The 232,420-nt window shown below is 46.6% G+C and overlaps 11 protein-coding genes and 15 non-coding genes across 36 annotated transcripts in view; 10 read left to right on the top strand and 16 right to left on the bottom strand.

Moving 5' to 3' along the window:
- Positions 1-5,414: 5,414 nt before the first annotated feature.
- On the bottom strand, positions 5,415-58,012 carry LOC144108837 (uncharacterized). Its single transcript, XM_077642027.1, has 24 exons — positions 57,856-58,012; positions 51,605-51,711; positions 46,746-46,822; positions 44,817-44,946; positions 43,476-43,624; positions 40,832-40,937; positions 38,893-39,020; positions 38,480-38,626; positions 37,107-37,230; positions 35,713-35,879; positions 28,092-28,199; positions 26,026-26,118; positions 25,645-25,777; positions 23,653-23,768; positions 21,668-21,731; positions 19,294-19,408; positions 18,042-18,142; positions 16,334-16,452; positions 14,975-15,074; positions 13,354-13,593; positions 11,284-11,544; positions 9,069-9,332; positions 7,540-7,593; positions 5,415-5,685 (listed from the first exon to the last, which is right to left on the bottom strand). Exons 2-24 carry the CDS (start codon positions 51,705-51,707, stop codon positions 5,576-5,578), a joined length of 3,009 nt encoding a protein of 1,002 aa, XP_077498153.1. The 5' UTR covers positions 51,708-51,711; positions 57,856-58,012; the 3' UTR covers positions 5,415-5,575.
- Positions 58,013-69,720: 11,708 nt separating this feature from the next.
- TRNAA-AGC (transfer RNA alanine (anticodon AGC)) lies at positions 69,721-69,793 on the top strand. Its single transcript has one exon. It is a non-coding gene; the product is annotated as a tRNA-Ala (tRNA).
- A 1,586-nt stretch (positions 69,794-71,379) lies between these two features.
- On the top strand, positions 71,380-71,452 carry TRNAA-AGC (transfer RNA alanine (anticodon AGC)). Its single transcript has one exon. It is a non-coding gene; the product is annotated as a tRNA-Ala (tRNA).
- A 3,701-nt stretch (positions 71,453-75,153) lies between these two features.
- On the bottom strand, positions 75,154-81,883 carry LOC144108786 (chitin deacetylase 8-like). 3 transcript variants are annotated; one of them, XM_077641965.1, is made up of 4 exons: positions 81,515-81,883; positions 80,594-80,818; positions 79,410-79,646; positions 75,154-75,895 (listed from the first exon to the last, which is right to left on the bottom strand). In XM_077641965.1, the coding sequence occupies exons 1-4, from the start codon at positions 81,880-81,882 to the stop codon at positions 75,376-75,378; spliced, it is 1,350 nt and encodes a 449-aa protein (XP_077498091.1). In that variant the 5' UTR covers position 81,883; the 3' UTR covers positions 75,154-75,375. The 3 variants fall into 3 exon arrangements, with proteins under 3 accessions (XP_077498091.1, XP_077498092.1, XP_077498093.1); XM_077641966.1 differs by having other exon boundaries at positions 80,606-80,818; XM_077641967.1 differs by lacking the exon at positions 79,410-79,646 and having other exon boundaries at positions 80,606-80,818.
- A 3,041-nt stretch (positions 81,884-84,924) lies between these two features.
- Positions 84,925-84,997, top strand: TRNAA-AGC (transfer RNA alanine (anticodon AGC)). Its single transcript has one exon. It is a non-coding gene; the product is annotated as a tRNA-Ala (tRNA).
- Positions 84,998-86,922: 1,925 nt separating this feature from the next.
- Positions 86,923-86,995, top strand: TRNAA-AGC (transfer RNA alanine (anticodon AGC)). The gene has a single exon. It is a non-coding gene; the product is annotated as a tRNA-Ala (tRNA).
- Positions 86,996-88,758: 1,763 nt separating this feature from the next.
- Positions 88,759-88,831, top strand: TRNAA-AGC (transfer RNA alanine (anticodon AGC)). The gene has a single exon. It is a non-coding gene; the product is annotated as a tRNA-Ala (tRNA).
- A 973-nt stretch (positions 88,832-89,804) lies between these two features.
- Positions 89,805-89,877, top strand: TRNAA-AGC (transfer RNA alanine (anticodon AGC)). The gene has a single exon. It is a non-coding gene; the product is annotated as a tRNA-Ala (tRNA).
- A 997-nt stretch (positions 89,878-90,874) lies between these two features.
- On the top strand, positions 90,875-90,947 carry TRNAA-AGC (transfer RNA alanine (anticodon AGC)). The gene has a single exon. It is a non-coding gene; the product is annotated as a tRNA-Ala (tRNA).
- Positions 90,948-91,096: 149 nt separating this feature from the next.
- On the bottom strand, positions 91,097-106,346 carry LOC144107849 (chitin deacetylase 7-like). 3 transcript variants are annotated; one of them, XM_077641065.1, is made up of 5 exons: positions 106,225-106,346; positions 96,015-96,385; positions 95,022-95,234; positions 93,960-94,184; positions 91,097-92,813 (listed from the first exon to the last, which is right to left on the bottom strand). In XM_077641065.1, the coding sequence occupies exons 1-5, from the start codon at positions 106,261-106,263 to the stop codon at positions 92,297-92,299; spliced, it is 1,365 nt and encodes a 454-aa protein (XP_077497191.1). In that variant the 5' UTR covers positions 106,264-106,346; the 3' UTR covers positions 91,097-92,296. The 3 variants fall into 3 exon arrangements, with proteins under 3 accessions (XP_077497191.1, XP_077497190.1, XP_077497192.1); XM_077641064.1 differs by lacking the exon at positions 106,225-106,346 and adding an exon at positions 103,766-103,902; XM_077641066.1 differs by lacking the exons at positions 93,960-94,184; positions 106,225-106,346 and adding an exon at positions 103,766-103,906.
- On the top strand, positions 97,042-98,004 carry LOC144107202 (uncharacterized). The gene has a single exon (XM_077640209.1). The coding sequence runs from the start codon at positions 97,042-97,044 to the stop codon at positions 98,002-98,004; it is 963 nt and encodes a 320-aa protein (XP_077496335.1).
- A 2,224-nt stretch (positions 106,347-108,570) lies between the features above and the next one.
- Positions 108,571-123,696, bottom strand: LOC144106484 (chitin deacetylase 1-like). Of its 4 annotated transcripts, XM_077639302.1 has the most exons (7): positions 123,449-123,513; positions 120,442-120,541; positions 118,609-118,979; positions 117,646-117,858; positions 115,417-115,647; positions 113,621-114,029; positions 108,571-110,148 (listed from the first exon to the last, which is right to left on the bottom strand). In XM_077639302.1, the coding sequence occupies exons 3-6, from the start codon at positions 118,974-118,976 to the stop codon at positions 113,627-113,629; spliced, it is 1,215 nt and encodes a 404-aa protein (XP_077495428.1). In that variant the 5' UTR covers positions 118,977-118,979; positions 120,442-120,541; positions 123,449-123,513; the 3' UTR covers positions 108,571-110,148; positions 113,621-113,626. The 4 variants fall into 4 exon arrangements, with proteins under 4 accessions (XP_077495428.1, XP_077495425.1, XP_077495427.1 ...); XM_077639299.1 differs by lacking the exon at positions 120,442-120,541 and having other exon boundaries at positions 123,449-123,696; XM_077639301.1 differs by lacking the exon at positions 120,442-120,541 and having other exon boundaries at positions 113,681-114,029; positions 123,449-123,696.
- A 1,667-nt stretch (positions 123,697-125,363) lies between these two features.
- TRNAA-AGC (transfer RNA alanine (anticodon AGC)) lies at positions 125,364-125,436 on the bottom strand. The gene has a single exon. It is a non-coding gene; the product is annotated as a tRNA-Ala (tRNA).
- Positions 125,437-131,414: 5,978 nt separating this feature from the next.
- Positions 131,415-131,487, bottom strand: TRNAA-AGC (transfer RNA alanine (anticodon AGC)). Its single transcript has one exon. It is a non-coding gene; the product is annotated as a tRNA-Ala (tRNA).
- A 952-nt stretch (positions 131,488-132,439) lies between these two features.
- TRNAA-AGC (transfer RNA alanine (anticodon AGC)) lies at positions 132,440-132,512 on the bottom strand. Its single transcript has one exon. It is a non-coding gene; the product is annotated as a tRNA-Ala (tRNA).
- A 2,394-nt stretch (positions 132,513-134,906) lies between these two features.
- Positions 134,907-134,979, bottom strand: TRNAA-AGC (transfer RNA alanine (anticodon AGC)). The gene has a single exon. It is a non-coding gene; the product is annotated as a tRNA-Ala (tRNA).
- A 5,686-nt stretch (positions 134,980-140,665) lies between these two features.
- On the bottom strand, positions 140,666-140,738 carry TRNAA-AGC (transfer RNA alanine (anticodon AGC)). The gene has a single exon. It is a non-coding gene; the product is annotated as a tRNA-Ala (tRNA).
- Positions 140,739-142,809: 2,071 nt separating this feature from the next.
- TRNAA-AGC (transfer RNA alanine (anticodon AGC)) lies at positions 142,810-142,882 on the bottom strand. The gene has a single exon. It is a non-coding gene; the product is annotated as a tRNA-Ala (tRNA).
- Positions 142,883-145,661: 2,779 nt separating this feature from the next.
- TRNAA-AGC (transfer RNA alanine (anticodon AGC)) lies at positions 145,662-145,734 on the bottom strand. The gene has a single exon. It is a non-coding gene; the product is annotated as a tRNA-Ala (tRNA).
- A 982-nt stretch (positions 145,735-146,716) lies between these two features.
- On the bottom strand, positions 146,717-146,789 carry TRNAA-AGC (transfer RNA alanine (anticodon AGC)). Its single transcript has one exon. It is a non-coding gene; the product is annotated as a tRNA-Ala (tRNA).
- A 4,867-nt stretch (positions 146,790-151,656) lies between these two features.
- LOC144107365 (uncharacterized) lies at positions 151,657-165,990 on the bottom strand. Its single transcript, XM_077640359.1, has 9 exons — positions 165,946-165,990; positions 165,541-165,647; positions 164,651-164,741; positions 159,493-159,660; positions 156,618-156,750; positions 155,319-155,539; positions 154,945-155,067; positions 153,575-153,858; positions 151,657-151,999 (listed from the first exon to the last, which is right to left on the bottom strand). The coding sequence occupies exons 1-9, from the start codon at positions 165,988-165,990 to the stop codon at positions 151,657-151,659; spliced, it is 1,515 nt and encodes a 504-aa protein (XP_077496485.1).
- A 4,705-nt stretch (positions 165,991-170,695) lies between these two features.
- AIMP3 (aaRS-interacting multifunctional protein 3) lies at positions 170,696-181,130 on the bottom strand. Of its 2 annotated transcripts, none has more exons than XM_077641942.1 (6): positions 180,989-181,130; positions 180,375-180,474; positions 179,160-179,266; positions 175,952-176,047; positions 172,769-172,828; positions 170,696-172,678 (listed from the first exon to the last, which is right to left on the bottom strand). In XM_077641942.1, exons 1-6 carry the CDS (start codon positions 181,064-181,066, stop codon positions 172,607-172,609), a joined length of 513 nt encoding a protein of 170 aa, XP_077498068.1. In that variant the 5' UTR covers positions 181,067-181,130; the 3' UTR covers positions 170,696-172,606. The 2 variants fall into 2 exon arrangements, with proteins under 2 accessions (XP_077498068.1, XP_077498069.1); XM_077641943.1 differs by having other exon boundaries at positions 180,375-180,476; positions 180,994-181,130.
- Positions 181,131-181,276: 146 nt separating this feature from the next.
- Positions 181,277-187,223, top strand: LOC144108873 (transmembrane protein 234 homolog). Its single transcript, XM_077642103.1, has 5 exons — positions 181,277-181,469; positions 181,881-182,032; positions 182,559-182,625; positions 183,594-183,689; positions 186,732-187,223. Exons 1-5 carry the CDS (start codon positions 181,457-181,459, stop codon positions 186,806-186,808), a joined length of 405 nt encoding a protein of 134 aa, XP_077498229.1. The 5' UTR covers positions 181,277-181,456; the 3' UTR covers positions 186,809-187,223.
- On the bottom strand, positions 186,702-202,446 carry LOC144108872 (ras-like GTP-binding protein rhoA). Of its 3 annotated transcripts, XM_077642099.1 has the most exons (6): positions 202,333-202,424; positions 201,873-202,022; positions 196,205-196,531; positions 190,937-191,137; positions 189,230-189,424; positions 186,702-187,466 (listed from the first exon to the last, which is right to left on the bottom strand). In XM_077642099.1, exons 3-6 carry the CDS (start codon positions 196,373-196,375, stop codon positions 187,413-187,415), a joined length of 621 nt encoding a protein of 206 aa, XP_077498225.1. In that variant the 5' UTR covers positions 196,376-196,531; positions 201,873-202,022; positions 202,333-202,424; the 3' UTR covers positions 186,702-187,412. The 3 variants fall into 3 exon arrangements, with proteins under 3 accessions (XP_077498225.1, XP_077498228.1, XP_077498227.1); XM_077642102.1 differs by lacking the exon at positions 201,873-202,022 and having other exon boundaries at positions 202,333-202,446; XM_077642101.1 differs by lacking the exons at positions 201,873-202,022; positions 202,333-202,424 and adding an exon at positions 199,767-199,990.
- Positions 202,447-206,217: 3,771 nt separating this feature from the next.
- On the bottom strand, positions 206,218-212,475 carry LOC144107701 (ras-like GTP-binding protein rhoA). The gene is made up of 4 exons (XM_077640830.1): positions 211,988-212,475; positions 209,252-209,452; positions 207,530-207,718; positions 206,218-206,760 (listed from the first exon to the last, which is right to left on the bottom strand). The coding sequence occupies exons 1-4, from the start codon at positions 212,153-212,155 to the stop codon at positions 206,722-206,724; spliced, it is 597 nt and encodes a 198-aa protein (XP_077496956.1). The 5' UTR covers positions 212,156-212,475; the 3' UTR covers positions 206,218-206,721.
- Positions 212,476-219,265: 6,790 nt separating this feature from the next.
- LOC144107702 (ras-like GTP-binding protein rhoA) overlaps positions 219,266-232,420 on the top strand; it is a 41,825-nt gene continuing 28,670 nt past the window's right edge. The window contains exon 1 of the mRNA XM_077640832.1: positions 219,266-219,907. Within this exon, the coding sequence (XP_077496958.1) occupies positions 219,904-219,907 (4 nt within the window). The 5' untranslated portion in view covers positions 219,266-219,903. The remainder of the gene's footprint in view (positions 219,908-232,420) is intronic.

Raw genomic sequence — 232,420 nt, 5'->3', positions numbered from 1 at the left:
ATAGATTGTGCCATTGGAGCCAGGGAGGTGTATTAATTCAATTTCTGGGGAATTCGTATTTCAGCAGAGAAAATGAAAGGACGCCTGGGGAGAAGAAACGCACATTGCCACGTAGTGATGACGGCAGTCCGGCGAGCAGGATGAGAGCGAAAAGGCTTCCAAACGAATTTCTTTATTGGCGCTGGCTCGCGCCCTTAAAGGACGAGATTACTCGGCGGGCGGCGAAAGCAACAAGAGCGTACGGCGGTGGTCGAAGAGAATACCGGCACTCTCGGCCGTGCTGAATTTAAAGCTGATCACAAACTTTCCAGATGCGGTGCGCTAAGTAACTGGAAGTCTCGAACAGCGCTGAGTCGGTTCCGCCTGCCTGCGATTATCACAAACCAAGTGATTAGGCCGCGTGCCGATGGCACTGAACGTGAACAAATAAACATTATGTAGATTTGCGGCATTACCCTCTTTTTAAAGAAGCGTCGTCCCGGTGATTTCCAATAAAAATAAATGTGGGAAGAAATTAACTCTAAGAACGAAAGAAAAACAACAATCACTGTGAATGAAAACAAAGACCTTTAGCGCACTTAAAGGGGTATTCACACGGGCGATGTAATCTCTCCCTAAGTGACGGCGGCAGCGTACACGTCATGCCTTCGAAAGTGCTCGCGGTGACGCAGCTTCCGGTTTTGCTGCGGCGGCCGCCGCCGACCGAGGAGGGAACATTCCGTTCGGCCGGTACGTTGAGTCCCTGTCTCCCCAAGAGATGTGGCCTTCGGTGGCATGCGTGTGGTGCAGCCCACTGTCATCTTTCTTTTTTTTTGCTGTTCCCCCTCGGGTTTCTTTTCTCTCTTATCACCTGTCCTTTCGCACATCTATTCTGTTTCCCGTTTGGTCTTTTTTTTTTCGCCTCCAGTGTCTGGACACCCACAAATCCCCCTCTCGGCGTCTCCCTGCTGCCCATGTGAATCGTGAATCCAAGAGCAGGGCGGACTTCGGTGGATTCGTGACGTCGCTCACCTCCTCTCCACATCCATCCGCACCGATGTCCCCTGTGTGAATACCGCTTAAGAAGACTTTAGATGCACAACATGTACAATTTCCGGACGCACGCGGCGCCGTGGCTCCGTGGCTCCGCAGTGGTGCTGTCGCTCCGTCGGGGGACAGTTGGTAGAAGGATCTTGTATGAGCCGAAGTAGCGGCGCAGAGTCTTTTCACTCAGTCCCATACACGGTTACCCAGCTTGTATTCCGCGTGTAAGGTGGGGTTTATTCTGAGAAGCTTCCTAACGGGAGCAGGGCCAACAGCGGGTCAGCTAGTCCAGCCGAGAGCGTGTGTTGTTGTTGTTGTTGTTGTTGACCGCGTGTGTCAGGCGATGACCACGCAGCTCGCGCATATGCTCGTCGTCTTCTTTACAATGGAGCCAGGAGCATGCACCAGGCGATGACCATGCGGCCTGCGCATATGCTCGTCGTCTTCTTTACACGCGTAACGTCGGCGTAGGTTGCACCGTCGAGCGTCTGTACGCTGTTGATCTTTGATCCGTAATTGGGCAAGTCCTAACGCTTCTTCTGCGTGCTGAAGGTAGGCGGCGACGTCGATGTTGCCTTCATCTGTGACTGTCGGGAGCATGGCGACGGGCGTGGTAGTTTAGCCTCCTCCATGGCCGCCCTGCCATGGACGAACCTAGACGGTGTCATCTGGGTGTTCTCTTGCACTGAGGTGTTGCAGGCGAAGACGACTTAAGGCAGGATGACGTCACAGGTCTTGTGTTGGGCGTCGACTAACATGGCAACCATGTCTGCTATGGTCTGCGGATGGTACGCATGCAGTCGCCTTCCGGTGGCTTGTTTGCCTGTAGCGCAGAATGCCTTGCTCGTGATGCTTTGTTCGTGATGAGTACTTCGAGGGCACCGTGTCGCAGAAGCATGCATTCCACAAAAAATGTGGTGACTTCTGCTGCTGTTCAATTCAGCAGGGCTTTTGCCTCGACGTAGCGCGTCAGGTAGTTAGTTGGTCGATACGGTGATCCACTTGTTTCCACTTCAGGAAGAGGCCAAGAAAGTCCATGATGATTTGTTGAGGGTCTTGGCAAAGATTTAATAGGGTTAACGGATCCTGATGGTCGGTTCGGAGGCTCCTTTTGTCGCTGGCAATCTCGGGGGGTTTTCAGATAACGTGCGACATCGGGATATTTGGGGCCAGTAATACTTGTCCTCAATGCGGCAGAGGGTGCGAGAAAACCCGAGATGTCCAGCTGTCGGCTCGTCGTGTGAAGCCTGTAGAAATTCATCGCGAAGACTTGCAGGTACAAGGAAGTTAGCTGTTTTGTTTGGTGCAAAATTCTTTTAGAGCGATAGCTCTACTCTATGCACTCTGCGGGAAAAAGTCATGTGACCTGTCCGGCCGTCTTCGTGAACTTCAGCCGAGCGTAAGGTCAAATTGAGCTCAGCAACAAGACAAACCACTGCCTTGCTGGTGTTTGCACTATGGGATTGCTATGATGGACAGGGCTAATTTGTGTGTCTAGCCGAATGCTAGCATGGGGAACACGGTGGTGACAGCCAAAATTTAGCCGGGCTACCCCAAATTTTACCCATACCCCCAAAAATTCGACCACGTATGAAGTGGACCAAAATCGTTGTCTAGAGTAATTCGAGCATGGGGAGCACGATTGTCACCACATTTTATCCGGGCCACCCCGAATTAAGCCCATCCCTACCAAAAATTTGCCCACATAAGAGCTGGATCAAAATTGACGTGTGTCCTAGTTCGAGCATGGTGAAAGCGATTGTGGCAACCAAATTTAGCCTGGTTTACTGTGGTATTACCTTTTTATAGCTAGACCACAGACTACTTAAGCAATCGCTCAACGTTTGTTTACCCAAGTTAAACCACTGCCATGTTTTCCACGGGGACATCATTCTGTGCGCAGAACGAAGACAACCCTCGCTTGAACGAGGCTGGGGGTGAAGAATCCTTGCCTTTCAGGTACTCGATGAGGCACTGGAGCTCAGGGCTGCTGCTGTGAAATAGTGCTGGTGCTGATGATAGGTCGTAGGAAGGCGTCGTTGTCATCGTCGTCGTCTTGTGGCGGTGCATCTGCAGGAACTCGTGACAGGCAATCAGCGTCAGAGTGCTTGCGTCCGGACCTTTAAACGACGGTGACGTCGACCTCTTGGAGTCGTAAGCCCCATCGAGCGAGGCGGCCAGATGACTCCTTCAAGTGGGCGAGCCAGCACAGCGCGTGGTGGTCAGTCACAACTTTCGCAAGGCATTCCTTGCGATAGGAGTGCCTTGCAACAAAGATAGTCACTGCAGAGGATTCCCGTGCTATCTTACAGAAACGATTGCGCTCCCTCCAGTAACGGAGTACTTGTCAGGAGCGACACCATCACTCTAGGCTCGCATGCCATTGGCGGCATACCCGCTCACAACAACAACGTATAATAGAATTCAATTATATTCTTTACACTCTTTACTGACTCTCTTTATGAGAACACCCACGTAACCACCGCGACCCACATGCTATACCAGGTGTTTCACCAGGTGTTTTAGGGAAGTCTAAGTAATTTGAAATGATAATTGAAAGTTGGTTTTTGAGGAAATGGCGGAGTAACTGTCTTACCCATCTCGGTGGACACCTGAACCGCGTCGTAAGGGAAGGGATAAAGGAGGGACTGAGAGAGGAAAGGAAGAAAGAGGTGTCGTAGTGGAGGGCTCCAGAATAATTTCGACCACCTGGAAATCTTTAACGTGCACTGACATCGCACAGCAGACGGGCGCCTTGGCGTTTCGCCTCCATCGAAACGCGGCCGCCGCGGTCGGATTTGAATCCGGGTGCTCCGGCTCAGTAGACGAGCGCCCTAACCACTGAGCCACCGCGGCGAATGTAGGTAATTTTCAAAAATAGGATTTTGCAGGTAAATATATGGGTTTTGCGGCATATTATTCCCAGGTCTGGCAAACACCAGAAAACCAATGAACAGCCTTAGTTCGTAAGCCTGTTGCCAACATGAACTGCGCATTTATGGTACGAGCTGGCGATTTGTGTTCACAGCTGTGGAGTTCGGGATAGAGGAGAAAAGGAAAGACACGCATGCGCAAAGCGGCTTTGTAAAATGGGCGAGTTGAAGAGCTTTTCGCATCTCGCTGTCCTTCATCCACGTCAGACCCTGCGTAAGGGAAGGCTACATGAATTTCTTTATCAGCAGCGGAGCTCTGAGAAGCCTTACAAGGTGGCTGCTTTGTATAAACCGTGGAGCTTTCTATTCTGAACGGCAAAATAATTTTAACTTTTCGAGGCTTTATCATAAGGTTATTTTTAATTTTGATATTTATGTTTATTCTGTCTCGTATTTATCAGCTAAATATGCATCATTGGATGAAGGGTGTTTCTCAAGGCACGGATAGCACGCAGAAAGATCACAGAGCGAGGACTGTCGGATCTACAGCCGGAAGTTTTATTTTGCCTACGTCTATGCGGACACCCAGACTGGTGAAATATCAGCAGGGTGCGCTGTTGGGCGTGTTGATGCATATCGGTGCCAACGAAATTGGAGACCATTTCAGATGACCAGATGAGTTACATAACTATAGATGGAAAAATCTTAGCACTAGCTACAGGGGACGAGCGACTTTCCCAGGAGCTTGTCTTTGTAACTGGTCTTTTTTCTCCCTGTCTCTGTTGCTCGAAGATTTTCCTTAGCATACACTGAACTCGCCCAGCAATATAAATATATGCTTTACTGTGGTGAAAATCACATCACACTATGAGCCTGACTGCGCCCATTGCAGGGCAAATGCCTCTCCCATGTCTCTTGAATCAACCCGGTCCTTTGCCAGTTGCGGCCACCATACTTTCGCTCAGCTATAAATAGAATACGTGCCATCGCTCCTTTCCGACTTCGGAGAAATGATCGAGTAAGCGATGTTGTGCCCTACTATGTGGCTTATTTTTTGTTTTCATGTTGCTGTCGCTGTAAAGACAAACCTGTCTTCCTTGAGCGCTATCCCTTTGTGAATGGATCCTATGTAGACCTTTCCACTTAACTTCTTCTGCGAACGGGCACGAAGGATTAACGCCGTACAGTACGAAACAAAAGCGAAGCATTCCATGAAAAGCATTTCAGTGTATGGGTCACTTTCATACTTACCGAGGTTTTTTCCTTAACCGCGCCATGAAGCAATGTTTAGAAGCGATGTTCAAGCGAGGTCTGTGCACACCTGGTCCAATCCAGTACAGTCAGGTTCTAGTCTAGGCCTCCTATTGCATAGTCATACAGTGATTTCACAGAACTTAATATAGTCTCCAACACCGTACGCAATGACTGCGGTCATTATAAACATTGACGATTTTTTTTTTGTACAAGTAGTTTTATTGGCTCACAGCCGCTCCTTTTTTATTAGGAGACTGCAAGCGGCGCAAGACGTGGTAAGTCCAGTAGTCCATACACAGTCCAAAGATAGGCGAGATTTTCTTTTTCGCGAGACGCACTCATGGTCATAAATAATGGGCGTGAGTATATAGGGATGCCGCGATGAGTTGAGTCGCCACCGGAGGTTGAGCTGGAGGCCGATTCCGCTAGACCCGGTTCGCCCGGTGGGCCTTGTAGAAGCCGTAGCCGAAGAGTGCGGCCGCGCCGATGCCAATGCCCAGCAGCACCATGAAGAAGGCAAGCCCGCCTGCTTTGGCTGAAAGTAGCCATGATGAGAGAGGAAGGTCAGCTCACAGCCGCCATTGTCATTGTCATCGTGATGGCCATCAGCACGAGCAGAAAACGATGTCTACTAATAGACCAAAGCTGTGGATCGCCAGCTCATTTCTGATGTGCCTGCTGCGAAGTTTTAGTTTATAATCGAACGTATCATTCATGTCTTTTCAGAGATAGATTAACAAACGGACAGGCTAATGTATGTATGTATGTATGTATGTATGTATGTATGTATGTATGTATGTATGTATGTATGTATGTATGTATGTATGTATGTATGTATGTATGTATGTATGTATGTATGTATGTATGTATGTATGTATGTATGTATGTATGTATGTATGTATGTATGTATATATATATATATATATATATATATATATATATATATATATATATATATATATATATATATATATATAATTGCGAAAACCTGACGTACTTGACTGCTTAAAATAATATAGAGCGAAGTATACGCTTCGTTTACAGAAACATTTTTATTTTAAGTAAAAATAAAAATGTTTTCAGCGGTGTAGAATTTAGGAAAAGAAGCAAGGCAAGTCACTCAGCCGATTTCCTCTGATTCTGAGTAAAAAGGCATATGTAGAAAAAAATAAAAAGCCTGAAAGGCGACAATTCAGGAGCGAGGTCACTGTACACGATTTACATGGCCTTCTGGGAAACACTAGAAGAAAGGCTGCTAATGAATGTACAGGACACGCCAAAAGTTGCCAGGTCACAGGGCCTGTGTTTGTGCCGTGTAGTCAGGCGTTGACAACACTCGTGAACCTCAAAATCTCTTTAAAAGCCAGAAGCATCATCCTGACATCAGAGAACCTTGTGGCCTCATGCGCATCTTAAATGCCGGAATATGATTAAAGAAGAAAGGCGGACTATCTGGTGCATTTGATTCACTGGCTGAAACATGGTAACTATAGCTTTATGTTGGATGTTATTTTTTGTTATTGCATTAGCACTTGTATAATGTTGTAATCCTTTGTAAATTTCTGTGCGCAGTACGGGTGACAGGGCCCTCGTCAGGCAGAGAGCATTTACCTTTTGCTCTGTCATCCTACACCATCTGTGTCTGAAAGAATGTTACAAATAAATAAAATAAAAAAACACAAGGGACAACGAAAAGATACCGACGGGACACATGGTAGGCATCAACTCAATTCAGCCAGTGAAGTACCGGAATATATGCTCAAAAGCATAATTCTGTGGCCTGGAAACTTTTCACGCTCCCTGTACATGCAAGTAATGAGTTTCCCTCCAATGGCGTTCGGGGAGGTGAGGAGAAATTTTAGTATCAGTGTCATAGTATCAGTCACTTACCCATAACCTCCCTACAATACTAAACAAATATAGACACACAGTGGGCTTGAACAAAAAACAATTACATTCCTGTTTTGTGCAGTTGTGATCCATTAATCTTTGTTTGTTGTTTCCGCGTATGCGCTTTTCAGTTGTTTTATTTTGGTTTCAGTTCATTACTGGTAGCGTTATGTGATTGACATCATTATTACCTGTCACAGTAACTGTTTTATTATTTCCCTATTACTGTCTACCTATGTACTATTCATCTATTATGTTTCTATTCTTTACGCTGCTGCCTTGTAATGGTCTCTTGGGCCTCGTCAAGCTTTTGTGTAGCTTTTAGCCCAAGAGACCATCCAGTTGTCTTCTTCTGGAAATAAAGATGTACTGTACTGTAAATTCTGTATTATGAAATCAGTTGATTACCACATCGTCAATAGCGGTTATTCTGAGAGATTTGACACGCAACCTCTAGCGGTTACTTTGCCTTTGAACTGCTTATCGGGTTTCAACTTACCGTTGCTGTGAAGTGCAGCACTTTGCTCGACAGATGGGGCTTGGACCATGTCGGCTGCAATGAAGAGCGAAATACATTAGTGCTCCGCCCAAACATATCGTACGAAACCTCGACGTTCCACGTAATAGTGTGCACGGTTGCTACAAACAGGTTTTTACTACTATGAAGACCTCCTTTTTTTGCATTTTAGATTTGTATGCTAGTGCTTTTTAATTTGCCAACAGAAGTGAGATAGCAACCTCTGTGAGGCTAGTGGTTACCAGCTTTACTGCTGCTGGTCTTAGCGTTTCTTTTCTGTTTCAGGCATGAAAACTGGTAAATAAATTGAACTGAAAGCAGTATAAATGACTGCAAACCACTAAAGCATGTCTCGTTATTGTTTTCTGTTGTTAATTCTTGCTGGTCCCGTTAACACAGCCCTACATACAGCGAATATCTCAAGCATTATATTACTTTTAGTTTTCTTCTAGGTTATTCGCGACCAAAAAGACAACCTCATGAGTCTAATCGGAAACTACTGGCAGTCCACAGAGGGAGTTATCCGTTGTCCTGTCATCAAATTTTAGCGAATATACGACTAAGGCAACGGTGAAAAATTTTGCCGCATACGAAATCGACAGGGGTTGAAAGAATGGGTGAAAATTCTCACGCACCCCCGTGAAGGTTTTTCATATTATCAGTGTTAAAAAAAGAAGCGAAAAATTTCCTGCATGTATATTGTGCTTTTGAGCTCGTGAATTGTGAAAAGTGTCGAGCCTGAGGCTTGTTTATGATTCGCTGTCACCCTCCACACACCAAACAATCCCGACTGCCAAGAAGGCGAAAGCTAACGCGGGTATGGCGAACGCTGTAGCGTAGTCTCACTCTTCAGTGGCTGAGGCGCTGGCTTCAGGCTAGGGTGATAAGGCTGAGTCTGTAGCTAAGCTGTATAGGCCTATGACCGGTGTGACGAGGTTAAGACGATGGCTAAACGGCGGAGGTTAGCCTAATGTACCAAAAATAAGGCAAAGACAATATGCGATAGATGATAAAGTTAAGGTGGCATGCTATGGTCCTGACTAGCTGCGCAAGCCGATATTATTTACATAGAGATGTTTTGGTTTATGGGGTTTAACGCCCCATAGCGACTCAGGCTATGAGGGACGCCGTGGTGAAGGGCTCCGGAAATTTCGACCACCTGGGGTTGCTTAACGTGCACTGACATCGCACACTACACGGGCCTCTAGATTTTCGCCTCCATCGAAATTCGATTGCCACTGCCGGGATCGAACCCGCGGCTTTCAGGCCAGGAGTCGAACGCCATAACCGCTCACCCACCGCGGCGGCGCTATATACATAAAGAGTTGCGATTCTCAACGTGAGTGATGAGCGGAAAACAACAGCAGACACGGTAGCGTGTTGTTTTGTGTTGTTTCTATCGCACCACTGACGCTGAGAGCATGCAGTTATTCTCCCAGCAGTACAGTACTGTAAAGAGCTGCTTGTGGCTTTGCCACCACGCTTCGAGAACTAGAAGAATGAATACTTACGGTTGCCCGTGTAGGTGTACGTCGAGCAGATGGGTGACATGGTGGTCTTGATGGGGCCGTCGCTACGCGCATACAGGGTGCAGTCGCCGTAGCCGAGTTTCCGCGTGCCGGGTGGCGAGCAGAAGTCGAAGTTCTTGCACTCGAACGTGGCCTCCCAACACTGGCGCGCGCACTCCTCAACCGACACCAGGTTGATGACGGTGAACGCTTGGCGGTCGAAGATTCGCTGGCTCTTCGTCTTGCTGAAGTCGTACAGGTACTTCTCTGCGTAGCGGTTGGGAAAGTGCAGAGCGCACGGTGGGATTATTATACCTTGCCGCAGCTAATGCATTCATACTTTGGCTGGATTCATCCCTTTCATCATCGTCATCATAAATTATTATTCCCTCTAAAGCCCGAAGGGCATTACTTAAAGAGAATATGAAACACAAGAGCTGGGCATAATGTTTAAAATTTTTTAAATAATAATAATAATTGGTTTTTTGGGAAAGGAAATGCCGCAGTATCTGTCTCATATATCGTTGGACACCTGAACCGCGCCGTAAGGGAAGAGATAAGGGAAGGAACGAAAGAAGAAAGGAAGGAAGAGGTGCTGCAGTGGAGGGCTCCGGAATAATTTAGACCACCTGAGGATCTTTAACGTGCATTGACATCGCACAGCACACGGGCGCCTTAGCGTTTTTCCTCGATAAAAACGCAGTCGCCCCGGTCGGGTTCGAACCCGGGAACTCCGGATCAGTAGTCGAGCACCCTAATCACTGAGCCACCGCGGCGGATTTTGGGGAAATGGCGCAGTATCTGTCTCATATATCGTTGGACACTTGAACCGCGCCGTAAGGAAAGAGATAAAAGAGGGAATGAAAGAAGAAAGGAAGGAAGAGGTGCTGCAGTGGAGGGCTCCGGAATAATTTAGACCACCTGAGGATCTTTAACGTGCATTGACATCGCACAGCACACGGGCGCCTTAGCGTTTTTCCTCGATAAAAACGCAGTCGCCCCGGTCGGGTTCGAACCCGGGAACTCCGGATCAGTAGTCGAGCGCCCTAACCACTGAGCCACCGCGGCGGATTTTGGGGAAATGGCGCTGTATCTGTCTCATATATCGTTGGACACTTGAACCGCGCCGTAAGGGAAGGGATAAAGGAGGGAGTGGAAGAGAGGAAGAAAGAGATGTGGTAATGGAGGGCTCTAGAATAATTTCGACCACCTGGGGATCTTTAACGTGCATTGACATCGCACAGCACACGGGCGCCTTAGCGTTTTTCCTCGATAAAAACGCAGTCGCCCCGGTCGGGTTCGAACCCGGGAACTCCGGATCAGTAGTCGAGCGCCCTAACCACTGAGCCACCGCGCCGGATTTTGGGGAAATGGCGCTGTAACTGTCTCATATATCGTTGGACACTTGAACCGCGCCGTAAGGGAAGGGATAAAGGAGGGAGTGGAAGAGAGGAAGAAAGAGATGTGGTAATGGAGGGCTCTAGAATAATTTCGACCACCTGGGGATCTTTAACGTGCACTGACATTGCACAGCACACGGGCGCCTTAGCGTTTTTCCTCGATAAAAACGCAGTCGCCTCGGTCGTGTTCGAGCCCGGGAACTCCGGATCAGTAGTCGAGCACCCTAACCACTGAGCCACCGCGGCAGATTTTGGGGAAATGGCGCAGTATCTGTCTCATATATCGTTGGACACTTGAACCGCGCCGTAAGGGAAGAGATAAAAGAGGGAATGAAAGAAGAAAGGAAGGAAGAGGTGCTGCAGTGGAGGGCTCCGGATTTAATTTCGACCACCTGGGGATCTTTAACGTGCACTGACATCGCACAGCACACGGGCGCCTTAGCGTTTTTCCTCCATAAAAACGCAGCCGCCGCGGTCGGGTTCGAACCCGGGAACTCCGGATCAGTAGTCGAGCGCCCTAACCACTGAGCCACCGCGGTGGGTCCCACATAAACATTGCCCAAAGTGGTTTTTAGCGTGGAAGTATAGCAAATGATGCCACAAAAAAAGACAACTTAAATATTTAAGAATGCTCATGGCCGCAGACAGTGCAGAGGTGACAGCAAGACGAACAAATCGCTAAGTTGGCAATTAAAAACGCTTTAAAAGACCATTGGTCATTGAGCGAAAATTTTCAGCATTAGCGACTACAACTTCCGCCCCATTTCTACTATGATGTTATACGTTACGTTCCCCTGTGTAACCGGCAGTTAACTCACTGGAGTAGTGGAAGCACTTCTCTGCGTTCTTGGCGTCCAGCTTGGCGGGGTCCCCGTACTCGCGCAGGTGCGTGTCGTGCAGCCGGCACACGGTGGCCGGGTCGCGGGTCAGGCTGCAGTAGTCGAACGACTTGCAGTCGAAGTCCTTCTCGCCGAGGCACAGCCGCGCGCAGTCCTCCTTGTCCGGCACGGCGGCGAACTTCTTGGCCGTCATGGCCAGGGACATGCCTTCCAACTCGTTGAAGCTGACCGTGAACGTCTCTGCGACCAAGGAGGGACGAGGGTGGTCATGTGCATGCCTTAGAGAGAGTTTATAAGCTGTGCTTGCACACCCTTGCGATCGATAAGAGACGAAGTAGTGGCGAGTATTAACTATATGCCTTCGACCAAGTTGTGCACGCCTCTACTACAGTGAAGGGAGAGATATTGGCAAGTACCAGGCAACATGCCTTGGAAAAGCTAGGAGCTATCCGTCTAAGCCTCTACGATGTAGAAGTGGAAGAAGTACTAGAAAGCACGGGAACATGCCTTCTACCAGGTTGAATTTACTCTTGTACGCCTCTGGGATGTAAAATGTTCATTTATTGAAGGAGAGGGAGGAGCAAAAAACTGTATTCAGGGTCAGGACTAAGGCCGAGCGAAAAATACTACAACAGGTTCTTCGCAAAGTTCAAACTCTCCTCACACTAGTAATGCTCTGGAACTTCTGATGGCATAACAAAGCTCACTGTCCGAGCTGTCCGGAGACGAGGGAAGACACAGAACACATTCTGTACTCACGTAACACTGCCATTACCGCTCCTTATTTCCCTTACCCTGCCCCTCCTTTCTAGAGTGCTTGGCTCCACTCGGACTCGGCAGATGATCTGCGGGCCCTGGCGGAGCAAGCGCTTTGTTTTCATGCATTGGTTAGCATCAGCGACATGCCTCTGAATAGCTAGAAGCTGTTATCGTACATCCATGCGGTAGAGAAGAGACAAGTACTGGCAAGTGCCAGGTACGCGCCTTCGAACAGCTTGAAACTATTTGTGCGCATCCTTGTGACAGAAAACGCACAAGCAGCAGCAACCACCAGGTGAATGCGGCAAGCATTCAACCAGGTATGCGACAAGTACGTAGTTGCTGCAGGTATTTATGCAGATGAGAAGCAGGCATTTTCCTGCCAGTATTCGCAAAGTACAGTACAGTACAGTGCAGTACAGTATAGTACAGCTTTTGTACTGTACGACAAAAGCTGAAATAATTCATTCATTCATTCATTCATTCATTCATTCATTCATTCATTCATTCATTCATTCATTCATTCATTCATTCATTCATTCATCTCATATATGCCTAACGTGCAACATGTAGGATGCCGAATTTTTGTGCAGTAGCTCTTAAAGATTATTATGAAAAAGCTTGCGCCCACTAGCGTAGGTTTAAGAGGCTTCAAACTTTTCCTCTGCAAGGTTAGGTCCTTCACTCTACTTTGGACGCCATTTTTCAGATTCAAGCAGATCTACTACAAAGTGGTCATTAAACAAAAACATAATTTTTGCGCAAACTGTCATCGCGCGTGATGTGAAATGTGATTTTAATGTCGATATCAAATGTTCCAAGCTTTACCACACCTAACGAGCGCATTTGTCTAGTATCCTACATTGTTGGACGGCCTTGAAAGTTGGCGTTGAGAAATATATTTCCACTAATAAATAGATCATTCTTAGTTTTGAAGTGACGTGAAGATATTGTATAAAAATATTTCAACATTTTTCGATTTCTTTAAGTTTCGGCATATAACGTGAAGCTGCATTTACACTCTAAACACGAATAAGTCTATATTGGAGTAAAGGGGGAGTAAGTTGTCCTCTAGCCCATTGCCTTTCATAAAATGGGACTGCGCTAGAGGGCAGCTCACTCTTTTTTTTACTCCTCTCTCTGTATAGAGTGTACAAGAAGGAATCGACGGGGGAGAGTGCTGCTCTCACTGCGGGGTGAACAGCCAAGGATTTGTCTTCCTAAGACGACGCGTGCACGGGAAATGAGGATGCCACAGAGGGCGCCCTTCCCCTCGCCTGCACCACTCACTGGAGAAGACGGAGCACATGGTCTGCTTCTCGACGGCGTCGCTGGGCGGAGTCCTGTCGAAGCTGAGGACGCACTCGTTGCTCGTAAGGCAGGAGGAGAAGGCGAGACAGTCGTCCCGGTCCCGGCAGATGTCGGAGCAGTCCTCCAGGGGGAAGGTGCCCACGTGCAGCGAAGAAGGCGCCGCGGCCTTCAGGTGCACGCCGAACTGGCTGGTGGTGAAGCCGCGCAACTCTGAACCGACTGCGAGTGAGATGACGATCGCCTCAGATCACCCCGAGCAAAGGTGTATATGAATGTAAGCATCAACAATTTCAACTGTACCAGATACAGGGAGGTCTCCTACAGTTTATGGGGCAGTCGTCATTGTTGTTGTGGTGCCTGTACGAGTAGTAGTAGTAATTGTATAGCAGTAGTAGCAGTGGTGGTAGTAGTAGTTGCATAGTTGCTGTGGCAGTAGCCGTAGTTGGAGTAGTAGCAGTAGTAGTGCAGTTAGTGCAGTCACTTTTCGATAATTACAACTCGAACGACTCCGAAAATTTGTTCTAATCATGCCGAATTCAAGGTAAGGTGATTGTTTTATTATGCTTCACGTTTACAGGACCGAACCTGTTCAAAAGATCCGAAAGATCGAGTTAAGCGAGTCTGAATCAACCAGAGTCTCCAGTAGTTTCACTAGAGGCCAGTACAGCTGCTACTGTTGCTAGCGGTAGCAGTAGTAACAGCTGCAGCAGTAGTGGAAGAAGTAACAAGCAGGTCGTCATAAGTAGGTCAATGGCGTCACTATTTCGAGAATCACGTGGTCATCTCTTGGCCAGTGAGCATCGAGCCTCATATACGCTACAAATGTGTGGTATGATTGCTCTAGGGGATCCACCGTTCATGGCTGTGTGACCCATTTGGGAGATGGCGTGAGCTTCCTTGAGGTTTCGATGAGGAGGGGGAGTGACGTAGCCGTCGCTGTTGCTTTTTCCCCTTGGGGAAGACCGAAGAATTTAGAAACTAACCCCCCCCCCTTTTTTTTTGGGGGGGGGGATACATTATCCTGTTGCTGCCACAGGAGCAGTGTTGCCATTCCACAAAACCACGGCGTCGGCTTGCGAGAGCCGAGGAGAGCCGAGGCAAAAGCACCCTGCGGTCGCAGCTTCGCCTCATTAGTTCGTATGATCGGCCGTAGAATTTAGCTTTTTAGCGCAGTGCCGATTATCTCGATTAATGACTCTACTAAACTTGAAACAACGCGTAAACATCCCCGTGACTTGTTCCTACCTTTTATAGAGGCAGTCATAATTTACACATTCTGTACCTTTGTGCTGCCACGCCTCGTGCAGCATCGAACCAAAGCTGTAAATGTAGCAGTGGCTTGCTACCAAAGCATTTAAGAGTCAACCCTTATCCTGAAATTTCGCTGAACTCTAGAGGCTTTCGCCCTGCTCTAATTCATCAGTGCGTCTGTATACTCATCGCTGGAAACCACATCTTAGACGCCACAAAGCAGCACTTTAAAGCAGTGTTTGTTTTTTGCTAATCGTGCGACAGCGCATGCGCTTATTATGAAAAAATGTTCGTGAAAGGGTGCTGTTTAGTATTTCATGCGCTGACAGCAGCCACGAAGCATACTTACTCCTCTTGTGCCTGTCGCGCATCTCTGGGTCGCTGGAGCCGAATGTTTGCGGAAGCGAGGCGATGGAATCGTCTGTCGTCTCGGCGATCAAAGTAAGAGTCTGCAAATGAATGCATTCCGTTCGATACAAGCGTTACGAAACAGAACAAGTATGCTATGCTGGTCAAGAAATATCCGTAAAGTAAAAAAATGAACTATGGAGATGTTTAAGTAATCTTAACAGCGGAATTCGATAGCGTTATACTTCACAATTGTCGCAGCTAATCACTATTCATATACTATATGTATCAACTATCGATTTCAATCAAGCTTTGAATTTGCCTCCTGGGTAGCAGCTTATGAATGGTTCCTTCGGAGTCATGTGGCCTTGTGACGTCATCTCTCTCTCGAGAGACCAATCAGCAAATTTCGCGACACCAGACGGCCCCGGCTTGCTCCTGGCGTAAACTCCATATCCAGGTTGCTATCTAGAAACTAGGTTGCGCACAACCCTGTGGGCAGGTTGTGATGACGTCACAAGGTTACGTGATCTTTCTCGACCAATCTTTCATTAAATTGCAACCTGCCGTGGTGGGAAGGTTGCTCACAAACTGGTGGCCGGGTTTCTACTTGCCACGGTGGGCACGTTATGGTGACTTCACAAGGTCACGTGACCTCTCTCGACAAATGATCGAATTTTGTGACATCGAACGGTGGATTTTGCTGCTGACGTGAAGTATAATGCTATCGCATTATGTCATAAGAGCTAAGTGGAGTGAAGATAGTTAGTGGGAACTCTTTGTCGGTGAGATCACGCTAAAATGAACCACTGAAACAGCGAATTAGGCTGTTCGTAGCTATTTAAGGGTGATTTCTACTGGCTAAAAGGTTAACCGCAGAAATTATTTTTGAAAACTGATTTTTTTTGCATGATTTTTGAAGATACTACTAACGTTGTTCAATATAACAAGCGCGCTCTCATTGGGCTTCTTAGTGTCGCATTTGTTCTGGAGCAAATAAACGTCTGTTGCAGAAAAATGCTGATAACCAAAATAACCAGCGAGCACTTATTAACTGCGTACTATTGCAGATTACTGTTTTTCAGACATACCTTCCCGCAATAAGAGGGAAATAAATCAGAGCTTAAAGGAATGGATCAAATCAAAATTAAGAAAAGCAATCACTACTAACGCAAGAAAATGTAAGCATAATTTTTCTTTCGTTCGAATAGCCAGCTATTCCCTAAAGTAACGATTTTCGAAAGGCGTGATGATTGAGACTTGTCCACGCTAAACGTCGTAAACTAAATAGGATGTTCGCTTATTCAGGGTCCCCGGCATGCATTGCAAATGAGGAAAGCGTTACACAATCTTCACTTACCCCATAGCCGTAACGAGATTTGACGACGAGGAAGAACTGGCTTTCGCTCACTGAGGTCACGAGTTTATCGATGACATCGTCGGTTAGGGTAAGGTTCCGGGACAGACCATATTTGTTTTCTGCGTTCGCAAACAGAGTAAAAAGAAAGAGTTCGAAGGATTGATTTCCGGAAGCATACATCATGTGATTTCATTAACACAATAAAGGACACCCTTTCTTTTTTTTTCGGAAATGGTGCCAAAACGGTCATTTAGTACCCGTGCTGCCATCTGTCGGCAAGCCAAAAAAGTGCTCTGGACGAGTCCTACTCTCCTTAAACCGGGCACAAAAAGCAAGAAAATACACGACAAGCTGTATTCGTCAAGAAGAAAAAAATGTCAGTCTGCTAATGATGAGCCTGGCTCGCCCGAGCCCGCTAGGGAGTTAATAATAATCATTACCAGCCCCGGTTAAGCGCACTGCGGAATAAAGACCTTTCCAGCTGACTCCCAGCTATCCCTGTCTTTAGCAGGCAGTGGCCACGTTATCCCGGCAAACTTTTTAACGTCCTCCACCCACCTGACTCTGTGCTTACGCCTGCTACACTTGCCCTCTCTTGGAATCCACTCTCTTACGCTTAACTACCACTGCTTGTCTTCCCTTCGCATCGCACGCCCTGCTGATGTCCATTATCTGTTCTTGATTTCAGCTAGGGCGCCAGTAAATACGTTTGTTTCCTTACCTACTCTGCTTTCCTCCTTTCTCTTTAACTTACTTCTATTATTTTTCTTCCCATAGCTAATTTATTCGAAATCTTTTTTTGCTATCGTCCAAGTTTCTGCTCCATAAATGCGAGCACTGGCAGAATACATCTGGCTCCGGCTTTCTTTTCAGGGATTCTGGCAAGCTGATATTCAAGGCCTATGAGTACCTGCCCAATACACGTCACACCATTCTTATTCTCTCGGCTATATTCCTCCTATGGTCCGTGTCTGCGGCCACTACTTGCCCTAGCTGAATGCATTCTTTTATCACTACAAATATCTGGCTGCCCATCGTAAGCTGCTGGTTGCTCCACAGAATATCGAGAATCATTTTTACTTTTCTTCATATTAATTTTTTGTATCACCGTATTGCTTTCAGTGTATAGATCCTGAATCATGCGCTACAATGCCTCCCCTAACTTAACAGGGTGATACCCTCAGCCAATATAAGTTACTGCAATGTTCTCCACTGACTCTCATCCTCGGCTGATCCCAATCCAAACCTTAGAAAATCTTATGTACAAAGCGGTAAAAAGTATTGGTGAGATTGTGCCTCCCTGTCTGGCACCCTGGCTGGTGTAATCACCACGGAGGTCCATGGATCGCTTTGAAACATTATAGACATTTCGCAGTCCCGTTACACATTCCTCTTCTAAACATTGGTTACGCCGTGTTTGGATCACAGCTGATATTTCAACATAAATGTTTTTCGCTATCTATGAAGGTCGTATAAGGGGGCTGTTCATATTGTTCGTATTTTGTGAATTTCTCTGTAAAGCCTGACTAATGGTGTAGATGTGGTCTTATTGTCGAGTACCCTTCCGAAGACCTGCCTGTCTGTCACCTTAGTTGACTCAAGTCAGAGGCTGATCTCACTCTTCAAGTAGTTATCTGGGCAAATAGCGTGTGGCAGTTAGAAATGCTTGATTCAGTCAGTATGGATATTTGGTAACACGTGTACTTACTTGCGTAAACGCTGCAGTCGACAGACTGTTCGAGGTTGTGCTGGTCGTCTTCGCTGTACATTTTGGTCAGGTAGCAAGAGGCACCGCAGTAGGCTGCAGCACTGCGAAGCGAACGAAAGGCGACCGTAAGCTTTGTGCGGTCGCACATAGAGATGGTCGGCTCGTTTCCGATGTAACATTTGGGGAGGTTACGCAATATGTGTATACAATGTAGTCGTCGGTGATCATGACAGATAATGACTACGCATGACTAACTAATTAATAGCGCATTTGTGGATTATGTCACGTGACCAGACTTACCACGTGGTCGTGTGCAGTCATAGCCATGACTTAGCGAGAAGACTGAGCGACGCTCTCTAGGCGTCCGCTAATTTTTATTCTTATCCTTATTAAAAGAATGAAGCATGCAGAAGTACGGAAAGCAGGCGAGTTGTACGCGTGATCTAACTTTAATTTCAGTGCAAACTGAAAAAGGGCAGGACTAAAGAGGAAGACTCGCACAATACTAGCGCTGAAACTTGAAAATGAAATATGCGCCCCTTAAAAGGCAAAGATTAAAGCTGGCTATTGAAGCAGGGACAGGAAAGAGAGGAAAGTTATGCTTGATTTCTATAGTTTCAATTGTTGTAAAGCACTCGCAAGCTCTAGGGCAATAATTGTTTTGTGAAATTTGGATAAGAAATGGCGAATTTTTGAGCATCATGTGAGCTTAGGTTGGTTCAATTGGCGTAGCCAGGTTTTTTATTTAGCTGAACTTGTAAATGCATTTTTTTTTCAAGAAGTAATAGCGCTGAAAGACGCACTTACGGAAACGCCATGAAAGACAACGGACACGCTCGTTTTCTTTGTCGTTTTAGTCGTTTTCGTGACTTCTTCTTCTTCTTCAAAAAAAATGATTTAATATTATTTATTTTTTGCGGCCGTGGTGTTTATAGCTTTTCCAATCGTCTGAATTGTTGTTTGACCAAAAATAAATTCAATTAACCGCCAGAATCAGTCAGTATTGGGTGAGGTAAATCTTGAAAATTTTAAAATCTTATTGCTTAAAGAATAACACGAAAACACTGTCAGAAAATGCGGCCCCCCCTGCACAATCGACTTTTCGGCAATATACTAGTTGGATTACCTATAACGGTGTATTCGAACGACTTAATATCATTCGCCCAGGCACAGTCGTCGGGCTTATTTCAATGGAGCGCTAACGGCATGAGGCGATAGTTCCTTTATACCGGTTTCAAAAATAAATACTTACGTGCAGTCCTTAGGACCACTGAGGGAGCATAGCTTCAGACAATCTTGGAGCGGGATCACGGCTTCCTTGTAGTCAAAACTCTTGATACCAAAGTTTTCTTTTTTATCGTAGTCACCTGCGCACGCAGAAAATTATCGGATTGCACGTAGGTCTGCTCAAGAGCGGAAAGGCGAAAACCTATCCCTATCCTCCCTTTCTCCCGCCACTTTTAATTTTAAAATTATTTTCTCTTTTTTGTTTTTTATTCTTATTGTTATTTTATTTTTAATTTTAATTTTTAGTTTTATCATTTTTATTTTTGTCTTCTGTTTTTATTTATCTTAGTTTATTTTTCCTATTTGTATTTTTTCCCTTTTATTTTTGCGCGTTCGTGTTTTGTTTTAAACTTTTTGCTTTTCCACCGCTATCATCATCGCTATCGTCATCATCGCTATACCAACTATCACTATCGCTGTCATGATCATTGTAATCACTATCTATCTCTACCACTATCACTATCGGAAGCTATCATTACATATATATGTTTCTTTTCAGCTGTCGCTTAATCAACTTTTACATTTTATTTTTAATTACCATACAACTTATTGACAGTTCGTGCAGACAACTTCCGTCCCCAACTTCCGTCCACAAACTTCTGTCTACAACTTCAGTCCACACCACTTGTGAGCCAAGAAAGGCTTACGCCTTAAAATACCGAACCGCTGCCGCTCATACAAGGAATCAACGTAGATTACGAAGAAGGACTGAGTGCTTGTTCCGGACAGCCCGTAATCTACTGCTCACTACTAAAAATTTCGTAAATAGAATAGTAATGTATTGGCTTCATTTCAGCATGGTGCCTACATGTCTGTGGCGTGGGGCAAAGCAGGCGGGGAAAGCAGGCTTGCTGGCGAAGCCTTGACGCCAGTTGACCCAGTGTATTTATTAGTAACCGAAAATTAGAGTAGATGCAGTTAACGCAGTAATTGCTCATTATCATCCAAATGAGCCCAACGATACTGGCACGGCAGAAAACTGCGCATCTCTGTCAGAATCTTAGCAGCCAAATAAGCATTCGTCGTGGCCCGGGGCTCAAACCAAGGACCACTGGCTTTCTGCTGCAGACGCTCTGCCAATTATGCTGAGTAGAACTCATTTCGAGCATGCTATTATATGCGTAAAAGAAATGTTTACAAATAAATCACGCATGACAGCAGTATACACAATACACAATACCACAATACACAAAACATCACAGAACAAGACAAAAACACACGCATTAACACACATACACTAAAAGGGAGGCAAGGCTTAGGAGGCGGTCAGAAGGAGATACCAGTCTAGTTCTGAATCGACTTTGTCATAGATATCTTCAAGGAAATTAATCATCTGGCAAAAGTGTGATTTAGATCAGACAACAGGCCCACAGTGACGGTCCATTATACGCCTATAAGATAGTAGGGCGAGGCTGAATTCATCAACAACGCATTAAACTATCACTTTTCCCGCTGACCAGTTCAACCTCACCGGGCCATCTGTTAGCCGTCCTGGTTAGCTGGCTTAGTACATCGACTTCCCCAGAAAGAGGGTGGTCTCAGGTGCGAGCCCTGGAGCAGGACATATTTTTCTTCGACTGCGAGGTTTCTGGAAAAACTCTGCAGCTTGCCTTTCCAGCCATATCACTGTACTCGGGAGGATGCTAATGAGTAATTACTCCTTTACCTTTAACCCCAGCTTAAACATCATGACATCGGGAACAGAACTCTAAAGTACACATAGAATAGCTAAGTGAAAAAATACAACGTTTCGCCATACACACGCTATAGGCGCAAATTTTAATGAACACGTAAATAACAACGAAATTCGTATAATCTTGACAATAACAACGGAACTGAGATTAATAAGCAAAAAATTTCCAACTTTCACATTGTCGAGCAATTATTCCAGACAGGAAACGCAACTTCAACCTTTTCTTAAAAACATTCAACAAAAAATCGTGCAATCTTGACCAATTTTTGGTAGATATGGCTATCGTTTACATAACGTGGAAGTTCGCTTCATTATACTTTGTGATACTTAATTTGCCTTAGATGGTGTAAAAAATATCTAAACAACACTTAAATCAGAATTTTTATGCTTGCAAAGGCAAGTACTACTAAATAAAATAAAGCCTTTATTTATTTTATGAAAAATGTGAATCGCCAATACGCAGTTACACTCATCATAAAAAATGGCGGGGTCATAAAAAAATCTTGAAAACCTTCTTTTCCCGCTAGGTGAGTGAGAAACCAGAAAGAGAACGAACGCTTCACTAGGAGAAGTTTGCATCACGATTTCAGTGTTGTCATTGGACCGTAGTATTTCGATAACTAAGCAGGGGTATTTCGATACTTACTTGTTATGAGTGGACGCTCAAGGATTAATGCCGTCGCGAAGACTGCGTTACTTGTGAAGTCCACCTGAAATGCGTATAGCAGGCTGCGGTCAGCATTAAGCAGCAATGTATCATATCATACGGGTTCTTGTCTGTTATGCTTTCACCTCGACATGAACAATTTAAATTGTTTGGTTATGTGCATAAATAAGAGAGAGGGATGGATGCAGAAGGGGAGAAAGTGAACTATTACAATTCTTGACGAAGCGTAAAATAAATCTGGTGCCTAAATATTCCCCAGCTGGCAAGAGGTGACCCAAACCGGCCGGGTTGGGAGGATGGGTAGGTATAACGGGGTTGCGGAATGGCTATGGTTCCCTCACCACTTCCATGACCGCGTTCTTAGCCGCATCCACATCAATACACTCATTAGCTTTGTCCGTTCCTTCCTGTGCTGTTTCTGCCTCTTCCATGCTTCTCCCTGCATTCGCCTTTTCTCCAGTCTCATTCTAATTCCGCCCTGCCCCATTCCTATATTGGTAAGTCGCCAAAGAGAGAGTTAAGACTAACTGAAGTTGGCCTATATTGCCAGATCCCTGCCTTCGAATGACAAAGACGCTGCTCTCACGGGAAACGGAGCTAGAAAAAGCCAAAAGATGAAACACAGGTGTCGCCATCACCGGTCGATTGCGTAACTTAACTGCAATGTGGGACGCGGATCGCAGAGGCTAGGCTACACCATCATTCAAATCAAAACAGAGATCACGGAGGTGGTTTAGGTGTAGACGTCACAAGCTTTAATAGAGCGGCGAGTAAATTCCTAACTTAAGCGTAATAATTTGAGCAATTAATGCGTTTTAGATTTCAGACAGAGCCTTCGCATACGAAGAAAGAGGAGTAGAATCGATGTATCCTCATAAATATATTGCCCGACGATTACGCTTCACGGCAATGCGATTTTTGAGCGCAGCTGCTGCGGTATTTGAATCGTGGGCGGCCGCATAAGAAGCAAGCAGTTCCGAACAGAGGTAGCTTTGCGTTTTGGCTACAGGGCAGCAAGCACAGCGATCGGCTGCCGCCGAGCCTCGCCATAAGTGCGGCCGTTGTCGAGACATAATAATGCCGCAAATGAAAGGAGAAGCTCCTGAAGCAGAGACTGCCTCTTTGACGAATGATCAGAAGGTCTGCGCCTTTGACGAAGGATAAGAAGGAAACCATGGCGACGCAATTCATCACCATCATCATCATCATCATCATCATCCTCAGCACTGATCTTGATTCAGGCATATATCACACTCCAGCTGACTCCCCACAGCTGACTAATTCCTATATTTGTTCAGTTATTGAAGTACCCTAAAGGCCCAGCAGGGCATTACATAGGGAGGGGAACATGAAAGCAAAACAGAGTAATAACTACCTACAGGATAAGAGATGGTGTTATCAGGATAAATCAGAGTAACAAATACCATGGCAAGCTAGAATAAAATTAAAGTGTATAGGCAGACAAACAAAATTCTAATTCAGTAACAGAACTGTGATAAAAATAAAGAAAAACTAAACAGTAGTGTGAGGAAAACAGTTTAGAAAACAAATGCACAGGTAGTGCATGGCAGCTTAAGGAAACAAACGCTAGACGCTGAAATTAAATCGGTCATGAATGCACAGAACGAAGAAAAGTAACACAACAACTAAATAACAAAAGGAAAAATGTTGCAGAATCACCGTATCAAGGACATACAGATGGCACCAAAAAAGCATGAAAAAATAAAATATATACAGTACATAACAAAACAGCACAATCAGATTACAAAGCTTCTCGACCAAAGCGTCTATACAATACGGTGTAGCGTATGGTAAAGCTCAAATATGGGAGGGGCGAGCACTTCAAGCTGCGGCTGTCAATGCGTCGTTAAGTGCTAAATAAGGAAGGCCAGTGAGTGGCATTCTTAGTTGTCGAGCAGGAAAGGATGAATGTACCACGCAGTGGTGATGCAGGGTGTACTTACCAGAACCCGCGGCACCCTGGGCGGAGTCAACTGGCCGACTTGATAGAGCTTTCGTAGAAATGCTTCTTTCACCGCACTAACAGCCTGTGCTGCTTGAAGCAAATCTTTACCGCCAACTGCGTAGAGAGAGTACAAGACGGAAGAGTTGAGGGGGTAGAGGCAACGAAATTTTCGCCGAGTATATTTGGTTTGGAATGATTTGTAAGACATTAGTAAGCATAAATCCATGAATCACCGCGAGAAATTCGCTTACGCTCAGTACACAACTTGCAATTAAATTTGTTCTTCCATGCAGTCTTGGCTTCGGTTTCAGGAGTTGGAAGGTGCTTGCGACGTCACATGCGGTTAACAGAACACGTGAGACATACTAAAAGTACAGTACAGTAGCTCTTTGTTGACTTGCTGCTATTCTGGCTTCTGGAGCAGTTTAGCGTAAGAGTTCGAACGAAATAAAATGGCAAAGCAGCGGTTGTATTGCAGTTTTTGCAAGCCTCACGAGGTATCATTTTCACTTATGATGTAGCAACCATCGTCTGGTAACTGAAACTGAAACAGCAAACCAGAGGAAAAAATCAGTTACAACTTTTTTACTGAGTGCTGAAGAATTACGCGCGGTGATCATGTTTACTAATATCATGCGCATCGTTTCAGAACAAATGCGCGGACCAAGAATTTCACTTCTCCACTCTTTTAAATACTGCTTTATCTCGGTCTATAATGTGGTGATGCAAAAGAAAGGCAAGTGTAAGGGCTATGCCAAAAAACAGGTTAGTCCTATACCTGAAATAGAGACCTTCAGAGCGACGTCTGACAGTGACAGCAATGCGTAGAAGATTAGCGCATGCGCAGCATGATTAGCACAGCGACTCTATTCACATTTCTACACAGAGCTCCTTATTCGTGACTTTTATCTGTTCTCCTACTTGTATTGCGGCGCTCATAGTATACGGTGCCTGGAAATGTAAGCGCTGGTGCAGGGAGGTCAAAGCCGATGCTTTGTATCATAAGGTCGCAGAACGCACAAGATTATGATCGCTGTACTGACGCTATAACCAGCAACTCGAACATACCCAAGACTTCTGGACAAAATCCTTTTTGAGCGGGAAATAGTTTATGAGTTATTTTATTTATGGTTTATGGTTTATGAGTTATTTCTCTTTATATATTGCAAGATTTCACTATAACTATCGACCGAATAGCTAACATCGTATAGATAGCGGAAAATTCCTGGAATACTCATTTTCTTGTCTATGTATTTGTTTTTTTTAATACCCACTCCCCTCTTTAATGCCTCTGGCCTTGAGGGTTCAATAAATAATAAATAAATAAAATAAAATAAATATCCACAGATCTCCCGTCGGCGGGCTTCCATTTTTTTTGCTATTAACGATTTTTGCTGTTGCCGAAAGCGTTCCCCATTGGTTTTCTGTGGCAGTCTCAACTGCTCGATGCGAGCAATGAAAACGTTGTAAAAGAATGATTTTTCTGCACATCGTAATAATAGAGCATTACCTTCAGTATTTGCATACCAGTATCTTACAGTTTTTCAATTTTCAAAATTTTTGTCCACGAATGCCCCGCCGCGGTGGCTCAGTGGTTAGGGCGCTCGACTACTGATCCGGAGTTCCCGGGCTCGAACCCGACCGCGGCGGCTGCGTTTTTATGGAGGAAAAACGCTAAGGCGCCCGTGTGCTGTGCGATGTCAGTGCACGTTAAAGATCCCCAGGTGGTCGAAATTATTCCGGAGCCCTCCACTACGGCACGTCTTCCTTTCTTCTTTCACTCCCTCTTTTATCCCTTCCCTTGCGGCGCGGTTCAGGTGTCCAACGATATGAGACAGATACTGCGCCATTTCCTTTCCCCCCAAAACCAATTATTATTATTATTATTATTATTATTATTATTATTATTATTATTATTATTATTATTATTATTATTATTATTATTATTATTATTATTGTCCACGAATGTTGGGCGCGGCTGTTTTCTCACCTGGGAAGCCAACCTGAAACCAGGTGAAGGACTGCTCGTTCTCGTCGTAGCAGGAGAGCACGCTCATCTCCTCGTTCATTCTTTCCATGACCGTCGTCAGGTCGTGAATGTTGAGCGTGATGTCGAAGTATGGCTTAAGGGGAGAGACACAGAGAGAGGGCTGATGCATTTACCGTCGCAACGAAGCCTCCTTTGGGATAACAGAAAGCAATATGTGGTTCGTAATTCCCGGCACTGTGAGAATAAAAAAACTAATGGACACAAAATTGTGGCGATCGCCTTCTCTAGAATACCGACTTCACATTGCGATTTCCAAAGAAGAGTGTCTTCAGTAAGAAGCAAACAAAAGGAAAGCAAACACACGAGGAGGAAAGTTCACACCTTCAAGCCATCCTTGTCTGCCGTAAATGTGCGGGCACTAATTTTTATCGGAATGTTCTTTCTCGTCAGGTCTTCGTCCCAGATCATATCATCCTGCAAACAGAGACGTGGGAGACAGCAGAGAGAAATAAACAGTCACTTTTGCACACCAAAGGGGGAAAAAATGCTTGGTGTACTGAAGCAATTGGAAAACGAAAGAATAACTCGCAGCGGCCAAGACACTGAATAACTATTACCAATATATAACTAAAGAGTCATGGCTTTCTTTTTGTGAGCTGGCAAACTTCCTGACTGGCGTAAATTTGCATTTCAAACGCTGCTACTGACTAGTTGTAGCGTTTGGTAAGAGACGCCATATGTTTAATCCGTGAAGCTTTTATGTTAGCGTAGTTACTGAGCATTAACAGTATCGTCAGGCGCCGTGTTAGGAACTTCTTCTGGATGTTGAAAATTTTTCAGTTGCCTTCCTTCAAAGGTGCGCTCTTTTTATAACCACCATCCATAGCACTCATCATTTCTAAAAAAAAAAATCGCTTCCATACAATTTCGTTCAAATGAGAGCTTCGTAACGAGAGGCTGTTTAAGATACATTATTTAGGATATACGTCATTAATTTGATCTAGCGAAGAAGATGAAAGTGAAGAGGAATAATAAAAAGAAGGCGATAAGGAGGTGTCGGCAGCGGCAAAATCCAGCCGTTCGGCTTCGCGGTCGACACTAGCATCGGCCTCTATATATCTGCAAAGGCGAATGAGGGAGGCATCAGGACCGACATACACATCGTTAATCTAATGCGAAAACCAGAAAATAGCCAGAACAGATACCAAGCTTGAGAAATAAATGTTATATCTCTCTCAGATCTCTTTGACAGGTTCTCGCTCAATTAACTGCGTCATGTAACGGCTTAACCTTTCAATATGTATTTTTCATTCATTTCAGGTTCTCTTATCTTTGTGAGAGATGGCTAAGCATTAAAAGCCGTAATGATGGGCTCATAGCTGCCTTTTTTCAAGGCGGTGCAACTGTTCAAAGCGTAACGCATAGCGAAAACTTCTTTAAAAAAAAGAAAGCCATAGCTTATGACGAAATTCATTCGGATGGTGATTTTTTGGTGCCAAAACCGCCAAACTTCAATCACGATGTTTGAGGTGTCGTGAGGATGAATAAAAAAAATGGTATTACGTAGAACGGGTTATGATAATACAACATAGAAGAGGGCGTCCACTGTGGCCTGAGCATCCTTTTCCTGCTACAGCACAGGCACAGGATGCATCAAAAGTCGTTGGCAAAGTTGTGGCCCAACCGTTTCGCGCAGAGGGTTCCGAGGGGTGGCAAACGAATCGTACTCTTCGGCGCACAAAGTTGTTAGTCGAGTAGAAGACTGGTGGCGTGAGGGATTCGTACGGGCGATCTTTGGTCCTCGAAACCTTAATGGGAGCTATCTTCGTCGGGAAAAAAAATGAAAAATGGGTTTTTAAGGAAATGAAATGGCGCAGTATCTGTCTCATATATCGTTGGACACCTGAACCACGCCGTGATGGAAGGGATAAAGGAGGGAATGAAAGGAAGAAATAGGTGCCGTAGTGGAGGGCTCCGGAATAATTTCGACCACCTGGGGATTTTTAACGTGCACTGGCATCGCACAGCACACGGGCGCCTTTTGCGTTTCGCCTCCATCGAAACGCGGCCGCCGTGGTCGGGTTGGCACCCGGATACACCGGATCAGCAGCCGAGCGCGCTAACCACTGAGCCAACGCGGCGGGTGGTGGGCGAACCAGTGGCCGCAGAGGAATGCGAGTGGTACCAAACGAATCGTTGTTTCGTGACGTGCACGTTGGCATCCGAATTTGTCAAGAGCATAGGCGAAAACAACTTAGCTAATGCTCTTCGTTTGAAATCGCATTCGCGAATCATTCTTTATTTTTTTTATTTGACGAGAAGGCATAATGCCGGTCAGTTTATCACTAGTTAGTTGAAACAATGCGCTCCTTTGATGTTTCATTCGGTTCTGCCCGACTTTGTGTGGACTTTGATGTCACGTACGGATGACCATGCATCAGACTTACCCCGAGATAGTAGTAGGTGAGGGCAGCTTTCTTTATCTTGGATGTTCCTCCACCAAGCCCATCCGTGATGATCTCGAAAGCATGAGTTGGCATGCCTCGCTCGTAATGCTTGAAAAAGAAGAAAAAATAATTGTAAAAAATTGAATGGAAGTAATTATGCGGCGTCAGAATGATGTCAACATTTTTTTTAAGGTTCAACGACCTTAACGAGAAGCCTTGTAGCCTACGCATGTTCTGACGTACTGTACGATAGTACATGTACGTGTGCGACATGTTTAATGGTTAGTAGCAATAAAAAAGGAAAACATCACGCAAGTTGCAAGGATAGCTACAGCCATTGCGCCTCTTTTGGGGTTGCATGCCTTGCAGACAGTTTTTTGTACATCTTTAGCTATTCTTAGCTCTTTCCTCGCTTTTGTATCGTTGGCGTTGGCGTCGGCGTACGCAAGCCCACCGCCGGGCAACCACAGGCGACAATGCACAGTCGCGAGCAAAAGTGGGAGCTTCCCCTCACTTGTGTTCCGATGCTTGCCACTCTGCATGAGGGCGCCACCTGACAAAGCTATCCTGCTGTCAAGACCGGCCCAGAGCGCCTCAAGCACCTCAAGTACGAGCCCAGCCCCTCAAGCAAACAAGCCGGATGCGCTAACCACTAGGCCAGAGTTGTGGCGGCCTAGTGGTTCGAGCATCTACTCTAATATAACAACTCTAATATGTCTCCATATCTTCGCGATTGCAAGCCAGTTAACCCTGGATCATTCGCGTTGAAAAGTCGTAATTGCACTATGATTTTATGGCGGGAGAAATTTAATACAGGAAATCACACTGAGTCGTAGAGAGATAGAGAGAGAGAAGAGCAGAAAAAAGGGAGAAAATGGAGGGACGCAGTCGTGCGGACAAAAATTAGAAAGAGGATACAAAATTAGTGAGAGAGAGAGAGAGAGAGAGAGAGAGAGAGAGAGAGAGAGAGAGAGAGAGAGAGAGAGAGACTCTTTAATGAAGAAACAGAGAATTTAGCCGGCGTTTCAATATCGCTGGCATGCTACTCTGCGTAGGGAGGGGAATTTGGGAGATAAAGACTGAAGGAGAGCAGCGTGGAAGAGGTGGAAAAAAAAACGAAGATAAAATGCAGCCATGAAATGGGTACTAAGGATGCAGTGGCGAGTATTGATGTAACCTATGGAATGATGGAGTGCATAGTCCGACGAATGGGCTGACGAAGTTCACTGCAAGAAGAATGCATGAAGGTAACCTGCAAGTGAATTTAGAGCTTATCGAGATGTCCAATGTCTTTTAAATATGTAAAAAGAAAGTTCATTGCAAGTCTCTGTTGCCTGAAGCAGGCTAAGGGGCCTAAAACTTTGTCCATTGTTAGGGGCACTGGGCAGAGCTTCTGCATGCAATGTTCATAGTACGCACGCTCGTTAGCATACGCAGGGCACTCTAGCAGGATATGTTCCACAGTTTCTATCGAAGCACAGTTGTCACAATGCGGACTGTTCATTTGTCCAAAACGGTATCGCAGGCCATTTGTATATGCAGCATTCAGACGAAGTCGGTGATAAAGTGTTTCGAGTTGTCGAGGAATTCTGGGTGAGAGTCTTGATCTAAGATGTGGGTCGATTGAGTGAAGAAATTGGTACTGATGTGTCGGCAAACTCCAAAGCCAATACGTTTCTTCGTACGCAAAACTTTTAGCCATTTGGGACGCATCAGATTTCGTGAGAAAACTTCGAATGTATCGCTGATGTTTATGGCCCTTACGGGCCGCTTCATCTGCTTTTTCATTAGCCATAATGCCACAGTGAGCAGGTACCCACTGAAATGTTATGCAGTGGCCTGCGGCAATAGCTAAATGATGGATATACCCAATGTCCAGGGAAACTGGCTGGTGATTCGTTTTCTTCAGCAGGTTGGCCAGGATCTGCAGAGATGCTTTTGAATCGGTGAAGATAACCCAACGGCCGGCGGTTCGGCGCAGGATGTAAGAAACAGCTTCCTTAATGCCGTGATCAGCTGTTGTAGAGGAGGTCCTCCGCTGCAGCCGGTAAGAAAGGGCATGGCCTGTTGAGGGCACATAAAGGCCACAAGAAGAAGTTTCTTTAGTAGTTGAACCATCGGTGAAGATATGGGTGTGCTGCGTATATTCTTCGATTAAGTAGGCGAGAGTAGCTTGCAGAAGTGCTGCCTGTGGCATGCGGCTCTTTGCATTCACACCTGGAACAGACTTCTTCACCTTTAGAGGAGAGAGTTTCCATGGAGGAAAGGCCAGAGGTAGTAGTTTCTGAGGCTGATTAATAGTAGGAAGGGGCAGGAGCTGCACTGCCTGGCCAAAGCTAGAGTTGCTGTGAGTTAGGTGGACACGGTGTAGGAAGTGCTTCTTCCCTTGCAGGACATGGCGGAGATGGGTACGCATAGTTTCCTGGGCGGCAATTACCTCTAGTGGGAGACATCCTACCTCCGCTACTGTTCCTGATGCAGAGGAACCCTTTGGGAGGCGAAGACATATTCGCAGGCAGTTGTTCCGTGCGGCATTGAGAGTCTTATTGCTTGATGTAGATAATCTTTGAAGCATTGGTAGACAGTAGCGCAAGGTTCCTTCAATGTAGACTTTTTCAAGCAGAAGCATTGATCGGCAGTTGCTACCCCACCTTGTTCCCGCCATGAACCTGAACACTTGCGATGCTGCAGTAATCCTCGCACGGAGTTTTTTGATCTGAGGTGGCCATGATAGATTATAGTCGATTACAACACCCAGGAATCACTGAGATCGTACATATGGCAGCGATCGTCCGCCTAGGAGCAGCGGATATCGGGTCATCATTTTTCTTGTAAACGCCATTGCAACACTCTTTTCTGGCGAGAGACGAAGACCTCTGGAAGCCAGGTACATCGAAATGTGCAATAGTGCTCTCTGAAGACGTTGCTGGGTAATATAGCGCGAACGTGACGCGGTCCAGATGCAGATATCATCAGCATAAATTGTTATGCGGACCCCTCGCGGAAGGTGTCTTCTTATGTGAATAAGTACAATGTTGAACAGGAGAGGGCTGAGCACCGCTCCCTGTGGTACGCCCCTCTCCACTGCGTGAAAGCGTGTTGGACCGTTTGGAGTGGTAATAAAAATTTGTCGTTCTTTTAAATAATGCCCAATCCACTTGTATAGCCTTCCTCCAAGGCCAAGACTGCCAAAGGCTGCGAGAATTGCATGGTGAAAGACGGAGTCAAAAGCGGCCTTGATGCCTAGGAAAACGGCTGTTGGGATGTACCCAGCATGAAGGTACTCCTCAATTGATGAGACGAGGGCGATGATGTTGTCAGTCGCAGACCTGTTTTGACGGAACCCGTTCATTTCTTGGGGGAACTCATTTCGGCTTTCTAGGAACCAAGTTATGCGCTTGCAGATCATGCGCTCCATGAGCTTACCTACGCAGCTCAGTAGGGCAATGGGCCGGAATGATGCGTAGCTTGTTGGCTGCTTACAGGGTTTCAAAACGGGCACGATTTTCGCCAGCTTCCATTCCGTGGGGACCTCACCAGCCATCCAAGAAGAATTGTAATACTCCAGGAGTCGAAGACGGGAGGTGTGGGGTAGCTTTGCAATGGCGTCATAGGTCACCTCATCATGACCTGGAGACGTGTGCCTGTTTGTCTCCGCGATAGCTGTGGATAGTTCTTCCATTGTGAAAGGCAGGTCTAACGCTGACACTGCCGCCTTTGGGATGCCTGTTTGACCATCTGCGGAGAGTGTCGAATGCCCTGACCCTGCCGACAGCAGTTTGCAGTATTCTTCTGAGACTTCTTTTATATATTTTTGTTCGTGAAGGGAGAGTGCAGCGAAGGGGTGGAGTTGTTGAAGTGGCGTGCGCATACCTCTTACTATCCGCCAAATATTGGTTACTGGTTTACGCACATCCAGCGTAGAACAAAAGTCACGCCACTTTTGCCGACTGAGTTTATCCATGTAGCGTCGAATGTGACGTTGTGCCCGTCGGCATGCACTTAGGTCATCGAGGCTTTTTGTGCGCAGAGCTTTTCTTTCAGCTCGCCTGCGTATAGCGCAAAGCCTTTGGAATGTGTCATCATTTGAAGGTAGGTTATCATTTTTAGCTGTAAGTTGTGTACTCGCCCTCAGGCAATACGCAATTGTCGATGCTAATTCCTCATTGCGAGTTGCCGCAGTAACTCCTCTGCTTACAGCGTCCTTGTATGCGTCCCAGTCTGTAGATTTTATAAGGAATTTCTTTGGGTTCCTCTGCGCATGGAAAGCCGATATGAGGATTGGGCAATGGTCGTTTCCACGTGTCTCCAAATCAGTGCACCAGCCAAAGTTGTGGGCGAATGAACTTGTGACAAATGTCACGTCGATGCTGCTGGTAGTCGTCGGGCCTCGGAGGTAGGTGATGCTGCCGTCATTTAATGGCTGAACTGAATGCTTGGAGAGAAGTTTTGCAAGCTTGGCACCTCGGGCACATGTATGTGAGCTGCCCCAAATTTCATTATGAGCATTGAAGTCTCCGCAAATAATATGCGGAGAAAGCGTCCTTGCTATCAAGTCTTCAAGTCTCAAAGCATCAAATGGCGTGCCTGGCTCAAGATATATTCCAATCAGAGTGTACTGTTGTCCGGCAATAACTGTGACAGCGCATACGTATTCATTGTCGCTGTGAGGCGGGACATCAACCGGTGAGGCCGGGATATCCTTGCGAAAGCCTATCAGCAATCTGCTGACGTTATCTGGTCGTTGTGAATGATGGAAATAGTATCCATTGAGTCGGAAAGTTTCCTCGTCGCGTGATTCACAGATAACTATGAAGGGGAAGCGGTACGCTCGCACGAGCTGTCGGAAATCTGAGAGTTTAGAGCGTAGCCCGCGAGCGTTCCACTGGAAAATGGTGCATGTACGAAAGATGTTGTGGATTGTCAGCTGCGGTGAAGTTCTCGCTGTGGAAGCCATGATTACTGAAGTGTGGTATTACGCCCCTGCGGAGCGTAGGAGACCGACACCAACGGCTCCATTGCAAGGACAGCTTCTACTTCTGGGAGTCTTCCTGACGAGGGGTTTGCACGGATAAGAGCCTTGATGGCTGCAAACAGCATCGGAATCAGTAGGCATGTGACATCTTGTTCAGAGCTTCCGGTTTGCTGCCTGCCGCTGATCTTCTTGTCATGTTGTGGCGCCCTAGGGTCAGAGCAAGCGACGCTGTTTGTCGGGTCTTGTGTAGTGCGTTGCAGTAGCTTTGATGAAGGAAAAGAACCAACGGATTTCCAACGCTTCTTTTTTACCGCATCTGCGTAGGTCTTGTCAGCTGCTCTGCTACGCTGTGTTGACTGATTCTCGGAAAGAGCTGCCGTAGTCGTGAAAACCACGTCGGGGTTAGGTGGTGGTTCATGGCGCTTAGGGGGTTTCCCTTGTGTTTGCTCTGCCGTGCGAGCAACTGTGGCTGATTACTTTTTATAACACCCTCCATAGGAAGCAGGGTGTGGGCCACCGCAGTTAGCGCATTTAGGGTGCGCTCTAGAAGTGCATTCTTTGTGAGAGTGGGGGCCAGCACACACTTTGCAGCGCACGGGGCCGTTTACAGTGTCTTGATATGTGGCCATGCCTCTGACATTTATAGCACTGAGTTGCTGCTCCGACGTATTCAGTTACAGGGTAACTACAGAACCCCAGCGTTACTCGTTTTGGTAGCGGCGCATCTTTTGCGAATTCCAATATAACTGTGTGACGGCGTACCGCATTTATCTTTCCACCATCCTCAGGAGTGTAGGCGATTAGCCTCCTTGCTGAGAGGACACCTTGGTCGCGTAGATATTCCTGCAGATCTTCGTCTGTGTAGGTGACAGGTACATCTTGTATTTTGCCATAGCTTGCCATGTAAGAGTATGGGACTCTGGCCTCTACAGCCACTCCAGCCAGCTTAGTTACCGTGAGCAGACGGTTGGCGGCGGGCAGCGTCGATACTGTAACCATCAGGCTCCCATCCTTGTGAATGCGATGGCTGAGGACTTTTTCTAGAGCCGATGCTACAACCGCCGAAGCCACAATGTTGGGGTTGGCTTTCCATAGGCTTCCTCCTTCCTCAGTGGGCCTGAAAACTACAGGAACACCGGTAGCTCTCTTTTTCTTGTACGATACAACTGTAAATGATGCTTGGTCCATGTCCTCTGGATGGTCGGTCAGAGGCTCGTTGCTGGCTTGGTCGTCGCGCAGTCTCTTGTTTGGCGGGGCCTGGTCTGTAGCCGCAACTACAGGGGCCGCTGGACCCGCCGCTGGCGCTGCTGCCATCAGTGCAGCATGGAGTTCAGCTGGCGGTGATGTTCCGTGTCGGCGTTGATACGGCGCACAGCGCTGAGGAGGTCGCTTGACGTGCTTTTGCCGGCGGCCAGGGACCCCCAGGTCGTCGCACGTTGAGGACACACGCCAAAAAGACTGGAAAACCTCTGAAGTGAGAAAATAAAGCCGAAAATTACGGACCGGTGTCAGACCGCCGGCCCACTAATCGCCGTCTTCTTCCCTAGGCTCCAAGATTAGTGGCTAAACAAGGATACGGCCTAATTGCAGCATGCAGATATTCGCCGAATGTTTCAACTAAGTTGCCTGTGCTTGAATAACGTTTATTTTTTGTGTTTTATTTTACACTGTTAGCTGCTAATGCCATGCTATAATGGATGTGGGGTTTAACTTCCCAAAGAGGCACATTGACTATCACAGACGCCGTTGTCCGTGCCCAAGGTTATCTTTGACCACGTGAGTTTATTTAACGTACCCTGACATCGCCTCTCTCGGAGTGTGATGGTCGGGATTCGATCCCATGTCCTTAGGCACAGCAGGAAAATTCCACGTCAGTGCAATAGCCACTAAATTACTGCGGCGGGTTAGTTAACTGCCAAAGACATGGACATAGGGCGTATTGCTAATCATCATGATTCCTTTTTACATACATGACCCCTATGACCCACTTTACAGCTCACACTGTAATTGGCCTCGTATGACTGGAACGCTCCTCCAACTTTGATATTTATTTATTGCTTAGATATGACAAAGCGCACAATTAGAATCGCACGTAATGCGGTAACATTACCAGTACTTCGGCACAAGATAGTGAATACAAGCCGGTGTTGTGACTCACTGGCTATGGCGTTCAGCCGCCGAGTTCAAAGACACGACAGCCTCATTCCGATGCAGGCGAAACTGAAAAGACGCCCATGTGATGTGCTACGTGAGGGATACGTTGAAATTATTCCAATGCCCTCCCCTCCGAGTCGAAAGAAAAAACCAACTGAATCGTGTCCAAAATGTGAAAAACTATTTTGTCGCCTGGTCGTAACGACAGATCTTCTGTAGTAAATAGGCTAATAGTTTTTTTTTTCACAGATCGGTCGATGCAAAAGACAGCATGATACTACAGAAAATTTATGTTGTTACTACAAGTTCGTGACCAGAAATACTACAAAAATCGTTCTGACGACAGAGAATGTTTTGTTGCATTTTTCGACAAGGCTACCGCGCCTCTCATGGGACCCAATTTGCAGCTTTACGACGTTAAACATCGCATACAGCGCCACGTTTTGCTTAGGAAGTTATGACGGGCGACAGGAAATGAGGCCGCGAACTCACGATGCCGAGGTAGCTGGCCTGCATAAGATCCTTCTCTTCAACGAATATGACTGGCACCATGCCCAGTTTTCCGAATCCAGGTAGCTCCATTTCGAGCTTGTATCCGTCCAGGGTGTTCATGGTGCAGCTCTCACGGTGTCCAGTCTTGTTGATTTTGAAGTAGATGCCTGGTTGGCGGAAAGGAAGTGATGAGAGCTCGAAGCATAAACAACTATTTTCAAAGACATAAAGCACCATAGGGTTAGGTTTACAGTCCTCTCCTCATACCTACGGAGCGCGTACTCCTCGTTTATGCTCTCGTGTTTCCGGCTATAAGCTAGTACAATCAACATTGAACAACCTCGATTCCGTCATCTGGTTAAAGGTTTTGCTTACCTGCTGGCGCCAAACTTAAGCGTGCCAAGCAAAGGAAGAGTGAGAAATTCGGCACATTCAAACTACTGATGCGTTAACTCGGTCCTGAACATTGAAAAATTTCGACTTCAAAAGTAGCGAGAATGCTATGTCCTATGTCACAAAGCGCACAATTTTCGGTTATTACTAGAGCCAGGGCGGAGAGAAAAGATTTCGGCTGCTTATTTCATTGCAATATAGGTGTAAAAGTTGTTCAAGTAAGACAGGATGCAGGACCCTCGTAGCACCGAGTGATTTTTTAACCTTTGATGAACCAACGCAAAAAGACAACGGACAAGTAGAAGGAGGACAACGCAGACGAAAGCGCTGATTGATGGTGGTTGCGGCTAAAGTTACTCATGCTCTCTAGAGGAGCATATAGCAGACAGTCCACTACTGGCATATGATGTTACGTGATTCCTTGATAAATGAAAGCCAAAATCCACATTAGAAGCCAGTATATCCCATTTCCAGCCAGTAGTAGAAGACACTATATCCCATTTCCTGTACAAACATTTTTCCGTGATTGCTAGCAGAAAAAAAGAAAAGATAATGCGAGAGCACGAAACTGCGATGCGAACATTGTTCAAATAGTTACCATGCCACTACTGGCATCGTGATTTTAAGAGCGTTAGCTCTTACTCATCACGTTTCTCGATTTTTTGGGGTCTGCTACCACCTCCCTTTGGCGTGAAATTTGCAAAGTCCGAGGAATTCAAGATGGCAGCCCCCATAGTAAATCGAGATAGCAACTCAATTTGTGATTGATTGATGACGTCATTAGTATATCGAATTGGTCATTGATTGGTGACGTCACTGATACATCCAAAAGGTGGTTGATTGGTGACGTCACTTATTTATCCAAGATTAATCTCATTCATATAAATTCTAGTAAACCAAACAGCTAACTTTCGTTACTCCACCGTCTTCCAGACGGTGTCGGCAACTTTTTTTTCTTTAATGGTTACGTATGGTTACCTTTTGGATCTGCACAACCTTACCGTTCTCATAGTCGTAGATCTCCTGGTAAGTGCCTCCAAACACCATCTTTTTGGCGTTGCGGTCACTGGTCGCCCATGGTTCAAATATAGCGCTCAAGTGGTTGCTGGAAAGGTCGCGAATGAACTGCAAGGAAAATTTCGTCTATGCTTAATAGGAAGAACTGTAACTTGTGCTACCACAATGGGTTTGCACAGCAACATATCGAATCGCTAACGTCACCTCTTCCTAGCTTAAGCAGTGAAGAATAAAAAAAGAGAAGCGCTTAAAAACATAAACGTAATGTGGTTACTAGATTATTTCTTTGTCAAATCATGCGCTTGCAGCTTCCGCGAGGTGATTACGATTAGTAAAGTCGCAATTATTGCGCTCAACAAATTTCTCGGAGAAACCAGTTTTTTTTTTACGTGTGTGTTTCGGGTGCTGCGACTATACCTTTGGTTTTGTGAGCTTCCTGATACGTGGCTAGAGTTTCGCGTCGCTCCTGAAGCGTGGGCGGCATTCACGGCAGGTGTATTTTGTGTGCGATGACTAAAATGACTGAACGACTAAAATGTTGAATGGATGACTAAAATCCTGTAAAGTTTCGAAATTATCTAGAGGGATAAAAGGTGCCAACGTCTACGCGTGTTGCTTAAAGAGTGCTTGATGCGCTACAGGAGTGTAGACTTCGTACTTGACTTGGCTAGAGTTCTGCTGAAAACGTGGATTCTGCTGCCGAATCATTGATGACCCACCATGCGATTCACTGCGAGCAGATTAAATTCCTTGAACAGTGTGTATTTCACTTCTTGACTTAGTATGCTCGGCTACTGATCCGGTGTTCCCGGGTTCGAATCCGACCGCGGCGGCTGCGTTTTTATGGAGGAAAAACGCTAAGCACCCGTGTGCTGTGCGATGTCAGTGCACGTTAAAGATCCCCAGGTGGTCGAAATTATTCCGGAGCCCTGCACTACGGCACCTATTTATTCCTATCTTCTTTCACTCTCTCCTTTATCCCTTCCCTTACGGCGCGGTTCAGGTGTCCAACGATATATGAGACAGATACTGCGCCATTTCCTTTCCCCCCAAAACCAATTATTATTATTATTATTATTAATATTATTATATATGATCAATAGCTTTTTGCGAGGTATAATTCTGAGAAATGCTTTGCTAATTTGCATATCTGTCTAATACCAGACCTGCACTTTTATCATATATGACTGAATGCGCTTTTAAAGCGAATTACTATCCAAGCTGAGTACGAAGCTTTCACTTCCCGGCATTTCCTCCGCGGGCGATCGGCAACATTTCCTCTTTTTGTTGTGGGAAATTTTGAAAGAATGAGAGATTTCTCTCTCTCTGTCTCGAGTGAAAAAGAGCTTGAACTCACGTTAAGGTGCGAGGAGTAATAAAAGTCGGGCGATTCCTGAAGATTCCTGAACATGATCTCGGCGTGGAACTCCAGCGATACGTTGGCGAAATCGGGAGGTTTGCGCAGGCCTTGCGCCAGGCGCGTGCAGGTGTGTCCCACTGGAATCTGCGAAAGAAATTAAAAAGAAACATTTTTGTGTTCTATCATTTCGTCGAAATTACGTGTAAATATGACATACATTGCAGGTAAAGCGTGGTACATTCTAGCAAGGCTCATAGATGGCCTTATCCACACTCGGGTGTCGCTAAGCTTTATTAACGCGATATCGATGGCGTTAAAGGGCTCGCTTGGCGGAAAAACCTGCGCTGCGAATACTTGCGGTTTCACCTCAAGAATGAAGCTGAAATAAAGAAAGAATTGGGCTTGCTTACCAGAAACTTTTCCTCGGGGTCGCCCTCGTATTCCGTCATCATGGTGATGTCAGACACCTCCTTGCCTTGGACGATCCTTAGGGGCGTGGGAGGGTTGTAGGCGCTTCCGGAGGACGAGATTCCAGGGTCTGTTGAACCGAGAGACGAGGACGCGATCAGCTTGACCCACATGACAGGCACTGGGGGGTGCATTGTGAAGGTCGCACTGGGAACTATAAATCACACGCTTCACTTCATGGCTGCATACTTAGGCTGCCCAGTAATTAGGGTTTGCTGCATTTTTTGTGTTCCGAAAACTTTTGTTTGCGCCTGTACGTGTCAAAGATAAGCCACCCCAACGCACCTTTCAGCGTCGGACTTATTTGAATGGTTATTAAGAAAGCGATATTTATCTTGACATACCTGATGACATGTAATTTAGTGAGAACAAGACTAACTCAACAAATGCATATAATAAAGTAGAGAGTTTTAGCTGAGAGTTAGAGTATACCGACCCGCAAAAGATCTACGATGACGCTGTCCATAGGACGGGGCAATTTTTCGCACATTTCGCAGAAACTTTATGACGACAGAGGGTTTCGAGGCGCAGCCTTCGGCTGCTTCAGGATGTCCTGTTTGCCGTCCTATTTTACGCGCGCTCACACAGACACCTTAGAACATCGGAGTTAAACGCCGGCAACTCTATTTTTGTTTTTGCGACTTAGGGCGCGCACTTTCGGCACTGCATGCAATCTGTCCTGCATGCCGACGTGAACACGACAGACGAACACGACAGACGCAGAGGCACGGTCGTGCTGCACGCTAACAGGCCATGTGTAACACACACACACACACACACACACACACACACACACACACACACACACACACACACACACACACACACACACACACACACACACACACACACACACACACACACACACACACACACACACACACACACACACACACACACACACACACACACACACACACACACACACACACACACACACACACACACACACACACACACACACACACACACACACACACACACACACACACACACACACACACACACACACACACACACACACACACACACACACACACACACACACACACACACACACACACACACACACACACACACACACACACACACACACACACACACACACACACACACACACACACACACACACACACACACACACACACACACACACACACACACACACACACACACACACACACACACACACACACACACACACACACACACACACACACACACACACACACACACACACACACACACACACACACACACACACACACACACACACACACACACACACACACACACACACACACACACACACACACACACACACACACACACACACACACACACACACACACACACACACACACACACACACACACACACACACACACACACACACACACACACACACACACACACACACACACACACACACACACACACACACACACACACACACACACACACACACACACACACACACACACACACACACACACACACACACACACACACACACACACACACACACACACACACACACACACACACACACACACACACACACACACACACACACACACACACACACACACACACACACACACACACACACACACACACACACACACACACACACACACACACACACACACACACACACACACACACACACACACACACACACACACACACACACACACACACACACACACACACACACACACACACACACACACACACACACACACACACACACACACACACACACACACACACACACACACACACACACACACACACACACACACACACACACACACACACACACACACACACACACACACACACACATGGCACTTTTTGTCGGATTGAAATTCTTACTGGAAAAGTATACGTCGACGGGCCCGTCGTCTTCACTCTCGTTCAGGCACACCGACCACTTCAGGGCTGGGATTCCTCGCACAGTAAAGTTTGTGCCTTGGAACGCCTGCGCAGAAACGTCGAAGGACCGGCGAAACATCCGTTACAAAAATTTCTTGTAGACAGTTTTCCTGCTGTCCACAGACTTTTGTGAATAAAGTCTGCAGACAGTCTAAACAGTCCATAGGTTTTTTTCCATGCACGTTTAGTAGCCTTTTGTCTATAGACAGTCTGTGCTTTTGAATAGACAAAAATAAATATCTATAGCAAAACAATAGAGTCTATACGAAGTCTGTGGAAAGTATATAGAACGGTTTCATAAAAAAAAAAATAATCGCCTTCTTATAATGTGTCTGACCTGAGGCTCTCTCCATTTTCCTCAAGCCGTTCCATTGAATTTTTCAAGATCTTGCGCAGGTTAATGAACTCGGCGACTTGTGTCACTTGGTAGCTATATAAAATTTTATAGACCATTCATCATTAAGAGGCTACTACGAACTTAACATGTCACCTCTTAGTACTAGCACTGACTGGTTCAAATACGTTTTTTTACCGTGTACTATAAAATTTTTGAACCCCCCCCCCCCCCCCCCTCTTCTGTTCTATTCGAACTCTGCCTTTGAAGTAATGTTTAGTTTCTGCGATTTGTACGTGACATGTATTTACTGTATTTTCCTATGTGCTTTCATGGTATCTGATATCCTATTTTTTATCATTTATCTGTGCATTCTGCTATCTCCTTATGCGATGCTGCATATAATTATGTCGTGTTTAGTAAATATGTCGCATATTTCGTATTTATATTGGTATAAAGGCGCCATAGGAATTCCACATAGATTTGTACAGTATTCTAAATAGTCATGACGCTAACTACACTGGTAGCGGTGCGTAGGAAATGGCCATTCTGTGAATTAAAAGCACGGAAGTGGAAAAATCCATGCAAGAAATGTCGAGGGAGGAGGCGGCCTGAGAGGACACACTGACTGCACATCTCTTGGAGGACGGAGGCAACATTTTCTGGGGAAAACTTTATACCTTGTATATGCTATCAGGCACGTAGCCAGGATTTTTTTCTTGGGAAGGGGCTCAATGTAATTTCTTATATGGGGAGAATAAACCGGGGAGGAAGGGGGGGGGGGTTCTCCCCCTTTTTGAATACGTGCCTGTACGTAACGAATACCTCATCATTTTGTGTACGGTACTAACAACATATCATTATTAGAAGTGACAGAGTATAAATATTTGGGCCTATGGATTACTAACAACCTTTCGTGGTCAAAACACGTAGACGCTGTCGTAGGAAATTCAATGCGGAAACTCTTTTTCTTGAGGCGCTCATTAAAGTCATCTCCACCTAGTGTTCGTCTATTGGCATACATTTCCCTCATCTTAATCAGTTACTAGAATATGCTGTAATCATCTGGGACCCTTTCACGGTAACAAACATTCAGAAATTAGAGCGAATACAGCATAAAGTAGTTGAATTTATTTTTAACTCATATGGCCGTGCATCTGTAAGTGAGCTCGTGAGGCGAAGTAGGTTACCCCCAGTTGTGGAGCGCAATCGTGTTTGTCGATTAAAGTTTTTCTTCCAGCTCGTAAAAGGTCATTATAAAGTTAATACTTCTAATTATTTTGCTTACTCCTCACGTTATAACACGAGACAAAGACATGCACTAACAATAACCCCTTTGAACGCACGAAATAACAGCTTTAAATATTCTTTTTTTTCCGAGGACAACTACTGAATGGCACAAACTTAATAGCGAGACTGTTAATCATAATTCTTTAGTGATGTTTGAAAAGTGCCTGCAAATGTTATGAATTTGAGTGTTTATATTCTTGTATGTTGTTTGTTTTTTCCCACCCTGTTATGATATGTACTAGATCCCAGTATCTATAAATAAAATATAAAAAATAATTTCACAGATATGTGCCACATTTTTTAGTCCGCTCCCTTGCTCTAAATGCTCCAGGGCTGCAGGTGTGTTGCGTATAATGCTTGTCTGCTCAAAGCTGACATCAAGCTGAACTGCTTTTTCACCCGATGGCACACCTGCCGGTCAAAGGGACCACCAAGTCTCACTATTCAATATTTCCATGGTTAAAAATGCGGGCGACTCTTCATGCATGTTTCAGCCAAGCATGTAAAACAACTATTGCCAATAGCGAAAACGCCTCTGATCTTCAAAAATGTTTTCTTTGTCACGTAAAATTATACGATTGCTCCTTCATGTCTGTTACTTCTTTGCACAAGCTTCCCACGCAACAATATTTTCTGCCCGTGCAACACACGCGATTTTGCGCTCTTGTTACACAATTTGTGGACAGAAATTTATGATTATATCCATTTTGAGTCACTTGTCCAGTGTACCGGCGTGGCCATTGCCGAACAGCTACAATACAACGTTCTATAGCCCAGCTTGTACAGTTACATCCAGTCTCCAACAACGAAGGCGCATGCACCCCGCCTGTCGGTGCTGTTTCTCCGCATGCTCTGCTAGCGGCTCGTTGTAGCGGTGCACGCTGGGTGTTAAAACTCTCCAGTGGGTCCGGCGGAATACCGCGACCATTCTTTCCGTTCAATCTTACAGCCGTCCCTTACCACTTTGACGTTTTTCTTCACGAGGGGGCCGACGAAGAGAGATGAGGCGCCGTATATCGTGTAGGTGCCCTTCTCGTCCGCCCACTGAAGGACCATCTTCTGCATAAATTCCGGCGGTTTGTCCAGTGGAAACGTGTTGCAGCTGGAATCTGCGCATTTTGGGCACACGAAGAATGTTCTAAATTTTCCAATTAAATTTTCCAATCCACTTTTTGTTCCTTGTAAGGCTTTCCCAGAGCAAAATACGCATTTGCTGCTTGGATATTTAACGATTGAATTAACAATTGTTCAACTTAACAATTTTCACGCCACTGATTTGGGCTAATGACGTTGATATTGCAAAGGACTCCGTGATCCCTGTTTTGAGTGAACGGTGGTGTACCCTAGCCTCAGAGATCTGGCCAAAAATTACTGGACGCACCGCAGTTTGCTCGCGAAAACGGGCGGTGGAGGCGACACCTGTATTTCACTTTCTAGCCTTTCTGAGCTTATAAAAGTTGTGTTTTCGGTTTAAGTAGCGTTTTGTTGTTTTAAGGGGCAGTCTTCAATACAAGCCAATTTAAATTTGTCCTCAGTGCTTCTTTAACGAGGTGGTTAATTACAAGGAGAGCAAAGTGAGCGAGAGAAACGCTATAGTGTGAGGAAAGATGGAGAGGCTGGCAGGAAGAACATCTAATGGACCAGCTACTCCCCACTGAAGCAATGTAAGTGGAAAAGACAGAAAATAAAAACAGCAAACGTGTGAGAGAATTATGTCATGCATACAAGGAGATGAGCATACGGTTTATCAGGCAACATACACGTGCGCGTGTTGGTATTTGGTTAAACGAGTGAGGTCGTTAACGAACTCAGCTAGGCAGAAGAAGAAGGTAATCGGCCCAATATTGCAAATGGATGGTTTCACTCTGGTTATTTCTTGCCAATGTGTTGCCAGTATTGCCAGTATATTGCCAATATTGGGCCGATTTGAGAACCCTAAAGATGCGTCTCCATCTTCGCGCTTGCCTCTTATAATTCATGGATGAACCATCTAGTTCAAACACAAATTTTAATTGACAGACATCTGTGAAAAATAGGACAAAATTTTTGTCGTCATGCCGTAACGACACATCTTGCTGTAGTATCGCAGTATTCCTTCGTAGTAGTTTTCTATAGTTATGTCGCGCAATACTACAAAAAATTTTGTTACTACAAAAAATTTACGTTAGTACAAGGTCACGGCCAGAAATACTACAAGCAGTATGTTGTGACGACAGCAAATTTACTCGTGTGTTTTGAGACTGTGATAACATAATTACTAATAACAGTTATTAATAGATGAGCGAAGCATGGTGTACGTACCAGTGTAGAAGAATGCTTCGTTCGTGTCGTGGTTGTAGTACGTCTCTATAACGATACCTTCGTTGTAAAGACGCAGGTAGCCTTGAATTTGTTTCGTGTCGTAGTACTCCGTCATCTGGAGCGTGTTTTTCTAGAGAGTTTAAGTGTGTAAAGAAAAAAAAATCAATGTATTTATGCCCAAAATTAAAAGACAGGAAACTGAGAAACTGTGCAATCAGCGGCACTGTGGGAACAATTTCTTTTTAGCTGCTTTAAGTTTTTGTGGGTAAGTTTATACATTACTTTTGCTGCGTTCAAATCAACCATGAAACACATTTGACAGAAATCTGTCCGGTTGACAAAAGAAGCAGCCGAAGGCTAACCGTTTCCTTGCAAAACTTCCATACCGCCCCCCCCCCCCCCCCGCTTGGCTTCACAAACTTGGCTCTTTTGCCAGGGAGGGGCCGGTACTTTTAAATGTAGCGCTATAGTTGTATGTCACAGTGGTAATAAGTGGCTAACCACTACTGTTTCTTAATTTTTTTTTTTTTGCAGTAGTATGACAATGTTTTACTGAGTAACTGCAAGGCAAGGCGCGCAAGGTCATTAGCCAAACCTGTCTTTCAACGCTTGAAAAAAACCGGTGTTGAAACAGGTACTGGGCAGGCTGGCCTACGAGCTATATTTTATATCACTGGGCAATGGGTATGCGCCGGCTAAAGGGTGAGGGGCGTTTCCAAAGAAACGCAAAGAATTATGGGAAAATCTTCTGATAGGTACTTCCGGTTCCGATTTTCTTCTACTGCCTGCCCGTTACATTGCAGTCACCGTACATGCTGGCATCATTTATTCACAATTATTTCGTGCTGCAGAATCACTGGCAGCACTGCATCATCGCCAGACATGCATTGCTGCGTAGACATGCAGTGCAGAAATAGACAATGCCGAAAGGTAAGCGTGAGTTGTGCATGGTGTGATAACACGTCACGAAGGGTAGTAAAATCGACGTCATGTTGATTAGTGAGCAAGGCGAGAAAGTTGGAACCGTAAGTGGAGATAGGAGACGATTTTTCCATGACTCTGCAAACGCACGTCTTCCATTACGCCACACTACCCCGTAAGATGAAATTTTAGAGCAGTGATTTTTGACCCTTTCAGTTGCAAAGCCCTTGTTGGTCATAAATATGGATTTTAGCTGATTGTCACGCCACCTGTGGCATCCAGATTAACTGCATATGTGTGTACAACATATGGATATCGTGGAGGAACTTGCGGACAAACTTGTACTTGCGGCCACCCGGAAGACTGTCGTCGCGTACTAACCATCCTTTTGCAGTTATGCCATACATGCCAAGAGTTGACGTCTAAAGTTTTTAGTTTCTACCTGAAACAGTTTTTACCGACGCATATTCGACAAAACTTGTTCACTAGAAACCATTGTAAAAGAGCTGCAACTGCGTTGCATTGATAGATTGTACCATTCCCACCATGTACCAGCCCGCAAAGACTAACAGTATTTGGAAATAAATAAAAGTTGTGGGCCGCCGAATAGCTCACTGTTTGTCTAACCTCAAACTGCTAAGCTCAAAATCCTGCCCTCTGACTGATCCAAAACCTGGCGATTAGCTCGCTCTCTTCATCTTCAGCCTTTAAATTAGATTCCAGAGCTGTAAAGCGCATGGATGTAGCTGAGCAAAGAGAGGTCGCAGGGCGCCATCACTCAAGCGGTGCCATCATCACACAGGCGGTGCCATCATCTGTTCCAGCCTCCGCAAATTTTCCACTTGTCATGCAGAAGTTTTAAACACTATAGTCCCGTAACTGGTATGATTATAGAGCTACTTGCGAGTAAGGCCTATTTACGTACAAATTCCGACTCCAATTACCCGCCTGGTTTTCCCAGAGTGAGCATGAATGGGAAATGACGCCTCGTGAGTGTACTTTACTTACATCGGTAACGCTGCTTGCTTCGGCTATCAGCTTATAGCCATTGAGGAACAGCCTTCTGATGTCCGGGTAAGGCGTCGCTGGGAAGTCCCCGGGTATCCAGAAGGAAAAAAAAAACAGGTTATCGCACAATCAAAAACTTGAGAACTTAGCAAGAGCGTCACTATGGTCCACAAAGGAGAGCGCTTTAGCTTCACTGACTAGCTTGACTCTATCTGCACTTTATGTAAGTTTTAAGGTAATGATTATGTAATTGCAAATTGCGGTGTTTAACGTCCCGAAGCGATACACGGGCTATGAAGCACTCCGTTGTGGTGGGCTGCGGATTCATTTGGGCCACCGGGAGTTCTTTAACGTCCGCTGACATTGCAGAGCACACGAGCGTGTTTTGCACTTCATCTCCACCGAAATACGGCCGCTGCGACCGGAATCGAACCCGCGACGTTGATATCGACAGCCGAACATTGAAGGGACTATACAATAAATGAACTGAGATTACGTAAAGCAGACGAAAGATAGGCATTTCATCACCCGTCACCCCAACGCTAGAATTTTTAAACTAGCATCAATAGCAACCAAGATATAGACGATTAAAAATTACGCTCCTCCTCTCCCCCTCAACTCATACACGCGGGGCACCAGACAAAAATAAAGAAAACAGCTCTGGGACTGGGTCCCGCCCATCAATACGTCATCCGCTGACGTTCCTTTTGCAACTTCCGGTTGTCCCTCCTAGCACCCCAGCAGCAGCGTCGGCGGCGTGATTGCGGCGCGCGTCGGGTTTCTTTGCTTGTCGTCTGTTGTAGTTAGCAGTAATGAACCCGGACCTCGAGGTGCGACTGCTCGCTCTTACGGCCGCGATGGACATCGAGCCCTTTGCGTTCACGCCGTACCGGCTTAACGCCAGCGACGACAGTAGCGACTTCGCGAGCCACTGCGAGTGGCTCCGGAACTCCCGACAGAAGGAGGCGGCAGAGGAAAATTGAAACCATATGCGCGAAACCATATGCCCTGGCTCGCGCTTGCCCGAGAGGGTCGCGCGGCGGCATGAGCAGACGATTTTCACGGCTACCGGAAGTGTGCCCGTGACGTCGTGGCTGCCGTGGCTCCAGCGAATGACAGCGTGTGGTGGCCTGGTGACGTCATGGGTAGAGTGACGTCTTTTTTCATGATTTTAGTTTCAAAATCGGTCACTACGAGCACACCAATCGGCCCGCGAATTTAAAAAAAAACACGGTATTTACAAATTGATAATAAATTGCCGGCTGAGTTCTTAAGACTCATACTTCGTGTGAATGTTTCTTAGGATCATTTCTAAGGTCATGGAATCGCAGCGCTAGCAGACAAGGACACAGGGAGGACACAAACACACACTTGCGCTGTTCGATCACCACCAACTCGCCCCGCAACATACCCTGCATCATTTCTAAGCATTGAAAACATTTACAAGCGACTTTTTATTCATTGCATAGTCCCATTAAAGCCACCGAGCCGTTACGCCCTTTTGTTTTGTTAATCGCGGCATTTATTACAGTTATTGTTCTAGGTTCATGAACTTTTTACAGGGCTTTTAGGAGGCGGCATCGAAGACGTTTTAAAAAAGAACATCAAAGCAAATGAGCACTAGATGGGAGGCTACACTGAGCACACCACCAAGAGGGAGTGTCTGCCTTGCCATACACTCTGGGATGCTGTGGGACGTTAAACACTGTAAACCAAACGAAACTTTTCAAACCAGTTCTTTATTCACCCACTGTGCGTTTCGATTGTTTTATTGTTTAACATTAAGTAAATCGAACGAGTCCTTTGCATTTTGAGTGCAGTTTGGACTCAGTTATGAAATGAACAAACTAGCACAGGTGTAGTCTTCTTGTAAGTTGCGCCTGTTGTCAGCAAATTCAAATTCTTTATTTATCCATGAAAATACAATAAACACAATTTATCCATGAAAACACAACTAAATAATAACACACAAATGCGACCATCCATCTTCGCTTTCCTCTACTTCCTTCCACCAAGACAGCCGCAGCAGGACAGACAATCAATCCCACAGGGGTGCTAATATATTTCACTTTAATTAATTACCTTTCGGTCGAATTCTCTGCGTGTTCATGCGCACGTGATGTGCATGGTTCCTACCTTTTAATTTGTTTCCTGATACGTACAATCAGTGTCAAATGAAACGCGAACAAGAGAATTGGACCGCGAACTGCAAAAGTGGAAGATATTACACTAGGGAGGCACAATACAAGAGCGGTTGATTTTCGAATCGAAGGCTTAAAGGCCGCTCTTTGGAAGTCTTAATAGGGCACGCCTGTGTTTCCTCTCTAGCCGCTAATATTTCTGGCTGTTTGTGCACGTGTTTCAGCTGTTTTGTTCGCGTTTAATTTGACGCTGATGGTACACAAGCACGGTAAGCTACTTCAACAGTTGTAGAAAGCTACATCGCCTTACATTACGCGACGCGAGAACCAACACAGAACGGGAGATTAATGTCGTTTGCATTATTCATAAACAGTGGCCTCTACCATATGTCCTGTCGCATTTTCAATATCAAAATAATTTTTCCTCTCCCGAAGTTTGGTACGGTATGGTCCTATAAACTGTAACGTCTCAAAGCGATACCTGGGCTATGAGAGACGCCGCAGTAAAGGGCTCCCAATTATTTTACGCCACTTTGAGTTCTTTAACCTGTTAAATTGGTTAGAGGAAGTTAGCCAGATAGGCTCCAGCAAAGTGTCGGAATGCACACCGGTATGCTAAAATATTATAGGCGTGGCGTTTATCGGCTTAGCGCGATAGCAGCGCCACACAATAGGTCGGTAAAGGCAAGGAGATCAGCACAATGCTGGCGATAACAAGGGCAGCGATAACGGCGCGTGCCACTTGTTATCTGTGGCTTCCATTGGCGCCCGAGTGAAATGGAGGCATTCTACGAACACCTCTGTCTTTAGGGACTTTCTAGGAGCCAGATTAGCATTTTTTTGTTTTACGCGCAAATGAGGTCCGTAGTTAATAGGTGCCTCTCTCTCCTCGGCTGTCATGATTGGCCAGCCAGCGATAATGAGCCGACCAGTCACGCCTGAGAAGTTTTATTAATATGTCACTCTCTCGTGCTATACGCATTCCCATTGTCATCCTCCCCAAAAGACGAGTCTGTTCACTTGAAGAAAAAGCCTCAAATTCAATCCAATTAAATTTATTCAACCACAGCACAAAGTCCATTCCGTGGTTTCCGCTGTAGAATAGAACACCGGTTATCTGTGCTGCGCGCAGTACATGTACTGCCGAGTCCATTTGCTTATCTTTTCTTTGGCCGGAATATCACCAACTAGCACTGGTTCCTTAATCCACAAACCTCTATCTACCCTTAACATTGGACCTATAATTTCCCTTTCCATTTCGCTTGTTGCAGCTTCCTCAGAAATGAGATCCAGCTTTTACGTTAGCCTCCAAGTTTCGGCTATAAGTGCCAATAACTACTCTCCTTTTATGTGGTAAATGCTGTCTACAGAAGTAAAAAGCTAGTGCTTGACTGCAAGTTAGCACCGTAAGTTATGAGGGACGCCAGGCTGGAGGGCCGATGATCAATTTAGACTGTTTAGGATTCTTGAAAGTTCGACGGAGTATAGGCACGCTATGTTCGCTAGATTTTGCCTCCGCTGATATATATATATATATATATATATATATATATATATATATATATATATATATATATATATATATATATATATATATATATATATATATATATATATATATATATATATATATATATATATATATATATAAGGTAAAGGAAATGAAGGGCTCGTTTGACAAACATATTAAGGAAGCCAAGTCACTGAAACCAAGGCGCATAGGGGAATGTTTTTAATTTTTTTTAATTTTTTTTAATTTGTAGTGCCAATCAATCTGTTTAAAGAAAATTACTTATAAGGCAGCAGAAAAAACAACCATGCCGCCGGTGGGCACGGTGGGTATGCTAGCCTTCGCAATTGCGGACTGAACCCGCTACTTGAGTTACTTTATCAGTGCACGATTGTACAGTATACGCCATACTTAGCGAGAACACGTGAAATGGTTAAACCAGCCGTTAACGCGAAGAGAAGTAGGCTTCACCGCGAAGCAAGCGCGAAAATTCAGACTCGTCCTCTCGAGCTCTCTGCGCCTACATCTCGTTTCGGAGTGAAATCTGCTTTTCTGGAATTAAGAATCGGCCTAACCATTTTTCGCATTCACTCTTAGTATGACAAATGCCGGACATTAACCACCTGACAGACACTTATTTCTTGGAAAATGGTACCAAAAAGGTCATTTAGCAGCCGTGCTGCCATCTGTCGGCAAACCAAAAAGAAAAAGGCTTTGGGCGACCCTTACTTGCACAGAGTGCCAGAAAACACGCGACGAGCTGTACTCGTCATTCGCCAGAAATGACAATCGGCTTACGGCGAGCCTGACTCGTCTATCCCCGCTAGAGGGTTAAAGAGGCGAAGGGCGATGAGGAATTCAAAATAAAACACGAGGAAATCAAACTATACGAAAAATAATCTCGATATTTGAAGCGTGGCACTCCAATGAAAAGCAGAATTCCCAAGAAGATTAGCTGCAACAAAATACAAACATGCTGTTGGCAGGAGAACCAGACCACAAAACCACGTTCTGCAATGCAAGCTCCCAGCTAACAACTGTGCGTGTTAGTGATGGCGGTCAGGTTATTCCAATATTTGCCAGTCCTTTTTGCTGTCGAAGGTCGTAGCCGCTGTCTCACCACGGCTAGCCCGACAATGTCTCTGGCTGCCATCCAAACGCGTTTGTAGTTTTCATTGCAGTGGCTCCTAAGTGGTGCCCTCACTCACCGTTTAATCCCGGGGGTGAGTTGACGTCGCAGGCAGCGTGCGTGCCTTCGAGCCAGGCGAGGCCCAAAAGCAACGCCTGCGTGAACACCGCCAGGCTTGGCATTGCCCTGCGGTGAAAAGGTAATTCGATTAAATTCAATTGTTTAATACTCAAATTAGACGTCGAAGAAACTGAAAAAAAAGCTGCTTTTGTTACTTATTGGAGTCGAAGCTAACTGCCTGTAATTCAGACTATGGCCGACATAGTTTTATAACCCCGCATAAAATTTTAAAGCTGCCTCGAGAGCAGCTTGAAAAATTTATGTCGGATTATAAGCTAATGCCGGCCATATCACCCATTAGGTACGGTTAGCCGCGACTACAAGTAACAAGCTGCATAATATGACGAGAGAGGCACATCATTAATCTATTCACTGATTCTCAGGCTAAAACTGCGTAAGCATTAGCAGGAATTAGGGACAGCTCCCAGCGGTCTGCTGTGGTTCAATGTGAAGTCGTTTGACCATTATCTTTATTTCTTACGTCACAAGTGATACGAACGCGCTGTTTTTTATTGTCCAAAGCCATGCTTAACGTGGTGGAAATCAAGAGAACTAGAGGCGCTTGTTCCAAATTCCTCGTAATATCTAGGTAGTCGTTAGATGCATGCAGAACCCAGTTGACACCATCTCGCAGGACGCGGTTCCGTAAACTCTCCTCCAATGGGATGACGGAACATTGGGGAATGTCGAGTAAGGTGGCCATTGTTCTGCTATGAGACGTATAAGACGTCTCTTGACGTTTATGCGGCTTGCGCAATAGCACGTTTTGTTCTGGTTTGTGAGGAATAAATTGATATTTATGCACAAACGCGCCCACCTGCTTGGTAGCAGGTAACGCAGTATGTAACAAGATCGCTGTATGTGCTGAACGAAGTGCACGAGAAATGCTGTCGCAGTTCCGCCCGTCATCAGTGCATTTGCGTGCAAAAGAGGCTGTGCCGATATTTCGTTCGCATTGCTTTGTCCGTCCCGATATCTGGCGTCGGTAGGCGGCAGCGATAATGGCGCGTCCACTCGTACAGATAGCACTTCGCCTATTCTCTCTGCACAAAGGAACGCTCTCGGGGCGTAGGTTTGACGGCTCAAGACCGGCGGTTGCCGTGAACTGGAGCAATATGCCAGCGCCTTGTTCCGTGCCAGCTATTCTTTTCCTTATTAAGACAAGGCGAAGAGTTCGTTGGCCGCGTCGCTTATTGTCAGCTTTATCGCTGCGGCATCGTACCTTCGCACGCCTCCTACGCTTATTGCCGATCCGTACACGTTTCCAGTACGTTACACGCGGTGCGCATACCTTAAGTGATGAAAAGCTTATGCGGGCAAAGTCGAAGCATCCGGAGCATACGGAAAGCATCGGCCTGGAATCTGGACGTGATAGATCACAGAACATAAAAAAAAAACAAAGCAAGGAAGGCTATGCCACCCTCATTGGGAAGTCGACTTATCAATTCTGTAGCAGGTGTGTTATCGAAGTGGCCGTGAAGCCATGGCTTTTAACTTCTTAATATCATCCGCCCACCCAACTTTCTGCCGCCACCTGCTACGCTTGCCTTCTCTTGGAATCCACACCGTTACCCTTAACGACCAGCGGTTGTCTTGCCTTCTCATTACTTGCCCTGCCCAAGCCCATTTCTACCTCTTTCTTTCGACTAGGATGTCATTGACCCGCGTTTGTTACCTCATCCACTCTGCCCGCTTCCGGTCTCTTAACGTTACACCTATCATCATTTGATCTGAGGATTCATCCGATACGGGATTCGGTTTTTCCTTCAGAGAAGTACACGTGTGTGCTGCACTCATATGACGCTATTATAATGCAATTGTTGCTCAGTCTCTGTGATTGCTGCATGATAGGCCACCATACAGAATCGTGAGCTAGTGAATTATTTTCTTTTATCTGCGTACGCGAAACTGATAAGGCTGCTCGCGCAGCGCGTGACATATGTTCAAGGGGGCAGATAATTCTACGTCGTTGTCAGGGAGCAGACTATACGTGAGCGTTCGTCACTGGCTTTTTGGCTGATCCTCCAGTGTGGGCACGTGTCGTTTGACGTGTGGGTGACAACAACAACACCAATAGATTACGACAGTACTTGATACGCAGCGATTGCGATGACTGCAATCGTTCATGCGCCTTGAGCCACTTCGCCCTTAATTGCACATCTGGTTGAGGGGTGGGTTGCGATCCATGAATAAATTTCTCCGTGACGGCCGACATAAAAGTAATCTTTTTCAGTAAGAATTTTGAAGCTGGGCTATATAGTTAGTTTATTGGCATGCTTGGGTGGTTAATATTACAAAAAACACGGCCAAAGGTATACAACACAAGACGAGTGACGAGAAGATTTATGAATGCATTACCAGGAAGGGAGGCCGGAATTTTGCACACAAAACCTCCCGTATAAAAATGGTCTATAGACAGTCTATAGACTTCCTATAGATAGTTGTTTTTGCCTATTAATAGTTTATAGACGGTCTATAGAAAAAAGCATACTAAAAGTGCATGGGCATAAATATATAGATCGTCTATAGAGTGTCTATAGGATTTGTATTGCCTTAGACTTTCGCTAGGGTTTGTCTTTAGATAGTCTAAAGAGTTTATGAACAGAAGTATATAGACAGTCTATAGACCGTGTAAATAAATTTTTGTAAGCGCTAACTAAAAAAGACACAAGCATGTGTGCAATGCACAGTACACGACTCTGTCTCTTTTGAGAATTTCTTGGTTTCAGCAGGGGTTCAGACATGGTTGGTTAGCTACAGTAAGGCATAATATCACCTTCACGTCATGCAGAGCACAGTAAGAAAACACGTGAACAACGGATCAAGATTTAACCTTTTTTTCTTTTACTGTGGATGTTGTAGCAGTGGTGACAACATGAAAGTGATAGTGACACGACAGATGTAAAAATCAAGGCGCCTATTCATAAGTAGAGAAAACTTGGAGAGCCGGTATCGTGTCGTTTTGAGAAACGAGCAGCGCGACAAACACTGACTAAGCAGGAGAAAGTTAGGTTTCTGGGTTTAACAATTCCCAAAGCGACTCAGGCTGTGAGGGACGCCGTAGTGAAGGGCTCCGTAAATTCGGACCACCTGAGGTCCGTAGGAGAAAGTATCGGGCGTGCCCGACAAGCCAGTGACTTGAATAGCGCTTAATATTGCTCTAACAATGAAGTGGTTATGCCTCTCTGTCAGCGCGGAACTAACCGCTATACTTTATTCGGACAGGCAGTAAATATGGAGCTTCGTCAGGCAACACACGCATTCAAGAGTAATACTCATCAAGAATCCTCGTGGTGCCTGAACTATAGGCCTCTGCTATGCTTTAGATTTAACGTACCAAAAGGGTTGGTAACCATGAGCAGAGCAGGGTCTTATTTCTGACCACGCATATTTTCTGTATGAGAATTATGTTTGAGTGCAAATGATTTTCTGTTTTTTTTTGTTGCTTGGTGAACCTACATATTCGATGCCGGCTCAAAGTTTTAGCGAGTAGCTGTTTCCCTTTCGCCCTTTGCCCAGTCCGTAATTGGCAGCTATTAGTTTTAGGAAATGACCCCTATTGAAGGCGTTGTAACATTTTGCCAAGTTACCATGTGTCGACGAAGAAAGACAATGAAAAGGAAACAAACATTAAAAAAACCTGAAAAGCGAGACTATATATAGCTAAACTCAGGCAAGTTACTGACAGTGGTTTATTCTCCGAATGATATTAAGCTATAAAACATGGGAAGAGGGGACGATAATGAGCAGTAATTTTCGATAGACATACATTTCTCATCGTCGTTTTCAAAGGCAAATGAACTCTGTTTAGGAAATTCTCTGCTGCTCTTTACCACCACTTTTCAATGATTACGAACTACTAATTTTGATTCGTGCATATGCCTTCATAATAAACCCTGTGCAGTGTACTGAAAAAGTGGAATCAATTTGTGTATAATTTCACGGGGAATATTCACGTGCGCTTGCTTTTTTTTGTGTGTGATGCTGCTGCTCAGCCGTTGTCTTTCAAAGAATGGCTCGATGCCAGTAGGGTTACACCGAAGGACACTTTTTCTTTTCGCTTCTCTGTATCTACACGTAGCAAGAATGAAATGAAGTGATCTGGTCTGAATAACTAAAAGTAGTACCTAATTATTTCCTGCCCTGGACTGTAGAGATAACAGAGAGGGAAGAAAGGAGTACAATAATAAAAGGGGGATCGCGAAGGCGCTGACACGTACTAAAGAAAAAAGTTGTGACGCATGTCGACAGGCGGTCACACGGAGGTGGCTGTCATGTAACCACGTAGCAAAGGATAGTGTATCAGCGCCTTAGTCACCTATAGGTCACTAAGGCGAACGCTGCAGCCAATATGGGCAGCCATTATGAAGATCGTGCTTTTTCTCTCCAGAACGTTTTGCTTTTCACTGAAGAAAGTGGTGAGTATAACGGCCCTAAATGCGCGCTGTTTGCTGCTCCACGTGTGTCTGGTGGGGCAACTGGTCCAACGCTGTATGTGCACTGTATTACATCCGCGCTCGAGATAGCGCCTCGATTGCAGCGTATACAGCTTCCTGATAAGATTTTGTGGAACGAGTGATTAGGGCACGTTACGTTTACAAACAATAGGATATTTTCCTGACTTGAACTTAATAGCTCATCGTTCGTACAGGAAGTCAGAGTAATCAAAACTTAAAATTTTCGAGTGCTTCCTTATGGCAGTGGAACGAAAAAATATAAGAAAAAACAGATGCCAATAAAGTGCTACACGACTGACAATGTCAATCCCAACCATTTCTCGGTTGCTCCAGATGCATGTGTGCAAATGCATCACTCTAGATTTTTCGTAGAAAAAGTGGTCCCCCAGCATGACGTCGTCAAGGGATGGACAGTATACTTTAATTTTGTATCCAGATGGAGAGATTGGAACACGGTTTCGCGCACTAAGGAGAACTGTCGGTGCTTAATACGATTAGTGTTAGAAATAAATAGAAGGTGTTTATGGCGCTCCCGAGTAGATGTACACAACATTAGCTGAACCGCCCCCTCCTCCCTCTCCTTCCCAATGCCATGATTACTCAAGTCTCTTTTCTCTTATTTGGTTGAAGCGGATAATGACAGATCGCAATCAACAGTAACCCACACCATCCGCCTCACAGCCGGCTCTGGATTAGCCTTACGTGAATGCTTTCTTTTACTTATTTCTCAAGTCATCCTCGGATGTCTATCAGAGCAGTGAGCGATCCCTCCCTCAATCTGAAAAAAAAAAAGGCTAACACTTGGGCTTCACCGCACCGGGCCGGATTTAAAGGTAAACTGAGGGCCAATAGAAGTGGCCTGTGCCGATAGTGTACCACGTTGTTAATACAAATACTACTCGCGCATAAAACTGGGCTTTAATAAACTAGAAAAAAACATAAACAAAATGCAGGTGTCACCGCCACCGGCCGATTTCATAAGCAAAAAACGTGCGTCAGGACAAATTTTGAGGGGCGGATCTCAGAGGCTACGCTAGACCGCCATTCAATTGAAAACGGTGGCAACCCGAGCTTTTCGGTAAGGATGTCACGAATTTGAATCGACGCACGGGAAAATTTTAAATCCAATATTCTCACCGACAATTGCGTCTTATACTGGCGGGCAACCCGATAACCAGAAAGAGCCAGGGAATCAATTTTTACTTAGAGCAATATTTGAATGGAATTGCCCTCAGTGTGTAGCTAAGTTGCTCGATGGCGAAACGAATCATCAACCTGCCTATGCAATTGTTTGGTGAGAGACCGCAAGCATTTTATCCAAGAAAAAGCCAAGAACAAGGCCAGGGGAAAGCTTGTACTCATTACAAAAGTGATGAGTGCCCGGTGGCACTGGGAATAGAACCCAGCACTTCCCGCATGCAAGGCGTGTCCTCAAATCATTAGCCCTATTTGGTCAGAAATCATTTAATTGCCCAAGTGTATTAGTAAGATGTCGAACACTAGGCCCATGGAAGGCTTATACCCAATACAGGACCAGTAGGTACTTAGCAGGACTTGAGACTGAACCCATAACCTCTTTTATTCGAAGCAGATTATCTGACCACTCTTCACTATTTTAATCAACCAACCTGTTTGAAAGAGTTTTCCTACTATGCGTAGTTCCCCCCTAAGCCCATATGAAAAAAATAAGGAGACGTATTTAAAGGCCGAAAGCATTAAAAGCCATCGAAGTGAACAAAGTTTTCACGCTCACCACTATCGGTTGATCCTGGACCGAAAGGGCAGGACTCGCAGCAACGGCGACGGGATCGGCGGCGGCCAGACGCGAGTGAGTGCCCGTATCCACTGAGCCGCTCGTTGGGGGATTGATGAGGTTTGGCACGCGCTACGCCCCCCGAAAGCACTGGCTACCGTACGGTGCGCGCTTGCAGATCGCGGGGCGTATCTTATCCGCCGTGGCGCGGGGTCGCGGATAAGGACTCCACAGCGGGCGCGGTAACACCTGAGTGAAGCGTTCCTCCTCTTGAGGGGAGGCCCCCGTTATCGGCGATATAGTGTACAGAGGGAAGGCGACAATTGTTTTACCCACGGCGGCAGCAGCCTCCGAGCGATTCGACCGCATAGTGGAAACAAAGGGCTTTGTATCAGAGCAAAGGCTGATGGTTCGAACGAAACCCCCTGAGAACTTTCGTGTGGACTGTTTGTTCCTCGTTCGTTGATGACTTCGGCATTGCTGCGGCACACTAAGTAAAAAGCGGCTGAAAGTTCTAGGGGGTTAGTTCATCGGGAACTAAAGGCGCTTGCCGCAACGATTAGTCCCTCCGGGAGCAACCATTAACATAGAAAAAATGTAAATTATCTCCCACGTGCTGACCGCTGCTCCAGTGGCCTAAGAGGTGCGTTTAGTCAATTTTTATCTATTTTTTTATTAAAGTACATAGAGCTAAATGCCGTACTTAAATCTAGAAAGGGCTGTAAGCCCCCTCTGGCTTCTCCCCCTTTTTCAATTAGTCTACAGGGGGAATGACTGCTCTTTCAGTAAATTAAGGTTGTGACAATACAGTTTCCAAAAGAACACTCTTAGAGAGCTATGCACGTTAGCCTTTTGGGAACGAAATGCACTCGCTACCATGATTAGTCCCTCAAAGACCAACCATTAATCCCACAGAGAAACTACAAATCATTCTACCCACTGACTGACTGCTCCTTGCGAAGACTAAGTGGTGCGTTTAGTCACAATTACCTATTTAGCCATTTCTGGCTTTTTAACGTTTTGCCCTTACGCTCCACGGACGATATGGTTTCTCTTTAAGCGAACCATAGCACAATTAGTAAAGGGCTAGAGGGCTATATTCATTTAGGGACTAAATGCATTGCCCCTATCATAGGTCCCAAAATAGCTAACAACTCCTCCCTTTGAGACTAACTAGAACGGACGTCGGCCGCAGTCAAACTCCCGACGCACTACACTATGAGGAAGGGCTGAGGGAAGAGGTGAGAGGAGGATGAGAGAAACAATCACCGTAGCGGACAGCTCCGGGTTAGTTTCGACCACCTGTGTTTGTTCATTACGTGAACTGACATCGCAGAGCACATGGCCGTTTTGTATGCATTTGTAAATGTAACTTTCTCTATTGTTCCTTTCTCACTATCCCTCCTCTGTTAGTTTCACGTCCTTATGTTGCATGCTATCCCTTTTATTTCCACCGGCTGCGGATCAGGAGCCGGAGATATATGTGGAAACTTCCGCTGGCGGCACTCGCTTCTTTCTTCCCTTATATGCGTTTCTTTGAAATAACAGAGAACTACTACTGAATTCCCTTCCGTGAAAATACGGCCGAGGGGAGGGTGAAGGATTCGATGCCGCTATCTCTGCCACAGCCACTGAGCTGAGCCTTCACTCTGGCTTGACATACAGGAGTGAAGGTAAACGAAAGCAGAGCGAAGAGCTGACTCAGGGGAAAGATAGAGGCAACTGACGCGGCAGCCACAAGCCTGTACATTCATACTTCACTTTTAGGTGATAAACCGATCTACAGTGGCTACAGGACTCCGCTTATCTTCACATAGTTCCAGTTTTTCCTGCGCAGCACGTAGAACTCGCTCGTTATTTTTTAATAAATTCAAAAAGTGCACAGTGCTGAAATGCGCTGCGTCTACTGTTCAGTTGGGGTTGATTGCACAATAGTAAAAATAAATCAGTTCATACAGGTGCCATTCTGCAAGGGGTTTGATGCACCAATGTCGTTCGTTATATTCTGAAAAAAAAAAAAAAACTGAACTGCTGCACAGGACTGTTGCGTATGAATAGAAGACCTGTACGTGTAACCAAAATCGGAGCACAGAATAAGAGGATGAACTGGAAAGTTTCTTGTCAGAAGCAGAAGCACGTGGCCATTAAACATGAAGTTGTTCTGTGCTAAAGAAGAACCTTTACATGGACTTCCTGCCACGTGATCATGTTCTACTTAGTGCGAAAGCACATATGCTCACCAACACCGACCAAGAATCCTTTCACCGTACGTACGAACGTTATTTCGATCTTGTGCCGTTGCGTAGCAACCCGAGTTCCCACCCGAGCTTACCTGAGTCACTCGGGTAAGCTCGGAGGAGCGTTGCGCCAGTTGTGCGAGAGGTCGCGGGATGAGCAACATGGGTCACACAATCGCTACCGGTGGCTGCGATAGAAACAGCCACCTGCCAGTGCAGTGGCTAGAGGTATGAGGGCTTGCCGCCATTTGTGAATGTTAAGCATGTAGAGAATTAACATTTTTGCAGATATGGACATTAACCCACTGAAGATGTCGCATCATATCCTTAAGGCGGAGCTTAAGTGACCCCTCCAAATTGAGATTATATTAAACACCAGCTTTCACACGTCAACTCGGTTTAACTGCGTTAGATCTCTACGGATTTTTTTGGAACCGGTTTTACTTTTCAGTTAGGTATATCGGGTAAGACGGAGGTGTCCGTATGTGAGCATCGTTTCGCTGATCGCGCAGTGATTGGTTATCTGCTCCAGAGAGGTTTGACGGCCGCACAGATTCATGAGAACAAATAGTACACATTGCAGTACTTTGTGTCATTTATTTTTTGTCCAAAGTTTATTCCTAAAAACATACAGCAAGAGGAGCTGAAGTCGCGGACTGCAGTGGAACTTGCATCCTGGGTACCTCCGAGGAACGCGTCCTTTCATCATTCACGAACAGCTACGTAAGGCGAGTGCGCACTGGTTTCCCGGAATTTGACGAAGTATCAAAGGCGCCAAAGAATGGTTCTGTGTCATGAAAAGATGCGACACGTACATGCACACCGGGAAGACTTCCTGAGTTCGCATGTGACCCGGGTTGACGCGTGATGTCATCGCTTTAACCCAGAGACAAAGCAACACTCCTAACACTATAAGCAAGAAGGATCTCCTGGTCTAAAAACGTTTCGGTGCGAACCTTCTGCAGGGAAAGTCACGGCGTCAATTTTTTGGACCTGTTGGTAATTTATTACCATCAATTTCACCCAAAGGACAGACCATTACTGCCAGCTATTAACAGCAGCTGCTGAAGCACTTGCGCCAAGAGATCAACCTGAAACGACCTGCAAAACTGCAAAAAAGGGGTCTTGTTACTCCATGATATCGTACAGTGCTACTTGGTGCCTTCTGTTGCTACCTGTTCCCTGTTATGAAGGCAGACCTGATGGGCAAGCATTTCCCCATTGATGATGCTGTCGTGGATGCGGTGTTTGAATGGCTGGACGTCCAGGCAGGATCACTTTATAACAGTCAGTTAGAAAAGTTAGAACACCGCTGCAAAACTTGTCGCAAAGTGTTGGGGGACTATGTTCAACGCTCATAAGATTTCAACCCAGTGCCACGTTTCATTCTCCGTCAGGCCTGAAACCTTCCAGCAGACCCTCGTAACAAAGGCAGCGTTAACAGCTGATGCACAGCTAACACAAGTATCAGCTTTGCAGTGCTGAAACCTCCTGCCGTGTTAAAACATGGCTGCCTAAAAGAGTTACAAATTATCAATATTTGTTGGCATGATGGAACCGCACGGCACAACGCGTCAAAAATATTCTTGATAACGCCTCCCGCTGTCCGCTGTTTGTTAAGGCATTCGAAAGCGTGCTGTATTCTGGTTGGGAAGGTCGCTATTGAGAGATGTTAGAGAAGTACGACAGAGATAATGAACAACCCATTGTAGCGTACCCTATGTCACGGGAACATGTAAATAATTTTCTGCCATTCACTGATAGGACATGCGAGATATGGTTTATTTAGTGACCTTTGTTTGAGCAGATGGAGGGTAGAGGTTTCCCCGCTTGTAACGACAGCATATATTAATGTTACGAAATATTATATGGGCAATAGCATAATTTATGTATCTCTCAGATTGTGAATATCTTGCCCCCAACGCCCCCACTAATGCTTGTAATATGCGGCTAGTCCATGCTACGGTTGGACTGCTTTACTGCGTAGAGTGCTTGCTCGCGCTGTGTTGTGTTGCCCAAGACCACCGAGATTTCTCAATGAAAACAATTTGAACTAAACTACGAATCTGACGACGACAGTCGGGTGTATTTTGCTTTGGGCAGGCTGGTTTATTGCTTCATTAATGCGAAAGATGAGCTAACGCGGTCAAGTCAGGTTACATATAAGACACAGAGAAAGGCGTAGACGCTAAAGCTTGTGCCTATCTTTATCCGTGTGTCATACGTAGCATATGTCATGTTTTTCCTTGCAGAACTTTCGCGCTCATAAGGAGAATACGTCACGTTAGTTTATTAGCGCAGGTTGTTAACAACGATTTCGGTCATCGGATCAAGTCTTTTACCTTAGAAAAACTTGCAACTTAGTAAAACTTCGTAAAACTTGCAATAATTGTAAAATCATTAGACAGAGAAAATCTAGGGCAGCTCAGCGCTGTTGACTGAATTGTTTATTCAGAAAACAAACACGTATCGGAATAATTGAAAGAAATGACAAAACAAAAGAAAACATCCAAAAGTAAGCACCTCCGCCTGCGCAGGCAGGTATTGAACCCTTGCACGAGCAAATTAGCAGTTGCACGCTGGCAGCGCCAGTTTTCAGAACGACAATGCGGGTCTGGCTTCCTTCAGTACCGGTCCCATAAGAGGCTGTTATCTTCGTATTGCCGCAAAGCCTTGCATGTTTGTTGATCTTCGAAACGAAAACGTCAGCAGGCGGCTCTGTTTGTGACGAAAGATACGACGAGGTTTTTCTGGAATGTTTGTAGCCGCACGCAAATGGTTCGAAGTTGTTCGAGATTATCGTGGAGGCTTTCCGCCACTTGGACTTCTACCGGAACTCTGAACAGCCAGTTGCAACAAACGTGCTCGGCGGTCGACGAAGAACTGAATTCCCGCTGCTTTCGGCCGCTCCCAATTTGAAGCAGACGAAGTTTCGAGATAAGGCGCGGAAAGCATCTGCTATAATCTAGAACAACGTCGAACCATCTTTGTTCGTAGAATGTTCGTAGATGCGCGCAGCTACAAACATTCCAGGTTAATCTCGTCGCATCTTTCGTGGCAAACAGCGGTTTTGAGCATGAAGAAACGTTACAAAGCTTTGTGGCAATGTATTCTAGGTCTGATTTGCAGCCGTCCGCCAAACCGATTGCAGCGTCTCCATGTTTCTTGCAAGGGTGGTCAAACGGGCTAGTCGGTTGCTCATATTTGGAAAAAACAGCGCACCTTTAGACACGGACAGAGGCAGATATGTTTCTCTGCTCTATAAGCGCAGAGAATGTTTTTTGCTCTATAAGCGCGTGGTTAAGACAACATGCCCAATAATTCTGGACAAAAGCATTTTTGAGAAGGAAACCATTTATGAACGCACTTTTTTTCATATAAAGTAAGCTTTCTCTATGACAATCAATATAGACTCATATCACCCGACGGCAGTGTTGCATTTTTTTTTCTGTTCACGTTTTTGCCATCATGAAAAGCGTTCCCCATTGGTTTTCTACTGCAGTCTTAGCTGTTATATGCGATCGATGGAAACACTTTAAAAGAAAGATTTTGCTACATAGCAGAAGAATGGGCTGTTACCTTCAATACTTTCATATTCATAAAAGTACCGTATATTATTCCAATTTTCAAAACTTTTGTCCGAGAGTGTTGGACATGATCGCGATTAACGATTAACTCTCTGCTCTGTTCCACACAAACCGCCTTGAGTGATGTTGCAGGAACAACCACTTCTGGCGCAGAAGCTCATTTTACAGCTTCTCCTCTCACCTCGTATGTAATACAGCTACAGGCGAATTTTTTATTTTTTATTTTTTGCTTGGAAGAGGGCAGAGTTTCTTGGAGTTTGTCTTACTTTTTCTCCTTTTTGTCAGGGGTGGCAATATGCTTCCGCAATTCTTACGCCTTTTAAAGAGACACATAGAACAAATGTTCTAACAACAAAGGCGCTACTTCCAGTGAAAGGTGCACACGAGCTTGAAAAGTAGAAAAATGAATAAATACAGGTGTCCCTATGACCGGTCATTTTTGCAAGTAATCGGCGCTGCGTCGATACAGTTTTATGGTGCACGGATTCCAGAGGCTAGGCTGCATCACCATTCACTTCAGAACGGCGAAAACGGATAGAGTCCTTTCCGGTGTAGATGTCACGAGGTTGGTTCAAGTGGGTGAAAATCTTTAAACTCAATTTTGTGAACAGTCAGTGCATTTTTTGCTGCCGAAGAAACACGGACACGGCCAGAGAGAAACGCGTAATCGATTTTTTTTCTGAGAACAAATATTGCTGGGAGATGTTCTCATTGCCCCTGAGTGGTGGACTTCATTATGCGTCTTCATTTCCACGGCTCCACGTCCGCACATTTCTGTCAGTGCGTACGTACGTCGGCGGACGGACTGACCACTGAGCCACCGCAGTGGATGTATGTATGTATGTATGTATGTATGTATGTATGTATGTATGTATGTATGTATGTATGTATGTATGTATGTATGTATGTATGTATGTATGTATGTATGTATGTATGTATGTGTGCATGTGTGTATGTATGTATGTATGTATGTATGTATGTATGTATGTATGTATGTATGTATGTATGTATGTATGTATGTATGTATGTATGTATGTGTGTATGTATGTATGTATGTATGTATGTATGTATGTATGTGTGCATGTGTGTATGTATGTATGTATGTATGTATGTATGTATGTATGTATGTGTGTATGTATGTATGTATGTGTGCATGTATGTGTGTATGTGTGCATGTGTGTATGTATGTATGTGTGTATGTATGTATGTATGTATGTATGTATGTATGTATGTATGTATGTATGTATGTATGTATGTATGTATGTATGTATGTATGTATGTATGTATGTATGTATGTGTGCATGTATGTATGTATGTGTGCATGTATGTATGTATGTATGTATGTATGTATGTATGTATGTATGTATGTATGTATGTATGTATGTATGTATGTATGTATGTATGTATGTATGTATGTATGTATGTACGTATTGGTTTGGACCTATCGTCAGGTGAAGGCATCTTCTCGCGTGAGTCGTTTGAAGGTGGGGGCGGATATCCGTACCTGCCCAGGCGTGGATGCGGGAAAAGGCTTGTGTACTGGTTCAGCAGCCGCACGACTTTGCAACGAAGCAAAGCGCAGTGTTTTGCAGATGGGCGGCCTGGAAAACCACGCATGCGCTGCCTGCCACCGCCCCACCGGCGTTGGGGTGGGGTATTGCTCTCTCACGAAACGGGCTGTTTCCGCAACCCTTGATAAGATTCCGACAGAAGGGCGAAGCGGGAAATCCTATCAGCCCCGGCGAAAAAGAGAAAAATAGACAAGGTCAGGTATATCAGCTGTGCTCTGCCAGACGAGGAAAAAAAAAATAAAGCGCGGCGAACGGCGGTCATTCACACACAAAACTACGGATGGGCGTACTCTGCGAGCCTTGACTTGTCACACACTCTAGTAAAATAAAAATAAAACGGTACACGGAGGGAGTGGGGTAAACTTCACTTCATGAAAACCTTAGTTCCTTACTTTCTGCACACGGCACGCCTCTTTCCGCACATGCGAGCTGTGCTCCAACTCAGCAGACTAACTGCTGAGAAAAAGGCTGATCGGGGAACAAATCGCAGGACAGCAGGACAAAAATAAAAATTGTGCGAAAAGGCTTTTGTACCGCAGTGACTTTTTTTTTCCTAAATGCGCTGCATTACCTAAGAAATACCAGCGAAAAAACCGCAGCTGTTCATGTGGAACGAGGCGGGTTGACTCTTCTGCATAAAAAAAAAAAAAATTGGCTTGGTGAAATTGGAGGTATGGGCGGCCTAAAGCACTCATAAATATGTACGCTGCACTTAAATACACGTTGACAGCAGAAATGAAAGAGTGAGCTTTATAAAAATACCCAACTTCTTGTCGTTGAAATGAGTTTACGAGGTTATGCGATGCTGCGTGAGCACCGAAGCTCGAGCAATAACGCCACCATTGCCGAAGCGACGGCAACTCTTCTTCACAGGCAGCGAGGCCTCCGTAAACTGTCACGTGATCTCTCTTGCCACTGGGACTGTCCTACAGGTGGTTCGGGAAGATGGTAGTATTCGAGAATGCGCTCCATGGAGTCAGGGGACCCAGATGAGCCTTGGTAATGAGGACGTGAGGGACAGTTGGGGCTTGACAGAGAAGCAGAGCAGCTCGACAAAGCTCGGGCTGGATTTGAATATTTTCTTTTCACTTGGGTATGAATAGACAGGTGCAAATGCCTCGTCTGTTCTCTACATAATGCCCGTTTTTTTCTTCCTATTTTCGGTGCTGTTCTCTATCTCAACGGGTAGGTGGGAGGGGGATTAAGGGGGCGGTTGAGCTAAGCTGCTGGACGAACCCCTGCGCAGCAACCTTATCGCCGTCGCTCTCATACACTTTATGCGATTGTGTAAGTGCCCTAGTTTTTTTCTTTTTTTACCTTCAATGCCTGGTTGTTTCTATACAGGTGATCGAGGGCTAGCTTTACGTGCCTAACGGAGTGGAATGACTGCTGGACGGTGTTTTTGAAGTCTACACCGCAGCGCACAACGAGATTACACACTGAATCTTTGAAGAGTACCATAATGAGAAATTTTACAATGCTACCTGCCTCAGTGTAGGAGTGGTGATACGCTGCTGAGTGCTAGGTCGATACAGGCGGAGTCCTGGCCGCGGCGGCAGATTGCGATGAGAGCGAAATTAAAATATGGCCGTGTACTGTGTGATATGTCGGTGGAGGAGGAGGAAGAAGAGAAAGAGGGTAATGATAATTGGTTTTTGAGGAAAGGAAATGGCGCAGTATCGGTCTCACATATCGGCGGACACCTGAACCGCGCCGCAAGGGAAGGGATAAAGGAGGGACTGAAAGAAGAAACGAAGAAAGAGGTGCCAGGTAGTGGAGGGCTCCAGAATAGTTTCTACCATCCGGGGATCTTAAACATGGACTGACATCGCACACCACACGGGCGCCTTTTGCGTTTCGCCTCCATCGAAACGCAGCCGCCGCGGTCGGGTTCGCACCCGGGTACTCCGGATCAGTAGCCAAGCGCCCTAACCACTGAGCCACAGCGGCGGGTAAGAGGAAAGGCGGGGATGTTAACCGGTAGATATCACGTGGAAGTTAAGGGATCCCCAGGTGGTCGAAATTATTCCGCAGCCGTCCGATCTTCTTTCAGTCCCTCCTTAGTCCCTTCCCTTACGGTGCGGTTCGGGCGTCCATCGAGATGTGAGACAGATACTGCATCATTTCCTCCCCCCCCCCCCCCCGTATAAAAAAAATTGGTTTTCAGGGAAAAGAAATGGCGCAGTATGTGTCTCACATATCGGCTCACAAATGCTCGCGACAGCCGTTCTTTATATACTCTCACGACCACGTGGCTATGACGTGTATCACATGGTCTTACGACACCCCCGTCGGATGTCATTCCGTGGCTTCACATCACCGCATTGCTTGTTAAGGTCAAAGGTCTACCCAAAGGTCATCCAATGACGAAGGTCAGAGGTCAACTAAAGGTCATGGGTCAAGCTCAGAGTTCAAGGGTTCGACACCATAACTGTAATACATATGGTCATATACGGCTATTCTTGGTTGGGCTGAAGGTGGTTCAAAGTCATTCTCCGATCTACGCGACGACTGCTTTATCAAGCGTGGTGACCTTTTTGCTTCAAAAAACTATCATCTACCGGCAGCTTCAGAGACGCAGTCACGGCGTGGACGTTTTGCGTATCAGTCTCCCGAAGGCATCCCGTATTCACGGCTATTTTTCGAGTGCAATCTTACAGTACTGCCTATGATAAATGGACCTCGGAAAGACGTACAGTCATGGACAAAAGTTTTCGGGATGTGGATTCGCGGAAAAAAAAATTATTGCGGCGCGTTTAGGCACAGCAGGTGAATGAAATGCATAAAGCGTGACGAAACAGGCGTGTAAATCTACTAGAAGAATACCATCTGACTGGCTAGCGAAGCAACGCAAAAATAAAATTTTTTCCTCACGAATTCGCATCCCACAAGTTTTTGTCCATGACTGTACATGTGTACCTCGTGACACTATTAGAGCACGAAATCCCTCGAGCACTGCAGGGCGACCACGAACACATCACCCATGGCGAGAAGCCAGTCGACGAAGAACAGGATCCCGGCCTGCAACTGTGGCTTCTCAAGTAATGTAGAAGAACTTCTTGCTGTGCGTGTTGGTGCATAGATTTCTTGGGATGGCGTTGCGCACACGACAAGACGTACAAAGCAAAAAGCATAAGATGATAGATAGAGCGCAAACTATCAGCTGAATTTATTGCTATCACAACAGCATATATTTGCAGTATTCACACGTGCAAAAGAAGGGGGAGAGGGAAGAAAAAAGAAGGGAATGTCAAGTCAAACCAGCATAGGTCAGCAAAAGCAACGGAGAAAATTCTTTTCCCTATCATATAAGGTGACCGAGGTATCGCTAACACAATTATCGCCTTTTTATTTGATGTGGAATGCTTCTAAAAGTTCGCGGGCTATTTTGTTTTTATTCTTGCAAATAATCTTGATGTCTTTGAGCAGAAGCTCACAACCAAGACATGAAATGCAATGAGCGGGCAAGTTCGCCCCGTCTCTTTTTTATATAGAAAGAGCATGCTCCCCTGCGCGTTCATTGACACAGCGTCCAGATTGGCCGACATACACGCGTTCACACTTGAGCGGGATTTGATGGACCACGCCTGTGGCACATTAAACAAACTGAACAGCATGTTTCTTTGTGCATGCGCTTGGTGGGGCTCCTTCCTCGGTGATCCTTGGGCATAGCCCAGCGAGCTTTTTTGGGGCCGAAAAAACCACCGGAACACCATGCCTGTTTGCCACTTTTTTTTTAATTGTGGGCGACTTTGTGCATCTATGGAACCACCATTGGCTTTGCACTCTGCAAGCGCTGAAGTTCACAGCTGCGCTTACCTTTCTTTATCTTGTGGAGAAGGGTCTCGGCTACCGCTGTGATGAACGAGCAGGGGAAACCGGCTGAAAGCAGCCTGGTGATCTGATTATGAAATCTGTAATGCATTTCATGCTGGCATGATTTCCTGCTGGCACGTGTGAATACTGCATATATATGCTGCTGTGATAGCAATAAATTCAGTTGATAGTTTGCGCTCTATCTGTCTTCTTCTGCTTTTTCCTGTGTACGTCTTGTCGTGTGCACAACACCATCCCAAGAAAACTGTGGCTTCTAAAGCAGGTACAGTTGCCCGCGTGTTCATCCGGCTTGAGACATTGTTTTTCGTGCCGATGGAATCATATACCTGCTTTAAAATATCTTTAAACATTGTGCCATAGATAATATACAGGGGTATGAACTACACGATAAAGTAACATTCAATTTTCCTCTGCTCACTGAAACATGGTCAGTTCATTCTTTCACATGCCCCCCCCCCCCCTCCCCTTCCCCTGTTCTCAACGTCTACCCAGTGAGATTGCCTATAGCGGATCAGCTGAGAGCAACCGCGTTCCCAGAAATGGTGTCAAAGTGGCAAGCGTTTTGTTTCCCCTCTCCCGTTCGATCTCATTCACCGCTTTAAATGTCCTTCGACTCCGCAGTGTTCCTCGTCCGGGGGTGTAGTTCAGATGGTAGAGCGCTCGCTTAGCATGCTAGAGGTACTGGGTTCGATACCCAGCACCTCCAGAAACATTTATTTTTCCGTTTTGCCAGCTTCGTTTCGTGGTGGTATTCAAAAAAGGTGTCTATAAGCGAGGTTAGAATTCACGAAACTGTCGCGTGCGCCCTCAGAAAGGCCGCAGTGGAGGGCTTCTGATTAGTATCGAACACTTAGAGCTGTTTAACTTGCACTCGCATGACACAACACACGGACGATTTCGCATTTCACTTCCATCAAAACTCGATTTGGACAATTTGAACTTAAAAAAAGTTCAGATTGTCCAAATCGAGTTTCGATGGAAGTGAAATGCGAAATCGTCCGTGTGTTGTGTCATGCGAGCGCAAGTTAAACAGCTCTAAGTGTTCTTGAACTAATCACGCGCACAACCTGGACACATTTTTTATTGCGTAAATAGTTTGTACATATTACTTCTCCCCATATCCTCTTTTCCTGTCCCCTCACCTCTCCCATTTCATTTCTCCATTCTGCCTGCTATCCTTTATTTCCGCTGCCCCAGCTCAGGTGAATCAGTATCGATGGCAGATGCCGGGGCTAGCAAAAATTTTTTCCTTCCTTTTTACTATTATTTTTAATAAAACCACTACCACCACCAATTTGAGCTTGCACTAGCTGGTCAAATTCAACACCCACTGAGCCACCACGGCGGGCGTGGTAAAGAAAAATGTCATGTTGAAGGGAAGCTATCTGAGGTATAAAGGACTATCTGTTCGGAATTTCGGATGTCGCCATCTCACTTCTTCTGCCAAACAGGAGTCTTTTTAAATCTTTTCAGCAATGAACCCTCTTACCAGTTCGTGTCTTTAACACCAAGTACCTAAGACATAGCTGTGAATCACGCACTATGGACGGTCAGGGGCCGCATGATTGACCCCTTATGCTCTCTGTCTTTTCGTAGCGGCGTAAACACGAATAACGTCTACAGAAGCACGACACAGCGCAAACAGTAAACTGCGGCCCCGTTGACACGCTTTTATCGCGTGTTTACTCTTGATCTTGCGGGGCTCTACACGTGGACACAACCAGCGGTCAAGTAAAAACTGACCATCTACAGATTCAGTCATGCGCCCTGTTTAAGTCTGTTCATGTACACTTTAGTCAATAACTAGCTGTAGCAGGCTCTGTGCCGCCATAGTGGTGTGCAACGTTTTTACGTTTTTATCCTATTAAAGTGCGCCCTACAGAGTACAAACATGAGCTAAGTAGCCCACAAGAGTCCTCTTGGGTTTGTGTATATTGCTGCTAGCGCGACGCCGCTGAAACACGCCGCTCACTGGTCTACCCCGTAACTGTTTGTATAGGCTGGAGGACCGCTCACACGACCGGTTGGAGTAAAAGGCGTTACAGACGCAGGCCATATGTCAAATTCTGCCTGCCCCTGTGACCCAAGTGTATGTTGGCTATTGCATGTACGGCACAGCCGGCAACGCATATATGAGAACAGCCCGTCGGAGTCGCAGCGGCCGGGAAGGATAGGCGGCTCGCGGCCAACTTTTCCGAAACGGTGTCGACGGAGAGGACCTCCTGCCACCCTCTCCCGTTCGATCTAATTCACCGCTTTAAATTTCCTTCGACTGCGCGTTGTTCCTCGTCCGGGGGTGTAGCTCAGATGGTAGAGCGCTCGCTTAGCATGCGAGAGGTACTGGGATCGATACCCAGCACCTCCAATGTGGCAATGTTTTTTCTTGCCGCACAACGAAGCTTTTCGTCCTTTTTTACAAGCATATGTTGACTGAATGACAGGCACCATGCAGTGCGTATTAAAGCAAGATACGGTAAGTGTCGCAAATGTCACGTTTGCATCAGTCCACAGTTAGTACTGTCACAACCAGTGTGCTGAAAGCAAGCATATAGATACCCAGCACCTCCATTGACATTCCTTTTTTTCTTCTTGGAAGGGGCATTGTTTCGTCCTGGAACAAATCACCAATGGAGTAAGAAGTCACAGGGTAACTAATTGGAACATCACATTTCAAAGTTCTCATCGCAGCCGTCGGTGACGCTGTGCCTGCCATTCTTCCAGGTTGAGCCACCCTTTGATGATAAGCATTTTTCCTAGTGAGTATATTTTGGGGCCACTTTAATGCTTATTTTTAGCTCTGGGGACAGGAAGGAGATTGTTCTTGCCCACTGCTTCTGCTTTTTGTTTGTTTTTAGTCACGGGAGGGAAATAAGATCAAGAGAGGAGCACCTCACGCCGCTAGAGGTTAGCTGGAACCCTGTTAGCCCTGTGTCATGCTTCTGTCGCGTGCTTCACACAGTAATTTTAGGCAGATAAAGAGGACCCCTGCCAGAAAAAAAAAACATTTGCCAGTAACACCTGTTCAATCATGCGTCGCATTTCTGCCTGCTCCGCTGACATATGGCTGCGTAACAATTTCAGCCAGGTGTAGTCAGGCCACGGACCATCCTTACGTTGAGCGAGTCAATTCGAAAGCGTTGGTGTGCACCCTGTTTCAATTGGACAGGCACCAACAAGCCCATAGAAGACACCAATTCAACTGCAGGCCGCTGTTGCCGCTGGGAGGCCTGTGGAATGCCTCGCTGTCTACACCGCCTTGCAATGGCTATCGGTGGCAAGAAAGTCTAGTGACTGCATGGGATAAGCATCATTAGACAAGCAGATCACGTCAACTATTGTCAACATTTACCTCTCATTAACCGGCCAGTACTCTCTGCGGATATACTGATACAATTGTAGCCCCTCAAGGTCGCACCAATCGACTTCACGGCGGCGCGGTGCTAAGTTTTCCGGAATTGTGTCGACAGAGAAAGGACCTGCGGCCACCCTCTCCCGTTCGATCTCATTCACCGCTTTAAACTTCCTCAGTAGCCGAAGACCAGCGCCACAGCTACTGCGGTAGCACTGCGGATATGTTACAAAAGAATGTCACATTAGAAGAAAGATATCCTGAAGATGTTATTGAAAGAAGTTGATCATTCAGTGGTATTCATTATTCTCAGTTCTTGTGTTGACAACACAGCTTAAGCGTTGTTGGCCAATTCCTAGCTGAAGCATATGGCTCAATAATATCCACTAAAGGCCGACAGAAAGCTGACGGTCAAACGGAACCATGTTGTTCCCCTTGGCATACTTCAGTGATGCATTTCATCTTTGATTTTGCCGTGTTTTACGCTGTAAATTCGGACACGTCCAGTAGCCAGGCAACTGGTGATCTACAAGTTCAGTCATGTGCGTCTTCTTTCAGTGTGTTCCACTGGCACCTTAACAACTGTCGCTGTTCGACTGTAGTGAACCATGTACCGTGATACGTTTTCGATTGCATTGAACTGTATCCTGTAGAATATGGGCCTCAGCTATAGCCAGCACAGAATAAATGTTTTCCGCTTGAATGTATTGGTGCCACCTCGGCGCCTGTGAACTTGACCCTCCGCTCATTGCTTTATCCCATAATGAATGTCGGTCGGAGGACAACTCAAGCGACTGCTTGGTGTAAAAACTGTTCCTGCTGCCGGACCCGTCAACTTTGCTCTGCTCCTGTCATCCACCGCTTAAGTGCCAGAGCCGGCAACGCAAACAATACCCGCCCATATCAATTGCAGCAGCCGGCCAGGCGAGACGGCTTGCTGCCATGTGGTTCTAAAACAGGCACTTCTTAAAAAATAAATAGCTGCGCTTTAACTACTGCTGGACCTGGTTAGAGAGCGAAAGTAGACGCGGCTTGGCGTCTGTAACGTTGAGAGCGTTCCGCACAGTGGATAGGCAGCGCGCCCAACCTGTCACCCTGGCAGGTAGCAGTTAACGGTTCATCGCGAGAGGCTGGTCACCCAAAGAACGCTGCTGCCTATTCTACCGCCCTCTACCGGCGAATCGAAAGGTGAAATGTCAAGTGGTGCTACACCATGATGGACCACATATGGTAAGGCCTATAGACACACTTGACCTCTGGCTAACTTGAAGGTCAACCGTTAGCGCACGGCGAAATCGGCTCTACGTAGCGCAGTGGAGCTTTCCCTTCAAAAGGGCCACAATGGGCTTTATCGCACGAGGCGGATTTCTGACCTTCGTGGGTAGATTTTGCATCGAGAGAGGATGAAGGGGGGGGGGGGGGGTGCTGGATTCGATCCCCAGTGCCGCCGCGGGCACCCACCGGTTTTCTAATGGGTACAACACTTCCCCCCGGCCTGGTGCGCGGCTCTTCTGGTGAAATTCTTGGAAAAGGGCATTTGGTCACTTCACCCTCCCTTCATGGAAAACCGACCTGCGACGGACCGAAACCCGCCTTGCGCAGTAAAGCACATTGTAACTCCCATCTAGGCCGCACTGTAGCGAGTGACTTTGCCGCTGACAGTGGAGAAGACGAAAATAAAGATGGGCGGCGCGTGCTGTATGCGCAAGCATTCCGATATATTACCCGGAGCACAACCATTAGCTTGACACCAGTTCACCCTCTTCTTTTGGCGGTCCTCACTGAACCCTGCTTATCCCCCGTCGTGGGTATGTGCCATGTCACTAAGGCAACAACAACAACAACGGCACTGGCAGTTTAGATCCGAATGCCTGCCACGCTGGTTCTTTTTTTTTTCCTGGCACTCCGCTGCGTCCACCCTGTGATTCCTGACAACATTGTGCTCCTTTTAACGCGACAGGGCCCCGTTCACCAGAAAATCCGGTGTCGGCATTGTGAGCTCAAACACACGAGCATGACTCTGGCAGGTGGTCCGCAGAGAGCAACCTACGAGGCAGGTGGGCTACCTATAGGCCACGTGACTTTGCGGCGTCACACAACCTGCCCACCGGATAGTGAGGAAACTGCCCATCGCGGAAGGTGGCAGTTAAATTAATGATTGATTGCTAGCGAAGAGCAACCTGAGCCGAACAAGGACCACAGCTGGGAGCACCTGTCATTGCAAAGCAGTGGCGCATTGCTAAACCGCTGCACCACTGCGCCAGGAGGGGTATGAGGACTCACAGGGATGTATGAATGTAAAGTAGAGAAGGAAGGACCTTGCGCATATATGGGAATTAACCCATTACGCTATCGCCTCACACCCTTAAGGCGGAGCTCAAGTGTCCGCTCCAATTTTTTTTTCTTATAAGTGCCTTTAGAAGCGACGGGATCTGAAGGCGCAGACTCCTTTCCCAAGCCATCCACCTTGAAAAGCCGAGCACCAGGCCGGGGGATAACGTTGTGCGCATTTGAAGGAACCGGTGAGTGGCCGGCCGGCGCAGGGAAAATAAATAAATAGATAACCCACTGCTCTGAGTAATGAGTAGAGTACGCATTTTTCATATACAATAAATCTCTATGAGTCCTGCACCAGGGGACAAAATGAGGGGGGGTGGGGGGTTAGTATTGAATTCAGCACGCTGACAAAGAAGGAAGTATTGAATAACATTTATCAGTCTATAATAGAAAACAAGAATATGATGTATAATACAAAATAGAAGAAGAATATGATGCTAGAAAGAGATCAAGAACTAAATTCACAGACAATATTTTGCTATGCTAATTGTATCATGTTATGGTTTATAATTTAACTGATCGTAATTCAACTTATATCTTAAATTTTTGAGCTTTGGAATGTTTGAGAATTTGCCTAAAAAGCACGCTAACAAAAGAAAGTACTACAAGATATGAAACCGCTTTCGGCATCTTAAGCTAAACAAGCGGATCGAACACTTGGCGGCAACAACACACATGCAAAACGGCAGAACACAGCCGAAGAACACAACGGACACTGCGCCGTAAAGTTGCTTGGCCGCAGCAGGCCCAGCGCGGTCGTTTGGCGTGTCGATCTTTACAGCCTCTATCCACGGGTATCTCTCCGGGCACGGCCTGCACCCGAAAAAGCAATCAGCCTCTGGGATCGATGACTCCGGAAAGTGGCATCTGTGAACTTCTGAACATTGCTGAAACTCAGTCGTCCTCGAGCACTTTTTCTGCGCGTATTTGCCCAGGGGTTTCGGGTCCTTCATGAACTGCACCACTTCTTCGACTGTGACCAGGAACACGTCCTCCTTGGTGAGCAGCCAGTCCACGAAGGATAGGAAGCCTCGCTTGCGCTCCGGCTCCCACAGCCAGTTTTCGTGGATGAACACCGGAAAGGGTGCCCGGTTGCTGTGGTAGTGACGATCGAAGTTTGACCTGCGGGAAAGGAGACATGATTATTATGATGATGATAGATGTTTTACGGCGCTAGGGCATCTGTGGCCAAAGAGCGCCACGGCACAAGGTTTTGTAGCTATAGCTACATTACGGTAGCATTTCAAGCCTTCAGCGTGGCGGTGCCACCACCCTGTTGCTGCGCCGCCATGCTGTCACGTGGTTGGTCACGTGGCGGGGAGCAGCTGCCGGCACCGTGGCTGATCACGTGGTTCGTCACGTGACCAAGTTTCACTCAGCCAGCTGTCGCTATCGCGTCACTCCAGGTTTAACCAGAGCTAAACCACCACCACTCTTTTTGTTGCGAAAGCTACTTTACGCTGGCATTTCGATCCTTCAGCTTGGCCACCCCGTGGCCCGTGGCCACCGTGGCGGCGCCGTGGATGGTCACGTGGTGCGGAGCAGCTGCCGGCACCGTGGCTGATCACGTGGTTGGTCACATGACAAGTTTCCTCTAGGCCAGCTGTAGCTATCGCGTCACTCCAGGTTTAACCAGAGCTAAACCACCACCATTTTTTTTGTTGCGATAGCTACTTTACACTCGCATTTCGAGCCTTCAGCTTGGCCAGCCCGTGGCCCGTGGCCACCGTGGCGGCGCCGTGGATGGCCACGTGGTGCGGAGCAGCTTCCGGCACCGTGGCTGATCACGTGGTTGGTCACATGACAAGTTTCCTCTAGGCCAGCTGTAGCTATCGCGTCACTCCAGGTTTAACCAGAGCTAAACCACCACCATTTTTTTTGTTGCGATAGCTACTTTACGCTCGCATTTCGAGCCTTCAGCTTGGCCAGCCCGTGGCCCGTGGCCACCGTGGCGGCGCCGTGGATGGTCACATGGTGCGGAGCAGCTGCCGCCGGCGCGCCGCGCCGGCGAAACCAAGTGACGGGGGAAGTGGAGAGGGGTAGAGAGTGAATCCACGTCCAGGGACGAAGATGAAGAAGCAACGCCCAGCGAAACGCAGCGGGAAAAGACTTGGCTTTGCAATTCGACTGAGCGAGTTCCACTCGGCCAGCTGTCGCTATCGCGTCACTCCAGGTTTAACCAGAGCTAAACCACAGCCATTTTTTCGTACACTCAAGATGGGATGAAAGACCCATTTCCCAAGCATTTCATCCTAAAGAAGCCAAGCACCAGGCAGGGAAAAGTTGCACCCACTGTATCAACGCGGGGGAGCCGGCGGCACTGGGGATCGAACCCCGCACCTCCCGCATAGGAGGCGGATGTTCAGACGACTAGGCCACCGCTGCGGTGGAATGAATACATTAAAAAAAGAAATTAAATCGGCAGTGTATACTAAACTTTGCCTTCAGCTAGCTCATCAAGTTAGATTAAGAGAAGAGTTAACGAGTAGTGAAGAAGGCGGGATACAGGAAAAGCTTTCCCACGGCCAATTGTTGAAATAATTGTTAGTGACTCCGGCCTGAAATCAGCGACTCCGGAAGTTTCTGTTTGTTGTGGCTGTGAGCTCTGTTCCCATCCACAAAGTTTGAAAGAAGAAGAAAGCCGGCCGCCCTTACCCTCTCTGTAGGAGCAGGCAAGGGGAGCGTAACGAGGGGTTCGTTGTGACATACATATTAAGGAAGCCGACTCGCGGTTGTACCAGACGTTCTATGTCCACAGCTATGGACGAGGGTGGCGCTGTTTAACACACTCATTGTTAGGTTACGCGAAACAAATACCTACGAATATAGAAGATTGGACAACCGCCGTCATAGCTCAGTTGGCAGAGCACCGGTCGCGGCGTACGCAGATCATGGCTTTGGATCTCACACGAAATGAAAATGATGTTCTTTTTTTCTTTGAGATGAAATGGCGCAGTATCTGTTTCACATCTCGGCCGACACCTCAACCGCGCCGTAAATGATAAAGAAGGGAGTGAAAGAAGAAAGAGGTGCTGTAGTGGAGGGCTCCGGAATAATTTCTACCACCTGGGGATCTTTAACGTGCACGGACATCGCACAGCTGTAGTGCCTATAGCGCAGCACACGGGCGCCTTTTGCGTTTCGCCTCCATCGAAACGCTGCCGCCGCGGTCGGGTTCGAACCCGGGTACTCTGGATTAGTAGTAGAGCGCCCTAACCACTGAGCCACCGCTGCGGGTATCCCACAGGCGACATGTGGTTACTTTTCCTCTACATTCTAATCAATCTTACTTTTTGGTCATAACATTAATTCACTGTTAATTTCTCAGTGATCAACTCAAATTAAGAAAAAAACATTCCCCTGTGCTTTCTTTGGTCTGTTGGCTTCATTAATAGGAGGAATGCGGAGATACACAGAACCCATGTTCCTTTTGCCCCCTTTCTAGAATCCCTGTCTGTAGTGCATGCATGTTCTTGTTCTTGTGAACGGAGATCCATGTGACATTAAGGACAGAATGTTCTAGTATCGGCAATGGTCCAATCACATTACTGGCTTACCAATTGAAAGACGTTGTTTCCAGGAGAAGAACGAAATGGAATTGTGGTTCAGCACGTGCACATGTATCATGTAACCGAGTTCGCTCTTGTAAATTACGTAATCAATTGAGATTACGCAAAATAGACGAGAGATAGGCATTTCATCACTCGTCACCCCAGCACAAGAATTTTTAAGCTAGCACCAATAACAACCAAGATATAGAAGATTAAAAATTACGATACTCCTCACCCCCCTCAACTCGTACACGCGGGGCACCAGCAAAAAACAACAAAGAAAACAGCTCTGGGACTGGGCCCCGCCCATGAACATGTCATCTGCTGACGTTCGCTTTGCAACTTCCGGTTGTTGCACCCAGCATCGGCAGCGTGATTGCAGCGCGCGTCGGGTTTCTTTGCTTGTCGTCTGTGGTAGTCAGCAGTAACGGACCTAGACCTCGAGGTGCGACAACTCACTCTTACGGCCGCGATGGGCATCGAGCCCTATGCGTTCACGCCGTACCGGCTGCGTTCCATCCAGGCAGCTCGCTCACGCACGTCTCTGGGAATAACGTGCCTGAGTTCAGCACGTCGCTAGTCACTGGGTTTGCAGCCGACGACACAGCAAGGCGTATTCTTCTCGGGCGGAAGAAAAAGACACTGCTAGTGGCTCCGGAACTCCCGACAGAAGGAGGCGGCAGGGGAAAATTGAAACCATATGCGCGAAGGCAATACCCTGGCTCGCGCTTGTCCTGAGAGGGTCGCGCGGCGGCACGAGCAGACGACTTTCACGGCTACCGGAAGTGTGCCCGTGACGTCGTGGCTGCCGTGAATGACAGCGTGTGGTGGCCTGGCGACGTCATGGGTACAGTGACGTCTTTTTTCATGATTTTAGTTTCAAAATCGGTCACTACGAGCACACCAATCGTCCCGCGAATTTTAAAGAACACGGTTTTTAAAAAAGTCGTAGTAAACTGCCGGCTCACTTCCGAAGACTCATACTTAGAGTGAATGTTCATTAGCATCATTTCTACGCATTGAAAACATTTACAAGCGACTTTTAATTCATTGCAAAGTCTCTTTAAAGTCCGCTATACTCGCACCTGAGGAAGTCGAGCATGTCGGCAGCCGTGGTCGGCTGTGGGCGACAGCTGTCAGGCATATCCGGGCAGACGCTCTCGACACGTGCTCCATCGCCGCCCACAGCATTCCGAACAAACCAGTTCAGGGGCACCATCCACAATCCCCGGAAGACACCTCTGGGACAGACGACGTTACCACAGACCTCCTCCTGCACGCCGTAGTCCAAGGTGTACGGGTACAGCGGCAGCTTGCCGGGCCTGTAGTCAGCGGGTGAGAGGGATTACTTCGCATCGCGTTTGGCCTGTGACGTCGCCATGTCGTGTCGGCAGCGAAAGTTTACGAGAGACGTGTTCTCGGAAAAGAAAATATAGAACACTTCACGAAACTGGACTGCGTGACTGCGCCGAGACCAATTTTTTTAGCACACTCGCGGCCTGTCGTCTTCTGCTGCCGAGATTACTGAACATCCACTTAACCCTGATGTCCGGACTGCTAAAGGAAAGTGCCTTTTTTGCACCTTCACTGATTTATTTCGTTTGGCCAGTCGCGAGCCTTCTCATAAACTTGTTTGAACATTCAGCACGTTGACAGATCCAGAATTTGGTGGTGCCGTGTTGTCGCATCACGTGCAGTAGTAAAAAGAACACCACAGGAAGTGCTTAACAGCTGCGAGGGTGTTCCAACTTGCGGCGAAAAACTTGTAGACGGTACGCTGTCCACGTGTTTAGGTTGATGGCTGAGCTGCAGGCTTAGGCTTCGAAGTAGAAGCAATATTTTCAATTGAAATAATAGAAAGGTGGCCGACTTGATCAGCAGTTCGCGATTAAACCGTTAGGAAAACCAGGACCAAGAGGTCGTAAGTACCTAAAGATATCGCCAGCGCTCGCTATCAACCGGTGGTGCTGTTGACACTCGAATATGTATGTATACCCCCAACCAAAAAAAAAACAAAAAAGGAAGAAACAACAATACCAGCTCTCCTTTTTAACTCAAGAGTTGTATGCGACATATAGATTGCAAGAATGTGAATTCTTTGCCATAGTGCAGGTTCAATGGTAGTGATATTTTTTTTTTACTTCACATGGCTATCTGTAGCGGCCTTTTGAAGGGACGAATAACTAGAGGAAGAAAGCCATAGACTTTCTAAACTACCGCTCTGATGCACCGGCACGGTATGCTGAAACGCGTAAACGAGAGCACTCACGTACAAACACACCTCATGGAGACCGAAGAGTCGTAGAGGAAGCCCTGCTTCTGCATCATGGCGTAACCGTGCCCGGGCCCGATCTCGAGGAACGGCGCCCTGGCACCCACCATGCCCTTCTCGGGGATGAGTGCGTAGTCCCTCAGCAGCTGGCGAACGCCCACGAACTCCGCTTCCCAGCCGGCGACGTCCAGCGTACGCCAGTAGGTCATGTTGTTGAGGTGCCTGCGATAACGACATTCAAAGGCAGTTTCTGTAGCAATTGTGTCGAGGTCGCCGTAACTTCCCTGGACGAGGCTCGGAGCTATGGTAGCCCCAGCTGGAACTAAAATAATTACGTTCAAGATAAGGATACTCCAAAATATCTATGTCGCCGGGGTCATGCGACAATATTCACTTATCGTGGACGTGGTTCGCTATACAGTGTTGTCAGTAATAACTCAGAACTCTTTCTGCCTGAGGCGTAAGCCATGAAGAGGGATTGCTAATGCAACGTGACGTCCATCAGGGACTGCGAAGAATGCTTGCACTAACGACGCATTGCTATACAGAAAGCGGTAACATCTGTTGGAAGATAATACTTTTGTACTCCAGAACGTTGCAGCAATGTAAGTTTCTCGTTCATTGCAATAGCGGCCATACCGATACCGGCTGTAATCACGTGATCTTAAAGATCGTTGTTTCCAGATTAGTACGGAGCGCATTTGGTAATGCAGAGCAACGACTAGCTGCCAGCAGGCGTTACCATAATGGATGTCACTGCGGTTATCACGAATGTGAAAAGGGTGCGCACGAGAAAGGCCGCCTCTTTCGTTTTGGAGTCACTCATTAAACTCAATGCACCCTATCTAGGGACGCGAAAAAATGAAATCTAAAGAAGAAGACCTCTTCCGCCAATGCAGATAAACACCAGAAACGCACGTGATGGAGTGCAGCGCTATCTCGTTTCCCGCGCTGTGCAGTTCGTGCACGAACGAGTAGTCCGTGTATCCGGCCGACACGAAAAAGGTGGCGGCCATGTTGCAGCCGTTGGCCCTGTTGCGCCGCCTGCCGGGGGCCAGCAGCTCTCGGTAGAAGCCCATGTTCTGGTCGTTGACCGCGTCGTCGAAGGTGATCATCACGAACTGCGGTGTCTCTGCCACAGTCAGGTTGCCCGGAGGGTGGTTACTCATGCAGAGGCAGTTGTCTTCCAGGCGGCAAATGGCAGGGTCGCACTCGGCACCTCGCGCCACGTCGAATGCGCAGTGGCCGTAAATGAGGAAGAGGAAGCAGCACGCCGATCTTATCATGACCTGCATTAGTCAAAAGCGATTCCAGTTAATTACACCTAACACACGCTGGTCCACGGCTGCACGGTTTCTGAGTCAGCTCCAGCGCTTCCGTACGCACTGGTCGCAAACACCCATGCAGGGTGAACGATGGACAAATGTCTCAGGGATTGATGGAAGCTGCCATCGCAAGTTAGTAGCAGTCCTGTCCATGGAGGTGCCCTCGTGGGATCACTCCAAGAGCAGTTCCCCTTCTCCCACTTTCTCTAAGCCCCCTCCCCCACCGTGCAGTGCGAAAGTTAGGGGAAAGCGAGTACTGGCTTTAAACTATGAAACTATGGGGAATACTGGCTTTTAGAACGAGGCAAAACTTAAAAGAAATTCTGGCTTTTGAACCTAGAACCTAGGCATAAACTGCGGAAATAATGGCCTTTAAACCCAGACCAAAACTAAGGAAAATGCTGGCTTTGGAACCCAGGAAAAAATAAAAGGGAACACTGCCTTTTGAACTCAAACAAGGTGTGCCCTTCCTTATTAAACCGGGCTACCTTACTCAAAAATGTGCATTGGTTTGAATTGTTCAGCAAATATAATTATGGCACATTTGGGTTGGCTGTTTAGAATTAATGTCCCAAAGCGACTCAGTCTATGAGAGACGCCGTAATGGAAGGATGCCAATTATTTCAAGCATCTGGGGTTCTTTAACGTGCATTGACATCGCAAAACGTATACGGAAGCCGTGAGTTCGACCCCCCTTCTGCGGTCACATTTCTACGGAAGCGAAACGCTATAGGCCCGTGCACCACGCGATATCAGTGCCCGTTAAGAACTCCAGGTGGCCGAATTTATCCCAAGTCGTCCACTATAGCGTTCCTCATATCCAGAGTCGCTTTGGGACGGTAATTCTATAAATCCAAGCCAAATGTACCATAATCTTATTTTCTGACCCATTCAAGCCTATAGGCAGTTTTCAATAGGATATACTTCGAAAATAAGTGATGTTTTCACTTACCTGCTCTCGTAGTTAGCTACAGCAAAATGCTGTTTCCTGCCAATGGGAAGTCACTGCGCTTCTCCGCGAAGCTGCTTCGGAACGGCAGTTACAGCTATCGACACCTGCGTGCAAGGGAGCATCGAGCAGCTGCTTCGGGCTGCCTCGACACGGTGCTTCCGCCTGAACGTATGTGTAAACGTACTGCGCACATTCTGCGAGCGCCATTTCCTGTCCCGATCTACCGCGACGCACTGCAACAGGCCGCATGTGCACCGCCTATGTGCTGCGAGCTCGTTCCATGCGCGCCACTTTCTGTCGCTTTCACCTGCAATGTTTAGAAACTGTAAACAAGGTCTACTTTTGCCCCCCCCCCCCCCCCCCCCTCCCCCCAATCAGAGCAGATGGAGTACTAACATCCCCGGTAGACCACATGCGCACAGGCTGGAGGGAGAAAAAAAGAGGGGGGGGGGGTGAAATGCGATGTTATACAGTCAGCTTTTTGCTTGCAAGCACTACTATCAATTCAATCATAATATGAGAGAGAGGGAGAGAGACAGAGAACGTGCAGCGAAAAAGAGCTGGATAAATTAACTAGCAGACGACGAGATAGGTCTGTAATGGGCTTTGGTTTAAGTTTTCCGGGCCTTACAGGCGCACATGGCACCAATATTTTTGAGAGACAGTCGTAACGGCCTGATCTACGCGTTGGGGTTGCTTATTTGAAAGTACAAACCTGTTCAGGGGCCTTTGGCCTTTTAAAAGCTTAAGTCCGGATAAGATGATGTCGTATGTCAGTGCTTTTGAAACGTTTGCTAAAATCTCTGTTCCTCATTAAAGAGCCCCTCTCTCTCTCTCGCCTGAAGAACGGGCAACAGCTGAGTGTCAGTTGGCGCACCATTAGCCCCGCATTATGTTTATGTCGTGTGCTTGGTATCGATCTTACTAAGCTGCGCAGAGAGGCATTGCACTCGGCCGACAAACAACTGGCCACCTAGCTACACTAGTGAAGTCATGCATCGAGTTTCCCATTCAGAAATTATAGCGCAATAAACTGGGACCACGCAAAAGACAGAAACCTGTCTTACAAGTTACAACTATAATTAAGCTGCCGCGGTGGCTCAGTGGTTATGGCGCTCGGCTGCTGACCCAAAGACGTGGGCTCGATCCCGGCCGCGGCGGTCGTATTTCGACAGAGGCGAAATGCTATAGGACCGTGTACTGTGCAATGTAAGTGCATGTTAAAGAAACCCAGGTGGTCAAAATTATCTGGAGCCCTCTACTGCGGCGTCCGTCATAGTATGAGTCGCTTTGGGACATTAAATCCCACAAAACCAAACCAAAGCAAACCAAACCAAACTAGCTATATTCAGGCACCCATGTGAAAATATATAACTCGTTGTCTTCGGAACCACACGGAGGTTGCTGCGTCCAATTTATTCCTATGATTCCAAACTACAGTCCTATATCTTTTTCTTCCCACTTGCAGACTGAAGAAGACGTTAATCCCGCTTGTTCTTGCGTCTGTGCTGCTGAGACGTGACTGAATAACCAACTGAGAGAATCGGTGATGCGTTACCCGCCTGTTGAGCCCTTTTTGGTCCCACTGAGTTGAAGGCCGTTGGAGCTAGACACGCACAATACAGCACAAAAGTAGCTTTTCCGAAGGCTGATCATGCCTCTCGCTGAAACACCTGAGCAGCGGTCTTCTCTCTGCTGCACCCTGAAACAGGTTCGGGCCAGCGAACTGAAAGCATCTCAATGGCTTTGTGGTGCAAAAATCGTTCGTAATTACTATCATTCCGACTTGTGTCAACTCCGGTCCGTTATGAACCGGTCAATAAGTCTGCTATGCGAGATCCAGCGTTCCTCAAGGCCCCACCGGTCGACGACTCGGAAGCGGCGAGCCGCCAAGTTTTTCTAAACGAAGTTCAGAAGGGTAGCGGATCGGGCTAGTTGGTGCAGATTTGACATTTTCTAAACGGTGTCGACGGAGAAAGAGATGGGCACCCTCGCCCATTCGATCTCCTTTGAAACCTGAAATTGCGTTCGATCCGCAATTCCGCCCGTTCGGGGGTGTAGCTCAGATGGTAGAGCGCTCGCTTAGCATGCGAGAGGTACTGGGATCGATACCCAGCACCTCCAGTGACTGTTTTGCATTTTTTTCATCCCGGGAGCAAAGTGAAAGAAAAAAAAGAAAAACCAGAGCCTCTTAGTCTATAGCCATAATCAGTAATACGAGTGTGCGATATATTTGTAGACGGGTTCCAATCGTCTCTATCCGGAGGGACAGTAGAGGCCCAGCAAGGAGTTACGGTGAGTGTCACGTGTCGTGCGGAGGACAGACTCGGTGTACGAACCGAATAGCATGCCGCTCTACAACTGCATTCAATGGCACCTCAGTAAATAACTGTGATTCCCAGCAAACGCCTTAACAACATGTCTGCAGGGCATCAGTCTACCCGTTACCGCAGCTTACCGTTCGAAGAGTGACCTTCCGAGGTGTAGTTTCAAATCAAAGCGGAACATTGGCTTTGGAACCCAGACAAATACTAAGGCGAATGCTGCCTTTAAACCCAAACAATGCGTCCCCTTTCGAAGCGCGTCATGTTCTATTATTAAAATGCGTGTTTTTCGCATCATCCTGTTTTCGTAGCGGTGGTAAAACGGCGCTTAATTCCTGCCAACAGAAAGCCCCTGTTCTGCTACTCGAAGCTGCTCCCGAATAATATTGTTGCAGGGGCCGACAGGTGTGTTTAAAAGCCATCGAATAGCTGTGTTGACACGCTACATCCGGGTAAAGGCACATGGCACAAATGCTGTGCACATTATATGCACGCGACTTCCTGCGGTAATCTAACTTGACGCAGGGCAATGGTACGTAAGAGTACGATCGTTATACAGGGCTCTTCTCATATGCGCCGCTTTAAGTTGCAGTCAGTATAGCTACTTTGCATATACTGTTTTGCATATATGCTAAATTAGAAATGCTAAATGTGTCCTATTTTGCCTTTGTAAATCGAGGCAAATGGAGTCAAGCCCAGTACACGTGGACGTGGGCTTCCAGCTTGTGAGACCGCCGCATAATGTTCTGCATGCATGACGCTGAAGGTAAAAAATTATTGCGGGATATTTGAAAGCTTGGAGCGCCCCACTGATTTCCAGTGACCGTCAGAATCTAGCACGGGAGAGCGCAGGAAGCAAAATATGAAATTGAAAATATAAAAAGCAAACAAATCAAAATATCCCCACTGAGTTCACCATTGGAGGCCGACAGATAGCACTAGTTTACGTAAAGGAAAGCTGGGCATGACTGAGTGGTCCGTAGATGACGTGCTCGAGCGTATGGCAAAAAATTAGAGATCAGACGTAAAGTACGGTTTCTTCGTTAAAAAACTGTTTTGCGGAGATAAAACACTATACATCAGTCATGACCAGTCTTCGAAGTCGAGAATGTATAAAACGGGGTCATTAGCCAAATGTATTTGAGAGAACCCGCTATAGTGGAGCAGATTCATTTAAGGGGGTAATTATTCATCTCATTCACCTGAGCTGTAGCCACATGGCTACGAAAACTTCTCCCCTGAGAGCGAATTTTTCTTTAACTGCAAATATTCTTGAGTAAAGTGCGTGGTTTTCCTTTTTAGCTGCATGGCTATAATTCAGGTGGCTGCTAATGAGTAAATACTCCTTGCTTTAAAAGGGATCATGCTTGTGTACAGTAAGCGCAACACCACACCTTACCGGTTAGCCCAGTTTCAACTGTGACGTAGGGACGCGCCTAACTTTTTTTTTTTTTTGGGGGGGGGGGGGGGTGCCCAAGCGGCGTGCATTACAAGCCCATTTTTCGTACCCCGTTTGTGGTTCGCTGCACTGATGATTTGCGGTTATTTTAGGCTAAGAAGACAGGTGTAGCTCCGTTTCACAGTAATATGCTGGCTGCTGCTGCCGACTCCGTTTTACGGCGGAGTTTCCTGGAACGGTGTCTCAGGGGAGCGTGCGGATTCCTTCACCCGTTCTATCTCCTTTACGGCTTTAAATTTCCTTCGGCCCTGTAGTGCTCCACGTCCGGGGGTGTAGCTCAGATGGTAGAGCGCTCGCTTAGCATGCGAGAGGTACTGGGATCGATACCCAGCACCTCCATTTCACTTTTGTTTTTCGCCTCGTGTCAAGCTTTGCTCTGGGGTGCTAGTAAATGAGTATGACACCAAACTTCGGTTGCATGTTTTTTTTTTCTTGCTGGTGATGCGTAAAACATTGCTATACATCAATAACCACGTGATAGTCGTATACGACCGCTAATTGCTATATAATTGAATTTCTTCTCATGTAATCGCTGCTTCGTCGTTTTGATTGACCGGAACGCTCACGCCGTCCTGCCTCAAAAGTCGGAATGGCAAAGAAAAAAGAAGCAGCTATTGTTTGCTTTCTTCATGCCTCACGTGACGTATGACGTATATTCACATTTGACGTCAAGGCCATCACTCGGCTGTTGAAACACAGACAGGTGAGAGAGAAAAAATCGACTGTAAATTGTTTAGTGGCCGTAGGCAATACCACGTAGTGATCCGTGTATACTAATGTCTTAGGCATCGTTGCAGAGAAGAAAGCACGCGCCAATAATTTCGTATTTATGCTCCTTTAAGAGAGGTAGTGGTAGATGCAGTCTAATGCTCCAGGCTTCACGTCGACTATTTCAAGGTTCCGGATTTAACCTCCGTCGAAATGCGGCCTCCACGGCAGGGATTCGACCTTACGACCTTGGACTGGCCAACCGAACTCAATAGTCACTCAGGCATGCGGCGGGTATCGCAAGAAAGTGCTTCACGTTACTAGAAAAATATCCAGTATTAATCAACGATATCCTGTTGGCATTTCCGATATCACCATCGTAACTGCTCTGCCAAAGAGGAGAGAAGAGCTCTGCCAAAGCCTTACCAGTTTGTGTCCTTACGGCCATGCGCATAAATGCTGTGCGATATCCTGTTGGCATTTCAGATATCACCATCGTAACTGCTCTGACAAAGAGGAGAGAACAGCTCTGCCAAAGCCTTACCAGTTTGTGTCCTTACGGCCATGCGCATAAATGCTGTGAGTTGAGCTCTCTGTAGTCGACCATCTCTGCTATAGCTGTTTGTAGCAATGTAAACCTCAATAAGACATGCAAAAGCGCGACAGAGAAAGGACTGTTAGTCTATTTTCCACATATATGTCTCGTGTTTCCTCAAGGTCTTCCAGGGCTGTGTTAAACGACACGGACCGCAGCCAAAATAACAACCCAAGCAGCACAGGTCATCGGCCCAATATTGCAACAGGATGGTCCCATCCTGGACCTTTGTAGGGCCAGCTTTGCCAATACAGTTCCAATGTTGGGCAAATTACCTGTGCTGCTTGGGAACTGGTCGTTTACAAGTTAAATCGGGCGCATCTTGCTGCAGTTTGTTCAGATTGCTCAATAACCAGCAAAATATATGGCGACACCTGCCGCACAGGGTGATGTGCGACGTCTTCATCGCATTGAGATATTTCCTGAAGTGTACAGGCATGAGCTAACCAGCATCCTCGACTTGCGTATATTGATGCAACCTCGACGCACCTGAAACACTTCGCTCGCTGTTCCGTAGTGCTTCTCGGCTAACAGACAACTCAAACGAACTCTGGTGTAGGCCATGTGAACTTCTATTTGCTCCTGTCACTCAACTACCACTGTCCATCGCATGCATGCTATAATCGCAACGCATACAACAGCCGCCCTTACGAGTAGCAGCGGTCCGCCTGGCCAGGCCAGGCGGCTCGCAGTCAAGTTTTCCGGAATTGTGCCGAAGGGGTGAGTGCGTTGTTTCCCTTTCCCGTTCGATCTCATTCACCGCTTTAAATTTCCTTCGACTCCGCAGTGCTCATCGTCCGGGGGTGTAGCTCAGATGGTAGAGCGCTCGCTTAGCATGCGAGAGGTACTGGGATCGATACCCAGCACCTCCAGTGACATTCTTTTATTTTTTTATCACAGTGACATTCTTTCGTTGGAAAAGTAAAAGACCAATGGAGTAAGAAGTCACAGGGTAACAAACTGGAGCTTCACATTTCCAAGTTCTCATCGCAGCCGTTGGTGCCGCTGTGACTGCCATTCTGCCACGTGAAATCACCCTTTAGTGATAAGCATTCTTCCTAGCTAGTATTATTGAGACCACTTTGATGTTTTAATGCTTTGGTTGAGCTCTGGGGATAGGAAGGAGATTGTTATTGCCCACTTCTGGTTTTTGTTTGTTTTCAGTCACGTGAGACAGATAAGATCAGGAGAGGAGAACCTCACGCCGGCAGGTGTTAGGTGGAACCCTGTTAGCCCAGTGTCATACTTCTGCCGTGTGCTTTTTCTTCACACAGCTACTTTAGGCAGATAGAGACAATCCCTGCCAGAAAACCATTTGCCAGTTACACACGTTCAATACTGCGTAGTGTTTCTGCCTGCTCCGCTGACATATGGCTGCGTAACATTTCCAGCCAGGTGGAGTCAGGCTACGGACCATCCTTCTGTTGCGCACGTCGGTGTGCGCCCTGTTTCAACCGGACAAGCACCAACAAGCCTATAGAAGAAGCCCCTTCAACTGCAGGCCGCTGTTGCCGCCAGGACGCCTGTGGAACACCTCACTGTCTAAACGGCCTTGCAATGGCTGTCGGTGGCAAGAAAGTCTAATTACTGCATGGGTTAAGCATCATTAGCAAAGCAGATCACGTCAACTATGATCAACCTTTACCTCTCATTAACCGACCAGTGCTCTCTGTCCGTATACTGATACAATTGTCGTCCCTCATTGTCGCGATTGCAGACTTGACGGCGGCGCGCTGCCAAGTTTTCCGGAACTGTGTCGACGGAGAGAGGACCTCCTGCCACCCTCTCCCGGTCGATCTCATTCTCCGCTTTAAATTTCCTTCGACTCCGCAGTGATCCCCGTCCGGGGGTGTAGCTCAGATGGTAGAGCGCTCGCTTAGCATGCGAGAGGTACTGGGATCGATACCCAGCACCTCCAATGACATTCTTTTATTTTTTCTCACTGTGACATTCTTTCGTTGAAAAAGTAAAAGACCAATGGAGTAAGAAGTCACAGGGTAACAAACTGGAGCTTCACATTTCCAAGTTCTCATCGCAGCCGTTGGTGACGCTGTGACTGCCATTCTGCCAGGTGAAATCACCCTTTAGTGATAAGCATTCTTCCTAGCTAGTATTATTGAGACCACTTTGATGTTTTAACGCTTTGGTTCAGCTCTGGGGATAGGAAGGAGATCGTTATTGCCCACTTGTGGTTTTTGTTTGTTTTCAGTCAAGTGAGACAGATAAGATCAGGAGAGGATAACCTCACGCCGATAGGTGTTAGCTTGAACCCTGTTAGCCCTGTGTCATACTTCTGCCGTGTGCTTTTTCTTCACACAGCTACTTTAGGCAGATAGAGACAACCCCTGCCAGAAAAACCATTTGCCAGTAACACATGCTCAATACTGCGTCGTGTTTCCGACTGTTCCGCTGACATATGACTGCGTAACAATTCCAGCCAGGTATAGTCACGTCACGGACCATCCTTCTGTTGCGCGCTTCAGTTCTACAGCTTAGGTGTGCGCCCTGTTTCAACCGGACACGCGCCAACCAGCCTATAGAAGAAGCCCCTTCAACTGCAGGTCGCTGTTGCCGCCAGGACGCCTGTGGAACGCCTCACTGTCTAAACCGCCTTGCAATGGCTGTCGGTGGCAAGAAAGTCTAATTACTGCATGGGTTAAGCATCATTAGCAAAGCAGGTCACGTCAGCCTCGGTCAACCTATGCCTCTCATTAACCGGCCACTACTCTCTGCGCTTATAAGAATGGGCTACGTATAAGTTTCTTGCTCTCAAGGTCGCACCAGTCGACTTGACGGCGGCGCGCTGCCAAGTTTTCCGGAACTGTGTCGACGGAGAGAGGACCTGCTGCCACCCTCTCCCGTTCGATCTCATTCACTGTTTTAAATTTCCTTATACACCGCGGTGATCCTCGTCCGGGGGTGTAGCTCAGATGGTAGAGCGCTCGCTTAGCATGCGAGAGGTACTGGGATCGATACCCAGCACCTCCACGTAGTTTTTTGCCATCCTTCCATCAATGAAAGCTTTTTCTTCTTTGTGGAGGCATCAAAATGGCTAAATGTAATGTTTTCGAATTCACAGAAGGACCCTGAGCAAGAGGCTGTTTTTAATAAAGAAATAACATGCAATACTGAGCAGCTCACATTTATTTTCTTTTATTCAGAGCACCCTTAAAAGCCCTGTATCCAGGGTACTGCATAATAAGGGGGGGGGGTGAAATCAGCGACGACAAGTACCCGGAGAACAGTTCTCTACAATATATAGAACACTCTACCATTATAGAACTCAAAAATTACTGCCATGCAATAACAAAAATATACAGTAGAAATATGGTCAACGTGCTAAATTTTAACAGGACTGCATGACAGTGAAATTGCAGAAGAGCACATTTAATCGCCGAAACAGATACAGAAGCTATCGGGAGGATCCAGTTATTAGCGATTTTATGCAGAAACCGGTCAATGTGAGGTGCTAACTGGTCTGAATCATAAATCAACGTAATACTGTACCCAAGATTAGGTATGTTGCATACCTACCCATCCCATTTGATTTATCGACTCTTTGATCCAGAAGCGTTGCGTATGCTTCTTGTAGCCAGATTAACCAAAGAATAGTTATCGAACCCAAGCGCAAAAGCCAACGAGCATTCGGTCTGAGCAAAATACACAACGAAAAAAGAAAACAGAAAACAGTACACAGTTACAGGGAGTTGATTCGTTACACTGGGGATATGCATCAACAACTCCCTATTGTATATAACTAAGAAAACAAACAAACGCAACATAGAATGACCACATGCGCAAAATAAATTGTTAAGCTTTAGAAACCATGATTTTATACTTCAGGAGTCTTTCTTTTCTTCACGCGTAGTAGTCATTTCCCACCTTTTAAGCAGTGCTTAATTGCTAGCTTGATTTCGGCGACCTTTAACAGCGAGCAAATCGAAGTCTCCGCTTTCTGTAATAGAGCCTTTTTTTTTCGAACATATCCGGTTGCAGATTTGTGAAGTTCGCCACTCATTGCGAACGAGCTGATTTCGCATCCTTGTTTTGATAGCAAGACAGGTTTCGTACACTGGCTTCAAAATTTGAAGATCATCGTTAGCATATTTCTTGAGTTTCTTAAAGGATGGCATCAAAATTCTCATTTGAAACTTCAAAAAGTTATAAACTTTATTTTTACAGCCATTCAGCACTATTTTCTACGCTTTACACTGATTTATCATTAGCTCTTTACATGTTATATTTTAGAACTTCACAAACTGAAATTTGAACTTTAATCTCCATGTTATATTTAAGACTGTTTTATAATTTAGCTAGAAAACAAGTTCCAGAATGGACTACGCTTTGTGTAACCTCTTACGGCGTCCGCCGCCAAAGTAGTGGACTGACACCTCAACCACGACGCACAGACAAATCGCCAGAGCACAGCAGACGAGCACAACAGACACTGCGTTGGAAGATTCCTTCGCGGAATTAGGCTTAGCGCGCTGCTCTCCAGCTTCTAACACGACGTCCTCTATCCACGGGTATTTCTTGGGGCAGGGTTTGCAGCCTACGAGGTAATTAGTCTCTTCGATCAACGAATCTGGAAAGATGCATGTGTGAACTTCCGGACAGGGCTGGAACTGAGTGACTCTCGAGCACTTTTTCTGCGAGTATTTTCCCAGTGGTTGAGGACCTCGCATGAAATGCACCACTTCTTGGACGGTGGTCAGGAATACGTCCTCCTTGCCGAGCAGCCAGTCGACGAAAGACAGGAAGCCCTGCTTGCGCTGCGGATCCCACAGCCAGTGTTCGTGGATGAACAGCGGAAATGGTGCCCGGTTGGTGTGGTAGAAGCGCTCGAAGTTAGATCTGAGGGAAGAAAAATAAGAAGGAAAAAAATGAGGTGAGTAAAACGGCTTGTACTCTGGGTGAAGACTTGGCCATCAGAAATGCGTTATTTTTTTTTTCGTTTTCAGACAACAGTTACGCTGTCCCAGTCGTCCTAAAACATGGTCTACACTCAGAATAGTTGACCTGATTTGTCGCCCTCATCAAATGAACGATCCCGTGAGCCACCCATGGAAATTATAGGATTAGGCGACTGCTGAGAAAACGGCGGTTAAGGCATTGTGTCGGTGACCGAGCACCTCATTCGGTTTTCGGTTGCAGGGAAAAAGGATATAAAATTACAGGACAATCTGACATCTGTTGCGACAATTTTCTATAGGTTGAAAAGGGGGTGGAGATTCTGGAGCTCGGCTGGCGGCTTCACTTCAATCGACATCAGATTCACGAAATGTGTGTGTGTAGGGGGGGGGGGGGGCTGATTACTTGGAGCAATCACACGTGGCAAGAGGCCTGTCTCCTCTTTCCAGCCTAGCCTTGGCTGCAGTGCGACAAAGTTGTCCACGAGTTTATTTCTTGACTTGCGCTTCAAAGTTGGTGCACAAGGCGGCTTGACTCGGGCTGACTGAGCGGGATGTCAAGCAAATGATTCTCACCATTCTCATATCTCGACACCAGCCACTACTCTGCTTTGCGATTTCGATGACACTTCCCGCCAGCGTCCAAATAACGTTGCACGTGAAAGGCACAGGACAATCGTGGTCGAGTGCATTTACAGGAATTGTCGTGGCGTGTAGCTACGGTCTTTCGCTTTTAGGCATAATCTTGATTTCGTGTTTTCACGAAAATTCCATCCGCCCTGCCTTCTGTGTACTGCATATTTGCGGTATTGGGACCCTAATCTCTCAACTTAGCTGAACTTAATAATCCCCTTTAGTATCCTTAAAACGCCGCCTCTGGTCCACACCTCTAAGTGGCGTTCTCGTGGAAATTAAGGGGTAGGTTCCAGGAGCAGATTGGATGTGCGGAGTAGAGGGCGCGCTTTTCAAGCAACATATTTCACTTTAGTCAAACATGACCCTAAGAAAGGCTCTTTCGTTACCCTGGCTGAAGAGTAAAAAGAACCGCGACAGGTTTTCGCCGGGATGAACCACAACTCTGGCGTCGTACCTGAGGAAGTCAAACGTGTCAGGAGCCGTTGTCGGCTTTGGAAGACACTCGTCGGGCATCGCGCAGACGTTCTCGGCCCCGTCCTCACCTGGCGCCTTCCTGACAATCATGTTCATGGGCACCAGCCACAGGCCGTTGTAGGCACCGCTCGGACACGCATCTCTCCCGCAGGCGTTCTGCACGCCGTAGTCCAAGGTGTACGGGTACTGCGGTAGCTTGTCGGGCCTGTTATCAAGAGGCCAGAAAAAATCCTTCGCGTCACATTCGCGCTGTAGTGTCTAGGTGAACTGAATCCATTACACTATACTGTCAGTCCTGCTTAACCCTGTAATTTCCAGGCTTTGAAAAAATCGGGCCCAGTCCACGATTCACGGACGCCATTTTTAATTGTGAAGCAACTAAAAAATAAGAATACTGTAACGTATTATTATGGAAATATTGAAGGCCATGGTCCATTCTTCCGATGCGTCGCAAAACCTTTCGTTTAAATTTTGTCCATTGCTCACTTCGAGAAATAAAGGCAGGCATAGAAAACCAATAGGAAACACTTTTGACGATAGAAAAAGCGTAAAGAGCAAAAAATACAACCATGCCGAAAGTTCAACTGTGGATATACGGATTGTTATAGTGTAAACTTACGATGTGTAAAAAAAATTGTGTTTATAAACAATTTCCCGCTGAAAAATGAGCTTGTACAGAATTTTTGGGCACAAAAGTTGTGAACTTTAAGGATTTTGTCACTAATGAATCCTTCATTGTAGAAATGAAAAAAAAAGAACTGCGAGATTCATTAGGAAGCATTCTTAAAGAAAAAATATATTCAGCTAACTTTGATTTTTGGTCAATGTCTAAGGACGCTAAAACTTCGCGCAGTTATGCAGCCGCTTGCAGTAAATCATGACCGAAATGCAGAACTACTCCATCAGCCACGCATGCAGCATTAGGGCCTTTTGGAATCTCGGGGCTGCTTTGTCGTTACTGCTAGCACTTGTATGAACTTATCTTACAGTGGGCCGCTTCATCTCCGGCAGCTGATGTTTTGACCTGTGCGCACATACATACCTCACGAACACCGAAGAGTCGTAGAGGAATCCCTGCTTCCGCATCATGGCGTAGGCGTCTCCAGGCCCGATCCGGAGGAATGGCGCCCTAGCACCCACCATGTCCCGCTCGGGAATGAGTGCGTAGTCTCTCATCAGGTGGCGTACGCCCGCGAACTCGGTCTCCCAGCCGTCGGAGTCCAGCGTGAGCCAGTAGGTCATGTTGTCGAGGTGCCTATGGAAGGAACGTTGCAAAGACGCAACGCTGCGGCCGCCGCATCTCAACTCTCAACTTAGCGATGCTCCAAAATTCCAACATTTCTGGAAGCGATATAAGTTTGCACTCTCTGTGGACTCTCTGCGCTATATACAGTTAGCCCTGATGATTGAACTCTTGCCTACAGAGGGTAAAGAGTGGAGAGAAGGTTGTGCTAATCATTGGTGACGTCATCATGTCATTTCCAATAATGTTCGCAAGGAGACAAAATCAGCAACTTACTGCTTGAACAAACGTTTTAATCTGTGGATTGTTTGTTTTTGAGTTTCTAAGAGCCCTGACCTTAAAAACGTTGCAGTATAGTGCTAGGGATAAGTTTGAGGTTTATGGTAATAGTGACCATCGCGGTCCTGCTGGTTAGAATCATGTCAACAGAAAAGATGTTACTGAAGCGCGGCCCGCAGCTTTCACTGTGGGGTTAGTACATTAAACGTATGTTTCCTGTTTTGGCAGGCAGAGCATTCACTCACGATTCCGCCGCTCCTAGGCCTAAGGAAAGGTACGGGTTTGTTGACCAAATGGTTCTCTTCGTAAAACACAAAGCGCACCACTGCAGCATGAGTTTGGTGCGTCTGCGTTTGAGTATTTTGAACTAACATTGTTGATGGGACTTACTGCGTGGTGTCCAGCCACGGCATGCTTGCGTTTAGCGTGCGTATGCGTGCATGCTATATTCTTAAACTCTATTAACTATGTATGCGTCCTGTCTCCACAGGAGAAGCAACGGTCCTCACTCACGTGATGGAGTGCAGCGCTATCTCACTGCCCGCGCTGTGCAGTTCGTGCACGAACGAGTAGTCCGTGTATCCGGCCGACACGAAGAAGGTGGCGGCCATGTTGCAGCCGTTGGCCCTGTTGCGCCGCCTGCCGGGGGCCAGCAGCTCTCGGTAGAAGTCCATGTTCTGGTCGTTGACGGCGTCGTCGAAGGTGATCATCACGAACTGCGGCGTCTCTGCCACAGTCAGGTTGCCCGGCGGCTTCGTGCTCACGCAGAGGCAGTTGTCTTCCAGGCGGCACCTGCTGGGGTCGCACTCAGCACACCGTACCACGTCGGAGGCGCAGAGTGCGGTCAGCGCGAAGAGGAGGCTCCGTGCCGCTCTTTCCATGGCCTGCATCAACCAAACAAGGTGTTTACGAGTAATTATAATTTACACCCACCTCTACGTAGCCAAACGGCTGCAAAGAACGCTGTACAGGGTTTGCAATAAAATTTTCACAGCTTATTTAAAAATAGCCCTCGCTGGCAGTATTCGCGAAAACGAAGTATATTCCCGGTGGGTGAATATGTATAAGAAACACACAGCGGCGACTGTTTCTTGAAAGGAACATCACGCCACTGGCTTGAAGCAGGTAAAAATGAAAATGAGAAGAAACTCCACACGCTTTGCAAGCTAAATAATACCACTGTGGGAGACGGTACAGACCAAATAGCGTTAAAAAACTTTGAACCGACATCAGTGGGCTTGGTGACACCGGTTACAGAAGGATGCTGATCCCGATTCTTTTTGCCCAGATCGCCTGCCGGGCGCACTTCGCCGTGGGATCAACGGACCCTCCGTTCGAAAGGACTCCTGAAGAGCATGCGCCGACTGACCTGGTCATCATGCCATCGCCACGGCTGACCCAAGAAACAACGCCCTACGTGCATCAAGCCTGTCAGCGTATCAGCTCGGTGACATCATCGGATAGCGACCACTTCAGGCATAAATACTGGACGCTCTTGCAAGATTCCTTCAGTGGGCTTGGTGACACCGGTTACAGAAGGATGCTGATCCCGATTCTTTTTGTCCAGGTTGGTGACAAGTATCTAACTTCTTCTATTAGAGATGATACAGTCATATTGACGGTGTTGCCAAGCCCACAGTGTTTGTTTGGTCTCTTATGTGACTGTTTACATGTGATCAGGTTATTGCTACTAACATCCGGAGACATAGAGCTAAATCCTGGTCCTACTTCTGATTCAGAGTCTGAGACACAGTTAAACAACCAATTACTTAAGAAAATTTTGAAAGAGCAAACAAAGACTAATAAGACTCTGGCTTCGCTGACTAGTAATCTGAAACAGGTAGAATCGACAGTCGAGAATATTCAAACCAGGATTACCAAAATTGAGAAAGAACTGTGCCGAATTGAGAATTGTGAGCAAAGGTTGCAGAAAGTGGACGAAGCTTGCAATAACACGAACAAACTAGTTCTTGAGTTAACCAAAAAGGTAGATGATCTCGAAAACAGAAGTCGTCGCAACAATATCGTAATATATGGAGTAAAGGAAGATCCAGAGGAGGACTCAGTAGAACTGGGGCGGAAAGTTAACGAAGAAATTTTTAAAAAGATTCTAGGTGTTGAAGTAAACTCAATAGAGCGTATTCACCGAATTGGCCTAAAACATGCACAGCGACATCGTCCGATCATTTTGAGGTTTTTTAACTACGTAGACAAAACAAAGGTTATGTCATCCTGCTTCAAATTAAAGGACACAAAAGTAGCTATATCGGAAGATTTTTCAAAAAACATTCGGGATATTCGTGCAAAATTATGGCGTTCAGCGGCTGAAGAAAAGAACAATGGTTCTAAGGTTTCCCTTCGTTTCGATAAGCTCAAAGTTGATGACAGGCTGTACGTATGGGACGCAACGCGCAATCGCAGAAAAGAGTTGTCCAAATCTTCGCGCCAGCCCAACCCGAAACTTCCTCTCATCGACCCACACGTGCGAACACGCGTAAGCTAGATAACAAATGACGGGAATCCGTCAAGACGCTACGGCTTGTTTCGTTGAACGCACGCAGTGTACTGAATAAGATCCAGAGCCTTGAAGATATAATTCTGACCTATCAACCACACGTCCTAGTGGTAACTGAAACCTGGCTGCATTCCGATGTGCAAAATTCAGAAATAATGCCTCCTTCGTACACGCTTATCCGTAAGGACAGAGGATCAAGGGGTGGCGGAGTTGCAATTGCAATAAAGAATAACATTAAATTCACACGCTTAAACGGCATCAGTGATCATGAAAGCATATGGTGCAAAATAAAGTTTTTTGGAAAAACTATATTACTAGGAGGGGTCTATCGGCCTCCGAATGCTCCTCAGGAATACTTAGATTCCTTATATGATTATTTGCTGCAAAATACAAATTCGCGTTCCAACATCCTTATAACAGGAGATTTTAACCTTCCAGGAATTAACTGGTGCAGCCTTTCACATGACGGCAAAGATTCCAAAAATGCTGAGTCATTACTACTAACTGCATTTACGTTTTCGTTAACCCAGTTGGTTTTGGATGCTACAAGAATTTCCAGCTCTGCTGTACTTGACCTCGCGTTTGCAAGTAGCTCGCTTCCAGACTGCTCAGTCAGTGTCAAGGACGGTATATCTGATCATCAGTTACTTGTTCTTGAGTGTCCTATTTCGGGCTTGCGATCGTATGTTAAACCTTCTGACACATTTGTAAGAGACTATACGCATGCTGATGATGACGGAATTATTAGTTGTATGGAATCTTTATTCCCTTCCTTTAATGAGACAAATGACGTTAATGTGCTGTGGACAAAGTTTAAAGACATAGTCATGCACTGTGAAAGCACCTACGTGCCTTTGAAGAAAAAGCGCATCAACAGGGAGTACCCGTGGATGGATCGTAACCTGATACATCAGAAACGCAAAATAAAACGCTCTCGAAAACGGGGTGACAGGAAACAACTTGCAAGTCTAGTACGCACTTTCAAAGATAAAGTGCGCGCTGCAAGAGATCAGTTCTTTTCTTCCACATTGACTTCTTTCATGTCAGAGCAACCAAGGAAATTCTGGCAATATTTATCTAAAGATAAAAGCGGCATCACAGAGATCAGAACATCTGGCACAGGCATTGACGATCCTTTGACCATTGCTAATGAATTTAACGCCTTTTTTCAATCGGTGTTTACCATAAACGCATCGCACGCGCACTTGCAGCCTTACACGCTTCGTAATCCGATGCCCGAAGTAGATTTAAGCAAAAACGGCATCCTTAGTCTTTTACGTAATCTAGACATAAAAAAGTCATCAGGTCCGGACAAAATATCTAATGTTTTCCTTAACAGATACGCAATCTGGGTAGCAGAGTACTTATATGTAATATATAAAACATCGTTAGAATCCTGTGTGATACCAGATGACTGGCGCCTTGCAAGGATAGTTCCGATTCACAAATCTGGATCCCCTCTAGAACTAAATAATTACAGACCAGTTTCCTTAACATCCACAACTTGTAAACTGCTAGAACATATTTTATTTAAAGCGATTATAACACATTTAGAGAATAACCATTTACTTCATGCAAATCAACATGGATTTAGGGCTGGTTTATCCACAATAACACAGTTAGCTGAGATAACGGATGATTTTATGAATGAGCTGAATATGAGGGGTCTAATCGATGCAGTGTTTTTGGACTTTTCCAAAGCGTTCGATGTAGTTCCGCATGCCGATTTAGTAACTAAACTGCTCTCAATGGACATTGAACGCAATATCATCCGTTGGATAGAATCTTATTTGTCCTCAAGAAAACAATACGTTGCTGTTAAAGACTGCGTTTCTGGTACACTGGAAGTGCACTCAGGGGTGCCACAGGGGTCAGTCCTCGGTCCCTTGTTGTTCTTAGTTTATATCAATGACATCTATTTATCTGTTCAATCGCCTGTGAAGATCCGGTTGTTTGCGGACGATTGTGTTATTTATACTAATGTAAATCATCACTCCGACCAAGTAAGACTTAATGACGCGTTGCACTCAATTAGCGTATGGTGTGAAACATGGGGACTGAAGCTAAACACTTTGAAGACGGCAGCTATTACATTTACCAACAAGAAAAAACCCTTAGATTTTGCTTATATTATTAATAATTCTTATATTCATAAAACCCAGCGAGTGAAGTATTTAGGTGTTACACTCACAAGCAATTTAAGTTGGGAACCCCATATAGAAAACGTTTGCAGCAACGCGCTAAAAAAGCTGGCATTTTTGAAACGGAAATTGCGCCGTACTTCATCGACCGTTAAGTTAACAGCATACAAAGCTCTTGTCAGACCAAAATTAGAATATGCGGATTTAATCTGGAGCCCTCATCAAAAATATTTAATCAAGAAAATAGAAAGAGTGCAAAATTTAGCTTTGCGGTTTATTTACTACACATACTCGCGTTTTTCAAGCGTGTCCGTTCTTCGCGACAGGGCGAAATTGAAAAAACTAGTTCATCGCAGAATTGTATCTCGCATCAAATTTTTATATCAGCTGTACCATGGTCACTACAAAATAGCGCGTGAATGTTATTTACCCGAGCCCCCCATGCGCTCTGCTCGTACAAACCACAACAAAACAATTAAGCAACCATTAAGTAACCTTAACATCCATCAATATTCTCTTTTTCCCCATGCAATTTCACTATGGAATAAATTACCCGAAGAAGTAGTTAACGCTAATACAATAGAATCGTTCGTTCAGCTTTCAAATAACCTTTTCTTTGACCTCTAAAATTGCCGCAATGAGAGCAGTTTCTTTTCCGTTACGCTTTTTCATTGTTATTTTGTTTACGTATTGCACTGTTGTACGTTCATGTTTATTTCTGTTACGTATAGTGTTACAATGATGTATGTACATGTTTATTGTGTTCTTAATTGCTAATTGGCAATGGTAATTTACGTTGTTGTATGTACCCACTCCTGCTTGGGCCCGAATAGGGCCTGCAGTATTTGTAAATAAATAATAAAAAAATTTCCTGCCCACACCGCAGCGCTGGCCTAGTCAGCACCCGCCTCGTGTGCAGGAGGCGCGGGGTTCTACCCCCAGTGCCTCCATACACCCACCAGTTTTCATCGGGTACAAGCTTTCCCCTGGCCTCGTGCTCTGATCCTCTGAGTGAACGATCTAGACTCCGACGATTTTGAGGAAAGGAAGGGCACATAACTGGCTCCGTGCGTCAGTGGACGCCTCAATCGCGCTTTGAGGTACGTGGTGGTGGTGAGAGAGAGAGAGAGCGATGTGGGCTGCATGCATTAGCGCTGACAACGTTGTGGTAGACTCGCGGCACTGCAGCAATAGGCCGCCGCGTTCATTGGGCGGTGACCAATCTCTCGCGATCAACCAATCCGTCAGCGAAGTCGACGTTGAGCGTGTTCTGGCATGACTTTCCGATGCCTAGCATGATCTAGCGAGGAAAGTTTCATAGCTCCGCCTTAAGCACCTTCCGAACTTTTGTCATCGCGTGTCATTTTTCTCGGGAATTTCGGTGGTCGACGATGACGCCCATGTCCGTACATTTGAAGAAACAGCTGCCGCTAGTCTGCCCCATGCTAACGTTTTATTCCTGGGCGTCTTTAGAGGTGCGAAGAGACGATGACATGAGGGTGGTGTTTCACGGCATGTTCGTTCGTCTCAAGTGCACTTTTTAATAAGGGAGTAATTCCCGGGTTCCAACTTCGAGTTATTGATGAATTCGCTCTCGCCCTACCATAAGCTTGCCGCCCCGGTTAGTTCAGTTGTTGGTAGAGCGACGGCTCCGGTGAAGCGGATGTCCCGGGTTCGAATTCCGGACCAGGACGAATTTTTCTCTAACTGCGAAGTTTCTGACAAAGCTGTATAGCTTTCCTTTGTAGTCTTATAGCTGCACATGGGTGGATGCCAATGAGTACTGTGACCAAGTGGACTTTTTATGAGGCATACTTATTCGGGTGCCAGCAGAGCCCCATCTCCGACCTTGGCCAGAATGATGGAAATGGCTACCACCACCATTTGCATGAGGCTGAAGTGGGAGAGACGCGATGCAGATTTGGAAATGCCTCGATTGACCTTGTTGAAGTACCCGAAGCATATTGGCGCTAAGTATTGTAATGACTTTTTTACGCTCAAAAACCGCAGACGCACGCCTTCATCACTCTGTGACTTGAGACGCTACCAGATTTATCCTGAATGTTTGCAGCTGCACGCAACTGCTCTGCCTCTACACTACTCGAGATAGTGGTAGGTGATTCCGCGCCTTATCTCGAAAGTTTTTTGTCAGTTTTAAATTGAGCGCTGCAGGGAGCGGCGATGATTTTGTTCTTCGACGACCTCTGATCATGCGTGTTGCTATAGCCATCACCGAGCTGTTCTATTCTTTGTACGCTCAAGTCAGTCCAATGAAGAGTTTCGTTTGCAAGGCTGTCGCTGTCTTCCTGCTTGCCGGACAGCCTGTCACGAGCGCCTGTCGGTGCACCTCCGAAAGACTGTACGATGACAACGCCTACTTCGGAGCTGTCAGCCGCAGCACCTGTCGCGCAACAACAACGCTCGGAACCCAACCTGCAGCGCCTCGTCTAGTACTTGGAAGGCAAGGCTACATTCAAGCATGGGTTGTCCTCCTCCTGTCTACAAAGTGGCATCGTCGTGAGGAACTGAGCTCCTAACAAGACCATGTACAGCCTTTGTCAAAAGTATCCAGGCTGCGTGGTTTTCTTGTCATTCGAATAGCGGAGCCCTCACGGCTTCCCTAAAGATCAAAAAGTTCTCGGAAGATGAGGACAAGGGTTCTCCTTACCATACAGAGGTTTAGAGCTTGAGGGCTGGAATAATAGCTTCAATATACGAATGAGAAGCAAACCACGCAGCCTGGTTACTTTTGGCAAAGACTGTAGTTGCTCGTCGTTCCCAAGAGGCTCCGAGAAGCAATTCTGCAGGCTTCCCACGACGTACCGACAGCCGAGCGCCTCGGGTTTACCCACACTCTGCGTCGCATTCAAGACAAATGCTGTCTGCCGACGGAATGAAGTCGGATTTATGTGGAATGATAGCAGCAGCGCGCAGACACTTTTACGCTATTCGAGGCAGTATAGCATAGGTGGTTTCTGTGCTTTAGCTCGAAGTTTCTTCGTCAGGTCTAAATTGAGTACGGTCGGTAGGGGCGGAGATTCTGTTCATCGACGACCGCCGAGCACACCTGTTGCAACTGCCGCTAGCGAGTTATTCGATTCTTTTCAGGCACAAATCAGCCCACAGACTTTCGTTTGGAAGCCTGTCGCTTTCTCTGTGCTTGCCGGACTGCCTTCGTCACAACGTAACAAAGTGCGGCACAAGCCTGCGTGTCGAGCTCAGTATACCTGTCCATGTTGGAAAGCACCGGAGCTGTACAGTGATTGATGTAGTCGACCTACTTGTGCTTGACGATCCGTCGCATCATCAGCGTGGAACGTACGTGGCACCCGCTCGCGGTATACTCATCCTTGCCCATCACCTTGTACAGGTTAGGTATATGAGGTGTAGCGTCTAGAAGCGGCACATGCTATAAAGGACACTCTATAGAGGGCTGTAGATAATTACGACAATCAGTGGATTATTTAACATGCACACTAACATAGCTCACCACACGGGCCTCCAGCATTTCGCCTCCATCGTAATGACACCGCCGTAGCCGGGACCGAACCTGCACTTTCGCGTCAGCAATCGAGCAGCATATCCACTGAATAAACGCGGCGGCTCACCTTGTACTGATCCCAGCAGTATTTAATGCTTTCGTACTCCTTGTTCGAGAGTGCCGCGTGCATCGCATCCTGCTTTTTGCGGAGTACTCGGGCTTGGCTTGGCTGCAGTTCCCTTTCTGGTAGGAAGAGGACCACTGCCTCTTCGACAGGCATGAAGGGAGTGTTCAAACGACACGACGACACGTAGCCAGTGACTTCCCTACGCTAGGGTGCCTCGATGCGAGCGCCGCCGTTCAGGGTGGAGACAACTTCAGCGGCGCCGCCATATTGAATCACACGGGATCAGCGGCACTAGCGTTCGTTACGTTCATGCCGTCGGCGCGCTTCAGAGTGCTTCGACTGGAACAGTCTTTTTCGTCAGTATTGCACTGCGCATATTTTCACTCAAAATAGCCATTTTAACATACGTGGGTTGGAACCGTAATTGTACGACTTAACTTAGGGCCCCGAGTGGTCCAGGCTGAACAATTAGTGTGCCGTCTGTTGGTTTGAAAAACGCTCTGTTATTTTAAATATCCGTTGCCGAGCAGCTGCTTCCGCTCCGTGCGAGTGGAATAAATTTTCTTTCTCTTTCTACATGCTTTTTTTGGTTTTTCAAGTCCTGCGCTTTGATAACAGCCGCGGGTCATCAGCCGCTCGCGCGCTGCGGTTGGTTTCGCTTTCGTGGGGCGGACTGTTTCCGTTTGCTGTGCTCACAAAGATTGATGTCTGTCTGCTTTTTAATCTTTCGAAGTGTACCTGCGAGTTGCTCGCCTGCTTATTGCTTGCAGGGATGCAATTATGTCTGTTTTCAGGCGGGCGCTGGTATATAAAAACGACGCCACCGTATATCAACGTTGCCACTCCACCGGCGTTTTCCTTCTCGAGGCCCACGAAATCTGATTGCCCCTCGTTTGCGATAGGGTAAAGGATTACTGCAAGTTTTTCAGTTGTTTCATTTTTCTGACAGGCGCACAATCACCGAGCTAGTGGTCTTGCGTGCGCTCATATGCAGACTTTGCTTGCGCCATGAGCATGCGCACCGGTTGCTCGACTGCGATTCCTCAGTTTCTGACGCCCAGTTCTACATATATTTTTTTCATTGTATTTATTTTATTCAAGCCGATATGCACTCATTAATAAACCATCCTTATAAACCTACACAAAGCGAGAATTTGAGGTCATTAAATAACTACAGTAATTATTTCCTTGAAATTTTAAATCTGAAATAAAAATAATCGAGTTTGAAAAGTCATGCTTTGTGAAAAGGAATCGACCAGAAACAGTTCAGTTTAAAAGAACAACAATTTTTAACGATGCCTATGCGTGCAATTCCTATTTTGCCTGCCAAATTAGGTGGTGATGGGCTAGGCTTTTGTAAAAATAACTGCTACCTAAACATTGAGCTTCATTACTGCTCCGAGTCCAGGGGCAAGCGAAAACAACTCATGACTCTACAACGGCACACAACAGCCCGTCATGATGGCCCGGTGGACTTGACAAGTTCGTCAGTCATGCGGTCGAACACTCTGAAACACGTAGAACCACCAGCGAGTCATCCGCAGCCACTGTGCCTCGAACAACACAAGCACAGCTGCTTGCACCGAGCGACTGCGCCCGCCCGCCGTGATTAAAAATGGCGTCGCAGCGAGAAACAACCGGCGAGGATGCGGTCAAAGGTTGGCACCACCCTGAACGGCGACGCTGCACCGAGGCACACTACGCCACCTCGAAGACGGTTCGGGACAGAAGACGTGAAGGGCAAGTTTGGTTTGGTTTGGTTTATGGGGGTTTAACCTCCCAAAGCAACTCAGGCTATTAGGGACGGCCTTAGTGAAGGGCTCCGGAAATTTCGACAACCTGGGGTTCTTTAACGTGCACTGGTATCGCACATTACACGGGCCTCTAGAATTTCGTCTCCATCGAAATTCGACCGCCGCGGCCCAGATCGAAACCGCGTCTTTCGGGTCAGCAGCCGAGTGCCTTAACGTTACACTGAGCCACCGCGGCGGCGTGAAGCACAAATGCTATAAGCACTTCGAGTCACGAAGGACAGCGTTTCGCGTAGCGCTTGTCCTTCACGTGTCTTCTCTCGTTCCTTTTAAGCGCCGTGTTCCCATCTGGAATTCAAAAACTAACGGGAGCGCTGGGTTTTGAATTCAGGCAATGTGCCCCTTTTCATAAGCGAAGCCGCCGCGGTGGCTGAGTGGTTATGACGCTCGGCTGCTAGCCCGAAAGACGCGGGTTCGATCCTGGCCGCGGCGGTCGAATTTCGATGGAGGCTAAATTCTAGAGGCCCGTGTACTGTGCGATGTCAGTGCACGTTAAAGAACCCCAGGTGGTCGAAATTTCCGGAGCCCTTCACTACGGCGTCTCACATAGCCTGAGTCGCTTTGGGGCGTTAAACCCCCATAAACCATAAACCTTTCATAAGCTGGACCAGGCTGTGCACTTTAAAAATGCGTGACCTTTCTACTCACCTGCTTTCGCAAGGGTGGCCAGACGCTGTTTACTGCCATTGCGAAGCCCGTGTTCTGCTCGGCGAAACAGCGCCGGAAAAAGAGTTTAGAGAGGTTAGCACGCGTGCGCAGGAATCGTACAACAGCTGCTCCGCACTCTGCTGAAACGGCGCAGACGACTGAGCCCCGCAGGTGGTCCACATTCCATGAGCTACATTTACTGTCGTTATTCGAAAGCGGTGCAACGCTCCGATCGTGATCAGGACTTCAATATGGTTTTGTTCAATTTTATTACATTAAAGATTCATTTCGAGGTATTACGTAAGAGGAGGGATTACATGCAGATGACGATTATAAGTTTTGCATAGTAGTACACCAATAATCTGTAGTGCACGCTTACACAAATGGCCGGGGAAAGTGGGGTATTTAACGCCCCATGGATCATATACACGTGCACAGACAAAAAAAAAAGGGGGCAGTATGCGTTTGAAATCGTATCTGATATCCTTACGATACCCTATAGGCAAGCGAAATAGATTTTCAATGGCAGTAGGTCATATAATGCGACGGCAAGATAAGCGATGGTAGCTTATTGTAACTGAATGAATTCCAAGAGAAGGCAAACGCCAAGGCAGAATGGGCGGCAGAGGACCAGGTGGGAGGACAAGATTAGGAATTTTGTAAGGATCAGGTGATCGCGCCTGGAACAGCGCTTAGTGGGAGTATATCGACTTCAATAAAACAGCGGAGAGTTGAGCTAGTTGGTAAATACTGCTGGGAACAAAACCATTGACTCGTGCGTGAGCACCCCCTTTGTAACAGTTCATGACTGTGAACTAATGTATCTTTATTCAAGTGATTGATGTATCACTATAACTTTTGGTGTTGCGCACGCGCTCCTTTAGTTGTCAAAGGAGTATATTTTGCGTGTTTTTTTCTAATAAAATTTCAGTTGATAGTCAGCGCCGGTACTGCTGCCTTCTTTCTTTGTCCCTCGTCTGAGCGCTGTTATTCCCAGGAGTATATCGACGAAGCCTTTTTTCCTGCTGTGGACGTATAGTATGCTTGATAATGATGAATCCTCCTCCATTTAAAAAGAACATGTTATTAAATGTTAAAGCATTGTATTCGTATTAAGTAGTTGGCGAACTCAAAAACATTTAAAAGGGCGCATGTCGGTGCGCAGCAACCGCAAAACCGCATGTTATAGATTTTAACGAGGTGATCAGCGCTCACGCAGGGAGATACCTAACTAGGGTTACCGTGAAACGAGTTGTTAAGAAGCGGCAGACAGCATGCGGCTACGTTTTAGACGGCGTGGGCTGATGGCTGCAACAGCATTTTATGGTTATTTTTAATATAAGACCAAGGGTGTAAGTCTAACCACGTGGTTACCTGCTGGCAGCTGCTACCCCTTACTTTCATATTATGCACGCGCTACCGTTTATTCGCTCATTAACCTATTCGATGCAGTGGTCAAGTGATTATGATTAAACTGTTGGTCAGAAGTCTCGACTTGGATAGCTGGCCGCAGAAGCCCAATTTCAATGAGGTTCAATGCGAGCTTGTCTACGTGCTGTGATACAGGCGCGGGATAAATAAAGGGTTGAAATCCGGAACCTCTGAGAACCCTTCCGCAAAAAGTCACACTTGAATCAATTTTTAATTGAGTACGGGTGTGGAGTAGCTGACGATGGCAGTATTTCTGCAGCGCTGTAAATGTTTGTTTAAAATAAATGCTGTCATGTCCGTGCTAACGGCCAGGATGCACTACTGCAGGAATGCATGCGTGCTGCGCCTCTTAGGGTTTCCGTGCATGGACTCCGAGCGTTGTCAATATGACGACCAGCGAAGAGAGGCGCAGGGTTTCTCCAGACAGTTACCACGCCCTCGCTCTTTATTTGGAAAGTGCTGTCTTAGAATTCGAGCTATGCTTTCGTGGTGATCTTGTTCTTTACCTACTGATACTTCTTCCTTTCCTACTCCTGCCTTCCCACATGAGATAACGTGGATAAGCTGTTGCGTATGGGCGTTGTTCCAGCATAATTCGCTGTGTCTGAGATTAGCGCATTCCGAAAAATGGGGAAACCACTCACCCTACGTATACATTAATTTGTGAAATCACACGCTCTGCGAAACCGTCCACGTAGGCACTTGAGGGAAAAAGAAATACGGGGTGCGTAATTTTTCTCAATTGATCTTGATTAGAAAAAAAATTATGTCAACTAGTCTCGTTTCAGATTCTGGCAAATCTTAGAAAAGCAACGAGCACACATTCGTTTCGAAGTCAACGATGAATTAATGATTGCGTTGTACCGAAAATACACGAAAAATAAACAACGCATAAAAGATACTTTATTAATGCACTCAATTACGTTGATGTAAAACAAGTTGACATTATGACAATGCCGTACAAAAGCGTTTTGGAAATGTCCCTATCAATAACGCTTTGGAAAGCGTTCGCTTACGTTGAGGCATGCGACTTATTAATTAAAATATCTTGCAATTATTATTCTAACAAAATGCTGATTTTCATAAAATTGTCTGTGCGGCGCAAGTCTCTGTTTTACAAGTTTCTGTAGCCGCATCAAGCTTCGAACAACGGCGTTTTTTATTTTATCATTTTTTTTGTGATTCAAAATAAGCTTGAAAATGTTAGGCAATTGTTTGAATAGTATACGCTCGAACGAGCTCTGGCTTGGGTAAATATCGTCATTATCATGATCAGTCAAGCTGCATCCAGAAGAAAACACATTTCCGATTGTGATCTCCGATAAACCCTGCTCAGTGCCAACTGCAACAACCTTATCCGCGCAAACGTTCTATCCTCATCTGCCCGCCTAGCTCTTTGACGCCCCCTGCAGCGCTTACCTCCTCTCCGAATACAGTCCGTTACCCTTGAAGACCATCGGTTATCAGCACTCTGCACTACATGCCCTGCTGACGTGCACTTTCTGTTCATGATTCCAGCTAGGATATCACTAAAGCGCGACATTTTAATCAACGTGGTCACAACTTCGAGGAACTTAAGCTATTCATTCTTCAATTAGGCTTAAATCTGTAAGCGATAGAAAAAAGAGGCATTTCTCATCCAGCAATTTAAAACCTTACAACCAGCAGAGATCAACATATCCAGAAGAAATTTAGAATCTCTCAGGTACATTCCGGCACTGGCGTAATCCTTTAAAAAGGGCTTTCAACATTTTTCTTTCAAAAGAAAAAAAGAAGTGGCACAGTTTTCGCACCACTTCATATCGCTGCTTTATAGCTTCTTTCAGCATATCCCTCCGCCACGACCCTTCCCCTCCCTTGTTCACATTCTAAGTGGCAACCTAAAGAACTGCGATATGTACGTTATTGCAGCAGATAAAATGAAATGCCATGAGCGTTTATTGTCAGCTTTCAGCACTCTCTCTTGGCGACGTTATTCTCTAAGGGAAGAGAAAGGGGCTGGGGAAAGGTATAACGAGAATGAGGAGGAAAACACTTTTGCTTGCAGTCTTAATTTAGGAGGAGAGAAAAGAGAAGGCTGGCGGGGGGGGGGGGGGGGGGGGACGAAGTCCTCGTAGATGTAGTCCTTGTTTCGAGTCATGGATGAACTAAAGCCATTTGGTAAGCTCTTTGAAAGGTGATTTAGGTACTTTCAAGATGAACAAGAGGAGTGAGTTCAGTATGTGGCCTTCCGATGTCGCATGTGGTCCGTCTTTGCGGCTCCATGTCTCGCGACTTTGTTGGCCTTTGGAATTCCAGGCGCTTGCGAGGGAAAGCCAGGCATTCGTGAAATGAGTGGGCTGGACTCTCCCCAACAAAAGGCGGCCAGGACGGGTGGCCGCTACTCCCTGGTCACACGCCTTGCGTAGGAACCGATCGGCTGTAGCTTGCGTCCACTCGGTGTGCGGTTCTTTCGTTAGCCGAATGCATGGGTGGAGGTTGAAAAAGTCAGTTCTGTAAAGAAGACGAGGTAAATATCAGAGGAGCGTACTTAAACTTATCAGCAACGCTTTTGCAAAAACAAGAAAAGAATTCTGTCAGCTTTCTGGCTCTCCCGGGTAGAGAGGTGGCAGAAGTTGCTGTTTCGGAAAATATCCCTTATCCAATCCTCACCGCATTTCCCGGATTGAAAACATTTCTGTCGGCCAGCAGGAAGACGCCGGTATATTTGGTTCCGACACGCAATAATGCCGACAACCGATGTCATAAACTCACAGAATTGTCCATTACACAGATATTATTATGATTGTTTAATGGTATGGGGGGGGGGGGGGTAACGTCCCAAAGCGACTCAAGCTACGAGGGACGCCATAGTGAAGGGTTCCGGAAATTTCGACTACCTGGGGTTCTTTAACGTGCGCTGACATCGCACAGTACACGGGCCTCTAGAATTTCGCCTCCATCGAAATTCGATCCCGCCGCGGCCGGGATCGAGCCCGCGTCTTTCGGGTCAGCAGCCGAGTGCCATAACCACTGAGCCACCGCGGCGGCAGATATTACGAGTGACAAAGAAAAAATGTGAAGTGGGTAACAACGCTGATTTACAGTCATGGGAAATCTAACGTTAAACGACAAAACGACAACCAGAAGGCACAGGAGCCGCCTTGCAGCTACGACAGCATGAACCGATAGAGCCCGGTTGGAAAGTACACAAAATTGGTTCCGCATCAGCGCAATCGATGTTAGGCGAGCTGAGGGGCGTGCCTTTTGTTGAGTCTTATCATATAATTCCTATCATCAACCTCTGCTCTCGTCCCACAGTAGCTGAAAAATTCTTTTGTGTGATTCGCTTCTGCCGTTCTGTTTCGAAAATGTCTTTTCACGAGAATTAACACCGCTGGTTTGTTACACTCCAAATGAGACCAAGGTGCAATTGCGCAGGTGTTTATCTAGTTCTTAGTTCATGTTATCTGAGTTGCGCCGAGCCATCAGTATAGTTTTGGTCGCCTCTTCCTCGTTGTACGTTCGTGACTGCAGTACACAACAGGCAGGGCTGAAGGTATGTTCCAGCCTTTGTGTATTAAAAATAGGTTAAAGTCAAGCTGTATAGCTACATACAGTTTGTTTTTGTTGTTCAACTGTTGAATGAAATGAATGTCCTTCTATTGCAACCACGATTATTTTGCTCTCGCCTGTTCAGTTTTCTAACCGAATATATCACAGACATTAGTGTGAATCCCTAGACATACATGGCATACGTATACGTTCCCAAGACTCCCCATAAATTTGACACAAAACACTGCCAACCATGTTTCTGGCTACTTTTACGGCATTTTAAATCCGCGCTGCACTCCATAAAACTGCTCACATATAAAGACAAGACAACTGGATGCCTCCTATGGCCGATATTTTATAATGTTATATTTTTAATATCCTTCGCTAGGGTTATGCCGTCCACAAGGCCTGAAACTCGCGTTGGAGCTTCCTTACTCGGCTTTTTGCGTTTGTGGAAATCGAAGGTCTGTGTGCCGCCGAAATGCATTCGGCTTGCTGAGTGAGTCTCTTTCTGCAAAGAACATAAAAAATTCACATCGCGCCGCCAGCGCTGATGTTCTATGCTGCCGCAGCTGACGTCGTCATACATCAGGATGACAGCACATTTAATAACACAAGGCAGACAAGCAACAAAGTAGAGGACATACATCACGGCGACCGGGGAGCGTGCCTCCATTGTGCCCTGTCTATGATACGCTGTTCCCATTGAATACGCTGTCAAGCCATCAACTCACCGAACTTTCAAATCTCAGCAAGATGGCGTCAAGCAATATCGTTATAAGTGCGCTGGATCGACAATACTCTGTGGAATCTTCATGTGCTCTATTGGAACTACGATGGATAAACCGTGTGCGTCATACTTAGAGAGAACACGAGAAGTGGTTAGACCGTTTCTTAACGCAGAGAAAAGCAGGTTTCACTGTAAAGCGAAGACAAGGCGCAGTAAGCTCGAGAAGAGGAACCTGAAGCAGCATTCCTGATTCGCTGTGAAACCTACTTTTATCCGTGTTAAAAACCGGTTCAATAATCTCTCGCGTTCCCTCTAAGTCTGACACATACTGTACCTACTCTTGCTTTTGCTCGGACAAGCAGATTTTCAGCTATGAAAACGAAAATGCAAGAAGTGAACTGCGACATCAAATCGTGCAAATGCTACCGGCGTTGACGATAACAACGCTCTTGAAAAGTTGTCCGAAATATTTGAGGAAAAACTGTACATAAATAAATTAGCTCTGCGTTCAAATACCCCTGATTTAATCTTGAAATTCCCTGGAAACTTTGCATTCTCCTTTTTTGACTGCTTCCAACAGTTTTGTAAAATTAATGAAAAAAAAAAGGACTCCAGGGAGAATATCACAGGGTAACTTCATTTTAAAGTTTGTACATGGGAAATAATCCTTTTCTTTCTTTTAAGCTCCCTGCTAAAGACATCATTTAACTATATCCTCATTTTCACGGCTGAAAACTCTAGATTATTTATCTTCCCTCGTAAAACGTTGTCATGCACGTAGAACACAATTTCACAGTAATAAATACCATGTTTAGCAACGAGTAATGGCGTGATGTGAGCTCCGACATTACTCTTGTTCTCATAATATCGATAATGCTATATTTAAGAAATTAATATAAAGTGCCGATTGCTGTATCTTTGCTTCTGCATCAATTTGTGTAATTTTTGCATATTTTAGCTCCTATGGCTTGTGTATATCTCTTGTAACTGTCATTGTCTTCATATTGTCACGAAGTGGTGACTGCACTCCGGAGAGCAGAAAGGCTGCGACAACGGCGTCTAAACAAAACTGTTTATTTGGGCTGACCTGCGCCCGCAATGGCCTGAATCACTCGGCGGCGGCGTAGCAACGAGCGTGCTCGGAGGTCGTCGAACAGAATGCCCGCCGCTGTCGGCCGTGCTCAATTCAAAGCTGGTAGCGAACTTTCCAGATAAAGCGTGCAAGTTACTAGAACATTCCGGAACAACGTAGAATCAGCTCTGCCTGGCTGCGATCAATCGAGATAAATCTAGTCGCGTCGTGCGTCGCAAACAAAGCGATAAAGTGGCGTGGCGGCAGATTTGAAGAAGGAACAAACACTGCAAAGATTCGCGGCAATATGTATCCAATGGGTCTCTGTTACTTACAATGTATCAACAGTTACCTCTGCATCACTCCACTACAACAATCATGAAGTTATTGCTGTGTTCGCGCAAATAAACTAACAATATCTTAATTACTTTCTCTCATGCGATCTTTGGGAACAGCGGTGTATAAGGGTAGAAGTTATCGGAAAGGTATAAGAATAATCGTAAAATTATGCAAACGCACTACGATATGTGAGACGCCTTCCACCGTGCGCCATGAAACAAGTGGCTCGAAAGCTTGGTGGCAACGCACAGGCAGAACACCAGACTAGAGCACAACAAAACAAGGAATACTGCGCCTTAGGACTGGCTTGCGGGGTTGGCTGGCCCAGCGCGGTTGCCTGGCTTGTTTACCGTGAAGTCTTCTATCCAGGGGTATTTCTTGGGGCACGGTTTGCAGCCTACGAGTTCTTTGGTCTCTTCGATGGGCGACTCGGGAAATTGGCACGAGTAAATCTTGGGACACTTCTGGAACCTGGTGGCCCTCGAGCACTTTTTCTGCGAGTATTTGCCCAGGGGTTTCGGGTCTTTCATGAACTGCACCACTTCTTCGACTGTGACCAGGAACACGTCCTTCTTGGTGAGCAGCCAATCAATAAAAGACAGGAAGCCCCGCTTCCGCTCCGGATCCCACAGCCAGTTTTGGTGGATGAATACCGGAAATGGCGCCCGATTGGTTTTGTAGTACCGCTCGAAGTTCGACCTGCGCGAGCATGGAGGTTGAGACGAAGAAAAAGCGGTGAAGCGACATCAGTTGAATTCAGATTTCTCCTCTGAACATTTCACATAGCATAATCATCATCAGCATTCCTTATAACCTTAAAGGCTCTAAGGGCTCCATAATGTTCGAGGACAGCTGCGAAGGGCATTACATAAGGGTAATATAAAACACGTGATCGCCACAAAACAGCACACAGAATAGTCTTTATCACGAATCACGAGAATAAAACAGATAAATCACTACAACCGCTATTAAAAATAGGTACAAAAGTCGAAGTGACTGCAGTGGCAACATTTTTAGAATTAGCTACGCTTACAACGCAATCAGAGATTTTTGTGGATCGAATAGCTGCAAGTAGTGGTGAGGAAGAAACCGAAGCTCTGCGCGTGAAAAGAAAAAAAAATTGCAACATTTTCTAGTAGGAATATGAGTAGAAGATAAATGAAAAAGGTGCTTTCGGTGTGGCATATTATAAACTATTTAGAGCAAAAGTGTTACAGCAGCATAGCACAGTGGGCGAGTTCGTATTGCATCTTGAAAGAACGAAACAACGCAATTAAAATGAAGGACGTGTGCTGTACGTGTCTTTCCTTTTCCTGGTCCTTCATTTTAGTTGCGCTGTTTCGTTCTTTCAAAAATTATTACACTTTGAACCATACGCTTATCATCCAGATCAAAAATTGGTACGCATTCTCACTATTCAATTGAGATTTACCAAATGACCCTGGTCATCGTGGGTATTTTCCCTTCACACATAGGACAACAAAGAAGATCTGAAATGCTATTTCAGAGAACAGATCAACCTGCCCCCTAGCGTGCAAGCTACACTTTCGTCTTAATTGTCGTGTCTCCTTTGTAGACTTGACCCTTGGTACTGGTCCCCCATTACGCCAGAAAGAACTAAAACTGCTGCAAGAGTTGGTCCCTTGGGGACTAACTGGATTTCTGTAACTGTCAGTCCCTAAAATAGCAACCATTATTCCCTTGGAAACTAACCACAGAGGGAAGTCAGCCACAATTATTCTCCACACCAACTGAACACTCATCCGAAGGCTTAGAGTGCTCTCTCGCACACCACCTTATTTTCCTGGATTTTGTAACGCAGCTCTGCTATCGAACTAATATACACATTCTCTCGCGCTGACCATTGCACATCGTGGTCTTCATCTCCTAATACTAAAGTCGAACTAATATCGACGCCAGACGTACCGGCGACCCAGCAAAGCAAAACAATGAGCCTTCAGAGCATAAGACATCTACAGAGCTGCGCTGAAATTTCGCATTAAGGAGCATCGTAATCGTCCTTGAATTTTTTCTTTATGACATCGCCTCATTGTTCTCTCATGCTTAGAGGTAAGAGTGCCTGTACCTGAGGAAGTCAAACATGTCGGATGCCGTGGATGGTTTCGGACTACAGGTGTCGGGCATCACGCAGGAGCTTTCGCCGCCTGAATCGTCGCCGCTGGGTGTTTCCCGGACAAACATGTTGAGGGGCACCATCCACAGGCCCTTGTAAGCACCGCTCGGACAGATAATGTTCTCACAGATGTCCTGCAAGCCGAAGTCCAGGGTGTACGGGTACAGGGGAAGGTAGTCCAACCTGGTGATTGAGAGGCGATAAAAAAATCCTGTTTCTCACCAAAATTCGCTCTTTTCCAAAAAAAAAAGATATGCTTATTTGACGCTTCGGTGTGCCAGAGCCGTTGCGAATGCAGGACTATGGCTGAGCAACTGTTGTGGACTGAAATGCCCTCCCCACCTATACCGCCGCCATCACGCACCCGTCTGTATATTCAGATGCTGTAAACACATATTTCAAGACAATGACTTGTACTTGTTGATGAATATATTAACCCACCCCTTATGTAATACCCCTTGAAGGGGGCCTTTAAGCTGAATAAAGTGAAGCGAAGTTTACGCTGTCCCCCGCTCAGTGGTCACAGAGAGCTGTTATGCACAGCACTATTTTTCTAACCGGCAGCTAGCGCCCCTACCTTGGGATTTTCAGTGCTTTTGACTGGGGCTTTGGCACACATTCGATAGCATTGTTGCCCCCTTGCATAGAGCACTTAGCTTGCGCCGCTGCGTATCGGGCATTAGTTCCGAAATAAAACGTAAGTAAAACTTCGACAACGCTTAACCTGCCCTTAAGATTACCATGCTATAGCATTAGAGATTCCTCCCGCGCCAGTACTTCTCTGTCGTCTAGGTTGTGCCTACACACTCATGTGTGGAATTGGTCATTCCGTACATTACTTGCCCCCCGTGGCCGGTTGTTCACAACCAGCTAGGCAGGTTGCCACCGGCCACGGTGGGCAGGTCGTGATGACGTCACATGGTCACGTGACCTCTCTCGACCATTCAGTCGACACCTGCCATGATAGGTAGGTTGCTCACAATCCGGTGGAGTGGTTGCCACCTGCAACGATGGACAGACGATGGCGTCCCAAATTCACGTGGCCTCTTTCGCACAATCAAGGCGGTTGTGATAACGTCACGAGGTTACGTGACCTCTCTCGACCAATCGGCGAACTGCGTGACACCGAACATCGGCGGGGTTTTGCTGTGACAGTTCTAGAGCCTCGCTGCGGAATTTAAAGTAACCTTTTAAGCACCTCTCAGGTTAGCAGGAGAGGAAAAAAATTGGCAGTGGCTTAGCTCGGCTATGCCAGGATATACGTAGCGAAAGCTGAGGCAAAGTTTGGTTAGCCTTGGTTAATCTTGATTGCAAGTCCAGGTTAGTCTGCTTGTTTGGCTAGTTGTTGCCTCGTGGTTCGTCACGCCGTTGGTCACGTGACCAGTCACGTGGTTGGTCACGTGGTGCGGTGCGACCGCAGTCGGAATGCGAGCACGGCGAAACTGCGAGTTCGTGGCCAATGTAGCTTTCGCTGCAAAAATTGCACGAGTCAGACAGGGGCTGCATACGCTTACGCGGAAGAAATAGGTTTTTTGCTGATAAAAAAACATACAAGTGGAGGAGCGCTGGCGAAGTGACGTGACAGGCTGTCACAGGCTTGTTTGAGCGCGGCGTATTTCAGCTGACACGCAAGAGGACGGCTCGCGAAAATAGTTACAGTAGACAGCCTCGCTGGTTTTCGAAGAATATTCCGGTTGCAACTCTGGCTGCAACCTTCGTGTTCCTCTAGTGTAGCAGACAACGGTGGCTCAGGAATTCCAGAAAGCGAAAAAAAATAGTGTGACATTGAAGGTTGTGTGCAGGAGAACAAGAAAGGACGACATTAGCGGACGTTAAACTTAATGTAAACGGCTCAAAGGAAAGAAGAGTTAGCATCTATAATTTATGGTCAGAAGACAACCGTTACTGACCCGATACAAAAGGGAAGCTTCTACCAACTTTTTCCAAGCGCCTGCCCGTCTGTCCGTGCGGGCGTTACGGGTTGCAGCGGTCATTTAAGTAGGAAGACAATGTCGGCGGCATATACAAATGAGCTTATAAAACGTTCTAACAATCTAAGAACGTCAGGCTCAAGCTGCTTGATCTCTTGCACAAACAGAAACACTTCACCGGCAAAGTTTATGTGCCAGTCACGACTGTTAGCGAGTACACTGCACACATTGTCATTTCAGCACCACGCACTTGGCTACGATCGACGAGTCGTAGAGGAAGCCATGTTTCCGCATCATGTTGTAGGCGTTTCCGTGACCGATCTCGAGGAATGGCGCCCTGGCACCCACCATGTCCCGCTCGGGAATAAGAGCATAGTCCCTCAGCAGCCGGCGTACGCCCAGGAACTCCGCCTCCCATCCGGCGACGTCCATCGTGCGCCAGTACGTCAGGTTGTTACGATGCCTGCGGTGAGAACACTCAAAATGCGTTTGGGAAGGACTACTTGGCTTTCTCTTGTAAGCATCCTCAGTAAAGACCTGACAGTCACAGCATGATTGCCTCCGCTGCCATAGCTTGCACTTGCAGCATTACCTTCAATGCATGGCTACTTCAGCCCACCTGCTATGCCGGTGGCAACCTGACTTTGGATTGGGTTTTCCATCCTCCATAGTACAGAGGGGAAGAATTTGTTGGGAAAGTAAAGAACGTCATAGTTACTGTCAAATGGAGCTCTAATTGTGGCAAGGGTATACATGTTCTTCTCTTCGCCTGCTGGGTGGAGCTGACCGTCGATGCAAGTGAGGTGGGCGCAGAAATCAAAGCTCCCTCCAGGCTAGACAAGGAAATTGAAGTGCACATGGAACGCATATGAGGCTCTTAATGCCTCCCGTTTATGTTTTGGCCTTTCATGGAGTAGGAGCTCCCGTCATGTTTTCAGCTGCGAAAATCTCCTCTTTTTTTTTTAATTGGTAACGTTATGATAAAAACAACACTAATACACAGCAGACCAAAAACAAGCAATTTTCTTCAGCAGAACGTGGTACAAAGCGAAGTTTCCCTCCAAGTGCCACTAATGCACGCTAAATCTCAGCGATAATGAGCCGACGTTTTGTCAGAAGTATAGTGAGCATGCGCCGCCCTATGCCGTTTCGTCTCTAGCGCGAGGTGACGCTACAATTTGCCTCTGCAGGCGAAGTAATCGTCCTCACTCACGTGATAGAGTGCAGCGCGATCTCGTTTCCCGCGCTGTGCAGCTCGTGCACGAACGAGTAGTCCGTGTATCCGGCCGACACGAAGAAGGTGGCGGCCACGTTGCAGCCGTTGGCCCTGTTGCGCAGCCTGCCGGGGGCCAGCAGCTCTCGGTAGAAGTCCATGTTCTGCTCGTTGACGGCGTCGTCGAAGGTGATCATCACGAACTGCGGTGTATCGGCAGCTCTCAGGTTGCCCGGAGGCCGATTGTCCACGCAGAGGCAGTTGTCTTCCAGCCGACACGTGCTCGGGTGGCACTCGGCACTTCGCACCACGTCGAAGACGCAGTGGCCATAGAGGACAACAAGGAGGCAGCACGCTGCTCTTCTCATGACCTGCGTCAGTCAAACAAGGCAACCTGCAAAAAAATTGCATTTAACAGCCCCCTCAGAGCAGCTATGCTGCTGCAAAATAAAGCCAGCGTCCGTCCTTCAATGCACATAATGATCTTAAAACTCCGCCGAAGTTCGGTTCGGGAACAAAAGCGGCCGCGAGGGGCGCCTCCGCCGATCGGAGAGCCGCGAGCGGTAGACCCCGCCGGCAGCGTATGGTGTCGTTGTAGTACAAAAACTTGCATCCGTGCCAGTGATATCATTCAGTCTCTGAATATCTTGAGTAAAATTGAAGCGGAGGTCTTGTATCCGCTACAGTTCCATGATCCTGGCCCGCTCGACGCAGTTATATGGAGAAAGAACGCCACCGGCAGTGGCGTGGCAGGTTCTTTACTGTGGTCTTCTGGCTGCTGCGTGGAGACTTGCCATGCTTCGTGGTACATTGAAACATTGCTCAAACGTTCTGTATGCTCATTAATTTACAATATACTAGTGACGGAAAGGCAAAGGTCGCTTTAGCAGACGCCACTCATTGTACTTGTGCTGCTCACAGTGCCGCATGGCCGGCTTCAGTGGACACTACTCAAAGTTTAACAGCATGTGCATACTGCGGTGCGCTGAGTGGACACTACTCAAAGTTTAACAGCATGTGCATACTGCGGTGCGCTGAGTACTATAGTGGGCGTGGAATTTCAATGGAGGATTTATTGCACGCGTTTGCAACTGTAGCCGAAAAACGTCACAGAAGTGTTAATTGTTGGGGCTAGTTAGTACTGTAGTTGAGGCATATTCTTAGACAACAGCGCAACGGCTCTAGGCCAAAGAAGAAGAACACAGAAAGAAAGGGGGAAAGGACAAACACATAATGTGTTCGCTCTTCTTTCTGTGTTCTTCTTTGGCCTAGAGCCGTTGCGCTGTTGTCTAAGAATATGTCTCAAAAACGTCGCATTGGCTGCTGCTATGCGGCACCATGGTGCTCAACTTTCGGAAGTACAGCACATTTCTTTTTCGCTCGCAATACTTGAGCATCAGCGCGCGCTTTCACCTGTTCATCTTTTCAGTTTATAAACGGTGCGTTCAGGAGGGTGTAGCCCGTCTCACCACAACGTGAAGGTATCGTTCACAAAAACACAAACATTCACATACTTCTACACCGCGCCTGATGAACTGCCAGTACAAGAACCGACACAAAGAAGAACGTTAACTATACGCAGTTAGGCAGTATCGCGCCGCGCCGCTCGCCAAAACATACTCGATGGATAGATGGATAAGGCTGAACCCTTTAAATCGGGCCCGCTAGCCCCCTAGCCACTCCTCGATTTACGCCAGCGCCGCATCGCTTTGGGCACCGCAACAGGCTCTCCGGTAGAGTTGCGGAGAGGTTTCATGACCATAAAGCGCTATGAAAGAACTCTGCTAAAGCTCTACTGTTTTTTCAAATGACAGCTGTGCAGGAAAAACGCACAGGGAATAAATCACGTTGCGTCGGGGGTCGTCGCTCCGGCAAATGAGCCGACCACGATGACAGACAGCGGATGCCAAGTAGAGGCTGAAATAACAGCAACCTGAAAACGGGAACGATATAATGTGTTCGGCGCCCTTCCTGTATGCGTCTGCGACGTCGGGTAGAGGGTCGGTGAAGGATGTTTCTCGAAAGAACAGAGAATTCGATGCGTGAAACGAAGGAAGCAAAGGGAAAGGCTGAACGATAGAGCTGTGCTCGGGATAGTAATGAAAATATCCTGCAATAATACCACACAAATTCGGGCAGAAAACGGAACGTACAGGGGAGAAAAAATAACACCAGTGCTACTATAACAACTGAACCTTTACTACAAGCAGGGGCAATAAATTAGAGGTTTGCGAACGCGCAACAACCAACCACACAAGTAGTGGCGACAGTGAACGGTCTTGGTGAAGCTAGCTATCTAGGTAGACCATCTCCTATCCCGGTGGGGTAATGATCGCCTGAGGGAGCGTGTCAAGCACCTAAAGGCAAGCTCACGCTTCACTGCTGACGATGCCAAGAGGGAGAGTGCAAGCCGAAACTTCATCTGTGCAAAAACCTTGAAGAAACATCGGGAGCGGCTTACGCGAAAAATAATCTAAGCCTTCACATTCAGAAAAAAAGGACGCAGAATGCGTTAGCGCACCTTCAGTCAACCTGCTAGCGAAGGAAATGGCCTTCCTAGATAGCCAGCTTAACCATGCATCACCTTTCACGGCCACTGTTTCATATCTTCTCTTGTTTGGTTCTGGTGCGTTTGAAACTGTCTTATTTATTTCTCCGCCTTATACACAAGCTTCAGTTGTTATCGCGCTAGTGTTGTCGCTTCTCTAAGCCACGTTATTTGAGCTTATTTTGCAGCATTAGATAACCAAACGTAACCCAACTTGACGCTCTGATACCGTTCACTAAAATCGTAATTAATGAAGTATTTTTTTTAACTCAGGAGCTTCAATGTGAGAGCTGAAAATCACGAGCGAAATGTGAGGAACAATGGGCATGGTTTCCAGGCAGTCCGCCAGCGCTGTGCGTGATAACCTCTATTCAACAGAATATACTCAAAGCAAAGGCAATACTGGATGCTTAACAGGAGAAGCCTTTATGTCGCATTAGATAAGAAGGAGATAACTGAGCAGAACGGTAAATAACCATGAGGAATCCGCATGCATAATTACTGATAAACATTTTTTTTCCTGTTGCCGATCATTTAACTAAATGATAGTGAAACGCATCTTTACACTTGGTGCGCTGTAATTTTTTAATTACAGGCTATATGAATGAATGAAACGGTACTCTTCGCTAAACGTTGAAGTCTGAACAGGGTAGTGTTAATTTGGCCATCAAAAATACCCTATTTTCCTGCTTTTAGCAAAACGAATTTCCCTGCCCAGCTTTTGACGGAGGTATTCGAAAATATTCACCGTTTTACAAGCCGCCGCTGATTCCGTCCCAATGAGCGATTCCACTTTGGAGACAACTTCGGTTGTGAGTGCCTAGATTTCACAGCTGTACTTTGCAGTTTTCGCAAGGACAGCGTTATTCTTAGTATCGCATTAAGGAAGGGTGCTGAAAAAGAAACTGCACCCAAAAATGAGTCACAGACAACTGTGTGCCGCGTATGTCTCCTTTTTGTGTGCGCATTGCCTTTTGACACACTGTAGCGAACCAACCCACCCATAAGTACGTGTTAAGCGGTCCTTAGCACAACAACTGACGCCCGTATATCACTAGCAGTTTGCTTAAGAGGAAGCAAATCAAGTTTCTCGCCAATACAGCGAGGAAGACCGGTTTCCTGAAGCAACACCTTGTTGCAACGTCTTGATGCAAAATAAAACCTTCAAGTACCAAGCAGCGCATGGGGCTAATGATGTTACGTTCCTGGAAAGCTGCATATCTGCGTGCGCTGCTTCCAACTACAATATTACCGGACCAAGCATCAATTAAGCCCTCGGACGATGAGCGCATCGACTGAGGATGTCTTCATTTCTCGTCCCGTTATTGATATTGCAGTTGGAAGCAGTGCGCGCAAGGATGTTTAAGCAACTAGCTTTAGCATCAGCGAGAAAGCTACTACAAACACCACCAGTACTTCACGTACCTTCAGATGATATATCTGAGTGAACATTGTCAAAATGAACATTGCCGCAGCAGCATAACGTTCACCGGCGTTTTGGATAATTCCTTACTCGTCATAGATAGCAAACATGATTAGTAACAACAATGACCAATAAAATAGTTTAGCACTACAGCTTTCACGCGACAGCCTTGTTCATAAAGGCAGCAAGATGAAATGACGCGAAATACACCCGGACGTCAGTTGTGTACGCTAGTGGCAGGTTTCCTTCACTTCTATCTAGTCGTGCGCTATGGTCTGCATGAACAGATATCAGAGATAAAGCCGTGAAGTTATGATACTTTCTCATGCAAGTGTACATGTCTGTGCCGAGCAGATACTCTGGCTAGCAGGAAGTGACAGTTATGGCAGCGATGCAGGCAGAATTCACACTTTTTGCCCGAGAAACGGGAGGTATGGATACGTCCAATGTTTAGGGAAAATCCCCAACGTGAAGTAAATTTGTAGTAAAGGACCAGGACAGTCCTGGACAAGGATGAATTTTTCTTCAACCACGAATTTTCCGAGAAAGCTGTTTAGCTTTCCTTTCTAGCCGCATCGCTGCGCTTGGGTGGATGCTAAGAAGTAATTACAACTTTATTACGAAGTATGGATAGCTGGGCAAATTGGTAATAGTTCAGTGCGGATGGTACAGTGAAACAGACGAATGCGCTCGCCTGCGTTGTCTTCTGTTGCGTTTCGTTTGCTTCGCGCTGTACCATCTAAATGAAAACGGGAATTATTAGGAACCACCGAAAAGCGCACACTGCACCGAAGCCTATACTACTGCGCCGGAGATAGCGGTGGGCATACGACTACCGCACACACGCGACGAGAGGCAAAAAGGCATACCTGTATAAAGTCTGCAGAACCTCGTCCGGACGGTGTGCGCACAAGGCCAACGCGGCTGCTACTTGATGAGGAAATCGTGCCGGTGCCCTTACTTATAGTCTCGGACGGCGCCTTGAGCTGTCGATGCCTCGGCGCAGTTACCTTCCGTTGGCACGACTCCAGCAGGAGGATGTCTTGTCCGGTATACACAGCTGGACAGCGCAGAGTCACAAACGATGACGGAGCCTGTGCGTCGGCGCAGACACTGGTGTCTCTTCGTTACTCGCGAGAGTGTGCGTGAAGTCTGCAGTTTTGTATTTGCTTGGCTCATTCAGGCAGCTACAGCTTACACGTGGCTACGTAGTGTGATCAAAAGTCGTCCACCTGTTCCCGCCAGACTACGCAGACGAAACCATTCCTCTGCACCTAAACGTCTGAAAACCATGTTTCCTTCCATTCTTTTTTTCTTTATCTTTCTTTTTAAGTCTTCCTTCATTCCCCCACCCCCCCCTTTCTTTTGCTCTATTATTTCTTTCTTGTATGCTTTGTCTTCTCTCTTTTTTAAGCTTGCTGATGACCTCCCTTCTTCCATCTTCTCTTTTCCTTTCCTTGATTTGTTCTTTCCTCGGTTATTTTTCTTTCATTTTCACAGTTGCCGCTGCATGAAGTACTTTCTTCGAGCTAAACGCAGTAGCCGCCGCGGTTGGCCTTGACATAGTACGGATGTCGAAAACAAACTCACTCTCTCTTCCTTTTTTTGGCACTTTCCCTCGGTGCGAAAAGATGGCGGCGAATAGGTTTGCAAAAACTGCCCCCCAGCCAACCCCCATTTTCCGTCTAGTGCGTCCTCATTGGCCCACATGAACCACGTGACCAGAGACAGCACATTCTGTATTGTCTTCTCCGGCTTCCTCGTAGGGTACAACTAAGGTCCGCTTGCACAGCACTTTCATTTGCAACAAAAGGAGGCTGAGGGGTCAGCCTTATCCAGCTATCGCTCTGAAAAGAGGGGGGCCTTGCCAAGGGCACAGAAGAGTGCTCACTACCGATGTGCACTGTACACTAGCAAAGTGGGAATTGTACACCGAGCGGTACACTGTAGAATGCCCGTGGCAGGCAAAGCGGTACTGTACATCTGCCCTTGTAAGATACATTGCCACTTGCGTGCTCCTGGTGACGTGCCCCGATGTGAATGTCGACTACGCTGCGGACGCGTTCAGCGGGAAGTGAGAATTACATTTCGATGACACCATGCTTAGATCCATGACTGTCATCACAGATCCCAGAGTGGCTTTGTGACGTCATGGGTCCCAAAGAACAGCGCTCACGGAGCTCACGTGTTTAAGCGGGGGCGTGGCAGCCTCATGACCTGCAAATGCGGATACAAAATGACTGCCTATTGATACACTGGTCGGGAATGAGTTTCAGCGTTTCAAAAACAAACTTCGTTTAGTTACAGGAAGAAAACAAGTGTATTCACTTTTTGCAGGAAAATACTGGCCTTTATTTTCAAAGCCGCATTTTATTGAATTAACTCATTTCGTTTTGCTCTTACAGGTAACCTATTTTTGTAAAAGAAACTTCGAACTTCTTTGAGATCAATGTCCGCATTATACCCCCGATTTCTTTCAATACGAGATTTTCTGCCTGAGAAGTTGCACTTGTATATTTTTTTAGTGGTGGATAGGCAAACAGGTCGTCAAGGGTATCAAGACGCTCCCGCATTTTCAGCGTATGCTTGACTATGATTTGGTGGCAAAAGCTACATATAACGAGCCTTGACTAATATACACAGATGAATACAAAATAAAACACAGATTCGCGGCATGCCTGAACCACAGCCACCTTCTCTGTGGGGGCTTGTGTGTGTTCGCGTGCGTCTCTCTCGTCTCTTACGCTATGTAAAAAAAAAAAGACAAGCAAAAAAATGTCGCAGTGGAGGTGCTGGGTATCGATCCCAGTACCTCTCGCATGCTAAGCGAGCGCTCTACCATCTGAGCTACACCCCCGGACGATGTTTGTACGAAGTAGTGCAGGACTTAAAGAATTCAATGAGATCGTTCGAGAGGGGGAAACAATGCCCTCGCTTCTTCGACACCGTTTCTAACCGCCGTCCAACGAGTTGGCGCGACCTTGTGGGACGGGATGTGCGCTTAGCCGGATCTCGTGCGTTCGCTGGTTTGTGGAGTTCAACGTCCCAGCAGGCTGCGAGAGCCGCCGCAGCGCTGGGGTTCTGAATAACTTCGACCACCCGGGTTATTTAAACTACATCACACGGAAGCTTTTGCTTTTCCCTTCCGTCTAAATACGGTCGCCGTGCGGTTATTCGAGTCCGTGACCTTGGGCCCAGCAGGCTAACGAATAGCTCCTGCCGGGTGGAATTGAGTGAAGATGACATTATCCCAAATTCCTGCACCTTTTTCACCACTTAGACGCATTCGAACCACAAAACTATGGCGAGATGAAGCAGAAAGAGGTCTCTCGGACAACTATAGACGAAAGCAGAGGAGAGCACTTCAAGAAGCTTCTCCTTGGTTGCTTGACGCGTGTCTAGTTAAGGCAAAGTTTAGTTCTACGTGATCAAAAGCTGCTGTCCCGAACGAAAGACGCGGGTTCGATCTCGGCCGCGGTGGTCGCATTCAGTGGAGGCGAAATGCGAAACGCCCGTGTACTGCGGGATGTCAGTGCACGTTAAAAAAGCCCAGGCTGTCGAACTTTTCCGGAGCCCTCCACTACGGCGTAGTCGCTTTGGGATGTTAAATCCCATGAAACCAAGCCAGAAGCATTTAAGAGATGGAATACGCGTAGCCGGTAACTGCTGACCAGCTGTTATTTGGCCCTGCGTCATGTTCTCTCTGCAGAGACGAGCTATGCCGTGGAGCAAGTGCGTGGAGCAAGTGCGTGGTGCGCGCCTGATGACAATTAATCCGGTTGGCATTCATGTGTGTGCCGTGGTTTCGCCTTGTGCATCGTCTTGACCTAAAACAACCTTCAGCACTTATGATTAGCCATACAGTTCATGCAGTAAAATAGACAGCGTGTTTAATCTGTAGCTGGGTATTCAATAGATCGACAGACCGTCCGTGTGCCAATATAAAGAAGTGCAAGGTTATAAACAGTCTGAGCAACACTTGCTGTTGGGCTCATTGGTCTTCCATATTTGGACAAGTCTAAAGAGGGGGACTAGATGGAACTGCTGGCCTTTCAACTTTTGTTTCAGAAATATGATGACCGCATATTTAAAATGTTTCTGATCAGGGGCATACAACCAAGACACCTAGGCAAAGAACGTTTGATATGGAAAACATTGCTGCGCAGGATACTAGGAGAGTAAATAACGTAACAAACATGAAACTCAAAGACTAAAGAGCACCAGCCAGCAAGACCGTGCCAAAGCGGAATAAAACGACACAATGTAAAGAGGGAAAAATAATATCGCAGCGAGGAAGACCAACAAGAAACACGGTCATGATTTTATTTTACTCCGCAAGCTCTAAATCATCCAACTCAGATTTCTCCGAAGTTTTTCTGTCCGAAGCGTGTCTCCATGACTTTGGGGTTTCTCGGGAAGAGCAGCTTGGATCGCACAAGACCCACCGGTGGCAGCACCTGCAATCGCAGAACTCTGGCGCATCGCTTGACCGCTGCACCACTACGCAAGGAATGGTATGACGACTCCCGCCTTAACGCTGTTGAAAATAAACTGCAGTTTATCGACGCAGTTCGGGATGAGATGACCACTGTGAAGGAAAATGCTGAAAGAGCACCAGCTCAAAATGAGATTCTCAAAATTCGTTTAAATGACCTTAAGGATAGGTTTCATAAAGGCAATATTGTGTTTTATAATGTTCCAGAGGGACCCAATGAAACATGGTCAGAATCCGAGGAAAAAATGAGAGCACAGGATCGGTAAGGCTGTAACTGGGAAAATGCGACCAATAATTGTGAAATTCACTCACTACAAAATTAAAGAACGGGTCCTGGGCGCAAAAAGCAAGCCAAAAGATCCTGACTTCTCGATTTTGCCCCGGACACCAGGCATGCACGGAAAAAGCTTCCTGAATTCGCAAAGCAAACTGAGCCCGGTGAACCGTTTAGTCTTCGTTTTAACAAGCTTATTCTGAAGAAAAAATGCCATACCTGCTGCCCCATAACTAATACCGTTCAAGAAAAACATGAAAAACTTGTCGTAACTAACTCTGGCCCTTCGTCTCCGAGATAGCTCAATGAATATGAGCACCGACCTGCGCAGGCACCTCACAACGTCTCAGTTCTTTTTACTAATATACACAGTGTCATTTGTAATCGTGATAGCTTATCTTGCACGGCCGATACTACCGCAGCTGACATCATTGCACTAGCAGAAACTTGGCTCAAAGAAACTGTGCATAATAATGAAATATTTTCAACGGAAAAGTGTTACCGTGTATTTCGCTCTGACCATTCTTTTGGTCGTGGCGGTGGTGTGTTAATCGCTGTGTCCGACAATTTAGAATGCTTTGGAGTGAGTGTTGATACCGCACTGGAGTTCAAATGTGTACAGGTTAAAATTAACAATAAAGCTCTCTTGTTTTGTTCATGCTACCGCGCACCATCTACCCCCGTCGGCTTTTCTAACGACCTTCACGATATTGTGAACATAATTCAAACAAAGTGTCCTATCGTCCTATTTTTATTTTTTCGTGACTTCAATTTTTCGAACATTAACTGGTCTAGCCCTATAGTAGACGGTGACGGATCTTCTTGGTCGGCAAGTTTTTCATACCTCTGCTCCTTCTTCTCGCTAACTCAAATGGTCACCCAGCCGACAAGGACGACAGCGAGCAGTTCTAACGTATTAGACCTTTTGCTAACGAGCGCCACAGATTTTGTTTCCGAGGTAAAATACTTGCCAGGCTGGAGTGATCACTATTTACTGCACATCACGTTGAATTTACCGTCGAATAAAATTCCAAATAAAACGAAAACCATTTACATTTATGCTAAAGCAAATATTTCTTCAATTAATGATGGCCTCCAGCTTTTTCTCGACGATTTCGTCCCGGCATGTGCCGAACGGTCTGTTAACGACAATTGGTGCATGTTTAAAAAAAACTGCATGAATTAATCGAATTGCACGTCCCTCGTAAAATCATCACGACTAATCGTAGGTCCCCATGGTTCACTCGTTCTTTAAAACGCCTTGGGAACAGAAAAAGGCGATTATACGTCAGGGCGAGGTCGTCGCGAAAATCAGAACATTGGTCAGCGCTAAGAGCCGCGGTTAGTACTTATAAAAATCGTTAAAAGATGCTAAACACATTTCTTTACTGTCACGCTGCCATCATTTCTTTTAACTGATACTAAAAAATTCTGGAACGTTGTTAATGGGTGAGATCAGCCATCAATCTCTCTCCTGGATTCTCAGTCAAATCCCATCCCTAACAGTGACAGTGCTAATATACTTAATGAGACTTTTGCTAATGCATTTGTCCCTTTTAGCGCATCACTACCAGACTATACTTCCGATATCATATTTCCAATGGATCCCATTAGTTTTTACTTTGAAGGCATTATAAGTATCATAGATCGTTTAAACTTATCCTCTTTATGTGGTCCCGATAATATCAACACTAAAATCCTGAAAAACACTAAAGTATATTCTTCCATCATACTATCGAAAATATTTGAACAATCCCTTCAAACTTGTGACTTCCCAGACGACTGGAAATTGGCTAAGGTGGTTCCACTCCATAAATCAGACGACAAGCACCTATCCCTCAACTATCGGCCAGTATCACTTACCAGCATTCCTTGCAGGATAATGGAACATGTCATCTTGTCATCCCTAGCGAGCTTTCTTGAGTCATCATCCTTTTTCACTCGTGCCCAGCATGTTTTAGAAAGCACTTTTCTTGTGAAACACAGCTAACAAATTTTACAAATGATATTAACTTCATACTTGATCGTAGCAGTGAGGTTGACTGTATCTATTTGGATTTTTCCAAAACATTTGACAAAGTCTCTCACAGCTTGCTTCTTCACAAACTAAGAACATCGACCAAAATTTACTACGATGGATTGAATGCTGTTTGTCCAACAGGTTCCAGCACGTGCACGCTAACGGCATTAACTCATCATCGGTTCCTGTGACCTCCGGCGTCCCACAAGGTTCTGTTATCGGTCCCTTGCGGTTTCTGGTATATATTAATGACTTGCCTAACAACGTAACATCCACAGTGCGACTTTTTGCGGATGACTGTGTGGTTTACCGGGAAATAAGAAATACTAATGACACTGTACTACTTCAGGAAGACTTAGCTACTATATCTAACTGGTGTTTGCAATGGAAAATGACACTTAACAAGACTAAATGCAAAGTAATGCGTTTTTTGCGTCGCGTCAATCCGTGCCCCGCTCCTTACACTATTTGTTCTTCCCTGCTAACGCCGGTAACATTTTACAATTACCTCGGCGTCATTATAACGTCAAACCTAAACTTGGAAAGCACATATCACTTCTATCATCGCGTCCGCTAACCGCACGCTGGATATCTGAAACGAAATTTTTCCTTAGTCCCGACACCTGTTAAACTTCTGTAAAATCGCTTGTCCGCTCCAAATGAGAATATGCTAACTCAGTATGGGACCCTTTCACTAACTCTCTTGTCGACGCCCTCGAAGACTTACAGAACAGAGCAGCACGTTTCATCCTCAGTAACTATGATCGTTTGTCCAGCGTCACAGAAATGAAAAACTCATTGTCACTAACCCCCCTCTCACTGCGCAGGAAAATATCCCGCCTGTGTCTGTTTTCTTAAATTTACCGCATGAATTCCACCCTTAAAGATACATTACTCACGCCGCCAACATATGTTTCATCCCGCTTAGATCATCCATGCAAAATTGGTGCTCCACAGTGCCGTACAAAATCCTGCATGTATGCATTTATTCCAAAAACACCGTTGGACTGGAACCACCTACCACGGGATATTGCACTTTCCAATGACTTACATGAATTTACGAAGAAGTTATCAACACATTATTGCTTACCATAGCTTTGGTTCCATTTCTTTTTCCTCGTAATCGTGCGCATTCTTGTATATTTTTTCCCCAGTTTTGCTGCGTTAATATTTGTACCAATGGTGGCGTTTTGCAATTTGCGGCTGCGTTTTTATGCAGGAAAAACGCTAAGGCGCCCGTGTGCTGCGCGATGTCAGTGCACGCTAAAGATCCCCAGGTAGTCGAAATTATTCCGGAGCCCTCCACTACGGCACCTCTTCTTCCTTTCTTCTTTCACTCCCTCCTTTATCCCTTCCCTTACGGCGCGGTTCAGGTGTCCAACGATATATGAGACAGATATTGCGCCATTTCCTTTCCCCCCAAAACCAATAATTATTATTATTATTCACTTTCCTTTGTGGGATTTAGCGTTTCTTGGTATTTGTGTCATTTCTAGCTCACTTCATGTTCCGGGTTTTTGAAATATGTATATTTTCCGGTATTTTTTTATTTTTTCACAGTATGCGTTGTCTCCTTTTGTAACAAACTTATTTAAATGTGTGTACCACTCCCCTCAACAATGCCCTGTGGGCCATGAGGGTATTTGAAATTAAATAAATAAATAAATAAATAAATAAATAGAGAATGACCAATTCCGCATATATGGGCATTAACCCATTAACGCTACCGCGTCATACCCTCAAGACGGAGCTTAATAATAATAATAATGATTTATTTCCATCACCATACAGTGTTAGAGGGGATCGCTTGACAAGGTTCTTACATCCTGTACAGCAAGTGGGCAGTGGCATGCGACGGCACTTCTGAGAACAGACAAATACACAATCACCAGTGTGTGTAAAAAATCAATACGGGTTGAAGCAATAACAATAAAAGCAATAAAAAACACTGTTATAAAGATTATAACAACAAGAGCAACATTCAACATTTGCTTGAAATACAAGGGTCAAAAGCTTCGTTGCGCGGCAAGGAAAACATCGTCACAGTGGAGGTGCTGGGTATCGATCCCAGAACCTCTCGCATGCTAAGCGAGCGCTCTACCATCTGAGCTACACCCCCGGACGGGGAGCACTGCGGAGTCTGAGGACATTTAAAGCGGCTAATGAGATCGAACGGGAGAGGGTTGTCGAAGGTGCTCTCTCTGTCGACACCGTTCCAGAAAACTTGGCAACGCGCCGCCGACAAGTCGACTGGTGCGACCTTGAGGGGCTACAATTGTATCAGTATATCCGCAGAGAGTACTGGCCGGTTAATGACAGCTAAAGGTTGACCATAGTTGACGTGATCTGCTTTGCTAATGATGCTTAACCCATGCAGTCACTAGACTTTCTTCCGATCGATAGCCATTGCAAGGCGGTGTAGATATAGTGAGGCATTCCACAGGGGTCCCGGCGGCAACAGCGGCCTGCAGTTGAAGGGGCTTCTTCTATAGGCTTGTTGGCGCTTATCCGGTTGAAACAGCGTGCACACCGACGTGCGCAACAGAAGGATGGTCCGTGGCCTGACTCCACCTGGCTGGAAATGTTACGCAGCCATATGTCAGCGGAGCAGTCGGGAACGCGACGCAGTATTGAGCATGTGTTACTGGCCAATGGTTTTTTTTGGCAGCGGTCCTCTTTATCTGCCTAAAGTAGCTGTGTGAAGAAGAGGCACACGACGGAAGCATGACACAGGGCTAACAGGGAGCCAGCTAACCCCTAGCGGTGTGAGGTGTTCCTCTTCTCAAGTGACTGAAAACAAACAAAAACCAGAAGTGGGCAATAACAATCTATTCCTGTCCCCAGAGCTAAACCGAAGCATTACAACATTAAAGTGGTCTCAATAATACTAGCTAGGAAGAATGCTTATCACCAAAGACCTGGCAGAATGGCAGGCACAGCGTCATCAACGGCTGCGATGAGAACTTTGAAACGTGATGATCCAATTAGTTACCCTGTGACTTCTTACTCCATTGGTCTTTTACTTTTACATCGAAAGAATGCCACAGTGAGAAAAATAAAAAGAATGTCATTGGAGGTGCTGGGTATCGATCCCAGTACCTCTCGCATGCTAAGCGAGCGCTCTACCATCTGAGCTACACCCCCGGACGGGGAGCACTGCGGAGTCGAAGGAAACTTAAAGCGGTGAATGAGATCGAATGGGAGAGGGAAACAACGCGCTCGCCCCTTCGACACCGTTTCACTAAACTCGGCTTGTCTCCGCTGCCCTACCTGCGCGACCTCACGGATGCGACGAGGAAAGCGGTCAGCATTTGAAGAATGCGCTTACTACCGGTGTCTGGCAGGAAGTCGACACACTTTGACGTCATCATTCAGATTGTCCAGGTCCGCAGGTCGTAATCCAAAACCGCCGCTCCGACGGCACCGTGCCTGGGAAACACAGCCGGCTGAATTAAGACCTCAGAAAAATCCTCACTGATTTCTTCTGCAGCCGCGCGTGTGCGCACAGGTGTGCATTATTTGCAGTTTTTTTTTCTGTAATGCACGCCTGCTGGATGACACTAGTGGACCTGTTTGGTCACTGACCGCACGTGCTGGTGTATTCAGTGCAGCAGGCAGGATGCTAGTTGGCTGGTACAGTTTTTGTCTTGACAATGCGATTTGCATCGGTAAAATAAATATTGGTGAAATATCAGTGAAATAGTGGTAGAAATGTCGGTAGCAGACGTACGACCGTCCCGTTTTCTCACTACGTCCGTGTTCGTACTTCTGTGCTCCTATGTCGTTTCTAAATATGCACCAACAAGCCCACCTGCAAGTGCTTTTCTGCCGAATATAGATTGGTCTCACTGACACCGTAGTACCCGCCGAATTCGTGACTATAGGAGCGCAGCGGCAAGTTGTGTGTTAACACTTCGCTATCCGAACCTGCTCTAATTTGCACCGACGTGCACATTGGAGCAGGACTGAAGTGGACCACTATCATGGCGGCCATGACGTCACGTGCAACACATCAACACAAGGTGCAATAAGGACCGCCTACGTCGCCTCGATATGAATGGCGAGCTCATTCTATCGCGGTTAAAAATTAAAAAAAATATCTCGCTCTGCGTTTAAGACATTATCATCATGAAACCGCTGTGGTGGCTCAGTGGTTATGGTGCTCGGCTGCTGACCCGAAATACGCGGGTTCGATCCCGGCCGTGGCGGTCGAATTTCGATGGAGGCGAAATTCTAGAGGCCCGTGTACTGTGCGATGTCAGTGCATGTTAAAGAACCCCAGGTGGTCGAAATTACTGGAGCCCTTCACTACGACGTCCCTCATAGCCTGAGTCACTTTTGGATGTTAAAACCCTATAAACCAAACGAAACCAATCATTATGAGCCTAACTTTGTCCACTGAATGGCGCTGCCCTCTGGCACATATCCTCAAATTAACCCCGTCCTGTGTTATGTGCGGCTACCTTATCCTAGCAAATATCCTAACCTCATCCGCCGAACTGACAACCTGTTGCCACCTCCTACTTTTGTCGCCTCTTAGAAAACTTCCTTTTTTTTTTCTGTGGCTTCGTCTAGACTTAGTTGTGTTCAGTTTTGTGCAATCACGTCGACGCGCCGCAGTTGCCAGGAAGACCAGATTTTCTGCGCTGCTTTCTTTTACACACAATTGCAAGGAACCATTGTTCGAACGACACTTTAGTTCCCTCTTCTAGCACAAAACACGACCTGCGAAGCTTGACGATGTTCTGAAGTTCACTGCACCGACCAAGGCGGCATCACTGAAGTGGAAATTGTAAAGTGTGGAATCGAACGTCCCGAATCAACACATGGGCTATTAAGGATGATGTAAGGGTGTCGAATTGATTTAGATCACCTGGGGTTTTTTAACGTCCACTAACATCACACACCACATGAGAGACGGCATTTCGCCTGCATCGAAATGCGGCCGCCGCGGTCGAGATTCCATCCTGCGACCTTGGTATCAGCAGCCGAACGCCGAAGCAACCGATCCACAGCGGTGAGTGCATCACTTAAGTGTAGTGAAAAGATATAGCTAGTACCAGGGGTTTACCCAGGAACTGAAGTTACGGGGGATGTCCAAATTTCTTGGGGGAGGAGGGGGCGGTGGTGTTAAAGGTATAGGAGAAGCGATAGTCATTTTAAATTTTTTATTTGTGCCGTTGATGTGTCGCGTAAGGCTAGCAACGTTTATTACTCCCAACACACATGACACAGATGACAAATGTTCCCTCTCGTGTGTAAAAAAAAATGCTAAGAATTAAGGGGATGCCTTCAGAAAAACAAGAAAGTGTGTACACCCTTCCTCTCTCCCCGCCCTAGGGGGTGTGCAGGGAAATCACTGGCCAGTACTATCAACAGACGACACCAGATCAGGCATATTTACGAAAAACCACGGCTAGGCATCCTGCAATCAGAAAAAAAAAGTCATGGTTGTCTCTGGTCAGAAAACAACACATTATGCATGAGGAAGCACAAGGAAGGCTAAGCATTCTCCCATTAAAAAAAGTGCCGTCACAGTGGAGGTGCTGGGTATCGATCCCAGTACCTCTCGCATGCTAAGCGAGCGCTCTACCATCTGAGCTACACCCCCGGACGAGGGGCACTGCGGAGTCGAAGGAAGTTTAAAGCGGTGAATGAGATCGGACGGGCAAGAGCCCTGACGTCCTGAATGCGTCGACCACATTCCACAATACTTGGCAAGCCGCCACTTGGTAAGCGCGGCCTCAGGCTTGGCGTCGGGTGTCCTCCAAAGAGAAACCGGCCCTACCGCATTTTGATCTTGGTTTTTGAAGAAGAATTTGAATTTAGTCGGCACTGACTCATCTTAAACTCAACGCGTTATGGAGTTGAATCTAGGTAACTCGAACTCGAAGAGGATGCGAAGATTTTTTCGATTAATTGGGAGTTCGAACTATGGAAATTCGGATTGCGTCGCCCTTGATACTCGTAACGCTGACGGATACCAAAGCGCCAATTCGAATAACCCGTAAAATGGAAGCGATTAGGTTACCCTGTACCAGTCAAGCACTTCGCTAAAATTACGGAGCCTTTTACAATGCTCTCCAAAAAACGCGGCTTGCAGCAGAGTCATAGTGGCCTTCTTATTGTCGAGCTGTATGCATTTTTATCAGATCATTTATTTTTTTATTTATTACGGATACCTCAAGGGCTCTTGGGTGAGGGCTTTACATGAGGTACGGGCTAGCAACCTGGTGCTAATAAAACATTGTTTCGATGGTTTTCTTGAAATGGTCCGGGTTTGTAAGAAGGATGGTACTGGTGGGAAGACTGTTCCAGTCACGCGCTGTTTGGATGAAGAAGGAATGAAGATGGGTCACGGCGCGAGCAGGAGGTGGGTAAACGGCCTTGTGGTGGCTTGTGCGGGCTGAAGAACGATGAGCAGGCTGGATAGGACAGTTGTGATACATTTTGTGATACAAGCACAGCCTTGCAACTATACGGCGTTGCTTGAGGTTAGGTAGGCATGCATTATTTTTAAGGGAAGTAACACTGGTGGAGTATAAGTAGTTTGAGTAGATGAATCGAACGGCGCGATTTTGAGCAAGTTCAATACAGTTGGCTAGGTTAAGTTGAGCGGGGTCCCAGATGGCTGATGCGTACTCTAACTTTGGCCGAATTAATGCTTTATAAGCTAGTAATTTAACTGCTGGTGAAGCTAGACGTAAGTTACGACGAAGGTAGCCGAGAGTTTTGTTAACATTCTTAATTATCTGTGTTATATGGGTAGACCAGTTAAGGGTACCCGAGATGTCAACACCAAGATACTTAATGCAATTGCGGGGTAAGGCACTAGAACCGTTCAGAAGATAATTTGGGGCAGGGTAATTTAGTGGCCCGTGGAAGGAAACAAGCGCTGTTTTGTTAGTGTTTAGGACCATCAGCCATCTGCGACACCACTCCTTCAGCCTTAATAGATCACACTGAAGAACATTATTATCTGCTGCACTAGTAATAGAACCGTAAATGACACAATCGTAGGCGAATAAGCGGATGTTGGATAAAATATGATTAAGCAAGTCATTGATGTAAATTAAGAAAAGGAGAAGGCCAAGAACTGCGCCTTGCGGTACACCAGAGAGTACGTTAGAGAATGAAGAATAGTGGTTGTTGGCTTCAACAAACTGTTGACGGTTAGTAAGGAAATCCTGTATCCAGATGAAGACGAGCGGGTCAAGATTTAGTTGTGAAAGCTTTAGTAGCAGGCGTTTGTGAGGAACTTTGTCGAAAGCCTTCTCGAAGTCAATGGAGTCAACAGGTGTGTTAAGGTCTACATTAGTGCTTGTGTCGTGAAGAAATAGCGCAAGTTGGGTGTGGCATGAAAGTCCTTTTTGAAATCCGTGCTGGTTAGGGTGAAAGAACTTCACAGATGTAAGGAAATTTGTGATTTGCGAATAAATAACGTGCTCCATAACTTTGGAACAGACGCTGGTTAGAGATATGGGCCGGTAGTTAGTAGTACCTTGCATAGCCCTAAGCGCTGTAAATGCTCGATGGAAGCTATGTGTGGTGCATTATATCATGGCGCCCTTGCATAATGTCACGTGTTAGGTCTTATAGAGCAGACAACAGTTATCAGTGGTGTTTTAGTGGTGTTTTAGTCTCTCTTTCAAGGCGCCGCATTTCGTCTGCGTGTTCCAACGCCGGACAGTTTTTGCCAACATAGCCGTACTAATGTTCTCGCGTTAAAAATAAAAAAAAACATCATCCACTGGTCGCCAGCGTGCTAATTGACAGTGCAGAAGTAAATATCGCTGAGCTACAGAAAGCAATATCACGTACTTGCGTAGGCACTTTGAAGGCATATCACGAGTACATGAAACTGAAAATGATGCAGGCATGACGTCACAGAACAGCTGCATATATTGTGCTCCATTTAGAGTCAGGAGAGCGTTGCTACAACTTCGCCGAATACAATGCGCAGTAAGAGCAGGGTGCGCTAGCGTCACGTTCACAAATATGAAGAGATTGTAGGCTTTCGACATCACAGGTTCAACTGCAAGGATCAGGTCCATATCCAACATTCGGTTTGGTTTATGGTTTATGGGGGTTTATCTTCCCAAAGCGACTCGGGCTATGAGGGACGCCGTAGTGAAGGGCTCCGGAAATTTCGACCACCTGGGGACAAAAATTTTGAATATTGAAAAATTTTCAAATACTTTCATGGAAATATTGAATGCAATTGTGCATTCTTCTTATGTGTAGCAAACCCTTTATTTGAACGCATTTCCATCGATCGCATCGAGGAGTTAAGACTGCCATAGAAAACCAACGGGGAACGCTTTTTATGATAGAAAAAAACGTTAATAGAAAAAATGCAAGACTGCCGCCGGGTGGTCTGCGGATTTATTGACTGTAAAACTGAAATATTACATTATATGAAAAATTTCGTTCATAAAGTACTTTCCGCTTAAGAATGCTTTCGTCTTGTTGGGTATGGAAACTGGCAAAATTGGAGGGGACACTTAAGCTCCGCCTTAAGAGTATGACACGATATGTTAATAGGCTAACGCTCATATATGCGGAATTGGTCATTCTCTAATTGACAGTCACAGATCCCTGGGAGTCCTCATACCACTCCTGGCGTAGTTGTGCAACAGTTAAGCGATGCGCCACTGCCCTGCGATGGCAGGTGCTGCCACTGGTGGGTATTGTGCGACCCAGGTTGCCCATTCCGAGGAACCCGCCACGCTGGTCAGTTTGCCCACTATACGGTGGGCAGTTTGTGACGACGCCACAAGGCTACGTCACCTGGTTGGACCACCTAGGTTGTTTCTCCCGGGATTTCTCGCTCACAACGCCGACGACAATGCCGGATTTTCTGCGGAATGGGAACGTAACGCTGCCGCGTTTAAATTCTACGACTCTGTCATTATTTACTGTCACCTCGAGTGCACAGCCTTCCTGATATTTAATAATATAGTGCGAGCGTCGACCAAACTGCTTGTCAGCGCTTTATAACGAGGATAATTGTGCAGCACTGCTAGAGTTCGCGCACGCGCACGAAGGGAGAGCGTCGTCTGCTTTACGCTGTTCCGATCACGAGGACACACGCCCTGCCACGATATCTGTTCGCAAAAAAAAAAAAAAAACATGGGCAGTGGAGCACATGTGCATGACTAAGATGTGACACTCAAACGTGCTTTCTCTCTTTTTCTTTCTATACAGAAGGCCGCGCTGGCGAAGCAGAGTTAAAATCAGAAAAAAATAAAAGGAAGGAAACACAGGAGCACATGGAAACCATTGTCTGGACTGCGAACCTTTCGATTCGAGCAGCCCTCTGCGAGGTTGGGAACACGATAAAAGGGGCACCGATCAGCTCTTTAATCAGTCATTCTGTGTCTAGACGGTATAAAAACAAAGCATCGCAGATTTCAAGCGCCTCAGTGTCACAGCTTAGTCACGCACATGTGCTCTACTGCCCGCTGGTTTTTTTGTTTTTTTTTTTTGCGAACAGATATTATGGCAGGGCGTGCGTCCTCGTGATCGGAACAGCGTATAGTCGGGGACGCTCTCCCTTTGCGCGCATGCGCGAACTCTCGCCGCGTTGCACGCTCATTGCCGTTATAAGGCGCTGACCAGAAGTTTTGTCGACGCTCGCGCTATATATTATTAAAAATCAGGAAGGCTTTGGTTTGATTTGGTTTGGTTTGTGGCGGTTTAACGTCCCAAAGCGACTCAGGCGACAGGAAGGCTTTACAAAAGGGGGTGAACAAGCACCTAGAGTCTCTATGTTAGAGGTGACCAGGGGCTGTGTAAGAAGTGGAAAAACAGAACCTGTTATAAATCTGCATACTTCGTTTGAAGAAAAAGCTCCGGGGTGGCTAGATTTTTGCATTGTTTGGCTGCAGAGTTCAAGGTAGTGGAATCAATTCCGGCCACGGAATGGAAACTGGGGGAGTTGCGGAGTGCGCTATCCATCCCAGGCCGGCGAGGCGCGCCGTGGAGACACAGGAAAGCGGACGCTTTCCTCCTTCCCCACGGGCGAGTAGCCAGAAGGTCAACTCGAGAGCGCTGCGCCGCCTCCTCCCTAAAATCCGTCTCAAGCGCGCACCGCCAGGCGCTGCCGGAGCGGTCGCTGATTGGCCGAAAGTGACAACGGGCAAGTGCGACGAGATAGGCGGCGACCGGCCGTGGCCGACAGACTTCAGCGAACCGCGACAGCGAGAGGACGTAAGGTCGATAGATACCTCCCATCTTCCCTCTTCTTTGTCGCCATCTTGCTCCGTCAGCCGCACGACCAATCCAGACGGCAAGGGTCGCAGATCAAGCAGCCAGTGATTTTGGGAGAGCCCAATAAACGTTTGGGGGGGGGGGGGGCGGGAAAAGCGTCATGTTCGGTGTTGTGTTTATTTCGCAGTTCCGCTGCGCCGCCGTGAGAACGGCCGCGCGTGGTGTGAATGCGATAACGGGAGCTCACAGTTCACGACCGAGGCCTCAAAGGAGGCTCAGCGGCCCGGTAAGAACGCCCACAAAACGAAAGGCGAAAACTTGTGTGTACTGAGATTCTGACCCATGTCAAACAACTCCAGGCGGCAGATATTAATCAGGACCTCTGCACTGCGACGTGCCTCATAGCCCATGACGTTGTTTCGGCACTTGTTGCAAAAGGGTTGCAAGCCCCAAGGGTAGCGTTGGCCTGGCGGCCTGGGGCACAGCTGGAAACATCCGAAGGTCCCGGCAAAGGATGAGTCGACTGCCAACAGAACAACTTGTTTATTCTGGCATCGCAAAAGAGCAGCCGGTCAGGGCGACCACGTTACTCGAAGGAAGAAATCGAAGTCTCTCTGGCGTCCGGGGCAGCGGCTTTTTTTATACCCTCGGAGTCGAGGGCAAGAAGGAACCGCTCGGGATGAGTCGCACTAGACGGCGACGCACGGACATGTCGAGACGTGGAGAGACGCGTCCGCCGGGCCGGCGCCGGTCAGACCTCCTCGCCTCCCAGTTGGGGAGCTCCTCTCCCCGGCTGCCGCGCTTTGACAAGCGTGAGCACCAACATGCACACACACACACACGCACGCACGACGACACGTGGCACTGAAACCTGTCTGGACGCGCTCGGCGGGAGGCGTTGCGGCAGCGATGAACGGGCCCAAAATGACCGCCACTTTGAACGAAGCCGCGGCGTCCGTTGCATCCGCGCCGTCTATACCGCGCGTCGTAGGCGAGACGTAACACACTTTAAAAAACACCCGATCTGAAACTTCTTTCTTGAAGTTGTGGCGATTTAAAAAGAGACAAAAAAGAAGGTCCCTCCATGGAGGTGCTGGGTATCGATCCCAGTACCTCTCGCATGCTAAGCGAGCGCTCTACCATCTGAGCTACACCCCCCGGACGAGGAGCACTGCGGAGTCTGAGGACATTTAAAACAGTAAATGAGATCGAACGGGAGAGGATAACGAGGGCCTTTCTCTGTTGATACAGCTTCGCAAAACTGACGACAGCGCAACTCCGTCAAGTCGACCTTGTGGGATGGGGCTGATTCCTATATGCACAGTGTATTGGCCGGTTAATGAGAGGCATAGGTTGACCGACCTTGACGTGATCTGCTTTGCTAATGATGCTTAACCCCATTTAAAAGCGCGGTAGACAGTGGAGCGGTCCGCTGGCGTCTATGCGCCAACGAACTGCAGAGGAAGGGCTTCTTCTAGGTAGGTTGTTGGTTGTCCAGTTGAAACAGGGTGCAGTCCTTCGTGGCCGAAGCGACTCATGCAGCAGAAAGATGGCACATGACCTGACACACCTGGCTGGCTGTACCTTCGCCATATACGTCAGCGGAACGGTCCAAAACGCGACGCAGGATTGAACACGCATAGTTGGCCCAATCGTTCTCCGGGCATGAATCTTATACGTCTGTACGAACTATCAATGTCAAGAAGAAACACGACAGAAACATGGCACAGGGCTAACAGGACGCCAGTTAACCTCTATCGGCGTGTTGTGATTCTCTCTTGATGTTATTTGCCTTGCGCAACAACAAGAAGGCTAAGAGCAGCTAGGGGGTTATATCTTACCCCTGCACGCCTCCAGAGCTAACGCAGGGCATTCAAGTCACCCCAGAAATGCGAATAAGGAAAAATGCACGAAAGGAATCGTCTTGCGGCTGTCATAATGGCTGCAACGACGCCAGCAACAGCTGCAGTGCAAACAAGGAAAGTCTCAAGCTCCCATTAATTCTGTTCCAAAGCCTGTACAAATTTTTATTTAACTGATCATTTATTTTTAAAACGAAAGAGGGCTACTGTAAGAAAAAAAAAACAACCTTAGAGGTGCCAGTACCTCTCGCATGCTAAGCGAGCGCTCTACCATCTGAGCTACACCTCCCGGATTTTTGTCTTAATTGCCTGTTTCGACAGTTTATCGATGTTTGAGAATGTAGCGCAGAACATGTTTGTGATCTGTTGAGGTACACCCCCCGGACGAGGAACAATGCAGGCTTGTGCGACATTTGAAACCGTAAAGGAGATCAAATAGGAGAGGAGAACAACGGGGCAGTCCTGTAAGTTTATTTTCGACATGGCGCATACTTATACGCATCTAATCATGGTACACACAAACATAAAAGCGTTAGAGCCAGCCAAGATAGCAAAGCAATCACCTAAACCATGCGAGATATAAACTATCCTCGCAAGTCATGAATTTCACAAATTACCGGATAAAAACAATTTTTTCTTTTTTTTTTGTTAAAACCACAGACGGGTCGCTAACGAACCCAACACCGTCTTTTTCTGAAGCCATGCAAAATGCTTCCCACAATTCCCTTGTGGTCTTGTCCTTTGATTTAAGAACAACCGTCGTTCTATCCAGTAGCGGTTCGCACTTGTGCACAGCGCAGTGTGCTGCGAGGTTGCCAGGGGCACTGACCAGAGAGTTGTTGTAATTGTGCTCCCGCAACCGCTCATTTAAGCACCTTCCTGTCTGGCCGACATAGGCCCTGCTGCAGGACAGTGGTATTTTGTACACCACGCCCTCAACACATGCCACAAACGTGTTCTTGTGCCTCACGCCACAAGACAATGCGTCGTGCTCTTCTTCCTGGCCGGAATTCATTTTTGCACACATGCTTTTGAGTTTCTGAGGCGCGGAAAATACAACGGAAACTCCATACTTTTTTGCCACTTTTTTTAGCCTGTGCGACAAGGCATGCACACATGGCAAAACAACAGGTATCTTATCTTTATCGTTCTCATTTGCAGGCTTCCCTTAATGGGGAAGCCTGCAAATTTGCCTGCGATTTGAATAAAACAAACGCCGTGTTAACTGTGAAGAAACACCCAGTTCTCGAGCTGGTCTTGGCGTCCTTCAGAAACAGAAATAATGTCAAAAACAGCCCGACTCTGAAGTCCATTCTCAAGGCTGCTAACAGGTAGCCATGGAGAATATAGAAAAAAAAATGTCGCAGTGGAGGTGCTGGGTATCGATCCCAGTACCTCTCGCATGCTAAGCGAGCGCTCTACCATCTGAGCTACACCCCCGGACGAGGAGCACTGCGGAGTCTGAGGACATTTAAAACAGTAAATGAGATCGAACGGGAGAGGGTGGCCGACCCTTTCTTCGTCGACACCGTTTCGGAAAAGTTGGCCGCGAGCCACCTGGCCAGGACGGCCGCTGCGACTACGACGGACTGGTGTTATACGCGTCGCCGGCTCTGGCGTACGTGCAATAGCCGACATACACTTGAGTAGTCGAGGGTTCGACGGCATACCGTCTGGTCAAATCATGGCTTGATGACGTTCACTGGTCACTGACCAAGGTCAAAAATATGACGTTTCGGGAGCGCTACGGCTCTAACTGTTGGACCCCTTTCCTAGGCGACCAACAGTTAGGCCCTTTGCAGTTAGTCCCGTAGAGTACTAATGGTTGTGGCAAAGCAGTTAATCTTGAAAAGCTTTAACCTCATTTAATCCCCAAAAGGACTAAGCCGTAGCGCTCCCGAAACGTCATTTTTTTTACCTTGGTCAGTGACCAGTGAACCTCATCAATACACTTGAGTAACAGGGGCAGGCAGAATTTGACATATGGCCTGCGTCTGTAACGTCTTTTACTCCAAGGGTCGTGGGACCAGTCCTCCAGCCTATATAAACAGTTACGGGGTAGACCAGTGCGCGGCGTGTTTCAGCAGCGTCGCGCTAGCAGCAATATACACAAACCCAAGGAGACTCTTGTGGGCTACTTAGCTCATTTTTGTACTCTGTAGGGCGCACTTTAATAGGATAAAAACGTTGCACACCACTATGGCGGCACAGAGCCTGCTACAGCTAGTTATTGAGTAAAGTGGTACAGGAACAGACTTAAACAGGACGCATGACTGATCCTATAGATGGTCAGTTTTTACTTGACCACTGGTTGTGTCCACGTGTAGAGCACCGCAAGATCAAGAGTAAACACGCGATAAAGGTCTGTAAACAGGGCCCCAGTTTACTGTTAGCGCTGTGTCGTGCTTCTGTAGACGTTATTCGGGTTTACGCCGCCCCGAAAGGACAGAGAGCAGAAACGGTCGACCATGGCAGCCGCTGACGAACCTTGGAGCGCAACGCACAGCTGGAAATCTTCCCTTCAACATGACATTCTTCCTTAACATGCCTGCCGTGGTGGCTCAGTGGGCGTTCAATTTGACCAACGAGTCCAAGGTCAAATTGTCCAAGCTGAGGTTTGTTCAGTCCAAGCCGAGTTTCGATGGAGGTGAAATGCGAAATCGTCCGTGTGTTGTGTCATGCGAGTGCAAGTTAAACAACGCTAAGTGTTCGATACTAATCAGGTGGTGTTCCTGTATATTGCCACAGTGTTAGCCATTTACTGGCTCCGCCATGCGGTGGGGCAGCACCCGCTGGTCTTCTTTGTCTTCCCAGGCTCGTGCGTTCGTTCTCTGAGTGTGTCTACCTGGCTAGTCCTGGTGTGCCCTTCTGCACTTTCTGCCGCCTTTCGGTGACAATATGCTCCCGCTGGGAGCAGAGTTGCGCGTCTGTTTTCCCTCGCTGCTCCGAACGCCATTCGCCGAGAAGCGATCACATGGTTTTCGTGACGTGAAGTGTTCAACTTTCCGCGCGGAAGCTGACTTCACGGGCGCAGTGCCGTGCGACCCCTCGTCAGCTCGACGCCTCATGAGAGCCCACGCTGTCGGCTACATTCCACACATTTCCCGTGCACACATGTGGCGTCAGGTTTGGTGTTCTGCTAAGGCAGTGAGCCACGCAGTCGTCAGTTATGGCTGGATGCAGTGCGCCAAACTGCAGTAACCGCACTGGAAACGGCAAACCGTTTTACGGACTGCCATTTGGAAGGTCGGCGGCTGAAGTGGCTTTTGAGAATAGGCCGCGATAAGCGCGTCAAATAATATTTGATAACCCAAATGAAAAGATAATGTTCTTAATAAAAATTAGGAAAGCTAATAATATCAATGAGAACGATTACTTTCAGGGTCCTTTAAAGATTCGTCATTTCACTGCATTTAACAACGGGGTACATTTTGTGAAATGTTTTACGCAAGCAATGGAGTTTCAAATTTTTTCCCTAGGTCAGACTCGCCTGTTCATTGCATTGATGTTGCTTTAGTCTGCTTGCCTGCAACAAGCTGCAGAAACATTTTAATCGCGTTCCAGGGTGATGAGCTTTCGTATTTTCCGCGCATAACTCGCACTGAACACGTGGCGATACTAGTTGTGAAAAAAAGCAATTCATCGCTATACTATTTTTTTTTCTTAAGACGAGCACGCAGGAAGTCAGGACGGGACAGACGCTGTCCCATTCAGAGTGGGAGTGCTTGTTCATCGGAAATTATCTGTTCTAGAAAAAATAATAATAAACTCGCAGGCCGTTACTAGTATTTTTCCGTCAGTTTGTCATGACTACGATTTGCTGTTAACCTTTGGCGATTTTTTTTTTCATGTTGTATGCACACCCTCAGAAAATCACAGATTAGTTTTCGGAGTTACGTTTAAAAACTTGCGATGAAGTGCAATTTGTACGCAAATAAAAAAAAAGCAAGCCCAAGCGCTCTGCCAAGCGAGCCCATGAACGCAGCCCCTGTACGCACGAGCAGTGGCTTTCCCCCACAGCTTGGAACATGATGGCGGACCTTCGCGCAACTCTGCTCCCTGCGGGAGCATATACAGGAACACTATAATCAGGCGCCATCCACTGTCGCGTGTCTGGTAGCCCAGGCTCCAGCTTCGTGTGACTTCGAACCTCGCATATAATCACCTTTCTTAATACCTCCACAAAACGAACCTGGCAGAAAGGAAAAAAAAAAGTCATTGGAGGTGCTGGGTATCGATCCCAGTACCTCTCGCATGCTAAGCGAGCGCTCTACCATCTGAGCTACACCCCCGGACGAGGAACACTGCGGAGTCGAAGGAAATTTAAAGCGGTGAATGAGATCCAACGGGAGAGGATGGCAGGAGGTCCTCTCCCTGTCGACACCATTCCGGAAAACTTTGCAGCGCGCCGCCGTGAAGTCGACTGGTGCGACCTTGAGGGGCTACAATTGTATCAGTATATCCGCAGAGAGTACTGGCCGGTTAATGAGAGGTCAATGTTGATAATAGTTGACGTGATCTGCTTGTCTAATGATGGTTATCCCATGCAGTCACTAGACTTTCTTGCCACCGACAACCATTGCAAAAAAGTGTAGACAGCGAGGCGTTCCACAGGCGTCCCGGCAACAACAGTGGCCTGCAGTTGAAGGGGGCTTCTTCTATAGGCTTGTTGGCGGCTGTCCAGTTGAAACAGGGTGTACACCTAAGCTGTCGAACTGACGCACGCAACGGAAAAATGGCCCGTGGCCGGACTCCACCTGGCTGGTTTTTACTCAGCCATATGCCAGCGGAGCAGGCAAAAACACGACGCAGTATTTAACATGTGTAACTGGCCAATGGTTTTTCTGGCAGGGGTCCTCTTCATCTGCCTAAAATAGCTATGTGAAGAAGAAGCACACGACAGAAGTATGACACTGGGCTGACAGGGTTCCAGCTAACCCCTAGCGGCGTGAGGGGCTCCTCTCTTGATCTTATTTCCCTCACGTGACTAAAAACAAAGAAAACTCAGAAGCAGTGGTCAATAACAATCCTCTACCTGTCCCCAGAGCTAAACAAAAACATCAAAGTGGCCCCAAAAATACGAACTAGGAAGAATGCTTATCACCAAAGGCTGATTTGACCTGGCAGAATGGCAGGCACAGCGGCACCAATGAGCTGCGTTAAGAACTTGGAAATATGAGGCTGCAATTAGTTACCCCGTGACTTTTTACTCCACTGGTCTTTTACTTTTAAAACGAAAGAGTTCCATGTACAAGGAAAATAAAATAACGTCATTGGAGGTGCTGGGTATCGATCCCAGTACCTCTCGCATGCTAAGCGAGCGCTCTACCATCTGAGCTACACCACCGGACGGGGAGCACTGCGGAGTCGAAGGACATTTAAAATGGAGAAAGGGATCGGACGGGAGAGGGAAACAACGCGCTCAGCCCTTCGACGAAGTTTCTATCCTCCTTGATGCGACCTTGAGGAACGGAGATTGTAAGCGAAGGGCGTTTTTGGTCGAGTTCAATGCTCCGGCACTGCGTATCGGCCATGAAGAACGCCGTAATGGATGACTTCGGATTTATTTTGATCATCAAGGTACTTCTACGTGGCTTTATGTATTTCGTGTGTATCGATATGCAGCCACCGTGTCCGGGATTTGATCCCTAGACCCCGGGCTCAACAGCCTAACTTATACTTGCCTGGATCGCCAGGGTCAAAGTTTTACTCAAGATGACATGATTAGCCCTGCGAATAACTTTGATTCTATTGAGCCATCTTAGTTGTCCTCTAGCGGACAGGCGCTGTGGGCTGCAGCAGAGAGCGGTCTGTTTCTTGGGCACCTTGACGAGAAGCTTCTCTTGAGATGGATGCTGTACGACTAGTCCAAACGAGTTTAGAACAAGGTTAGAAGCATTGAACGTTAGGCAAACATGTGGCTTACGATAGCTGGCTGACTGTTGTTCGTCCACGTATCGTGTGTCTGTGTACAGACCAGTTCGATCTATACGGAACCTAAAACAGAAGCGTGACACATGGGTGGTCAGTATTCGGTCGACAGACAGTCTGTATGCAGTGGTTCTACCTTGTGTGCCGCCTTAGCTTTGTACCGGTCTTAAACTGATAAGGCTAACCTAACGGTTCATGTGCTGTCATAAACAGCCCAGTTAAGTTGTTTGTTGACCTGCAATATACAGGGTGTTTCACGTAAGACTACACAATTTATAAAAACAGGCTTTTTTGAATTAGAAGCGTGCTTTATTCGGTAATAGCATTGTAAAAGGTGCAGTACATCAGAATACAGCTGAGACGTTGCTGACCAGCAGGCTGGTTAACACTGAATAGTTAACTTTTTAACTATTATCATTAGGCTCCTTAACTACTGAGAGGCGTGTAGTCCACCACAAGTAATGTCCATATCAGTTTATAGAATATCGAAAATGCGGTTACCCTCGGGCGCAGTGAACCAACAAATTTTGTCTATTTCGAGGAGTTACGTGCACTGGAGAGGTTTCTTTGACTGCAAGCTTCTTGGAAGCGCAATGTATTTTGGCGCAACCCCAGGAGGTCGAAATTTCCGGAGCCCATCACTACGGCGTCCCTAATAGCCTGAGTTGCTTTGGGACATTAAAACGGCATAAACCAAACTTAGTCAGGGAATAATTGTACTCCCTAGATTCTACCGTCTTGGGTGCCCGTTAAACAGGTCTGAAATATATAGAAGGGCACTACGTTAGGAGTGCTGGGCATCACGCGATATCACGGCATATTAACGTTGGTTGCATCTAAATGTCTCAGAGAGCGCCCTCAGTTCGACACATACAAATTTAAGTTAAGAAAAAACTACACAACAGGCACTGAGTCACAACTGAACTTTATTCGAACGTACGCACAATACGGTAGAACTTGTATACGGATGAACAGTCTGCGTCAACCTTGTGCACAGAGCTCGAGCGGTGCCCTTCCCTGCACAAAAGTCTATACCTCGTCGTAGCGTCCAACTTTTAATGGCGACGAAGTTGAGCCACGTGAACCTGCAAGCAAGGTGGGCGCAAGCAATTTGCCCGCAAACCAAGGATCACTTCCTGATTTCGCTTTTAACTGCGTGGTGCAGACTGCTCGAGCGCTCTACACTGAGGAACAGGCGCTACATATTGTCGTGCAGGTGAGCCTAGACTTGAACTATATGCAGTCTGGACAACCTCTACAGTGTGGATATAGAAGAGTTGTCTCGAAAATCTGCCGTGCAACCTCCAGAATGCATTTCTGCACTAAGAGCAAGACGAACTATCCGCGTGTTGCCAAATGAACAGATCTTCGCCACTCTGCCTTTGAAACAACTGTTCGTGTCTTTCGCCCTGTGCGCTTCTTTAGATGTGACCATACCAACCTACTAACCAAACTGTCTTTGCTTCGGGCGAAAGCCGTTTGCACTTGGCGAAACGCCATACGCAGGTGAGGATGTCCCTGGGGCCACGTCCGACTGAGCTGTTCGACCTGAAGGACTTCGGCAACGTTCCCGAGACCACGATCCGCGTCAAGAGGAGCCTTCGTCGTGCTCTATATGAGTGTGCTCATGCACACGTAGCAGGCAACCGATTTTCTTGACGTGGCTAATCACGCAACGATGTGAATTTGCTGCTTATATGTATTTCTATTCAGTGACGTACCAGTTAATTTTGTTCCTCTTAACCTGCCGCACAATTTTTAGGACTTGTTTTGATTATAATTACTGTTGTTGTAATTTCTATGATTTGTAATTCCCCTGACCCCAAGACTGTTGCAGCACAATGGAAGTTCGCGTACGTACGTACGTATGAAACAAGAAAAAATAATAAAACAAGGAAAAACAAACAAATAAGAATATTGATATTAAGAACAACACAACTTTCAATACAACAGGAAAGTGGTGACAGCAGTTGAAACTGCGATCAAGAAATAGAACTTCTTGAATATTACGATTTGTGATTTGTTCAGTGCCCCCCATGTTAGGTCGTATTCTTTTGCATACGTGCTGTGTTTCCATCCCCTTCCTACAGTCGGTGTTTTTTCCCCTTCGTGGCTGCTGGGCGTCCATGTTCTAACGTCATGAGCGTAGAGGATGTCGCGAATTTGTAACGCGTCTCCAACTGCAGAAGGGGAAATGCTATCGCGTGCAGGTTCGAACGAGACAAGAAACAGATCAAACAAAACAAAACGAAGCCGTGTTTATAACTTAAAAGGTAAGAGCCCATCATAAATGAAAACACAAAAATAAACGCACACTCAACACGCGCACAACCCTATAAAAGGAAGTTACACAACTCGAGGGTCCCAGGTGATGCCCTGCAGACAGACAGGGCGGAAGCAGGGCGAATGAACTGCGGCGCGTCGCTGGCGCTGCGTCGAAGGAAGTGGCGCAAGGGAGCCAAGTGGTAGTAGGAGCGGAGAGGACCACAGGAATACGCCGGTGGACTCCTGTCAGCAGCACCAGGAATTTGGCGGCAGCAGAAGCGTAGCCAATGCCCGTTGACGGCATCCCGAAACGCCGTAAGCTTAATGCAGGCGATCAAGGGGGCCCTCTCGGCAGCACGGACCCAACGACCGACGGCCGCCACCTCCACGCTTGAATGACACGACCTTCGCTGCGCTGTCTCCCTTCACGCCTCGGTTTTCGCACACGTCAGCTCTCCGCTCCTCGTGCTCGCCACGCTCTTCGTCGCCGTCGCCTTGCAAACATCATTCGCACGTGCACACGCGCTGCACGCTGCTGCTTGCTTCTCGCTGCTTGCTGCTTGTTGCTGCTCCTCGCGGGTTCTCACTGCTTCTCGCGACCTCTCGCGGTTTCTCTCTGCTTCTCTGTCGCAGCGGTATAGTTTTTGTTGTGTTCGCGTCGCTAATGACCCCCACCCACCCCCACCGGATTACTTGTGCCTTGATCACCTTGATCTCACTTCCCACGCCATATTGTGCCACACGCGCAGTCTGCTGTACCATGGGTGCGGCGCACCAGGACTCCTACCTCAAGACCCCCCTTTCCGTCTGGCTCCAAGCAGTCTTATCTGCACATTTAGTCACAAGAAAATAAAACAGGGCTGCAACGAGGATGCAACGAGTACGTTTGAGCGTTCGCTGTGTTGTGAGAAGGCGCAGGACAGAAGGCTGCGTTGAATTCATAGTTGTAGCTTTGGCAGCCTTTTATTTCATCCCTGAGTTTGCGTTGGGTATGTGCCATTGTTTTTGAGGCAGCATCAACAACAACGTCGTCATGGTATGTTGGTTTATGCTCATTTTATTTTAATTTTCGCCTAATAGAACCAAATTTGTTTTTTCCTGTTTTTATAACACGTGGATGAAGCTTACCCCGAGTCTCATGCGAGAGGCAAAGCGAGAGGGAGATCTCAACCCTGCAGGAAGAAAATTCCCGCCCTTCAAAATGAGTAATTTCGCAATTTATGTCGCGTTTTTAAGTGCATACAATCTGACTCAACAATGCTTTCAGGGTCACAGCGATACCTGGTTTGACTCATTTTAGGCATAAGAAATTAGACTAATCAGCAAATTTTAGGCCTTTTAAAGCCATCATGGCGCCAAAAGATCGAATAAAACGAATAGCACGCACACCGAAGCGTCCGCAAAACACCCAGGCATGCCTGTTAAAGGGGCCCAGCGACAGCTATCCGGCATAGTAAGTAAGTCGCTCAATCGTTGGACGGTGTTGCAATTAATATATGGGCCAAATAGCTGCGACTTTTTTCAAAGTCGCGCACTCCTTCGTGCCACGCGTCTTCGTATGTAGGTTAACCGAGGTCAGGCCACACAGCTACTGTGGCCACAGCCACGCATGCCTCGCTTCCAAATACAAGCTGCAGCTACTTTGTGCACAGTAGATTTTAGCGGTGAGCGAAACAGACACCGAACTGCGCGCACATATCAATAAGCGATGAACGAAAGGGCTTTAGAGTAGGGGAAGGGGGGGTTCGCTATCGATTAAAGGGATAAGGGGATAGCGAGGCGCCAGTGTACAGGCGTAGGACAGTAACGCCCCTCTGGTAATTGTCCTGCGCATGCGCACTGGCACTCCGCTATTCCCCTACCCCATAATCGACGATACAAGGCGCAAGAGTGGACAGGACGAACGAGGAACGAATACGGACACTCTCGCGCCTCATATCATCGAGTCATGCACCAACTCGACCAACAGCCGATTCTTCTGAACCCCCTGGTCGATAGGGTCCCCCTGTTCCAAAAGTTTACTGTCGAGCAATACCGAGGAAGGCGTTTGGTCGGCGCTTTGTGGTACGAGCGCCTTTTCGGTGTCGGGCATGGTGTCGGTGCTGCACCGTCGTCCCGTTGCGCGGTGCATTGGCTCCGTAGCACCGGACCAGCGTTGCCAGGACAGCCTCTGCGAGCAGTACCGCCGTGGCGAGGCCGTGTCCCGCCAGCAGCAGCAGGAAGACGGAGCGCAGGTTGTCGAAGTCCAAGTTGTCACGTTCGCCGACGTCGACACGGGGACAGCGCGAGAAGTCGCCTCCCGAGGAAACGGTCTCGGCGTGCCACTTGAGGACCACGCCAGCCTCGGTGAGGCGGCTGCGCCTGGGCGTATAAGCAGAGACGTCGTCGAATGAGCTTCAGGTGTAACCGGGAGGAGCTATAGCGTCTGCAAGATACAGCTTTCCCGCGGGGCCACCGGGCAAATTGGAGGCATCGAGGCTTTTTGGCTTCTTCAAAGAAACGCGTTCACGACCATGAACTGGACTGCACAGATGGTTCAACATGTCATGTCGATGGAGAAGTCGGTAATTCATTGTTACTACTATGAAGCCGTCCAATTAATGCTCTTCTTCTCTCTCTGGAAGAAAAGAATAAGGCAGGCATACAGCTTCCCTGTGATATTTGAGGGAACTGGCCATATTCACAGGAAGCACGCGAACACTCCAGGTGGGCAGAGCTGAACAGCCCCGCTAGATGGGGCAACGTCACTTACCGAGGTGTGGACGTGAGACGCGAAAGAGTACTTCTAAAAATAAAATAGTATAACGACCTCCCCTTGGAGAAAAAGGGCCTTAACGAGATTCGTCGCTCAGCCGTGGTACTTTGGGAGGCCTGAAAGCGAAACTCGGAGGAACAAAAACGCAACAAAAAATCACGACAGCGACACGTGCTCAGCTATTGCTTGCGAGTGCACATCATTTCGCAGGCTGCAGTAGAAAGAAAAGCATCGCTAGCTGACAGCAAAGAAACAACGATGTGACTTTTGCCGTCAGTGTGGCTTTAACAAAGTGCTTCTCGTCTATGTAATGCATTGGTGCTTTGGAAAGTGTAACGCAGATCTGACGCAAACAGGAAAAAAATAACGGTCGATTTGCGTAGTTAGGCGAAATGCTAATTAGGTGCGCTCGAACTCTGTGGCCATTTTTTTGCATTGTTTATGCCTTGTTGTTAATGATACTGCCATGTGATTAAAGTGGTATATCAAGCGTATTCTGAGTGTTTGCTTGGTATGGATGACGCAACGTATACATATAAATACATGACACAAAGTTACAGTCATTCTATGCATTCATATCAGTCACAGCGCCCGTTCTACAAAAAAATCTGGCGTCGTCGACGACGGCGTTGTGAGCGGAAAACGAGGTGGACCACCTGCCACCTAGGTGACGTGACCTTGTGACGTCATCACAACCTGCCCACCGTGGAAGGTGGAAAACACCTGTTATACGGACGGCCAGAACGACAACATTCTTTTTCATTGAATGTTAGCTTGAGTGTTACCGTACTAAAAAAAATTCGCAGGACGGTTACGAATATGTAAGGCGAGATTCAGCGATAGCTGTGTAGGCATTTAGTTTTGGCAAGCGGCTGTTCCAAACAGAGCCACCTGAAGGGTATTCGAGCCAGGTTGACGTACATAAGGTGACATCAGACGACGTGACGCACAGCATTAATAAAGGCCTTAACACCACATCCTATGTGACGTCATGCGAGATGATAACCATACCCGGGTTGCCGTGGTAACCATCGTAACGCACCTACCGGTTACAGCAACGGCGACGCGCAAGCCAGGGACGGGCGCCTAAACAGCTGTCGCTATAAAAGCAGTTATGCTTTTGTGGGCCAGCAGCAGCCATGGCGTCCTGCGTGCTCCTCAGCCAGCGCAGGAGAGCTCACCTTCGCTCCCAGGCGTTCATGAGGAGGCGGACGTTGCGGCGGTTGTAGTACACGACCAGCGGGTGCGAGAAGAGGCGCTCGCGGCCGATGTAGAACTCGTGGTGCGGGTAGCGGCGGCACCTCTTGGCCGCCTGGTACACCAGCGTGGTGCGGTCCCCGACGATCACCGCCTTGCCCTCGACCACCTGGTCCAGCACGGTCGCGGACCACAGCCGCCGGTAGGGCACCAGCGAGCCGGGCTTCAGCTTGCGGTACACTAGGCGGTCATTCATCCGCGGAGACAACTGCGATCACCGTCGGTAAAACGCCCGTGCTCTCGATCATGCTCACGGGGCAGAAGTCAGGTCGACGCGTCTGCCTGCTGCTAACAATCTGCTTCTCTTTCTTTTTCGAGTTATCTCGGCATGACCATTCACTTAACGAGCCGCTTTCGAACACTTCAACGCGCACATGGGACTATAGACCTAGTCTATTCGTCGCCGCAATCATTATCAATCACGTTAAGTATATGCTGCTGGATGCGAAAACCCGGCACCTCTATCCTAGCAAACTAAAAGATCACATGTCACTCCACCAAAGCATCGACGTTTCCTTTCTCCTGAAGCTACAGGTTACTACGAATGCACAGTACTGGGTGCAGCACCCAATCGCCGCCGCGGATTGAGTGAAAAGCATTTGCGACGCTTTTTCGTCCCATACAAGGTTCTTCGTCACCTAAGTGAACTGGACTATGAGGTCGTCCCTGACGAAATGGATGCATCCCAGGAACGCCCCGCACGACCAGCAGTCGACCATGTCGTCCGTCTAAAGCCCTATTATGGGCGCTAAAGGACACTGTGTTTCCACACTCGGTGTTTATTTTTCACAATCCATTTTTAGTCGCCTTCTCTTTTAAAGCATGGGCCGATGCTTCTTTGAGAGGGGAGTAATTCCGCGCATCTTTGTAGTGTTTGTTTGTTCATTCTTCAAAGCTGCCGGCACGCAGCGTTATCGCTTTGTTTGCGATGCACGACGCGATCAGATTTATCTCGATTGATCGCATCCAGGCGGAGTCGATTCTACGTTGTTCCGGAATGTTGTAGCAACTATGCACGCTTTATCTCGAAAGTTCGCTATCAGCTTTAAATTGAGCACGGCCGAGAGCGGCGGACAATCTGTTCAACGACCGCCGAGAACGCTTGCTGCCACGCCGCCGCCCAGTGACTCAGTGTATTGCGGAAGCAGGTCAGCCCGAATAGAGTTTTATTTAGACGCCGTTCTCGCTGTCTTTCTGCTCTCTGGGTTGCAGCCACCACCACGTGACAATATATCTCACGAGCGTCCACCCATCGCCCAATACCAACCTCCACTTTCTAACAATCTCCACCCACCTCAGCCAACCTCCAGAAGGCTCCTCCCGCCACCCACTCAGACGCTTCCACAAGTCCTCCGGTACTAGAAACCCATGGCGCAAGCAAATCAAAAGACGCAAATGGGTCGTCGAGCCGCTGAAGCTGCATACGGGAGGCGCAAACGGCAGGCATACTCTAATGCTAACGCATGCACCTCTGCATGTTTCGCATTGATCGCCTGTAACTTTTTTTGTTTGCCTCTAAGTTGCGGCCCCGCAAGGTTTAGCATGAGTAAATAGGCAGTGCTATATATAGACACGCTCCAGAACCTGCTTTCACTTCCCGCTGCATGCATAGGCCAGCACCCGTTGAAACTCCTCCGAGATGAACCTTGCGTGAACGCACACACTCACCGCCAGCAGCAGCGGGTAGGCTGGCCCCCGGAGCATGAAAACCCTGACGTCTTCTCGGGAGGCCAGCTGGGCGGCCGAGTCGATGCGGTGTCCACTGCGGTGGCGCACGGTCAGACCGGCCTTCATCTTGCCCGTGAACACGTTGGCGAACACCAGCATGGCCAGCCACCAGAAGGCCACCGCCACTCGGCCAGACGAGCCCCGGGCCGCGCAGGCGCTCGCTGCGGTGAGCCAGACAATGCGATCGCGTCTTGATACACGTCACAGGATGATGCGGTATAATTAGTTCTCATTCCAACCAAATCACAGGAAAAGTTTTAAAATTTCACCTTATCACGTTTAGCGGCAAAAGTTTCGCGCTGTACAGGATGACAGCTTCGTGGCAGCTGCGGTGTGGTGGGGAAGGTAGTGCCGGTAGGCTACTGTCTGTAACATACTGTGGCTTTGAAAACGTTTTGAAACTAGTGCGTGAGCGTGAAACTTGAAGAGGGCTATTATCATCATCAGCATCATCTGTCCTGTTAGGTTTGCAGGATCAGGGTTTCTCTCAGTAAATTCCAACCGTGCCGTAAGCCAGCTGCCTTCGATGTCAGCGAAACCAGAGTTACCTCCTATTTAATCTGTCACTACAAAAGGAGCGGAAGGCGTTACGGTTACGTCATTGCGCTGTTCGGTGCATTATGAAGGGGACTGCCTAAAATTGCCAATCAGCGAAAGATTGCTTGCCAGTCACCTCATGTCGGCGTCTGCTGAATTGTCTCCTCCCTGAGGAACTAGCCTCGCGGTAGTTTTTCCAAGTGAAACGAAGTTGGAATAAGTTTGGCTATTTAACACTAACTAGGCGTTCATCGACGGTACTGCACCGGCGAAAAGACTGTAATAGACTGTAGTTTGGCCACAGACCAATGACCAGCGGCAATCTCAGATATTCAGCAAGAGAGCTGTGCTCAAAAGCGATTTAGTTTAAGCGCACACTGCTATGCCGACTTGAGCGGAACGGCTGTCGACGTAGAGATCGAGGAGCATACAGCCAGTTATCATCAAGAAGCAAAAAGAAAAGAAAAATGAATCGTGCAAACACCATCGCATACCACGCCGCCGCCTCATTTGTATTATCCTCCACTGTGTTTTTTTTTCTTTTATTATGACTGCGGGGTGTAGCATCCGTAACCAACCAGCTTAAGCTGTTCATTGTGTTTTTCCTGACAGCATCATTGCTGATAGAGACTGGCAACTGGTAAACGGTTTGTCACCGCTTTGTAAACAACATCTCAAGCATCGGAATGGCCGGCTGCCTACCTTGAAGAAAAATGCATCGTGCGAGCGTGAGCAGGTTTTCCAACAGTCTTGAGATGAACTTCTGGGAGGAACCCGGGGCCAGCGATTTGATCAGAGTCAGCAGAAGAAGAAAGACTCCAAGAGCTATCCATACCTGCGGGCGTGGAAATACAGCTTGTATGCAGCTTGTCGTTTAATTTGCGCCATACTGCAGTAAGATAGTCAGTTGTATACTTTGATACGCGATTTTAAATTAGAGGGCATAGTAATTAAAGTTTGTTCTGAACGACCATTGTACTCGCAGTGTCACATCGAGTACGAGGCTCAGAGCACGTTTGAAGCAGCTTACTGAATTATGCGCTTTCTGTTAGCATTGGCCTGTGGAAAGTATCCTCTAGGAAAATAGCTAGATTCGGCGAAGCGTGGGAGAAAAGTGGTGATTTTTGTTGTATTTCGTAATATATTCCATGGACACGTCATAGTCACAGTCTTTATTTCAGACATGGCTAAGGAGAGGGAAGAATTGCCGCTGTACAACGGATTGACGCTGGTCCCTTCCCCCGAACTTTGTGATGTCAGAAAATGTGCCTTTTTTTTAAAGTAGTTTTTCATCCGCCTCCTCCCATCATCATCGTCCCCCATCGTGACCTTCTTTTATCTCCTCTTCCCGTCCCCCAGAGCAGAGTAGCAGGCCAGATATTTATTTTTCAGGAAAACCTCTCTGCCCTTCCTATCAATAAACCCTCTCTCTCTCTCTCTCTTTCTTCCCCCGAAATTCGTTAGCACGTGACGAACGGGTTCGGCATGATACATGCGGAGAGAATATTTACGCTGTTCACAAACAAATCGCAAACACGTTGGATTTGAACGCATGTATGCGGATCACATCTTTATGCGTAACAAAATCCGTAGCGAGTAAGAAAATTAAACATACTAACACTTCTTTTTCCTTTATATTCAGAAACTAACTATATGGCTCATTCGTTTAAAACAAGTTTTGAGGCTTGTTGATTACTTTCTTGATTCATAACGACAGCGAAGGAGCACGAACACAAGAAAAAAAATGCAAATACACGGACGAACGTGTGCGTGCTTCTCTTGTGTTTGTGCTCCTTCGCTGCCGTTATGAGTCAAGAATGGCTCCTTCGTATTTATTTTTTTCGTAATTTATCTCATTTTTCTAGTCATCTTGCCTCCAAGTAAATATTTACCGCTTTGGACTTGTTTGAACTCTCTTACTACACGTCATCACTTCGATGTCATTAGTTCATGCAGCTTAGTGTGTTTTTTTCTGTTGTTACCATCGAAGCCGGTGTTGCCCTGAAATATAATTATCTCAGCGTAATTACAAAACATATATGACGTGCAGCCAAAAGCCATGCGGTTTCTACTTAGAGTGCTCCATCGCACTCTGAGGAATCTGTGTGCATGACCTAACGCACACGTTAAGGAGAGTGCAGTAAGGTATAAAGTAAGATATTTCGATAAAAGCAGGCGAGAAAACTCTGAGTGATAAAAAAGTACACAGAAGTGCATGAAATTTGAGGCGAAATACTGTATTGCACTGTCCTCCAGCCATTTGCATGCAAACCTTGTGTACTAATTACATGAGGAACCTGATGAGCACGCGACCTGGGGAAACTATGTAGTCACTGGTTGCGAGTAATGTAGTGCTACAACATTCCGGCAGGTAGCTTTTCCGCCGCTCTTGTTCCAAGCAAAACGAACATATTAATGCGACAGTGTTAGGGGTCCCGTTCAGAGGAGAACTCGGCGCTGTAGTTGACGTGTCGAGAAAACCCAGATTGATGATTGGTCGAGAGGGTAAGGACGTCACACGTGGAGCTGCCGAACTGAAAAGTGATCAATACATTACAGAAACTGCGATGACAAAGTCGCAACATGACTCAGATGCTACTACGACATGTAAGAATGTAAAGTAAATGAATTGCACTAGAAACAAAAATTATGGTAATTAGATGGTAATCGAACCTGTGGCCCTTGAGTGGCGAGTCAGACACGCTAAACCTAGGCCATAGAGGCACTTTTTAAAACATGATATTTACTACACAGAAAATATGTTCTATGTACGAGAACTATTTGCAAAGCTTTTAGGAAATGGCACGAAATACATAAAAAAAAGGCAGAGCAAAAGAGCACTAGACGGGAGGTAAGGCTGAGCCCACCACCAACAGGGGGTGCCAAGTCGGTTTAAAGTCTGTCCGATGATGATGAGGACGATGGATTTTTACGGCGCATGGGCATCTGTGGCCAAAGAGCGCCATGACACTAGTTATTTTCTTCTGCTCAAGGTGGGGTAAAAGACCCATTTCCCAAGCAGTTCACCCTAAAGAAGCCGAGCGCCAGACCAGAGGAAAGCTTGTACCCATTGTGTCACCGGTGGGTACCCGGCGGCACTGGGGATCGAACCTAGCACCTCCCGCATGCGAGGCGGACGCTGTCCGTCAGTCCGTTCATACACTTCTCTCAGAAGAACAATCATATGGCAGAAATTAGATTTTGCCGAACCAGCTGGTTCACAGTGCCGGTCCAAAATTCTAGTTTTCCATAAGCTCTGCAGTCCAATCAGAAAAAAAAAAGCGTATCACGAGGTTCATCGACATATTGCACTTCGGTAAGGTATCGTATGGTATCAGGAGTCAAACAAATTCGCTTTTTCAAGGTTTGTTGCAAGACATCAGAGAACAGAACTGCGTCCTTACAATTTATGAGCACACATTTCCCGTACACTACGGCTATCGAAGCATGTTCGTTCGAGTTGGTTAAAGGGAGGCCTTTTGTGTCTTGGCTGCGAAGTGATATCGAGAGAGGACCCGCAGGCCGCTTAAGGAACCCATTAGCGCTATGCCATCGCGGAAGAACTGACGACTCTCACATCAGGCTCGAAGACCGTCAGGGAGGAGGCGATGCTGCTGCTCTCGGAGGTGTCGTTGCCGAAGCCCCCCAGGATGACCACGTCCTCGGCCCAGATGCTGGACGTCGGCTCGGCCACCTCGTTGCGCGAGTTGGTCGGGTAGAAGAGCGTGAAGGAGACGTCGCTCTCCTGCGGTTCAATGCTCAGGGTGTGTACCTTGGTCGGTGGCTCACGAGCACATACGGGCTAGGACAGCGTCCTTATCATCAACAGCCTCCATAGTTCAATGCCTGAAAGACGCGTTCGTCTCCCAGTTACCTGCTGTTCTGCTCAGCGACAGCAGTGGCCACATTAATGCAGAAAGCCAGCTCCGTCAGTGTGATAGGTCGTTCTCGGTTGAGTTATCTTCGTATTCACGTGCCGCCGAGGTGGCTGAGTGGTTATGGCGCTCGGCTGCTGATCCGAAAGACGCGGAATCGATCCCGGCCGCGGTGGTCGAATTTTGACAGAGGTTAAATTCTAGAGGCCCGTGTACTGTGCGATGTCAGTGCACGTTAAAGAACCCCAAGTGGTCGAAATTATTCCGAAGCCCTCCACTACGGTGTCTCTCATAGCCTGAGTCGCTTTAGGACGCTAAACTCCCACGAACCATAAACCGAAACTTTGACACTCTAATAGACCCCAGGTCTCCAGTTTTGCGCGTTACATGTCCCACCCAAGTTCATTTCTCTTTCAGCGTGGAAGCACTACTTAATGACGTCAAACGCAACCAAGAATCTTGTGTGAAGCCTCGGAGTAATCCCGGTAAGCTCGGGTTAGTTCGGAGGACCGTCGCGCAAACTGCAGCCAATGGGGGGAAGCTCGGGGAAGTTTACAGGATTCATAATTTTTGCTCACAGCGCAACAAGAACGGGACACGAGACGAAAGACTAGCACAAACAAGCGCTGACTGTCAACTGTTTTTTTTTATTGAAGAACGAAAGGCGTATATATACAGACAATGAAAGACTTATCAAGACAACACAAGTAATCTGGAAGGCACGCGGGAGGTCAGATAACTCAGTTCCCACTCGGATAATGCAATGAAAGGGCTGCTGGTACACATCGTACCATTGTAGTGAATGTATAGAAGGACGCCATTACCTCGCGTGTTAGTTTATCGCTGTGTCGGAACATGATGCCCGTGTTCATGTACAGTACTCACGGATTGAAATAGGACATTCGGAGCGCGTGGCCGTCGCTTCATGGAGCGCCGCCCGTAGACGCTCATGGAACCAAGGTGGTGCATTGTGGTATGGCGTGAGAGGGAGAACATCTACAAAGCAGAATTGTTCCTTCCAGTAGCCAATCAGCCGGCCTGTGGTTTACCACATGCCTGCGTGGCACTGCAAGGCTAGCGCCCGAATGTCCTATTTCAATCCGTGAGTACTGTACATACAGTGCCATGTACATTGGCCAGACTGGCAGGTGTGTCAACAAACGTCTAATGGAGCATGAGAACACAATGAAAAAATGAACCCCTTTCCCACACAGGCGCCCACTGCAGTAAATGCCAATGTAAGCATGAGAAAGATTACACAGAAAGGAGAGCAAAAGGTGACCCCCTTGCCCAGTCGACTTTTCGATGCATGGAGCGAAAATGCGTTCCTGATTACAAGAACACGCGCATACTGTTCCGACACAGCGATAAACACGCGAGGTATGGAGGCCTTCTATATTCACTGCAACAGTACGATGTGTATCAGCAGCCATTCCATTGCGTTATCCGACAGGGAATTGAGTTATCTGGCCTCCCACGTGGCTTCCAGATTACATTTGTTGTCTTGATAAGCCTTTCATTGTCTGTATATATACGCCTTTCATTCTTCAATTAAAAAAAAAACAGTTGATAGTCAGTGCTTTGTGTTAATCTTTCGTCTCGTGTACCGTTCCTGTCGCGCTGTGAGCAAAAATGATGAATACTTACCAACTCGCCCAAATTTCCGCCTTGCTAAGTTTACAGCAGCGTCGCGCCAGCTGTAGCCAATGGGAGGAGGGCGTCACGCCAGCTGCCGCCGAGTGGAGGGAGGATGTGAAGATGAAGAGCGGAAACGCGCTTGCGTGCACACGCAAGTGCCGGAAAGAAGAGGCAAAGAGTCAACACATGCTTTCGGACCTCTACTCAGCTTAACTACGTTAAAACCCTACGAATTATTTTAATTTCAGCTAAAAAATCAATTCAGAGAGAGAGAGAAAGAGAGGATACACTTTATTGCATACTTCAGTGCTAGCCGCAAAGTTGGTAGCGGTCTTAACACGCGAGGACCAGCTGGTCTTGCAGCTGCTATGAGGCGAAGGAAGGAGGCAGCAGGTGTAAAAATGGCAGTGGGAGACAGTGACATGGTGTTCTGTGGCGTTGGGACATGAAAGTGTGGTCCGCCGACGGTGCAGATGTGCCTTGGTCGGTGTATAGATAACGTTAATAATAATAATAATTGGTTTTTGGGGAAAGGAAATGGCGCGGTATCTGTCTCATATATCGGCGGACACCTGAACCGCGCCGTAAGGGAAGGGATGAAGGAGGGAGTGAAAGAAGAAAGGAAGAAAGAGGGGCCGTAGTGGAGGGCTCCGGAATAATTTCGACCACCTGGGGATCTTTAACGTGCACTGACATCGCACAGCACACGGGTGCCTTAGCGTTCGCGTAGAAGACGAATGGACAAGTTGTAGAGTCATTCGCTTACGAATGCATGCAGCTCTCTTTCTGTCGCGCTGCGTGAATCAATTTTTTTCGAAGCTAAAAAAGAAAACAAATAAAAGGGACGAAACACGCCGTGAAACAGATAACGCTGACGCGTCCGGCGCTTACGTGCCCTCTGTTCTTCCCTCCCTTTTTCGCGCTGACTTCGAGTTACTTGGACACGTAGGCATCCAAAAAAAATTGAAAATTGGTTTTGAAGAAAGGAAATGACGCAGTAACTGTCTCACATATCTCGATGGACACCCGAACCGCGCCCTAAAGGAAGGGATAAAAGAGGGAGTGAGGAGGGAAAGGGATGGGAGGGCACAACCAATTATAATGGCCGCCATTTTGTACTCGAGAAACCGAAACTATGCCGCCATTTCGCCTCCTGACGTCATAGTTCCACCTCTATCCACTATATTGAACCGTGACGTCATCATTTGCACGTGGCATGTGGTTTTTTCTACAATGCCATTGTAGATGGCGCTACAAGTCTCAATGCGAGACATGCTGTCTTCTAGTTGCTGCCACAGATGGCACTGTGATCACAGGGTGGTAGCAGACCCCACGAAATCTCGAAACGTGATGAGTAAGAGCTAACGCTCTTAAAAGGAGGAGGTGCCGTAGCCGTAGTGGAAGTCTCCGAAATAATTTCGACCACCTGAGGTTTTTAACGTACACTGACATCGCACAGAACACGGTAGCCTTTTGCGTTTCGCCTCCATCGAAATGCGGCCGCCGCGGTCGGGTTTGAACCCGGGTACTCCGGATCAGTAGACGAGTGCCTTAACCACTGAGCCATCGCGGCGGGTTATGCATCGAACAGTAACGCGCTTTATTAGCATACGCAACCGACACTATAGTGTTACCGAACATCATTTTCATTTTATATGTTTGTTTCCTAGACGACCATGCTCTATTCTTAAAAGCGAGGAGGTGGGGTTCTTTTTTCCCGTGCGAGAATCGGTAGGCGAGAGCTGCAGCGGGCGCGTTGGGCCTCGAAACAGTGCTCCCGATTTCAAAGGAATGGCCGGAGCTCGGGCGCGGGACGGCTCCGTCCCCGACGTTTATTGGGAGGGAGGCTTTTGCACGTGTTCAACTCATAAACCGGGCGGCGGCTGACACGGGCCAGGGCGACTGGATAGAGCGCATGCATGCGTTCTGCGAGCTGACGCAGGCCTATCGAGCCGAGCGGAAGCTCTACCCTACACCCCACTCATCCCTTACCATCCACCACCAAATCCTGTGGCACCGTCTGCAGACCTGAACCCTCCCCACCCCCTACCTGCTATCCCGCATGCATCCGGGTGCCTTCACCCCATCCTGTTCGTTGTGATTCTACCCCATTGCTACCCTGACACATATACTCATGGAGTGCCCCGCTGATCATACCCCTCTCCACCTGGGAGGAATGGAAGGCCTCACTGCGCGCGACGGACCCGAACCGGCAGAAGACCACGCGGGCCTCGAATGTTCTGCAGTGACATGGACTGTAAGACATCTAGTGCAATGAGGCCGTGCCTGGCCCGGGCTAGCAGCCCACACCAGTGGACATTAAAGTTTTATCTGTCTCTTCTCCGCGTGTTTTCTGAATGTATTTATGTGTGTGTCAACTTTGACACAGACCAGGAATAAATAAGACACACTTTGAGTGGTCCAGAGCCGGAGCGTGAAACGAGCGAGATGAGTTTGTGGAGCAGCATTGAGTGTCCGCGCGTATGCGCGAGCGGTGCGTTGAGCGGACTGCGCATGTATTAAACTTCCATATTCTTAATAGTAACTTGTAGAAAGTCTCCATATATATATATATATATATATATATATATATATATATATATATATATATATATATATATATATATATATATATATATATATATATATATATATATATATATATATATATATATATATATATATATAAGCTAACAATAATAGGGTACAAAGTAAGAAAACAGCAGTTGGTAACACTGGGACACGGCCCGGGGCGTCTTGTATTACTCCGCTAGTCAATCACAACAGTAGACGAATTTACCTTTTTAATGTTTGACTGCTAGCTTTTGATGTTTGACAAGCCATGCATCAAAATTTTTGAGCTTATAATTTCGTCTCTTGTTTAGGTAACTAGTTTTAACAACCGACTAGTTTTTGTCGTGCAGGAATTCCGTGCGACGGTCCTGAATGTAAGCGGAGTTTCACTGCAGACATCAGGTGTATCCGACTATAGAGCTCAAGACAACTGATATGAAAAAACAAGCTTTGCGAAGCAGAAAGGCTGTCTTCTATGCCAGCCTCAAAAACGCTCGAAACAATTTGAGAACGGTGAGCAGTGCACAAGTTCGTCATTTACCACAAGGGTAACTTACAACCACAGAGGGATTGACTGATAGTTCGCGTAAATACGGATGCGTCGATGCACGTAATGTAGTGATTGGTACAATAACTGCAAGACCTTACATTCCTCTGCAGTTCCCCGATGAATCCTGTCCAGGAGCCATTAGACATCTTGACACCCCACTCAGGATTGGCGAGGATGGTTGTCTTGTGCCTGTTAGCAAAACAAAAAATCACAATCATGAAAGCAAACATTCGAACCCGATTACATAGCGCTGTGTGATGACTGAAACGGTGGAGGACGACACATCGAAGATAGGCAACGGGACATGCGCCTATCAGAGGAACACACCATTTATGTCTATGCTATTAGACAGAAGGGAGTAGACAGAGTATAGTGGTCAGACCTTCTGAGAACTAAGTGCGTTGCCGCAATCATTAGTCCGTCAAAGACTACAGATTACTCCTTCCGAGACTAATTGCAAAGGGAGATCAGCTATAGTTACTCTCCCCGAACCCGCGCAGTAACCGTTCACGCGAAGGCTAAATGCTGCAGTTACTCCTGTTGTACCTCTTTTTGGCCTAGAGTGCTACAACGTTATTTACCAGTTTAGTAAGTTGGGCGGGTTGGTGTTGTTCCACGATCTAAAAACAGCGCAAAAAGCAACAGCAAGAAGAAAAAAATGCACCTCTGGTCCCGTGCATTTATTCATCTTATCCTTCGTCTTTTGCAATGTTTGCTGTTTTTGAATAATTTAGCGCGTTTGATTGTTATGCAAAGCGTCGGCATTAACACAAAAAGAACTGCAAGCATACTTTCCTCCCACAATACCAAAGACGTGAGATTATTTGTTTACTTAATCGTATCCAGGTGTCCACATTACCAGAAGGCATGGACAAAATAGTTCTAAAGCGTGTTCGTTCGTGACAATTGCACGCCGCATAAATAATATCTATACATTACGAGTGCGTTTTTGGCAAAAGGATGGCTATTATATTTGATGAAAGCTTACCGAATTCCTAATCGCTCGGCCGAGTCCCAGAGAAGTTTCAGGAGGCCCGTGGCGAAGGTGATATGGGGAATACTGCCATTGGGCAAAAACTGCGCGTGAGGTAGGTGCTAGTTGAAGAAGAACAAGAACAATGAAATATTACGTCACTTGGAAACTGCAAGCCATGATGCATCCAACAATTTTTTTTTGTGCAGACCTCTTAATAAAGCAAAAAGTGCTTTTACGATGAATAAAAGTAGTCTTATCTGAAATGGATAAGGAGACACAGATTTTCAAATATATGACACGAGGAGCGACCACTTCACTGAAAAACTACGAAAGTAGGTCGTCAGATACGTTACCTGGATAAATAAACACTTAATAAATAGAGCGTTAGACAACGTTGAACATACATACTCCGCTTACATTCATTGTGCTTATGCGCAAAACCGGTCCCGCGGTATATGCCATGGCTGCTTCTTAGCAAAAGCTGACAACGGTAGTTGGCGTAGTTCGCCTAGCTTTTGGCTCTGTCGCGGTTACTGGGTACGTCTCAACGATGACTGGCTGCTTGTTACAGCCAGCCCTGCCACAGGCTGCACTAACGGTTACCCAACTGAACTACTGTTGCGTTCTTTCGTCGCTAGCATTCTACACCGCTAGACAAGCTCCGTAACCTGATTGGCCAGAGGGCGAACATCGTCACAAATCCATGCTTTAATGGGACTCATGTTTGACAAACGAGTGAGAAACACACCATCCGTCTACACTCACTTTGCAGGTGACAGGCGAGTAGAGCATTATTTACGAGTCGCCGACAGATCGAGGTTTGCAAAGCTTTCGGATCAATGAATCGAAAGGAATCACGTGAAGGCATGCTTATCCAGTCTTGAACCGCGGTTAATTTCTCTCTCCGAGGCACTCGGCTCGATCATGCAAATCAGAGAGTCTTGTTCGTGGACACATGAGCGTGGCGAGCGGAGAGGAAAGCGTAAAACGGATAAGAAACTGCGGCGCAGACGTGGACAGTTCCTCTCATTGGTCGGTATAGTTCTGTACTTGGGGATATACGCGCCGGCATGTCACATATGTCAGCGTCCATATTCCCATTCTCTCAACTCTGCGGCGAAGTAGTAATCGACAAGACGTGAGTTTTGTGACCAACTACATAGATTATCGGCTGCTGCGGTATAGTCACGGCAGTGAGGTCGTTCTTCAACCCCAATCGATTTCATACCAGGCAGCTGTAGCCGAAAGTATTGTCCAAAAACTGTTTGGCGAATGCCTTGTTGCAGCTTTTCTCTTTAATGCTGTCTTGGCTTGCTGATTCCGTCGCCTCGCTTCTGCCTCTGCAGGTCGACCTGCAGGGTCCTGTAATCGAAGTCGACTCGCCTGGATTGCTGCGGATCGAACTGCAGGGTCTTCGCGTCAAAGTCAATTCGCCTGGATTGATGCGGCTCGAACTACAGGGTCTTCGCGTTTAAGGTGCTTTGCTTCTGGGGCTCGAACCGATACACTTTTTCGCTCACGTTGCTTTGCTGCTGCCTCCGTCTCACATAAGCCGGTTAATTTTGTTGTTGTCCTCAGGGGTTGAATCGCGCATAGCCACTGTGGAGAATTGGCCAGTTAAGACATTGGCCGAGACTGACAAATGTTCAAAATATGTGGTGTTCACAATGAGGTCTTGAATGCAGTGTGGCAGATATAAATTAAGAAGAAATTGCGGTTCCTGTAAGATGGATGGCTCAATATGGGAAGAAGGCTTTATGTGCAGTGTACTAGATGGCTCTATTATGGATGAATCTTGTGCAGGAGCATATAGAAGTAAGAATTACGAAAGAATTCAGGATGGGAGCCATCCGGTTTCTAAAAGTAAGTTATGAATGACGAAGTGCACATTTCTGTTGTTGTTCCCAAGCGTAGAAGCTCTATGAAAAAGATAAACTCCAGAGTATACGCTTTCGGACGTCGCAAGCGCACTGGCAAAGCGCATTAAATTATCATACGAAACCAGAAAGTGATTTGCATATATTTGCCAGTCTCCTATGCTTGCGCCACGCAAGCTGCGCGGTGCTGGCTGCTCTGCTAACCTCTCGATGCTGCAGCCGAATTACGCACGAAGTCGAGCTCAACGAGCAGCAGTTATGGCGTCTATGTCATTAAGGTGGCGCTTTGGACTAGCTGTAACATGACGAAGAGATGCTGGGCAGGAGAGTCGGGCACCATTTTTCTTGGGAAATGCAGAGGTCGATTTTGTTTCTCCCGCGCTGTCTCTCTTCCCGTAAACGATGCTGTAGAGCACCAGTCAACTGTGCAAGAGCAAATCATTAACTCTTTTGTATATCGAACAGGTGATTGCTCGAACAGGGCAATTCATCTTGAGCATCCGGTCTGTAACGATGTCCTTGCGAATGAAGAAAACAGGCGCGTTTGAGTGGAAGACAAATGCAGGCGCTCTGGGTCCACATTTTAATCGAACATGGTGCAGTCATGGGTGGATTTGCGAGTAAATCGTTAAGGGGGGAAGGAAGGGGGGGGGGATGCCCATGTTTTCCATGATTTGTAGAAAGGACGTGAATCAGTGTGGTTATATATTCAGTAATATATTCATCACCCTTAACTTTGCCGCGGGTACATAGCTCTAGATAAGCTTCGCTTGAAGCAAGATTGACTTTCGACTCGGGCGTCTTTAAAGTCAAAATAAAGGCCAACTTATAGGGCCAAGAAAATTTACCTAGAATTAGTTTGAAAGAAATGGTCTGTGCACGCCTTCTGGCAAGTGAATCGTAACGCTTTTCTGGGCAAAACATTGTTTTCAGGTAAGGGTCGGCCTCGCCACAGGTCCGCAAAAGTTAGCAGTGCTAGAACAATTATGCATAGTAAAACCTCATTAAGAAATCCCAATTAAACTCCATGCGAATATCCCTCCTCAAGCATGCACTGCATAGTGCAGCGTTGCCTGCGCCCCTGACATAAGCGCAATGGCAGGCGTGACGATTGTCAGAGGGCCCTGTCAATGAAAAACAGACTGCATAGTTTCGGTTTGACTTTTCCGACCTCAGCGCCAGCACGAGGTGACGGCGGCTATCCGCAGCGCATCAGCAGGGCCGGTGCGCGCTACCCTCGAAACCGGCTGACATTGCTCCAGCCAGCCGGACCCAGCTGCGCTCCGTTTCGACGTTGATTAGTGTGCAGCTGACGCATTTTCTTTAGAGGATGTCTTCTCTGCCGTTTCGGTGCCGACGCGTTTTCCTCTCGTTCAGCCGCGCGGTGCTTCCGTTATTCAACTGCGCCGAATCCGCGCCCGTCACACGCTGTTACTACTTCACACTGTTAAGAAAGCCGCCGAAGACTTTTCCAATATGAAGCAGTGCTGCTTCGACATACGTGACAGTGTGGACGCAGTGAGGCATCCGACGGAACTGCAAAAAATCGCAGCCGCGCAGTTTCATTCAGCAGCAGACGATAGTGAACCATGCTAACACCAAAAAAAAAAAATTGCGGAGGACACTTAATACTACGTACGTGCTGTGAAGGCGGAAGCATTGACTTTTTAATCCACCCTCAAATGCACTAATGAACCCTAATCAAACTTGAACCAGTCTCAACCCACAAGAATCCACCTGCACTCTATCACAAGCCACCATACTGCACCTTAATCCGGTGTAATCCACTCTTAATCCAGCACAATCCATTAATCCACTGACTGCGACTTGATCCAACATTAATCCACCAGAAAAAAAGGTTTAGTATTCCAATCAATCAACTAATCATTACGCTCTATCACGTACATCATGTCTGGCTTGCTGTACAACCCAAATACACAGGCCACACAGGTGAATCTCCCAGTTTTTAAAACCCGTTTGAAAAAAAATCACCCATATATATGTTTCAATGCAGTAATACCATACCAGAAAAGCACAGAGGTGCCCTACAGGTTTGCTCACCTACCTGGTACATGGGAGGTGCAGGGTTTGACACCCAGTGCAAAGTAACCACATTATTTTCCAATGAGTACAGGCTTCCCCCTAGCCAGTGACTTCACTTCTCTGGAATGATGAAATGCTTAAAATGGGACCCTGACCTTAACTTATGCAGATCAAAAACTTGATGGCATAATTTGGCCCCACAGCCCCAGTACTACTATAATCAGCAGCACAGCAAAGGTACACATAGCTGCAACATGAAAGTGCAGTCAGTTTGCATACAAAAATTACAATTTTTCACTTTTCCATTGAACTAAATTTATTGTGCGTACCATTTGTCCAGACCAAAAGTATTCCAAAAAGAGGTAAAAGTGTGCTCTCACAGAGTTATGAAGTAGTCACTGAATGAATGCTCATGATTTTGCTTTCATGTAGCCACCGTTATATCAGGGACAGAAATGCCCTGGACGCACTGCCGCTTGCTCAAATGCGTTGCTGCATCGCCAGTCCCACAGCGGTCCGCACGCAAAGGGGTTTTCGTCTAGAAGTGCCTGCTCTTGGGCATGGTGCAAGCAGCAGCCCACACAACGAATCGACCAGGTGGCGCCCTTCGCAGCGTATGCCACTACTCCGAAATCAGTCACAAAATTTTATTATTGGTACTGGGAGTGATGGGTTCTGCTGGCCCCACCACATGGCCTTCAGTTGGTGCTGAAGGCTGATGGGGCACCAGCAAGCTGCATTTATTTTTAGGTTTTACCACCGGCTTGCTGCTGGATACTGGAATGTGGCATCACATGTCAAGATGCAGGATTGGAGCACCATTCCGGGACACTCTCAGACAACTGCCCTTTCTAGCAGGAATGGACAGGGCGACAAAAAATATACCACCGCCAAGAACGCATCTACCGAGAGCGCTAGCGCGACCTAGGCACTTCTGCCTCTGATATAGTACATGTATAAACTGAACACAATGAAGATAACCCTTACCTTCCAATCTCTCAGGTTCCACCAGAGACATTCAACAATCGCTTTGCGAGAACTGCAACCCAGTCTACATCTGTCACATGTAGAGCTTCACGTAAACAAACACACTTTAAGTGTTCAGTGCCTTGTGTATTTATAAGAACATCCAAATATATCCAAAACTGCAGCTGCCTAAGACTTTGCCTTCCACAGAATACGCATGCTTACTACATACTCAAGAGCCAAAAGCAGATTTTTTACAAAAAAAAAGAACTGACAGAAACAAAAAATAAGCAGTCATTTATTTGTGACACCTGCTATCTCAAGGCAAACACTCAGCAAAATTTTTGACATGCAACTTTTAGACAAAAAGTTGGGTTTAAAGAGGGAGTTGGCCTGCTGACACTGCGACCGTCACCTTTTCTGCAGGCGTGGAAGGGCTGCTTGCCCACCTATTTAATACTCCAAGGTTCTTAATTATGGTCTTCACAACTACAGTCTTTAATCTCTCCAGTATTAGGGGTATCATACATTGTAAATTTCACCCAACTTTTGGTGCTGACACCAATATATATCTAATAAACGGATATATTCTTCCTGAATTATGATGCACCATGGTTCGCACACAACTATTCATGAAGATTAAAGCAATAAGGTTTAAGTAAAGCGTCAGAAAGTAACAATGCAGCACTTTATGCTGTAACTAAACAAAGAAGCAATCAGGAAACCAACGTGTGCTAGAAAAAGAAGATGTAATCTTTTTTCCAAACAGACTTCAATAAGGGTCACGCAATCACATTGCTGGATAAGATGTAACTGAAAGTAACAAGCAGCAAAGCTTTTTTTTTTTCCAGCAGGAAAGGAGGGCAACAGTTCCTACATACATTTCCCACATGCAAAACACATTTGTGCTAGTTCTAATCCCGAGTAAAAGAAAAGGTTTACCAGGTCAGTTCTGTCATACGTTAGTCACTATTCGAGGTTTCAAAACAGTCATCCAAAGTCAATAATGTGGCCTATTCTTAAATTAGGAACATTAACTCCACACGGCTCTACACAAAACACAAATATACAAGGAAACTGCACATCAAGGAAGAGGAAATAAGCAGGCAGATGAAAATGCTGGATCATGCGTTCCTGACCTCGAGTACATAACAATAAAATCAGTAAATAAAGGAAATCCTTTACGTCGACACCTTGTGCTCAAAAAATGATCAGCGGAGCCCATCACATCAATTTTTAACATATCACACAACATTTAGACACTGTCACGTGCAAAATTAAATGAGGTCTTAACAGTGACAATGAATCGCAACAAGTAATAAATATGTTAAACGCCAACCAAGAAACTTAGTTTCCCATCACTGTAAAGGACATATAACAGCCCATACGCAACTGTATAAATAACACATGAGCAGACATATAGTACAAGTGATGAAAAAAAAAAGCGATTCACTGTGCACCCATTTTGTTAAGTGAATTTCTCAGCAGAAACAAAACAAATGATTGAGTTTAAATGAAAAACCTGGGAAACAACAGAACTTTGCAGTTACAAACAATGCATCAATAAGAATGAAGGAAGTTCAAGGCCTCCAGAAACAAAACCAAAATGTGCTGGTGATAACATATTCCTACGCAGAATGCTGCTAGCTTATAAAAGAAAGAATTTAAAAGCATGAGCTCACTGAAAGGTTTGACGTGTTTCCCCTGCACAAAAAATATACAAACCTCCTAGCAAAGGTCAGCACAACGTTATTTCAGGTTTGCAAGATTTAACAAATCCTACGATTTGTGAAAACTAAAACTGCCATGAGGCAACTGTGAGTGCATAATCAAATCATAATGCTGATAGCAAAGATGCTGTTGTTAGCAAAAAAGAAACGTGCCCGTAATCCCGTACAGTTCAGTGTTGCTGCTTGTAAAGAGGGTGCTATTATTTCCCGCACCTAAAAAATGAATACTAGTGACAACCGAGAACAGTGCACGGTTGGTCCCTAGGTCTCCCTGGTCAATATAACAAGTCCAATCAACAAGTTCACCGGCTGCCCCAATTCAGTAAGCCTGCAGTAGCTTCATAAGAAAGCGTCCAGGTTTACGAGAGCAACTCAGTGGACAACTAAAGTTGGAATAAATCGGATAAATAACGATGTGACATTGAAGACGCTGCAACGAGGAAATGTTCCCAGGATGTCGCATTACTGGTACAATCGAGTTTTGCTGAATACTACGAGTGGGAGATTCTGCCGGAGACCGTCTTGATGTTGGACCTGCAAGGTGGCAGCCAAGAAAAAGTTATCAGCAGGACAATTTAATACTGATAAGCAGTGATAGGAACAAAAACAGGCAAGCAGACTCACCAAATCAAACCAACGGCACAGATGACAATATTTTTCTTTTTCCTTAAAGCTCAGAGATGCCTGCAGAAGAAAAGAATGGGCATGAAAGAACAGCGATTAAAGCAAATGGCAAATGAAAAACATGAGCGCTTAGTTTATAAGCTGCCATGGATTTGCAGATGTTGTTGACTGTGCATGCAGAGGACTTGATTAAACAAAAGTTCCTTTGCCTAAATTTTGCAACAGGCCAAGCAACTGAGTGCACTGCCCACGTTTTACAAGAAAATAAGGTACATTTGTGGAAAACCACCATACGTAGCCAAAAATTTCACCAACAATTCCATGTTGTTTCTTCATGCCACTTCGAGACTAGTACAGCAAATTTAAAACATGCATGGAGTAGAAAAACAGCTGTTTTGCCATCAGGCAACAAGAAACAACTAAAGCCAAGTAATCAAGACCCAATTCCCATTTTTAATATTCAAGAAAAGAGCAAATTATGAACTTATGCTACAAATAGCAGAAACATTGGTTAGTACATTACTATTCTCCCAATCCCATCAAGCTCCACCATCAATATGGCTAGAGCTGTCTTCAATCATTACGGCAATTAAAAAAGCGAAACACTTCTGTGCATGCTTAAAAAGGCCCTGAAACAATATTTGCACTACCTGAGAAACTAATCTAGGCACTGAAAAAAACACGCAAAGCCTTTTTCCCAGCTCCAGGACAAAGACAACAAGGTGTGAAAAAGAATTACCCTGCCCTCAAAACTGCAACTTTGTACCTCAAACCTCGCGATAGAAGCCTAGGGCTATAAGCAGACAATGCATCATTCAGTGATATTAGTACAGCCTCTTTTGAATGCCTGAAGCTGAGCTCTTTCCTTGCCTCTTGCTACACTCAAATTTTTCTTTTTTCTGGAGTTATTTGTAATTAACAAACCACTTCCTTCTCTCTTTGCTGATCCACACAGCAATGTGGGGACATGGACAGGCTTGATAAGGCAAGCAAGAAATTTTTTGCTGGAAAATCTTGGCAGGGGTCTACAACAGTTTCAGATGGAGAGAAGTGTTTTGTTAAGCTAGCAGTGCCAGCAGCTGGAATCAGAAGATTATGCTTCTAGGCTAAACCGACAAGACTGCTGAGGAGGCTGCAATGAGGCCATTGGGAAGAGAGGAGGTCAGAGAAAATGCTAACAATAGCCCTCTCCCAAACGACATCATCTGGGCAGAGGCAGGTGAAAATGCAAAGCGCGTTGTTACCTTGGCCCACCAAGAGACACGAAATTAAAAAACAGCAACTCATAAATTTCAAGCTTCATTCAAAATGCTCAAATGACTCAAATTCTCGCAAGGAGGTTCTCTATCAATTCTATGACCTCCAATAATGTTTCAGGATTACTTTAACAGCAGCAACAGCAAGGTTCGAGCAATGCTGATGTTCTCCAAGTCAATTTGATGCTCGCCTCAATTACAAGCTAGCATTGGAGCTCTAACCCTAAGCTGTCAACACGTTCGAAGCCGGCGTGGTCATACTAGTCTGAAGCTATGCATCCTGTGCACGCAATTCAAAAAGCAGGGCATGCAGTTCATTTGCATGAGAAGTAATCTTCAAGAAGTGAATGTGGCACTGCAGCAGTGATGTGCACTAAAAAGCACAAACCTCTGTGATGCTCCTGCTTCTTCACCCTGTCCAATAATATTTTGCACCACAGCATATTCAGCCAATTTATAAGCCTTTCTTGACATGGAGGTTGGCATTCTTTCTAGACGCCTGGTAACAAAGGGCAGCTTCTTTCCTCCTCCCTTTGCCATTTCTCTGAGATCATGATGCTAACGCTCCACTGAATTCTCATGATTTAAATAACTACTACTTGCTCATTCACAGCATCACAATATGTAGGTTTTGGTTACTCATGAGGTGTAATGTGGCACAAATGGCTGAAGATTATATCTGGAACACTTCGTGATCAACCGCCTAGAACGACCTCAAGCCAGGCAAGCAAAATGAAAGCAGAAAATTTTTAAGAGTGCCTCCTCCACATTTTATAGTAGCTGAGGTGTTTTCACAATGAGCGTGTTTTTGCCTGCTTGTTTTTCAAGCACGAGTGCTTCAAAAAGTCTCAAATCTATGTTGTCTACGCAGTCTTGGCATGTTCCTCACAAAAATATGAAACAATACAATAAGAATTCATGACTAGAAGGGCTAAATGCAGTAATGCGGCGCTTAAACCTGTTGGTTTAACCGAAATGCACAGGAAACACTCAAATGACTTGTGCAAGTAGTTTGGTAAAAAAGTGTAAAACTTTATTTTTCAGCAGTTTCAGCAACAAAACAGTCATTTTCCTGCGGTCTCAGCGACAGAATCGTCTGCATTTGAACCAAGATTTGTAGTGAAAACTGTAATCGCTTACTTTCAATATAGCCCCACTTTCACCTTGTTTCCAACACAGGGCCAACCAATAACAAGCAATGATGAAGCAAGAATTGAAAAAGTATGGCTTGGGAAATTCTAATTAAGCACCTACTGGTGGCTGCACTGCTAAAATGCCAGAAAAACTCCTGCCTAGTTCTCGCGAATCTGTTTAGCCTGAACAGTCCTGTCTGCTAAAAGCCCAGTTCAACATCAATTACATTTCTGAATGCATGCTACATGTGATGACATTCTTAGATTTTTTTTCCTAGGAAACTAAATTTTGTTTTCATTTTATATAAGGTAGTTGGCACAGACATGTCTAAACAGTAAACAAGTTGTAACAACAAAAATCTCCAATTTGTTGAAATGAAAAAGCAAGAACTCCATCGCACAGAGCAAGGTTCTGTGAATGCGACAAAACATACGTGTTCAGAATAGATAAAACAGCTGTGAAGAAATCTGCAGCACAAAGTCAGCATCTTAGTCAGAAAACTGAAATGGATGCAAACAACCATTTTTCGAGCATTTCCGCAGTATGCAGTGCCACCATGGTGCACGCAACAATCTTTTTAGACTACTTCACTGTGGATTTCAGCAATGAAACTTCAGGACAGCCTAGAAAGTGAAACATACTAGCAGATAAAAAATATTTTTTTTTCGAAAGAATAACGTTTTGGCCATTTTCCATGATTTGAAAGGCCATGTCTTCCCTCAAGATGCAAAATGCCAGCCATTGCAGACTTGTGTGAACAATGCAATCATAGGACAAAATGTTGAGAACTTACGATGGTGGGATGTAGAGAGTAGTAGAGGAAGACATCGGCTAGAGTCAGCGAAACGCCCACGAAAAAACACCGGTCAGCAAGGTAGCTGTTCAGCTCCTGAAAAATTCAAGCAAACAAAAAATTTATCCCAACGGTAAATTTCTAGGTTACGTTGGCTTTTCAATGAACAGCCCTGTAATCTGGGATGGTGAAGCAAGATACACATGTGCACAGGGTAAGAATGACATTCCTTCTATAACTGAAACACCTCAGCCAAATTTGACATCCCCTATCCGAGTGCTATAAATCAAGCGCAGCTCCTAACTTACTAATAATTTTAATGTAACAGCTGACATCAGTGGCAGCAATGTCAGCAAAAAAAAAAAATACCAACACTGTTCCCACTTCGAGTTATTGATCAATTCACTCTCGCCCTACCATAGGCTTGCCGTCCCGGTTAGCTCAGTTGGTAGAGCGACTGCTCCTGTGAAGCGGTGATCCCGGATTCAAGCCCCGGACCAGGACGAATTTTTCTTTAACTGCGAGGTTTCCGAGAAATCTGTACAGCTTTCCTTTGTAGCCGTATGGCTGTGCTTGAGTGGATGCCAATGAGTAATTACTCTATTATTACAAATCTGCTGCACCTTGGGGGATTCCCCTAAAAAAAAAATTGACCAATGTACGGTGGGCGCTGCGGTGATGTGCAAAGTGGAAGATGTGCCATTCTACCAGCCATGGCAGCAGACAAAACTCTGATCATGTGGTGGCACAATGCATTTAGTCTAGAGATACTTGACCATATGCTAATGATACTCATATTAATAGGTTCTTGGTTAAGTCAGTCGTGTTACTACAATGCATCTTAATTGTAACTAAAAGCAATATACAGTCTTTATGTATGGTGGACCTAGTAGCCTATGCAATGCATGAATCCTTTGCGGCATGGCATCTACAATTATGCACGAGACTTTTGAAACTTTCTTTCGAACTATCTAGAGCATTTTCACGAAGTCAGTTATGCCAGCTATATTTGAAATCCCTGCTGGAAAGAATGGTAGGGCCATTTTGTGCTTAAAAAAAGGGTCACTTTTCAAACACAAGAAAAAAGATGCCGCCACCGTCTGCAAGACGTTGCAGTAACGAGCGTTAGCTGTTTGGTTTACTAGAAATCATATGAATGAGATTAAAGTGAGGTACACCAATGAAAATACGAATTTGACATCTTGGATTTATAAGTGGCGTCACCAGTCAATCACCAATTGCATATATCAGTGACGTCACCAACCAATCAACAATTCGATATACTAATGATGTCACCAATAAATCACCAAATGGGTTGCTATATCGATTTACTATGGGGGCTGCCATCTTGAATTCCTCGGACCAAAAATTTCACTCCGAAGGGAGGTGGTAGCAGACCACAAGAAATAGAGAAACGCAATGAATAAGAGCTAATGCTCTTAAAAAAAATTAATGTGAAGTTCCACTTAGGAAGTGCTGTCAGGTGCTCCAACTTCTTTCTTCTCTCATATGCTGGAATATTTTACCAAAGGACTATGTTGCCGAATTTTCATTGCAGAAACAGCTTCAGGCGATAAAGAAAACAATTCATTGGGCATAAATGCGTTTTGTGAAGAATAGGGCTGAAGTCCCAAGAGACTGGAAGTGTGGACCGTGTGTGAATCCGTAAAATTTTTGAGCCATTCATGTTATTTTTATGAGATGGGGGTTTCAAATATACACATACAAATTTTCACATTCTTCTTGACAGTAGAGGATAATGCATGTATGAAAAGGTCATGCAATGTACAGTCTGGAAAACTTTACTCACTGCTACCCATAATATGCGAAAATTAAAAGGTACTGAATTTATCAGCAAATGGGTACGCCACTAAAAAACTGACAAAGCCTGAGGGTACCCCAATGCAAGCATGTCTCAAGCTGCTTACCTCACAACACTCCAGCAATGCACAACTTCAAAAGCATTACCAAGCTAGACATAAGTAAGCTTCACATCAGCTATATAGGAGGAAATAATGAAACTGAATAAGCGGGTGTAAATCACAGGCTACAAGTGCATGCAGGAAAAGCAAGTATCTTGCACTCATGCAAACATGAAGAAGCAAGTCATTGGCGGATGGTGACTAGTCATGCTAAAGTATATCTAACACAGTCACAAAACCTAACCCGAGTAGTTAGACAGGTGCAGGACATAATAGCAGTGCTTCAATAAAAGCTTCCTCCAGAGACAGCATTAGCCTATTTCCAGGGTCGTTACCTCTCACCACTTTTGGCACATGTCTGAATAGGGAACAACATGTGGCCTTCTCTGTACCACTGCAGTATCAATACAGACTGAGCTGTAAGGTGTGACCCACATTAAAGGCACTTAACTCTTTGTAGGTCAGACAGCAGGACCCATGCTGTCCTATTTGCTTCAAGTGCTGGCAGACAGACAACAATGCACCTAGTATGGACCACATTTTTGCATGTTGATTACAACTGAACTATCAAACACTCTATTTAAAGTGTTTTTATCTTTTGCTATCTGGCCTCCTTGGCGTTCTGCGCTTTTACAAGTGCATGTGACAGCTCGACACGGAAAATTTTGGTGGGAAAAAAAACTTTGAAAAACTGCTATGCATCTGAGCCATTTCCACAGCCAACTGCCTCATAATACTCCTTGATGCAAGACTGCGGTACACACATGTACCACACTTGAGGTCTTTTTACGAAGTCACTGACACAGGTATGTACCCCTTTTTTCTACAAAACCAGCGGCCAAAGCAGGCTGAAAGCTATGTCATTGAATTTCTAGAGGCATTCAGAATTCAACTTTGCCATTTGCATACATGTGAGACGTGTACAGCTGTGTTTTTTTCAGAGAGTTAAGAGGCAACATAAAGCATGTTGGACTGAAAGAAAAAAAAAAGTAACAGTAGGTTCAACATTAGTCAATGCTTTGAGACTGTACACTTATTCTTAATGAGCACTGCAAATTTATGCAGCTTTAATTTAGTAACGGTCTGAGTGTGCCATGATGCTTGACTAATATCTAAGCGTTAATCTCTTTGCAATTAAAGTTCAGAACAAATAGGTTCCAAGCTTCGTGCCACATTTCAAATAAAGTTTACCTTTATCAGAGAAAAGACTTGTCAGCAGGTCTGCTTATTCACACTCTGGCATTGTAACCTAGCTAGCAATTTCCACCAATTCTATAGACACATACCTGCAGTATCTCATGTGCAGTGTCTAAAGGTAGTGAGCCACCTTCACAGCGAACAGCCACGTACTCAAGCCACTGCTGAATGAGAGCCCGTTCTTGAGCATCTTTTCCTGCATCGGATGCAAAAGAGAGGAGAAATCAGGTAAAAAAAAATAAGTCATGCCCCTGGTTACCACATATAACATGATATCACTGGTAAAAAAATATTTTGTTGACAACACATAATCAAAACTGCAGCCATGACTCACCCCTTGTCTTTGACTGATTTTTAAAAAAAATGACCCAGCGAAGCTATAACTCAGAACTGCTACCTCATTGAGAGACATAAATTGATTTCCTGATTTATCCAAATATAAGTAATTGCTAAACCATATCAAACTGAGTCTAACTCTTGTGCAATTTATGGCACAATGAACTCAGAAAGCCGACTTCAATTGCACCATGCCACTGGTGCAACAAGCAGTACTTTATTATATAGCATTGTCACATCCGAGTCGCTTGGTGCTCACGATGACCTAAGTGGCAAGAGTTCTGGAAATTTCACTAAAAGCCATCCTGAGCATTTTTTTCAGGAACACAGTGCCTAACAGACACAAGGCATCAAGCCATGTAAAAACCCCTGGATTTTTTTTTTTACCCTCTGAGCTTGCCTGCCTGAACACTGACAAGTTGTTCTACTTTCCTCTCATTATTCTAGGGATTGCAGCAAAAATTACATATATTACCAAAAAAAATTGAAAATTGGTTTTTGGGGAAAGGAGATGGCGCAGTATCTCACATATATCATTGGACACCTGAACCGCGCCCTAAGGCAAGGGATAAAGGAGGGAGTCAAAGAAGAAAGGAAGAAAGAGGTGCCATAGTGGTAGGCTCCGGAATAATTTCGACCACTTGGGGATCTTTAACGTGCACTGACATCGAACAGCACACGGGCGCCTTAGCGTTTCGCCTCCATGCGGCCGCTACGGTCGGGTTCCAACCAAGTTACAGAATTATTGCTCTAACTAATGAATGACTGAAGTGACTATAAATCTTGGTTTTCCATGGTTTTTGATCTCTCGTCGATTTTTGCCGTCCGACAAGCTGTCTTTTACACAGGTTAGGGGAACACCTGCGGCGACCACATAACGCAACTGTCGCTTCGATTGCTACTCTTCGTGAAAAGGGCCAACGTCGACTTCCTTAGAAATACATGTAGAAATAAAAAAAAAAGCTTACCCAGGAAGCTCCGTCCTTTCTCCGACTGCTCGGCAATGTAACGCCCGATCGGGGCGCAGCCCGTCAGCTCCAGCCCCGAATCTGCCTTCACCGATGGAACCTGCAAATCACCATGAAGTGCGCATCCTTTTTCAGGAGCCTGGGACCAGCTTGTCAAGGTCACTATGCAGCCATATGCAGACATAAATGTCAGCTTTGACACCGACTTCACTTAATAGGCTTTAACAAGCCTTATTCCGCTTCCAAGACAAGCGGTTACCGATACGAAGTTTCACCACCGGTAACGCGACATGACAGTTTTACAAAAAAAAAAAAAAGAAAGGATGAATGAAGAATGAATGGAGTGCACCACTCCCGCTGTTTATTTACTGTCCACCTCCACTGATGCTCTTTTATTTTCGAAAGACTAAGACGTGCTCAAAAAGCAAGACGAACTTTGCAGCGTGTCTCAGCGTAGTGTGGGTGCTCTGTGATGCTTGAAGAAATCGTGTTACTGCCGGCGAGGCACGTAAACACATGTGACCTCATTTCGAGACGACCAGTTTCGCGAACGCATCACCCGTGCGTGGAGTTGCGATAAGGATTCGTAACAGGAGAGCTAAAACATCGCTTACCTTCTTCTTGTACTGAACGCTGACGGTTTCCACCGGAGTATTTAAAAAATCGACGAAATTCTTTATGTGGGCTACCATCTTGGACACCGGCCGCGTTGACGCTGACGCTGGCGTTTGCTTTTGCTGCGTCGTGATGAGCAATGCGGTCAAAAAATAAAAATAAAACCAGCTTTACAGCACAGTTCTAGCCAAAGCATTTTTGCGTGCTTATATTTTTGTTTGCTCTTCATCAAGTTATTATTCTTTTATTTTTCGTGAGGAATTCTGAACTAGAAAACTAACGCTGTAGCCATGACAACAAAACAAATGGAGGCAACCAGTGCCAGCTTTTGAGGATCAGAAAGCGAAGGCAGTCTTTTTTTGCTCATAGCTGGCTACTTTCTGTGCGGACTAACCCGTTCATCATATGTGCAAGCGCTTCAGAAAGGATTTGCTGACCACGGAGTACAGTAACCGATTGCTGTCGACATGCTTGATCCCGGTATGGGTGGTTTGGACCGCCTTTACGTGCTATTTGATTTCGTTCAAGGGGCTGACGCCCTCCAATGCACTTTCTCTCTCATACCAGTAATGTTTAGGTCTGCTTAGGTAAACGCGATATAACATGCTGAACACCGACCGCGCTCTAAACCCAAGAACAATCATCAATACGAGGCAACACTCGAGGTGCTGTGTAAAGGTCTCGCTGTCTGGATCATGCATTTTACAAAAACAGTTGAAGAGCTCATCGCAGTTTCGTTATGAAGCAAAAAATAAAGTGCATTAAAACGAGCGTTGCGCGCTTGACGAGAAGGATTGCTTGATCGAGCCATCTCTATTGGCGTTGCAACTTTCATCGGAGGATTGTGAACGCGGTTCCGTTCGCGAGTATGGCATGTTTTCTTCTTTTCAGTGCAAGTATTGTGGTTGGTGGCCGTGGCCGCGCTCTGGGGGCTGTCAACGCCACTCTTGCGTCGGGGTGGAAAGGGTGTTGAAGATATCAAATGTGAAGGAGCTCTCCGACAGTGGCTGGCAGAAGTAAAGTTCCTCGCGACGAAGCCGCAGGTAAACCCCGCACAGCACAAATGATCAGTCTGTGAACTGGTAAACGGCTGATATTTTCTGTACTTCGGTACTGATAAAACAGTACTGAAAAGTTCTTGGACACTACCCTTGTCCGTGCTGTGTCACAGGAACTCCTAAGATTTGCTGCCTAAATTTGACAGCCAGAATTGTTTGAGTGGTTGTCTGGCGCTATAAATATTTTGCGACCCCATTCACGATATTGCAGTATCGCAATGCTACAATATGTAGCATCTCTGTCTTATGTCTTTGATTCAGACGTGTAGGATTTGTCTCAACTGGATAGCACTGCAGTCAGTGCATGATTGCATCCGTGTACTCTGTAGTAAAGCAGCATTAGCAGCAATAGCCTTGTATTTCTTTCAGTATTTTGTTGTCTGTGTGGGCTGCAACAATGATGGGTGTGTTTCCTTGACTCGTGCATTGATTGGAGTGAATAAAATTCATTTGCTTGATCTTCACATCCTTTCCTCTGCAGCTTAACTAGAGCTCCTTAATTCCTTTCCAGTATGCACTTCCATTCCTGATAAATCAGAGTGGGTCCGCTATTTATGCACTTGCCCTGGGATCCGCAGGTCAGTGGGTTTTTAATTGTTATCATTTGTGGATGTCACTGCGATGACAGTCCAAGGCGTGCAACCCTTATTCATTGCGGCATGCACCAGAGCGTATTCTCAACGATGTTGATGGTTGAAACAGTGCCTTGCCCTTGAGATCAGCACTGCTACTCTAAGTTCATGAGTAAGGGCATGAGTAAATCATTCAGGCTGGTTAAGTTGAAGTGATTATAATGTTTATGTGGACTCTGAGGTACTAAACAAAAAGGTGAAGAGTGCTCTTGCTTGAGTACTATTATCGGATTAGGCTTTGTAGAGGAGCAGCTGTTTCTCCTAATGCTTTTACTCATTCAGGGGTAAACTTCAGTTGAATGCCCAGAAGTTCATCAAGTGATCTTTCGGTTTAGATGGCCTACATTCTGGCTGATCAATTTAGTATTTTGCAATTTCTTTACAAAAGTACCCCTCTTTAGATCAAAATCTCTGCTTATTCGAAACAATTTGCAGTCAGAGGAGACTGTGCTTGAGATGTCTCTGCATTCTTTGTAATGCTGATCAAATTTAAAATTTTATCTTTCTTGTGAAAATGTAATGAGGGTTTATAACATATGCCTGAAACATATGGTAGTATGGCATTGTGCCTAATGATGTCTTTTAAAGCTGTTGGAATGTTGCTATTTACCAAGTAGCTCTAAAAATTGTGCAGGTTCCAGCATATATGCTGACTTTGCTGAGAATTTGCATCCTTAGTTATCAGCAATTAATTGAAAGAAAAGCTTCTCCTGTCATACAAAAACAATTTAATTTTGACGAGAAACTGTGGGGTGGCCTCATATTCACCATAAATAACTTTCAGCTTTAATCTTTTTGTTGTTTTGTCATAGCTTAGCAGTGCTGATACTGCATTTTCGCTGACAATTTCACATTGTGTACTGTACCGCCAAATTGATGGCCTGAGCGCAAGCTTTTTTTCGTGCCTCTTCTAGATCTATCCTTGGCTGTGCCACTTACCAATTCTCTCAACTTCATCTTCGTCACCTTGGCTGGACGTATTCTGGGAGAAACATCATCTACGAGCACACGTAAGTATTCTCACTGTGTGCTCATTCAGTGCGACAGGTGGCAGTCTTAACCTTTTCACTTCCACACCCGGTGGTCCACCAGCTGCTGTGGCAGAGGTCAAAGTCGCAGTGACCAGCAATTTGCTGGCCGCTCGGAGAATGGTGGTTTTTGATGTTTCATAGATGGCAGCACAATATGGGGGTGTAGGGGGGAGGGGGGTGTATTTTTCACAAACAGCAAAAAGTTTGTGGGTCCGTCTCGTGCAAAACATGGTGTTGTGGTGAAAGCGAAGATGGACGATGGTGGAGGAAATTTTTGAACTTGTGTTTGACAGTGATGCCGAGAGTGACCTCTGCGATGACGAGGATGTTCCTTTAAATGATTGGGGATTACTGCTAAAATGCTGAAAGTGATGAAGAGAATCTTTTAATGTAAGATATATTGCAAAGTTACACTTCACATGCCTGTATGTTTCAAGGCATTTCATATATGTAAATATTATTGTCAGCTATGATGCAGGGGGAGATTGTGAACAAAACAAAGCAAAGGTTTGTGTTTCTGCGACTTGTTTAGCAGAATTTATCACAATGCTTATGGGGCTGCGCTCGCAGTCAACCAGCAGAGAAATTGCAGCATACAATGAAAGTCAAAAACAGCCGCAAAAGGCACAGAAGCAAAGGGATTAAAGGAACCAGCGTCGCATCAATCGGATGCAGAAACAATATTGAAGGATGTGGTTGTAGGCCGGTTAATAACACATAATAGGCCTAAGCAACCACAAAAGACAGGATTGGGGAGGGAGACAACACAAAGTGGTACTAGAAACTGAACATTGTTCACTAAATGTTCAATTGAGTAGCACATGTTGTCATACTAGCCAATGTTATTCTTCAGACATAGTAGCTTTGCAAAAAGAACACATAAGACATGGTACAGGATGAGCGCAATTGCTAAAACCGCTTTTTGTTGTCTCCTTCCCTTCTCCTGTATCTTTTGCAGTTCCTCAGGCCTGTTACCACATTCGATTGCTGCAGGAGTTATCTTGTTTCAGCAATTAGCCTGGTTTTTCCTGTACAATATCTTGCTTTGGGAGGCTGATGGAGAGATAAATCATATACTCAAAAAACACAGCAGTGTTGTGCTGTGTCTGAGGCTTGAATGTAGTGAGCCTTTTCTAAATGCAAAAAAGGTACCTTCAGAAGGCTGGCTTGAGCTACCGGCTTGCTTGGGCTACTGGGAGCAGGGCATGTCGGGAAGTTCAAACGAGCTCCTGGAAATGAATACTGCACATCCGGGCTTCCCAGGCTGATCAGCCTGATGCTTCAGGAAAGATCCTGAGATGAGAGCAGGGAAGCTCTTATTTTCCTCACCTACTTTTGAGCCTTCAAAGGTTTTGTGGTTTGTGCTTTTGGCATTTTTTTCCACTGTTTCCAAATGAAGGGCACACGAGTTCTCTCTGTGGCACCTTGGTCACGTACTCGAATTTCTACCTTCCATATTATAGTCAGCATGCCTTTTGCAGCATTCACACGAGTGCACTGAGGTCACTGTCACACTCAGATATGGGTGACTATGTGAGAACGGTACTCAATGCAAGTCATTTCTTCATGGATTGACTCTTCCAGCTCTGATGACTTGTTTAGGGCATGGGAAGCCGTTTCATTCAGCACGGCTTGCTATGTTTTAATACTCTTAGGTCTGTTAGCCTGGAGTTGCACCTGTGCTAGGTTAAGCAACGGGGTCATCAGGTTCGGGCTATCAGCTACATCCACACCAGTCAAATAGTGGATTACACCGCCACTGTGTGGGGCGTTTCTTTCCTACACTAGTACATGCTTACGGAACTCCAAGGCAGATAACTGTCTGCTTCGGCAACTGCTCTTGATCTCGCAGCTCTTTCTCCAGATCCGATTCTCCGGTCTCACCATTAAGAAATCTTCGCATAAACTCTTGTGCTTCTTTCGTGTCAGCTTCTAGCTCATCCTGGTTCATGCGCAGCTGGCCTTCGAACCAGTCTAGAAATTCCAATTAGCAAAAACCCAGCTGCTCGCTCAAACGCACCAGCTTCCCCAGCTCCATTTACGCAACTCTCGCGCAATAACAAACCTGGTCCGAAGACAGAGCAGGCTCCTGGCAGGCTTGCCAGATTGTGATGGTGTTGATGGGCCCAGGACCGCTGCATGTTCGGAGGTCAGGCCAGGACTAATGACACTCGCCTGTGTTTGCGTGTCGCTGGAGCCGGTAGAGTTGCTGAAATGGAAGCTGCAGCATCGCAGCAGTGGGAAAGGAGGTCTTCTGTGTTGCGGGTCCTGGCATCTGGTTCCCGGGCTGACGCAATGCAGTCAAGCTCCGAGCAAAAGACAAGCCCCAACACCTCGGACGTGCTTCTTTTTTTTTTCATCTGCACTTCAACTCCTTCTACTCGCCCACACTAATCTGCTATCTTCATCATGACAGCCAGGCTTTAAGCTTTCTAGCCACAGCTGCTGATGTCATCTGTACAGCATGTATTGCCGTCAACTACTTCTAAGCACTACTAAATCACTCATAGCTGGTCAACCCAGCAGTGTGTTCAGCATCAGAGCAACAGTGAATATTGCTATGGCGATCACCTGCGTTTATGGAGAGAAATTAGTCAACTCAATAGCCCGAAGACAAGCGCGGATGCTTCGAGCATGCATAGCACATGTATTGGTATAGGGTAATAGGCTAACACCACTTCGCAGTCACCTAGCGAAACAGACTAGCAATCGCAACACTATGGGAAAGGGTGCGACACTGCAGGCACTGTTCTCAAGTAGGCACTGCAGAAGCCTATGCTGCAGCGGAGCGGAAAAGCGACTGTGAAATTAGTTCAGAGATTCGACGGGAACGCGATCATTGTAAAAGCGAAATGTGCGATCAATTCTGCTTACGCAGGTTTGTTGCATCACATCACGAGACTGCCAGTGCATTCTTTTTTTATAGCCGATTTCTCACAATTGTTTTTTTGGCCAGCGTGCTTGAAATGAGATGTTCGACACAAAATTACGGTTTGTTTTGAAACGCATTTTTATTTCCAGGCACCTACATCGGCATGGCCTTGGTGACAACTGGAGTGACATTGTGTGTTGCTGACAAGGCCTGGAACCAAGGTTGACCTGCTCTGTCTGTGCTATAGAAAGACAGCAAGAGGAAGCAGTCTTTGAGGCACCCAGTGACAACAGTGCCTGGCCCTTTTTGCGGGGTAGCTTAAAGCAAGTGAGATTGCTGAGTGATATGTACAGGAGTTGAAAATCATGTCTTCGCAGCATGTATATTTTTCATCACTTATTTTATTGTGAGTGCCAAATGCAGGCCTTATTGATCTAAATTGCCGAGATCGTAATATGTTCATAAAGGGAAGTACTATTGGTATAGTGACTTGGCAGTGTGCGAGAATATTGTCTGTATCTTCTTTTCATGTTAAAACGTGCCACATGTATTGAGTTTGTGTCAACCCTGGAAAGCAGAGACATTCAGTTTAGAGTTAATCTTATGAGGGTTGCACATAATAAAGAGAACGATATATGTGAGTATGTATTTTCTTTTCCGCTCTCCTGTCACTCTGCCACTTTGCACATTGTTTGTTGTCCAACTGGCAGCTCACAGCATTGAGATTGTACACAGCATTGAGAATTGCTTAATTTTGACATCTTAGTGTCGGAAAGCTGCGCTACATCAGTGCAAACGATGCTTTGTAAGCCGACTGTACAAAATGGAGGTTACAAGATGGTGCAGCAGCAGGAACAGCAGCGGCATTTCTTCTTTGGTGGTTTCTGGGGGAAAGAATGATTTATTTATTTCGAACACCCTCATTGCCTAGAGGGCATTTAGAAGAGTGGTACATACTACAGAAAAACTGTCAAGTGAACAACGAGAGAATGTCGGCACAGGGAAAAAGAGGAATGCATTGCTATAAGACAGCAAAAATAATGAGTTACCAACTACGTTGATGTAAACAAAAACTCATAAATAACACTAAACAGCTGCATCTTGTGTGACCATGATTAAATGAGGAAAAAGCAGGAACAAATACACCGGCAGCAAAAAAAAAAGTGAAATGTTGTGAATGCAAGCGATTGGATGGGCCACCTCCAATTTTTTTCATTGTCATTCATTAGAACTAAAGACATCAGCCAGTGGTTTCACTCCATCAATGTTCTGGATTGAAATGTATACTAATAGGCTAGAGTGCAGCACTGAGGGACCAGTGCCTTGCGTCGAGGGCCTTTTTGTTATGAAATGCAAGTCAGGGCCATGATCAGAGCATTTTAAGTTGTTCCTTGGTGTTATGCATCTTAAAATAATTACTCGTTAAGCTAGGCCTTTGCTTAGTTGGAACATTCGGCAAGAGCCATCATCCATTTCTCTCCTTGACAGTTTCCATTTATTTTCACCCCCTTCTTCACTTCCTTCTTTTGTTGTTTTCGCCTTGGTTGCTCTTCTTTCTTTATTTTTATCATCTTCTCCCCCTCTCGGCTTGGCTTTTGGCTTGGCTCGACTCTGATCCACTTGGACTTGGCGCCCAAGCAGATCGAAGCCAGGAAAAAACTTCAGCGGGCTTCAGTGATGCAGTGACTCGAGGTAGGCTTCCATTGATAGCTCATGCCATAAAGAAATGTGCAGCAGTCTATTTTCCTTCTTAGGGAAAGAGCTGTTAATGGTAATGTATCCTTCATAGGTGCAACACTAGACAAATGATTGTAGTCTTTGAGGATGAAGCAAACAGGGCGATTCCGAACAGCTTCCAAAGCATTTGAGATTTGATAGATAGGTTCTATACAGATGCAACATACCAACTTTTTGTTGAGTATTAATCTGGCGAACTCCATCCAATTTGCATTAGCCAGTAGTATAAAAGAAATTACAATTTCCAAGAAAGGCTAGACTTAAGAAATAAATAAGCTGCCGCCGCTGCGGTGACTCAGTGGCTATAGTGCTCGGCTGCTGACCCGAAAGACGCGATTTCGATCCCAGCTGCTGCAGTCACAATTGGATTGAGGTGGAATGCTGGAGAGCTGGAGGTCTGTGCACTGTGCAATGTCAGTGCACGTTAAAGAACTCGAGGTGGTCGAATTTATCTGGAGCCCTCTACTACAGCACCTCTCATAGCCTGAGTCGTTTTGGGACGTTAAACCCCATAAACCAAACCATATTAGACTGCCATGCAGTGCAAAGAGCTGTAAAATTCAAAACATGACCCAAGCCCTTGGATGCTAGCACGCAAGACACCACTAACCTTATTAAAATCTGGCTGCTTGATTTAAAAAATGCCAGGGTGAAGAATGAACAACACCGAATCTAGATGCTGTAACTATATCAACAAAACCTGCCATATTCTGCATCCTGGCCATGCAAGCTGTTGCTTGCAACTGCATTTTTTTTTTTTTGAAGCTGCATTCTACTGTAGATGCATCTATCAGGCAATGTCCTTGTATACCCACAAACTCTACCCATGACTGCATTTGCAGTCCTCACGGCAAACACTTGAAGGGACAGCAGTTAGGCTTAGGAAAGCCACTTGAAGAGGGCTACTTACATGTTTCATGGCTGCCTCGATAGCTGCACCAAAAACGTTTTCAAGGCCTTGGTCCATGAGTGCGGAGCATTCGACATAGGCCGACGCTCCAATGCATTCCAACATGGCTTCGCCCTCAAAGCTGCTCACAAATGACTTTGTGCTTGGCACAGTGTCCACTTCACACAAGAGGCGAGGTCCAATGTCTCGAAGGTCCTGCAATGAGTCACCGCGGAGATGAGAAGATAACTTGTAAAAAATAACTTTATTCAGTATTGTATTAACCCTATACTGCCCAGTGTTGCGAATTCACGACACTGCATTTGCACGCACGGTGTGGTCAGTACTATATATCTTGATGTGCTTCCTGGTCAAAATGTTTGAGGTCACTGTGAGAAGTCTGTGCGAAAAAAAAAAAGCGAATGTGCAGCTTCCATCCAGCGTCCAACAATTTCTTGTCCTTCATTTTTCGACAAGTCTTAGGGGGGAAATAGGAAGACTCTTGCTGGGTACAGAATTGCTAACTCACTCTGGGCCTTCGACTTGGTCTTTTACACAGCTCGAACTGGCTGCACAAATAGAAGCAGACGCTAATTGTTGCTAAATGGCGAAAGACCGATTTGTCAAATTTTAGCGGCACTAACAAAATTTTGATATTGGCTTTTGCATGTTACTACATTAGCTAGCATAATGCAGAGGTAATGATTTTTGCTTCTTTTATTCCTTAATAATTTAGACATCAAGGAATTAAATGTCAAACATATGTTATATTTCTGAAAAATATACATGTAAATGTGAATTCAGTTTGATTTGGAAAATGTACCCGAATGCTTGAGATCAAAATCTATTGGGTGCCTTTCAAGGCACTGCAGTCAGAGACTTGAGTTCCGAAAGTTTATCCGGGATTTGTCTTTATAATTGTGGTCGCAGGTTCATGCTAACAGATTAATCTTTTTATTCTGCTCCTTAGTCCACAATGCATCCTTTATTTATTCATTAGTACCTCAATAACCTCATTAGAGGGGTATTACACCAAAAGTGACAGAGAGGAAGCCAAATTGATGAGGATTCGTGTTCCTAAAGTTGGACCAAGGAAGACAGGCCTGAAGTGTGTCTCGGAAAATTTCACTGATACCTTTTACTGGACTAATGACCTTGGTCAAAAGCCTGACAATACATAAAGCGATGAGGCAGTCAGCAGGCACCAAAAGAAGGAACATGCTGCTTTATTGTTGGACTGAAGTGGCTTTTTTTCAAGTACATAACTACAGCTGTGGTTTTCTGGAGACCATTCTTATCTCCCAAGTTTTCACGTCTTGCAAACTAAATTTCTTCCCTTGCTAGGGAGCAATGGTAGATGTATTGATAATGGTTCTTTTCTTCGAACAGCATGCTAGTTACAGAAGTGTGACTTATTGAAACCAAGCTAGGCAAGTATGTAATAATCTTACGGCGCACAACACTTCTCATTATTATAAATTACATCTTCAGGGCATATGTAAAGAATTAAAAAAAGCACGTGCATTGCCAGAATTACCCTGTTGCTGCACCAGAAAATATCAGTTCTGATAAAGTAATGTGTCAGCATACATTATGGATTTAAACTGAATAGAACAACTTCATGTTCTCCTTCCAGTAGCCGAAAACAGGAATTTCTAAGGAAATTACTCTCGATTGTGCACCCATAACTATGTTTGTGGAAATTGAGGTGTTTTCAAGACCACTTGCCTTTTTATTCCCAACAAGGATGATGGGCACATTAGGCAGGAATTCTCTAATTTCGGGCGCCCATTTCTGCTCGACATTGACGAGGCTTTCCCGGTTGTCAAGTCCAAAGCAGATCAAGACCACATCGGCTTGTGGATAGGCAAAAGGCCTCAATGCATCATATGAGCTGGAGCCTGGAGTGTCCCAAAGGTTGAGGTACACCTGTTGGGAAGAAAATAAATAAATGAAAAAAAATTCACACAATGATTAGTTACAATTTCACAAGGTGGAAGCAGTGGAAGTTTCATGCATTTGCTCAGAAATAACACTGGGTACTTCCACCAGGCAGGTTTGACAGCAAAATGCAGCATGCTATGGTTAACGGAGTATAGACACCTAGTTTTGGTGGCATGTTTTCTTCTTTACAATGATGCGGAAGACACTACTACGCGTGAATCACCATGCGATATTCGCCTATGACTGCTAAATAATTTATAACCGAATTTTTCTGTCATGGTGTTTCGATTTCAACAGCTGAACGATGGCTGTGACATCAAAGTGTGGTTATATGTCATGTGAGGCATGGAAAAACATCAATATAATCGCTGCTTCATCCTTTTAATTCTCTACAGTGCTGAAGCCAACCTTCCTCAAGAGCCGGAATGAAAGCGAATGTAGAAGCACTGTAGAAGGTGGCTTTAGGTCATGTGAGGCGTGAAAAAAAACTGCAATATAATCACTGATATGTAATTTTAATTCACTACAATGCTTAATTAAACTGGCCTGCTTCAAGAAACAGCAGTGATATATCATTGATTATGCTGCAGCTCTGTTGCAGTTTTTTTTAGGTCTTACATGGCCTATAGCCACACTTGACGCACAGTCATCGTTCGGCCATTGAAACCGAAACAGCACTGGAAAGAAATTCGATTATATATTATTTAGCGGTCTTAGAAGAATACCAAGTGATAATCCGTGTATAATAACGCCTTACGCATCATTACAAACAAAAAAACACGCACCCAAAAGTTAGGTGTCTATACTCTTTTAAGGATCTTTCAATGACACTACTAATAATGGAACTTCAGTTTAAAATGCAGACTTTAGCCAGAGAAATTTTCTGTACGCCAGAAAATAGAAGAACCCTCTATAAACTTTGGCACCAGCTAAGGGTAACATTCTGCAACTCTGACACAGTGAGGAACAGTCCATGTGATAATGATCAATTTTTATGGCACAAGGGCATCTGTGGCCAAATTGCATCATGGCGCAAAGTATTTTTGGCTACCCAAGGTGGGGTAAAAAACAGTTTCTAAGCATTTCACCCTACATAAGCTGATCACCAGGCGAAAGGAAAGCTTGTACCCATTGTATCGCCGGTGTGTACCCGGTGGCACTAGGAATCGAACAATAGTTCATTTGACTGCGACATATGATGGTGTATTCTGTAGCTTCTAAATTTTCAACAAGAAAACATGCAGGGTTCTGAAACAGAGTTTACTTGGAGCTTAACTGTAATTCTAGTTGTGTTTGTGGCCCAGTGATTGGTTGCAGCATGTGGTTGTGTCCCAAGAATAACACATACTTGCCCCTCGAAGTCATGGGGCAAACAATAAAACAGGGTAGGAACATCAGCTGGCTGATGTGCATAGAACCAGCGTGGGCTTCCCTGAGCCATTTAGTATGCTTTGTACGCAGTTGTGTGCATTGCAAACTCACAGCTATTTCTCAATATATGGTCTAGATTTTTTTATTTATACATGTACCTACATTCGCCCGCAGGGGCATTACAGTAGGGGGGTGTACCACAGTATTCTTCATACATTATCACCGAAGAAACAAATATATAAACAAGTAAAACAATAACAGAGGCTAATGCAAGCACTCTGATATGACATAACAAGAGCATGCGACAAAATATCAGCGAAAATGAACAGAAATGAACAAAATGAAGAAATGAATAATTTCTTTACTTCAGGTGAATTCAGCACCTTTCACTTTGCATATAGGGTGCTTTTTATACCAGTTAGCCAACATGGCAAAATATATTTCACAAAACAGTTGGTAGCAAGTCTTCCATCATTTTCTTGCTGACAGGTTTTTCCACCAATACTAATGTCCATCTTTTTGGATTTTTTGTGTCGGGAGCATTTTGAAAAAATGAAATCATTCCACAGTACCTTGAGTGCTCATTTTATAAACCCTGGTGTTTAAATATTACACTTTCTAACTACGTATTTTGACAATTTGGTAGAAATTTTGTATGTGCCTGTAAAAATTAAAATTAACCATTAGCGTCTTCCATTCGGAAATTAACGAATTGGCTTTATCGAGTCCTGGATATGCTATAATAGGCTGAAAAATATTTGTTTTGAATTGAAATGAATAATGGTGCCTGAAAGGGAGCTGCTACGAACATGGGTAGCAAGAGAGTTGCACTCGGCAAGTTTGCTGTCAGAAGGAGTATCCTATAGGGTTGCATTGTAGAGCCATCTGACATGCTGCCTGCTGATCAGCCGAGGTTGCTGAAGCGTGCATAAGAAGAAGATTGGCACTATTGCACTTTTGTCACTAAAAGCATCGGCGTGCCTCCAGGATGCGAAAAAAGTTTGAAAGGAAGCTACTGCTTTGCTACAATTAAGCGGCATGCTGTAACCTCGGTCAAGGCGCTGCTTTATGGCTTGGTTTTGCCTTTTGCAAAAAAGTGGGGGGAAGGGCCAAAATGTGTCCTCCGTGGTGTGAACCTCCTCTAGTAACTATCGTGTAGTCTATTTTTATGCATCTGTCTACAGTCTTGTCATATTTTCTTTTTTTACTCTGTTTAATTCTGTGGAACCGCTGCCATCATTAGCAAGGCAGCGAGCAAGAATATTCATGAGTGGTAGGTTCTCAGTAGGGTGACCTCAAGCAGGTGACCAGACTTTACATAAACAGGAGATGCATGCACAAAAACACAGCATTTGGGGACACAGAAATCAAGCCTCAGGCACCACACGTTGCTGAAGGAGTAGTAGCAACATGCACGGTAGCAATTGCACTTTGAAGCATCTCTATGCGAGAGTAAAATAGTTAAAGCACTACAGGCACCTTTTTTGTTGCATGTTTCTTCTCTATAATGATGTGTAAGGCTCTATAATTCATTAATCACCACATCGTATCTGCCTACAACCGTTCCTAAACAATTTATTGTGGAATTTCTTCTCTCTTGCTCCGGCTTCAACAACCTAATAATTGTTTTGACATCAAAGATGGGTTTAAGACACACGAGGCATGAAAAAAGCTGCAGCATAATCACTGATACATTGTTGCTGTTTCTTGAAGTAGGCCGGTTTAATAAGGCATTCTAGTGAATTAAATTTACATGCCAGTGGTTACACTGCAGTTTTTTTCCATGCCTCACATGACCTAAACCCACCTAGAATGCCACAGCCATCGTTTGGTTGTTCAGCATCAGAGAAGCAATTTCATTCAATTACTTAACGGTCGTAGGAGAATACCACGCGATGATCCATGCATCATCAGCCCGATTGCGCCCACTGCAGAACAAAGGCCTCTCACATGTCTCTGCAATTAACCCTGTCCTTTGCCAGCTGCGGCCGTGCTTCATGTATGCTAATGTCTAACGCATCATAACAAAGAACACGCAAGTGGAAATTTAATATGTCTTAAAGGTACGAACACACTGGCGGAAAAGGGCGCGCGGCTCGCCGCCGGCGGCAACCATCGTGCCGCGAAACCTTCCGCGGCGGCGGTTATGGTTGCGGCAGGTCGATATGCCGCGCAGCGAATGGGTCGAGGAGCCATTTTCGGCGGCTTGCCGCGCGCCGCGGAGCGGGGAGTAGTGACGTGGGGAGAGTCAGTTGCGCCATTTCTAGGCTTCTAGTAAAGTTGCATAAAGCATGGATCCGCGGAGACCTAGGCGCGCTCGGCTTAGGTACGTGGTGAGAGGCAGTGCCGCCACTCTTTGGCTTCTAGTAAAGTTACATAAAGCATGGAGAGCTTTGCTCGGCGGCGCTTTCCCGCGTACTCGTCGCCGCCGGTTTGGCCGTCCCTTTCGTGGCGGAGGCTGGGCAGGCGAAAGCCTTTAATGGCTCATACTCCCGGTAGAGATCCTGTCCGTCCGTTACATCCAAAGCCTGGAACAGTGCCAGCTGTGACCCTCCCCTACACCGGCGCACACCTAACCCCTCGGCGAGAGGTAGCGGCGCCGAAGCGCATGCGCAGCTGCACATAGCAACAGTGACGTCACCTGCACCGACAGGCGGATCGAGTACTCGCTGCGACGGCGCTGGCGCATGCTGGCGCTCCTTCACCAAACGTGTCATTGGTGCTCCCTTCACCAGACGTGAGAGAGTTGGATGGCTCCCAAGCGGCCGAGTGATTTCGCACAAAGCGTTTCGGACAAGCGCAAGAAGGCGGATTACCCCAATACCAAACGGCGGAAGATCAGAACGAATGAATGGCCATAGGCTTTCATCAAACACACTTTAGAATTTCCAAAGTGCCCTCCTAATTTTTACGCTAGTGTGTTCGTACCTTTACTTTTTAAATGTTTATGGGGGTTTAACGTCCCAGTTAAAGCGACTCAGGCTATGAGAGACGCCACTTTTTAAAGGGACACTGGGGAATCTTCTGTTTTGTTAAATATAATGCTGTGGCTACCGCATGCGTTGATGTTTGTCCGGCAGCAAAAGATACATTTATTGCTGAGCAAATTGGATTTCAAATTTTCCCGCCGCTCGATTTTCAAACGCGTGACGTCGACACTGAAAAGGACTCCGTGATCCCCGTTTGGAAGTAAACGGCGCTAATACCTAGCCTCGGGAATCCGCATGAAAAATCTGTCGAGGTACCGCAGTTTGCTTCAGAAAACTAGCGGGAGATGGCGACACCTGTATTTCATTTTCTTTGAAGTTTCTAGCTTATAAAAGCTACCGTGTTTTTCATAAAAGCACGGTGATTTGTTGATACAGGCCAACTTCAGTTTGTCCTCCGTGTCCCTTTAAGTTTGCAATGAAAATCCGGTCACATTTTTCTCCATTAATCTGTCAGGTAAAAAAATAATGGTTACACAGGCAATTTATCATAGATGAACCCCACAAATTAATAAAAACAGATAAACCGCTACTCTTCCTTCAGTCGGAGTGACTTTTGGTTTTCATGGTATTTCAGCGTACCCAGAAAAAGCAACAGAATTTGCGTTTACCAAGAACAAAACTTCAATGGAGGCTTCATCATCCCTTGAAGTTGTATCTGACTATCAATCGAATATATCGGACGGAATCCTACCGTCTCGCCGTTCCAGTGGAGCAGCGTCTCCTTCTGGTCGAGCGCCGTGGGCAGGCACTCGGTGGGGAAACAGCGATGCACGAAGGCGTGCAGGGCGGCCGACTTGCCCACCCCGCTGTCACCCGCCGCCACGAGTGTGACGCGCACGATGTCGCCCTTCGGGCCACCCATGCCGCGTCCCCTGCTTCCTCTCGGTCGTCGGACAGCTGTCAGTGCACGCACGGCGAGTGTCCATCGGCGACTCAGGGCCGCCCCAACTCGAGGCACGCCTCCCAGAGTTGGCGGTTCCGCTCAGACAGCGCACCCTGATCCATCCTCTGCCGTTGTCTGCGCGCAAAGAGCGATTTCCCAGTTTTCAGCGCAAGAAAGAACAAAAAAGTCAATAAATGGATGATGTGCGCACTGCTCGGAATCAAACTGCGTCATTCCCATCGTCTGCAGATCATGCGACCGATAGATGCGTTGTAGGAGCCTCGAAACAGCCTTCACTGACGAGGCATTTGATTACTTTGTCACAGTGACTTTTTCGTTAGCGCCGAACACGTGGCACATATATGCAGGGGACGTATTTATCTTGCAGTTTTAAGATACGGTCGTGAACGCGTGAGTTTCTTGTACAATGAGGAAGGCCCACGTTGGCTTTTATTTTCAGTGAGACAATATAATCCGTTGGGGGGGGCTCTTCAAAGGAAAGTAATAAGAGAGTACGTGAAAAGCACGGGAATGGGCCAAGAATAGCGCAAACCAGTATATGTGTAGAGTCGCGAGTGAAAAAGATAACACTAGTCACGTGTCAGCAACGCTCGGCTCTGCGGTCACGAACACGCCCCTAACAAAATTGCCAGGCGTACGTTCGCAAAGCACGGCGCCGCGCCAGCCGCGCGATGCAATTTTCGCTGTTCCGTTGACGTCATTGTGCTAACATTTTCTACTCGCGACTGTACGCTAGTACGTCTGCGCTGCGCTAAAAACTTGTGCGCTAACTGCTTCTGCAGTTGCTTTACATGAATTGCGCCTAGGCGACATGTTCAAAATTCGCGTGCGCTCGTAGTGGAGCTTTCGTGCGCAGTGCCATCCGTAGCCCTGCCGTGACGTGATAAGCGCGAACGTGGTGGTAGCTTGGTAGTGGTATTCAATGTCCCGAAGCGACAAATGCGCTATGAGGGACGTCAGACAGCGGAGAGCTCCTCATTAATTTAGACCACTTGGTCTTAAAGCATCGCTGACATTGCACAGCACGCGAGCGTTGTGCATTTCGCCGCCATCCAGACGCGGCCACCTCTCGCTGATTAGATCGCGCGGGCGGAGAAAAGCGGTGGGAGATTAGTGTTGAGCGACAGATTAAAGACAGCTTAACATATGCCTCACAGTCGGCAATTAAAGATTGATTAACTGAAGCGATTCATGGCGCCTTCGTGGCAGTTATCCCCGAATGAAGGCCGCGTGTTGGCCGCAGGTTTCAGCATACATTTTATCAACTCGAGTTCGTAGAGCCTAACTTGGGCCTTGCAGCGCGAGACCGGGTGCGGTCGAACGCAAGAACAGAACGATTAATTCCGCCCCGAAACGATTCAATTTTTTTAACATTTCCCGCTATTCGCCATTGGCTGAAGCCATTGGCTCCTGCATGGCTTCAGACTATCCTCAGTGCTTCAGCCAATACTAAAGAGCGAACGCGGAGCGCGTCATCTGTTCAGCCAATGATGAAGGGTGGGAAATTCATGGAATCGGTTGCAGAATCGTTGTATTATATCTACCCTAAACACAATTAGGCTGCCTGGGTGTGTGCAGGAAAAGCGTATATCCTTTCTCGCGGCTGCCAGGAGAGGACAGCACTTCATACCTGGTTCAAATTCGGCGGGAAGTATGATAAATAATTGCCCTGCTTAAAAATTCCGAAGTTCCACCATGGTTTGTTTTTAATTAAGCGCAAAAAGTGCTACAAAAGCCAATTGATGTTCTCGTTATAGATGGATATAAGAGCGTATACCACCCAGCCCGCCGGCCAGAAATGGCTGGTGGATCGGGCTTTATGTGAAGCTCAAGCCCCTGAAGTCCTGGACCAGTAGGGGACAACCCTGGAAGATTTTTTTTTTGTCGAATAAAGTTGTTTCCATCTATCCACCTCCCCGATCTCACGCTGGCGGAAGAATGCCAGAGTGTATACGGAAGAGTATAGTGTGACGACGTATATGTGCTGTAGATTCGGAGCTTCGATACTTCAATAAGAAGACGGCGGCACCTTTTCGTGCCAGCCACCTACGTTGCGGCAGGGTAATGCGTATGTGCAGTGTTATTCGGGCAGTGGTGATTAGCCACAAGAGCGTCCATCTTTTCAGAGACTACCAGCGCCAACTGACTTCGTCACTCTCACCGCCATACCGGCCACCGATGTTCACCGAGAATGGATGGTCACTGATGATTGCATGTTTCATTTCATTTCATTTATTTCATCCTTAAAGGCCCGAAGGCATTACATAAGGAGGGGCTTACAAATGGTGTTGTGTATATGCACTCATGATGAAAACATAGGCACAATGTACTTAACACTGGAACTGTAAATACTAAAAAAATACACTAAAAAAGGAGGATCAAGCGGTTTCAAAAACGGTAAGCAAAAAAACACACAAAAATACAGAGAAAAAAATACAGGAAAAAGTACAGGTCAACTACGGGTTCACGTGTTCTGAAAATGACTAGTGAGTTTCGCGCGAAATGTTTTGCGATCGTTGCATGAAACTATGTCGTTTGACAGGGCATTCCAATGGGTTATTGCGTCAGGGAAAAAACAACTGCTCATTGCTAAAGTACGGCTCTTGATGCTGGCTATGGGGTGGCTGTGCGACTTTGCTCGAGCGCTTGACCGGCACAACATCCGCAGTTTCCTTCGTACACGGCTGGCCACGGTTGCCCAAAACGTCAGGGCCGAAAGGTCAGCTACTGTTATTTCATTACCAAGCAATGCTGAACGCTTTTGAGGCTGATCACCGCTGATTGGTTCATGCTGCGCATGCGCGGAACGTCGTTGCTGACGCAAGTCTATCACGGGACGGCGCTGGATGTGCGCTGGTCACAAGTCCCAGTATTCTTGTTAACCGCAGAAATGATACACTTCGTCCTTACAAAATTTCTTGTTTCTAGACTGTTCATAGACATTTGTCTGTCTGTTGCTGCCAGGAAGAAAGAAAGTGCACAGGCCTTCTCACTGGCTCAAGACGAGCCACTATCGGTACCACGTGCAGATAGAAGGAGAGTTGAAAGACGGGATAGAAAGACAGGATAGTAAAGACGCGCTAAGGACAAGGCCGATCCCGGAGGTAGTAAAGTCTATAGACTTTCTATATACAATACAAATTCTATTGGCAGTCTATAGACAATCAATAGACAAAAAGAAATATCTATAGGAAGGCGAAGAGTCTATAGAAAGTCTATAGATTTTTTATAAGGGCAATGCGAAGAGTTTATAGGAAGTCTATAGACATTTATATAAGGGCAGTTTTCTTTAGCTCCGAAGCTTGTCTACGAGGAAGTGCTTCCCACAGTCGCGTTGCCTTCCGGTTACCTTCAAGTGGAAGCCATGGTTTCTCGGCGGCGGCACCTTCCCAGTTTCTTCGATTTCCTGCTGATCACTCGGCTGAATCGATACGGTTGCACTGCCGACTGACAAGTGCTTCGCGCGGCGGAAGCGGCAAGAGGAGAAGACGGCGACACCGAGACACTCGCGCAATAACGAGCTCGGCAAAACAGCGCCGCGTTTTGCGTCGTACACTCCTTCCTGTCGTCGCTATGCGGTCTGCTTTCGCTCTCGAAAGCGTCTCGTCACGTTTCACCGACAAGCCGACGCTTGCACCTCAGCGCATCACCGAAACAGCGAACGGGTTTCGTCCACTGGCTGCTCGAGTTTCACACACTGTGGCGAATTCGCGTCGGCCGCCCCGCCGGCATGGCATGTTCCTCGGCGAGGGAACGTGTACCGCGTTTACGGGGATACAATCCGTACCAAATACACTGAGTAGATGCACACTTTCGCGACAAGAAATGCATACTACAACAGAGATTCGCGTATATACCTATAGCTGTCGGGCTGTCACATGATAGATTTAAATAAATAAATGTTTATGGGGGAAACAAAGGCCTCAGTAAAGTATAGTGGATTCCAATAGAAGGCAAGCATATATAGTAGGGGCGGCAGAAGGTGAGGTTGGCGGATGATATTAAGAAGTTGACAGGCATAGGGTGGGCGCAGCTGGCAAAAAACAGGGTTAATTGAAGAGACATATGGGAGATGGCCTTTGCCCTGCAGTTAGCCTAGTCAGACTGATGATGTCGATGACGAAATATCTCACTACTATAGGCAGGCACCTCAACCGCGTCGTGGAGGAAGGAATGAAGGACGGAGTGAAATAAAGAAGAAAAGAGCTACCGTATAATGGAGGTCTCCAGAATGACTGCGACCACCTGGGGATCCTTAACGTGCAATGACATCGCACGTATGATAGATTAGAGGATTGAATTGGGGGCTAGTTGACGAAATTGTAGTTTTATCAGCGCTAAAAATTGGAGGAATTTGGTGTGGAATTTGTCCCACTGCGTGTGATGACCGAAACAGAAAAGAATGGCTGGCGGTATAGCATTGCTAAGCGCGAAATATTGCGCGAAAGCACCGTTTTTCGCAGGTGGACAGCACCGCCACGTGCCTTAAGGCGCGATTGAGGTGTCCAGCGAACCAGTTACACTTGCTACTCAGAAGCTTCTCCCAGACGGACACGGCTAGAACACCGGGGAGTGCGGCTAGTAGTGCTTTTCGCACTAAAAAACAAGGCACTGACACAGAGTCAGCTGCAACACATCACAGCAGAACGAGTACAGTGACAACGCAGCTCGAATGCTAGCTATCCAACGGCTGCCTTTTTTTCTGCAAAGAAGGCAAACAGGCCGCTTAATTATAACGTATCATATTTTAGCCTGCGCTGATTTTTTTTTTTCAGTTGATTCTATGGCAAACCAACTCCTAAATATAGTCGATCCTAGTACTCTGGTACTCCTCATATGACACTTGCGCCAGCAGAAGACTGGGATATGACATTATTGCAAATTTAGGCCAATGAATTTTCTGAGAAAATAAAGTGCGTATGTTCTGATTTGGCGAAATACACACGGTCATGTACAAGTCGACATGTGCAGCACATAAATATTCATCCTTCCTGGCTGAACTAGGAGAAAGAGGGAAAGAAAAAAAGGGGAAGGAGGAGGCAAGTCATACCAGAGACCTGCAATGACTAGAAGGCATTCAAAGATTATGGTTCAACCTTAGACGACAGCATAAGTCAACAATTGTCAAGACGTTGACCTAGGCACTGAGCAAATGCACCAATTGTTCATGTTTTAGCTGTCAACAACTCCAGTTTCCATGCTGTTAATCTAATTTGAAAGACTGTAGCTGGTTATACAGAGGTAAACACGGTGCATTACCTGCCACCCGCCTGTATACGCACGACACGACGCATCATCATTCCAGCACAGTTTCAACACAGGTACGCGCGCACGTGCGTCTAGCAGCCTGCCTGTCACATCCTGCTAATCTGCACAGAGCTGGGGGGGGGGGGGGGGGGGGGGCGAAACCGAGGACGCTCTGCCTGGAGCGGTGCAAACGCGTACGCAAGCTCACCGTTCACTGTTTCCGGGCGACGGTATGGCAGCGACGCGCCGACGACCGCCGCGTGCGTCTAGCTGCTTGGCTTTGCTGTTGTTGCCTGCGTGAGCGTGTGTCATCGGCACACACACGCCCCCGAGAGCAGGAGACTCCGATGCGCCTTGCCTGTTGGCCGAGAACGCGAGTCCCGTGATAGTCAAGAAACTCCGGCTCAATATTTCAGAATTTCCGCCCACCCGTTTTGAAAACTGAAAGACGACAGCGCTCTCTGTTTGCTAAAAACTGTCTGTTTTCTTTAAATTAATACCCGTAATCTGCCATTTTAGAGTTCAAATTTTACTCAATAGGTAGCGCGAACAGCTCTAATTAACAAATTTAGGTAAGTAAGCGCGGCAGATTTTGGAACATGCATTTGAAGGAAGTATCGCCCCTGGATTGACTAATGAGCACCGGGAGCGCAGGATTTAGTACATACGTGTCCAGCGGCAACAGCTGCGAAGCCCTTCTTCCGAGTGCCTTTTGCTGACTGCTTTTGCTAACCTCGCACGGGCAACGCAGCGGCGTCGCGAGCATCGCGACAGGCGATCGGTCGGGTCAACATGACCCCTATACAATCCGATAAGCACGGATAGAATCGCTGGCATTCCGATAAGAGGCATTACCACCAGTGCGAGCGGAATGTATGCGTGGTACTTATCCTGGGACGTGAGCTGGATAGAAATAAACACGATAATCCGCCCGAAATAAACTGACCTGCCGGCCGGAAGCTCGCTACCACGTAGCAGTGTTTTTAAACTAGAACCTGACAGGGTCATCCTGCTGGTTGTTTGCACTGGGGCGGTTTATCTACTGATATCGTGACCCTTGGATTTCCACAGCTTGGGGCCGATTTCACTGCACAAGGGCACACAGAAACAAGTTCACGGGAATCGTATAAACAAAGTGGGTTAATTCCCATATACGCAGAAGGTCATTCTCTACTTTACGTTCATATATATTTGGGAGTCCTCATACCCCTCCTGGCGCAGTGGTGCAGCGGTTTAGCGATGCGCCACTGCCCTGCCATGGCAAGGGCTCCCAGCGGTGGGCCTTGTGCTGCCCATGTTGCTCTTCTCGAGCGACCAATCATTAATTTAACTACCACCTGCCATCGTGGGCATTTTGCTCACTATCCGATGGGCAAGTTGTGATGACGCCGCAAGGTCGTCAGGTGACCTAGATGGCCCACCTGCCAGAGTCATCCCCGTGATTTTTCGCTCAGGACGCCGACACTGGATATTCTGGTGAACGGGACCTTCAACGCGATAGCGTTAAAAGGTGTTATTTGTTCACATCGTCGTTAGATATGTGTGGGGTTTCGTGGGATATCCGTCCAGGGCAGTATGTCCACACAAGTGAGGGTCAAGAGTCTGGAGCCCGTCCGAGGGCAGCTCCGGGGTTTTTAATAGGTTCATACATTCTAGCAAAACTTTTGCTGTAAATTTGATGATGATAATGTTGATTTTTTTATGGCGCAAGGGCAGCTTTGGCCAAAGAGCGCCATGGCCCAAGGTAGTTTTCCTTGCACAAGGCGGGGTCGAAGACCCGTTTCCCAAGCATTTCACCCTAAATAAGCCGAGCACCAGACCAGGGTAAAGCTTTTACCTATTGTATCGGCGGGGGGTGACCGGCGGCACTGGGGATCGAACCCCGAACTTTCCGCATGCGAGGCGGATGTTCAGCAGACCACTGCTGTAAATTTTCCTCTCCGTCCTTATCATTTCCACCAGGTTTGGGAACTGAAATAGTTAATCCCGGAGTAAATAGGTTTTAAAGTTTGCCGTTTTCGTTACCTCAGTTCAGGCTATTTATGTGGGCAACAGTGCGTGTGGGAGACGGAGAGAAGGGGCGCGGGATTTGAATACCGGTGATACCCGGGGCTCACAAGCCACATAATAAACGGATTTTTAAGTACCTAATAAGAAGCAATACACTGTATATTGGAAGTTCCGCGGATCGATTTCGGTCTCATTTCGGGTTGCATTTAAAGGGTGGAGCGATAGACTCTATAAACAGGCTTTTTTGCATTTTTGCTTCCATCGAAAGGCGACCGCCGCGGAGGGGAATCGAGCCCACGGCTTCGTATTCGGTGGCGCAGCACGATAGCCGTCTAGACAATTGACTCATTCATCATCTCGGGTGACGGCGGCTCACTCCGAAGAATTCAAGAGGGAAACAGTCATAAATTCACCATGCAGCAGATAGACTAGGCAAGAGTGAATCAGACTATAATAATAATAATAATAGGTTTTTGGTGGAAAGGAAATGGCGCAGTATCTGTCTCATATATCGTTGGACACCTGAACCGCGCCGTAAGGGAAGGGATAAAGGAGGGAGCGAAAGAAGAGAGGAACAAATAGGACCGTAGTGGAGGGCTCCGGAATAATTTCGACCACCTGGGGATCTTTAACGTGCACTGACATCGCACAGCACACGGGCGCCTTAGCGTTTTTCCTCCATAAAAACGCAGCCGCCGCGGTCGGGTTCGAACCCGGGAACTCCGGATCAGTAGTCGAGCGCCCTAACCACTGAGCCACCGCGGCGGGGCTGAATCAGACTGCTGCTTTGTTTTTCTGGATGATTAAACGATCATATTTTTGCGTGACTGTGGTGGCCCGCTTTCGTGCCAGGTTTCCTCTTTTTTTTTTCCCTTTCCACAAACTCCCAACTATTTAAGGCGAGGTGAGAATTAGTTTTATCAAAAAACTTCATTTCTAGATTTTGTGACTTGCTGAGAGAGCATTTATTCAGCTTTCAGAAAATATATTACTGTTGGGTATTCGCGACTTCAAAAATGCTTTTTCATCAGTTTTTAGAGATTTTGTTCGCTTTTTTCTCAGAACAGAATTTTTTGCAGGACATGTACCGTTTCCTCAGTGCCTATAAAGCGTAAGCGAACACAATTTTCCACGTATTTCAATCGTTGCCTTTTACGCCCCTAGAACTGAAACCAAGACTCTAAGCGAATTTCTATTCGTATGACTAAAGAAAAACTATTCAAGGAGTGCAATTTATTGCATCGCAAAAGGGAAAAAAAACATTAAATCAGTATTTTTGCTGAAAGCGCATAATTTTAGTCTTTGTTCTGTTCAATAACAATATTTTCTAAAATACAAAACTTCAGGATTCTACATTCAGTGGATGTGAAGAGAAAGGTACATTATGGAAGAAAATACGAACAAAAATTAGCCGTACTAGGCAGAATTTTAATCTACAGCACCGAGTTCTAATGCAAGCTGCATTCGCTCGCAAATTTCATAGCCATAGTTGTTATTGAGGCTGCTCTATATACAGCCAATTTTTGAAAACCGTTTCAATGACTCACCCGATCAGAGCACATCTGGTTACCGGCGCTAACGATGGTTAACTGTTGCCGGTAGAGAGCGTCCTATAATGGTGTAGAAGCCTGAACGTGCTGGGCTCTCAATGTGCACTGTTCACGGTGCATGAACACGTCATCAAGATACTTGAGTTCCTTGAAGTTCTCTCGCCATAGTTACGCATTTGGCGCGTGCGATGGTTTAGCTTTTTCATACGTGGCCGGTTTCCAGGGCGACAGGTCAGTAGCTCAAAATTGCGCGTTCGTGTACCGTACGTGGCGCTCAGCTCGCTCTCTCGCCGACGGAAGTCCAACACAAACTCGTGATGCTCGTCATGCGTTGTTTCTCCTTTCGAGATTTGACACAAAATAATGAAAAATTACGGCGGACACTTAAGACTACTTACGGGATGTGAATGCGAAAGCATACACGCCTGCTCAAAAAGAGATTTGAGGGAAACTCAATGGGCACTTTTTAAAGCTCCAGTCCATCAGTCCTCTGCACCTACTTGCGCCTACTCATATAAGCTGGCATTCCTGATCTTTTGTGATTGCACCGTATACATTCAATACTATAGAAAGCAGTACACTGTTTTAAATTATGATCAGTATTTTCCTGTTTTGTATGCAGTGACAGCACAATTCTCTCAAGTTCTCACAGTTATTTCAGGCAGCATTTTACACTCAAGTACCTAGATCTGTGGCTCGAAAAGCAAAACGTTAATTTTAAGTGCTCGAAAACTATTCCTCTCCTAATTTCGGCATAAACCGTCCTGTCGCTTTCTACTGGCCGTTTATTGCGACAGCAATAGCTAATGATTCCCAGCATCTAAAACCCCCACTAGATGAATAGTTATTCAACATTTAAAAGTTAACAGGGGCACCTAATTTCATTGTATGTTGGCAATCCGATAATTTTAGCAACTTTGATGCCTATACCGTTAATGACGTCACTTCTGGTCTGGTGACGTCACTTTCTTCAAGCGAATGGACACGCTCCCGAATGGTGACGTCACTTTACTCCAGCCAGCGGAAATGCTCCGATCTGGTGACATCAGTTCCTTCCAGCCAATCAGCCAATGGGAATGCTCCGGTCTGGTGACATGATATTCCTCCAGCCAATCAGCGAACTTAGCCTCCGACGACACATTTTCTTCCCGATGAGGCTAAGCCGCGGCGGTTCAGGTCTTCTCTGATTCTTGACAGGAGTGTGTAGTTGCGCCAGTGGATGCAGGTTCGAGCACATGATGACAAAACAGCGCGTTGACACGAGACATGATAAAATAGTGGCACAACACATGGCACTGCATTGGTTCGTCCTAATTGTGTAAATAGCATTGCATTTATGGAGCAGCCAGTCATTTCTTCAGCTAGCAACGACTTTATTTTTTGAATGTTTGATTACGCAGTGCTTTAAAGACGGTAAAACGGGACGCTGAGTTGGCAGGAAAGGGTATGAAGGGACACTGATATCTGAAGATGGCATTCGCTTGGAGATTCATGCAACTACAGTAGACAACACCGGTGCCGTCTCTGTCTTCCAGGCTGTAAAAATAAACAAAGGAGAAAGATTAACCTTTCATCTGAAGGCATCGGCCATTAGAAGAACATGAAGTGTATATTCTGTCAAGGTGTGGCTGATCATTTGCAGATTCTCGGACACAGGTTTCAGATGCATAGATGTGTACAAAGTCGACCGACTCGCGACCGGGTATGTCTCTCGGAAACACTGCGTTGCATGCATCGGCTCGCGCATCGTATACGAGCAGGCCGTTCGTAAAACCTTCCGTGAACTCGAAGTTCTGTCCACGCAAGTGACAAATCGCTTTCTTTGGGCGAGCCCATTTCGAACGGTGTATCCGTATTTGATACCGGCGCAACAAATTCGAGAGAAAATGCTTTTTCTGGCATCGCAGTTGACGAGTACAGCGCTTCTGCATGATCTCTAAAAATTGTATCTAATTCTAATTACGTAATATTTCGCATTGTAAGTTCGACACAAAACTTTCTTTTTCCTTCCCAAAAAGGCATATGCAGATATCGGAGCTTTTGAAGAGAGTCGGAATAAAAGCAAAGATTAATTAACCGATGCAGAAGAATAATCCGGAGGTTAATGCCCTTTCAGGACGAAGGCCTCTCTTGAAGAGATAGATGCTCAATCAGTCCTGTCCTACTCCAGCGAATGCCCTCATCTCGTCGCCTCGCCCTATCTGTGTCAGCTGACATCTTAACTTCTCTTCCTTGGGCGTCGGTTCCACAGGCATGCCCACAAACAGTCATTTATAATATCTTTTAATTGGGACGTCCAGCGTACCTGCTGCTGTAGCGACGCCTTGATCGCCGCGTCGAAGACCTCCCGCACGCCGGTCTGCTTGAGCGCCGAGCATTCGACGTACGCCGCCGCCCGGATGCGGCTCGCCACGGCACGGCCCTCAGACGTCGTCACGGGGGGCTTGTAGTTGCGCGGCAGCACCGGCGGAGGGCGGTAGTCGTCGCGGATGTCCTGCGGAGCGCCATTCACAACCATTCACGTGACCGTCTTCATGTCGCGTGGAATGACGTCAGATCCCTGTTCCTCGTCCCCCCAGCAGCGCTGAAACCGAAACTTCAGCGCGAAGGAAGCTGATGACACCGTGTTCGAGAACTGTCCACTTTTTTCCCATTTATTTTGCAAACTTTTCAGTGCCGATTCGTTCTGAAGGAAACGTAACAATACGCTTACCCCCCCGTGGTAATGTAAATTGCAGCGACAGCTCGGGTTGGTTCGAGATGCTGATGCCACTCGGAGTGTTAGGTTAGGTTTATCGGGGTTTAACGTCCCAAAGCGACGCAAGGCTATGAGGGACGCCGTAGGGAAGGGCTCTGGAAATTTCGACCACCTGGGGTTCTTTAACGTGCACTGACATCGCACAGTACACGGTCCTCTAGAGTTTTTCCTCCATCGAAATTGGACCGCCGTGGCCGGGATCGAGCCCGCGTCTTTCGGGTCAGCAGCCGAGCGCCAGAACCACTGAGCCACCGCGGCGGCCTCTCGGAGTGTTAGTACCGCTGGGCAGGGTATGTGATGTCAGTTGCGTTTATGGTGCTACACTCGTATTATGGCTCAGAACCTTTTGCTTAGCGTGCTGCAGTAGCCGGATGCTGCAACCAGTCATGGGGTGTGGTGGGGAGGTTGAGGTGTAAGTGTGGGAGTAAAGATTTAAGAGGGCAGACGGGCGTCGCGCACGCCATGAGATGAGGGTTCGTACTCCCACAGCCCTAGCATGTGTTGGTGGTGTGGGGGTGCTGCGTTGACAGTGCTGGAGTAGCCGGGCACGATAATCAGTGATGTGGTGAGGGAGTGGTGGTTAAGAGAGTGGGGGGTGCGACGTGCGCTTACGACGACGCGATCTCGCAGTAGAGCGATTCTCATACAGCTATCGCTGTAAAACAAGGTATCAGCGATAACACCACACGAATAATAACAAAGAAAAAAAGTGGCCGACCCGCGTTCACTTTCAATGAATGATCAGAGCAAAATACTACTAGTTATTTGCGGTAAAAATCTCAAGCGATCAAAATAGCATCACAGTGACCACACGCAATGAATGATTCCTGACAAATAAAGGCTGGAGTTGCAAACAGATATGGGAACATAAAACATGCTGCCCCTATCGTTGCCTTTGAACAGGGCGCATCTACTTTAGATTGGGCAGGTCAACAAATGCGAGACGAAATCCCCATTTGACGCTCGTCCACGGTTAACACAAACTATGCATGCTGCACCATCAGGTAGAGAAAACACGCAGCAGTGTGCGCCAATGCCGCAAGACATGCAATAATACAGCGCCCACCGATTGACTGCTCTCGCGTGTATTCGAGCTATTCCTGTGGAGTCACGGGCGCCATTTTGTGGTGCACCAAATAGCCACTGCAGTGAATGCCTGAGCAGGCTGGGATAAGCCGATCAGATATGCCCTCAGCCTTGCACCGTGGTACATGCACCACAAAATGGCGGCCATTGTGACGTCGGTCCTTAGTCCCTATAACCGTATACCTTCTTGTTGCCGACGAGCACGATGGGCACCTGGGGCAGGTAGTGGCGTATCTCTGGCTCCCACTTGTACTCGACGTTGCTCAGGCTGTCCTGGTTGTCCAGGGTGAAGCACATGACCACCACGTTGGCCTGGCAGTAGGAGAGGGGCCGCAGCCTGTCGTAGTCCTCCTCTCCCGCAGTGTCCCACAGGGACAGGCGGACCTGGACACCAGGACAGGGAAGGAGGAGTTTCATGCTTCAGAGGTGTGAAGTTCCATCGTGCTGCTTGCGGTGCGATATTCTTCATCTTTTCTTGACCCCACCCGTCACTCAACACGGAAAAAGCAGACATCCTAAGCAAGGTAGTCGCTACTGTAAAATATTCCCTACTGCTAGCCTGATTACAAACGTGACAGACCATTCTTACAATATCCGTTTACGCTTACTTTCTTACGCCCCGAAAGACGTGAGTTCGATCCCAGCCGCGGCGGTCGAATTTCGATGGAGACGAAATTCTAGAGGCCCGTGTACTGTGCGATGTCAGTGCACGTTTAAGAACCCCAGGAGGTCGAAATTTCTGGAGCCCTTCACTACGGCGTCCCTCATAGCCTGAGTCGCTTTGGGACGTTAAGCCCCCATAAACCCACAAACCCATTACTTTCTCACAGAGCGTTCTTAGAGTTTATGTTGGTGATTGTTAACCTGACTAGTACAGTTATTTTTGTATTTATTAACTAGTACACGTTTGTTTAAGGTCTTTGTGATTCATTTTTATCAGCCTGACCTTAAAACTGTTCTTTCTGCCCACTTCTGCGGTCTCATAATGTGGCTGACAGTATTGCACATAAATAAATAAAGTAATGCCATGTAACTTCAAATGGCATGCAACCAAGGTGCTCACTGTCAGAAATGTCCGAAGATCAGGGCAGATACGTTACACATACTAGACGCACTTAATGCCGCCGCTGTTTCCTGCACCTTCCGACTTCCTCTTGGGGAGCTTGATTTCCTTCCGACTCGGCCAATAACCAGTAAGCCTTAGAGTTATAAGCGCTACTTTTCATGGGGCCTTAGTTGCCGCAAGCAAAGTTGCTTTCCTCCGAAATAGCTAACTTCGACGCCTGGCAGCAGTGCTGAGCCGAGGTCTCGTGGCTTTTTTCGCAAGACTGCATGTTTCGAACTTGGCAAATTAGATACTGCTATAGTTCTTTCAGCCACATTAGAAACGTTGCGCTGTTGTTCAATATTATTACCATTTCAGCGCTGGGCTGCGACAAATTAACCGTTTCTTTCTATTCAAACCAGACCTAAAGCTTGGTGTGCGTGCGTGTGCGTGTGCGTGTGTGTGTGTGTGTGTGCGCGTGCGTGTGTGTGTGTGTGTGTGTGTGTGTGTGTGTGTGTGTGTGTGTGTGTGTGTGTGTGTGTGTGTGTGTGTGTGTGTGTGTGTGCGTGCGTGCGTGCGTGCGTGCGTGCGTGTGTGCGTGCGTGCGTGCGTGCGTCCGTACTGTTTGCGGACTGGCTATGAAGGGGCCCACTAACAGAACTGCCGTCTTCACACACTGATAAGAATGCCGTCGGCAAGCAGAGAACGAAACTGAGCGGTTTTTCTTTTTCTTTCTTAATGTTCAAGCAACAACCAAAACTTAGCTGGTCAATAACACAACATTCGGTCATATCGACTCCGTATGTACAGTAAGGGTCACACTTACAGGGAACACGAGGAATGGTTAAACTGGCTCTTAACGCGGAGAAAAGTTGGTTCACCGCGAAGCAAAGCACAACTTCGGGCTCCTCCTCTCGAGATCTCTGCGCCTTTTTGTCTTTTCGCGAGGAAACCTGCTTTTCTGGAGTTAAGAGCCGGTTTAACCATTTCTCTTGTTCCATTTTAGAATGACACATACTGTACACGTAACTGTATCGGCCTTGTTTCCGTTACTGCTGAGTGAGATATGACGTGCCGCCAATGGTTGAAGCTTATATTTGCAACCTTTTACGATAAGCTTCGTGGCGCAACAATCTAAAGCCTGACACGAGAAACGAACACGCTCAGACAAAAAAAAATGTCTTCAAGATGGATGCCTCGCGCTTTACTTACTGGAACTCTGATGGGAGTGTACCTTCATTTGCTTATTTTGCAGGAATGTGAACTTGAAAGACATTAAATGTGCTCATTTGTTTACGCAACGACTTCGGAAGACATGAATGAGCCAAAATAAGCATAACCGATACCCTTAGAGAAAAACTGAGGACAATTCTGTGAAGTTAATATCAGCAAAATATTGATTCTCTTGGTCTTTCGGGGTATGTTAACGCTGCTCTGGCAGCAAAAGGCACATTTAGTGTTGAGAAAATTGAATTTAAAAATCCGCGCCCAAAATCTGGTGTCGACGCACGCATTCTAGTTGCGAAATCGGCCGGCGATGGAGAAACCTTTCTTTCGTTTTCTTTTTGGCTTTTATACCTTATAAAAAGTCCGTTTTCTGTGAGAGTGATCTTATTATGATTGGAACGCGGCACCCTATCGACACTAACCAACTTCATTCTGTCCTCAGTGTCCCTTTAAGCAGTGCTGAGTCACGACGTCTACACATGAGGACGCGAAAGTAATTGCATATTTATCATCCCAGAGGTGGACTTTACAGCAGCGTGAGGTTGAGCTAGTTGGTGGTACGAGAACGTGATGAAAGAACAGCGCGTTTAAACAGGATGCAAGAAGGGACGACACAACACAGGGTGACCTGGGTTGCATACCCGTACCCTGCTCTGGTTGAACTGGACGATCGTGGTGTACGTCTCGAAGACAGTGGGCACGTAGACGTCCGGAAAGGTGTCGCTGCAGTAGGTAACGAGGAGGCAGGTCTTGCCGCAGTTGCCATCGCCGACCACCACCAGCTTCCTGTCGATGGCTTCCTTCCTCCCGGTCATGGCTTAGGGCGAAGACGTCGCTGGGGCTCCCGCTTCCGACACACACACCCACCCGCTCGGATTCACTAAAGCTATGCGCCGGCTCTCCAGCGTATAGCGAAGACCGGTACACCGAAGGGATGCGAGCCGGAACGAAGCGGCCGTCGACCCTCAGTCGATGCGCGTGTAGGCCCGTCCTTCGATGCGGCGCCCGACAAAGACATCGAGGGGAACACTGGTCATGGTCTTCGACGAGGACAACGTCTTGTGCACGTCCGCGCTTGTTCCTCGAAGACGAGGAACTCGCTGCCAGCGGCTGCAGGAGTCGGTTTCACAACCGCCTTTAAATTTACCCCTTTCCCAATCGGCGAACTCTGACGTCGCCGTTCTGTTTCCGGTGGCTGCGGCTTCCGCCGATAACCGCGGAACCCGGCCGACAAGGCCGAGCGGCTCACGTGTTTCCTGTGCTGGCAAATGAAGAGCAAATGCGAGACGCGAGCTCTGCGCGATTGGTGTGCCTGTTGTTCTCGATCCCCGATCCGCGAACGGCAACGGGCCGCATTTCGTGTATCGTAGAATGTACAGTATTTACCAAAAGTAACCGGCCAACGGTGGTTTGTTTCTTAGCGGCGTAGGGAAGCACTTGTGGCAGCGCTGAAGCTCTCAATCTGTGTAATTTAGGGTGAACCTTTGTCCTCTCGTTCTGACGCCTTCCGGTTTTTATAGGGGTGCCGTAAGGGCTCCGTTATACGGTTGAGAAGCAAATAAAATTGGCAGTGGCTTAACTTGTCTAACCCTGGAACTCAAAGCAAGCATGCTTGCTGTAAGCGTCTGATGCTCGTCCATGGCAGCTCCGCTATACACGCTCGCGACAGCCGTTTTAATATATACAACACGACCACTTGGCTATGACATGGTATCACGTGGTCTTACGACACCCCCATCGGATGTCTTCACGTGGCTTCACTTCACCCCATCCGATGTTACTAAGGCCATAGGTGAACCCAAAGGTCACCCAGTGTCAAAGGTCAGCTAAAGATCATGGGCCAAGGTAAGGGGTGGAGGGTGGAGGGTATGGCACCACAACTGTGCCACATATGGTCATACACTGCTAACGTGGATGGGCTGGAGGTCGTTCAAGATAATTCTCCGGCCTACGCGACGACTGCTTTACCTAGTGTAGTGAAGCTTTTCGCTTCAAAACCTGTCGCTCGGTTACTTGTGGCAAAGGGGGTGCGTGGGCTTGCTTGGAAGGCGCCACTTAGTGAAGTGCTGGGATCTGTGCGTAGTTTTCGCATATGTATGCCATGGTCCTCAGTCAACTTGTTCCTCTTAATTTTCGGTAAAGGAAGTCGGCTTTGGCGGGCGTGTAATGCGGAGAACATTTAAAACCTGTGGTTCCCCACGATAAGAGAGTGGATTCTAAGAGAAGGCAAACGTAGGGAATAGAATCAACTGGAGGTCATTGGGAAAGGCGTTTGTATTGTGTTGGACATAAACAGGACTTGGGTCTCAGGAGCCTCATCGGTGGCTTTGTATGAAACAAAGCCACCCGGCAGTGGCTGTGTTTCGCAAGTAAATATCTAATATAGGCAGATTAATAAAAAAGTAATTATATGCAAGTAAATATCTATCTCACAACGGAGTCTGAAGAATCACCGCGCCTCAGATGCTAACAGAACGACAAAGGGATAGTTTATGAACTTTTATTTATTGCTTTATAACGCTACCTCTAACTATAACGAAAAAAATGTTTTCGTTACCTATCGAATTTTTGTAAGAAACATACAACACTAGCTCTATATACATTGTAATAAAACCACTTGAGAAATCCTCCCGAACGTTTAGTTCTTGTGTGCACGGCTTCCAGGCTGTGCGCACTGTGATATTAAATAGGCAAGTCTCCTTTTCCTAGCGTTCACGATTACATAGAGAAGAAGAATGTAACGTAACATATATAATAAGCTTTGAATGGCTTAACCATGTTTCCCAGCTGGGATTGGAAGAAGGAGATGAAAGCGGCGAACGAAGGATCATCATCGTCATCATCAGCCTGACTACGCTCACTGCAGGGCAAAGGCCTCTCCCATGTCTCTCCAATTAACCCTGTTCTTTGCCAGCTGCGCCCACCGTATGCCCGCAAACTTCTTTATCTCATCCGCCCACCTCTTAGGTGTGGGTAAGTGCCAATCTCCGAGGTGAAAACAACGGCAACAAGAACACCGGTTCGCCATATCTCTACTTCCATGAGAAAAGCTCTATGAAAAGTATTTGCACTGATTAAAAGATCACCTCGGGACATTGCCTCGGTTATTGAGGTGTAACACGGAGTAACCCAGCAGCCTTTTGCACAATATCTGCAGCGGCAACAAGGGAAATGAGTGTGCGGATTCAGTGGTACCTTTATAGCACGGCTGCTGAACGTCGAAACGCACTCGTTTATAAGGACGCTGCACGCCCCTGCCTACTACCAGATGCATGGCTGACTCATTGGAGGCTCCCATGCAGATGGAAGGCGGCCGGTCCCAGCTGCCGGTGGCAAATGCTGCCCAGGTTGGCCCGCCTAAGCGGAGCCGTGGATACTCGGCGAGGCGGAGGCAACTGACGACTTCCTTCGCACGGAGTAGCGGAGAAGGTGTCAAAAAGGGTGCTGCGACAGAGAGTGCCTGTGCGCGGCGTGGCACCCCATATCTCTTCAGCCTCTTCCCGTCCCGCGTTGCGCCTTTGGGTTGGAGAGTGCACACACTGTGCAGGCCTGCTTTGCTGCGAGATAGCGCAGGCACCCCAACGAGCGAAGCGTGGTCGGACGGTGCAGGTGACGAGGGTGGACCTTCGCCAGCGTCCAGGAATGGAACATGGTCGGCGGCTGAGGGCAGTTCCCCGAGGTACTGGGGAAGTGCCAAAGTCACCGAATGGGAGGCTCCCTTGCAGAGGACAGCTCCCCGAGGTACTGGGGAGGTGCCAGGAGCGGACCTCCAGGAGAGGAACGGCACAGAGTGCGAATGGAACGGTTGGTGGCAGAGTGCTGCTTCCCGAGGCACTGGGGAGCATGGCACGATCGCGATTCAGTCGTCGCACTCAAATGTAGTAGAGGGAAGGAAGGCGTCTTACCCTGCCGCACGTGACTGAGTGGGCTGCTCTGACCGTAAGAGGTGGGGTGAACCTGGCTGAGTACCATTGCCATCTTTTTTTTTTCTTGCTGTAGCCTGTCTGTAGAAGCGACCCAACTTGGCTGCACACAACACCTTGGTGTTGTGCGAATCCTGCGTTAACCCTTCTATGCATCAGATATGTACTATCCCCAGAGAAGCGACCTCGCTGCTCATAATTGTGATGTCGCCGCCGTCCGCATAGCCAGCCGCCGGACACCCGCCGACTGCGCACAACGGGGCATGCAGCACCTCCCGAATACGAGGCGTATGCATTAGCCGCTAGGCCACCGCCACGATGCTAAATAGAGCATCTACTCTAATAAATAAACTCTAATAAGTCCCCATTTCTTCGCGGTCACAGACCAACTATACCACTAGTTCACTCGCGTTACAAACTCGTAACCACCCAGTGATTTCTTAATAAAGGAGCGCAGACATACGGCTAGGAAGGAATCTATACAACTTTCCAAGAAACCTCGCAGTTGAAGACCTATTCATGCTGGTCCTGGAATCGAAATTTGACCACCGCTCTACCAAGTGATCTAACTAGCCCAGGTTAGTTCACTTTGCAGCTGGTCGTTGGTTGGTTGGCTGGATGCTCAGTAATTACTGCCTTATAACTTACTCAATCTTAGGCGGCCTCCGACTTTTTCTTCCTCCATGAATGCCGCATTCCATTTCCCCTCACCGCACTCGAAGGCATGCTAGGAGGATTAGCGGTACTACCATGTGCTTGCTCTATAAGCGCGGTAGTACGGTAGTACATAAACGGTACGGTAGTATGTAAACGGTATAACACGGAGCATGCGTACAGGCCTCTGACAAGCGTCTTAATACGCCTTCCGGCTGTTTCTCCTCGATTCACATCGGATCAAAAATCATCCCGGCGCGATCTGTGATATTAGCCGTATTGGTTGCTTTTGTGTTGCCATCGCCTATTCAATCGTATGGCAGCCACGGCAAAATGCCAGGAAACGCTGACGACACGTCTTTCCCGTCAGTTTGTCTCAGCCGGTTTGAGATATAAGGGCATATTCGGCGGAAGAAAGAAAGAAAGAAAGAAAGAAAGAAAGAAAGAAAGAAAGAAAGAAAGAAAGAAAGAAAGAAAGAAAGAAAGAAAGAAAGAAAGAAAGAAGGGGGAAGAGGTGGTGGGGTGGCGTCACGAACTGCGTTGCGCTCTTCGGCTGGCTGAGATCCGCCGGGCTGGTGGTGTTCGGGGTGCCGATAAGCGGGGACCGACGCGCCGCCGCTTCTGCGGCGACACGCGATGTCTTCACTGCGAAGCACTCGGTCGACCTCCCTTCGACCCCTCCCATGCGTTGCCTCATATCCACACCCCCCCCCCCCCCCCCACCCATTTCTTGCGCTATTGTTCCGTGCTCTCCGGGCTTTGGAATCACCGAATCCGAGGGGTGCACTTAAGTCTGCTTAGGCGCAGTAATGCGAAAGCACTTCTCTTGCTGCTGTCGAATACTTGCTGCATGTTCAGTTATGCCTCTGCCGTTCCAAAGTCGTTTTTTCCCTCAAAAACAAAAACGACGTTAAAAACAGGAAAGTGGATTCCAGTGCTATCGCCACTGCATATCGAAACAGCACATTATCGACTGGGACAAGGCACAAGTTTTTGCGGCAGAAAAGAGGAAATTCCCTCGCCTTCACCTGGAATCTTTGATTATACAAACGACCTGTCACACCATGAACCGAAACTGCGGCAATCTGACAACTGCTTACGTACGCTCTCTGCGCCCCCTTTTCGAGCATACATGAGCTCGCGCACCCGCCTCTCGTTTTTTACTGTGAACAAGGCTCCCGTATGGGAGCCGAAACGTCTTTTGTGTGTTTTTTTTTGTGGTCGGCGTCTTCAATGTCACGTTTTTGCGAAATAGCAGCGGACCTGCGAATTCTCCTCGCCCATTCCCACAAGTGCCTCCGCTTGATAAGTGCCGTGTGCAGCTTTTCTCATCGTGAAGAAATGTGCCACGTATTGTATTGGCCCCCACCTGGTGAAGGGGCGGAACCTGAGGGTATTTAACAAGCGTCCTGAGTGAGAACGAATGCTCTGGGCTCTGGCGACAAGTGTCATCCAGTCGCTCGACGCTATGAACTTTTAATTTTTGACTGTTTACACCTTTATAAATTTTGTAAAGAAGTTTCCTTCAAAGTTCCAGTAAACCCGCTTATTTTTCTTTTCCCAAACTTCAAGTTCCATCTTTCCTCAGCCCGAAGGCTCGGACACGCTACCCGACGGAGCCCGGGTTCGAGTGAGACCCTGCGCCACGACCGTGCAGAGAATGGCCATTTATACAGCAGTACAAGTAAAGAATGGTGCAATTCCGCAAAACTTGCACCATATGGTATCCTAGCAAAGGTAAGTCAGCTCAAATCACGGAAAACATTAAGCCAAAATAAACCATGCAAAGCCAGGCTATAACCGTTCTAGCACACGATAATTCGTGATCAGCCCCAAGCTAAACTAAACCGCCCGCGATTTTTATTAATTTTTTTCACGGCTCAAACAAGGCCTTTCTTTAAACAAAACGTTCCTCAGTGGTCGAGGGATATACCCGGGTCTCGAGCCAAGGAGCAGCAGTTCGAGTCCCGGCTGGAACATTTTTCTTTCGATCATTGTAGGGTGTTTGAATTACTCGCGCGAGGTAATGTCGTTGTGATCTCACGACCCTCTCGACCAATCACGATTTTCTCAGCACGCCAACGCCATCTACGACGCCGGGTTTTCCGCTGAACGGGATGGATGGAAAAAACTTTATTGTGGACAAATTTAAATTGTTCTTGACCCTTACGGGTCAAGTGCGGTCCAGAATGCCGCACTTGACAGCTGCCATCGTGTCTCGGCGTATGAGGAATCGTTGCTCGTCCTCGTCCTGGCTGGCCAGCAAGTGCTCCCACTGCGTCACACTCGGGTGGTCTATTTTAGGCTCTCAGTCTGCCTTAGGGCAGGTCCATGTGACATGCTCGAGTGTAGGTTTACCCTGGCACCACGGACATTCGTGTGCGTATTGTGTAGGGAAAGTCTTGTGTAGTTTGTGCAGGTGCGCGTAGGTACTGGTTTGTAGTCTGCGCCAGCCTATCGCCTCTTCTTTGGATAGCCTTTTGTGTGGGGCTGGGTAGCGTTTCCGGTGAGCCCTGTAATGTTTGAGTATGTCTGAGTACGTGGGACCCTTAACGCTGACACGTTAAACATAAGCGTAGCAACGCAACGCTTAGCGACACACACTACAGAGAACGCAATGCACGCGTTCGAAATCCTAAGAGTAAATAGAACATAAACACAAAGCAATAAGCAATCAGAATACAGCAAATCGCAATTAATCAATAAAGACAATGAAGAAGCAATACAAAATGATACAAAGATGTAACTATTAAGTTATAATACAAATTTGTTCAAGCCCATGCAAGCAATATGGGGACAGGCCCAAGAGGACGCAGACGCAAAAGGAGCTGGCTGCACAAAACATCATCGGTTTATTGCAAACATCATCCGATGAAAACCGTTCAAGGAGGCCAATGAGCCGAAAATGAAAACATGAAAACAAGGAAAAATAATTCCACACCTCGCGACTGCACAGTCGTACTGCCCGGCAGCTACTACTATTACTACTATTACTGCTACTGCTACTACTACTACTATATTACCATATTACTACTACTATACAGCTACTACTGCTACTACTATACTACTACTACTGCTGCTTCTGCTACTGCTGTTACTGCTGCTGCTATACACTACTACTACTACTACTACTACTACTAACAGTGCTACTACTAGAGTTTACTACTACTACTAGTGTTACAAATGCGTCGCCGCACATTCGTCCCACGTACGCGTAGTAGCCGCAACGGCCTCCGCGTGACGAGCACGCCGTAGCAGTTTCCTCGTTGCGAGGAAACGTTGGTGGTGCCATAACCCTTCCCCCTCCTCCGCCGCTTCTCCACTCGCCGGCGCCGATTGCTTCACGCCGGGGCGATGATGCCAGCGACGACGGCGGAGGTGGGAAGCCGTGACGCTTGCTGCGAGAGAAGGAGGCAGCGGACGCGAAGCAACCACGCCACCGGGACGCCGTCTCCGTCGAGCACGCCCTTCCCCCTCCTCAGACACCTCCGTCCGTCCGAGGAGCAGCGACTGACGAGGCGAACCGCGCCGACTCGGGCTACAGGTGCTTCTCGGGTTCCCCCCGGCGTCCGCCCGTCTGTCGACGCGGTCGGAGAGCTCGAGTTTCGCAGCGTTTATTTTGCTTTTAAACGAACGACTCGAATGCCCGTTGTACATCCGAAGTCGTACCGTTAGTCAGACCTGTCCGAGTGTGCGAAGTGCGAGATTTCATTTCAAGAGCGGTTTCTGAATTCAAGAAAGCGTCCAACTTCAGAGAAGTGAGCAGTATCTTCGGTGCGTCCCGTTTTCCCGGGAAGAGTGGATAGAGGAACACCTCGTAGCTCCACCTTGTGACGCGGCAAGGCGTCGCGCCGTGTGACAGCTAACAGCCATGGACTCCACTGGCAACGCACGGAACCACGTACTCCGAGCTCGGTGGTCCTTCAGCTGAGGAGGCCGGAGTGGCGTCGCTGTGACAAGGACGGAGATACATAATCTGAACGAAGATGGGTGAGTAAGCTGCATGCGTGTTTTATGTCCTGCCCCTTCGTGTCTGTTGCACTGCATCGCTTATAGAAAGCCGGCGCGAAGCGAGCGTTGCTGTACCTTTTCGGTTTAGTCAGGCATTTTTGGATATATTTAAGAACAGTTTGTTTGCTTGCTTTCTGTTTGTTGTGCTTTCAACATTACATAAGCATTGTCATGAAGCAGATGCAAAAGGCAATAAGCAAGATCACCCGACTAGGCCTCTAGTCCTGTCAAAACTTGCAACATAAGCAGGGCAGTAGTTCTCAAACAGCAGGGTGAAAGTACACATTTAACAAAACAAGAAACAACTGTATAAAATTGCGATTCATTAAAATATAGAATTTATACACTGATCCCTGGATATAGTTTTAGTTATCTGCGGTCCATTAAAGCAACGAACACTGCATCTAAAGCAAACATTCACTTGAAAGTGTAGTCTTCATTCATTCATTCATTTGTGCTTGAGACAGTAAAATCTACACAGTGCCGTAAGAAATACGTGAACTGTCATTACGCCCAACTGCGCAGGTACACAGTTCCGAGTCTCAAAGCTCAAAAAAGAAAAAGAAACGCCGACAAAGAGCACGGATCTATTTTGTCGTTCAGTAAAACTGCAGCCGTAGTGCCGACGCGCGTAAAGTTTTCACTGTCGAACTGAAACGGCCCATTAATCGCATAAAACTCCAGCTCACCTGTGTCACGTGCTATAGTTAGTATCACACCCGGCGCGGCACACTCGTGCCACATAAGCTTACTTGCGTTAACAGATGTGAAAAGTAAATAAAGCGCCAACGTATCTATTAGCATAGAGGCCACAAACGGGCCCTTTAGACTTTTCCAATAAGGGCTTCCTGGGCGTCGCCATATTCCTCGCTGGACTGTTGTGTGCACCTGGCGCTGGCACGGTGGAGGCGGCAGCGGAATTGATTTGGAACAGTCCAGCTTGCGCCGAACTATACTGCATCAGGATTGGCATGACTTTGAAGGTAATGGTACTGTGAGTAGCTAGTAACGTATGTTAGTAGCTTCCGAGAAAGATCCTGCGTCGCTTTGGCTTGAGGCAGATATAAGAACTCTCCCAGAGATACTATTGCATTTTTTCGCTTCCCTCGCTGCCTCTTTCTTTTTCACTGGCTCGCTGTTACAAATCCAGCTTCTTACACATAACTTTTAATTGCGAGGCACAACATGATCTAATTGGTCTAACCTTCCAAAGCGTAGTAAATGAAAACCTTGCTTTAAGACTTCGTGCTTCGCTCTCCCCGAGACTGCCCCAGAAAACCAATGGGCTGCGTTTTTGACAATAATTTCGAGGAAACTGCGGATAATTGTAAGATACTGTCATAAACGTATTGACAGTAATGGTCTAATGTTCCGAAGAGCAGATAAAAACGCAGTGAAGTGCGTTTTTGACAATAAATATAAGCAAAATACAAGCGTCCCGAAGAGGGATCTGCGGATATATTGACTGTTAAGGCGCAATCTTACGGTATGTGAAAAAAAAAACAAATTCGTTCATAAACGACTTCCCGTTGAAAAAATTCGCTAGTCCAGAATTTCTAGGTAGGCGTATCTCGATGACCCGTAACAGGCTGATTGGTATCTCACGTGGTCAGAACGAGCTCTTCCTCAAATTCATGGATTATTGATTTGATATGTTTTAACCATGAAATTTTATTTCAAAAACCGTTGGCTCTGTGCCAGCACCGACAGCCCGAATGACAATATTGGCCGGTTCAATACAAGAAGTGCCGATCTGTTGAGCTGTTGTCAGTTGTCATCTCTTTCCACCGATTGCATGGCTGTATCTGATATAGCATTTCCTAATTCTCAGTATCTGCTGTACTGTGTGCAGGATTTTTATCTGTAGTATTGACACTGTATTTGTTTAAAGTTTCTAATAGTTCGTCTCCCCATTCGCGCTTATTTCTTCGTTTATTCCGTCATCCTTTGTTCGATGAGTGAAGGAAACTTTGTATTCAGAGTAAGCGACACTGAGGGCGGGTTCATATATTCAGTCCTCTTCCATTACGTACCCGTCAGGAGAAGCGGAGACAACCGATACCGTACCACTCTGACGCGGCGCCGCCAACCCCCCCCCCCCCCCCCCCTTTCCCGATATGCTTTTCTGCGGTTCGCGGAAGCAGGCCCGCAGCTGTAAATTTCTAGACGGTTCAGACGACGCAGCTTCGCGGGTATGCGCGGATGACGTCACAAGGACGACGACGCGGGAAAGGCCCGGCGCTTTCTTTCTCTTTCTTTCCTTCCTCGTTTCGTTTTGTAAACGGGTGCGCATACAAACGAGGAGAAGGCCCTGTACGACTTCGCTGTTTTACCGGTTGGCTATTGTATTAGTCTGCTACAGAATTGTTACAGAATGAGCGAAACCTGACACGACGCACGCAATGGAAGAAACAGGAGGCCCCCTTTACAAAAATTTCTTAAGACAGTCTATGGACTGTACATAGACTTCTGTCTATAAACTCTATAGATTTTCTACAGACAAACCCTAGCGAACAGTCAACATGCAATACAAATCCCATAGATAGTCTATAGACAATCTATATAAATATATGGCCATACACATTTAGTAGACATGTATATAGACTATTAATGGACAAAAAGAAATATCAATAGGAATGTAATAGAGTCTATAAGAAGTCTATAGCCTGTCTATAGACCATTTTTATAAGGCGCAAGCCTGCATCCTGTCGATTTTCGCTAATCTTGAAACGATCACGTCTTATCGACAGGCCCAAATTCCTTCGGTTTGTGAAAGCCGTCGAGAAAGCCACCGTTCTAACGCTCGCTGTTAATCGTTGTCCATTCAACATTCGCCATTCTTCATCGGCCAGAGCATCTGCATTGTTTCTGCGTACTTTCTGACTCCGAGTATCGCAGTGGCTGTTAGAAGAACGGGATTCCAGTCGCTATTCGGAATCTCTTGCGGGCTCCGGCACGAATTGAATACAAGTACGGATCGAGGTACCAGTGGCTGTCCTGCGCGCACATAGAGCATGCTCAGAGCAAATCCAGGATTCTGGGACACAAATTTTAATTGTGAGGCAACTATGGAATATTGTTACGTGCTGTTAATCGTGGCAGTGCTGAAGGCAATGGTGAATTGTTCCGATGCGTAGCGAAATCTTTCATCTCAAGTTTTCCCATCGCTTGCATCGAGTAGTCAAGACTACCAAAGAAAACCAATGGGGATCGTTTTTGATGTCACCAAAAACGTTAATAGCCAAAAAAAATGCAAGCCTGCCGAGGGGATATCTGCGAATATATTTATTGTTATAGCGAAATCTTGCGATAAATGAAAAAAAAAATGGCGTTCATAAACAAATTGCTGTTGAAAAAGGCGCTTGTCTAGAATTTCTCGGATTGTGCATTGCGGGACACTATGGTGCCGAGACGTACGCTTATAGGCGTATTGACGTAATGATAATAACTAATGCTTACAGGAACACTGACGACAAATGTACCCATTTTTGGTTTATCGTGAACATTCGGTTCTGGCTCTTTCTGTAGTAGGGTACAACTCAAGAAAGAAGCGGCTTTTCCCCGTCAAAGGAGCCTCTTCCAGCCAAATGGCGTCGGTCGATTCTCATGAACCTACAGCATGATAATGCAGGGAGTGGCAACTGAAAGGGGACACTACCCGCTCTGCATTGTCGGGGATAATCCCTCCTTGCATTGTCACGCAGCTCAGGCTAGCGGGTTCATGAGAATCAGCCATCGCCATTGGCTGACAGGGGGTACTTTGACGGAGAAAAGCAGCCTTTTTTTTTACTTGTATCCGACTACAGATATGTTGATGAGTGTCTGGCAGCAAAAGTCGCGTTTGTTGCTGAGAATATTGCATTTAAAACTTTCCCGCCACTGGATTCACACTGGCAACGTCTGCACTGAAAAGGGCTCCGTGATCACCTCTACAAGTGTATAATTGTGTAACCGATAGCCTCTAGGATCCGCACGAAAAAAACCTGTATCGATGCACCGCAGTTAACTTGTGAAATCGGCTGGAGGTGGAGACACCTGTATCTCCTTCCTTGTCCTTTTCTAGCCAACAAAATCTCTGTTTTCAGTCGAAATAGCGTCTTCGTCGTCAAAAGGAAGTATTCTATCGATACAGGACAACATCAGCTTGTCCTCGGAGTCCTTTTAACAGATATAAAAAGCTGAAGTGTTTTAGCTGCTTAACTGAACGGCTGATTGATTGGTTGATTAATAACGATACTGGGCGCTTACTTATCGTACTGCGATGAAAATGCGTTAGCATTAGGTCTTCTTCTTGCTTAAAGAGCTAAGGTTGCCGGCGTAGCATATTAATCAGCGAAAGCTGATTGACATTGGCTGATTGGCTTTCCACCTTCCAAGGTAGCCACCTGCCGGGCTGTTTCCGTGGTAATCACCCTCAGGTTGCGCATGCCTCCGCTCGTGTCATAAACCTCCTCCGTCCATCCTCCGAGTTCTTCCCGAGGCAGCCACCTTTCGGAGACTCTTTCAACTTGGCCACCTGCCAACCGTGACAGGTAGTGTACACGACACTAGGCCGGACGCTGTTTCTTCACGGTGTAGTTTTAATGCTAACGCATTAATAAATTTAACACACCGTTATCCTTAATCCTCCTCATTATAAATAGAAATTACATTGTCCCGGTTCTTAAATAAATAATAATAGTACGGAGAGCTACATAAAATAACAGCACTTCCTCAGGTTCCTCCATATCACGGTAAAAGCTAAAAAAAAAATCTGCCTGCGCCCAGCAATGGATGCGACTCTTTGCTGGCTTTTCCCGCACAAAAACGCGACATTTTTTGCTCGAGCCTGAGGTGCCAGGAAGAGACACACTTAGCATTGTCTGGAAACCGCGCGCGATTACGACACTGCATACACTCCGGCAGGTAGCTGCATAGGAAGGCACGCGCGCATTAGGCAAGAAAAGAAAGAAGAATAAAACGAAAAAGAAAAAAAGAGAAAGAGGAAAGAAGAGAAACAGCTGGAATGACCCCATCGTGCGGTCGGCGGTTGCAAAACGAAACGGGAGACGCCGGCGTACAAAACCGATTACGCGCAGTGCGGCGTTATCACGCGTCTGCCTGATCTCTCCCCCCTCTCTTTCCATCCCGTCCGCAAATGCTGCTGCCTGTGGACGATGCGTGGGGACGACGGCTCGCAGCTGGCGACCTTGTTTACCGCGGACTGCGGGACGCGCAATTCCTCGCCCCAAGGCTCACGCCGGAGCGTGCGCTGAGGAGACCGACTTCGCCTCCCTTTCGTGTCTTCTTAGTGCGCCTCATTTTTTTTCTCTCCTTTCTCCATCGCGTGGGTGGTCGTGCAGACACGGGTTAAAACCTAAGGACGAAGCCTGGGCCAGCAGAAGCGATAAAAAAATTGGAGGGGACAGTTAAGCTCCGCCTTAAGGGTATGACGCGATAACGTTAGTGCACACTAAACAATTTCTCCCCCTTTAGGGTGTAAATCAGCTGTCCCCAGACGAACACCCTTTTCCAATTGTTCGGCGCTAAAAAAGGGTGCAGAGATCAGCACCCCTAAGGAAGGGTGCACTTAATGATACTTTACAGGATGTAATGGTTGCACCCTAATTAAAGGGTACTATTTTTTCATAACACTTCTACGAATGCATGTTGGAAGGGTGCTCCACACTGATCCACCCATGAAGCAAAAGCCTTGGCCTGATGCGCGCCCTCTAAACTTTCATGCTGTGCACCCTTCCTGAAGGGTGCTGATCTCTGCACCCATTTTAGCCCAAAAAAGGGTGTTCGTCTGGAGACAGCTGATTTACACCCTTAAGGGTGAGAATTTGTTTAGTGTGTGGGTTAATGCTCATACATGTGGAATTGGTCATTGTCGATATTACATTCATAGACCACAGGGAGTGCGCATGCCACTCCTGGTGCACTGATGCAGATAGATAGATAAGGAGAGGGGGGAAAGACAGGGCTGTTAACCAGAAAGGTTTCCGGTTGGCTACCCTGCGCCGGGGAAGGGAATGAGGAGATTAAAGAGGGAAGAGAGAAGGAACGGGAAAGGCAGTCACAATCTGTCAATCAAGGCAGTTTCTCGTAAAAAACAAAACAGTGCCTTGTAAGCCTTCATGACACTCGACTGTTGCGGCCACGGACCGAGGATCTTGGCCTCAGTGAAAGGGCGAGGATCAAGGCGGTCCAGAGCACAACGCAGCTCACGTCCTTCGTTCACAAAGACAGGGCACTAACACACGAGATGACTGATTGTCTCTTCGCAGACACAGCTTTCACCAAGAAGAGGTGTCGGCCATCCCGATCCGGAAAGCACATTGATTTGTGAAGGAAACGCCGACCCATAGACGGCACGACAATGTTGCTTCGCGACGCGCTATGTCACATGGAAGACAGAGGCGCAGTCCGGGGCCCAATGCCCTGAATTTGTTTTCATAAACATTGTGCCGAATATCTGAAATCCGGGACTGGAGCCCGCGGGCATTCCATTGAAAAATAAAAGCTTGCTTGACGTCCTTTGCAGAGGTTAACCTTTACGCCACTGCCCTGCGATGGCAGCTGTCACCAGTGGATGGCTTGTGAGAGCCACACTGCTCTTCCCGAGCAACCTCTCGCGACCGATCATCAATTTTACTGCCACCTGCCACGGTGGGAGGAAGTTTGCTCACAGTCCAGTGGGTAGGTTGTGATGACGCCAGAAGGTCACGTGACATAGGCGGTCCACCTTGTTTGCTAGGGGATTTTTCGCTCACAACGCCGACGGCGCCGGATTTTCTGCAGAACGGAAGGCTTAACGCTATCGCGTTAAAGAAAAAAAATAAGTTAGTTGCTCGTATTACACCCGTGAAATTAGGGGTTCAACGACTGCAGAAATGGTTTGCCAGGTGGTGGAAATTTATGCGAAGCCCTCCACTAAGGCGCCTCTTGTTGGTCACGCGCACCTTTTGGACGGTGAACCACACATACAGTAATGTCATACAGTCGACCGTATGCGCGTAGAAGGCCGTGTTGTTGCTCTTGTTGTTTTACATCGAAATGGTGCTCATATCCATGGGAAAATCTGGTGTATTTTTATCGTAGCCATGTTCTTGTTCTAAACCTTGTACTTCCTGCTCTTATTTCAAGCTCGCCTGGATGACATGGACAACATATTCTCCCACTTACGCATTCGTATGTGCACTGTGCGATTCACGTGACCGTGTAATACGGCGTGCTAGAATGCATTTCTACATTAAGAGGAAAAGCTTCTGATGGAAATTGCGGGCTTACAGAGCAGCTAGTGAATTGGGGTGGCCCTAACCCCTGCATCTGTATTAGCTGACGTCCACTTGCTGTGAGCCTGGCATGCACTGTGACCAACCGGTTGATTTCGACACGAACAGAAAGGCTTCTGTTTCACAGCACAGTAGTATCTTTTGCCACTGGGACTCGGGGTCCCATTTTCGGCCTCACTTTAAGTTCATTCTTTCGGAAAACTTGATTTAGCGTTTTTTAGTCGTTCTTTTTTTGCCAAGAGGCAATGAATAAAGTATAAAAAAAATGAAAGAAGACATCTGCGTTACCTTCGTGAGGCTTTACCTTCGTGAAACACATTCGTGTTTGCCATCAACGCAACGGTCCGGTCCAAGACACTTTTCCCAGGCAGTTCACCCCAGAAAAGCCGAGCACCAGGCCCGGGGAAATCTTGTGCCCACCCGGCGGCACTGGGTATCGAACCCAGCACCTCCGAATGCGAGGCCGGATGCTCTGCCACAAGACCATCACCTCAAGACCTCAGGACGAAAACTTGCAGCAACTCCTTCGTTCCTCGAATATCCAAAGACTCACCTTCCCGGATCGATTGCCAGCATTGTAGACATTACTCATTTTAGAACTGCATTAGCCAGCATTGTATATGTCGATCATTAATTTGTCTGCTTCGCGTTTTTTTTTCTGTATTGTATTTATCTCATTCATCCACTCCCCTCTGTAATGCCCCAGGCCTTGAGGGTAAAATAAATAAATAAATAAGATCTCAAGCGGTACGTGGGAAGAACGAGTCGTTGACACCATCGATCCTGCAAGCGAAGTCTTAGCGTCTTAGAATGATGCGATCGTGCTGGGCGTCGACGACATGTTCGATGTAGTATTTTCTGCTTAGATTTGGCTTACAGTGTTAGATTAGGTGGGCGTATTTTAGACTTTCGAGACGTCTTCCTCCCTGCAGTATTTCTACGTTTGCTGTATCTGAAGAACACTCGGTGAAGTTTTCCAGCTGTAGGCATCAAAGAGGAATCTAACTGATTATTTTCGACTATTTGGCAGTTTACCAACATCTCTCATGGCAGTTTACCAATATCTCTCAAGAGAGAAGGAAAAGTGTTCAACAGCTGTATCTTACCGGTACTCACCTATGGGGCAGAAACATGGTGGCTAACGAAAAGGGTTCATCTCAAGTTAAGGAGAACGCAGCGAGCCATGGAAAGAAAAATGATAGGTGTAACGTTAAGAGACCGGAAGCGGGCAGAGTGGGTGAGGGAACAAACGCGGGTTAATGACATCCTAGTCGAAATCAAGAGGAAGAAATGGGCTTGGGCAGGGCATGTAATGCGAAGGCAAGATAACCGCTGGTCCTTAAGGGTAACGGAGTGGATTCCATGAGAAGAGCCAAATTCTGGCGCTATATAAATCCGTCTAAAGTTATGCACCCTGCTCAGACCGAGGAGAACGCTGATACGTGTGCCGAACATTTTAATTTACATTTTCCATCTGTTTGCATACGTGATAATGGTATACTGCCTCATTTTAATTTGAAACTGAAAGACCTCCTATTACTGATTTACAGATTGACGAGCAAGGTGTTCTCAATCTGCTATTACATATTGACATCAAGAAAAGTCAATGTCCAGATCGTATCCCTAACGAGTTTTTATATGGATATGCTGAATGGGTGTCTAAATACTTGAGAAAAAATTTTTTAGTCTTCTTTTAGTAGCGGGTGCTTTGCAACTGACTGGAAGCGAGCAAAACTTATACCGGTTCATGAAAGCGAAAATACTGCTGTTAGCAATTATCGTACGATTTCGGTCTCTAGTACAGTTTCGAAGTTGCTTGAACACATCATATCCAAACACCTGCTCGGCTATCTCGACCAGCATGATATCCTGTATTATCGTCAGCACGGCTTCCGAAAGGGACTGTCCACAATTACCCAAGTGATAGAAATAGTTCATGACCTCGCAGAAACAATAAATTCACGTGGTCAAACAGACATTATATACCTTTACTTTGCGAAAGCATTTGATAAAGTTTCGCACCAAAAATTGTTATATAAGGTTAATGCGGTCTTTAAAAATCAAACACCCACACAATGGTTTCCTGGTATATATCCTCTCATGAACAGTATGTGACTGTTAGAGGTAGTCAGTCCAACATTATTCCCGTTGCTTCTGGTGTACCGCAAGGTAGCGTCTTAGGGCCACTCCTATTTTTGATCTTTGTTAACGATTTACAGAGTAGCATTGATGTTCCATTAAGACCTTTTGCTGACGAAAGCGTAATGTACAGTAACGTAAATGCAATTGATGATCAGATCAAATTAAATTTAAACCTGCAAAGAATAGTGATATGGTGTAACGACTGGCAGGCGGAGTTAAACCTTTACAATTCTGTGTTCATGTCAGTAACTAGAAAGAAAAAATGTTCCAATTATCAAATCAACCATTATATGCTTGAAAGAGTAGATCAGTATAAATACCTAGGCATAACATTTACAACAGATCTACGATGGAATACCCACATTTAAAATGTCATTTCCAAAGCTTTTAAAGCACTATGGTACCTGCGATGCACTATGCACAGTGATACTCCAGATGTAATGTGCCTCGCTTACAAAACCCTAGATGGACCGATAATCGAATATGCTAAAGTAAACTGGGATCAACACAAAGCAACTAATTGCCACAAGCTTGACAGGATTCAGCAACTCGCTGTAAGGTTTATATTTAATAGATACCGCCGAAACAATTCTTCAACAGATATCTGCCAACAAGCCCAACTACCAATGCTAGAAACCCGAACCAGATATGAAAGACTAAAAACACTTTACCTCATTATCAATAATTATGTTAAAATAAATAAGTCAGATTACTTTGAGATCAAAACTAATGAAACATCAAGGCATCGCCATAGTAAATTTACCCCATAACCGACTATAAAAGGAATAATTGTTTCAAGTTTAGTTGTTTTCCCCTGAACTTGTAAAGACTGGAACTCTCTTCCAGATTCTGCTGTTCGGTCGTCACCATTAGGCGAATTTCTATACCACTTAGGAAATTCCATCTATGGCACTAGCACAGGGCGATGCGGTCAGATTGCTGCTGCGTAAGATGGCTGTTGTTCTGATTTCTGTGTGATGCATTTTTGTTTTGTTTGTGTGTGTATTTCAGAGGCGATTTTTTGGTTGAATAATGTATAGCTATGGTTTTCAACATGTTCTGTATTACTTATTTTGCTGTTCAGTTTCGTTTTTTTTTCACTCATGTTACAGTCCCTTAAGGAGGCTGACAGTATTAATAAATTAAATGAAATGAAAGCGTAGCAGGGCGTGGTAGAAGTTTAGGTGGGCAGATGAGATTACCAAGTTTGCAGGCATAGGGTGGTGGTCAAATGTTTAGGGGAATCCCCCAAGGTGGAGTAGGTTTGTAATAAGGGAGTAATTACTCTTTGCATCCACCCAAGCGCAGCTTCACGGCTACAAAGGAAAGCTATACAGCTTTCTCAGAAACTTCGTAGTTGAAGAAAAATTCGTACTAATCCGGGGTTCGAACCCGGGACCACCGCTTCACCGGAGCAGTCGCTCTACCAACTGAGCTTACCGGAACGGCAATGAGTAATTACTCCCTTATTAGGCATATGGTGGCCGCAGCTGGCAAATGACAGGGTTAGTTGGAGAGACATGGGAGACGCCCTTGCCCTGCAGTGGCCGTAGTCAGGCTGATGATGATGATTATTATTTTTTTTTGCGACTTCTTCAGGTTTCTTTGTTTTCTTGGGTGTAGGGATCCCATAGGACTGCTTCGTATTCCAAGACTGGTCTGATGTACGTTTTGATAGGCTATTAGCTCTTTACGTCATGTTACATAAAAGGGCTTTCTATACTTTTTCTTCTACATCCATTCTACCGGGTGAAAATGTGAAGAAAAGTCGTCGGCTTGTAGTACGTTTCCTGTTCACGCCAGCGCGTGCCCTATGCGGGGTTGTGTCGAGTTTTCCCCGTGTGTGTACTTCAATGGCAGAGTAATAGGTTTAACTTCTCGGCAGCGGCTGTTCCTGCGTGTTTCTGCACGCTTCGCTGAGCCTTCCTCTCTCTACTTTTTTTTTGCGCTTTGAGTATAAAATGGAATCTGCGCCTCAAGGGAGGCGTGCGGACAGATAATGGCCCGCGGCGGGAAGGTGCCCTGTCTTCCACCGGATGAGGCCGAGAGCGTTCGACTCGGAAGCATAGGCGGTAACATCGCGCGCGCGTGACGGGAAGCGTGAAAATAAAAAGCAAAAATATCATATTTTATTTATTTTTACTGAGCCTTCTATTGTGCCCTTCCTGCGGACACGGCGGTGTTCCAGGAAGAAGTAACGGGAGGTTGTTTTTTTTTTTCAAGAAAAAGAGGTACATGTACACGTATAGGCATCTCAGAGTGCAGGGGGCAGTTACATGCTGTAGCTACTGTGAGGCTCCTATACAAGAAGTCGAGCAGAAGCTCTTGCACTAGCCAAGTTTAAATATACATAGCGCGTTGCAATTGGCCGCCGCAGGAGTTCTGGCCGTCTATGACTCCATGAGTAGAACTCAAGGGTAGCGATTTCTTTCAGATAAACGCGCAAAACTATTTTGTGCACAAAAATGCGGTTCGTTTTAAATTCCGCCGATAGGTGGTCAGTGGCCACGCTTCGACCAATCGCGATAACCGAGGAGGGGACGGCCAAATTGACAATCGGCCCCGCCCACTGTTTGGAATACTTTTCTGCGTGGTTTGTACTACGGACAACAAATTTCAGCAAGTTCTGGCCTGGCCTGACTCTGTCTATAATTAATCTTCCGTCCCCCATAGCTCGTAGTGACTCTTTAAGAGGGCGACAGGGTGGCTTGACGAGCTAGTTGGTATTCTATGATGCGAATAGAACCCGAAAAGATCACGGAAACGGTAGAAGAGGAACAAGTGTATACTGCGATTCGTATGCGCGTTGTGTTCAGTGCACGTATCCCTTCTGTGTATGCTGCTTTTTACACACCCTTCACAGGAAGCAAAGAATTGCGAGAAGTGCGTGCACTAGGAACAACTTCACTGGCCGGTGTTTGATACCAAAGAGAAGCCGTCACGGTATGATCGAGTCGCAACAAAAAATCTATGCGTCAATTTTTGCAGATAGTTAATTTTTTTCGCTATAGTTCAGCCCCATCTAGAGCATTTTCAATTCAGGATGTTCTTAAATTGATGGCTAGCCAGTTAG

The sequence above is a fragment of the Amblyomma americanum genome, chromosome 10, assembly GCF_052857255.1.
Source record: "Amblyomma americanum isolate KBUSLIRL-KWMA chromosome 10, ASM5285725v1, whole genome shotgun sequence".
NCBI classification, from domain to species: domain Eukaryota; kingdom Metazoa; phylum Arthropoda; class Arachnida; order Ixodida; family Ixodidae; genus Amblyomma; species Amblyomma americanum.
This window is presented reverse-complemented; position numbering and strand designations above follow the sequence as displayed.

Bases quoted from the DNA above. Each gene is read 5' to 3' on its own strand.
- LOC144107849 (XM_077641064.1), bottom strand. From the start codon at position 103,828: ATGCACGCGGCACTCTCGAACAAGGAGTACGAAAGCATTAAATACTGC. The intron at 96,386-103,765 runs GTGAGCCGCCGC...TGGTTGATGCAG, and splicing joins ACTGCTGGGATCAGTACAAG to GCCATGGAAAGAGCGGCACG. The intron at 94,185-95,021 runs GTATGTATGTGC...TCTTGATAACAG, and splicing joins GACTCTTCGGTGTTCGTGAG to GCCCGACAAGCTACCGCAGT.
- LOC144107365 (XM_077640359.1), bottom strand. From the start codon at position 165,990: ATGGCATATACCGCGGGACCGGTTTTGCGCATAAGCACAATGAAT. The intron at 165,648-165,945 runs GTAAGCGGAGTA...TTCTTCAACTAG, and splicing joins TGCGCATAAGCACAATGAAT to CACCTACCTCACGCGCAGTT. The intron at 155,540-156,617 runs GTAGGCAGCCGG...GGCTCACCGCAG, and splicing joins ACGATGCATTTTTCTTCAAG to CGAGCGCCTGCGCGGCCCGG.
- LOC144107202 (XM_077640209.1), top strand. From the start codon at position 97,042: ATGCTGATCCCGATTCTTTTTGTCCAGGTTGGTGACAAGTATCTAACT.
- LOC144107701 (XM_077640830.1), bottom strand. From the start codon at position 212,155: ATGACCGGGAGGAAGGAAGCCATCGACAGGAAGCTGGTGGTGGTCGGC. The intron at 209,453-211,987 runs GTACGGGTATGC...CCTGGTGTCCAG, and splicing joins TCCAGTTCAACCAGAGCAGG to GTCCGCCTGTCCCTGTGGGA. The intron at 207,719-209,251 runs GTATACGGTTAT...GGCGCTCCGCAG, and splicing joins TGCTCGTCGGCAACAAGAAG to GACATCCGCGACGACTACCG.
- LOC144106484 (XM_077639299.1), bottom strand. From the start codon at position 118,976: ATGAGAAGAGCAGCGTGCTGCCTCCTTGTTGTCCTCTATGGCCACTGC. The intron at 117,859-118,608 runs GTGAGTGAGGAC...TTCTCACCGCAG, and splicing joins ATCGCGCTGCACTCTATCAC to GCATCGTAACAACCTGACGT. The intron at 114,030-115,416 runs GTACAGGCACTC...ATGCTCGCGCAG, and splicing joins GACATGTTTGACTTCCTCAG to GTCGAACTTCGAGCGGTACT.
- LOC144108786 (XM_077641965.1), bottom strand. From the start codon at position 81,882: ATGATAAGATCGGCGTGCTGCTTCCTCTTCCTCATTTACGGCCACTGC. The intron at 80,819-81,514 runs GTGCGTTTCTGG...TCGTTATCGCAG, and splicing joins ATAGCGCTGCACTCCATCAC to GCACCTCAACAACATGACCT. The intron at 79,647-80,593 runs GTGAGTGCTCTC...CGCTGACTACAG, and splicing joins TCCATGAGGTGTGTTTGTAC to GCCCGGCAAGCTGCCGCTGT.
- LOC144108873 (XM_077642103.1), top strand. The intron at 182,033-182,558 runs GTAAACCCCGCA...ATTCCTTTCCAG, and splicing joins TCCTCGCGACGAAGCCGCAG to TATGCACTTCCATTCCTGAT. The intron at 183,690-186,731 runs GTAAGTATTCTC...TTTTATTTCCAG, and splicing joins AACATCATCTACGAGCACAC to GCACCTACATCGGCATGGCC.
- LOC144108837 (XM_077642027.1), bottom strand. From the start codon at position 51,707: ATGCCAAGCCTGGCGGTGTTCACGCAGGCGTTGCTTTTGGGCCTCGCC. The intron at 16,453-18,041 runs GTAAGTACACGT...TTGCGAACGCAG, and splicing joins CGACTGCAGCGTTTACGCAA to AAAACAAATATGGTCTGTCC. The intron at 13,594-14,974 runs GTAAGTATGCTT...TCTCACTCGCAG, and splicing joins GCGCGACAGGCACAAGAGGA to TCGGTTCAGAGTTGCGCGGC.
- LOC144108872 (XM_077642102.1), bottom strand. From the start codon at position 196,375: ATGGGTGGCCCGAAGGGCGACATCGTGCGCGTCACACTCGTGGCGGCG. The intron at 191,138-196,204 runs GTAGGATTCCGT...TCTTCCCAACAG, and splicing joins TCCACTGGAACGGCGAGACG to GTGTACCTCAACCTTTGGGA. The intron at 189,425-190,936 runs GCAAGTGGTCTT...GACTCATTGCAG, and splicing joins TCCTTGTTGGGAATAAAAAG to GACCTTCGAGACATTGGACC.
- AIMP3 (XM_077641942.1), bottom strand. From the start codon at position 181,066: ATGGTAGCCCACATAAAGAATTTCGTCGATTTTTTAAATACTCCGGTG. The intron at 179,267-180,374 runs GTAAGCTTTTTT...CATCCGATGCAG, and splicing joins GAAAGGACGGAGCTTCCTGG to GAAAAGATGCTCAAGAACGG. The intron at 176,048-179,159 runs GTATGTGTCTAT...TGAATTTTTCAG, and splicing joins CTGCACATGAGATACTGCAG to GAGCTGAACAGCTACCTTGC.